This window comes from Temnothorax nylanderi, unplaced genomic scaffold (genome assembly GCF_030848795.1).
Source record: "Temnothorax nylanderi isolate EJ_2023f unplaced genomic scaffold, tnyl_v1.0 TNYL_tig0093_pilon, whole genome shotgun sequence".
NCBI lineage: Eukaryota > Metazoa > Arthropoda > Insecta > Hymenoptera > Formicidae > Temnothorax > Temnothorax nylanderi.
Genome location: NW_027249155.1, coordinates 1 through 288,358, shown reverse-complemented (window position 1 = coordinate 288,358; position 288,358 = coordinate 1). Strand labels below are relative to the sequence as shown.

General features: G+C 40.2%; 10 protein-coding genes, 5 long non-coding RNA genes and 5 pseudogenes across 20 annotated transcripts; 11 read left to right on the top strand and 9 right to left on the bottom strand.

Moving 5' to 3' along the window:
* The first annotated feature begins 120,961 nt into the window (after window positions 1-120,961).
* Window positions 120,962-193,653, top strand: Salm (spalt major). Of its 3 annotated transcripts, XM_071710904.1 has the most exons (8): window positions 120,962-122,533; window positions 177,553-180,915; window positions 184,363-184,496; window positions 185,398-185,685; window positions 186,211-186,553; window positions 187,205-187,353; window positions 187,574-187,747; window positions 188,431-193,653. In XM_071710904.1, the coding sequence occupies exons 1-8, from the start codon at window positions 122,428-122,430 to the stop codon at window positions 188,827-188,829; spliced, it is 4,956 nt and encodes a 1,651-aa protein (XP_071567005.1). In that variant the 5' UTR covers window positions 120,962-122,427; the 3' UTR covers window positions 188,830-193,653. The 3 variants fall into 3 exon arrangements, with proteins under 3 accessions (XP_071567005.1, XP_071567006.1, XP_071567007.1); XM_071710905.1 differs by lacking the exon at window positions 185,398-185,685; XM_071710906.1 differs by lacking the exon at window positions 187,205-187,353 and having other exon boundaries at window positions 188,431-188,567.
* Window positions 193,654-195,781: 2,128 nt separating this feature from the next.
* LOC139775166 (uncharacterized) lies at window positions 195,782-205,133 on the top strand. Its single transcript, XM_071710957.1, has 5 exons — window positions 195,782-196,381; window positions 197,203-198,752; window positions 199,566-199,794; window positions 200,601-200,904; window positions 201,022-205,133. The coding sequence occupies exons 2-5, from the start codon at window positions 198,657-198,659 to the stop codon at window positions 202,538-202,540; spliced, it is 2,148 nt and encodes a 715-aa protein (XP_071567058.1). The 5' UTR covers window positions 195,782-196,381; window positions 197,203-198,656; the 3' UTR covers window positions 202,541-205,133.
* On the bottom strand, window positions 200,906-201,232 carry LOC139775168 (uncharacterized). The gene is made up of 2 exons (XR_011718755.1): window positions 201,138-201,232; window positions 200,906-201,059 (listed from the first exon to the last, which is right to left on the bottom strand). It is a non-coding gene; the product is annotated as an uncharacterized lncRNA (long non-coding RNA).
* A 315-nt stretch (window positions 205,134-205,448) lies between the features above and the next one.
* On the bottom strand, window positions 205,449-208,213 carry Shv (DnaJ homolog shv). Its single transcript, XM_071710958.1, has 5 exons — window positions 208,080-208,213; window positions 207,341-207,728; window positions 207,000-207,268; window positions 206,257-206,543; window positions 205,449-206,169 (listed from the first exon to the last, which is right to left on the bottom strand). The coding sequence occupies exons 1-5, from the start codon at window positions 208,148-208,150 to the stop codon at window positions 206,105-206,107; spliced, it is 1,080 nt and encodes a 359-aa protein (XP_071567059.1). The 5' UTR covers window positions 208,151-208,213; the 3' UTR covers window positions 205,449-206,104.
* Window positions 208,214-208,412: 199 nt separating this feature from the next.
* Mrpl3 (mitochondrial ribosomal protein L3) lies at window positions 208,413-210,745 on the top strand. Its single transcript, XM_071710912.1, has 7 exons — window positions 208,413-208,621; window positions 209,051-209,147; window positions 209,257-209,496; window positions 209,601-209,735; window positions 209,813-209,973; window positions 210,100-210,289; window positions 210,463-210,745. Exons 1-7 carry the CDS (start codon window positions 208,560-208,562, stop codon window positions 210,700-210,702), a joined length of 1,125 nt encoding a protein of 374 aa, XP_071567013.1. The 5' UTR covers window positions 208,413-208,559; the 3' UTR covers window positions 210,703-210,745.
* A 150-nt stretch (window positions 210,746-210,895) lies between these two features.
* On the bottom strand, window positions 210,896-215,855 carry Kap-alpha3 (karyopherin alpha3). Its single transcript, XM_071710909.1, has 9 exons — window positions 215,275-215,855; window positions 214,094-214,196; window positions 213,788-213,992; window positions 213,307-213,467; window positions 212,942-213,168; window positions 212,293-212,658; window positions 211,980-212,214; window positions 211,756-211,847; window positions 210,896-211,682 (listed from the first exon to the last, which is right to left on the bottom strand). The coding sequence occupies exons 1-9, from the start codon at window positions 215,341-215,343 to the stop codon at window positions 211,596-211,598; spliced, it is 1,545 nt and encodes a 514-aa protein (XP_071567010.1). The 5' UTR covers window positions 215,344-215,855; the 3' UTR covers window positions 210,896-211,595.
* A 577-nt stretch (window positions 215,856-216,432) lies between these two features.
* LOC139775139 (uncharacterized) lies at window positions 216,433-228,593 on the bottom strand. Of its 2 annotated transcripts, XR_011718748.1 has the most exons (4): window positions 228,453-228,593; window positions 226,568-226,719; window positions 219,293-226,469; window positions 216,433-217,288 (listed from the first exon to the last, which is right to left on the bottom strand). It is a non-coding gene; the product is annotated as an uncharacterized lncRNA (long non-coding RNA). The 2 variants fall into 2 exon arrangements; XR_011718747.1 differs by lacking the exon at window positions 219,293-226,469.
* Window positions 221,538-230,067, top strand: LOC139775132 (high affinity nerve growth factor receptor). The gene is made up of 9 exons (XM_071710908.1): window positions 221,538-221,670; window positions 225,877-226,095; window positions 226,327-226,421; window positions 226,540-226,683; window positions 226,950-227,112; window positions 227,213-227,493; window positions 227,769-227,942; window positions 228,385-228,543; window positions 228,630-230,067. Exons 1-9 carry the CDS (start codon window positions 221,628-221,630, stop codon window positions 228,930-228,932), a joined length of 1,581 nt encoding a protein of 526 aa, XP_071567009.1. The 5' UTR covers window positions 221,538-221,627; the 3' UTR covers window positions 228,933-230,067.
* A 664-nt stretch (window positions 230,068-230,731) lies between these two features.
* On the top strand, window positions 230,732-232,976 carry LOC139775137 (uncharacterized). The gene is made up of 3 exons (XM_071710914.1): window positions 230,732-231,356; window positions 231,581-231,707; window positions 232,263-232,976. Exons 1-3 carry the CDS (start codon window positions 230,877-230,879, stop codon window positions 232,454-232,456), a joined length of 801 nt encoding a protein of 266 aa, XP_071567015.1. The 5' UTR covers window positions 230,732-230,876; the 3' UTR covers window positions 232,457-232,976.
* On the bottom strand, window positions 231,436-236,386 carry LOC139775134 (GPN-loop GTPase 1). Of its 2 annotated transcripts, none has more exons than XM_071710911.1 (5): window positions 236,242-236,386; window positions 234,248-234,502; window positions 233,736-234,103; window positions 233,422-233,651; window positions 231,436-233,131 (listed from the first exon to the last, which is right to left on the bottom strand). In XM_071710911.1, the coding sequence occupies exons 2-5, from the start codon at window positions 234,492-234,494 to the stop codon at window positions 232,789-232,791; spliced, it is 1,188 nt and encodes a 395-aa protein (XP_071567012.1). In that variant the 5' UTR covers window positions 234,495-234,502; window positions 236,242-236,386; the 3' UTR covers window positions 231,436-232,788. The 2 variants fall into 2 exon arrangements, with proteins under 2 accessions (XP_071567012.1, XP_071567011.1); XM_071710910.1 differs by lacking the exon at window positions 236,242-236,386 and adding an exon at window positions 234,923-235,295.
* Window positions 236,335-241,471, top strand: LOC139775136 (BBSome complex member BBS7-like; annotated as a pseudogene).
* On the bottom strand, window positions 241,271-259,311 carry LOC139775131 (uncharacterized; annotated as a pseudogene).
* LOC139775138 (uncharacterized) lies at window positions 245,274-246,917 on the top strand. Its single transcript, XR_011718746.1, has 2 exons — window positions 245,274-246,249; window positions 246,371-246,917. It is a non-coding gene; the product is annotated as an uncharacterized lncRNA (long non-coding RNA).
* A 335-nt stretch (window positions 259,312-259,646) lies between the features above and the next one.
* LOC139775157 (uncharacterized) lies at window positions 259,647-263,723 on the top strand. Its single transcript, XR_011718753.1, has 3 exons — window positions 259,647-259,787; window positions 260,414-260,477; window positions 262,441-263,723. It is a non-coding gene; the product is annotated as an uncharacterized lncRNA (long non-coding RNA).
* Window positions 263,724-265,436: 1,713 nt separating this feature from the next.
* LOC139775130 (pre-mRNA-splicing factor 38-like) lies at window positions 265,437-268,783 on the bottom strand (annotated as a pseudogene).
* Window positions 268,784-279,820: 11,037 nt separating this feature from the next.
* Window positions 279,821-281,135, top strand: LOC139775152 (uncharacterized). Its single transcript, XR_011718750.1, has 3 exons — window positions 279,821-280,356; window positions 280,456-280,580; window positions 280,842-281,135. It is a non-coding gene; the product is annotated as an uncharacterized lncRNA (long non-coding RNA).
* Window positions 281,136-281,346: 211 nt separating this feature from the next.
* Window positions 281,347-285,086, bottom strand: LOC139775162 (uncharacterized). Of its 2 annotated transcripts, none has more exons than XM_071710954.1 (4): window positions 284,713-285,086; window positions 284,517-284,643; window positions 282,456-282,607; window positions 281,347-282,355 (listed from the first exon to the last, which is right to left on the bottom strand). In XM_071710954.1, exons 2-4 carry the CDS (start codon window positions 284,590-284,592, stop codon window positions 281,579-281,581), a joined length of 1,005 nt encoding a protein of 334 aa, XP_071567055.1. In that variant the 5' UTR covers window positions 284,593-284,643; window positions 284,713-285,086; the 3' UTR covers window positions 281,347-281,578. The 2 variants fall into 2 exon arrangements, with proteins under 2 accessions (XP_071567055.1, XP_071567054.1); XM_071710953.1 differs by having other exon boundaries at window positions 284,517-284,600.
* On the top strand, window positions 282,984-285,262 carry LOC139775163 (RWD domain-containing protein 2A-like; annotated as a pseudogene).
* LOC139775164 (anaphase-promoting complex subunit 10-like) lies at window positions 285,231-286,301 on the bottom strand. The gene is made up of 3 exons (XM_071710955.1): window positions 286,049-286,301; window positions 285,688-285,940; window positions 285,231-285,600 (listed from the first exon to the last, which is right to left on the bottom strand). Exons 1-3 carry the CDS (start codon window positions 286,071-286,073, stop codon window positions 285,309-285,311), a joined length of 570 nt encoding a protein of 189 aa, XP_071567056.1. The 5' UTR covers window positions 286,074-286,301; the 3' UTR covers window positions 285,231-285,308.
* A 53-nt stretch (window positions 286,302-286,354) lies between these two features.
* Window positions 286,355-288,352, top strand: LOC139775165 (probable ATP-dependent RNA helicase DDX49; annotated as a pseudogene).
* Window positions 288,353-288,358: the final 6 nt, after the last annotated feature.

Genomic DNA, 288,358 nt, shown 5'->3' with positions numbered 1-288,358 from the left:
TTGTTCGGCGTCCTTGAAAAGGACCATTCCCACCTCCAGGTGTCGGTCACGGGTAATCCAACCTACTGGCTCGATGTAACGAGCGGATCGAAATCGCAAAAGAAACCCATATTCGTGTCAAAACAACTACTGGAGTACGGACCCGACTAGTTTCGCCTCATCTTCCAACAGCTTTGCTCAGTCTTCATCAACAGCTATCCGTGACGCAATGACGTACTTATAAGGGTGAAATGGCAAAAATAACAATTTTGACGAGCAATGTAGAATTACGTTGGTATTTATATATTTGTTTATTATCAAAATTGAGCAAGCGTGCAATAGACTGATTTTTAATATTGTTATGTGATACTTTTGAATTAAAAGAAAGAATCAGTTTATACCGTTAATTAAACGGTTGATATAATACATTGCATCGATATATTTTGCTTGAAAAATTATATCGTCGCTCGAATATATCGGTGCCTGTTGAATTTGAGAGCCACTGCAGTTACAAGTAGCTCATATAAGTGTTTCTACTAAATTAAATCCTATTCCGATGATGGAGAGAGTCTTGTGGGTATGTTAGTGTACAACGACGTTGAATGGACCGGCCAGCATCAGGGAGCCGGTGGAGGATGCGCCGAGGTGGTGAGATTCCGGGAGCAAGAAATACAAGAATAACTGCGGAGAATGCTAAACGTACCGTGACTTATTGGAGGAGTGGAAAATGAGATTTGGACATTGAGAGTGTGAACGATGATCTCATTTCTGAGAATACAATGCACGTCCATCTCGTCGGATCTTTGAAGGAAGGTGGTCGCTCATCGCTCTCGCGCCAACGTACGCGTTGTAAATCGTTATTTTCAGAAATTGTCAGACGTAACACGTACTCTCAGTAGACACCTAATTACTTACTTATTATTTTAAATGGCTCCTATTTGTCGATGAGAAGGGATACACAATTTAATTGAGGCTATTGCAAAAGATGGGATTCTTTTTTTATCAAGGAAATATAATTCTGATTGCGTTAAATTATAATACAAGATCTTAATATAACACGTAATTTTAAATTGACTTTCTGTTAGAAAGAGATTTTTATTAGAATACTTTTGAAAATGCAAAGCAAAGGTAGATCGAGGCAATGTAGATTCGAGTGAAGTAAAGAGCCTAAATAAACATGCTTGCCTTTATTACAACACCTCTCTTTGCTCCCTACTGTTCTTCTACGTTTCACACGGCATTTTGTCTTATTGAGATTTTGTCTTATCTATGTGCTAACACGTCGAGAACTATATCTCAAAGATATCGCCCAATTCGACTTTTTCTCGAGAAGATTGAAAAATTAGTATTATTTGCCAAAAAGTAAGGAATTATTTTTATGTGTACTAATATAAGAGAGACGCAAATAACAAAACGAAATTACTCGATATTTTTTAAAAGTAAATAGTAAATATGTGTGTAAAGCAGAACTATATGCCTGCGGAATTTAACAACAAATTTCAGGGCCTGTTTGATGAAACTAGATCGAAGACCGTAGAGAGCTGTCGATTTCTCATATAACCGCTGGGCGATTTTGAGAACAGACATGCGTGAACGATTATTTCGAGGGCTGATCATCCCGTTAAATCCTGATTCGCAGTTGCCCAGAAGCACCGGGAAGTAATCAGAGCGATAGGGCAGTTAAATAGCATCGTAACCGCGACCGAATTGTTAACACGTGGAACACGCAACGTACATGTTGCTACGGGGCACAAAATCCGTTTGGTCGAATCTCCAAATCTGTATTACGCGCGTTTTCGAGATCGGCTGCGTGTTAGCGGCACAAGAGTATAATGCAAATACCAGAAAATAACTGTTTTTACCTTAGAAAGTTAACGCGTGAATTAACGTTAATTAACGCAATTGATAGCATAATGAAATAATAAATATTGCGTGTGTGGTTTAAAATATCAAATATTACGATCAAGAAAAAGCATTAAAATATTAAAGTAACGTAATATCTAATGTACTTTTAATTATGTCATCCGTCACATTGTGTGATAGGATATATAATTATATTGTTGCGCCCGATAGATTGATGTTGAATCTGGCCGCCTTCGCACGAAAGTCGAGAAGCGGTCGCTATATCAAATGTTTTGGTATAGAAAACGTGATTTCAAAATGTTTTTCTGTCAAGCGCAAGGTAAACGAATAATAGGAAGTTGCGTAGTCGCTGTTCGCTTTGGATGACTTTGTCGATGCAAACATAATTAGTTTGATTATTGCTGTTTGAACGTCGTGAAATGCAGAAAGCTATATACGCTTCTTGTTTGTACTTGGCTAAATGTATTCCATTGCATCTGCAACTGCGTTCAACACAGAGAAATAGAGACGCGGTTAAAGGGGACGAGTGAGAGAGAGAGAGAGAGAACGCGCAATGTGCAAGCATGCGCTTGCAAGCTTTGTAAACGATAGCGAGATGCGCGGACGATCAATCGGTATCGGCGAATTGTAATAGCCGATTCTGATTAGATCTCCCATTGTTGACGTTATTCGATACTACAGACTTGCCCGGTTGCGTCTAATTATTCTCGTATTCGGCTGAATTCCGGTTAACCAATCATTTTTGGCGTGTAATTAAACTGTTCTCTGGTTTCGCAGTATTTTACAACAAATGCATTGTCTCTCTATTCACAAAGCACTAACTGATTTTTAATCTTCTTCATGCGAAATCGCACGTAAAGTATTTTACATATTTCCTTTTACAAAGCGAATAAGTATCCATGTAACAATTCTTATTATTAATGAATATTATTATCATCTGTTTAATTTCTCAAACTGTATTGTATTTCTCTTCTTCTTTTGCTTGTCGATATATACGACACGTATCTTATAGGTGCATAGTTTTTGCACAAGAAGTTTCCCTCCGGAAATCGCTAATCAATTACATTATTTCTGGAAAAGTGGGCAACGTCAATCAGCAAGTACGCTACAAGGGTAGCGTTCTTCTACTTCATTCGGATGTCTAATAGTGCTTTATTGTACCAAAACGCCAAGATGACTGACAGGAACGATTAGCGATACGTTAGGGATACAATGATCAATCTTCGAATATACGAATCTATCTAGGGGAAACCATATAGTTGTTGGCCACTTGAGCTTATGGGGTTTCAATCAGAATGCAATCACGTTACATTTATGTCAATTTTTTATCTCTAAAAGGCAATTCCAGTTGCTTCTCTAAAAAATAATGGATTTATTTGCCTAATATTTTTACACAAAAAGGGTTAATAACTTGACTGCCACTCTTATTTAACGAAGATATTAATTTTTTAATCATGCTAAATAGCTATTAACTAAATCGTTTATTATATGTTTTATTTAAATTTTATTTTTAGGATGACTGTGTCTGTCTCTAAACAAATTATTTTGGCAGACTAGTCATTCGTTTAAAATGTTTAAGCTTTGAATAATAACTACGGCTTCCTTATCAATTAGTATCAATTAGTACAAGAGAGTCATAATAAAGTAGAGAAGAAAAGTGAGAAGAAAAGGTAATTTCAGCACAGTCTGCTAACGTAATTTTTAAAGTATCCTAAATAACAATCGTATATGTAATATTTAAAAATTAATTTCTATTCTCTTACTTTTATTTAGAGAACTTTACCATCAAAGTTATGACATTTGTTATATATAATTATTACAAAGTAATAATTTTATCCAAATATGCATAAATATGACCAGGACCAGACCGTTAAAATGGAGCATAATCGTTCACGATCGTTTTAAGTACCGCGCGGGCCCTTTTCCCGGTATCATGTCTTTTTCAGCTTTTATAGAAACGTGAAGGCACGGCCGTGCACCAGCCGTAGCGAGAAAGGTGTAAAGCAAGCGAAGGTAGACAGATCTCGGCACTTATCGGTCTGCGAGATAGCCATTAACGAAACTAAAAGCCTCCCCATATATCTCACTCCGGCAACCCTCTCTCTCCTCTCACCACCAAACGTTCCAACCCTTCGCCTACGTCGTCTCTCTCCCCGCTACATCCTCATTTCCCTTGCCGCCTCTATCCTTGAGGTAGACACATCACCGTTCGTTGTTTGTCCGAGGCTTTTGTTTTACTTGCTGATATATATTAGCCCTCTTCCCGACCGCCGCCGCGGCGGAAAAAGAGGGTGAAGGAGGCAGAACCGTCTCCTCTTTTTCACATCTCCCTTTTCACTTCGAAACGGTACAAGTCACGCCGCGCCGAACTTTTCTCATCGCTCGTTGTGATTATGAATTACCCCCTTCTTTCTCGAAATATCTTTTTTTGTCTTACTTAGTTAGTATTGCCTTTAACGGTTAATAATTTGTTGGTTATTAATTTTAACAGAATAATGCTTGGCAGCAATTTTAACGTCAATTTCAAACAAATTGAAAAAAAAAACTTCACTACTGTTTATATATCGATTAATATATTCCGCGCACGTTCTCGGGAAGTCTTTGACGTACCCGGGCGTGTGGGAAAAGATACCACTGATTTCCATTCTTCGAAAAATAGCGTACGTACCGCCGAAGCGTTTAGGATGTTTCGATGAGCTTCACGAAAGGAAAACAAATATCGAAAACCAATAAACGATAAGCTGCTAATTGGAAGTCGAGACGGCGTCGGGCGTACCGATGTGGCCGCACCCGGCGACCCATCGATTCGACGCTCGCCATAAACCTCATGTAATAATTTAACAATCTGTGAAGAATTGACGCCCTTCCTTCGGTCAGTGATGTAAGCAGGTAGACGACCGGGTTATTCCTGTTCTTCGACACCTACCTTCGGCACACTGCGCGGCTGTTTATTCGACACTTCCATCCTATCCTATCTATATTGACTCTTAGCACGTATTTTTCACATTTTCTACTTCTTCTTGCTAGGTATATTTCAGGCGAAACACGAGAAGCTTTTCTAAAAGATATCGATTGCGATGATAATATCGACGTCTTTAATGCTTCTGATCAACGTCAAACCTTTTCTTTCTTTAGAGAAATTTTAATATTACATCCAATTTTGCAATTTTTAAGAAAAGAGTCAAAATAAGAAATAATAAACGTGAAAATTACGAACAAACATGATTAGCATTATTTTCTTTTATGTACATTGTAGAACCGTGTGGAATATTACATGTGTATTTATGATTTACATAACGGTTCAACTTGGGATCTCAATCTGCTAAAAGTTTAGATTTCTTTCCTCGACTATCTAGAAACTTGAAGTAAATTGATTTTGTGCGGAAGACTATAACAAAATTAAGTTTGTGCATGTACTATATGTATATATACAGGCAAAGAAGCAGGGTAGAATAATTTTCTTTTTTGAATTATTGCGAAGTATATTGCATATCAAAACCGTAAGATATTAATATGCAAAAACCAAGTTTTAAATGTCGAGAACAGTATTTTATATACTTGTTATCAATATAACCTGAATATTGTTGAATTGTGAATTTGGTTTTAGAAGTAACTTTTATCTAAAAAAGATATTTCTAAAAGATATTTATTCTCCCGCGATATACATTCTCGAAATTTTACATAAACCTCAATAAAATAAATCTTGTAAACACATTGATCCACGTGAAATTATAAATCTTACTTTTAATTAAAGCTGGAAGCAGAATTAATTTTTCCACTGAACGCGTCGTCTACTTAGTTACCGCAATTAGGGGCAATTAATCAAGGGACATATGGATATGAATAAGGAGAAACGTTCGTACAATTGAGGTGCTTGTCGCGATAATATGACGACGCGATATCGTAGACGGATGTTCTTGGGTCAACAGCGGTGGTAGACATTGCAAGAACGCAAACTCGTAACAGCGATACACGGCCGGACAGCGGGAGCGTGCGGCGTAACCCCGCTGATAACATCTCTAATCACACCGAGGCCGAACCAATCAGCACTAATCCTGGCCTCGGTACTCATCCAGGAAGGTTCTATAGCTCGGAGCTCCGGGATAACCACCCTCGCAACTCCCGCCCCCTTCAACCCCTAGGAATCTCGTGAGCCTTGCGTATACAACATCACGTACAATTCACCATCGAGCGCTGTAGAGCTCGGTGCCTGCAGCTGTAGCATCATACACTGCCACGCCACCGATACCACCGATCGAAATTACATGTGTTCATGTGTATTGCTGACACGATACGTGCGCTTCGCTTCCGTTTATGTTTGATGGAACGCGAATCGTTTCGATTAATCGAAGATTAATCTGTCGATTAAACTGTTAATTTTCGAGAACGTACAAAAGAGAATATTGTTGAGCGTACATATACCGAATGTATGAACGGATATTAGGCGTTACACAAAGACATCACATTACGGCCGACAATGGACGAAGTGGCACATATCCTGATAAGAATCACAGTCCGGTCCCTCGCTCATATCGTCATGCCAACACGCTTGACTGTGTTGATAGATCGAGTACCATTTCAATCATTCGCTTTGAGAACGACTCTCAAGTACCTCTTCACGGGCATAGATAAAATATCACGAAGGCACATGCTTTACAGGCTAGCTGTCGCATTGAACCAGCGCGGCGGCGTATAAAAGACGTAAAACTTAATGAAATGTTAGGATGGAACTCGATTATATCAACATTTTCTACTATGGAGCGCACAATCTCGAATCAGCATCTTTTAATTTCAAAGCACTTAACAGTAATAGCAAAATCTAGTCTGATGCAATTAGCGAAATTAATTTTCGCTCTTTCTCGAATTTAGAACTCTATTTTGCCACGGATAATCGGGACTCGCATTGATTCCTCGTATCAATTTAGCGTTTCTAGCATTTCGAGTAGCTGCCGAAGTGCCATCGCCGACTGTGTAAATTCCCTCGTCTGTGCAACTGTGCCGTATTTACGACGTTATGTCCGAATTGATTTGTCAGAGAGGGACGGGTGGGACTGAAGAGTGGCACCTAGGCAAGAGAGTGCGTCGAAGGGTCGTCTGTACGGTTAAATCTCCTATACGATAGGAGTTCCAAAGGGAGCTGGCGGTGGCGCACGGTCTGCGACTCCGAAGGACTTCAAAATCGAGCAGCTTCCCGCGGGAGTTTGGCCCTCTCAGACCCCTCCATGGTCCTCTCCTCTACACATCGCTTACCCCTGCTGCTGCGGACTTTAGGCGGACGAGCGTGTACGCGAACATGTGGACTCATCATCATCAGCGTGCTGCGATATATTCCGAATGTACTGACCGTCATACACGGACCCCACACAGCCGCATCCTTCCTTTTTGCTCTCATTAAGCTCTCGTTCCACGGTAGCTCAGCCGCCAATCATTTCGTTCGTACTCTGGCCCGGCTGCGTCCACTAACTGAGTGTAGCCTAATTACGAATGTCCGGAGGGTTCGATTCATCTTTGATGGAGTGAAGGCAGCCGCCCCTCCTTACCCTTTCCTTGCACCACTATTATGTTACGATAAATACTTACATAGAAACACATTTTCGAATTCGTTCTGAGTCATCATTCGATACCATTCGAAAGCATCGCATTATATTCCAAGAATAATATTCCAAAAGTAATCTGACCGTTCAAATTAACTTATCTGTATGCATAACTTAGCATTGCTATTATATTTCTAGGGGAAGGATATAATAAATACGTGTACTTTTTACAATCTTATTTATTTATTGATGAGAGAGAGATAGATACAGAAGTATATGCATCGAAATTAAAAATGATATAACTCTGCAATTATAACAAATATGTTATACAGTTAAATGGAAAGAATGTAAAGAATTTCTGCGCAAAAATACAACACACAACTCGATTCATCTAACGAGATATCTGGAAACTAATCACCTCTCGTCTAAGAAATCGAAACGAAGGCAAGGCATGCGCGTAGTTCCATTTTATTCCCTAAACATATCGTCGTAGTTTGGCAGCGAAAGGCCATCTGGCGATTCTCTAACACCCACGAGCGGCTCATCGAAACCCTCACGGGGTCTAATGATGTATAACGTGGCATTCGTTCACACTGACCATAGTTACATTTACTCGCTATATTCGTAAGCTGGGGTCAAGCGTACGGTATCGTTGACCCCGCGTATAGCAGAGCTCATTCGAACCCCGAAAATCGCCGACCCTCGCCCTTGATAATGCAATTATCGTTAGCGTTGGAGTTTAGAGCGTCACATATGTGCGCTTAATGATATTTCACCGTATTTGTCGTATTTTCTCGGTAGCAAAAGCGCTTCTTTTTCAGGAAAAGTTCGCGATATGATATATTTATAGGTATAAAGCAGAAACGCTATTAACGAAAGCAATTTTAACATTAGTATATAATAATTTATATATATTTAAATGATAAATTCAGAACGTAATTATATATTCGAAAAATATTTTGTTTGATTTATACAAAATTTAGATGCATTACATTTTTGCGGCACAATACGTCGAAGCTCTTGAATTTTATGCTTACGTGGTGAAACTGGAAACATAACATTTCATGGTAAATGAAACAAATAACATTTCGTTCTTTGAAGCTTAGAGGCTCCAAAAATAAAATAAATATCTCGATTCCGTATGTGAAAGCCTTCGAAATCGATTTCTATGATATTGACGCTTTCTAAAATAGCCGTTTCTAAACTGTATTAATCTATCGTTTCCGAATTTATATATTTCAACAGGAAGAGTAGGTATTGTAAGAGTATTTAAAGCAGACAAGTATTTATAAATATACCTCCCATTTATGTGGGATGATATTCGCATAGTAAAGTGACGTATCTGCTTCTGCCTAACGTTTGATTTTCTTTGCAAACCGCTTAGCCGCGATTTTCAAGCTTCAACGATTTAAGTCACGCGGAATTCATGTCATTAAAAACAACGATAGTACTCTCAGATTGGATTCATGAAAGTTGGCAATATGGAGTCGCGACAGAGATTCGTGGAATAAACCGGCGAGATGAGAGAGAAGCTTCAGTCTGTAACTCGACCACGTGTTTTTAATAATTGATAATCTACGTAGACGTTTGTGAGAACTTGATGTAGGTCCTGGAACTGGTGGCATAATCGTTCCATTCTTTTTCATGGCCGCGTTAAACATTACGTTGAATCGGTGCATAATCTGAGGTAATGTAATTATATAATAGGATTAATAACAATCTCAAACTAATGCGTCTCAACAAATACGTTAATTTTTATAATCTGCAATAAATTTCATTATCTGACAAACTATATATTCTCTAATCCTTTCTAAAAAAAGGCATGTTAAGTCGATAGTCGAATTTATTGTTGCCGCTTTTCCGCGATGCTGATTGGTTTTCTCGCTGCGCTTACTTCATTTGCAGCTGTCATCGTATATTTTGACAGTTGTGTGTATCAAGAAATTAATAGTGTAATAGTAATAGCATAATGTTAAAGCTAAATAGCGCGCGCGAAGCGCGCGTCTGTGGTGCTAGTAACTATAAAAACACATCAAAACATATCAAAAATATATATCAAAGTAGATAGGTTAAATAGATATTTGTATGAATTTTAGATGTAAATAAAAAGATAACGATACGCATTTATATTATATTTAAAACAAATATATTTTATTAATTTGTTATAAAAAATTTTATAGAAAAATTTTAAAAAATTAGAGTTATAAAATTAGCAATTAAAGTTTCTATCAAAGAATTATTGTGGAATATTTTAAAGATAAAAAAGTTTTGATTAACAATAAACTAATGTCGAAAAAGGATTATATAATTTCAAAAAAATGATCTGCGGATATAGTTAATGCGAAAAGTGAATAATCTTGTTTTTTGTAAATAGACATAAATCCTTTCGGATTAGCGTTACTCTTGAATTAGGCAGCAAGGGTGATCGGGTAAAAGTTGCTGGACAGTACAATTGCGGCGACGGTGAGCTTAAGCCCTTTCTAGGATTGCTCGGTTGTCGTTAGTAATCGTTTTAATAGATGAACCATCGAGAAAGTTAAAACTGACTCCGCGGAAAGTGGTCGCCGTTAATCTCTTTTTCGAGCTACTGTCATGGAATGAGATTTGGTGTCGATGAGCTAAGAGTGTGGGTGAGCAAAGTGAAACGCTAGGTAGGAACGCTAGCAGATCCATGCACGCGTACACGCGCATATCGAATCATGCGTGCGAGAACGTGCGTGGACGAACTAACATACGCACATCGATAGCGTGTAGTAGGATATCGGTGTGCGGTTTATGTGTGCCCATGCGAGTCGACGGTAGAGAAGTAGATTTAGGGTGGTAGACGGAACTTCTCCGCAGCCATTAGCCGCACACTCGAAAAGCCTCTATAACACGATTCATACATTTTCCTGGAGAATGAAAAACAGTATAGGTTTCGAAACACTAAATCCAATCCTGAAACAATGACGGCAGCGGCTGTCTGCTAAGTCACCAATCCTCTTACGTTTCTACTTACGGTAGATGTTTCTTTTTATATGTATTATTTTTATTACTATTTTTCTATTAATAATGTTATAATTTATCTCGTCAATTTCGATTAATTCGTCTCTTCTAATACATTGTTTTCTCTTCTAAGTCTTTAAAACTTTTACTCGCGTTGATTAAAAATACAATTAAATATCGTGTAGAAACTTCTAATACTATTATAGGTATCGAAAGCTGCACGTATTCAATATATTTTGTCGTAGGAAGTAATAATCAATATATCAAAGTTATAACTTTATCAAAAATACATATCACCCGTATTGCATCGATGCTCCGCTAGAGATTAAGGCAGCATATTAAAAAAGTTTTTCTCATACGGCAGACTGGCCGATGTCTCCGTGCAACACGCTTGAAACGATAATTCGCACGTTCGCCCGTATGTAAGCTGAGCGCAGTAGTACGGAGAACTAATTCCAAGAGTTTATCTGTCTGCCGCAGCTCCAAACATCCGAATCGCGAACGTGCAGCAGCCCTTTGTAGGGATAGATTGTAGTAGCAGCGGCACAAGCTGTAACTGCACAACGGCTGTAACTCAACGAGGCGCACACGAAGATTTCAGGCCACTTTGCGTTCTTTCGCACACAGCTTCCGTCTCTTTCTGACGGTGGAGACATAGGAGGAGACTTCGGTTAACGACCGTGCGGAGCAACGGAGAAAGCGCGGAGTGTGAGAAATCGATGAATGCGATCGAGAGGTAGCCGCGAGAGGTAAAACAAAATCGCAGACAATTCCTTGGCCGTCTGTGTTGGCGTTTCTCTCGCTCTCGCCATTCTTCCTTTCGTTCTTTCTTTCTTCCTTCCTCTCTTTCTTCCTCTCTCTTTCCTCTCACCAGCTCCATCGAGTAATGGAGGTGGATAAGCTGTAGGAGGAAACGACAGGGGTTCTCTCACCTTCACTCTTACTCTCTCTTTCACTCTCTTACTCCCGCTCTCACATATACATGCCTGTATATAGCTATAAGCACCTATACATAGAGATATTCCTATCCTTGCGCATCGCGGATCCCTCCATCTCCGCGCCTTCCCACTCGTACTCCCTCGCAAATCCCCCCCCCCCTAGCGTCCCTTTACGGATCCTGCCTTCGTTGGCTCCTAATTAAACATCCAGCTCGCTCGAATCCCAAGTCGACTGGGCCGTCGATGTTCCGATATTAGTGCCCCGCTCTGCCGTCGTTTGCCCTCTCCTCCCATCGTCATGCATCTACCCGCGTTTACTTTTATCTTGCACCTTTCTCCACGTCCCTCGTTTCGTTTCTGGACCCTCCCCCCCCTCCTCTCCACAAAATCCCTATCGTGCACAGCGTAAGCTACGCTGTACGCCTTATAAACAGATTTCGATAAAGAAAAAGGAACAAATCGAGAATCGATAGCCGCTACCGACTCATACAGTTCGAGAGGATTCTAAAGTTCACCCGGGTTCATCGCGAAGCGAAATTATAAAAAGGATAACAGCCTTTTATATCGTTACTGAAGGAAACCTTAATTTTCACATTCCTAAATTTTACGATTGATCCCAAATTAAATAACTATCGGGAAACTTAATTTATTTACAACAGTAGGAACAAAATCGTGTGATAGTTTGTGCATTATTTATTCTCACGTAATTACGTTTTTCTTTTTTACACGGCAAAAAAATACAATAATACAAACGAAATTAAATTAACTGAACTATTTTCGATGTTAGACATCAAATGAAAATTATCAGGGAATATTATCGTCGTGTTTCCTAAAATTGTATTCATTTGCCGGCGTCAGCGGGTTATAACCCCGGCGTCGACAAAACGAAACTTTCAATCTTCTTCGTGAAGTCAAATACGTCCGCAGTTACCACGGTACATACGTAAGATTCTTTGCTAACCCCCTTTGTTGCTGACTGCGCGCCACGCGAACGAAACATTCGATGCATTATCAACGGTGCGAGGAAAGGATATATACGCACGACAATGCAACGACGCGTACTTCGTCTGTGGCATTCGGTATACGTATACACGATAATGTAAGGTATACCTCTCTGGAATACCTTGCTCGAAACTGTCCAGAGTCCGAATCCACCGCTATCCGGGGTTACCAGCAACAACCGATGGCAGCAACGGCAGCAGCCGCAGCCGCAGCAGCAGCAGCAGCAGCAGCAGCAGCACGCCAAGCATCTCAAACACGATCTTGTATTCCAAGCTGGTCGCACTGCTGGCAGCGCCTACGAGCGAGAGAATAGTCATTAACTAAATAACAGCCTGATCTCTAGCATCCACGTTCTCTCTCTGTCTCCCCTGTCCCCCACCTCTCACAGCCTTATTCTCATGCCCGTTCCATGCCATCCCTCTGATCTCGCGGAGGAGAAAGGAACGGAGGCCGAAAGGAAAGGAAAGGAAAGGAGAAACGCGATCCACCTAGTCAGCCAACCAGACAGGAAACCACCCACCACCGCGAACACCACCACCACCATCACCATCACCGCCACCACCTCCGTCGCCGCCGCCACCGACGGTCGTCCGTTCGCGAACCATCGGCTGGATGTTATCACCCGCCAAACGTTTTACAGCCAATACGGCGCTTTTGCAGTTCTCAAATGACTTTTTTATTGAGCTCAAATCGATATACCCGGCATTCTTCGCTCCGCCGCACCATCGACCATGGCAGTTGTAACGACAATTTCGCAATCACGATCATCACACGTGTGTTAGTCGTAGCTAATGTTTCTTCATCGTGTTCAAAGCTCTCGTGTTATCTTAATACGATCCCACGGGTAGCCAAATACGAATTGGACGATTGTATAATACCAAATTATCGTCGCACTTAACTTGACGTGATGTTATTTTAAAGTATCGATATAAAACTTTAAAACTAATCCCGTAGAATGAATTCAAAAGGAAACATTTTCAAAGTCTATGCGTATATTTATTAATTATATAATTACATATACAGTATACAAAAATATTATTAGTCTATATAATTATATCATTTTCTTGCATGTAAGTTATATAATGGCTATATATAACCCGTATCTGCATTTGAAACAAAATTTGCAACTCTGACATATGTTTAACATAAGTTTAATATACATAAACTTATTTTAATTAGCCATTCTTCTGTTTTGTTGAAAATTTGTAGATATACTTCTTACTCATAAAACTGGACCGGGTGTCCACCGTAAAGTCACATAGGAAAATGGCAATGCATGACAAAGTCGCGTTTAGTGCAACATCACATATGGCGATAACTGGCTGAGTACTGGCTCAGCATTATACCTTTACGTGTCGTATGTCTACGAGCGCTAAGCTCTCCGGAGTAACGTGAGAAGTAACGTTGGACGTTGTCGGATGAGGTGGAGAAGCAAAGAAAAAGTGCTAGAAGATATGGCCGGAGAAGAAAATACTAGCAGGCCGGCACGGTACAATGGCGGAGTTGCGCACGTTGACAATAAACACGTGCCAGTCATGTTTTTCTTCCATTTGCCTCCTCATAAATCCGACATAAAAGCCGGTAGATAAACAGTCAAAGTCTAGGCGCGCGCGGTGATCCCTCAGCCCTGATGCTGCAAAGTACGAATTTCAGGGCCGAAAGTGCCACTTTCGATGTATAATAAGAAATCCTTTCGTAATAATTCAAATAGCTTTTGTTTATTTCCTGACTGCTTTCCATTGTTCTTACATTGTGTTATTATGCATTTTAATTGAAAATTATATTTATTGACGCTCACATAAGCTCAACACAAGGTTGACGAAAAAAAAAAGGAAAGTTAAATCTGTGTCGACTTATTCCAAATTGAGATCGTGTTTTCATCTGGACGTTTGTTACAAAAATTCTATAATATAATTACGTTTTACAATTGCGTACGTATCAAAGAGTACGTTTCTGAAATGCAGAGCGATGAAACAAATAGCTTGCTGTTGAAAATGGGAGGTAAATTGAACAATTTCACGGCAGATAATCCAGGATGGATTCGCCCGATTCGAATACACGTAGCCCCGAGTGCACAAACGCGTACACAGACGCGAGTGCCGGGACGAGTCATTTGAGTGATGTAGGCAGATCGAATGTTCTTCAACTAGTCAGACTTCGAAAGAGTAGGAGAAGGAGGGTAAGAGAGCGAGAGAGAGAGAGAGAGAGAGAGAGAGAGAGAGAGAGAGAGAGAGAGAGAGAGAGAGAGAGAGAGAGAGAGAGAGAGAGAGAGAGAGAGAGAGAGAGAGAGAGAGAGAGAGAGAGAGAGAGAGAGAGAGAGAGAGAGAGAGAGAGAGAAAATGCGAGCGAGAAAACAGGCCGCGTATAGGGTGGTCGACAAGAGCTAGGGGGATCGCGGGGGGTATTTCCCGCAGTACGGATTCACAGAGCGTTATGATTTGTGCTCGCTTAGACTTCCGTCAATAATTTTACGGCAAATTTAACTCTAAACTTTCCGCCAGCGTGTTTTGCCCCTCCTACCTGCGTTGCTTCTTCACCACCCCCCGATAATTCTCCGTGGACGATTCTCAACACTCGCGCTACGCAAAAACTTTCGGTTCATCTGCTCCCCCTCATCGCGCTCCCCCGGCATGTTTATTCGTTCGGATAACTGAAATGTGATTGCTTCTAAGAATCTTGACGATTGTTAAACTTTATGTCCGATTAATTACTGTTCGGTGATTTTTAATTAGTCGGCGATCGATAAGCAAACGATATTTTGTGCATAAAGAATGGAGTTACATTCACAATAGACTGCGCGAATATATGTTTTGGAAGCGACATTGCGAGAAATGTTTTTCAATGCTATAAACATTTCAAAAGTTGACGTAGCGATGTACATTGCGAATACAGAGTTTGCGGATACAATAATTTATAAAGATCGCGCTGCACGTTGTATTAAATAATTTCGCGGAGCTATCGGATTATCGAGGAGCATTATTGATGCTTCTGCCAACACACTTATCAATAGCATTAATTTATCTCGGCGTTTATTGGAGTGTCGTATGTAAAATCAAATATTAACGAACGGATAGTTGAAAATAACGTAGGAAGAGTAACTCTCGCGAACTGGAAAATCACTTCTTTCTGTCATTTTGTTAATAGTTAACGACAATGTCGATCTCAAAACTGATTGATTCAAAAGCTCGCCAGAAATTCTCAAATGTGTTTACAGTCGCACAGAAATAACTCACGTAAGTGTGTAATAATGAAACATCATCAAAAAATGTTTCTGTACTAATTAAATGAGAGTTGATCTTTCGTTGTGTCATATCGGGATACATATTTCATACAAATAATTCACAAATCAAGATGAATTATAAATAAAGAAACTGAAACGTCGAAATTCAATGTGAGAATTAGAAACATTAAAACATAGTCTGGTAAAAAAAATAAAGTAAGGGAAGAGAAGAGGAGAGGGCGACGACTAAGAGAAAAACAGAACGGGTAATACAGCGAAGAAGAAATGGATCGACGACAGGAGAGCAAGCATTCATCGCGCGCTAACTGCGCTCACGCCGATCGTGCCTCGTCGCTATAGATAGACGCGTGCAACGTCTCGCATCACGTACGAGAGCGCGATGAAGAACGGTAACGCGACAATTCAGTTACCATCGTTTTCGGCGTCGCCGATAGTGATAGTGCCATCGAGCCGATCCCGAATCTCGAATTTGCCACTTACGGTTTCTCCAATCGTAAGAAAAGGAAAATAGAAGCGATAAAAAAAAAAGACAGGAGGGAGAAGAAAAGCGGCAAGTACGAGCGAAATCGGGAACGAGTTGCCAGTGAGCACGAGAGTGCGACACGACGAAGGGACGGCAGGGCGGGGAGGGAGCAGTGACACTTAACTCTGTCTGAATCCAGCCGCGTGCATTGTTCGCCGCTAATTTTAGTGCTCGCTGTCGCTTTGTCCAATGCTTCTATAGGCGGATCGAGGAGATTCGAATGCGCTCTCTCTCTCTCTCTCTCTCTCTCTCTCTCTCTCTCTCTCTCTCTCTCTCTCTCTCTCTCTCTCTCTCTATATATATATATATATATATATATATATATATATATATATATATATATATATTTCCCTCTCCGTCTTCTTTACCTTCGCACCTCTCTTTCCGTTTTTGTCGAGACGCGATGAGAAAAAAATCTTTCGGCAAGATCGAAAGGATCTCGTAGTGGAAGTTTTGTCGAAAGACGCCGTGATTTATACGCGTGGCAAATCGCTTCTAGTTATGCCGCCGCATAACGGAAATGTCTTTCTTCTGTAATGCATTCTGCGTACGTATAAAATATTATTTTCCGTGCGATATGTTATTGATGCTAAATGTGCGACGTCCACGATACATGGCTTAATATGATTTCTTATTTGCTTTAGTCACTGAAGACACGGGGTTTTCACCGTCCATTTATCGCTAAATGTGCTTGTCGCCTCTTGTTGACATTGGACGCGATCTTCATGTCAAGTAAATGAAGTTCAGGCACCCGCATTTAATTTTCTGCGTGACATAAGAGATAGGTCTGAGTGTTTGACAGACAGAAAATATTAATTTTAGTTAATTATAGTAGAATGCACAAGTTAACTAGATTATATCAACACAGACATGAGATTACGCAAGAAAATATGAAATCTGATGAATCATTTGATTTATGTTGAATTACGTTGCATTCGAGATGCATTTGAGACTTGTCGAATGGTACCCAACGTACCTTATATATCTCAGACATTAAGTACGAAGAGAATCCGCTAGAATTACATCAAACGGTCAAGGAAGATAGAGAAGAATCACCCTTATACCCATCGATCTTTCCCCTCTGGCCTCTTTACACTTCTGTTGCACATTGTTTTTCATCGACTCGATAGGCAATCACATAAATAAGTCAGCGGCGAATGGGGCACCGGTGAGGCGACCGGGCAATTTCGTATTCACGGTCTGCAGGGAAAACGGAGAACGGAGAAACACATAGAGGCCGATTGCGCGGTGGCCCTATCAAACCATATTCAAACCCTCCCGGACAACGGAAATCTCCGCTGTCCGAGAATTCAAACGATAAAAAAAGTTTTCTCCCTTTCCCCCTCTCCCCCTGTTTGCCTCGATTGAGGGAGAGAGAGAGTGTTTGGGTGGATAAATAAGCAGCAACGTGAATTATCGGCCTTCGTTACATATTCCTTTTTATGTGTCCTTTGCCATAAACGGGGAAAAGGTGACGGTGGACGGTAGCAGCCTGGGGGTTACCTAGGCGAGGAGCGGAGGGAGTCGGCCGCGACGTTTTTGCATGGGCCAGGGGGCTCCCCCGAGGGTCATCACTCGCACTTCAGGGACAGTCAGTGTCCAGTTGTCCCGGCAGCCCCCGTGTCCACCCCATCGCCTCCGCCATTCGATCCGTTGGAGTCAGCCTGACAACTGATATTGCGTGATCTATGGCCTCGAGCATTGCACGCTTGGGACAAAACTGACCTGTTCTCGCGCTTTCTCCCTCCAGTACGTCAGTTTATCCGAGCTATCCTCCTTCTCTCTCTCTCTCTCTGTCTCTCTTTTCCGAACTGCCCTTTCTCCTTCTTTCCTCGAGCGCGCGAGCGAGTTCTCTCCTCGTCGTTCTTATCCTCTATCCTTTTTTCATCCAAGTTTCTACCCTTCGCGAAGAAGGGTCGCGGAGCGACCACGTATATGCACGAGGCCGGGGATGTGAGCGTGGGAGCGCGCTCGTGTATTTGAGGTGTGCAGCGACGAAAAAAGCAAGTAACAAAGTAATAGATGTCCTCGGACCCTTTGCGAGACCACAGTGTCCACTTCGTCAATAAAAAATCACGGTATAATAGAAAAAGAACTCGCGCAAACACCCTCGTCGTTGTAGGCCCCATGAGATACGTCGGCGACTCCCCTGGAATCTGCGTGCGCCCGTGAAATATTTATAAGAGTATTCTGATGCAGCAAGAAAGCCGCGTATGTAGTTTTAGCAGCCTTGATTGAAGAATTGAATTTCTTCGGTACCGTCTTTCATGTTAATCTTATGCAGCAATTCGGTCCTTAATCCAGTAAAACATTCTTTAATAATCTCTCAACGATCGTCACAAATATATTTTTTTCTACATTTTTTCCACATGTAGATATTAAATGATAATTTATAATTTAAAAAGATTATAATTATATAAAGATCTTTAATCAAAAAGTTTTACCTTTTTTTTATTAAAGACTTAAAAACTATTTTATTCATTAAAAAATATAATAAGCATTTATAAAATTAAAATTTTGTTGGATAAAACGGTATACTTGTTAAACTTTCATAAATTACTTTGTTATACATCTTATCTTTTGTTATTTTTTTAAATTATATATTTTTATCGTTCTCTTTATTACGCAAAGATTATGTTTTGAAATCTAGAAATACTAATGCAATTTCTAGAAAAATATGAAGAAATGAAAATAAGGAAAAGAGAGAAACTCTTTTTCGTTTAAGAGTAGAAATGTGATAGTCGAGTTTGGCTTATAGTCGAAGAGTCCGAGAAAGTATGTGAGCGGTCAGTATGCCGTAGGGAGCCACAGACTACGATATATCTTATAATATTACGTACGAGAGGTCAGCAATGAAAACTAAGTGCATATGAGATTCCATATTATACGGGGTTATATAAGATTGTGAAAGACGGCGGGAAAAAGTTTCGTGCGTTCCGAAATCGAAAACGTAAAGTAGTTATATCATGGTCAAAATTTTAATTTGCCCCAGTTTTATTTTTATTGAAAATAAGATAATTTTAGAACTTGAAAGGTATAGAAAGACGACAATATTTAATGGAATGTATATTTGGTCTTTTATATGAGCTAGTCTATAAATTAATTAATGGGTGTCATTAGGCAAGTTGTAGGACCTGTTTCTCCGGACAGACGAAACGTTGAATTTTTCATGCACGATAAAATCTCGGAGATGCACTCTCATAAATGTTCTCACATATTTATGGTATTGGTAAGAGGGTGTGTAGCGCATATGCGTTTGCGCGGCAACAAAATGTCATCACCTTATGGCAAGCGCTATGTTACGGTAAATACATACATACACAAAATGCGCTTTTACCTTTATGGAAATTTCGTGTCGATCCACGGAAGTCGTAAAGTGTATATGTAATACTAGACAAATTGAAGTATGTATATGGACGAAACAAAAGATACGTAATGCGTATTAACATAACAGGATTTAATTTTAATTTTGATTTTGACTGAAATTTATCTCATTTGCAGATGATTCTATAGAGTTACTTGTAAATTGTTTCTTTAGATTTTTTACATAATTTTTACTTAAATATCTAAAATATAAATATACATAATTAAATGTAAATAATATCGATATCATTTATATTTATTATTTGGTAAATACGTATTTAGTTTTTAATAAATTAAAAATAAATTAATAATTTCCATTTATATTTAAAAAATTTTAAAGATAATTTTTCATCTTGTAGATTATTTGATTTCCAATTTTAGCTCTTCCATTATCCTATGATGATAATCTATATACAATATATTTCATAGAACTCGTTACTTTCATACAACAGATTCATGTTCGATTAATCCGGAAGTAATATTGTTCCGTGGAATAGTAAAAAGATTTCCGGCTGCGAGGTATGGGATCGGGGCGATAGCAGAGATGAGCGGGGGGTGGCGGGGGTTAATTGAAGTATTTCTTATCTAAAAACTGGTGATCCCATACAGCCGCGAGCTGGAAGACCTTTGATCCGTTAAGGTCTGCCCGGGCGTGATTGCAGGGCTCTTGTCTTCTCTTATAATTGATATTGGCTCAGCGGTGGTGGTGTAGTGGCGGTTGGCCCGTCCAAGAGCCACCCTGGACTATAGGATTCAGAAGTAAGGGAACGAGGGTGGGGGGGGGGAGGGAGGGGAAGGTGATTTCGATGGTCATGGAAAGGCGTACTTGGCGGAAGGGACGACGGGACCAGCCACCAGCAGCTCTAATCCCCGATGGCCCCGTCTTCGAGAATAGTTGGTAATCCTATGGGATAGTTGGAGATCACCGAGTTACACTGGACACACTTGAGCATCGGGGGAGTCTGCTAGACCCTTTATTGGCAGACGCCGCTAAGGTGGATATCTAAAGAGAATTCGAACTTGAGGAACTCGAGTTACACATCGGAGGAGTCGAACGCGAATTTCGAGTAAAGATGGATAAGAGAGGAGTGCAAGGCGAGGAGGATACCAGTTCGAAGGTGGAAACCGCTTAATGTTCCAAGTTCAAGCTGAATCTGACCCAAGACTTACAATCGTACGCTTAATGTGGGGAGCCTAAGGAATTAAAGGGAATGATAGTATTGCGAGAGCCTGTATGGCTTAATACAGATTACTGTGATATACGCGGCCACGTTGATTATTATTGAGTTATTCAAATTATTATTATTATTATATTGATAGATATATAAAGAATTATAGCACATTTTTTCCTTCACTACAAATCTCTCGGAATTTTAATAGTTTTATTTATGGGCAAATAAAAATAATAGGACTTTAAAATACAATATTAGACTTCAAGAATGTAAATAGATAGGTAATACCATTATTACTTAAATTTTAAGTAAACTTTATTTTTACTTTAAAAGTTTTGTTAGAGTAAATTTAATTAAAATTTATTAAAAAATAGTAATCTAACTTTATTTTTTAGATCTAATATAAAAGTCTTATTATTTTTATTATTATTATTATCGAAGTATTTTATTTGAAAATGAAGAAGTTAGAATAGTTAATTATATGTTTTTTTTCAACTAATTGATTTATAAGTTTTTAACATATAAATGAACAAAAATAATAAGATATAAATAATACTTATAAACTTATATCAAGTTATATGTTTAAGTAATATTTATATATACAATAGATTATATTGTAAATATATTAAGCGCCTTTATCGGGATTTACTAGCTTTCTTAGGATTTAGCTTTGTTAGGATTTACTAGCTTTGTTTCCTTGGTTGTACGCCAAACCACATTTCAGGTGCGGGCTATTTAAAAGTCACAGTAAATAACTTGGCATTCTATGTACAATGGAACGCTTAAGTATTGGAGCAATAGAACAGAGAACTTTTCATGGTACTGCATGCCAGGAAGCGGAATACTAAGTGCGCCATGCGTGTCAGATATTGAACACAGGCAAACAAGCATTCCCTTTTTTCATTTAACATCAACATATCCGGTGAACAGCTTGAAAACAGTTAGTCGATTAGTCTAAAGATAGTTCGGTTGTCTAGAAGAGGGGAAAAAAAGTAAGAGAAAAGTGCAAGTAATTTATTCATACTCCCGAATGTATGTTTCTCTTGAAAGCACGTACAAAGCGCAAGAATAAACCTTAATGGATATAAATACAGATTACAAGCTATAATAATATCATCAATGTTGGTATTAGCGTGTGTTTGGTATGTGGCTTTAATTTAGCGAGGAAAGAGCGAGAAAGAGAAAGGGGGGAAAAAGGGTAGAGGAAGGAAAGAGGTAGAGGAAGAGACGCAGAACGGTCGCGAGGGAGTCGCTGTATCGAAGGTAGAAACTTGGTTAATGCGTCGTATATTACGGTAATGGTGACTCTAAGTAGGGATTACATATGCAACGCACTCGTCGCGTACCTTCACGTCACTGTAAACGGCATATTTTAGGCCGCAGACTCGGGCTAAGCTCATCGTTTCTACGTGCCTCGCTCCCAGATAGTATAACAAATAGAGCACTGTCACCGATAATTGAGGAATTTGGAATTCAATATTCACCGATCGGCTGTGCCGTGGCGGTGACGCGTGTCCTGGGTAGTCAATTCACAGGCTGCCATTTGCATTGTGATTCGTTAAGCCTTCACTATCGGCTATTGAGTGACCATCGACGCCGTGAGAGTATGACGAGTACCCGGTCTCGTATTGCAACCTCTCGTTTATTCTCACTGCAGACGAATCAATGTGACCAAAGGCGTCAACTACGGGCTCGTTCGAAAGCCCTGATAACCAATGAAATTTCTCTGCGGTGGGCTCAGCTCCTGCTGGAATTTCAAATACTATTGATCTATTAATAACATTTCTGCACTCCTGGAAAACGTTTTATCGCCGCCGCACGTTATCTTAACATCCTCCCGCAACGGTTATGAAACATTATTTATGTTCCTCATTAATTTAGAATTATCTTTTACTAAAAATTGATATACATAATTAATAAAATTAAATATATTAGTGTTCTATTTCTTTGAAATTTTTTTTATACAAATATGAGACACAGGTATAACATGCTGATTCTGCCATTGACAAATCTTTAGATTAATTTTTAATGATTTTTGCCAGACCATTTTTGTGAAAGGACATTTTTTCCTCTACTGAAATATTGATCTAATCCCGTAATGATTATTCCCGGACGCGCAGAAACGGCGTCATTTCCGGCTCCACGGTTCGTAAAGTTATGCCCAAAGGGGGAAGGGCTTTTCAATCGACGTCCATAGCGCGCCAATCGACATGAATTTTGAAGCGTATCTGATAGCAGCACGGTGCTATGTAAATATTTAATGAAACATCCTGGCCGCAATATGGGTCCCCGCACTCCACCAGAGGCACCGCGTATCCCCGTCGAATCCGGCGGCAGTAGCTATACCGAATGGACCGCCATTACGTTGATACATAAGCTCGCATCTCTCTCTTCATATATTGATAGCGCGCGTGCATTATTGATGAGTCCGTTATATTTATGGCCCGTTTTAAAACTCGCCAATCATTTCTCGTGGCGGACGCTTCACGGGGCGATCGATCGAGCATTGAACTGGCGCGTATAAAACTTTGAACGTCGGCGCTAGATTTTAATACAAGAACGCTTCAACCGATCGTGTAAATTGTAGGCATTACTGATTCAAGGTAATACTGCATATGATATTTCGTAAGGCTAATTTACGATTTGCATAAAAATTCTGATATTTAATGAAAATTGTATTGAGAACACCATTGTTTGTTATAAACATGGAACATGTTTTTCGAAAGCAATTATGAAAAATGATGCCAAAGAGATCGTTTCGAGAATACTATATGAGAGCAACAAATACGTTGGCAGTTACGAACTCGCACGCATAATCCCCTCCGGCATGTCCGGACAAAGCTGATTTTTATGTTCGAATATCGAATCCTCTAGACGTATGGGATACGTGAAGGTTGAAGGGACACGGTATAAAAAGGGTGCGGAGGCAGGAACGATGTAAACGATATACCATTGCCTGTGGAAATATTCTCAAGAGACTGAAAAATCGCACCGCGATTTATCTGCGTTATATCGTAATTGCTTAATAACGATAACGTCGTACAAACTTTTGTCGCGCATAACAAATTCATGTGCGAGTTAAATGTCAACTTTATTCAATCTATAAATTATTTGACCAGTTATTATTTTATCCTTCGTGGATAAACCGAATAGGAACACAAAATTTATGTCATTCACGCGCGCATTCGGGAAATATATATTATATAATAATAATAGAGAGCGGATATATTTTTTTAATAATGTATGAAAATATATCTTGTAGTAGTTTCTTTCTATGGTTTGATACGCACTCGTCAATTCTGAGAGGGAAACCTTGTATTCAGTACTACCACAGGCCAGTGACATCATATTACGATCTGTCTGCTTCGCGTATCCCCCATACAGTGTTATACCATAACTGTCTGATATGCGGCTTTCTCTTCTTCCTTACACGCTACCCCCCCATAAAGTTATGGACGAGTATCGACGTTGTCGTCATCGATCGATCAAAATTCAAACGTTAACAGGTGTCATGAAGCCCGCTTCCTGACAAGAACAAGTTTTTCTACTTTACCATTTTTCGCTTCCTTTGCAATCGAGCATCTTATCGATCATCCGTAATAAAAAAGAAGAAGTCGCGAAAACTGTTGCACGCTATTGGAATTTGTACATCCTTCATACAGATTTCTTGGAATTTTTATGGCCATGTGTTGAACAACTCATGTAAATATTGAAGTACTTGAGCTTTGAATTCTTTACACGACATTGCTAGTAGTTTCGATCCATTAGTTTTATTTGTTTTATACACGTTTAACAATACATTTATTCAATCTAGATATTTATTTTTAAAGAAATATTTAAAAATATTTAAATGTAATTCAATATTGTAGTCTTTATACTCTCATATCATTTGTTATACACATTTTCTATAAAAGACGTTTTATATGCTGAAATACTATAATTCTTACAATAGACACGCCATTCAATGCCAACGCTGCAACAGGACAAAACACCCTCGTGGCATGGTATTATTTTCCCTCAAATCTTGGCTGACAGCGACAAAGGAGACTTTCGCGTTCTTATCCAACGCTATCCAAGAGCGTAGTATGTCACCCTTGCTGGCATACCGATCCTTTCAAATATACGGAAAACAAGCCGCGACGAAACGAAATATATCTCTGTGGCTTACCCTCCCATAACCGCGTCAAATTTTGAAATCAGTAATTTATCATGAATTAGACTTCTAATTTTTGTAATTTGTAGGAAAATTAAATACCAATATTTTAATGAAATTAATGTAACATAATATTTGTTATAAGTTTATATTTTTCTTATTAAGCTGTATATCACATTATATTGGACTGATGTCTCATACGTTTATGAAATTACATCGTAAGTTTATATCAAATCTCTTCGTGTTGCGCGTATACTTGGAAACAAGCATGATGGCATGTGAGCATATGTAACAATTGCATCGTGCATTGACTGGATTAGAATCTAAATTCGCCGTAATTCCTTGATTCTTCGATTGGCGAAGAATCGCAATGACTTTAGGCGTACTTTTCACCTCCAACCACAAACGGTATACTCATACATTATGCATCTTACGATTCGGATTCGTGGTTTAAAGTGTAATTAAAGACAGCAGATTCTTTCAGGAATAACGACTAAAACTAATTGCAGCATATAGCAATCGTGCTGTTTTTCTTGCGAAACATGTCCCTTTGCGAACTCTCACGTTTAAGAGATTGTATTTCTGACCGGAATCGTCGATTTCTTTTATCGCAATATTTTTTGTTCATTCTTGCTCAATAACCTCGTTACGGTAATATTAATTTGCAAATTTTGTAATTTAAGAAAGTTATTTATTTCACGTACAAACTTTCCGTGTTGCGGCGCAAGTATGGCTGACTTTAATGACCGCGCTTAGGGGATGAGATGTACGGACGGGTCATTTCGCGAGGACATTTATAAATGACAAACCAACGGGAGCAACACTATAACCGGTCGACTATACCCTGACTTGGCCGCCGCACTGTTCCGGCTAAAGAGGATGTAGGGGGGCCTCAAAAGGGGGTGCTACAAGAACGGGAGGGTTGGCGTGGGTTGGATCTCGATCGGAGAGGGAAACTCTGAGGATAGTGGTTTTAGACGCACACACACATACATATACGCAAACATACACGCATCCGCATATACTCATACATAGTTGCAATACATGGAGGGTCATGCACATTCGGAGGTTGCTTGGTAATGGCTTCGGTTTATTAATGACCGGTCAGCTGAGTTAGCAGCCAACGTGTATTCCACGCGAGGCGCTACTCTAAATACACACACACACACACACACACACATATACCATACATAGATATAATTCCACGTACACATACTATCAGCCGCGCACAAAAGGTATATCCGGAACAACATCTACTTCTTGATATGCTCTACTCGCGAACGAAAAACTGCTTAAATCTCGAGTGTGAAAATACCCGGCTGTCTTTCTCTCTAACGACCTTCTTGAGTAAGACGTCAAGTATATCATTAATTACGTACGAGTTATGTTAAGAACAATTATGCTAAGGAAGTGTTTTACTGTTATACACATGATTTTCTCTCATACATCTTTCTCGTCTCTTATACTAAATTTTATATAAACGAGTTGGTCTACTTACGTTATCGAATTTTATACTTACTCTATACTTATTCCGCTAAAGTTATATAATTACGTTACTGTAAAATTCAACTCAGCAACACACATATTTTGGAAGATATGCACTGTATTCTACAAACGTTTCGCGAAACAGGTATCACCGTTATTTGACCATGAATAATAATATGCGCAAAGTACGATTCCAAAAACGAATAGTTGTAAAAAGAAACAGTTGTTGCATAAATAATCAATTTTTGCCGCATAAAGTATATATATCTGAATTTTTCTTACATAAAAAGGATTTGTTGATCATTACAATATATATTAATAAATAAATAAACAACATTAGAGATAATAGAGAATCTAGTTTAATCTATTTTTCTATTTTATTGTCACGTCCACGTATGTAGACAGCTGCAGTATTTTAGCATGTCCGTCTATTCAACTGCAACGTGTCACTTAAACGCACGAGAGGTAGTTAACGAGATTACCGGAATCAGGATGCGCGTAATGTTGGTGAAAGGTTTTACAAAGAAAATTGTCTGGGTGGATAAGCGACGAGATATGGCAACTTGATCAGCTTATGTATCGCGCATATTCATGGGACACGTCTTTCTAATGAAGCTGAAAACACTCTCTTGAAAGAGGGGAGATTTCTATCGAACGATAGGATTGATGTCGCCGTAAGAATTTAAGATGAATAACCTTGCATTGTGGCGGCACAATGACACTACCGATCGTTTGCGAACGGAGCCTTACCGTTATGCTGCTCCTGCGCGTCCTGCATAGCAATACCATCTTCGCATATACGAGCGCGCTCTCATCAACGATTTGTGCGAGCCGTCTTGGTCGCGTATGCTATTCCGAAATTTAAATCACTAACTGCTTTACATAATGCCATTGTGTACTGTTCGCACGCAAGCCCCATGGATTTTTTCCCTCATTTTCGCAGAAGTATTTGGAGACCGACAGATTTCCGTTATTTTAACGCGATTGACGGCGATTAATGTTTCGCCACTGCAACTTATTTATGTGATTTCAATAATTCTGCTGGCTTTACTCCTAAATATGCAGAAGTAATTAAAATAAAAATATCAATTTGTATGTGTGCACGTGCACAAAACGCAACGAAGAACATTTCAAAGTGAGTTGTCGATGGTAATTACTTATAACAGACAATTGCTTTTTATGTATCATACATGTTATCATATAATAATATTTATATTATATAATTATTACATAATTAATCTGAAACATCAAATTGTTTTACAATTATTTACGAAACGTCGGAGATAGATGTTGAGTCGACATAATACCGGCAAAGAGAATAATAAGCTCATCCTACCTCATTTTCGGTCTCATGACTCGGGGCGTTGGGATTAATTTTCGAGTTATTAAGCGTGACCGCGCAAAGTGGCATGTGTAAATGTGGACGACGCACGTTCGTCTGTTAGGATTCGCGTTTTAATTCGAACACGGTCGGACGGAGGGTATGGGCTGGAATGAAAAGCGGAAGGAGCGTCAGACTGGGTATGCCGGAGACGCGCTGCCGTTCTATTCGTCTGTCTGTTGAATCACGTAGATATCTCTCTTTCTCGGTATCCATCGTAAATATAGAAGTGGCGCCAGATACAGTAAATTTCGCAGCGCCGCGTCAGCATTGTTGAGGCTTAAAATGGAACGCGGGTGCGCGTCGAAAAAGATACGTCTGCGACCTGACAAAGCGACAGGGACGGTCTAAATGCTTGTTAACACGCGACGTTTATCTACTAGGCGCTCGCGAGCCTCACAAACGTTTTGATAAAATGAAATTCGAAAATCACGTAACGTCGCTGTTTGTTCTGTACGTTTTGCGATAAACGTACAGAATGAGATCAGCGCAAACGCGAAAAGTCCACTGAATTAAATTACATGTTTATTATAGCGCTTATTATATAGCAGTGTAATATTTTATTAATATGAGTATTTTTATTTTTTTTTAAATTATATAGAGCGAAATTAATTTCATTTTAATAAAAACATATTCCTTAAAGGATTAATTATTTGTGAAATATCTGTAAAATGCAGAGAGAATGCATCCGGTATGAATTAACATAAACGTATGCGTTTTTGTGCGATTAATTCCAGAACTGGTTGGATTCAACGTGGAGAACGTCAGACGAGACATAAATAAAGCGAAATTTAAGGGCTACAGAGGCAGGCAGGGAAGACAGGTACAATGCGGGAACGGGGCTGGATGGAGTGTATAATTACCGTTGTGCAAGTTAGCGTAGTTCTGTTCAGTTTGGTTCCAGTCTGCGAGCTTGAATTATAAGTTGCGAAGGAAGACACGAATTAGGCTCGAGACCTGTGCGTCGTCGTAGACACCCGGCGCGTCGCGTCGCGTCGCGTCGCGTCGCATCGTGTCGGGCGAATATAAACGTTCCTGGATAATCTCCGGATTAATTTCACCTGTCGTGTTAGAGTTCATGACCCTGACCATGAGTTATTATCTAATTATCACATCCAGATAAATTTTTCCGCCCGCCACATCACTCTACTGTTATTTATTGTTATCATCGATATGTAAATACAAACAAGAGTTTCTGGGCAATATATGTGTACAGACAATGCGCAGGATATTCTTTCGCCAACTTGAAAAATTAATCTTTCCTTAACAAAAATGTCTACTAATAGACACGAATAATTTTCGAGTAATAAATAATTGCTAAAAGATTTTCCGCAAAATAAACTTCAGAAAATTAAATTAACAACAGAAACAACAGAATTTAACTCTATAAAGTTAAATTCAGGTGGATTTCAATAGAATTTTAATTTGATATTTAATTACAAAGATATATGATGCTAAAAATTGAAAAGTTGCAATAAATGATGACTTCTGATATTTTTGTTAAGGAAAAATTCGCTCTACATTGTCTAAAGAAACTAAATAATATCTGATTTTTTTAAAGATATTTTATAAATTTAGACGTTATTCTTCTATAATCAAAAAGAAAAGACAGTTTTATATCTGTAACTTATTTATTTGCACGAAAACCGAGCTTCTTTTTTCTGCATTTTTCACAATATTTTTCATATTAATTAAAAGTATAGACTTTCTGTCGATATCAATCAGTGCGATCCTGTCAGGTATACCTGAGAGGTTTGCGGAAAATTTTGGGACTGTGCTAAAGGGATCCGAGCCCCAAGTGACTAATTAATCGGTGATAGCCTTTCACCGCGGCGTTATTAATGTCCCTGAAACTAATACACGCGCGTGGTAGACCATTAAAACGCCACAGGTGAATTTACAAGTCGCGACGCACGATGTTTACGACGTTGTGCCCATGACGATACGCTAGGCTGGTGGTTCGAGACGTCCGGCCAGTCGGTCTGGGGCGTTGGCAACGATCCTGGTTACTTGTCGCACGTTCGTATGGTTGACACATTCGACCTGGGCCTGGAAGACAAGGCCGCGCAGCTCCAGCTTCCCTTTCCACACACTTTTCCCCGCTGGGTGAGAATTCACTTGCGTTGACCCGTTTTTCCTTTAATCGACATGGACGTTGATATCATAATATGCGCGTCGACTATTATACATATAATATTATGTGTGAATTAAATTAAGAATGCGTATGATTAAATGTCTCGTCATATTGATTGAAAAAGTTTATTAAACAATTACACATATGTATAAACTATTTATTTCAAAGATGGCGCAACTCTAGTAAAACATAAATTACTTACAATGAAATACGTGAATGGAGTGCTATATCGATTTTATCAAGATTTAGAAAACGAAGATTATATATACAACCCTCGAAATAAACGCTTATAAATCAACATGTACGACAAAAATTAGATTTAAAGGTTGTACGAATTAAACATTTTGTTTAATGAATCGCGCGAGGTGGCTTCGGCCTATTGCATTGTTCAACTGGGAATCTTATCTCATTACGTTAAAGGAAGTCTGATCCGGTCGTGGGTCGTGCACAGCCACGGAGAATTGCCTGGTTGGTAACAGAGAGCGACATGTTAAACACATCGCAGCCAACTGGACATAAGCCATGTAAGTATGCACGCTACGTGGTTAAGAGCTGGAATACTCGCACGCTCTGAGGAAATGACAGAAGTCTCAAGAGAAATAGAAAAAGAAAGAAAAAGAAAGAAAAAGAAAGAAAATAAAGATCGAAATATTGGATAAAATAAAGGAATGATAGAAATTTCTGTAAGCCAACAGAACGTTATACTGGAGAGAAAAAAATCAATGAAGACAAAGATGAAATCATAACTTTTGTAATTGTGACTGGCAACGAAATGATATAGTGTAATGTTAATCCATATTAATTCATCTGATTCTCCATGTTACTTAATTTGAAAGTGTTACTACAAAAATAAAATATTCATTGACAATATAAATATGAATGCAGTGCGATGGTGAGAACTCTATCAACATAATATAATTCACGTGTTTCGTGATCCCATAAAAATTAAAGTCTTCAAAACGCAACTCTCTCTCTCTCTCTCTCTCTCTCTCTCTCTCTCAGAACATGGAGATAGGGCAGTGGATCGAACCACATGGATTATTCTCGTTCGACTGTCCACGTGAAAAAGTACGAATGACAAGTCCGTAAGAAGCGAATGCACGGAAGACGGCACTCTCGACACACACCTCGTACGATAGCCATAGAGCCATGCAGCCACGGCGGGTCTTTCTGCCGGTCGGTGATGTATGATAGGTCTGCCGAGAATTTATGCCTGCGTCGTGCGCGCAAGAACGATCCATTTATTCGATATCAGAATATGGAAATATTACTCCGCTGATGTCTCGGGTTACTTCGTGAGACCTCTACTCACCTTGAATCCGTAATACTCCCATGGGTAAAGCCCGCATATCCACTCGTCGTTTCGTCCCCCCTCTCGCATCCTTCATCATCCTCCGTCGCGCTCCCCCAATCTCCCTCTCCGTCGTCCGCGGGCACGGATATGCGTGTACCTCGTAATATTCGCTCTATCAACCGCGAACAAGTTTACGTTTGCAAACGGGAAGTGTCACTTTATAGTCCGCCGTAGAAACAACCTCTCAAAGTTTTCCCCAAAAGACATCAATAAGAAAGCCGGTAGCTCAGCCGGCTCGGGCCTCGGGCCTCGGCTAAACTCGCCCACCTTATGCCTGCCGGATTTAGGAGGGGTAGCCAAATACGATACGCGAAACTGATTTTCGGTAAGACGAGAGGGGTGCTCAATCGACGGTGGTCGGTTTCGGCAAGCGGAAACCGAGAAATATCGAAAGTGTATACTTCGCAGAATGTGGAATGAGCCCGAAACCGGGCTCCGACATTACAAACGATTTGACCTAATCGAGCCGAGTGGAAACGTACATGGAAGTTTGCGCTCGCCATATTTCCCTGTCGCCTCGCGGATATTCTGCCCTACGTGCGCTATGCACGTCACCACAGCGAGAGCGTCGATCGCTCTCGACTTCAATTTAACGAGCAGTCGCAGTCGATTCGATTTAAGCTGAGCGTGGCGGTTTCTGTTTCGAAACTCTTCAAAAACGGAAATCGATATAAATTCTTCGTTTCGATTTTTTCTCACGAACGTATTCTGGGATTATGATGCAGCATTGTAATGTACTTGTTTTGCAATTTACTTATGCAGAGAAGAGTAATCTTTTTCTCTCCTTCCATTTATATGCTTTTAGAAACATTAAATTATTTCTAAATAATTATTTTGCACAAACTTTTCCAAATATTTTATAATTTTGTGTCACGTTTTTCTCTAACTTGAATTACTCGTCAATGTTATCTATGCCTCGTTTCACGCGTCTCGTATTATTACACGACGCATCCGTCAAGTTTCTCGAGAAATATGACGAATCGTGGTAAGATTTGTGCGCGCTTATATGGCAAATAGAAAATCGGATATGGTACGTGAGCGCCTCTGGCGAAACATCCCATCGTGGATGTAGCTTCCAAACTCGCACGTTCTATCTAGCACGGATCATGGCGCGGAGAAAGAACGCGATGCACACTCGACGTGTCGGTGTGTATCTCACGTGTGCCACGCACGTATGGAATCGGTGTTGGTGATAGTAGGTTGGGAGAATATGGCACGTGAAATATCGGATTCTGGGTTTATGCGCGCCAGTTCTCGAGGCGAGCGGAGAATATCAATTTTGACGTTTCTCCCCGTTCATGCGCGAGAAAGGGCGGGGGAGAGGGGGAGAAGGGGAGCATTTCGTGCGACGACGATGGAATTCCTATAAAAGTCGATATGTTCCTATTTAAGTCGATACGAGGCTGAATGCACGATAAAATCACACGGAATACCGATCGATATCGCGCCAATATCAAGTCGGTATTTGGGCCGCTTGATTTACGCCATCGCTCGTCTCGCGACTCCTTGGATCATGATCCGCACTTGAACGAAACTGATACGTTGACTTGAATCTCGGGCAATCTTTGACGAACATATATACATTGGCGAATTTGAAAAATTTTATATTATATGTATTTATTGTATGAAACCATAATCTATAAGAAAGAAGGAAAATATTATCGAGAGATGTAGTCAATAACTGATTTGTAATGTTTTAAAGTGTCATTCGCTAAAAGCAGAAGTTATGATCTATAATAAAATCTATGAAATTATCTAATTTGATAGTTCAATTTTTATGCTAGATATGTGTATGTAGTTCGAGATATAGATAAGTTTAGACGGACAAATCGCCACAAAATATATTATTGAGATCCGAAATCCCCATAAAAATATAGAAGTCGGACGGAGGCGAAATCCCCCTTTGACGTCCAAGCCATAAATGAAATAAAATGATATTTCTTCGATAAGAAGCGTGCACGGGGAGAAGAAAGCCGCTTTATTCGGGGGCGAGCAAGCACGGCGGACGGTGGTCAGGCGTTCGGACGGGTTCTGGAGCGTAGAATCTAAGCGAATCTCCCCAAGTACTCCATCAAGTCTAGGGTGATATTGGCGTAGAGCCTACCATATGTCACTTCTCTGCGTCTCTAGCTAATATCTTACCAAAGATGAATTCGTGAGAGATGCAAGAGGCAAAATATTATTTCACAGTTACACTAAGTAATCGTGTGTTTCATTTCGCACGACATCCGTTATTATCCGAAAAGATTACTTGTTTTATATATATATTTGAAAGGAAGACTGATAACTCTTAAAGTAGCTAAGTAATAACTTTGAGTAATTGACAAATTAATTAGTTTAAAAAATGTATTCTTATTATGAGACACAGACTTAACATTGCCTGCTCTTGTTTTATCATATTCCACGTTTATTTTTAAACAATCTGCAATTGCAGCTTAAATTTTTTTTCTTTATTTCATTATCATATATATATATATATATACTATTATTTCTAATTGTAAGTGAGACATATCCATTTTAATTTCCACATCTGCTGTTCCTTATAATGATACAAGTTATAGATAACCTCCATATACACGCATTATATTCAATTAATTAGACGCCGAAAGAAACGAGTGTGAATTAATCTTTCGTTGACATCTCCGTGATGTGCACTTCAAAATAAGAATTATACTGGTATTAGTAGAACCGTCTCTTCAATGTAAGAGTGGCTATGACTCATTTCTGAATACCCCTTTTAGTTGATCACCGTGTTGATTCTTAATGCAAATTGTCTCCACTAAAAATAATTATCATGCTACTATAAGCACCGCCGTATTTAGAACAACAGATGTTTTCCTATTGATCTTAATGGACATACTATTTATACTGTTTGTATAATTAAGGTAACTTTGATCACTTTATATTATGAGATTACTTGATAAGCGTCAAACATATACAAAAATTTTAGGTAATAAAATGCAAATTTAATTATGTTTAAAATGTAGTATCTTTTTACGAAAATGTATAAAGTACATAATTATAAAGAAAATTCAATGTTATATCGCTGCTATCATGTTTGGAAAAAAGACTCGGTAATATTTTTTTCATATTAGTGAAGATCGATGATACCGCGACTGTTTATCTAGCGATAAAAATCTTTATCGCACTGGTCAATCCTTCAATTTTGGAAACTCGCTATAAGGTCGTATATTCTCGCGGCGCGGACGGTCCATTGGATTATTATTATCGTCATCTCCGTAAACTTCTCGCGAGAGTGCCGGATATCATATTATCCACGCGGCGTGACCTATCCCCATCCATTATTCTTTATCTCGCAGAGATATAAAAGAAATGCATTACTTATATCAAGATTGCTGGCCATTCCTCCTGCACGATTCTTTTTACTGTTCTCCTTTTCGCGTGACCAATATCGGATGATACGTACGAAGCACTTTATCAATTTCGGTCATCCATTCAGCATACGCGTTTCATGCTTCCGTATACAGAGAAACTACCTTATATATGGTTTTAATATCGCAGTAATATTGCGTATCATGCATCGTAGTACGTCGACGCGTAAACCAAAGAACAAGCGATTGTCTTCATTTAAAGGTCTGATACTGAAAATGACATCTTTCGACACTGTTAAGACATTAAAAATTAACTTTTTAGCGTCCTCTTATTAAAAATTCAATACTTTCGAACAATATAAATCAAGACAGAAAGTATATGTATTTGTTTCGCCAATAATTTAATAAACGAGAAAGACGAACCTGGCTGAGGTAATATTTTTCGTAATAAGTTTAATAATTTAATTGAATAAAAATGAGATGCTTATATGTAAGTATCAAAGATTAAATCAATTTAGAAACGACCAAAACCCATGGTCGAAAAAGTCTTGACGATTAATCTGACCAAAACCAATGGTCGAATTGTCACGACATTAGCCAAACGTTGTCGAATATAAAAATAGAGTCTTTCTCATAAATCAAGACATTTACGAATTGGCAATTTTAATGCTGTTATGAATTGTATTGCAAACGGAAAAATGTTATACGAAATTGGTGTTTATTACAAATATATTACTGACATAGATGCAGCATTAGTACAATGATGTGTACACAAGTAGAATATTTCGTTGGTGATTGTTCAATTTCACTTCCATAACTCGTTGTTTATCAGAGAATGACAATTGAGTTGTCGATGTTCTTCAAAGGAAACGGAACCGTTTCCGGTAGTCCGTCTTATTGTCGTTAATGAAGAACATGTGGATCTAATGCATAAACCGTGTCGCAGTCATTGTACCTTTACCACTTGGCTTTTTTAATGCGATGTTTCCTACGTCCCGTCTATACTCTTTTATAGGACCGTACATCCGCGACACACCGGATATTCCGAACAAATCGAGTACTATGAAGATTTCATTTCAATAACGTCACGATTGAATTCTACGCTATTCACATACATTACAGTTTTTTTCTCATCAGAAATTGCTCCTCCGCGTTCGCTCTTTAATATTTCCTAATGCTGGTAGATACGATGTGTCAAAATTAATAAGAAAACACAATTTTATCTTAACTATAAAGATATTTTGGTAAATTTAACCGATCTTCTTTTTCTTCTCCTGAAAATTCAATTGATTCTTTTGTGTGGATTGTTTGTAAGGATTTCTTGGTCCTAAGTAATATATTTTCGTTTCCGACACGTATACGCATTAGTACCGGTATGCAAACAACCTAAGGGTCACTTCCTGTTTAGCGCGTACAACTTCACCTGTCCCGCCGTAAAGTTCTCTCGCTGCGAAATTCTTAAACAACTCTAAATTATCAGCATAAGCGTCGAGGATGCGCGCAGGAAGAGGTAAACAAAGAACGAGAATAGGTTGAATAAGTGGCAATCGGTGTACTAGGTATTCCGCATGATTATTAATTAGCCGGACATTTTTAACGTATTTCGAAAGTCAACAGCGTGAAATGCGACACGTCCGGAAATGGGAGTAGGCCACTCTTCGCGTGCATCCGCATATGCGTAAAGCGAGCCTCTGAAATGCCGCGTACAATTTAACGCTCGCCTATCACGCGCCCCGTGTGGCTTACGCCACGGGAAAGAGATTTTCCCGTAATCGTAAACACCGATATAAAGTTAATCTGCGGCATCATAATTGGAGGGTGGTATTATGCAACAAGCAGCTGACACATCAGATAAATGCGCGCGAATTAAAACCGACCAATTATGCGCTTTAAAACGAGGCTCGGTTACTTTTACCCGGCAATTATTTAAAAAGAGATAGAGCATTACATTGCGAATTCTGCATTTCCCCTTAAGCAACGTCGACAAATTTATTCCGAGCAAACCGTACGTCTGACGAATACCCATAGGCCTTTGTTCCAATGCAGCTTTGCTGATCTTGCGTCATGATGATTGTGTTAGATTAATCTCTACATTTGAATATTTTATTGTAGAATATTTTTATCTTATTATTTCATCCTAGATAGCATTACGATATAAAGCGCAAATTAAACGCGACGTCTTTTGTAGCCTGTTTTTAAATCATGATAATTTCTTGAACGAAAAATACACACCAGGTACGATTTGCTGCTCTGCATGGTCACGCAGACAGAGACACGTGCCCGCGGTAGGACATTGTCCGAATGTAGAGTCAAACCATTTGTATGGCCCACCCGAATGACACCGGTATTAATAATATTCAAGGTGAAATTAGCGGCTCGCCTATAAACTCGAGGCAAAGGGCACGTACCCCGTACCCCCGAAAAGAAAGAACCACGCCGGGCACGAGCGGCGCAGGTGATGACCGCGGTGGAGTCAGGGAGAGACCGCTTGCCCGCGGGGGTGTTAAATGAGATCCGCAGGAGAATAAGAGGTCAGTCAGGTGCAGGAATATGAATTAGAGAGAGGATCGTGGGCATCGTGGCTCGATTTGTGCGAGCACGTGCAGTCTCGAATTTTATCGCGGCTCAAGCGTTGCTCGCTGCCCTCGGTGCCCCAGAGGCGGCCCAGCTGCTTATTTCGACTTTGGGCAACGTTTTCTTTTTTTACGTCTTTTCACGGCCCTTACTTAAATCCGTTGAATTTCTTATCGCGCGAGAACACTAATAACAAATAACTAAACGTGTGCCATATTAACATATACATTTATGTGCATTACATTATTGTAATATCTTGTTTCACATTGTTATTTTGTATTGAGATAAATTTTATGTATTATTGTGTTCTTCTTAACGAATAACACTCTACGGTAAATAATAATAATTCTACATTAGTTATTGTAAAGAAATACTAAACTTGCACAGTACCTATATATCTCAATTGTAATGTATTTCTATTTGACTCGTTGGAGATTTTGAGAGGAAACAGTTTTACATGTCGCAGTCAAATGATTAATCGCTCGACGAATGTAAATCGATTTGAAAATTGAGTTTCATGTCAGGTGCATGTATACCGACTAGATACGCAAAGGCGCAGCAGGCAGGTTCATAAACGTCGGCCCCACCTTATCCGCTGACCTGTCGCCTGTCCAAAGACTAAGCGGAAGCGAGCGATTTGACCGCTTTTACAGAATGTTTGCTTCGGCCTCGCTGCGCCATATAATACGTTCATGTGAGCGCAACGGGGAAGAACATTATTTTCACAATTACAAGATCTTATAACGTTGTGTCAACGTTATGTCAACGTTTAGCCATAATCATTATTTATATCACAGCGTGATCTCAAAGTATTGTGAGGCATATAAAAAGAAGTAGAGGATAATTTTAGCTGTAATAAAATATTTTATTTATATGTAACTATATATTTCCTGTTGTATCCAAATACATTTAGTAGCGAGAGCAGAAAAACTGTTTTTCGTCTTTGGCTATCTTATAAACACAATTTTTAAAATCCAGTATTTTCTTCTCATTTAGAAAATATTTGTAAAACTAATAATATAATACTTATATGATATGATATTCATGGATTCATCTGAAGATATATGAATGTATTGTTTCTATGCTTTTCAACCGACGGAGGTGCGCATCAGTAAGCGGCGGGTATAATAAAATCGCGACACGTATCGTGCGTGCCTGCAAAAACATATTTTTCATCGCGTTCCAGGAAGTTCGCTTATTAAGGACTTGGTTCTCTCAGAGAAGCGCAATCGCCAGACGCCTCTCGAGCGTAACCGTCAAGTAAAACGTGCGACGAATGGCCGACCCGATAAATGAGGCAATAAATTCTCTCGGATATAACCGAAAGTTACTGAGACTCTTATCTTCTTATCTGTATATTTCAACGCAATTGATTGCGTTGAAATATACAGATTGCGGGAATTTTTTTTTACGGAAAAATGGAATATGGAATATGGAATATGCTTGACTTATTCGCGCGAAGCGCGAATTGGATGAAATTTAATTAATAAAATTAACGCGTGTTATTCCGCCACCGTGTACAAAACCCGTGGTCAGATATCTGTATTAAAATGCGCACTGCAAATGAAGATAATTAAATTGCGTTGTAAATCACTTGGTCTTTCGACGTTCTTTATCTCGCGCGAGTTTCTATCTTCTTTCGGCGCATGAACCAGAAGTAATGCTCGCTTACGCGTATTAGCATAACACTCTTAAATAATATATCACCGAGGTGCTAGCATCGGGTAAAGGCGAGATAAGTAACTTCCTGCGCGCATATACACGCGTCCTTAACCGCAACGTAACTGCGGCGTTAATAGCGTACGTGCACTAACGTAACTGCGCCGCCGATCGCATCAGGAATAAGACTGGACATGAGACGGTGCTCGTTCTGCCTCGAATGCTCCATCTCTGTTCGAAGAGCCTAGTGTCGAACCATCTTAAATTAATATTTTTCAGCACAAATTATATAGAAATACGCCTTCTACGGTCGGGCTGGATCTTTGTGCCTAACAATATTTTTGCGTATACATCTCTTCTAGCTCAGCAATATTTTTCAAATTTAGAAATTATGTATTATTCGTGCAAGACTGTGCGTGGTAGAAAGCTAATAAGCTTGATGGGTTACGGCAAATTTAATATCACACATATAAACTCCTTTCTTTATAATCGCGAAACAGAGTGGAGGTCGAGAAGTTTAAAACGTCTCTGTTTTGTCTCGCCAAATTTATTTTCGGGCCGGCGATAATATTTTTATATTCTATACTATATTCACGTGTAAAACGCAGTCGTATTGTCTCGAGCTGACTGTCTGGTAACCAGAGCTGACCAATCAACTTGAGGATGCCGTAGATGACGCACCATAAACACGAGATCCATGTTCCGAGTGTCTCGGTATTATGATAGCTGCGGTGGACCCCTTTCCTGTCACGTCCTACCTCGGCGTTCCCATCAGAATATCAGTTTTATGAGGACGGGAAGAAGAATATCGTGTGTCCAAACCGATATGCGCTGTAGATCCGCATCAGCACCGTATGAATTATGAGCCAAATTGCCCGGATTTCAGTGATTCTAATTCGGTATTTCAGATTTCGTAATATGTTACTTAACGCTTGTCGAGCATGTCGGAGTTTGGAAACTTTCGATTTTCCATTAAAATCCAAACGTTGTGTGCGCCGTGCATTGTGCGTATCGTTCGTCACATCTTATCTTTCTACTTTCCTTAAAATCGACAAATTTGCATGTGATGTTTATCTCGTTTAATTCGATTTGTATAGCGTGATGATTATCGCTATCGGTCCGGCTCATGATAAAGCAATGTCTGAAACGCTCATCCATTCGCATTACCATTCGCAGGCGAGTTATTCGCTTCCGCGTGGCTTTCACCTTTTGCAACAGGCGAAATGTGCGTGTGTGTGTGTGTATGTGTGTGTATATAAGCAGGTTGCCGTAATGGCACCTGGAACAACAATGCCTCGATTTGGCGCCATAGAGTTGTTCTGGCCGCGGGGATCTGCATGCGTTAGGTACAGTGAGAACTACCTAACTCAAGAGGTGGATGAGAGAGGATCGGTTTCGATGCTATCGGGCTGCCGCCACCCGTGGCTTCTTTTCCGTTCTAGCCACGATCAGGCTTAAATCGACTCCTTTCCCCTTACTTCTGACGCAACATGTTCCACTGCCGCCGGCTAAATTCGCGCAGCTCGATGTTAATTGGTAAATAATTAAAAAGAAAGATAAATATCTAAAAAGATGCGACATTTATGAAAAGAACGCGTAAGTTATTTACGGTTATTATATTAATTAAAATAATGTTTTACTAACAAAGTTAATTAAACGTTTTTAAAATATTTTCTGATTTATTTATATTCTCGAAGCTTAATTTGTGAACACCTATAAGACAATAGTCTTTTGCAGTTTTCACGCTTCATGTTATGTATAGCGAAAACTATTTTAGACTTTCCCACGACTTGTTCTAATGAATATAACTTCAACGACTATACTAAATATCGTAATTGCTTAAACCGATAAATTATTTACTGGCTCCTATCTACGATCGCTACCATTAAAGTATCATTATTTACCATTAATAACGCTTACTGCCCGACAATGCGCTACTTAATAAAGTAGTTACGCTTCGTTGCACTCTCATCCAATTATCCACAGCTATCACGGATAAGTTACTTGTATACGTTTCGCTATTAAACCGCAGAACGAGGATTGACACATGCCGTACATGTGCAACGAGAATCAGCGATTCTCCTGCAAGATTTTCCAAGAGATGCTCCGTATAATACTGACATTTATAACAGTGCGTATCTACCCTTAGCGGTGTAACTACCGTAAGCTCTTATCGTACTACGAATGTATAATAAGCGGCAAGACGGCGTCAAGCCACACAAGGTGTGCGTTTACGTGTTTGATCTATGATCTTCCGGCGATCTTATCGGGCAGTGGAGGTAAAGGATAGAGAACAACGAAAATATAAGACCAACACCTCCGAACTCCTTCATTTAATAATTGGACTTTTATTCTTAAACGTTGTTAGATAAAATATATCAAAAGTAACAAGTAATGCATATAGATTTTTATTATCTGTAGGCACTTTTTTTAACGTATCCTTCCTCCCCCATACCAGAGTTTATCGTTACACACATACGAATGACAGAAATATATAATAAAAATATTACATATAACACCTTAGAGAAAGATTCTTTGACAAATTTTAATGGTAGTTTTTTTTATCTACGTCAAATAAATGCGTTTTATAATACGAGAAACATATTGTTTCTTATTCATTCTAATCGCAACAATGATATAATCGGTATTATTCAAACCCGCGCGCTCGTTGTTTGTTTTCTTTCAAACGCGTAACACGTAAAGATTATTTCGATGCAGATTTAAAGCTAATTATAAATTGAGCTCCGACTTTTCTGGCTTCCTCCATATGTTATTTTTCGAGCATTATAATTTACCATTTTGCGTAAGCTACTTCATGATGGATAACCGGATATATGTATATGCTTAACTCTATATTTAACTAATCAAGGACGAAATGAAGTCCAACTCGACTAGGTTTATTGCTCCTAGCAAATTTATTAAGTTAATAACGACTGTTTACTTAAGGTGCGCCACCGTATGGCCGCGATTAATCAGATTTTACATCGTTTATAGAATGTCATAACACGGCACTCTTGACAGATTAATGATCGCATTATCCTTCCCATTCATTTCACGCAGACCACACACTCCTACTGTTACTACTACTATAATGGAGACATGAATCTGTTGAATATCATCGCCTATTAAATTCGCTACGGGTTCTGAATTTTAATTTCCACATGAAGATTTGGTTTAAATTATTCATGATACTACTTTGTGCTGAGATAAACAACAAAAAAATAACAAGTTTATTAAAAATAGGAATCCTTAAAATATTGCGACTTGACAATCTTCCTCACATTTCCTGTATTAAAATTGATATTTCTTACTCTGAAATTTTGTTAATTGTAATAATTAAATTTATAATAATTAAATTAACAATTGCAATATACATTTTGTATAGATACGTAATAAATCTAAACGTGTAAAGATTATAATAATTCACTGCTTTTGAATTGTCCGTTATAACAGTCTCGATCTGATTGATATAACTACGAGTTATGAATCACCAGATTGCCGACTATTGGTCAAAACCGATCGAACGTTCCCATTTTCGTTTCATTTTAATATTCTAATTGCGGGCCTGTCTGTCCGATTGATCTGCAATTCGTATAATGTTCTCGTCATTATACCTCGACAACTTTAATTCCACGCTGTCGCACGACACGTCGAGAGACCAGATTGCTTCTCTATTAATCACTGGCAATTATAGTGAGAGTTGTTGCTCTTATTACGGAGTTCCTTTCATGTTCGAATGCTCTAACAAACTCCATTTTTTGACGAATATGTCCAACAAATAATTAGTTCCAAATTATTCATCCCGTATATAATCACGATATTTAAAAATTATCAACACATAACACAATAATATATGCATACATAAACACAAATTTTATGGTAACCATATTTTTTGTAATTAATAAATAAATAACGATAGTTTCTTGTATAATATTTGATTATTACAATTGCGCATTACAATTAAATCTTATAATCTTGAAAGTCGATGTTTCTAAAATAAAATTTCGTATTAAAAAATTTTACATTTTTACTTTTTATTTTTGTATTAGAAGTTATTTTCTTTTCGATTATATATTACAGGTTGCGTAGACAATCTGTATATAATCAATATTTTAATTTTTGCAAAACTATCAAGTTTGCGATTCTGTGATTTCAAAACAATGTTGAAAGACTTAAAATTACTGTAGCACGAAGTAACGTAGCAGTTGCAAACCTTAATATACCACTAGTCCTAGAACACAAAATGTCTCGACGTTACATGCGTTTTGTGACAGGATACACGTTTTTCCTAAAATACTTGGCACGCGCTCACGTATTTCTGTTCGGGTGTATATACGTCTCAGCTCGGAAGAAACCATACATGAGGACTGGTCAACCGTGGGGTTAAAACTGGTACGAGGGTGGCTAGCCGTCCGAATGAAAAGGGCGACGATGTCTCGCAGTCCTCGTAGAGGAGCCGGGAGGAGATGGAAGAAAGTCGCGAAAGGTGGACGCGACGGAGGCAGTGGAGAGGAAGAGGAGGGCATCTGCCTCCTTACAATTAAACGAAGCCTCAGAAGCCCTCGAAAGCGAGCGGCCGTCGAGCAGTCAACAGCTGCGCATCTGAATACTAATTTGAAATGTTTACACACCCGCGTGCACTTACCGTGCACGCTCTTCCATCCAGACACCCACGCTCTTCGGCTCTAGTGACTCTCCAGGGTCGGTAACGGCAAAAAATCGCTGCAGAGACTTTTGACGCCTTTAGTCGCTTTAGCTCTTCGAACGGGTAAAAGGATACTTTAGTGGACGCAACGCGCCACCGAACGAGACACAAGAAATCGAGAAACTTACGAAATATTATATATATACACACATACATATTAACTTGCTTGTGAACGATTATTTGTTGAAATAATCGCGCTAAAATTAATCATAAAATGAATCTCCTTACATGCTTATAAATGGAAGAAAACGAAATATGAATGAAAGAGCACTTTCACTGCATATAAAATGAAGAAGAGGAGGACAGTTGGCTATACCGGGTTAATTCCGGGATCATCGAATCAGTGATAATTTACATTTATAAATAGCGGACGTCGCTAATGAAACTTAAGCATCACAGCTCAGGAATGCTCGGAATTTAAACGGACATTCTTTGATAGACATATGCCGACAGATCGTCCTTTAAATCGTAGTGTTCTCAGTATATTTCCTCAACTCTGAAATATATATTAATTATTTATTTATTGATTTAAGTATATTATAATTATATGCTGATTATAATTCTTTATATGCGCATATCATATACTCGTCATATTTTTTACGAAAATATCCTTCACGTTAACGTAATTAGTAATAATTAATAAACATCCTTATATAATTAAAATTGTTACTGACAGAACCGTACAGAAATATCAACTTAAAACATGATTTTTTTTTACTTCTTTCTTGATAGCATTGACTGAAATCTTAAAGTAGATCGCACGATATATCACATCCACAGTTTGATTATTAAGAAATATAATAGAATGTTATTGATTATACAAGCGGTAGGAACAATAAGCTTTAGTAAATGAAGATGAAACAAACCGTGCTCACTATTTTAAGCTCGATCCGCATTTTTAAATTTTTAATTCGCGCGGAGCATTATTCGCAATCTCCTGAATCCCCCTCCTCATCTGCTCACTTATTTCCATACTGATCTGCCGACAGTCGCGGGCCTCCAATAAAACGAACGGTCAAATATTTATGAAGATGTAACCATTATTTTGATAAGAGGCTTCGAAGTTATACCGGTACCCTTTTCGAAACCCGTTTTAGAGTAGCAAGGGTGCTCGAGAGAGTGCGAATATAAACGCGTCCACGCTTGTCCCCCGGGGCCCGCGCTAAGATCCGACTCCTGTTTCAATATTGGGGTAAGTATAGAGGGGCCGAGAGTGAGCGGATGGATGAAATATGTTTGGGGGCGTCTCGCTTACAGCCGCGATAAGGTATTCCAAATAAACTTATCGCACAATGCTCATTTTTCACGAACGCTTTGTCCACACGTTTCTGCGCTGATTATTAACTCCTTTGCCCGTGTATTTATAAGACTATAATATTCTTACATGTGTATTATGTTTTGCGTTGTATATTATTACTAGCAATATTAAATACTTTTATCAGAAATATAAAAGTAATCTAATTTGTATCGCTAAATATTTCTAAAAAGTGAAATATAAGTGATATTGTGATATGAGTATAATTACAAATATACAAATTAATAAGTGCTGCATAAATATCTACTATTTATTTTAAAAATTTGTTTTATAAAATACTTTTTAAAATAAAATAAAGGAAATAATGTAATATGCCGCAATCATATCGATATATGAATTTATATTATAAATTCAGAATATTTAAAAATAACATTAAAAAAATATATTTATATGCCTTTAATTATTGTAGCAGCAATTAATAGTTCACAAATAATCTCACTAATATATACCCATCAATTACCAAATCTCCCTATACGATTACAGTTCTGCACCAATGAAGTTAAGCATACACGATTTCTCGCAATGAATTAAACGTTTAGTTCAGTAGATTCTTCATGGAACATTCATAAACCGAGATTAAGCGGCTAGGAGAGAAAAGGGGTGTCAGAGACCGACTTGGAAAAATTACGTGCATTTTCATAAATTTTCAACAGCTTAATACTTTATGCATGCAGGATCGCGGATTTGTCTCGGTAAGCTGAGAATGTCCACGTGCGGAAGCCCGTTATATGTATAGAGCAGTTCTCTCTCTGCATAGGATCGTACGGGGGGGGGGAAGGGGGGCACCCTTTTCGAGCCGCCCCTTCAGCTAAAGCTGCCCCCGCCTTATAGCCATCGTACCCGTCAGTGAAATAGAAATGGCACGCGTGGGGTAGCGGGCACGTGTACGCGAAGGGTGAGCCACCCTTGCATTCAAGCTCGTGTGCAAGGTGCCTTTACGGTTATTGTGCAGCGACATTCGCCACGGCATTTTATTAAAACCCATCGAAAGTTCGGACGCGACTTCGCTGGTATTCCGGCATTCTACGCGCGATATGATGTTAAATTTGTCGCGCTCGATACGTGAGCGGGGTGTCAATTAAGAGGAGTTCACGGTAAGACTCGACGTAGCTACGATAATTTGCATATAAATAATTGGGTATTTGGTAATTGGGAAAATAATGAGTATTCTTGGGCGTTTATCTGAATTTAGAATGATAAGAATATTAATGCCTGCTCCAGTGCTAGTTACTAAATAATAAATTATGCCACGTAATATGACAATCTCCTACGATATGTGAAATCACTTAAACTAAAATAAAGTTATTCGGCCTTCTGTGCGTATCGGGGAATATATCCACTGCATAAACCATAATATACTCACCGCGTCGCGTTCGACCAATCCACTTAACTCAACTTTTCTTTCATGTTATCCATATGAGCCCTCAATGGCCCAGTGAAGCGCGGCATCTTTTTATCGTGGGCGTTATCGATGATTGAAACGATATGGTCTATCGATGCTTTTTGCGAGCCTCGCTTTGACGTGCCTCTACATGGTACGTACTTTATGAATTCCACCCAGATATCGATGCGAGCAGCGCGAGCGTGCAAGGGCGTTATTCGCATCGAAAAATCTGACGTTTGAATTCTCAACGAGCGCTGTATTTCATCGTACCGTAAACCGAAGTGCCGAATTCAGGTCTGAAAGTATATCCGAAAATCAAACACCCGATAGCTGTTCGTAGTGAAACGTTCAAATTTACATCCGTTTGTGGATACACTTCTGTTAGTTGGTCGAGGGAATATATATTCACAAAAAAAGAATTTATTGCATGTACATCTGTATTTACAAGGAAAATAATTATTTCAATAATAAATAATAATTTCTTTGCAACGGTTCTAGAGATTGGTATTATTAAATTGATTATCAATTTAAGACCGACAGTAACGGCGCGTTTGCTAAGCGAAGAAATTCATAATGCGAATAATAAATATTATTAGGCACAAAAGATCCAGCCCAACCGTATATTAGCCCAGTTTCTATCTATTTGACTGTTATCATAAACGGTCATGATTCACTTAATATATTAAATATATGAAAATAATTACGATTTATAAAATCTGAAAGGTAAATCGTCAAATTAATATTGCACTATTTTATTCTCCAAACTAATTCTTTTATATTTAATAATTGCTATTAATAATATCTTTCAGTGATTATTTCTCTGTGTAAGACTTAAAAACATTTCAAGGTTCTAAATAAAAATGATAGAAATAACTAAAGTAAGTTGTATAATTTTATATCTTATTTTATATCTTGACAATTTTATATACTCTGTATTAACTTATATATGTATTATGCAATATCCCGCAATTGGTCGATTCCTCCAATCCGAACTGCTCATGTAAACAGTTAATCTATATCCCGAGCAAGAGAGAGCAGCGATGTAATGTTATGCGGCTCACAAGTCTCATTATACTTGTAAACCGTTCGAGCTTCGACATGACTTAACACGCGCGCGTGTGTGTGTGTGTGTGTGTGCGGTGCGTCTAGGCGCGTAGGTGCACACGAAAACGAGCGAAGGTTCGTTCGACAGCGACCGAGGCGACACAGACGAAGAATGTCGGCTTATCAGTATAGGTGCTAATTGCGGAAAACACACGTATCTCTCTCTCCGAGGGATTGTCGTGCTATTTTCGCCGTTCCTCGTCGCGCGAGTGCCCGGAGTACCAATCGGCGGCGAGCGCGCGCTCGAGTTTTGCGCGTGGGCACGCGTGTTGCCCCACAGCATCTACGCGTGTCTTAGTCCACATATGCATTTGAATTTTTACGGTACGTTTACATTTCCACACCGTTTCCTCTTTCCGCCCATCTCCGCCCCTCCCTTCACCCCACGTTGTTCCACCGCGCACCGAGAACAATGCCCGAGATCCGACGCCGATAAATTGATTTTTACGCGACATATGTAACTTTCTTGCCGCCCGTCTTTCTCCGTGATCCTTTATCGCCCACTTCACATATGCGCGCGGCCACCTCTTTCTCGCCGTGGCGCTGAGGCGCGAAACCACGGATGAAGTTATGTTATACATTTACATCGGAATTAGCAAAGCTAATTCGGCCGTTCTTTAAGCGTACGAACAATGCAGCGAGCGTGTGATATAGAGTGATATGTGGCTCGAGGAAAACTATCGGTATAAAAAAGATTTACATATGACACGTAACAATCGAGAGGCTTATTTTAAAGAGCCTCATAATACTGCAGGTACATCAAGGAAAAGATAATTTTCAAATCTATATTTTCTCGTATGTTTTCAAAAAAGATGACGCGACACGACGTTTATGCGGTAAGAGTGGTAGTAAATTTATGTAAATATAAAAAATATAAAATGTTAATTATATGCTATAAAATACCTAGTCGATAGTTTCATATGGTGACGTAATCGAGTTATTGATAACTCGAAATACAATACGGAAACATTTACAATTTTGTCGAGGTCACAAATAGATTATTAAAAATCACCTTTTTTTTATGCTAACCGAAATCAACCACATCGCTGATGCTCATGATCAGATCATTTATATTTATAAGACTTATATCGTGCAGGATATCAGGGTCTAACACCAGCTTACTCTTTGACCTACGTGAATATATAATGCATCCGTTCAAAACTTATACGCTCTATTTTTATCATAGATAATATCGCTGTTTATATCGTAAAACGAGCGACGATTCGAATGTATAATGTCGCATGACAAGAACAGAATGCAAAATATAAACGGCATACATCTCATGCTTATTAATGCACGTTATTATGCACGAAAGAGGTCCTCTTTCCTATAATGACGAATTAAAAATCTTTTAAAATATTTCGCGCGATAATTAATGCCATTAAATTTCATGGCATTGTGATATTTGCAGTTCTATTTGGATTTTTATCAGATTAGCGAGCATTTAATAATCCTCGATTAATGAAATGGACATAAAATCTGATTCCACCTCACTCTGTTATGTGAGCAAGCTTTACATACCTATCCCTAAAAAAGAAAAAGGATGGAAGCTGTTGACGTAGGTAGCTGGTCGGCTTTCAATCTCTTTTTTTTTTTACATCAGAGACCGCCTTGTCGACATTCACATATTGCGATATTATGGATTCAACGCAATGCATATGGTTGTCACTCGCCCGCATCTTCTCATGGGGATGTATAATATCTACTCTTGAATACATACATATACGAATAGGCGGATACACATGCATTTGAATGCGTTAATATACAAGCACGTCAACGTACACGTGCGCATGTTTATGGGTACGTGAGCACTTATATAGGGGTCAGTATATATATTTTTACGTTTCCATCGGCATGTGTGGAAGACACATTCAGCATTTTAATCCGCTATGTTTTATTGATTGCGCAATGCTATAGAAATTGGTGGTAGTGATATAGAAATTGGTTATTGATTTATATACAATAACTTTTACAATGCATATTATATTAATACATATATTTGTAATTAGTCTAATACGATTTATACGAGATCAAATTGTCGAAGAATATGAGTGCACAAGTATTAATTGTAAAGTATTAATTCGTGTCAAGTATTAATTTGACATACCATGCATAATTTTATCAATATTGTAACCATCTAGTTTTAAAATGATCATTCCCTAATGCGTGACTAAATCTCGCCAGACTGAGTTTCTTTCGCGCGGTGTCGAGTAGTTAGTACTCCTTCGAAGTTGTTAACTATCCGCGTACTTGTCAGTCTCGCAGCTATAGGAAGAATGCGCGAAATGCGTGAAAGAATGTCAACTAACTTCTAATGCTTCTCTAATACCTCGCAATGTCGGTGTCGTCGTCGTCGCCTTCGGTAAACCAGATGTGAATTGTAAGTCAACGTCGCCCATCGCGTAACAGCTGTTGGCGTACCGCCGTTTCTACAGGACACTCGATATATTTCATGGACGACACGAATTAGGAAGCGGCGCACTAACGTGACCATCAATTACTATTAGCATTACGTATTTTTGGAAAGTCACATATGGTCGACAGAGGGTGACATCACCTTTTTTTTCTCCTAACTTGCCCGCCGTTGTATTCTAATACAACTTTTACGTCAAGCAGATATACGCATAACGCCAGCTATCGTTGCGTTATTAGTCACGATACCCGTATCGTATTACGATAATACTTTTCGATATGCATATGCATCAGACGCCAGTAGCACGCTAGAGTCGGTATATACCTGTTCTGTAATTACATACAGATGTTACAATATGCTTTATGCGCAATTTACGTATATTTATTTGAAACAAATGGTGAATTAAGTACTTTATTATCAATTCTGTTATTATTAACGGCGCAGCACGCACACCTGTGCTTACATTACTATGATACAAGGGTATTAGCGTGCTGATAATTCTTAAATATTTTTATAATATTAAAAAAAAATGAATCTTTGTCTCTTCGCCTCGCCCTTTCTTCTTGAACATTCACATTTAAAAATTTATAAAGTTATTATCTATGTAATTTAATTACTTCAATTACCATCTCGTAATTTTGTTTCGGAATATATTCTAATGAAATTCCAACGAAATTTGGTTCGTATACGTTAAGCATTTTATTCATATCGGAGCGATTTCTATTTCTTCAAATGCGGGACAGCAGGCGATAATAGAACGGTGATACTGAGGGCCAGAGGCGGAGAGGAGAAGATTCAAATGTCGCTCTGGCCAAATTCACGACAATTGTCGTCCCTCGTTCACGTGCCTCCGCGATAAATCTCTTCGGAAGTTGGCGCTTCCGTGCCGAAGGCGGAAACGTCGTGTCGACGTGCTGTCAAAATACGAAGGCAACGTGCCCCGCCACGTGCAACCCCCCGACCTTCGCGCCCTATCCTCGCATTCATAACTGCACTCCACGGACAGACCCCGTTGCGCCTTTGTATACACGCGCGTCGCACACGCGTGCCCCACAGTCATATCTACGAATATTACATGGAGAACAATAACACAAGAATCGCACTCTAGTAAAGATACATACATCGTTTCTGTTACGTCGTTTTTGTTACGCGGTTTCCAACTTACGGGGAACGTTTGCCGCCAGCAATTAAATTAATTGTATGGCGACGATACGTTATTGTTGTGAATTTATCTTTTCTTAACGCGAGTACCGATAAATAATTTTTAAATTTCTTCGAAAATCTATGATATTTAGGAACTCGACTTTCTCAATTTTCTCTCCAGTGGCGGTGCATGTTGCAACTCAATAAGTTCCATTCTCATCTTCGATCCGTTTAGCAAGGGTTTCTCTCGCAGACGCGTTAGTGACACCCGTGTCTAACGCTATTCCCGGTATTTCTTCTTTTAATGCGGCGTAAATCGCAGCTCGTTTTGACATAGGAACCCTTTCCTTCATTATTTCTTCGGTTCACATACGGTCAGGTGAACCTGTCGGTTCGATCTGAAAAATGTTTAATACCGCACTTTAATGGAGGTAAAAAACGGTCGCGCAGCGGGAAAAAAGGGAAAAATACACTCGGGCGCGTGTACGTTCACCCGCGCCGCGCCGCGCCGGGGCGGCGTAAATTCAATCCCGGAAAATTTCACGCTGCTAACTACGACAAAATGATCCAACAGTGACATCTGTGTCAATAAGGCGAATCCTCCCGGGGATTGCGCAAGGCCGGAGAATTCGAGGGTCCGCGAACGCGATTATCCTCATTCAATCATCGATTTTATTTGGTTAATAAAACGATTATCCCGCTTCCCGTACTCTACGAGTCTATCTCTCGCTCGAAACCGTTGGGCACGGCGTACCCTCCGGGAGCGTTCGACCAAAAATGTAATTTACATCCCTTTATGTCGCGAGATTGAAATATTTGCGAATTAATCCGCGCGACAGGATTATCGCCGGCCATTATACGCGACCCTGCTCTTTGTCTCTCCAGTTGACGCTCACCATATCTTTATCTCCATCCCTCTCTCCCTCTCCCTCTCTCTCTCTCTCTCTCCCGCCTTCTATTGCGCTCCTCGTCGTCCTTTTTTTCCTCTTTCTCTTCTTCCGCGAATCCTCCCGAGTCGCCGTCCGTCTTTCTCCTTCCTCTCAACCTGCCGCCCGAGGCAGAGGCTTCTCATCCTAATGATTCCCCTTTATTCAATTCAAAAATATCAGTGCTACCCCATTTTACGGAAGATTGGATTCAATTATGACTGTCAAGCGCGGGTAGACCCTTTTACTGTCGCCCCAGCTCCTTCTTGGCCCCTCACACCGGTGACACAACGTGCCAACATGTGGAATAGTTCACCTAAATGATAATTATCCTGGAATTTCGCAGTATACGTATTTAGGAGTTCAATTACCGCGCATAAATCCGAGACGTGCAAAAATATCGGGTTGACGAAGATATTTCTCTCTATTTTTCCTCTCGCCATAATCAGTTTTTAGTTCAGCTCGCACATTAATTTAATCTAGCGATTAGAATTAAATTCACGACGCGGCGAGATAGTTAAATGATCGCGGACCGGAACCGTCCTAGGTGGGGCGAGAGGAAGAGAGGGAAAGAGAGTGACGGTCCGAAAGAGGGATGACGATGACGATATAACTCCGACCAAGGGTTGCTCAAGAAGAGCCGGGACATAATGTCGAGCCTCGGGCTGTTAAACCGGCATACAATAATCTGCGCAGCGCCAATCCCGACGGCAGCATTCAATTAATTCTCCAGCAAAATTTGTCGCTCGTATTAAATCTAGCTGGATTAAAGGCAATCTCGCCTCCACCTTCTCTTCTCCGTCCCTCGCCCCCGCCCTCGGTCTGTCTCCTTCGGATCCGGAATCTCTCCATCTCTCACCAGTCGATTCCGTCTTATAGAGCTTCTCCTTCGCTCATACTTCTACCCATCATCCAGCCCCGGTCCTATCCTGCAGAGTTTACGATATCTTTAAGGTCTTGCGTAGCCAGGCCAGATTGTAGTTTCAATTAAGAAACCGGCGTCATTGGCTTTGTCTTCCTCGGAGTATTGGTGAGCGCGTTAATAATGAGTAATGAAAATTGCTGCGGATATTGCGCATTCGATGTCAAAATCGAACGAACAGTTTGTTTCATGCCACCAAATATCAGAGTATAAATTGTAGAAAATTGTCCTGGCCTTCTCAGTTAAAAGGAAATTATTTATATTGATTGTTTTCACACTAATGCTTATTTGCATTTCATGTTCATCAATTAAAATTCAAGCTTCAAACGGTAAACAACAAGGTTTCATCTTATAGCAAAAATCCGAAGGATTGAAGAATGGTTTGATTTGGAAAACATAAACTCTGGTAAACACGAAATTCGTGCACACTGAAATTTCGTGAAGAGGCAAACTGACATGTTCACTTATGGCGCAGGGTGCGTTTAGTCAGCGATACGGGTGAGTGTAAATAAGGTAACCCGTGGTCGAGGGTTCATTACTCCGCGCCGAACACGTCAGGGTCGCGACCCTGGGTTACTGGGGATCGACTGGTGGCACAAAGTATAGACAAGGCGTAAGGGTGAGAGAGGTTTCGGTGAATAGTAAAAGATAGTTCATAACACGCGCGGGGAGGCACTATGTAGTCAATAACAAATAGAAATTATCAATAATTATTAATGACTATCAATAATAATTTTGTGAGAAAGATACATTACGCTAATAATAGTAATAATTTTTCAATCATTTTTATATGCGCGTTCTTAATTTAATGGAAATCTGAATGATTTATTAGAATATTTGTAATATAAAGTGTAACGTATTGGAACTCGTATTATAACGCAAATTTATTAGTTTTAATAAAATCAAACGAGTCATGCGAATATTCTTAGAGATGGACGGACGAAGAATTCAGGGGGAACGCACAGTCCATTAGCGAGATTGCTTGTACCATATCCTCGTAGATGGTGCACGAATAATATCTTATGCCGGAGATTCCTGAAGAATGGATTTCATTTGGGGAAGAAATTAAATTTTAATTTATACGATAGGAGAGAGAGGATACCTCCAGTTATTTACTCTTTGCCATCTGACATATATAAATGAAGTTATAAATAGAATACTCGATGTAATTAATTAGAGTGTTATTCGATATAATTAATTTTTAATAATATTAATCATTTTTTATACATATCAACAAAATATATAGGTAGTTTATATACAAGATTTTTTTACATATGCCCTAGCTGCATTAAAAATTTAATAATTCATAGATAAAAGAGACATGTAATCCAATTGCAAAGTAACAGTATTACTTACTTAGCAGTTTTATCACTATATTTTTTATTACTATTATTTAATCATATCTTTTCTTATCTAATGAAATAAGGTGGAAATGAAATACTCGATCAATCTCTTGTTAGGCTGAGAACTAAAGACCATTATTACGTAATGCAGCAATGTGTGGGGCTTCAATGATGGAAGACGATAATTAGACGGAGTAACAGGATGCTTTAATATTTGTCAAGAGAGTAATCTTATATCCCTAGAAACTAATAACAGGCTGCCCTACCAAGGTTCATAGTCATGGATCAATATCACATCGCAGTTTCGAAAATCACAATTTTCATCTTAATGTCTAACGAATTATATTATATTTAGGATAAACATTATTTAAAATAACACATTAATTTCAGCGGGAAAAGAATGGCTGTACGACTATAGGTAACGCGCAAATTTTTTAAACAAACAGATTTGCCCTCGCTTCCAAATTATCTAATGAGCCAAGGAAATTTCAGGAAGCAATTCATTCTTCTTTGTCATATATCTATGTATATGCACGTCCTCACACAGATGTGCGTAATATAAGGCACCCACTTCCGTACTTACCTCGGAGTGGTTTCAAGATTGCATCGGGGGTTCGCATCTTATTACTCCCGTCATTTCCAATGTACACACACAGGTTATTGCCGGGGTATCGGATGAATGGAATTGCGATATCCTTTGCGCGGATTGGAGAGAGAGCCTAGGCACGAATCTAATTGGCAGGAGGATTACCGATCGATGTCGGTATCTCTCCTGAAATTGTATTCGGATCACCTGCATGTTTCAATACTGCGTGCAGAGAAGATTGAAGGAGCTATTTGGAAGGGGAATTCTATGTGTATCGCAACATAGCGCTTTCGATATAGTCGTCTTCTCTTTCTCTCTCTCTCTCTCTCTCTCTCTCTCCCCTCTCTTTCCAATCAGTGACTAGGAATTATTACATCTATTTCTCACTAACAATAAGTTGTCTCTTGACAAAATATAATAATATCTATAATTTTTATAATTTAAATGTTCCGATATTGAATACGTTATTTCGAGCACAATACATAACGTGAAATTCTCCCCGCATCCCCGAAAAGTATCAGGAAGGTTTAGAGAACGATACAGTTGCTCGATTGTAACTATTGAATTATTTTTACGTAATTACTTTCAATATACTTCAATTCAATAAACTTTGTTAAGTTTTATTCCAGTAGTGTTCTTAATATCGGTGTGCAGTTACGTTTCAATTACGATGCCGTAATTTAAATTCGCTTCTCACCGTGGCAACGAGTTCGGTGTGAATTGCGTAAATATTAATTTCACGGGCGGGCATAAATAACTGTAAATCGTTCTTGCGCGCAGAAGTTATCGTAATAAACGTCGCGGGCCGAGAGCACAATGTGTAAAGTGTTGGGTGTAAAGTTAGCCTTGGCCGTGTCTATCCGTGGGGCCACGATGGCAAGTACGGGAAGGTTATAACGGCGCCATAACCGTATACATTCGACGACAATAATCGTTTTATGGTGGTCGGCAATATCGGCGGGTCGCACCGCCGCGGAAATTGATATCCTCCACCTACAACAGGCGCTAAAGTTATAGCGAGTGCGAACCGGTGCGACGCGACGTAGCGCGGCGCGGCGCGGCCGGAACCCCGTGTAACCGATTGAAAAAAAAGTTCAATTTGCTGCCTCACAACGCGACTGACCGTACGAGATTTTTCATCGGTTCCTTTGACACACACATTCAAATAATCATAATCCTACACTCGACGACTCGACAAAACGTGGTGATTTAATTAAATTTACGTTGTAGTATATCCACATTATAAATTAATTACATTATTGCACGTAAAATTTATATATACATATAATTTTATTTCTGTCTTTATTTTTATTTTTCAAAGATTAAACTATTACTTCTCTTTCTCTCCTTTTTATTTCTAATAATTCATCTTATCGAATTAAGAAAGAAAAAAAGAACAAAGCAAATATAGTACGTAAACAGTTCATTTATATTCATCAGATATGATAGTGCTCTATTTACGTTTTTACATCAAATAAGAAAGAGATAGAATTGCAAAAAAGTTTTAGAATCACACGCAGCGAGTAAATCGCGATGATGGAACGCAGGAACGCGAGAAAAGCTGATGGAAATCGCAGGAAGAGGGAAGAAAGCGCACGCAGCTAGGCCGCGTTTCTCTCGTCGCATCGGGGAATTGGCCATTCCTCTCCTATTAATTCTTAAACAATGCGTCATCGGCGCGGTCGACGTAGTCGCGATTGTCCGGCCTCGGCCTCGGCGCGGCGCGGCGCGGCGCGGCACGGCCGCGACCGCTCAGCACCAGTCCGAACCTTCGCCACCCCCCTCGGTCGGTCCGCCACCCTCGTCATTGCCCATTCAGTCCCAGCCGGGGAAGCAGCCGCAACCCGCACTGGAAGGTCGAAATTGGAAATAAAACGGCAGCAATAGGGCGGCGGCAACCGCGTGGACGAATGCCCAATTCTATCCGGCAGAGCCGCTCTCTCTTTCTCTCTCTGTACCTCGTCACACAGGAACGCATATAGACCCGATGGACGATGTGTACGATTTTCCATCACGACCTGTGCCCGGTGGCTGGCAGAAACTGAAGGCGAAGAGAGAAGGGGAGGACGCGCGCGCGAAGGGGATGAGAAGGGGAGGTGTGAGGGGGAGGAGAGAGGGCATGCGGAGCGCGGCTTCGGCTGGCAGGCGAGAAACGAACAAGTCACGAGGTCCACGCGTTCGAGTCTGACTGGGATTCGAACTGGTGGACTGGTTACGCATAGCCTATCCGAGGGGGGCAGCGGGGGACGCGAACGCGAGCGGTAGCGCGAGAGCGCGGCCGAGGGGGTATCCCCGGTTGTGTCGATGGATGCCGAAAAGAGAGTGCGAGAGCGAGGGAGGAGAGGGTGGTTTTTTTCCAATCAAGCAACCTGCTGAATTTGTTTTTTCCCCGAAACGTCGCTGCCGTTTCAAAGTTATTGATTGCCATCGGGAAGGTGGAACCGATGGGATGGGAGGGGAGCCGAATTGAGCGGGGGAGGAAGGCGGGGGGGAGACGGGAGAGGGTGGCTTGAAAGGGGACAGGCGGGTACGAAGTGCGGCGGTGTGAGGGGGGGGGGCGGGAGGCAGGACGTTTCGGTATATAGAGAAGATAGGTACGAGCAGCACTGTCGCTCGTTTCGTTCCGTTTCGTTTCGTTTCGCCTCGTCCCCGTTTCGGTACGTTACGTTACGTTTGCTCGGCCGTGCATCTCCTCGCGCAATATAGGGGCGGAATAATAATTACGAGAGGGAAAGAGAGAAAGAGAGGGAGATGGTGGCGGGCCAGTGTCAATGATTGCCGATGGTTTCGACCGGCGAAAGAATAAAACGTCGCCCAGTATAGATGAAAGGGTGTGCCAGAATTGCAACGGCAAATCAAACGTGACGATCAAAAGTTGATGATGTCGACCGAGCTGGGAATAATTATCCCGTCGGTGTATCGGAAAAATTGTACCCGCTAATACACGGACGATTAATCTTTTAGAAAGCTTTAAATCGCTACCACTTTCTCTTTTTATCTGTCCGTTTCTTTTGCATAGATTTTTCTTCAACTAAATTTAACAAACGTTATATATAGATATCATGACAGGACATTAGAATTTTGTTTAAATTTGATTCACCTGACATTAATTAAAAAGATTTCCATTAAAAATATTCTTCCTTTTTTGACGTCTTTATTTATGCAACGTCGATATTCAAAAATTGTCTTATTTCGAGTCACTTATCATGTAAACTGTTAACGATCGTTTTCTCGCGAAAGGTTCGTTTATAAGTAGATATGAACGTCGATCTCTCGTTCGATCTCGAAGGCGAGACAGTTTTTGCGAGCTCTGTGGAAGGAAACAATTGAAAATTACCGACAGTCTCTTTGCATCCATAACGAGAACAGCCTCCTCATAAGGAGGCCCACCATTAACGATCGACGCCGTATGAGATACACACGCTCCTACCTGAGAAGGTACCCGCTCTATAAATTTATCGCCGCTCCGCCGTTTTTGTCATCCTCATTTATCGAGACTTGACAAGATTCTTGACTTTTTAACGATAATCCGATTACGGTCGCGCGCAACGACAATTTTACAGCGAAACGCGATACCCGATTTGAAATCGCTCGGAAGACAAATGTACTCCTCCGTTAGCAGAGCAATTCCAAAATGTCGAGTTAATACCGTGAAAGCTTATGACCTTCCCGAAATTAACCAATTTGTGCAAACTGCTCGCCTCCCCATGATCAAACGCTGAATCCGAGATGAAGCGGACCATTCGGAATGCTTTGGATTAATTAACTAATATGTAACATAGCATATATGTATGTGTATGCGATACAAACCCTATTTGCATTATAACTAGAAGTAATTTTAAATTTTAAAATAAATTACGCGGTCGTGTCAATAAAAAAAAAAAAAAATGTTACATGTTATGATAGCCACATCGATAAATTCGTACACTAGCGATTTTTTTCTCGTTTTATGAGAACTTATAATAAGCAACGGATTTTGGAAAAATATATGATGAAATTTTTAAATTGCCGATGATTTATTAACGTCGAAACTTCCGACGTCTGGCGATTTCAAGGTCAAATTCACGTCATCAGAGACCAGCGGAGGCAAAGAGGATACGTGACATTATTCTTCTGGCGCATTACGTTGCGACGTAATATACAGTCAGTCGGCTTTCTTTAACGACAAAGGCCTCACCGGGAACTGACAAAGGCATATAGGGCGACCGGCATATTAGAACGGTATGCGGAGCTCTCAGTGGATCTGGTTCTTCTCGTATATAATAATGCAACAGAGCCGCAAAGGCGAACCTGACTCGGCCTCAACTGGGCCCCCTTCAGCCCTTGCGTCACCAGATGTCATCACGGGGACCTACGCTGATTTACATCGTACGGGTCCCGCGTAGGAATCCGCAAGCGGGAGCCCCACCGCTGCGACTTTATACATAAAATATACGGTCGTCATATCGTTATGCCTTCTCCTCAACGGCACAACTATGGCTATTTGTGGATCACGTGAAACTTGACAAAGGGAGCCGCAAAACTTTGCCTTTCCATTCAGTGCCGGCTTGGTCCACCCTCAGTCCACCCTCCACCCAACATAGCGAACGTGAAAACTGCGAGGTAGATTTTGCGACCGAAGTATCACGGATTTAACGGCATATTTTTTTATCTCGTAACTTTTACTGATGTGATAACGGAATATTTTTCCATCACATAATTATGATTGATAAATATAATTAAACGCTTTTTTTAGAAGTATTTATTAATTAAGTAATCATGGCTTTAATTATTTTACAATTAAGAAATATTAGGTTTATTCTATAAAAAAAAATTTATTTGTTTTAGACAATTATTTTAATTAACCAAACACTATTTAGGAACATTTATACGGTAACTTTAGCGATTTTCGATTGGAAGACTTGATTAGAAGACACTCTCGATTGACGTTCCACTCGATGGGAATTCCGTCGGTAATCGGTTTTTATTGGACCGAATTAATTTATTACGGTCTAATCGGCCAAGGTTACGGGTACAACGAACGCGGCGAGTTTCCAGCAATCGAGATAAACAATTGATTTATCGGTGAAAAAAGACAGGCGCTTGCACGCTATACGTAATACCACGGAACACAATTTTGTTTTCCGTCGGCGCAAATAAAACTGTCATGGCGCGAGTGCTATGGCGATAAAGACACCTTCGTAATACTGAAAACCACTAATATCCTTTGTCGCGCTCGGCAGCCGCGTTATTTCACAGAGCGTTTCGATTTAACGCACAAATGGCTCTCTGTACGGCCACAGTGTGCCTACAGAGCCAGTCGGATCCGGTATCCCCGTCCTTTGATATCCATCGATGAAACGATTTATCTCTGTCCGCGCGTACTTTCAATCCGAGCGGGACACCTCTCCATCGGGACATCCAGGATGCGGGGTACACCTAACCATGAAGGGGAACCACTACCATGAGGCACTCGACATTTCTGCATCTAACCGAGCGTCGCGACTCGTTTTACGAATTGCTCGTTTCCGTTGATCAGTGGGATCGTTTCTGCCGAAGTTGCAGCGCCGATTTTACCAATAATTCTGCGAACTTTCTGACATCAATTTTGCGCGCGCATTCGTTAGAGAAGATAAAGCTATATATGTTACAAATTTATTTCCCACAAATTTTATATGATTCTCTAATCCTTTATACTTGTTTAAATGTAACTCTCTCTGACAAACGGCATTTTTTTCGGGCCAAGTGCAGATGTTCGTAAGATATTATAATCATTGTTGTACAGTTATTTCAAGATAAGGTTTTACCAATAGCTTTTTATATTTCTTTTGAATATAATTTGCAGTCTTTTCATATCTTTGCTTGAAGACATTCTTTAAAAAAGGCGACCCAGATTCTTTGAATCAAAGCCTCGGAGATCCTTTCTTAAATCCGAGACTTCCGAGCCGAAAGGAAAGGTGTTGAAATTATAACTTATAGATTTTTATTTGTATATTTTGTATAAAATGCTGTTTGATTAATTCGTATCATCGATCGTTTGGCTGAAGTGTTAAATTGAAATCGAAATTACATAAAGATTTTTCAAATAAAGTCTTGACTGTATTATATTCAAAAAAGAAAAATATTATTTTTGAAAAACACTTTTCCTCGCGTATTGACCACCCTGTATTGACGCAGAAACGTTCGCCATTTAATTACGACACGGTGTTTCCTCCGATCGCCGGCGAGAGAGAACGTCAAAAGTTGCACATCAGAAGTCAACTTCTCGGTACGGTCCGCTTGTTATGGCGCTATATGCTCACGACAGAACCGGAGTGCCGCGGTTGGCACGAGAGAAACAACATGCCATATCGGAGACACCTGTTAGTGCTACAACGAGCCAACCTACTCAGCTATAAATGTATCACAACCTTATGAATTGAAAAGAGAGGGAGCCGAGAGGGGAGGGCAAGAGAGCCTGCACAGCGGGAATTAAAAGCGCGTTGTCATATTATAATCGTATTATGGCGAGCTCGAGCCAGCCGCCCCGGCGCGGTGACAAAAACGAGTGCCGCCATGCTGAGCTATCTTCCACGTTGCACCACAAAGATCGCTTGCTGATGTGTAGAGCGGAGCAATGCAAGTATACACGAAGTATGATCCGTGTGTACAAGAGAATGAAATTATTCGATTTTCGAAGATTTCATTGAATTCACCTAATATAAAAAATTGTGTGTATGTGTGTCTATGTATTTATCTTTTAAATATATTTGCTTATATTTTGTAAGTTATAAGTGTTATACATTCGTAATCAAACTGTTTTTTTTTTTCACGAAACTGATTGTAAGAATTGAAACCTATTAAATAGCTAGATTTAATAGATTCCAATAAAGAAAAATTTAAAGAATTTGAAAAAAATGAATAAAAAACTTTGTGAGATAAATGTTTAATGTTTAGGAAAAGGCTTCTTCTCTTCGTTCCTCTTTATTATACAAATAACTCTGAACTGATACCGAAATGCATAATTTGTAAAATGTTGCTTATATTTGGCTCTTTAAAGATATTATTTAACTTATATTGGCGTTATCAAATATTAGGTACATTCGCTCACTGAATAAATAACACACATAAAGATATGTTTCGATTTGAGCATAAATGATAAGTAATAAAGTGGGAGAAAAGTCTTTTAGCGAAATACTGATAACGGCGACGCTCAAGCAGTCACGAAGAAGAGGGAGAAAGAGAGAAAGACGCGTATCGATAGGACGAATGACGACAGTCCGAGAGCTCCTCGTAGATAATGAGGCTGACAAGGAAAGGTATAAGGCCGAATGAGATAGCAGGCGGAGAAGAGCGAAGGAGACACGATCGCGAGGACGGATTCCTAACTTGCGACAGAAGGAGGTACCAACGGCATCGCAGGCACCGGGGATAGACGTCGTCGCGAAGTGCAAAGTGTAACAAATCCAGCTTTCACCCAAGGCAGACAGGGAGACAATTTATGTGGCTCGTGGTTTCGTTTTGTTCTAAGGCCGATCTCGGGATGCTACTGCAACGAAGAGTCAGCCTGCTTGCCCGTGCCTATTCCTTGCCTGCTTATTTCTATGGAAGTGAAATCCCATACGGTGGTAACGCGGTAAATATTCATTCTTCAACTACATATGAACGTCGTACGTCATAAATAAAAGAAACCGAGATGATCCATGCCGATTCATTAATCTTTCATACGCTCATACGTGAAAGTAAAACAGAAAGAGAAGAGAACGTCTTTATTCTTTTTTTTTCCCCAAGAAAATTGCGTTAATATTAAAGAAGTAAAAAAAAGAGCAAACCATCGGTCATAATTTTTATTATTCTATATATAGTATATTTATGGCATATTCGTACACAAATGATTTTAAATAATCTCAAAATTAATTGTATTTAAAAAAATTGCAAGCAAAAACTGCTTATCAAAAGATCAGCAAGTATAATGTTCAGTGAAATTTTTAATAATTATTATATAGAAATTCTATCAAAGCAATAATATTGCTATGGACGGAGGCGGCCGTCAAAAAAGACGGATACCTGCGCGCCAGCGCAAACAGGTTTTCACAGCACGGTAATAGCGTCTTCGCCCCGTTAATTGGTATTTATTATAATTGGTGCTCATACTTGCTCGTAGCGTAAGATAAGACGGCACGGATAGGCAACGCCGAAGCCATCGAATTTGGAGACAGAGACACCGTTGATAATATTATAACGAGTTAGGGGGGTCTCCCATTAACATAGTAAATGCCTGGTCCTCGAAAGCGATGTCCAGTCGTGGGAACTCTTAAAGAAGTCCGAGAAAGAGATCTCAGGACGATTCTTCACGCCCAGGTAGATACCAACCCTTCGCGGAGGCTCGGCGAGGCGGTTGCCTTGGGATCTAAACTATGGCAGAGAAGGGCGTGATTTGACATTCTGGTCGAGGGTGCTATAACTCACTACGTTAGCCCACCTGGAAAACTGACTGAATGCTAGTGAGGCGTCCGTCCGTCGACAACATTCAAGTTAAAATCATTAACTTTTAAACTAATGGTCAATTTTTCTCGGTAAACCATTGTGTATTGCACACGATGAATTTCGTTTCATTATTCATTATTGTCGCGTTCCATGCCCTTCCCCCATATGGTTTTAACAACATATGGGGACAATCTGTGAAAAATGGACAACAGGATAATTGCTTCATAGTCACACATTGAATTACGAATCATAAAATTGGAAATAATAATTTTTCTATCATATGTCCTGAGAAAACTGTTATATATGCATAAGTACTTTTTAACATACTAATTTATATATTAATAATTATAATTTATGTTTTTTAATGAAACATAGATTAAGTAAAATGTAGCATATTGCAGGATTCAAAGTGAAATCACAAAAGGATTACGTAATGTGGATTAAAGAACGCTAAAAGTAAAAGACGGATAAAAAACCAAAAGGGAAGAAAGGAAGAAAAAGGGAGAGAGAGAGATAGTAAAAGAAACAGAAAAAGACAGCAAGAAAGGAAAAAGGAAGGAAAAGAGGAAAAGAAATAAAAACAAAAAATAAAGAAAATAAAATTAATGCTATACTCTAAACCAACTACTATCCTTCAAGTTTTATTTATGAAGTGGCTACCTTCGTTATTAGTACAGACGATATATAACTTATGGTTGCTAAAAGAAAAGAAACTGAGCTTTATCCAGCTGAGCCTTATTCAGCTAAGAAGAGAAAGTATCCATTTTTATTACCAATATACTTGCTTCTAAATACTGTAAAGTGTAAAACATTCTTTACATACAAAGTAAAAACTAACAATTAATCATAACTTTTACAATACTAGTGGCAAGTTACAATGACAGTGAACAAACAATAAATATGAATATCACAGTTGTCGACTTATAGTTCTGATCTGTGGAACCGTATATTTATATACATATAATATTTTTGACTTATTTTTTCAATATATAGATTTATCTTCTGAAAAATATATATTGCCTAATAGTTGTAAAACTTGATGTGTGTGCACATATTAATATATATAAATTACAATAAAGTAAAATAAAAAGATAATATTGATATAAAAGCATTTTTGTGCAATTTGAAATAGAACATTCGAATTTCATCGCTTTTCTCAACTGAAAGAATTAATATTTATGTTTTCAATTGTATGAAAAAAAATGAATACATTTCGATATGACAAGTCAGTCTCGAAAAAGGATTAATATTTATATCTTTCAATCGTACTACAACATTAAAATGAACATTTCAATATGAAGAAGTTTGTGAAGAACGACAGATAAATTGAAAAGTCCAGACGTTTACCGTAGTATTTGCAAGGAAATGCATGCCACTGTAGTAGCATACTTTATTCAAAAGTACTTTCAGAGAAGAGCGGAGCACGAACTCTCGCAGCCGCTCGCCCATTCCACGCCCGGGGATGCGCGCCGAGTCTTTTTCAATGAATACCGAAAACTTTGCCTGAATATTCACCGCCGCTGCCGTGTGATATTAGTTATACTTAATTCAGGCTACCGTGCCGATGTGAGAATCTCTGAGGCGGAGGAGTGTACCCCGCCGGGCCGGGAGGTAAATCAGCGAGAGATATATCTCTTCAAAAGAGGTTCTCTCTCGGATCCGGTGGCCGGCCTCAAACGGCGGCGCGCGATCCCTACCGCACCGTTCGCGCAGATCTTTTATTTGAGATCCATCGCGCGCGCAACTTATATTTTCATTAGGCTTTCAGGTTGGATGAGAGACTTGTAGAACAGTTTCAGCTGTGCCTCGAGGCTCTCTCTTTACCTACACGTGCTTTTCTCGGGCGTTGAACACCTACGCGCGGGTGCAGCTGCTCCGCGGGATCGCGTAACGCTCGCACGTTGCATGTGCGAACGAGCGATTGTGCACGTGCCTATACGAAATTCTTTTATTTTGATTTGCACCTTTCTAAAGTTCGCGCGTATACGTCGACTACGTAGCGCTTCTGCGCGCGCGATTAAGTGAAATACGTATACGCGAAAGTGAGAAAGAACCCGGCTCGATTTTCGCCGGATGGACTCGGTGGTTCATGACGCGTAAATCTAATTTGTAAGTGCACGCTTTGTGATCGCCAGGTATCTCCCTTTGAATCTGCCTCTTTCGATCTGCCGGGTAGATATAGAGCAGCGCGGTTTGACGTAATATAATGCCGCGGCCTGCTATGTAATCGCCGCTCTGCGAATGTGTTGTGAAGGTTGTGGGAGGTTTGAGAGAGAGCTTCGTGTAGATCGCTGAATCCAGGCTATAAACAGGTAAACATTCAAACTCGCGACGTAATTGTACGCACAAAATTGATAGTATTTAAAAGACTCTGATTATCTATTACAATTCGTTCTTAGCTTTTTTTTTTATTAGAATATATAAAATGCAATTCTCAAAATTTTAAGAAATAAATTATATTAAATGTAGGAAAAATTGATATTTCAATTAATATTACGCGGCATGAGAATTCAGAAGGGTAAAATAAAATCATTTCCGTAAATACGTTTTGCGAAACGTTTACAAGATAACGCGAACAGGTAATAAGTGTAACGATAACGTGATAGAATAATCTTAACCCGCGCTCTAATAATAGGATAGAAACCGGGTATGAGATCCGCGTCAAGATAAATGATAATGCATAGTTTATACGGAAATGCGAACGCATGCATACGTATAAAGACTGTATAGAGTATGCATCCATCCGTCTCCGCCGCTTGTGTGTTATAAACTAACACCGAAGTTAAATGAATTCGAAATGATCGATAAACTTTATCATTGATCAATTAAACTTTGTACCGTGTGAGTGACGGGCGTTGAGATAGACGCAAGAGGGTGGCAGGTGGATGTGGAAGGGGTGGTTTATTTAATGAACGCTAAATGCGGTGTCCCTGCCAGTGTCGACGTCGTCGTTCCATAAGATGGCGACGCGGAACGACGACGACGACGACAAGAAGGTGTAGCGCGTCGCATCATCGTTTTTCTCCTGTCTCGCATTTGTAAAGTTTAAACTACCGCGTGATTTGTATTCCGCGATTTGTATGCTCTTACACGTGCTCAAGTGTCTAACTAAATCCAAACGAATTTTAGCTTTAAAAAAATTGATTTTGTTTTATCGACAAATTTCTAGAATATAAGAAAATGCAAAAGATCCGAAACACCTTCGTTACACAATACAATATCCATGGCGAGTTCTGTAACGAGCGAATAATTAAACGTGCGATCGTATTCTCGATCATTTTCCAGGCAGCTAAACCAGCTATTCAATATACTCGCATGACAAGTCCCTCATTTACATCAACTACTGGCGGAACACAATCGAAACGTTTCACAAACCTATAATAACATTCGGTCGGAATGCGATCAACGAGCGAGAATTTTGCTTAATGGCTTTAATAGATCCGTAAGTTTTACAAGTGCACGCAATTTGAAACAGCCAACGATAATGCTACGGGTTTAAATTGTATTTACGCGTAAAATATACGACGCGCGTTTGCTAAACTACTTAATTATACATTTGAAATCTGATTGATAATGTTTAACATCACTTTTCTTTAAACGATTATTTTTTGCATATTGTATTAAGGATGAAGAACATTATCAATGCCGTTATAATTTTTGAAACACATTTGCCAAGTAAAAGCGTCAATACATCATTGTACGTTTTAATACACTGTACATGCATTAATCATTTACGCTCTACAATACATGGCCGCAATGCGGAAACGTACCATCAAGAGCACCAACTCGAGCTAGAAACGCTGCATATGCGATACACCATACACCTGCATAAATGTTCGCCAAACACGCGTGGATAGGTTAGGCAAATTCGCCACTTGTTTACTCGGGGCTGTCGTGGTAGGTCTTGGTATAGGCCTCGATAGAGATGTAAACTCGAATTAGGCCTGACTACCAACGTGCGAGCTTTTCCCTTGCGTGCGCTCAAGCGATATTCCATGCCCTATCCAAACTTGCGGCGAAACCGCGCTTAACACGCGCACGTTACCTCCTTCCGCTACTCCTCCGCCCTCTTACTTACATACGTACGAACGTAATAACAGCAACGATAATTTTACGTGTTCGTCAGAAGTAAAAGCCTGTCGGCATTAGTAGAAAAATCGAAAATATTTTAAGGGAGTAATGCATTGTTCTGGCTATGTCATATATCTTACATTATTTCTCTACGCATTTCTCAAATACTAGAATTCGTGCATTGTCCTATAGCGGGATACCAGTATTCTTCAAAAAATTTGTTGCTTTTTTGTGTTCTTAAAAAAATTCATCGCCAATATATTTTTTATAGTTCGTTGTTTCGTTTAAACACCTTGAACATTTTTTGACATGTAGAAGTAAATAATTCACAAAAATGGGTGATTTTCGTAGAAAATAATGGAACAGCAATGCGTGTACCTATTGACATATGACAAAACAATCTTAACGGTTTTTAAAAAGGTGTGTGTATCGTATCTATTGTGAAAATGTCATATCTATTAAACTGTAAGGCTGCACATTGCAAATTGCATTATTCAAAATTAGTATTACATTACGTACGTCAATTCAATTTTAGCCTGAAGTTGATCATTGTTAATTCTTTTTTATATAATACTTTCGTACAGCAATCTTTAGAACGTTAGAGCAGAATAGTCCATATTAATGCTATGAGAAATTATAAAGCATCCTGCATTCTCATTTTTTATTTTAATATTTACCATCAAAAAGGGATATATAAGAAATGCAGTAGGTAATTTATCTAATCAGTTAGAGAGAGAGAGATTTACGATTTACCAGATGACAGTTTTCTGTTACTATATCGGCAGGAAAATTCTAAGAAATATATTATGTACATTAGCTTGAGTATTTCTTGAAGCCGATAATCTGGTGGAGATGGCTCTTATAAGAAACAATTTTCAAGACTTTATTTTTTCTAGAATGTCTAAATAAAATTAATTTTTAAAAGAATTCTTCCGAGATAATTAAACTATGTTAATAATATGTTAATATATTAATAAGTTGCATTTTATGCACGAATATTCCAATTACTTATTATAATCTAAAACCTTGTGCTACTTGTAACCTAAGTATAAGCTAAAACATGCCTTCTCCAAATGCAAATAAATATAACCGGTTTGATAGAGAGATTTAATTATACATATATTTTTATTTACAGTGTCTTAAAATGTATATTTATGGACGTATTTTTTTCTTTACAACGTTTAGACTTCGAATATAATGACTCATTTTTATCATTTTTCATGTATTTATGCTTTCCCATACATTTAACAATACTTTTTTAAAAATTATATTATATCTAAAAACTCTTTAAGAGTTATTTATTAATAGTATAGACATATAGATAATTACATTACTGTTTTTTCTTGGAGAATTACAATTTCTGATATAACATATACATAATTCTATAGATTTCTAAAATTTCTCTCTCTCTCTCTCTCTCTCTCTCTCTCTCCCCCGTTCATTCACTCACTCATATACTTTTTCCAATTCTTTCTTTCTTTCTCTCTCTCTGTTCTCTCTCTCCACTTTTCTCCTTTTCCCTCTTCTCTTCGAGTATTATACCTCGAGTATATACACCTCTTGTCAGCTTTTTCTTGGATTCAGTTCGTAATAAAGTAATAGAATAGAATAATAATAGATAGCAAGCGAATTCATATCAGACTATAACATTACTCACAATTAGATAAATATTACAATTTCTGATATTAACATTATGAAATTAATCGAACATCCCCAATTTAGGAACTCTAAAAACATGTGACCCCAGGATTTGTATTCTCTTGAAATTGTATCAAACGTGTTTTACTATAAAAAAAATAAATTACACACATGAATAAGAAAATATAATATAATATCATGCAATTATCGATTGGCATATTCCAAGCATTCCGTCGATCTTATATGTTCTTCAGATTGTGATTTTTTGCAAATTCAGCAGTAGAATTTATAATCCAACATGCATATAGCGCTCATAAGGTCATATTTGTCGAATTTACATTGAAAAGTATTCACGTGAATATTTGACAATTTAATGTCGAGAACGTGTGATTTATTAACAATTTTTAATAACAATTTTAATTTGAACAGATTTATGAAAAACTTAATTAAATTGATAATTATTAAATTGATAATTATTTTGTTAAAATATTTAATATCTAATCTACTTTAATGTATTTAATCATTGAACAAATGGATTAAACAAATTAAAATTTAAAAAATACTTTCTTAAAAGGATTTTTTGAGGACAAAGTTGTAAAGTACAGAATCGAATCTAGAACTTCGAACAGAGATGTTTGCTCTTCGACAACCAGACGTAACATAACTGTTTAACGTTTTAGTTGACTTTCTCAAATCCAAGTCTGTACACCGTTATGATCAAACAAACAACATCTAAAAGGGGGGAATAGGGAGAGAAAAATGGGGAGAAACGTAATAACGTCCATAAAAACACATATTTATGATAAAATCTCTTAAAGTTTTCATCTCACGAATTTATCGCAACGACGATCATTTCTTCGCTCATATGCTTCACTTATGTATGCAAATATCGCGATCTGAATTTACCAGCAATTTATGCCACGGAAAATAAACGAGAGTATACGAGACGCGCGAGAAAGGAAAATGTGAAGTCAGAGAAAAGAGATTTCCCTAATTGTCACACGAGCGCCAACGCACCTTTGGCCGTTGCGCCGCTCCGTGTCCACCGCTCTCTGGTATCCCGAAAATAAATATGTCGGCTGGATCGTATCTCCGCGGCCGTACGATATTATTCCTGGCATTTGAACGCATCCGTGCAATTATATGCATCTTATTGGAGGCGTTGGGGAGCACTTCGATGCGCGTAATCGCTCGATCTGCTTCGCCACTCGGCCCGTCCGCGTACCACGACCGCTTCGCATTCGCTGCGGAAAGGGAGAGACAAAGAGAAAGAGAGAGAGAAAGAGAGAGAAGATAGGAGATCGCAGAGAAGAGAGCGCGACGAATAAATGAAACAGCACGACTGGAAAAATAGCGAACGAGTTGTAAATTCTGAAAAAACGAGGTAAAACCCCGGCAATCTAACGATCTGACGATGGACTGCGAATAACGGTAGATCATGTCGCTATAATAAAATCCCTTTCGTGTGCTATAATTGTTCATTAATTAAAGACACACCTCATTCGCCGAGATAAATGTTTAAGCGCTTCAATTAACGGAGCTGTAGATGAAACTTATTACTATCAACACCTCTTGCTTTATATATTTATAGTGTTTAAGTGAGATTTTGAGAACGATATTTATATTTTATAAAAGTTATTTGAAATTATCATTGCGCGCAATGATAATTGGTTTTGCTTGTGCATCGTTTGTTTCAACAAGCTTATCAGAGAGTGGTTTATATTTCAAAATTACACATCCGGGTGTTCTCTCGCTAGCGGAATTCTGCGGATCTCGAGGGGTGTTGGGTGGAGACGACCGTGGCACCTGTACAGGTGTGCGAGAGACCGCGTTTCCTCGGCCGTTCCGCGTGTGTGTGTGTGTAACAGTCGCGGATGCGCGTGTCTGCGTGCGAACGCGGGGCCTCGTATAATATCCGAGGCGTTAGGGCGTCCGGTGGTACCAGTGTCGGTATATGTCGCCCGGGCGTGGGCGTGCGTTTTATATTCATCGCGAGGGTATCATTTTCACGAGAAGTTTGAAAAAAACGCGCAAACGCGCGCGCGCGCGCGAGCGCGTGCACACAGACGAATAAATAATGTCGCGGCGTTAAACTCTTATCCGAGGTCGCCGGCCGGTGCGCATAAATAAGACTTGCGTGTAGGTACACTGTCTCTTCCCGTTCGCCTTGTCTCCTTCTCTCGTTTGCCGAATTGATTCTCTCTGTCGCTCCGTCGGACTTCTCGCCTTCTCTCTCTCTCTCTCTTTCTCTCTTGTCTCGCGTACCTATACCATAGTTCATGTAAAGATAATTATTTGGAAGGTGTAAAAAATCATTGCTTCATGGCTTCCAAGTAACAATATACATGAAGAATAAACAGAGTCGGATATTCATATTTCTAGATGTAAGAGAGAAGAAAGCGCTTCAAAAAATTCTAATGACTCAAAAAACTTGGTCATCAATGTATAATGATGATAAAACTCTTTCGCTCTCGTTCTTTATTAGATTGTAATTAAAATTGTTTTTTCTAGCATTTTCTCAGTAGAGAATATAATTAAAAAGAAACTCTTCGTTCTATACAAATTCCATAGAAATACGTGTGGATCCATCGTTCCTTTCTTTTGTTTCCTTCGTTTATCCTTGTTATATATTTGACGAAAACTGGAATCTCTGGTAACCGGCATCTATTTCTGGTCCGAACGTCGGAAAAAATAATCTGCCGGAGAAATTGTCCACCTTTCCGAATAAATATGCCAAGGTGGAAAGCCTCCTGGATCATCCGTTGAACGAATACCTAACTCCTTACAGCCAAAATGTGTTCCTGTTTTTAGAGTGCAAGCCGGGTTTTCACTAGGGGTACCCAGATTTATGACGGCCTGCTCTCTCAACCTCACCTTATTTTTAACCTTTCGCCCACTAACGAACCTTATCTCTCGGCTGCATTTCTCTGAGCAGTCGCGATAGACAAAAGAAAAACGTCTTGTTCGTAGACCCCATAACTTAAGGATCTGCCCGATCTCCGGCCGACCATTATGTCTGAAATTTTTACATCTTGTGTTATCTTTGCATGATACCGAAGAATATAAAGTAAAAAGAAGAAGAACATCGTTATGCATTTCGTGTTGAATGATTGACTTCGCCGAGAGATAAGAAAACCCGATTACAGCTGACTTTTACCTGAGAAAATATTATATATGATTAATTATTATGAGCCATAAGTTTGTTGTCGTAGAGAATAAAGTTAAAATATATAAAATACATATGACGAAATTTTTTAACATGCAATATATAATATAAAACAATATTAACTGAAACAATTATAAAGAAAGAAAAATCTTTACTTGATTATTTACTAAAGCGCAGTGGAATACACAGAAGTTAATGTATAAAATATAACATTACAAAAAATATCAGTATATATCTACAAATCTCGTAAATAATATATTTTCTATCGCATAGTATATTTTCGCAATTCTCGTGAGTGATGTACACCATCCATACCTTTTCTAGTTCTGTCTTTTTGATTTAAACTGAAACTAACTGACAAATTCTCTCCCACTGCAACTTTGCCGGGTCAATGCACTAATGCAGTTTAGAAGACAAAAGGAAACGGACAAAAGCACGCACTGTGGGAACTGCGAAAATTCGACAGTCAATAACGACAGGTACGATACATGCGGATAATTCGACAATAGTGCGAACAATTCTGTTGAGAAACTCATATTAAAATATTTTGTTATTATTCGTTGATGCTGGACTGCCGCGCCAGTTCTGAATAATGTGAATCAACGTTAAGATGTTCCAATAGAAGGGAAGCACCTCGGGATGTTGACATGTATAATGCAATTAGGAGACCGCGGTCTTGAACACAGCCCTAAAGCCAAGGGAAGACGTTGTTTGAGTTAGGATAAGGAGAAATCGATCGTACCCTCATTAGCCAATAATCGTAATTAGTAATCTACGCCATTATACGCTTCGGGCAGTCGGTTTCCCCTCGCCCGCATCGTGATCGTGCGATGGAAACTCTCTCTCTTTAAGACTTGGATAGAAATATTCTTCTGATATAATTTACAGTTATACCAACATAAGCAAAGGGCATAATAGAGTTTGTTCATTAGAGAATAACACAAACAGATATACATATACGGATAAAAATCATTCTTATTATTAATTATAACTATTTTGTGAACGATGAAGCTGAAAGTCAAACATAGATATATACCATTTTTAGTAATTATACATATATGAAAGAGTTCTCGTACATTAATTGAATAAAAATATTGATTCCTTTATTTTCAGCTAAAGAAAAATTAAAAAATCGAAGAAAAATGTTACATAATTGAACAGGAAAAAATTAACGTAACAATTATTTTATAAAAATGCCGTTTAAGAATTTTCCGAGCAGAAGAGAGATCGAGAAAAAGTTTTCTATTTTATACGCAAGATATTTAGAATCTTTCTGGAGAGTCCCCTAATTTAAACCTGGAATCTACTCAGAAGAGTAAGATATAATAACGTTGATGTTAACATTAAACCTAAAAATATATTAGGACTACAGTTATTCACTTTTAATACGTAATGTAATAAAACACTATGTCCTCAATTTTTTTATCTAGTTTTATCTAAGAATCCAGATTGTGATCGAATGACCGTTACGTATAAAAGATCGATTCATCGAAGCGGAACAATTTTAAGACAGTTATGCGTCCCCGAAACTAGTGTACCGTTACGAAAATTAATTATAAATTTACGGCAATATAATGAAAGTTTTTCTCGCTGGATATGCCACGTCATAATACCTACTTTATGCTTCACTGCCGACGCTACGAAAGATGTATTGATAAAACAAATCATAACATTATAAAACAAATATGTTATAAATTAAGCCTTCTCTTTCAACATTTTATATAGAATTATTTGAAATGTGTGTTTGGAAATGTCGACAAATATATACAAAGTAATCGGTATTGAAATTATTTTGTAGCTATTGATTAAATATCGGCATCAGTTTTACTGCGCAATGTATTCGGACAAAGATGTCGCCTTCCCACGTTCCCATCGTACCAATCTTCAACCCCAACTTGCAAGGAAAACCCGCCATTCTCCACTCATCCTCGGAAACAAATGTTTAAATTCAAGAGAAGTTAATTAAAACTAAGCGTAATTATAGCGGCGCCGCTATGTAAACTGACGAGGTGGACGGGGAAGAATGACGATGAGGAGGGACCGGGAGGAGACGATTGCCCTCCGCCGGGCGGAGATGAAAAGCTATTTTGCCGTGCTCTCTTGGATATCGTGTCCTTGTGAAAGACTCTATTGTAATAATGAGCGAGGAAGGAACGTGAAGAAAAAAAACTTCCCTGGAAAAAATTCATTCGTTCCTTAAAAATTGATTGTCATCGAGTCGCCATTAAACATTCCCCGTGTTCACGCAAAGGTCATGCAGGTCTGCCTTCGATGATAGTTTTATAATTTCCTGCTCTTCAAATCGTATACTTTCGTCGAGTCCGTCAAATATCGATTTTAATGCTTCTCCTATATAAAAAAAGGAAAATAATATAGCGATAAAGAAATCATTTAACGTTCAGACTTTAATCTCAAGTAAATGTTAGTCGCCAACTTTTATCTTAATACGCAATAATGCAATATAATAAGACAATTAAGATTATTAGTACAAGAATAAATTCAATACAAGGATATGGAACATTATTCCTTTTGCTAACGGAAAGATTATTCTTGGCATTCGTTCTTGCACCAAATCGGACATCCATATATTATAAGCATGCAAACAAAGGAATTGCCAGCATGATATATAAGTTCATAGTCACCGAAATAATCACGGTGAGTCAGGAACGTGGCGGTCCGAGAATACAATTCGTTTGGAAAAATCGTTCAACTAGTTATTATTGGTGCCCCCTTGTATTCCTTGGATTCAGCCGTTAATTCCCATCAAGTGACAACTTCTCTACCATTTAATCCGGGAGTTAACTCCGTCTAATTGCGAGCGTGTTATTAATATTCTTGGCACGTGCGTTCCGTGTGCGTCCGCAATGTCGTCTAATTATTCTCCGAAATTATCGTTCGCGCGCGCGAGCGCTCAGTGTCCAGAGTCATGACAAATTCGAGGCCGTCTCCATCCCGTAAGTCCGACGGTGTGCCATTATTTCGAAACCAACTAACTCGTCTGGCGTGGACTTAAATGGGCTCGGACAATCGGCGGACCATTAGGTTAGAGCTTGCGCCATTAAAATCAGACACCCTCGGACTGTAGCAGCCGTCCAGGCCGAGCCAGACGTAATGCTAAACTCGTTACCAAAATTTTGGGAGCTAACGCGTTCACCCACCCATGAGGAAGAAGTGCACTTACGGGCGAAGGGGACGTATGTTCGAACATCGAAGAAAATCTGACAACCGTTACAACTTTCCAGGATATCATTTTTTAACTACAATAATATTAAAGAAGTAATATATATATTAGAAAAAGTTGCCTTAGATAACTTTAAATCTAATAAACAATGATTTTTTTAATACAATATCGGTGCAATATGATTTCGAACTTTATATGACAAAATTTAGGATAAAATCTCAGATTTTTCAGTATATTCTGTTAAGCATGTGCATGCTTATTAGAATGTATCGTCTTTTCCTATGTAATAAGCTGCTCAAGCTATTAAATATTCTCGATTGAATCATCATCGCTTCGAGTAATATTTGCAGCGAACTGCTATCGAGCTATCTGAAAAACCAATGTTTCACGTAGACATTCGAGATGTGAGAGGAGCAACGCCGCAACTCGTAGCAACCGGAGACTCAGAGAAAGAGACGTGAAAATACCGACAACGCCAAAGTTGGAAAGGAATAGCATGAAGGAGGGAGAGTGTGTAGTCGGTATAGGAGCATTACAGACATTAGATTGGGACACGAGCGCAATAAACCTATCTGTATAATCTGCCCTGCAGGAATTAACAGCCCTCTGAAGGTAGCCACTAACGAAGTAATTCACTGGATGAACGTGGGGGTTGAAGGGGAGAAAGAGAGAAAGAGGAAGAAAGGGAGAGAAAGGCGCTCGAGAAAGAGAGAGACGGGCTGAGCTGGCGCGGGGGTGTAAGGACCGACCCTACATATATAGGATGCTCCAAAATTGAGATTTAGATCGAATCACGGTAAGGCAGCTACCTTTGCGTTGCTGGGAACTGACAATGAACGGTAAATAATTGCCGAGGAAGAGAAAGAAGATACTTACGACGAGCGGCACAAACGACTACGTGTACGCATTGTCGAGCCGTTCTATTGTGAATAATTGTTTATCGCCAGAAATATGATATGTCAAGTCGGATTCTTTGATCAAAGAATAATAAAATTGCCTCGGTGTAGTTCCATGTTCTTTTTTTTTATACGTAACGTTTTTCCTATATGATGTATGATGCATATATGAAAAAAGAGAAATAAGAATATATAAATAGACATAAGATATCTATAAATAATAGCGAAGACTAATTATAATTATGTATTACAACATATTTATTATTTCTTCTCAGAAAGATAAAAAAGATTGATATAACGACTTGTATACAAGTTCTAAAATTGCTATGTCTGGAAAAGGTATAATCTGCATATATATTAATGCATAGATATATGTATGTATGTATTAATATATGATTTGTTAGCCATGATTCCGACTTCATACAATCTTTAACATAACGGTATTTGAAACACAGTGTATTACGTTAGCTATGTTGTAACAGGAGAGCGAGAATGTAGAAATAATAGCGGTGGGACGGTGGAAACGTGGATAATTGCTGACTTAGGGCCTGCCATTTCCCTCATAGACTTACATCCAAATCGATGCCTTGCCTGGCCCCCGGCGAGCCACAATTTATTTATGTCGATAGTTTCTTGATTTGTCGACTCCTGCCGCTCATTTATATCCTCGTAGGGCACTCGCAGATATTTCTCTACGCGGAACATGCGCTACTAACACGAGCTATATAGAGGGACTCGAACTTTCTTAGAGAAGTTGGGACAGTGAAGACAATGCGTCTTTTCCCCCTCTATCTTTACCTTGGAAACATAATTTATACAAAGGACAAACGCTGAACATTATAGTTGCATAGCAGATTACGTGTTTCACAAAATGTTTGTTAAATTTTCAAATCGACAGACTTTTTCTATAAACTCCTAATTTCTAAATTATAATTAGGCATACGCTATTAGGGTTACAACGCACTTTTTAACTTGATAGTCTATAAATTTTTTATGACGCAATTATACTGTATCTGATATTGAGCAACTGATCAAACTCGATCTAAGTAGAAAGTCCAAGATACTAGTCTCTCTTTAAAAAGAATAAGATATTAGTTTTTTATTTCTCTCGTTAAAACGGAATATTTTTAGATTAAAGCTTGCTACAACGTGCTACGACGAATAAATATTTGTGGAAAGAGAAAGTTCCATAAAGTTGCCCCTAGATAAGTATTTAGGTTGTGGAGTAACGTGCTGGTTGTCTTCTCTCGAGTATCCATCATCTTATGTGATGGCATGAGTCGCGCGGGACTAGAAATAAATACAAGCGCGACGAGGGAAGCTGTAAGTCAAGCATGCTAAGAACTATCAGCTACATGATGAACTAGACGTATCAACACGAAAACCCTAATTGATTATCATGACAGAACAAATCCAAAGATCCTTCTAGTCTTGCAGCCATTAATAATCTTGCCGGAGATGATACAACTGTCAACCAAGTCACGCACGAAATGAAAATTTTCAAGATATATATTTGTAGTTATTATATTTACACACATTTGTTATTATTATTGACTGTTATGTAAGCTGTTTTCAAAATTTAGACTCGAAATTAATCTTTTCTTTTCAATTTAGGTTTGTGATATCATATATGTACATAAGTTATAATTTAAGATAAATGCTCGTTGAATAATTTTATTTGAAACGTATAATGTTATTAATTACTAATGAGAACATTAGTATATTATCAATCTATTTGCTTTTTGTTTTATATTACTATCGATTTATATGTTTAATGATTTTTATCTTTAACTTTAATATTTATTTTCAGCTTATCATGAAATATTGATAATAAGCAAGCATAGGATATCACGTGCAATAAAATAAAGGGAACATGATGCGATTTTGATCTTAGCGATAAAAGACACAGCTGTGCGCTTCCAATTTAAATTTCATTGAGTTTACGGCCCGTTTCGTTTAGTTTTATTTACTATAATTAATTTTTCAATCGGGGAACGAAGCGGCCTTTTACGATGCCGTGGATTAGCGCCTCATCCGCGTTACGTCATTGCGAGGAGCGTCGTGCAGCCAATAGAAAGAGACTCAATGTCTGGGGCTACGTTAAAGGTTCGCATGAGTTTACGACCGACGCGACTTTGCTCTTATTGCCGGACCCTTCTCTGTACGCTCCTCGTAACACTTCAACTTTACAAATCGCGATAAAGGCGGACGTTACGCCTCGGTAATGTAAAGATCGGGTTTACGGACTTTGGCGATGCTTTACGGCCTCGCGGAATTGCGTGAAAAACTGTATGTATAGCGATAACGATATATGAAAATATTACGCGTGATGGCAGTATCGTGATGGAAGTATCGTAAAGTTGGTGAAAGTAAGATTCGTCGATTTATTCGACACGAAGGTTTTCCGTTAAAGGCCGGAGACCCGGAGACGAACAAATATGAATGAAGTGATTAAAAAACATGATTTGCCCTTGCCCCAAGCGCTTTCGTATGCTAAGAAGCCATTTCTTATAATTCACACTTCACAAAACTCTTCGGGTTTTAACATTCGGGTTTTAACATTTTAACTTCGCCGATTCTCTTATTGATAAGTGATGCAAAGTAGTAAACGTCCAAAACGAATCTCGAATATTTTAATAACGTGTTGCATAATGTGTGTGTGTGTTATCATTATTACTCAATACCATTATAATTAACATATAATGTGTATTACAACATTTTTGCTACATATTTATAATATTAATATTAATACATTTAACTAGTTTATTTCTTTTTTTTTATTTATTCAATTAAATCAGTTAATAAATATGCATAAGGGATGTGGAGAGATTAATAATTCAATTTTTCAGGAATTTTTATTTTTTCCTCTCTCTCTCTCTCTCTCTCTCTCTCTCTTTTCTAGCATATCTTTATTTATCAAGGTGTGTTATATAATTGTTAATATAGCATATTAATGGTGATTAGGAATTTATATACTATGTTATTAAAGCATTCAGTGTAAAACGTAACGAACAAATCATTTATAATTTATATAATGATTACATTGAAAGCAAAACGGTCATTGTCATTGATATTTCATCTCAAAGGATATAGTACTTCAACTTAAGAAGCTTCAGGAAGATATTGTATGGACGCGCGATCAGTTATAATTTATAAGAAGACTATTCGCTGGCAATCGGTGTCGTCAAGGTGGTAGACCATAACATCCGGTTTTACGATCTAGAATTGGATGTAATTTACGACAGCCGCTTGCTCGTTTTTTTTTTACGCAACATACTCTCCGTCAGTACATTTCCTTCTAAAAGAGAGAGAGAAGAGAAACTATAATATTTCATCTCATCTTCAAAATATGAAGATTCTAAATTTAACCGATGTATTCGATGTTCGCAAGGTCGACGGTTGTTTTTTTAATTTATTTTTTTATGCCGACATACTTTCCCCAAAACCAAAAGAAATCGCCGAGAGAACTACCGCGACCAGATACGATCTAAACGAAATTCCACGTTCACACTTTCAAATCTCTCCTATCGAATCTAATAATCTTTAGTAATACTTCTCTTACGGGTTAACTTCTGTCGCTAACTTGCATAAAGTTTCGTCACAAATAAGAAATCACATTAACTTTTAAATTTAATGTTACCATGAATCAGTATAAAAAATCAATATCGAGTTGATTTACGCCTTTATGAACATATATATTTGTCGTCCGGTCGCAATAAAAACTCAACCAATCTTGATAACTCCTTTAAATTATTAGCTAGCAGAAAATTCAAAGTTACTACTTTCTACACACAAGATTTTAATAATTTGGTCAAATAGGTGATAAATATTTAAATTTTTTAATATTCTAATGCCTTAGTTATTTCACAATTTTGCAATCAAAGTATATATTATGTAATACATTATGTAACATATCAAGATCTACGTGTCTTCAAGAGAAAACATTCGAATAAGAGAATATTATTTCTTTATTTATCTCTATTCTATATAAAACAAAAGGTGCTTAGGTGCCTGCATTGTTCCAGTTTCCTCGTAATGAAATCCTCCCCAACATTTCAAAGTGCGATGTCAGAAATGGAGGTACTATCGATCACTCGTTGCAGCTGAGAGACTTCATTGCACGTGCGACAGTTTCTTAGCGACCGGCCGCGTTTAATTAGAGAGAATATACATTTATTTGCATAAAGTATACGCGCCGGACCGTTGTCCCTATGGAAGATATAACCAAAGTAGAGATATACAGTGGACAGCTATAATATAGGAACGGTTCGGCGGTACAGGGAGGGTAGATGGAAGGATGTACGGGGGTATACGGGGGGGGAGGGATATACATCGAACGCGAACGAGAGAGAGGAAGAGGAAGAAAGATGGAGACAGATTCATCTTGAAATTGTATCGGCATCTGTATGGCCATTAGCATACTGGAACTGACGTATCTCCAAATGTTCTCATTAGCCGAAATTCATGGGCGGCTTCATCGCCCGGAGGCCGTGAGAGGTCTTTCCACATACGTACCGACCTACAGGCTTGTTCAAGACTGACCCGAGCAGTTTTGTAAGGTTAACCTGGTAACTAACCTGACTTAACTCGGCGGGACGGGAATGTTAATAGCATCCGAGTTATTGACGAACCTACGCTGACCGAGCTATCGCGCTCGGTCGCAATTACGTAAAGCCCGGGTTACGGGGCTCGCGTAATATCGAAACATCTCGGACCGCGCCTGACACACGACGCAATAATTATCGTCGATTTATGAATGATTTCGTAAATTACGTTCGAAAATCTCAAATTAAATTTTTATGATTAATTAAACGCGACGAGGATCCTCGTTGGATGTTCCTAAAACTGTCGGATGTCGCTTGAAATTGAAAGCGTGCTACATGTCGGCGCGTCTCATTAAAATTAATCATTGAGTTAGGAATGCCGATTGTGTTATCGAAGGAGAAAATACCGCGCGTATTTTTAAAAACAGCCATAAATTATATTCCATTAAAATTCTATATATTCGTGTCTCTCGCAACGCCAGTATGTATGATGCAATAAACAATACGGCGATATGAAAATTATACCGCTTGAAACCCGTTGATTTATTTTTCAAAGATATCAGGTTTCCAGAAAGACCCTTACGCTCACGTATATATCTCTATATATCTCGTATGAATTGTTAGCGAGGTAAACATTATGAATTACGAGACAGAGAGGTAATATATTTTGTGTTGTTTCGTATCCACTTATTATTTATGTGACTGGCGTTATCTGTAGTGCAACTTAAATTACGCGCGACAAGAAGTCGTATATATAAATATGTAACGTAACGCGTATATCGCAATATGATTTCTATATAGGTCTTCACATAAATTATGTAGAAAAATAAAATTAAAAAAGACACATTAATATGTAACAAGTGCTTACAGCTAAAGAATCCGATAAAAAGTTACGTATCAAGCGCATCGGTAGATCATGAATCGCCAGAATATTGGCAGGCTCTATCAACAAGGACTTACAGTTACGCGATTACGACGACCGCAAGAGTTCGCAAAGCGAAAGAATGCCTTTATATGCAAATAAGTGAAGTGGAGAAGGCTACTGAAGGCTGGGCTCTCTCTCGCAGTGGACGGCAAGAGGCTTAGGATTCGATTCCTAGACATGAACACCGCCGGTTGTTACCCGCTGCTACTGGCAGTCCCGCTACCATTATTACGACAGCTACTGAGGATGATGACAGATGAATTATTAATGATCGGCAGAAAGGCCTGAAGAGATCCATCAATGACAGACGCCGGCAAACAGGCGCTAGCTATAGCTAAGCGATATCGATGACGGTGATGATGATGTGATGCAAAGTGTTATAAATCGCTGATGGTGTTATTGAGATATCTTAGATTTGAACCGTTTAACGAAGATTACAATTACAAGATACGAAACATATGTTGTATACAATTAATCTTTTTCAATTTTCGTGATATGTTTTTTATTTATTAATTCTTCTAAGGTTACGTTTATACTTTGAAATTGTTAAAAGCATAAAATGAAAAATTTTGAATTTATACATCATTGATCCAACAATATCATATTTTTTAATATAAATTTTATGTATGTTTAATTATGTCAGAAAGTGCATTTTTCTTTAAGAATTCGGAGGAAAATGCAGGACAGATTGTAACAGATTTATATCGAGATACTATTTTCTATTCTATTCCATTAAGAATTTTCACAACTCTGTAGAAAATGGCACTGCTTTTAGTCTTTGAATATATTTTTCAGACCTGTTTGATAACGGATATCAATAAGCAGCTTTTAATGCTAAAACTCATATAATAATAACGCTCCAGTTTTAAATTAACTTTAACGACCGTGCGTGACAAGAAAACGATTCCATTTGAGTGCGAGAGCAGGAAGAGCGGGCATGCGAAAGGAGTAGAGAAAAAAGCGTGGAAGCCTTCGGGGCCTTAGGCATAAATGCAGGGAACGAGCTCGCGCGTGATCTCACGCACGTATAAGAGCCGTAGAGACTCCGGAGTCACTCTGACTTAGGGCAGATCGGTGAGATGACTGCGAAACGACAACGGACCCCGAGCCAGCAGTATGCGAGCGCGAAACAGCATTCGTGCTCTCTGCACTATGAGGCGAGGTATGCATTAGGTGCGTTCGTCCGTCCATCTCGTACATTCGTTGCAGAACTTCGTAAACAGCTTTTCTTACTCCAACCAACGACTAATGGGCAAAAAAATTAATTAAATTGATTATTTTAAAAACAGCATTATTCCAAGATATTATTTTTGAGAAAACAGACAATATTATTTTGTACAGTAGAGTAAATTATATTAACGGAAATAATGACTGCATCCGTTTTATTCAATGTAGAATTTGTTTGACAACTTATTTTTAAAATAATCTGACAGAACTGTTGTATGTACGAACGTGAAAGATTTTCGAGAAAAAAAAAGAAACAGGTATTCACAGATACAAAATATATGTTACACACAAAAAATGATGTCGTGGTTGTTCTACTGTTAAATTTGTACTAGAAAAAGTCGCGCGCTCTCTCTCCGGTCGTCGCATGTCACGCATCATCAAGGATTCACTCCGCGCGATTTGATACGCATTAATGACGAGGCGCGGAGAAAGGAAGACCGGGCGGAGGAAAGGAAATCGAAGTTGAAGCAAGAGAGCGGCGATGGCGAGGTTGCTGAACGGTAGGGCAGTCTGTCGATAGTCTACGTTGCTCCCTAATATTCCGCGTCTTTTGTAGGGTCTCATTGTTGTCCCTATAGCAATCCAACCTGACCCTTTCCGCCTAATCCGCGCGGCCAATCCGAATGGCAATCGCCGCGGAGAGATTGACAGTTTAAAATATGTATAATGGATCGGCGTATGGAAACCACCCATGCCCCATACCGAGGAGGGTCCTGAACGGAAGGGAGACGAGGGGGCCCCCGCGATAACTACGATGCTTTTCCATCGGCGGCCTTCCTTCGTCGCCGATCGAGCCGGGAGAACGGATTAAATTGGACGCCGTGAATTAATCGGCTTCTGTTTGAGTGAAATTGGGCGAGTGTTGTTAGGAAACGTGAGCGCCCGTGCGCTTCATTGTCCGCGCGATTTCGACCCACGAATCTCTTCAAATCATATATGTATGTGTATGCGTGACTGCGCCGCGACCCCTGCGACCCGCATCTATGAATGTATTCATCGGTAATCGGCCGCGCATGATATTGAGATAAAGAGTAAATTAAAGTATATGCCCACGAGTTCCACGTAATTACAAAAAGATACACGAGTTTAAAAATACACTTTATTCCTAATATATGTATACATATTCTTATAATAAAGTAAATAATTTTGAACTCATAAATATATTTTTTCAATTTTCTTATAAGGATTAAAATTAAGATGCTCCCTAATTGTTGAACATATTTGAATAAATAAATATCGCTACAAAACGCATTTTATGCTATTATATAGTCTATTAAAAAAAAGACTTTATTACAAACATTAATTTTCATCTATTTGAAGTGTTTAACTTGTGGGAATTTTCGAAACAATACAATCGTGTTAATCTCGAAAGAATTGCTCATAGTCGAGTTAACAGCGCGCGGTTGATATGTACGCAACTGAAACGTTCACGTTGCCATAGTCGACGAACGATTATGCCCATAATCCCGCGCACACACCGTTCGCATTATATTCCCTTCACGTTCCCGTTGTCTCTCGCGGACGTGGTAACGGTCAAACGGTGAAGCGTCCATTGGGTTTTTTCGATTTCAGGAACGTGGGTGTCGTGCTACTATCTTACGGTCGCCGGAGATCGAAGATACATTCCTAATGTTTATGCAATGCCGTTGGCAGTAGCATAGCATACGCGTAGCAGGCGGATTTTTTCGTCAGGAATAGCTATGCGATATCCAATCGCATTCGCAGACATACGGGGAAGAGGGAGGCCACGGGCAATAACGCATAACTCTGACATATCAGATACGAATTCGCGAATGTCCACGACTACGAAAGAATTCCATAATATTGGCTATTTCAACGAGACGCGCGCTACAAAGCTGGTGTAGATAGCGAAAATAGCCCGTGACTTTACTACACCAGTAATATTCGTGTTTCCGGTTTATGATAAATATTCTTGTGTGACACAAAATGTTAAAAGCGAGTCAAACCTTTCCTTTTTCCCCAGAAATACATTATTGAAATGTTCGCAATAACGATAAGACTCTACGATACAAAAGAATAATGTTACACTTACAGAAATTGAAATATGGAGAAGGTTTTCGAATGTGTAGTTATAAGATTTTATTCTGCTTTAAAAATATATCCAATATTCAATATTTTTAAATATCCATGTATTAATTTCTTTGTATAACTGATAACTACGTACATACGTGAACTATCGTGTAAAAGTGTATTATAAGAACTTGCTCGATAATGTTGAATCTTATTTCACAAATACGTATGAGTAACACGCATACACACACATCTTTGCTCGCGGGAAGCGTATACATTATACGGCAGCGCGTCGTAACCGAAAATTGAATTCATACATACTCCAAGATAGGAAAAGTTAACGCCTAACGCGCTGAAAATGCCAAGTCAACGAAAATCCCGTGTAAATGTAAATGTAATGAATACGGCGTACCTTTTAAATTCGACCAGCGGACAGACGCGCGTGGGTGGCAGCCTTATGTAAACCGCTGACAACATATCTAGTTTGCAGAACATTTTATAACCCGAACGATCCCTTACATATCTACGTACACGCGCGCGTGGTGCCCGCCTGGCGTGTACGTGTCGCAGTCAAATTCGACCCGTGGTATCCCTCGTACAGGAGGGTGGAAATTTTATGATTGCTGCTCGTCCAATAACCTAGCGCTCTCTCTCCGATCTCTCGAAATCTCTCTCTCTCTTTCTCTCCATTTCTCGCTTACTCGACATTCCATTTTCCATCTGTCTCTCTTTCCCCCTCTCTCTCTCTCCCCCCCACTATCTCGCACCGCCCGGTGAAACTGCATACGATGTGCCGTTTTTACGTCTCCTCTGGGTTTTCTGTTCCCGTACGGTGTCATTACACACCTCATAAAGCAGAACACTATCGACCAGCAATATTTTCACCAGAAACTCGATATCATTGACCACGCAAATCAATACCGTCCGAATCCAGCATCTCGCGTCATCCCGGAGCCATCGGAGATCCAGCGGAATACTATTTCACGATATTCTACGCAACTTTTAAATTCTCCATACTAAAGAAGTCGATTGTTTATATGACAATTCAAGCAATCCTGTAAATGAAAAGAAAAAGTATTCTTATATGTAAACATTTTATAATATTGGGTATATCAGTGCACATTTGCATTTTGTACAAAAAGAGATAAGCGTGATTCATATACAAAACTTCACGTAAATATGATTTTAAAAGAAGTTTAAATTTAAAAAAGTTATAGTGCGATAAAGTTAAAGAAATGTATTTGAGAATTGTAATTATACAGCAAGATTGCAGATATCTTCATCACAGTCACGCGCAAAGGGCAGGTGATTATAAGGTCTTCATTGCTAATATTACGTCGGACGCGCACAACGCATTCTCCGCCAGTGGTTCTCTTGTATAAACTCTGTCATTTATAATAAACTCACCGCACATTAATTTGTAATTATTTAATCTGTAAATTAAAAAATGCTATATAAAAAATATAAAAACATTCATGCAAAAGTAATCACTAAAGTATCTTTATTCTGGACTGTGTTTTATAAGACGCTGTCTAAATATTTTATAATATAAACAAAAAATTCTTTAAGATTTATGATACGCATTTTCTACATTTCATTGCGCATCTCATTTTTCGAAGATCCACGCGTGTACATTTCACAAACCTGATATATATTGCAAAAATCTTTTGCTACACTTTTTATGTACTTTGTTTCCTATAACACATATATTTCTATAGATTTGACATTAACAAAGAAATGAAGCCAAAAGATTACAAAGTTTACATATTGTGGATATTATACTTAAAAAGATCCGCTTCGCCCGTACAGCAAGTTAAGATAGTCGAAATTGGCTTTAATGGATACAGTTTGTTGAAGCAATCACTTTGACCAAAGTCAAATTTAATCGAACGGAAGTCGAAGTTCATTTAAGGAGCTCGTATCCGCACGTGAGAACCAGTGGCGGAGAACCGTAACGACGTATGCACGTGTAGCGCAGATAGTTCTGCTCGTTAGAGGTCAGGTGGGGGTGAGTTAGCGGATTAATAACGCCTGGCACGAGCCTAATCAGCTGGTGTAGAGTTCACAGCACGGACGGTTGGTGCTAGGTACCTGGTACCTCTCTCACTCTCTCGCCTTACCCCGACTTGTTCCCTCTCGCTCTCTCTCTTTCTCTCTCTCCCTTCCTCCTTCATGCCCGTAGCAGTCCGGACCCCCGTAGACCCGCGTTCAGACCCCATAACAATATCATATTCGCCAGTTGCACACGGGGCGGCCAACCTCCCCTGAGTTATTAACCTCTAAGGTTACCACAGCCACCCTCGCAGTGCCGACATAAGCCTCACTTAATTACCAGAAAAGCTTAACCACCGGTTCTTAAGCTGCTTTCACACTGAGTGAGAGTGACGGGAGGGGGGGAGGGTATAACTGGACACGAAAATCGTTGAAAAACTTTTTCCCAAAATAGTATCGGTATACGCTTTTTCAAATATGTGAAACGAACATTTGTATTACAGTAATAACTGATTAAATACAATTATCAAGAATAATTATAACCGGGATATTTTTCGATAACTAAGTACGATAAGTAAACGACTTTATATAACTTTCTTTATTAACAATTGGTAGACACTTTGCATTATTTTCTATGCCAATAGCTTAGAAGTTAATTAATACCCATGGCACCGAAAGGTCACCGCAGGTTTACCTATACAGTAATGACGTTCGATAAAGCTTTGTGAGAAAGGGTCGAAAAGAAAAATGGTGATAGGACGTGTGTTTACACAAACACGAATTCTATGTACGGGTTTAGCGGGTATAGTGTTAGAGTATCCTGAGTACGGCGGGGAGGTACGCAACGTTGTTGAGTGCAATAAAGATACCCGTTTGGTCTGCAGCAGCGTGAAAGTCAGGGCCGACGAAAACTTTAAATTGGAAAAGTTTCGGCTCTCTCTCGGGCGTCTCCGTCCGATGTTTGACTCGAATAAAGGTGCAGAATGTTAAAAAATAACCGCGCCCACTCCTGACCGCCTGGCGAAATATCCGGGAAACGCGGATGAAGATTTACGAATTTTTATATTCCCATTAAACGACTTAGCGATCTTATCTCTACAGTTTTCTATAGTTATGCGAAAAATAAATCCCAAACTTTTAAAATGGGTTTTTCTCAAACTTGCGATTCCTTCGAATTTATGTGAATTCGCAATTTAATACAGTTCAGTCATTAACTATTAATATTTTAAATCTTAAATATCAAATTGCTGTTTCTAATAATCTTCATATTGCAATTATACAGTACTGTGATACTAATAATTAAATTATAGTGAAAGATACATGTTAAACAAATAAAATGTTGTAATAAACAATTAAAATTAAGCAAATTAAAATCGACCATTAACTTTCAAATAATACTAATACTAAGAATAAATCGTTATGATACATCACTATACACGATTTAATAAAAGATCAAAAATAGAATATATACTCTATTGTATTTTTATTATTATATTTTCAATATAAGCTGATAACAATTTATTGCATAAAAATATTAAAATCTTTCGAGGAAGTTTGTGGTTTACGTTTCTGAATAATATCTTGCAAGAAGATCTTGTGCTTTGAGGTTGTTCTTATATATAAAACCATGATAACCAACATCCATTTTATATTATCTTCTCTTTCTCTTAGAGATACACATCGATTTTCCTCAAATTAGCTATCGAATAATAAATAATTCTATACAAGGTTTGGTCCGATAAAAACATATTCCGACAAATAACACATATATATATATATTCGTTTGTGAATGAAATTATATAAAGTACTGCAGATTTCTCAGACCTTCTCTTATATTTACAACGTCAGTTCTATTGTATTACGACATAATATAATAATAAATAATTTGAGATCGTCAACGCAATCAATGAAGAGTACAATGGAAATGTACCGATGAAAGGCATGAGAAGCAAGCTTTGTCCACCGATACGAGAGCTGCAATAGTTTCGTAACAGTTTCAATACAACCGGCATGTGCAGTCTTGAACTATCGGTATATCGGGTAGGTGAAAGTAATAAACGTAAGTCATACGTTGAACGATCATAAATATTCGATATTAACGTTGAGACGTAGAAATTAGCATAACCGTTCGCATGCTACCAGTTAACGTTTGACCGGGAGCCGCGGTATCCGCTTGCCACAGCGAGGGAGATCGTTTATATCATTTTCTTGTATCGATCGTGCGCGGCCGTGTGAGTATGTATGACTTCATGATTCTATAGGGGTTCGCAAATCAATCGTTGTATCACCGATACAAGTCACGGACTTTAAAGTTGGATTCACACCGCTTGCATTTCTGCCTGTTATTCCTGGTTTGGTCAGCAACGAATGTTTCGCGCCGACAATTACGTGTTTATAAAATATCTGAAAATAAAACAAAATTGTGTGTGACTTTAATTATCTCAAACATTTATGTAAATGCTTTATTGCTGGTGTAACTAAATAAATAGCGTTAGCTAATATTGATTTGGTAATTCTCTCTCTCTCTCTCTCTCTCTCTCTCTCTCTCTCTCTCTCTCTCTCTCTCTCTCTCTCTCTCTCTCTCTCTCTCTCTCTCTCTCTCTCAAATGCTGATGAAACGATTACCATCTTTAAGACGAGTTAAATATAAATATTCCTGACACGTTGCTTTATTTGCAGTTATATCACTCTATTTCCACCGTTTTTAATCTTAATCAATTTACACAAGGATTGATATAAAGACACACGATAAATATTAATTGCCAGAAAGAAAATCCGTTTTCGAGGTCACTCGCACGCGAGTCTAATACCGGGAATACTGTGAGCTTAAAAGATCTCGTCTTTATTGGGAGTTTGCATCGGCGTCGCTAAATACGGCTTAATGAGACCGGCTTGATCTACGATTAAAGAAAACCTAAGCGCGCTCTCATGTAACGTTACCTTCTCAACGGAACATTATGAAATCAACGATATGATGATAAATGTGTTTTGCGTCAGTAGGATCGAAGTTTATGAAGGTGATAAACGTCCCCGATGCTGATGGTACATGAATTGCAAATAGACAGAGGCCGCTAACAAACACCGTTGTATAAATCACTCCCGCGGGATCGGCTGCATCGCTGCATGCAACTCAATATATTAAAAATCGCAGATTTTCCATAAACTGCGAAGATCGGTGAAGGAAATTGGCATAAAATATCTGCGACGATTATTTTAATCGCTACGCATCGATAATACTGAATAACGGATAATGTTAATGAAGATTTATTTGTTTATAGATATATGTTTATGATTAATCAATAAGGATTAATACAAATCATTATGAATCAATATATGAATTAATTATAGTTATATCTACATTTATTTATCACAGATGAATTTAATTCGTTCCATTATTGTCGCAATAAGATTTCTTACCTCTTGGGTAATAATTAATTTCGTATTACGTGAATGTCCACGAGAGGATACTTGCAATCTCGAATGATCAGTAGGAGCATCTATATTCATCGCAATCGTGAACATCGAAATCCATAAATCGCGGCAGCGTCGTATTTTCACATAAATTATGGAAATACCATGGACGACGTTGTAAATCAAAGTATGCGGTCGCATTAAAAATTACAATGCACGAGAACGTGCATGTATACGTGTAAATCAAAGTAGCATTGCGGCTCCTTTGGACGCTATTTATGTAATTGATCTTTTACCGAGATTGAGAATGGATAGTGTTTTCTAAGGTCATCCCTGAAAGAGCTTTCATTTCCGCAGTGGAAGATTTAGGTCAGAGATACATTTATTCGCTAAAAATCGTGAGATCATCCTTGTACACTGCAATGTACAGTTTATACGTAACATTTAAATTACGATTATTTTGTCATTGTATTTCCCAAAGAAAATGAAATGAATTTTTTAAATCAACGTATTATTTTATTTGCGACGTGCAAGATCTTTGTAATACATTCGTGTGCGTGTACGCGCGAATTAACTGCCGCTATTGAAGTGGTCAAAATGCATTCGAGATCAGATCTGATGCAATATATCGTGCAGTCTGGATGAGGGTATTGTAAGAGGGAAGTTAGTCCTTAATTTATTCGTCTACTCTCGTCGTTCAATGAACCGATGCAACGGCAATGCAATTATTATTAGCTTATTATTATATAATTGAACAGACTGCAGTTAATGAGGCCTCTTGAGACAGCTCACCGTGGAGGCAGTTGCATTCAAGAATCATCCATTTATTTGTCGAAGGTATATAATTGGCTGGAATTAGCCGAGATTGGAAGTTCAGGATGCGATCTATGATACATTTGCAATATACTAATGGAGTTATGCCCCCTTGCTATAATATTTCTAAATAAACGAAATTGTAATAAATACAGAAATAGAGAAACTTGATACAATACAAATATAATGCAGAAAGAAAAACGCACAAATATTACAACTACTGATTACATTTGATTCTATGTTGCTGTCAAATAAATTTATATTTATTCGCACATACTTGGAAATCGACGTGCTTTTGTCAATGAAACTGCAATTTATTTTAAGGAAAAAGAAATGCAACAGCGTCTTTGCTCAAGTGTACATTGCGCACATTGTGAAGAATGCACATTAGTTACTAACAAAAGAGCCGCCTGCAGAAGGGTTTTTTTTGCCGGTATAATAAAAACGGCCAGAGAGATTCCGTTTCTAAGGCCCAATTACTCGTGTCATTACACTTCTGGATTCCAGAGACAAGCGCGAGAGGTAAGAGTCGGTACGACCAATGTTTTTCACGAGGCGAGACCTCTGCTTATGTAGAAGCGGTTTCAAATCTGGTTAGGCTTCGTTTGCGATTTTGTAATCCATAAACGTTTCTCATATGGCGCGTGCTCCAGTTCCATTTATGGCGAAAAACTGCAACTGTCCTTGCAGGTGATATGTACGCGAGCGCGTTGCGACAGATAGGCGCGAGCACGAACGTTTCTCTCATATCTATTATAAAGGACATGTCAAGCGCGACCACTTGGAAATTGCAAAAAATTTTCATCTTTTATCGGTAAGCATTTATTACACATTTCCCGTTGCTGTAAAGGATCTTTCTTAGAGAAGACAACGAAAGATTTTAAACGTGATTAACGCGTTATTAAAATTATTATACGAAAGAAAGGTATAACGATGCATGTGCGCGCATTAACGTCATTTAATTTATACATCATTGTACCATATTATAATTAATAAACAATTTTCACGTTTTTGTATTAAACGTTATTGAAATACTTTAAAGTAATTTCACAATTTTAAAAAAGAGTTACAAATTAAAATAGTAAATACAGGATAGATGTGAGAGACTTGGAATATACTTGCGGTCTTCACGTACAGTCCACGAATAATCGTGTATAATCGTGACTCAATAGTAGACATAAAACATAAAGCGTGAAAATTCCGGTACGCTTAAGGCGAGGGAAGCCAAGCTCGGAAGGCGAAAGTATTTAGTTTGCGGGTAGAAAGGGTTAATGAGCATGAAGGTAGCGAAGATACACGTACGGTCGTTGGCAGATCCTTCCTCTCGTGTTCCCCTCGTGGGAGAGTGAGAGTCACGTGGAACGAAAAGGGGAAGAGGCTAGGTATATTGCTGAATTGAGGAAGGCGGTGTTACAAAGCGCCCCGTAAATCCGCGCCAGGTTCGACATCCGACATTCTCTCCATTTTATTTCTCCTTTCCATCCCTTTTCTCTCGCTCTTTCGCTCTTTCACTCTTTTCTTCCACCTTTCTTCCACCTCTCCTCCTCCCCTCTCTCTCTCTCTCTCTCTCTCTCTTTCTTTCTCCCCCTCCTCTAGATACAACAATCCACGGTATACGTTACAGCATTAAAAATAATAGGAGGCACACACGCGGGAACTTCAGCTCCCGAGTTTGGGGAGGAAGATTTGGTCCCGGCCAGCGGACCGTTCGAGAAGGTTGGGAGTCGCGAAATTCCACGGAATCCTTCATGTTACGATGTCCTACGGTGAGCTATTATTTTAGAATCAAACAATATCCGCTTGTATCGGGCGGCTTCGAATAAAGAAGAAAGGGAATTCAGTCGCGGCATCCGCGTGCTGGTCAGTTCAAAGCAATCTGTTAAGACGCACTCGATGATCATTTATAAAATCAGAGTAAGATTTATATGTGTACGTGGATAGAGTAGCACATATATATTCCCGTTACCTTTTTTTATTACCTAATACAATTATAATGATGCGTTTAATATTTATTATTTTCGACAAATTAATTATAAGAACAGGAAGTTTGTTAAGACATGAACGATATTGCACGATAATAATCAATTAAAAGTGTTATCAGTTTCACAAAATATTAATCGCGAATAAATTCTTTGAAACTCCTATCCGTTTCTGTCGGAACAATTTCTCCTTTTGTCATCGTTAAGGCCGTGGATATAAAGCCCGAGTGCTGCCGTTATGTACAAATTCGTCAAGACGATGTCGCGAACAATGGGCCGTTTAGGGCCGCGAGATATATACATACATCATAGTATAATACCGTTCCTTCGGCTGACCGAGGAGAAGAAAAAGGGGGACACGTATATCGAGGAGAGGAGAATTATAACTGCTCGAATACACTGAAATTTATGATCGTCACTGATACTAACGGTGCGTACAGTAAACGTCGTGGCTGCGCGACATGCTGGCATGCGGTACATCATCTTCCCGTTGCTCGCGCACTGTGCACTGGAAGAGCGCGGATTAACCTTCGCGCAACTAATCCATTTATTTATACGCGCATTGTAAGCTTCGTTCTTGCGTATTCCCTGGCCTCGTTGTAACGGCTAACTCTTTCAACGACTTGAACAGCACGATTCATCATGTTACAAAAAGTATCATAATATTTCAATGTGCACATTTTTTTATCGCTCTATGCTATAAAGATTTAAAGATATACAAAAGAAAATGTATTTAATACATTAAGTCGATATTTTTTGCTCATTCTTAACTTGGATAGTTATTGGCCCAAAAAATAGAAATAGAATTTTAGCTTTTAATAAATAACGCTGCCAGAAAAAAATGTCTTAACCAATAACTAAATCACGAAATAGTAAATTAATAGTTTATTTCCAGTCAAAATTCGAGATATTCTAGCTATTACGTCTGACTGAAAATCAATCAGGAACTAAAAATATAACTTTTTGCGTTTATCATGAATAATTTACTAATTCTTTTACTTTCATCGATTATTTTAAATAGCTTGACCATCGATTAGTCTCTTCATAGCTTATCATCACGAATTCTTGTTGTGTATGAAGATTATAATGCAGAAAAGATAAGACCATCGCGGTGGCTGGTAACCAATAGCTAATATGTCATCTCTCTAGTTGGTTTCCGCTGCTCGACGTCGCGTCGGAAAGAACAACCCTCGGCCGCTTTAGCGGCATTGCGCGGACAGTGATAGCGGGAGCGAAGACAGAAAGCGCGGCAGCAGAGGAGGAGGGAGGAGGAGGAGGAGGAGACGAGGTTGAAAGAAAGGTGTGAGAGCGACGGGGACGAAGGAGGCAAAGAGAAGCGCGATAGAGCGAGAACGGATAAACTGGGCTGTCGTTGGATCGGCCGGGCGGCGAATCGGGGATACAAATGGGCAAAACACCGCTCTGTACGGATGCCGCGGAGCCGGTTGCAGGTGGCGCGGCCGCCGATAAATATGTCAGCCGGCAACACCACGGCGTGGCACACCGCGCCGCGTCGCGCCACGCCGAGCCGAGCCGCGCCGCGCCGCGCCGTGCCGTGCCGAGGTCCGCTGGTCCGTAGGCCGGTACCGCGGCATGGCCACGCCGAAGAGCCACGGCATACCACGTCGTGTGTACCGCACACCGCACCTCCCAATTCCTCTTCGCCACTTCGTACCCGCTTCCCCTCTTTTTCCCCCGCTCGTTCTTTCACTCTTCTAGCCCTCTTCTACTCATTTCTTCCTTTCCCTTCTCTCAACCTTTCTCGCTCTCGTCCCTTTCTTCCTTCCTTCCCTTCTGTCTTTTTCCTCCCGGTCTCTTCCTTTCTTTCTTCCTTCCTCCCTCCGTCCGCCTCTGTCCTTCTCGTATCGACGAATCTCTTTTCTTCGCTGGGCGCGCTGCCTCTACCTTTTTCATTCTCCAACGGCTTCAGTCCCGCGCTTTTATACATTTGAATATTATGGAAATGTCGACGCTCTCGTGGACGCGGAATCGTATTGCCGCTGCCTCTGCCATCCGACCGGTAGCCCCGCGAGAAGCCGCGGGGAGGAAGGAGCGACGAAGAAGAACCGTCCGCGCGCCGAACGGAGTTCGGGCTGGAAATGGAAGGAGGTGAGTCTACGTTCCTTCCTCACTCCCCCGAACCATCCTCGCCGACGAATATATATTGTAGGAGGCATGCGGCTACTATCTGCCGCCGCATCTATCATATCCCCTAATGAGGACGCGCACCGGCATCCGAGAGCGTATCCAGAAGCGCGTTATTATATGCCACTCAGTCGGAGTCCGTGCCATTTTCGGCCGTCGGGATCGCCGCCGTGTCGACGTGCTGCTTTCTAGGGATCGCTACCTGGACTATTCGTGCAACAGGTGAAACACATCCCGGTCTTCTTAGCAGGCGGCAGACGGCACCAGAAAGACGTCGCGACGAAACCTAGATGAATGGGGAAGATTCGCGCTCGGACATTTTTCTAGGAATCTAAATATTTTCCCGTTGACTCATTCCCGAAATATAAATTCTTCGCGAAAAGAATTTTAGCTGTATCATAAAATATTTCTTTCAACTTTTGTTCATCTTTGACAGTTCTCCTATATATATTTTTAAAGATAAATATTACGTCTTTCTTTTTAATCATAAAATCCAAAACTAATTCAATACATTTATGTTATTTTCTAGAAATTGCAATATAAACAATTTACGAAATGAAAATTAAATTTTTTTTTAAGTACACAGCTACATTTTTCAAGGCACATTCCGACAATTCTATTGTCACATTCCGAATTTCATAAAATTTGTGCAAGACAGTAATGTTTGAACGAAATAATTCGCGCCGATCTATCCATCGCCCGACCGATTCATCGCCTTTGGGCGCGAGCGCGAAATAACAGACCGCTCGAAAAACCGCGACGAATCGAATAATACGAGAGAGATGTCAAAATACGAGCGAGGTGAGATGCAGCCGGAACGGCGTTGAATTCACGTACGCGGCCTCAGGGCGCTATACCTCGAGGTACGAAAGCGCCAGGAGGATGGTTACATGATCGGTCCGGTCCGTTAGTATAGCCTTTGGTTCCCGGTCGGTCGTTGTTTTCACTCTGTTATGCAGCAACTGAAGCACCGTTGCACCAGCTATGTACGTCGGTTTATACACTAGACACATCCCCGGCCGACCTCCGCGTTATATGCCCACACGCCCAATCGGGGATAGGTCCACGGGGCCGTTGGCGTGGACCGTGCCCGATCAGGTTGGACCTGGCCAGGACCGACGCGCGATTCGACGTGGAGATGATTGTAGTTGCAAATGGGCAGTTTGCATCAAGAAGCGGTCTTCCCCCTAGTCGACAGAACATGCACGGCCAATGCAAACAAAGTTGACCCGAACGTCCCGCTACCGACGACCCGTACCCACCCATCCTCCTGCCCCTGGGTCTATAGAACTCGACTCACCAGCCACGGCAAGTACACACGGGCTAAAGTATACAAATACCCATCTTTGACGTACCGGAATCAGCGCGCCCCTCGCCCGTACGGCGTTGCCCGTAGTAATTGTCGCTTGGCTATGGCCGGCCCGCTCTGGCGGGGCGGGGGGGGTTTAACAAAAATTCGATTAAACGCGCGCTCGAATTAGTTGCGCGGCTGGCACTCTGGTTCTATTCACTTCAATTGAAAGTTTCCTTTAGCATTTTTATATCTCAGAATAATTTGCACTGAAAATACATTACTTTTTTTTTTCTTTAAAGTGAAATAACGAAAATAAAGAAAAACATGTTATTTGGATCCTGTAATAAAGTTGTGAATATTTAATTAGTTATATCGGTTCTATTAAATCCACAGAGATCGAATATATTAGTAGATTATTAATTGTAGAAACGATATTTATCTGACAATGAGAGATAGGCGATAGCGCGAAGGTGTTAGAGATAGAGAATAAGAGAACTCGACGCTTCTCCCTGCTTCCGACGAGACCGAAGTTCGGCTCGATATTTACTCGGTAGATCGCCAGTAACTACCTCGGTTGCCCAACCTGGTTGGAACCATAGCGGTCGCTGCCGAATTGAAGTACGACGTATAAATAAAACGAGCCTCAGCACGATACCAATGCACTCGCCTTCGACAGACGAAATTCCCCCTGCCCCCCCCCCTCTCTCTCTCTCTCTCTCGTCTGCGAGTGCACGCTCCATACCGTGGAAAGGAGGGAACAAGGCCGGGGCGATACAGAGCTTTGGTCAGTTAAACATGCGCATATTGCATGAAACTGGTAGTAGGCGACTCCCAGAGATCGACCTCTGTATTAACACCTCTGCCGCGGCGTGGCGAAGCTGTGCCCGCTCTCCTTGTTCCGCGCCGCCGTTCCTCCCCTTTACTTTCCCTCTCGCGGTGCCTCTGTCCTATCGAATAGTTAAACCATTATTTTCAGTCCGGACAGCCGGACAAAAGGAATCGAGCTGTTTGCGGTTGCTCGAGTGTGTCGTACCCCGTCGACTCTCATGACTATGTTATCCAACTCGGACGCGGCTACAATTACGGTTATTCCGACGCTTTCAAAAGCCCAAAGCCCGAAACACAAAAGACGTGTATCGGAAAATGATTCTTCCACCTTCGCTTATCTATCTATGGGAGTTACATTATCAGAAGATTAGCGATGGACTTCCCAGTCAGAAATGATTAATCAAATTGAAGTCGATTTGATGTCGATGAATGGTCGATGTCGAATGCTGGTTGATATTTCTGTCATCTTCGATCTCGTCATAGTTATTTTTATGTTAATTGAGCAATTATAAATATTTTCTATAAGTAATTTTAAAAGGCTCGAATGATTAAAAATCAATAATTAGTGAAAAAGGCACGGAGCCGTAACAAGGTATTGTTGGTTTAATCTTTAATTATATCGAAGTTAGACAACTTTACATACTAGTTAAAGATTAAAACAACAACACCTTGTTACGGCTCTGTGTCCTTTTCACTTAATTATAAGATTTTTATTGTCTTTCGGCCAGTTCGAATTGATGCAAAATTGAAAAACACGGTATATACATGTATACTGTATATTCGATATACATATATTTGGAGGGAGAGGACAAAAGACAATAGAAATCTAATAGAAATATTCACAATTGCTCAATTAGAATAAAAACAATTATAATGAAGTCAAAGGTGACAAAAATCAATTAGTATTCGACAGCGACTATTCATCAACGCATCGGTATCAAATCGACTTCGATTCGATTAATCATTTCGGGCTGGGTACCAAAACCGAATATATTGTTTCTTAATTTTGTTTCTGTTTGATGCTAGTTATAAATACATAGTCTGCAGATTATTAAACACGGAGAAACACTTAGCGGATATTTTATATTATTTATATAAAATTATTTAGCCGATCAGTGGAGAGTTCTGCAAGTGTATAGCAAGCAAATTTGTATCCCGTAATTTCTTTCCCGTTGAATACACGCGCGCGAACAGTATAGATTCGTATACATTTAAGCGTGGATACTCAGCGAGTGTACTCGACGCGTACTCCGGGCCCAATGTATGTATATACTCATGCATGCCTACAAACACAGCGTTAGCTCATACCAATTGCGAGGACATGCCGCATCATTACGTCCCGCTAATTAATTGTGATTTATCGACTTTAAAATGCCCGATCAGGAGTACGTCTAGATAATACAATGCTGGAGTCTACAACGACGCTAATAATACGTTTTACACGTATTTCACGTATCTTGTATAAAACATCTAAAAATTCCACAAAGCTTGCTTGTGGAATTTTAGTTTATTTTATTATTGCAAAAATAATCGACAGTGATTGATAAACGATATGCAACATTTATTCACATATTACATTGTTTTGCAATAATAAAATAAAATAAAATTCCACAAGCAAGCTTTGTGGAATTTTATTTTATTTTATTATTGCAAAAATAATAGAGACAGTGATTGATAAACGATGTGCAACATTTATTCACATATTACATTGTTTATTCGTCCATTCTTATAAAAAAATAAATATTTAGTTACTGCTTTTTTTTTGTTCTGTATGATGTTTAATATTATATGTTCACGTTGTTATAAATTTATTTAAAGATACTGAAGACTCTTTTCAGAGTTCAGAGAAACGAACGTATCGCAGGTAGTGCTCCAACTACTTAAAATAATTTGTAGAAGAGTGCAGTGCCCCAATAACGGAGCACAATTCAACGAAGATGATCCCGCGTCGAAGGTAGCCCGGAGCGACCGGATTTAGTTGCGTTTCTTTCAAGTGCAAGCTTTGACGAACGCGACAAATATTATGAGCGCTTCGCCGATCCGTGAATAAACGGTTTAAAGAACTCCGGGTTTTGGTAGCCCGGGCGGTTCCTTGTGCCCCGCAATCCACCTCGCGGTCCGCGCGCCAGATCCCGCGTGCTAAAAGCTTTGTGACGAGAGAGCTGCCGCGAGAGCGGGCAACTTGTTGCACGACAAAAATTCATGCCTGACGAAATTCGACGAATGACGAGGCACGAAGATGTCCGCATAATTGTCGTGGCCGTTGTCGCAACGGATCATCCGCAGCTGCCACGGGATAATAAGGACGCCTCTGTGATATTCCGCAAAATAATCCCTCGGCGAGACTCAGGGTGGGCCCCTCGAGACGTTTCGCCTCGATATGTTTCACGCTTCGAGGTTCACCTTCCAGAAATGAATCCAAAGAATCGGAATATGTCTCGCTCGTCCTACCGCACTAAGTGCACAATTTTCTACGTGCTATTTAATATCGTCTTTTGTAAATAAATACCGGATATACACGAGCTTAACCCCCTCCCCCCGCATTTTTTTGTTCGCTTAAATCCAACGATGGAACGCTTTATCTTGCTGAAGACTACTTGCTACTGGTTTGCAAACGGTGCCGTCGAATTCTGTTCGGGTTCTTCGCCGTCCGCTTCGCTGCACGCGCGTGCAAAGTACAAATATACTTTATCTAAGAAAAGAAATTTACTGTCCTGCACTGTATTTTTACCGTATTTCCTCCGTATCTGTATTTAATACGATTTGCATTATTTCGTTATTTTTGTTCTGGTAAAAGATTTAGGATATAAATCCAAAAAGTTATATTCTTGTGTGTTTATCATGATAAATAATCTTCTCTTTTACACTTAATACATTTCTGTAATTCGGTGCTAAAACTTCCGGACAGTAGTGTAGATATCCGTCAGTCTTTTTCTTATCCCGGTACAATTATCAGAGCTACGGTCAATTCCCATTCTCTGGTAAATCGATATCCCTGAGACGGCGCGCCTTATTTCTCGGCGAAATGATTGTTACTGGTATTAATGGCCTGATTCGAGATTTAATGCGCACACGCCCACGACGCTATATATTATTCGAGATAGTAATTTTTATTAAAGACAGAGATTAACGATATTAACAAATATTAATATCATTACGTTGATCATTGCTATACGTATGAATACTTATTATTAAAATCATGAGTCAAAGTTTTACGGTTGTCGTTGAAATGATGTTTTTATATTGAATTCTGTCACGTCACTTGTGTAAATTAGAAATCCTTCATTGAACAATTCACATCGCGTGAGAATTTAAAAACACCTTTCTTGGCAAGGCTCTGTGCTGAGAAGATACAATAAAACTCCGAAGAGTGCGACATCTAAACCCGCGAAATATGCGTCTCTCGCTATATGTATAATCCAGAGTACGCGTCGCGCGTGTATATATGTCGATCGTGCCGAGCATATGTGTGTCTGAGCGGAACCAACATAGTAGCGGCCATCGAGTGGACTTGGCCGTTCGCCAAGATTCCCTAAACGGCGTTTGGATTTCTTCTGAAAAATCGTCACGAAGACTGAACTCGCGAACAGCCGTTGAATGGAGAGCTCCCGCGAAAGAACGGAACGGTGATGAAGCGAGAGAAAGAGAGAAAGAGAGAAAGAGAAGAGAGAGAGAGAGAGAGAGAGAGAGAGAGAGAGAGAGAGAGAGAGAGAGAGAGAGAGAGAGAGAGAGAAAGCGAAAGGGCAGAAAAGGGGAGAATGAGACGAGAGACGGTACAGCTCGAGCATAAGCGACGCTTCGCTTTTTGCGCTACCTCACCTTGTTCATCGGCATATATAACGTTATGGCAAGAGGATGAGAGACGGAAAAAGGATGAAAGACACACCGGGAAAGAAATACGAGAGAGAGAGAGAGACAGAGCATCGTGCAAAAGGGGGCGAGAACGCCGCAGGTTGCCGTGAACTAAGCCGATCCAGACCCCATAGAGGAGAGCATTCTGCCAGTTTCTTTCCCTCTGTTTCCATCGAAAAGATTTTTCTACACTCTGTCTAGGGAAGAAACGGATATTCCCGATCGGCGACACGTGCGCGCGGTCAACGTTCGTGGCAAAATACGTTGCACCCGCGACAAGGGAGTTCCTTTCAAGATCACGACCGCGACCGGCTCGATCTTGATTAGGAAACAAGTCATAAAGATTCTTATATTCCTCTCAATTTTATTATTTTATGCGATGTTCCCGAAATAAGGATATACATAATTTTAATTGTGATTTTATCAGTGAGAAATATCGTGGAAGATTAGAAACGTAATTTCGCAGACCCGACTGGAAATTTTATCACGTTCGCAGAGAATTAATTTCGCGAGATCACCAACGCGCGTCCGACAAGATCGATCGACTGGCGACGGCGAAGCCAAATTTGCGCGCGTTTCGTACAATAGGCGATTGTGCAGGGCGAGCAGCGAGGAAGCGACCCGTTCAGACGAGCCTGCCAGTGTTCTCTCCGGCAATTCCAAATATTATGACGTGCAAAACGCACCAGACACAGGCGGCAGGCAGATACCACCGCGGCACATAATATGCCTCCGGTGTATCTTGTCTTATAACCGCGCCGGTCACTGCTTCCACGCCACGACGAAAACGAGCATCTTCCGGGCACGTATACTTGTCGATCGTTTGTCTGTTTGAACAACGCCTGTATATACACACGCGCACCGGGTCCTTTTTACGTGCTATCTTTCAGGGAAGCGAGACGAGTTACGACAGAACGTCGGCGACGTTAATTCCCCGCCATATGTGAACGAAGCACAGATAATCCGTAATTCCGCGGTCCTTTTCGATAGGATCGCTTAATATCGAGTGTCCAAGCGTTGTAGCAAATTAATTTGCCACTCGACGTTCTTAATTAATTTGTTAGAATATGATCAACGATAGGCATTAGAGATTAGGCGCGATAGAGACGTATTCCGAAGTTACTATAAAGAGCGAGCTAAAAAATTAGAGAGAATGTGTTGATGGGGCAGACTTGGCGCGGTTGTATTTCATGCTCAACAACGTACAAATGCCTGAGATATCAAATTGCATTTTCCAGATATGTGCGAACAGATCGCTCCCGTGTTTAAACAGCTACGCGCGAGAATCACTGGATGCACTCGCGCAAATGCTTTCTGTTTATTATCTTTCGCTGGAAGGAATCTCCCAGTGATGACGGAGAATGGTTTACTGTCGAACTTAATGAATAATCTGCGGTTTCACGATCTTGCCTCGTGGTAGTAACCATCTTTTAGTCTCTGAATGTTATCTTGGAAAGTTCATAATGTGACTTTATATTATCGTAACGGGTCAAACAGTAAAATATCCTTATCTATTTATAACCTATCTTAACGCACATATTTTCCATAGGAGGATATATATATGTATACGTATACATAAATAAAATATATAAATATATTTTTCGTTCAAGTGATCAAATATCGACACGTTAAGATTTTCGAGTCGGATAATAATATATCTATTTATATGTAATGCGTGTGAAGTAGAAAATTAAGATGCACATAAAAGTCTGTGCTAACTAGCGCCACTCGAAACTTTTTGAATTTTCATACTTACAAACTGGTCCACCATTGTCACGGCTATAAAAGCCCATGAGCAATGTAGCAGGACCGGGGTCCATGACACCCTTTATGCTCTCGAACCTTTATCTTTATCGTTATGCGTCGTTGTTTCAAGCTCTTTATGCCTGACACGGGGTTCCCATTAACGTTTGATTTACAACTTTCTACAAATCTATAAAGGTGCCTTCACCTCCGCCGAGGTATAGATTTCCTTCGAGCGGACACGACGCACGAGAGACACGTATATCGGTTCGTGGAGCGACGCCACACGCACACGCACGCACGCGTGTACGCGCCACGTACGCGCGTCGGTATTTTCGCATGCGTTTGTACATGCCCGATTGTGCAAGTTTGGATATGCGTTTGCTACGCACACGCGAGTCCAAGGCGTGCGGGATCTCGCATCCCCGTGCTCTCAACGCCACCACCCCGCCGCCTTATAAGAGAAAGAGAGAGAGAGAGAGAGAGAGAGAGACTCCGCCGTGCCTCGATGGGACAATATTTGGCTCGGCGACGCGCGGCCAGATCGGCAGGCACGATAAAATTATACACTAGGCCCATAAACGACCCCGAAACTCGGCCGTTAAAATTAAAATCTGCCGCAAGACGTTGTTCGCCGATGAATTACGATCGAGGCATGCCGGTGCACCTTACGCGACCATCCTCCTCCTGCGATCCAGAGGACCACCTCTGGTTTTCTTACTTCGTCACTTTATACACCGCTCCGTGCTGGCTATATATGCGGTTTAATATTAGCCGTTTCATGTGCTGCTTACGCCGGTAATTTCCCGGTCGTTCGCGGTTACAATGTAAAGACACGGCGAGAGAATCGACCGGGTGTGTCCCGCATGTTTGCGCTACCGTCGAAATCAGATCATCGTACGTATTCGTACTTATATCTTCTTAAAATATACTTAAGTTAAACGGAATGAGCTTATTTCAAAAGTTTTTCACGGATCGCATGCATATAATTTGCGTACTTTATTTATACCGTAAATGAACCTTTATAACCATATATTTTATAGCTTATTCTCCGAGGTAACTCGCTAATTATTTTCCGTTATGATATTCCCTCTTATTTCAAATTAAGCTCAAATATGTAATAAATATTCACGAGAAGTAGCGAGCGTTGGAAATGTAGCGATAGATGTCATGGGTTTTTTTCAATTTGCACACGAATTCCATTTTGCAACTTTATAATCATTTGATTGCTTACAGCACCTTATTATAGCGAGACAAATGTGCAGATTATATAACGTACGATGAATTGTTTGATTCAAATTGCAGTAATTATTTACGTATTCAGTTAATACGTTCATATTTAAGTGTTCGTAACAATTTTAATAAATAACCGCACAATTATAAATGTATGAAGCTTGGCGCATTTTGTAAATGACCGTATGGTATCATCATAAATGTAACTGTATAGTATCACCAAATATTTGTGTGGCCCTACAAGAAACAATCCACTGCATTCTCTTAGATAAGCGCGCGAAACGATTAGTTTTATACTTTTCCGTAGCTATATACACCTTTTAACCGATAGCTAGCCCATGCTTCCATCAGAAATCGGGGATATCTGTGCGCGTACACGTTGCATCGCTTATTTATTCCAGCAATAAATAATTCACTCTTTCTGAGAGATCCAATCTTGCACTACAAAGTAGTGGCGAGTGTAACAGCCCACTTTATCATGAAATACCGCTGAGGAAACGCCGCATACTATAAATGATAAACTTGACTCTATCTTATTTTTAACTCGCTATATTCTTTATCGGCCATAAAGCCGTAGAAAATGTCGGGCAGAGAGAGAGAGAATGACGTTACGAATAAAGGCTTCATGTCTCAAGCCCATAAAATCAGCGCGGATGTATTGTAGCCTCGCTTGCATATAATATGGCAGAATGTAATAAACTCCCTGTGGCGTGTCCGCAAGACGATTGGGTATTACTTTTCGTTTTATTATCACTTTATTATTACCGCGCGTTGCCTTTATGGGCATATTAAGACGGCGGCGAGGATGTGCGGCCGCGGTGTGCCCCGTGTGCGTGTGCACGCATAGAATGATTCACCTCCCTCGGAGAAAGTTTGCCTCCTCGCCATTTTACCACTCTATCAATTATGAGTCGAGAGGACGGGACCCGGGCGCTCTTTTTCGAAGAAACGGGAGTATAACGGTAGCGTTTCGTACATTATAAAGTCCATTGACGCGGCACGACAAGTATCGGGACTCTAATAAAGATTCGTTACGCCTGGCGAAAATTTTACGATCGGATATTAAACTAATCTAGCTTGAAATAGCTAGTTGCGCTAAACTTAATAACGTTTGATATCTTTAGAACTGGGTATACACGCTAGCTTAATGATGTTTATAGCATACAAGCTGTTTAATGCCGACATTACTTCTTAGTTATGAACATCCGTATAGCTATAAAACCATACAAGCGCGAATAGAATTATTACCCATGGATAAAAATACTATTAAAAGTTTACAAATATCGTTAGGAATAGTGTCGTATTCTTGTTCTTCTTGTGTGTGTGCTATTTTATTATTTAAACATCAATGATCTATCAATACTTGTACGATTCATATATTTAGCCATGACTGCATTAATAGGTATTTTAAATGTAAATATAAGCGATGATAAATAATTAACGACGTTAAATACTATTAAAAATGTTAAAGAAAGTCATTAAACATTTCTATAGAAGTAAAAAATACACAAGTAATAATATTGTAACAAAGATAAACAAAGCACAAAATAACAACGACAATGTAGGACTAACAGAAGAAGAACGAAGGACTGGCAGACTGGCGAAGGGCAGGCGAAAGAAAAGAAGAGGAAGAACATGAGAGTAAAGGGTTAAAGGTGAAACCCAGCCTCTCGCCCTTGCTGGGCGGAGAGATCCAATCGGAATCCTTGCTATACTCGGACTCCTTCATCCACCAACTCGGCTCGCATCATGCCCTCATTATACTCCTATCGTGAAGTGCGATTAGAGGTGCAAATTTGTTGGAATCGTTGCTGCGCTCCGAGAGTTCAGCAATGTGAATCTCGTTCTTTCTCATTTCGTAGCATGGCTTTCCAATTATGTAAATCCTTTAACAAAATATCTCGAACGCCAAAAATTTAATCAAATGTATGTCGCAACAAGCCAAGATGCAGCTCAATGATTTCAATAAAATTAATACAATAGTCCCAATATTATATACAAAAAAATATATTTATTTTGAATGAGCAATTCGTCTGAGACGTCATGAAATTTGTCACAATCATTTATTGTTACATTTAATATGTGAAGATATGGAGAAAAAGCGTACGCTGAGATGAAAATGCAAGGGCCCAAAAATATCTCAGCGACATTCTTCCAGAAAAACTTCCAGAAACTACCTACAAGTGGTTGCTTATCGTCGTCGAACTTTCGGGGTTTCAGGAAAAATAACCGATCGGATAAAGATCTTTATGTGAAATGGAGAGCTGAAATATTATACCCGTTAGAATCCAAATTGGGTTCTTTTAAAGCGCCCTGCAAGCCGCAGGTATTTATAATTTCAGCCTGGTTTTGATGTACTGAATTTACATAGCGACTCCGTGTTCCCGTCGCGGACGAGCCGCACTTATAAATACGCTATTTTATTCCACGGAACAGAGATACGATTTTACGGACACGACGAATTTTTAAAACGATTCTAAAACGCGATAATTCGGCCATACTTAACACATCTTATTATACGCCATACCGAATCTAATGTGCAACCCTAATGTTTTGTGTCACAATATATATTCAATCAGAGATTTTTACATCACACGTATCTTTCAATAAAGATAAGAATCATAACAATATATATAATCACAGACATAAAATAATCTTACCAACGAGGACCCATATCTTGCTATGCACCGACAAGCTCTGCTTTTCTGTGCTCTACTGCGAGTCTATGTCTGAAATAAAAGACATTCCGTATAATCGATATATAAAATAAAAATAAATAAATAAAGATATGGCCCGTATTTCAAATTACAACCAAACAATTGTTTTCAAGAATTAATGCATAATTAATGCATAAAGTCAACATGCTATTAAAACAAGAAAATAATGATTTTTAGCAAGTCTAATAGGACGCCAATAAACATTGTGTCCATTATGGCCAGAGATTTTTTTCTCTGAAACCCATATTTCACTTTCCAGAATTATTTTTTGCGACGCAACATTCGAAAGTATTGTTCCGGGTCTTATCGATCGGTCGACAATAACGATCGATAGTCATCGTTGAAATACGGTCGAAACTTCCTAGGCCGGAGCAACCGCGGTCAAACCCACAGGACCACCAGCATCGACGACGTCCACGAGCCAGTTGCATACGTTTAAAGGGACGGGAGGACGGCTGTTGTTGTTTTTAATTATGTTTATAATCAACGCGTGGCATGTCTATGGTAATCGGTACCCGCCTATTCGGTCGGCCAGGCGAGATTTACAGCCCAGTTAGTCTCGCTTGCAATGACTCTCAAATCACACCCAACGGATCGACATTAAGCGGGGACGACACCGTTCGAGGATCTAACGCTTACAAAATTATTAATAAATATATCCATCTCGATTACGTGCGTACAAGGTAGAATTTCGAAAGATATATTATTATAAGAAATTATTTATAACAGCAGCTTAGAACATAACATGTGGTTTCATATCTATTATAGCAAAAAGTGTAATTTTTAATAAATGATATATTACATATGTGTATATTTGAAATAAAAAACATTCCATATAATCAATATACAAAATAAAAATAAATACATAAAGATAGCCCGTGCTTCAAATTACAACCAAGTAATTTTTTTTTCTAGAAGAATTAATCCACAATATATAGATATAACATTCCGATAGTAATTACAACAAAAAGATAGTTTAATTTATCTTTAGTTGTAAAAGATGTAACTTTTCGTATTACGTTCGAATATGATAGACACATTATCGAATGAAATAATAGTTTGGATAAAAAAGTGCTAATTTATTAAATAATATTTTATCGTAAAACCCTAGCCTTCGTCTCGATATATTGATAGATATATGAAGGCTCTTCAATATACCGAGTTTATCCCATGAGCTGTCGACGTGAATACGAGCAAGAATAAAGAATAGACGTAAATTGGAGGATGTCAGTTACACGCAACGAGGGAGTCTTCGAAAAAGAAATGCATCGTGCCCCGAGGTGACCCGGCACCTAAAGTGAGATTTGCTAAAGAGTCTTGGTCATGCGAGGCTACATGCATACTTGTATACATCGAGCAGCACACAACCGCGCCTGCTAATGACGCGGAGAGATACCGCCGATATCTCTAATTAATTCCTCCTATCTTCTCGATATACAAATGCCCGGTTGGCCCACTGTAATACCGAGACTGTCGTATAGCGAGCGGCGCGGTTCTTTCGGCGCCATTGAAAAAGATTTACTGAGCGTTCCGCACGACAGCGGAGAGTAGTTAGTAAAACCGTAAGAAAAGGAAGTACACTATTGTCCGTAAAAGATCAATTACATTGCTAAAACGATAGCATGCCGAGGACACGGCAGGGTAGTACAAATAAAACTGATCGCGGCGTCGAATTGTCCGCCACTAAGGAGACACAGCAGGGCGCTCGATTTACGTAGCGCATTTTTTATTTTTTATTTTTTTAATCAGTTTCGTAAGAGGCAAAAAATCTGCAAAAATAAACAGAGGAATCTACTTTGATGGCAAAACACAACATAATTGGCATATCTCGCGGATACTGATGAACGCAAGCTGTATAATTGTCAGTCATGACTCATGACGTTCGATATTACAAGTCGCGGGCAAATCCTCTTTCCAAAAGAGTGACGTTCATGAAAAATTATCGGAAAGCCCGCAAGCCGCATATTTACATTGGACGTTAAAGCAAGAATACGACGTTATATAATATAATATAAAACGCGAGTGTTATAGCCCATTCGCGCATAACATCGAGCGAGCGTAAGCTGGTTTGATTGGCCTGAGGCATACCGAATGATATCCGCGTGCTCCAACCGAGGGCTCGTCCGGACGCGCAAGCGACAACGTGTGCGGACATTAAAGCATAAAGTATCGCGGGACGGCCGTGTAAACGAGACATCGCTTTGATGCCCGTGACGAGGGGGCGGGGGACGGGGACGGGGACGGGGGGACAGAGAAACAGAGAGACGGGAGAGAAGGGACGCGCGAGAGAGCGAGAGATGGATGGACGAAGGGTGGAGGAAGGACGTACGACAACCTACGAGCTATACGAGGCCAGCGATCCTCAACCGGTGGCTACCGCCGCCGCCGTCGCCGCCGCCGTCGCCGCCGCGAGCCGAGGTAGGATCGGTCACGCTTTTGTCGGCACCGGCGGACAATTTAATCACGACGTTATTGGAGGGTGGGCGTGAACCGTTTGTTTGGCCGTCTATTAGGCAATAATAACCGGGGTGCGCCCGCTCGGAGGAGAGCCCACGAGATAATTTATTCCCAACGGAGGCGCCCTGCGGCCTTGCCACGCCCAGATACGCCACCAGCGCGCTCGCCACCGCTCTTCGACGGTGTACTCGGGGCTCGGGGCTCGTGCCCGCCGCCACCACCGCCGCCGCCGTCGTCACCACCGCCACCGCCGCCACCGCCGCCACCGCCGTCGCGCAGCTTCTTTATAATGTAACATCTGCAAACAAGCACGTCATAAACACACCCCTAACGGCAAATACGACCGTTTATTTTCGCGTCTCGCTTGACACAGGCCCGTTTATTGGTACTCGGCCTGCGGCCCGTGTTTATTGGTACTCGGTATGACCGGCTCCGATAACCAGCCGCGAGCGCGGACAGCGTTCGTTAGATAATTTTTGTGGTAGCAGGTCGACATCGCGACGAGCATGATGGGGGGCAGTTGCGCCGCGCGTCGTACACGAATAGAATCCGCCGCTGATAAGATGAAATAAAATATCTTTGTTTAAGATTTTAAAGCGCAAAGTGCTCTTAATAACTAAATTTTGTTAGGTAATATTCTTGAATTGAATTGAGATATAAAAATATAAAATAGAATTCATTCAATTGATATTTTAAATACACATTCGAAATGCAAGTAGCTTGTTGTTTCGCGTCTGTCAGTATATGCTGCCAAGAGGATATCACGCGCGGGACGATGGACATGACAGCCCGCGACGAGAGAGCAGAACCGTGCGTGCGCGCGAGCGCGGAGTCTGGCTCGTATATCCGGCGCGCGGAGGGAAATCTCCCGAGGGTAGGTTTAAAACAAGGAGAGAGACTCGAAGAAGACGGGTGCCTCGTGAGGACTGACTCGGGTGCTTTGATTCGCCTCTCCTGCCTCGGCAATGCATCCAAGGCCGCCTCGAATCTGGACGCATAAACATGCCAAGGATCGTGGGACGTCACTCCCCACATAATAACAATAAGAATCCGTCGGCTCGCCTCCGTCCCGTCGCGCGTCACATCATGTCCTCTCGCTCCCTCGGGAGAGACAGCGCCACGAGATCCCACGTGATTACAGCCGCGGGAGCGTCTTCACAAATCACTCGGCCGATGCGGACTCCTCGAGGAGAGGAGAGTTGCGCGCTCCTTCCGCTCTCCTCCCCCTCGTCGACGTCCATCGACCTTCCCCTCTTCCCCTTCCTCCTTTCCCCCCGTTCTCTCCTCCTCGCTGTCTGCCCCATCCCTCGCCGATATTCCCCCGCGTTCCCCCCCTCGGCCCCCCACTCCCCCGCACGTTGGCCGCGTACCCCAACGTGCCCCCTTCCCAGGGGCGCACATACTCATCGCCCAGGTATACCGTTCGCGGTAGGCTTTCGATAGCCTTCCCGCATGTGTTCAACTTGCTAATAAGTTACATCCGGCAGTCTCCTTTCGCGTTCAACGAAACGCGCGGCGCACCGGGACATGTCGAAAAGCGTGAGACCCGGGCCCCGTTTGCTAGTATACTCGCGGATAGGCACGACCGATGTTTCGAGCATCTTTCGAGTCTCGAGTCAAATATTTATCACCTGTTAGGCAAGCCGTTACATGCTTCCGTCAATTTTTTAATATAGAATTCGTCCTAAGATAGATTTCGATGGGTTGCTCATATGTAATTGTTAGAAAAATTGAAAATGTGTGAATCTGGCAAATATAAGAGCTCGAATGTCCGGCTTTTGATGGTTGGCAGAATACCCGATGTAAAATTAAGTGACTTGTTGCAAAACGTTGACGTTTAAAACACAAATTTATAACAATGTACAATAGGTATATCATAATGTATGATACATGACAGAAATCTAACAAAGAAAATTATTGGAGTCGTATGGTTGCCGGACGTTACGTTAAATCGCGCAGTTGCTTCAATTATATCGCTGATAGGTATCGATTTTTCAATGCAGGTCATAATCGTTGAAATCCGTTAAATCCGCCCCTGCCCCCTCTCGCAGCTCCTTCGCTTTAGCCGTCTCTTCGATCTTTAGCTCCATTAGACTCTTACACTCTCGTTCAGCGGCGAGGTAGCCCAACGCTCAGCTATCCATGACATAAATCTATATTATACGCTATAGTCCCAACATTCACCGCACGCGTAGCACACAACTCGATAAGCACACTGAGTAAATGGATACTACTGACACATGTGCGAATAGTGTGCTAGTCATAAGATGGCAATAAAGGTGTAGAAAAATTAATTTAAAGAACGATAGAAGTTAATCTAATTGTAAATTAGAAACAGCAGCGGGGACTTATAAATTATATCTGTCAAATTGTATAATTTGACATATCAGTATCAATTTCTTCATTACAATGCTTGGACTTCCTATATATGTATAATTAGAGAGTTTATTTGTACATTAAACTGCAAGACCAAGAATGTATCGGTGCGTAATAACGAGTCCTTCACTCGCTCGACGCTCGCCTTGTCCTCCTCGAGGATCTTGGCCGGGGAGACTTTCTTCCGTGCGCGGAGCACCACCAAGATCGCTCCCGCATAACACAGCGCGGCAGCGTTCGCCGGCGAGCAGCCAATTAAATAAATATTCGTTGACATCACGGTCGCGTCACTTCTACAAACTGCCCCCCTTGACATTCGGCCGAACGGAGGTAGTCACCCCCTACCTTCGCAGGAGCGATTCCCCTCTCACCATCTCCTCCTGCCTCCTCGTGACTGGAGAACGCAAGATATACGATTTGGAATTTGCCACTGTTCGCCGCAAGTGAACCGCGCGAGTAAACTGCGCACACATTGCCCTTTCAATGCTGGAACGCAGCGAAATATGTATCATGCAATTACGTTGTCCTATTACATTCAGGTTACATCTAACTTGGACACGATCAATTATCATCAAGGAAAATTGGATACAAACGTAAGGTTACATTTTATATAAACGTTGTTATAATAATGACGTAATAAGATTCTTAGATTTGCAAAAACAGAAATAGTATTGGAAATTCTTCTTAAGAGATAATAATTGAGTTGAACAATACCGTAAAAAAGTATATAACAATTAAAAAAACAATCATAAAATTACACATAAATGCAATGCATCATAATTACTAGAAATTAACACAATGTTCTGTTCACGTATGTACTTCATTCAAAGGCACTCAGAGCTATATCACAAGGGCGTTGAAACGGAAGGAAAGCAGAAAGGCAGGAGGAGATTTAGAGGTAAAATAAAGCGAGAGAAAGGAAGAAAGGAAAAAGCACGATAAACGTGGGCGTGCATTCGCGTGTATGCGTCCTCTCGTCCATAGGCCCCTCTATGACGCGTTATCCCGAGGTGTCGAGGTATTTCCCCTCCGCCGCGCCGTTTCGGCCGCGACGGGGACCGAAAAGGGATCCAGCGAGAACAACCGAGATATATCGTCCCGCTGGCTGTTAATAAGACGAGACAATGCTCGGGGACCGTCTGCGACCGTGTGTTGCCGCCGGAAAGCTCTGGCGCGCGAGCGCGGACATAACGTTGTGTGCGCGGCCGGGATCTCACGGCCGTGTGTGCTCGGGAGAAGGCACGGGCGTTCATATGTTTATTAGCCGGACCCGGCATAAATAACGCAGCTATAAGGTATAAGAACGAGAAGAAAGGGTGGTAGGAGTACGGCGGGGTACGGGGAGGGCCCGGACTGGGCCGATCGAGGGGCTGGTGGGACAGCGCTCCGATGGTGAACGGAAGGGGGAGAGGAGAGGAGAGGAGAGGAGAGGAGAGGAGAGGAGAGGCTGGCAGCGCGCGAGGACAGAGCGGACGAGCCTCGGTCCCGAAGATTGCCCGAGTAAATTGTCACACGCTCTCCTCTGTTCTGAGGAAACGGAGAATTGGGGTGGTGGTGCTGCGGTGCTTTCAGGAGGAGAGGGGAGCGGGGGCAGCGGGGGCAGAGGGTGGGAGAGAGGGGCTGAAGACGACGATCGGTCCATAAGAAAGAGGTGACGGAGGAGGCTGGAGGATCGCGGGTGGAAAGAGATCCTATCCTAAAGTAGACTATGCAGAGAGACCGGAGCGGAAACAAGAGTGTGCGTGAACGAGAGAAAGAGAGAGAGAGCGGCGGCAGAGCGGATAGCACGATCGGTTCTTTTTTCACCCGCGAAGTCGAGACGGAGGAGATCGAGAACGGGGGAGACGGTGACGGGGGCGGGGGTGGCGGCGCGGGGTAGCGCCTGTGGGGAGTAAGGTGGACGGAGGGAAAGATGGACCGAGAGCTGGACCTACCTAATTTACCTCCCAGATAATGCGGCATAATTAAAGCAAAATGTAACGTCGCTGGCAATTAAAACAAATTTATGCGGCCGAGATCCGCGATCGGCCGACCCGGGTCCCTTTCTGCCAACCTTGAACGCGTTCTTACCTTCTCTCTTCCACATTACGACGAGATGCATTATTATTGTTATTACGGCTGCTGAATGTATCTTCGGCTCGATAATATCGAAGGCGAAATCTGAAGAGGACTTGAGTCCTGGTACTTGGATTATTTTAAAAAACTGGAATATCGGATATATCAGTAAGATCAGTACGTATGATTATATGTATCGTGTTTAAATTATTACATATGTATTTTTGTAAAGTATGTGAATGTATTATAAACACGTTATAGATGGCAATGATAACCACAAGTAAGAATATAAAAATGTATTGTAAAAAGCTTCGCAGTTAAAAATGGTTTATCTATTATTTATCGTAGTATTATTTATCTATTATCGTACTGCGCGATTTTAAAACCTACATGCCGTTTTAATGTCTATAAATCAAGTGTTAATATGAAGGTAAAACAATAAAGATCGCAGCAAAAAAGAGGATAAAGAATCAGTTGAGCGAATTATATCTGATACTTGCTCGACTGAATAATACAGCTCGGGACATGAATCTTCATTAACGACGCAGATGTTCTTTAGCTTTACTACGTAAGATCTTCTAAGAGATACTTTCTTTCTTATGTAGAGCGTAATGGAATTACAATAAGACAACTGATCACACTGATGATAATACTTTAAGCAATGTACAATAATCAATCAATAACAATATATGATAATAATAATACATAAAAAGATCTGCAACTTGCACAATGTGTCATATAAAAAAATTAACTTATTTACGAAATACGAAAAATTTATATAGTGTATTAACATATTAACATCTTAAATTGCAAGTACTATACAACCGAATTAAATGATATAGCAGTAAATTACATCAACATAAAGCACTATGTCACAATATAATATACTTCTTTACAAATATGTTTAAATATTTTTATCTTAAAGAAGTGAAGCATTATTATGAAGGCATAATTATTCCGCGAATAAAAAAAAGTACGTCGATTGACAAGGCACTAACAAGAAGTGTTTATCACACGAAGGGAAACGGAGATCCCTCGTAATGCTCTTTGGGGAATCGAAAGTCTGCTGCGTAACTATCGAACGAAAAAGCTCACAAAGGAGGCGAACGAGCAAATCGAAGACGGGGTGAGAAACTGTTCGGAATTGTTCGTTATGCTTTTATGACGCCCAGGTTTTTCTCCTCCTCTCTCTTATTCGCGGACCCCACGGCTACGCGCTTATAATCATCTTGTCAATTTAATGTTTTGCTGCATATGACGATCTCGGTCGACCTGGCTGCACCAGTCTCTCCATATACGTTAAGCGGTAACCTCCTTATATACGAATATAGGTGTAAAGCTATATACGTTATGCCAATCGAGGAGAATACACTAGGGAGCCGAACGATCCACTTCTCGTAGCGAAATCGTATTTTCACGAGATCGCAATAATAATAAATACGGTTCGCCGCAACGAATTGCAATTCAACGTTGACTGTGGCACATTTTGTGGATAATTTTCGTCCTATCGTTATTTTGTTTCCTGATAAAACACTCCTGGCGTTGCTCGAATCTTTGAAAATTGACATAATAAATAGCGAAAAAATTCTGATAACATTACATTTTTTTATAAATTACAAACGGAACTGACTCGAATTCGATTAAAAAGTTCTAAAACGAGCGCTCACGAGTAATAATATTAGTATAAAAAAAGAAATAGATTTAAAAGTTTGAAAGTGTGCATTTTTTTAAAAAAAGACAACTGTAACTTCAATACATTCATTTTTTGAATCGCCTGTAACGAAGCTCGATTCTGTTCCTTGTACCTCCTAAAAATTCCGAATCGCACGCCCCGGGTTCATTATCAACCACTCTCATCTCGCTCGTCCACGTAATTTAAATGAATACGACTTTTCCGCCGAGAGAAGCGTGCAAGGTATCCCTTTTTGTCTCCTCATCGATCGGTTCGCGATACCGGATGGTCGATCGGCAGAGAAGGAGCCGCTCAACATATAAATCCGATCCTTAATATTATTTCCAACATCAGGCTTTAACAATATCTATTATTCCCACCGTTGCCTTATTAGCCGGAACGGTGGAAGAGAAAAAGGCGATCGGTACTTTGTACACGAAATTCATGCGCAACGTGCCCTCGACGTTATAAACGCGAATGGAAGAAAAAGAAGGAAAGAAGCAGTTCCGTCCCGACGATGCCGCCGCGCGCTGACTGGATATATATCCGTAGATAAATTGACGTCAAATCGGATTTTATTGCGAGGGGGAGGACGCAAGGGGGAGGAACGCGGGGAGAACCGGGAATATCCTGGACACGAAGAGGCGAAGAAAGGTGATAGAAAACAGGTCCGGTCTCGCCTCGAGCGAGGCACAACTATTTCGTGTTTTTCTTCGGAGATCCGACGTGCCGCTATCGCTCCGCCATCTGCCTGACAAACCCGCGCCATCCTCATGAATACGTCATATCTATTCTTTTGCCACCGGAGCCATAAACCTGGACCATCCCGCGACTCTCCCGTTCCTCCATCTTCCGTTTATTTTCTACCGATGCGAACTCCGCATTGGGACCCTGGAGTATTTCGAGTATGCCAGTTGTGCCCTGAGACTCAACGTATGGAAGTTCAACAAGACTTGAGGACTTGACGACGTCAATCTGTTTTAATTTGTTTTGGAAAAACTTTTAATTCTTCCGCTCTCCAATCGACTCTGATGAAAGTATTTATCACGTAGATAAGACGTTTGCGTGATAAAAATTCTATTGGGATTCCATAATATAGCTTCACTAAGATGCATAATATACATACACATAATTCTAAATTATAAAGGAGAAGAAATATTGTTATATTAAAAAAATTGTGACCAAAATTCATTTTTTTTTAAACGACGTTTAACTTACTTGTCATTTATAAGTTTAACTATTCTTATGTTATGAAAAAAGTAAATACATTTATTCCATAAGTAAAATAACAAAAAGTTTAGGAATCAACGAATTACTTATTTCGGGCAAATAAAAATCCAGGTATACAAAAATTGAGCAAACAATACATATCTAATGGTTAGGCGAAAATATTAATGCAGTATAACGCTAATAAGAGGAGCGTGATACACTGCGCGGATTAAAACGGTTCGGCGATTTCGCTGCCGCGAGAATCGGCGGAATCGCTTCATTTCCATCGAAATTAAGAGACGGAAACCTCGCGCTGTGCGCTCCTTTGGAAGCGGTCCACCAGCGGGTGAGGGGCACGTCGGAGAATGAACAAATCTAAATGAACGTGCCGGATGATAAAAGGACGTCCGCGAGTATACGCGCGTTTTTATCCGGCTGCGCCTCTGCAACCTAATTGAATGCAGCGCAATCTAAACGGCGTCAATTTGCTGATTCCCCTTCCGCTCTGAATGGCTTTAATGCCCCCGCGTACAGAGAGACAGAGAGACACAGAGAGAGAGAGAGAGAGAGAGAGAGAGAGAGAGAGAGAGAGAGAGGGGGGGGGGGAGTGAGATCGCCACCTGCTGCGGCGGATTTTCTGCGGTCTTTTAATGCCGCGATCATCGGGATTCGGCTCGGTCGAGTGTACTGGGTGCAAATCTATCGTGCAGGACTAAGGCAGGTGTCGGGAAGCGTACTTACAGGTACAGAATTGTTCGCGGGATACAAAACCACCGTCTACACGTGTTCATTATTATAGCATTATGATAATAAAATGCGTTTTTTATTTTTTTATTTTTTTTAACATATTCGTTCGGGCGTTTATTTCGCGAAAGCTAAAAATAGTTTAGATTATCTATTACAGATATAGAATAAAAAATAATACGAAAAATGTATAAATATTTCTTAACTTTTGTTTAAAGAAATAATTTAAAAAAAAAACGGCTATTAATAGTATATATATATTCTTTTATGCACTCGGCAGAAATCATATTTCTAGAACATATTGAAAATTGTATTATGGATATTACTTATATGCGTGTGGCTAAAGGAATGATTTATATACGCCCCTAAAACTACTCGGAAGTTTACATAGCTATGACAAAGAGAATATTCAGTATTGCTTAGCATACTTAACAATCGTTTATTACAATCTATTGTACGGTGCATTGTCGAGCAATCAACGTTGAGCAGGTATAGGATGCTAGGATGCAGTGTACGTGAGAGAACGCACAGGTATGAGTGTCCCGTGTTTGTGAAAGACGCGTGAGGCAGGTATCTACTAATCCTAGGAGGAAAAATGCTCACTGCAGGTGTCAGACCCGGCGCCGGCGCTTGTTCACGACGGACAACCGACCACCCTTTTCTCGGGCCTCAACCGCACATTATAGTCCCTAAGATCTTTACGCAAAAATTATGAGTCAGAGAGGACAATAAACCTACTCGAAACGGAAAAGAGAACGCACATTTTTATTTTAATGGCCCTCCAAGAGGAATTGCGGTTTTACGGTTACAGTTTTTGAAGCGATGGCACTCTGGATATGGTGATAAATAATAATGTGCAATAAGATATAGGATCAACGAAAATTAATAGATTCACAAACAAGACATCCTTAACATTTATATCATTCACGTGTAACATTATTTAATTTATGAGAATTTTTATATTTCTTTTTAATTGTTATTTGCATAAATATCATAACTCTTTCATTTAAGCCTATTTTTAATGTGCAAGTAACTATTTTTTGAGAATATTATTTCTTGATATTCTTCAGTGTACAGATGTAGGTATATACTGCGAATATTAGGAAATTAACATAACGCTTGTAATGAAGTTTGTAATTATAAAAGCATGAAGAAGGTAGATTCAAGCAAATACAATTGAATCACAAATGAAACTCCGACTCATAAAATTAAACTCCAGCACTTGACGCTTGAATGAGAGATATCCATTCCGGAAAAAAAATTATAAAAGAAATTGGCTCTGACATACTTTTTATCATTAAAAAAAAACGTAAATGATATAGAATAGGGAGAATATATGAAATACATTCACCTTCCTAGAAACTATAGTGACTGACGTTGACTGTACTTTAACCTTCACTAATTAATGCTATTATCATTTGCTTCATGATTCTCTAGACTGCCGTTTTCGTTTTCTTTTTATCGCACAAATATGGGGTTCTCTGCTCAATTAATATATTAAATTCATCACAAAAACGCTTTCAAGGTCCATATTTAGCTACGCGTCGGTTTGATTCAGATTCGACGATGAGCGATGCACAATGCGCGATGTAAAAAATAGAGTTCCGTTCTAACTGGGGAAAATCAGCGATAATTAAAACGCTCCATCCGGAAGAATCCCACGCCGCTGCTAGCTTATAGCTGTATTCGAGCACAATGGAGGAACTCATGGCAGGGCCCATAGTCGACGCCTTATTCATACGAGAGGTAGTACGAACCGTTGCGGCATACCCCATCTCTCTGCTCGGTCTTGGTCTTCTCGCCTTACCCCAATTTAACTCCCCACGCCCCCTCCGCTTTTCTACTTGCCGCTTTACCGCAGCCTTTACCGTAGGAAGGTCCTTTCCTTCCGTCTCCCGTCTCTCTGAATCGTCCACGAACCCACCTGTTCTCTCGCGTTTCTACGCTGCGTGATATGACAGGATGTGACTGAGCGTATCGAGAATTTCGAGTAAAACGACGTGAATCGCGTGCAGTTACGCTCAACGACATTTTCCGAAGTGGCATCTCTCTCTCTCTCTCTCTCGTGCATTTACAGTGACAATTATTGTCGATGGTTTTCAAACCGTCAATAATAAATATGTCAGCTAATTAGTTCATGTTGAACCTAATTGGTTGGTGTGCTCGTAATAAGATATGATATCAAGGTGCTGACACCAGAAAGTTACGTTTTAGACTAGCAAGCTTTTTGTATTCCTAATGATAAAAAAAATGTTAAATAATTGGACAGCATCCTCCTCCCTCTCTCACTCTTTTTGCACGGACGTATCTGTTAAACGTGCTAACGAGCGTAACCAATCGGGACATTTTGCCTCGTTTAGATTGGATATAGCCAACTATTTTGAACCTATAATCAGCGTCTTCGCTTAATACGTGCAATTAGTAATTACATCAGCTGAATACGAATACCCGCTTGAGCGGGCTATATAGAAAGTCTCGATTGACAAGTAATTCGCGGGCAGACACGGCAGAAATGTCAACGCACTTGTTACGATCTTTCCTGCGCGCTTCGCTCGTCGTCCTGGCATATACAATCACCAGAACGACCGGATCGAGCGCAACGGTGGAATGAGAAAATAATTGGGCAGCATAAAACACACGATATCGTCGGCGCATCGGTGCGGTGCGGGGGGTGGCGAGGGGTGGCGAGGGTCGGGGTGGTGCGGTACGGTGCGGCTCGTCGGCGGCGGCGGCGGCGGCGGCGGTGGTGGCGGAAACGCTCCAAGAGCGCCGTGGAAGCGCGCTAGAATATTCACGCTGAAACGCGGCATATAAAATCATAGAGACACGAGTGGCTCGCTATAATAATGCATAAGGAGGCGGGCACTCCTCCGGGACAGGCCACGCCTCGCGGTCCCGCGCCACCCGGTGGGGGGGGATATCGAGCATCCGCCGGAAGGGGAATAAGACAGAGAGAAAGACGGATCGCGCAGGTGGAGGAGGACGAGAGAAACGGAGCGATATACCGGAGCGAGGGGAAGCGAGCGACGAGCGACGAGCGACGCGACGCGACGCAACGCGACGCGCGCGCGGAGAGAGAGAGCACCCGCGAGAGAGGATTCCTGTCTCTCCCTTTTCGGGGCTCATTCGATCACGCTTCGCCGCGCGCGCGAGCCGCCCTTTAGCCCTTACGATCCCGGAATTGCCGTCGCGATCGCGGAATCGAGAAACAATATCGGAAAATCAAAACGCGCACCTTACCTTTTCTCTCTCGCTCTACTTATCTAGGTATAAGCCCTCCGAAATCGAGCCCTCGTGTGCCACGGACGCCCGGGAGACCGATACGTCGCATCGGCGCGAAAAACCGTCGATCCGGCGGTCCATCTTTCAAGGGAATACACGCGGGAACGATCGCGCGGAAGGTGCATGCGTGCGGCGTTATCCGGTATATGCGATAATACGCGTGGAGGTCGACTCGCTCTCGTGCACCAAGGGTGGATCTCCCTGTACTCGCGAACGCGGCGCACGGAGAAGGGTAGGGGGGGAGCGGGGGAGGAGGGGAGGACGCATCGCGAAGGAGGTTGCGCGCCCGCCGTCGCCGGCGCGGGAGTGGGGGGGAGCCGCGCGCGCGGGCGGGGTAGGGAGAGCATGGACGGCCAGCCGCGGCGGGGAGGGTGGCGGCGGTTGGCGGGCACCGCGGTGGGGGGCGAAAGCGCGCGCAGGGCATATCTCCTCTCTGCCCCTACCAGCGCGGCCGCGTCTCTCCGACTCCGACGGCGGCGGAGAGGGGTGCCCGGTTGTCAGGCCCAGAGCTGGTCCGTCCGTCGTCCGGCCGACTCGAAGCATCGGAGCAGCGGATTTCGCGCGAGATATAGACTCATAAACACGCACGCGTACACGCGTACGCGGCTCGCACCCGCACACACATACATACGCACATACACACACGCCTACACACCTACACCCACACGCCACACACTGTGTACGTATCGCACCCGCGAGCGCGCGCGCGCTCGCTCACGTCCGTCATCAGCCGGAGCCGGAGCCGGAGCCGGAGCCGGTCATCGCACACGTGTGTATCGCGAACAGTGTGGTGTGGGACACACATCGTGCGCACACGTCCACCGCGGTATTACCCGCGCGCGCGAGGCGGCTCTCTCACGTTCTTCCCGGTTGCGCGTTTACGGTCGCGACACGGGCGTCTCTACCTGCCGCGCGTCGGGAATCGGGAATGCCGCCGCCGGTCTCGCGTCGCCATACGGTCGCGATACGCCGGACGAGCCGACCCCGTTTCGAGCGGTAATCGAAACAGCGTGAGTACCGGGTGTGTGTTGTGAGCGATCGTGGTCCGCGTACGCAACAGCTGCGAAAGAGAGAGAGAGAGATACGCGCCCAGCCAAACGGACAGCCGAGAGACAACAACAATCGGGACAACGACTCGGAGAAGCGGAGAAGACTTTCGGAAGCGGAGCGCGAGAGAGGGAGGATAGGCGCGGGCCACGTGCGAGATCATCCAGTGATAGAAGAAGCGTCAGCGTCTCAGTGCGTCAAGTCCCGTCTTCGGCGATCTCGCGGAGGAAAAAAAAAACATTTCGTCCCCGTCGCGCATCTCGCGGGGGATGGGTTAGGGGATCGGTGGCGTTAGCCTCTCATGGATTACTGGCCGATGAGTTGACACGCTCACCGGCCGGCGGGCAGGAGAGTGCAACTCTCTCTCTCCCCTTTGGCGCGACGACCCGCGTATATGAAACGCTTCGCGAAGTGCGTCGCTACGGTTCGCGGGGAGAGATGCGTCTCCCGTAGGTAGTTAGTGCCGATGGTGAGGTACGCGGGTAACGAACGTTGCGTCTTCTCAGCCTCGGTTGTCGCTGCGCGGGATTAGGGAGACAGAGACAGAGAAAGAAAAGTGTGTGAGTGAGAGAGAGAGAGAGAGAGAGAGAGAGAGAGAGAGAGAGAGAGAGAGAGAAAAGAGACAGAGGGAGACATGCGGTTCGCACCCTCGACGCTGCAGCGACGTCGTCAACCGCCGTTGTCCCGTCGACGACGTCTAGACTGACCACGCATTCGTCTGCTTTTCGTCGGGATCCCGAGGCGGAGGAGGCGGAGGAGGAAGAGGAGGAGGTGGAGGAGGAGGAGGATCCACGAGAACGAGTGCACCGGCGGCGACGGCGGCGGCGGTCGTTCGTACCGACCCGATCCAAACCGTCGGCGGACGACGACTGCCTCTTGGACGCACGGAGTGCGAAGAGCGACGAGGAGTGCGGCGGAACTGATTCAACCGAGTCGGAGGGATGTCACGGAGAAAGCAGGCCCGACCGAGTCGTGCTCATCTTGAGGAGGATCTTGTCCAGAGGCCTCTGTTGACCAATCCCATTGGAACTGTCGCGGGCAATATCCGTAAGTGACTCTTTTCCCGAAGGATTAGTCCGGATAAGAGAGATTATCCTCGTTCGGGATACGTTACAGTAGTTGCCTCTCCCTACCCCCCCCCCATGCTCAGGTTAGGTCGAATTGCTTTTGAATACATTCGCGGACGATAGGAAGAAAGCGGATGAAACCGTAGACGCGACTGTTGGGAGAAATATAGGGAAACGAGCTCTCTACGATATAAAAAGATTTATCTTGAAAGAAACGTTTAGTATGTTGATACAGAATCTGCCGTACTTCGTTTCCGCGATCGAAATATTAAGTTAAAGCTGAATTATCAAAATTATCAGAATTATTATAAATATATCATTCTAATGCTTGAAAATGGGCGAGACAATCGTGCGCCACTGTGCCCATAAAACGTTTCAGAACGCCAATGTATGATAAGAGTGATAAAATACTTATAAAATACAAAATAAAACTTCTAAGAAAATATCTCCTATAAAATATAAGCGATTAAAACAATGCCCGGAAAAGTGCACGATGTATATAACGCGAATTTCTTACAATCATAAAAATTGCGTCTAGTCACACATTAGTTGCTTTCCATTTACACTCAAGTGATCTGAGTCACTCAGTTATGGGATGGGAGTATTTTATACTCAGGTAAGATATGTCATTTTGTATTTACCTGCTTATTTCGATGACAAAGCTATCGCATAATAATACAGATCCATAGCCTCACTTTTAATGTGAGTTTATTAGATTCATTGAAGCACATGGTCTCGATTGTGGATAAAAACTCAGTTGAATCTCACTTGCCAGCATGCAAAAGGAACGTGCATTTAACTGAGTTATGACGTCACAAGTGAGAATTATCTGAGTTTTGATGTAAATGGAAAGCAACTATTAATAACGTAACGTTAATAACATCCTTCTCGCAAAGTTACAGTCCTTCCCCCTCTAAACCACGTATACCCAAGCTCAAAACAAACTGTTGAGCCAAAGAGTTATACGACTTACCCGGTACTTCGGAGCACAATAACGCGATAAGAAAGCGCGCCCCGGAGATGCGGTAACGGTTTACGATATACGGGCAGGCCCGAGGATGCTGGAAACTAGTCCGATACACGTGAGAAAAACGGAGCGGCGATTACCCGCGGCCGCGTTTGACCATTTATCGCGTTTATCGACGCCATTGGCGGCATTTCGCGGTGGGAATCGCACAATTACACGCGGCACGAGGACGATACGGAGATACGGAGGCTTATAGAGACACGCGGCGAGGGTTAAATTTCATAAATTAACGCCGTCGAGAGAGAGAGACGCGGCGAAGCCCCAGCGAGATATGAGATGCGAAAATCTATCCCGAGATTAATCCCAACGTTCCCCGTAATACAGTTGGCACGCTAAATGCACTGGAACCCGATTCACAAGCACTTTCCGTCGGACTGAAACGCGTCTGCCTCCTCGGGGATCCACCTCGATAAAACGGACCTGCCTCGGCGTAACATCAAAGCGAGCCTAAGAAACGGCCGATAAAACACTTCCATCTTGCTGCCCGATGCCCTCCCCTCCGACCATAAGCTCCTCTCGCCGCATTTTCGAGTACGCTTAAATCGCACGAGAATTACACTTTGCGCGAAGATCGCATCACGGGTTGTAATACATGACGCTTCGTATTTCGGTGATCTTTACACGGCATTAATCTCGCTAATAAACTTGCGGTGTCTGCGAAACGTAATGTTAAAATTTCGAGCTTTATATCATAATCTGAATAATAAAATTGTGCCGTAACGTACACGCGTTCCGCAACATTAAACTACGATTTTTAAGGCCAGTGTAAATTTAATTAAAAAAATAAATAAATAAATATAAATAAAAATTGATAAATGTCAAGAACAAAATTTAATTTTTACGTGACGTATAAAATTGCTTGCGCAAATCTCATATATCTCCAAACGTCTATATAGATTGACTGTCAAACATGGAAAATTTAAGGCGCGGTGCTTTTTATCTGGAGACTATAAAGTTTATCGGAGATATTTACATTTTTTCCCATTAAACATAACCAGAACTTCTTCGATCGTGGGGAAGAGAGAGGGAAGGGGGAATAAGAACACGTTACTATAAACCGCTCGGTTTTACTGAATCCACGTACCTGACATCCGTGTATCCATTTGGTACATGTACCATTCGCAGACATCACGTCTAAACAGGAAACGTTTAATGCTGGACACGGCTTAACCTGGCCGATAAAAACGGATATTTCGTAGAGGAGCCCGGGAAAATATTTTTCAGAAGTCAGAACGATATCTCTCGTAGGAATACGTGGAAAATGTATCGGCGGTCGCGTGACGAATGAAATTTCAATAACGCCTCCCCATATCGGGTGGCGCCGTACGGATGGTCTTAATTTGCCCAACTTTTTCAATTGTAAGTTTCCGCACAGTTCCGCACCCTGCTGTTGTACTCTCTGAATAGTTGGAACATCTCGAAAACAACATAAAGCGCGTCTCATTCCTGGCGCGTGTACGTGACAGGTCGGTTTCTTGCTGAGTCAGAAGCAAAATCGAAAATGTCGGTGGATACCGCGGTAACGATAAGTCTAGCCGTGTTACCAAAGTTTATCTAAATAATGCGCTAATTACAATTCGTCATATTCTCCGAGTTTCTCTGACAGATTCGTCTTTCGATGTAACGGGAAGATTTGATAAGAGCTTATCGAAATAGCTTATCAAATGTCATAATTTCTTTTTATCGCGCAACACACGTCGGTACGTTTATTTAGTTACCTATCTACATTTTTCTCGATTGCAATAATAAATTGAATTATCAGCATATGATATTGCGGACATTAATTGAAAATAATATTGATAAGTGAAGAAATATTCATCAACTTTACCGATTGCCCAAGTTTTTCTACATCACGCAACACGAAAATGAAACATTAATTATGACAAGCAGATGGAATGATGTTTGGTGCATCCTGTTTCATAAAATAATTACATTATGTTCTCTCCTGATAAAAATTTGACAAAAAAACTTTCTGGAGAGGAGGCTTAAAATTAGAGGATACATATTTCTTTACTTTATACGAAAGTATTTTTTAAATTCTGTATTACTATGTCAAATAGAACGTCTTATTATGTCTGTTTTTGCCAGTATTCACAAGTGTTTTTTTATCTTATACATTATAGATACAGTCATAAGTAAAACAATGACATTAATTATATTTAATATATTTATCGTATTTTACAATAATAAATCATATATATATCATCAATAATAACTAAAATTATCGGTCAATGCTTGACCGTTTGGCGACTGACAGTAATGATATTTTGGCGACTTATACTAATGATATTTAATATCATTACGTATCATAATCGAGCATAGATCATTTCCTGATCAAGACTCGGAAATTACCGTTTCTTACGGTCGGCCTTCGCGTTCAAAGAGACATAACGAACATTCATGAATCATAAGCATGAAACGCAGTATTCACAAATCAATTTACATTTCTTTCGCTGTTATCTTAATGTTATACATACTACGAAAATATGAGCGACCATCCGATGTATCAACGGGTCGTTGTATTAAACAGATAAAGCGATTAATATATCGAGACAAAGTTACAGTAGGTGTAATAAGTATTTATCATAGCGATCAATTTCAATAAGAACTGTATCGTCTGTTTATTTAATATTTCATAAAACAAATAATTCTACGTGTTTCTAGAGATATCTCTAGAATAAATATTAAACAAGACTATGTGCCTTTTTATGAAAATATGTATTGAGAATTCAGAAATTGATAGAAACAGACGTGTGATAAAAATGCATCTCTCTCTCTCTCAGTTTTTATTTTATAAGATATAAATACAACATGAAGACATGATAATGTAAATAAATTATATCAGTTTATTTGAAAATATTACCAAGAGAAATAGTGCTCGAAACTAAATCATTATTAATCATTGTCACGAAACGGTGCAAAGACAACGAAAGAAAGAAAAATTTTATTTTAAATTTAGGCTATTGCAAAGCACTCAATGAAATTTCTCGCATTGTTGACGGACCACAATCTATGATTTATACATTTGTTATTTGTAAATTATTCCCATTTATGTAGGTATACCGCTATACGTAATAAAATCGTAATTCCTCTCTCGTAAATATCTGACATTAAAATGTGCAATTAAAATAATAATAGTAGAAGCTTCTCTAACCCGCCATACACATTTTCCGGTAAAAGAGGGAGGGGAAATTATTAGAAATGATATTTTATCGCAAAGTAATATCGAAGAAAGCGGAGATATCTGGCCGTAAGTTACGATCGTTTGGGAATTGGACGAAGCTTAAGGATATTGGAGTAGCGCCAAAGCTCGCGCTCGGACAGATAGGATTATATATCGTTCACAGGTGTATAAAAATTACGCGGATTACGCGGCGTGTTCGCATGTACGACGTGTCATTTCTCAGGCCGGAGGGAATGTTCTAATACAGCGATCTGTCTTTTCGGGAATCGTCAAGGGTAGTGCGTTTTGAAAGCCGTTTTCCCTTTAAGCTGTCAGTGGGATATGCTGACGTGAAAAAGATCGTTGACAGACGAATAGAGAAGTTTCGTCGTGTGTGTCCGTCATGAGGACGGGCGGAGGAGCGGGCGGGAAGCTGTCTGCCGGCGTCGGACGGCGGCTAATGTGTGACAAGTAACTAAGAACCGTCTAAACCGTCTGACTTGCACTGACTGCATATTAATAGATCCTAATACGCGCGCTCGCGCATTGCTCTTAAGCCCGGCATCATTATGTCAGCCGTTTGTCCCCCGAAATTATTAAGACCCATCCGCACGGTGCTTGCATTCCGCGAACGTTCAGGACAATGCGATTCCGACGACGCGCGATTTCGATACGCGCGAATTAATTCTCCAAAATATCAATAAGGTACTAATGGAACGGGTTCATCTGCCGCGCGAATTTATCATCTCCGCGGGACAGCCGCTACTTACAGCTTGTCACGAATGTAAATGAAAATATGTCCGCGTTGAAATACGCGTTTCATATTCGTCATCCGCGTATAGATTTGACAAATTGCACCGAGAGCGGCGGCTAAGGGCGTCTCTGCCGTCGCGCGTCGGTTAATTATCTCAAATGTTGCGGGGAAACGCTTTATCGGTCGCCGTACTCGTCTTCGCCCCATCGCGCTTTCTTAGCTGTCTAAGAGTGTGGACAATACGTAAACACCGAACGGTGTTTTGACATAGAAGAATTGGTTCATTGAAATAGCATTTATGACTATTTATTGCTGCGCTGCTTAACATGTATATCTTTGACGTATATAGAGATAACATCGTGCCTTTCAATGAGGACATATCTGTATGCATTATCACGATAGCGCAAATACAAATAGATATAGATAAAATGTTTAAAATTGCACGCTTCGTCGAAAACATTTTTTGCATTTCCGTTGATATGGAAACATTGGGAACACCAACTGCGTGCGGTTATTATTAGCGTTGGCTACTACTTATCACTATTCTTGCAAATTGAGCTTTGTGAAACATTAGACTTTCGACACAGAGACACCGAAATGAGAGAAGAAAGCCGAAATGAGAGAAGCGCTAAGATAGCACGATTGAGACCAGTAGAAAAAAAAAAATGAGCGTGAACGATATAAAAATGCCAAAGTTACAGAAAAAAATATGAAGAAAGAATGTTTGGAGCGTTATCGCTTGACCGTTTGTCGCATATGAATATTTAGGAACGAATATCTACAATGTTACACAATGTATCAGTACAAGGAGACAACGGTTATCATGCCTTAACAGTTTTGCTTATTATTAATCGCTCGCTGTTTTTATTAGCTTGTCCTCAAACTGATAACTCACATGAATGAATTATAACTTGTTTACCGAAGTTTACTAATAAATGTTACTTACGTATGCAGCCGAAATCATAGAATTGAGAATGTGTTGTTAAGCCATGCACGCGCATGCCAAATAATCGCTCATAAATATTTGTCCGCTTTCGTGAAAGTGCGTTACACGCTGCATTTCCGGCAGCTAAATAAATAATTATCTATTGTTTGAGCGTTGTTTGCACAACAAGGTAAAAACCAAGAATTCGAGAATGATTTCCAGACAGTGGCATAGAAAAGCGGACGTAATGAGTTACCGTGTCTCTCCTCTGTTGCCACTGTGAATATTTTCGGTCGGCATCCCGTGCATGCACAGAATTGCGTGAGCGTCTGACATATCTATTTAAACCGCGTGTTTTAAAAACAATGTTAATAACGGAAGACGTATTGATAGCGTATGATAGAAACGCATGGATCTTCGTTGCGCCTATCAAATTCCGATACTAATTATGATTTCGGCCGCTATATTTAGAATTATTTAAAAATATCCCTGAAAGCCGATAGATCACGGTAAATGCCTCAATTATATACTGGAAAAATGAGACGCAGCACGGGCATTGGGTTAAAAAAAAACAGGTAGAATTACGTTGCACTCAGGAATACAAAAGTATAAAAATACTTAAACGTGTGTGTGTGCGATTTAAAATAAAAATCTTTTTCGCGTATATATTATTGTGACTTTATATTAGTAAATATATTGTACATCCTTGTGCAAACGTCGAGGTCGATATTTTTTCAGAAAATAACAAAACAATTGGAGCAGAAAGAAGATGTATGACGAAACGTGAATAGAGACACATATCTCATTCTATAAACAAAATTATCTTTGCTGTCATTGAGTTGAATCACTGTCATTCTCTTATTCGTCGGCTACTCTATTTGCGTACTCGTAGTATGATTAAGTACTTTTGGCACAACTCTCTAAGTATGTAACTCACATTATGCCCAAGCAAAAGATGCACGGTATGAAAATTAAGATCTCAGAAATGCTGTATGACTTCCACTCTTAAGTAAAATAAAACACACATATATGAAATAGAATAATAAAATCCAGAAAAAGAAGCCAGTTAGCTATTTTCTTCTATTTTTTTTAAATATAATAACTTAATCAAATACTTTCGATTTTAAGTAATCAACTGACGCATACGTATCGATAAATTCGAAAGTAAGACGGAAAATGAGACGGTATCGTAAAAGGGTTTAAGAATTCTGCCGCGGAGAATGGCGAGAAAGAGAGCGCGAGAGGGAAGAATCCGGGGAAAAAAGTATAGTTGCTGACTTACCGGTTTCTTGCCCTTTGTCGTGCGTGAATATTTTTGGTCGACATCGCGTGGATGCGGGGAAACGCGTGGGTGTCTGCGACTGTCCCGTCTGCCAACCCCAATCTATTAGACATCTTAGTGTACGTGCGCGTGTTTCTCACGCACACGTGATCCCACATGCACGCGTGCGTGCATTCGGCCCGGGCTCCCCTCTCTTTTTGCTCTCTTCGCCTTCTTCTGCCGCCGACGATCAGTAGAAAAAAGGAGGAGCGTCCGCGAGAGACAATGCCGATGCACGTTCTCTCCGTAGAATCTCGAGAAGCGAATGACCGGGGTGTACTTGAAAAATTGATCGCGAGTTGGCCCGACACTGGACGTTCGAAATGTCGTCTTCTCATTCGGAGACGAAGCGAGGAAGACGGGCGGGAGTAAAAAGAAGGAGAGAGGATCAAAATCTCACCGCGACGGCTATTGAGATTTGAGAGGCTCGTCATTCACAATCTGCCGATTTTATGGGAACTATCATTAAGCTATTATTATAAAAATATATTAGTCCTAATATTGTATCTTGATATTGCTCAAATATCTTAAATATTAATCGACACGTCATAAGACGTTATAGGCAATAAAATAAATAATAAAAAAATAAATATAACAATCCAATACGGAGCAACATATTTATACACACATATAATAAAGCTGTCAACAAAATATCTTTTTTCACTCAGGGTTGAACTGTAATATAAGTAGATCGAAATTTTTATGTTGATATATCGGCACAGTGTTTTATGCCAATTGTCGTAGAGTCGATTTCGCGGCTGACAAAGTATAGCGAGGCTGGTTGCTGGCACGGCCGCGGCGGTGGAACGTACTTTGCCCCGGAGTGGCCGGAGTGGAAGGTGAAACGCGCGCGGCGGCGAAGCCGCGATTCGAATTCCGCGCGGCAGTAAGGCGGCACCTTGCATGTTACCGACGAGCCCTCGCCCCTCGCGCGTTGAACAATTACCGCGCAATATTATTTATATTGATGCCCCGCATCGCGCGCGCGTTTCGTCATTCCGTTTCTTCCTTCGGCAGCGTTATGTCACGGGCCTGTATGGCCGTTCTCTTCCCCTGGCGATCGACCCGGTGCGACTCCACGATCCGATCCGGTCCGGTGTCCGCGCGCCCTTGCCGCGCGGATCGGGTCTGTACAGCGGCGCGGTGGGCGCTTCTTTTGCGCGTCCTTCGCGCAAAACCCCGGGTGAGCATTCCTTCGCGGAAGAGGCGAAGGTCGCCAATTATCGAGTGGCGAGCCGCGAAGGCGGCTTAATGCGATCCCCTATGACGGGTCATATTCGGGCCCCCTTTTTGCTCCTTGCCGGTGAACGATGCCGGGCGACGATTCCACGTTGGCGTCAAAGAGCACCGACCGCTGGCTGCGTAAATCCCACTACCGACGCGTTCGTCTCGACGTCTCTCATCTCTCTCCTCCGTTTTCCACCCGGCTCTCTTCGCCCTGAACTTATCTCTCTCTCTCTCTCTCTTTCCTTCCTCCTGCTTCTCCTTCTACCGGATCCTCCTCTGCTCCTTTCTTCTTCTCACCGGGATATCATCGTTCTTCTCTCACGGTTCGTACCGTACCGGACCTCGTGAGATCCGAAGAGAGATCGGATCCAGGTGACCGGCGCGCGTCGTAACCGTAATTCCTCAAAAAAGATTCCGATGCTCGCCTTCTTTCCTCAACGCGGTTATCCTTCGTTCCCTTCCTTTTCCTGTCTCTTTCCGTCTTTCTCCGTCTTTCCTTTTTTTTGCGTTCTCGTCGCATTGATACGAACTGTCAGCTTGCGTCCAAGGGTTTCAGATGGACGGGTAGATTTTTCACGAACAAATTGATCGGGATGAGACCGGAACAGTATCTGGTCAGTCACCATTAAACGAGCGTCTACGATGAGGTTGCGGCGGGCTCTCGAGAAATCCTCACTTTCTTGGACTTTCTCGCGCGCGTAACGATCGAGATCGAATTAGCGATCTCGTAACTGCGACACCGGGCGGAAATCTCGCATAGCGTTACTTGCGTATAGCGGTGTATAAAGGTGACAAATATTTACCGTGCACCTTAGACTCGTGCAAATTTATTGCGTACAACACGTATGTATTAAGACAAATCAACCTACCGTTACGTGTGTTGGTTTGCATTATTATTAATACATTAATGTAGGCGGGTATTCGTATTTTTATGATAAATACTTAAACTTAATACGTTAACGCGACTCTTATATGATATTTGTCTTATATATAGTCACAACGTAGTAGCTAAATTTATGGATGACTCAAAGCAGCTCGGATGATTCTGGAATGTCCACCATAAACTACGAAATATAATTATTTCAGTATTTTCGAACTGTTATACCGTGTGACTGACCCTGAATCGATAGAACGATTTATACTACATTGATCGCATTGATCCGAGCCGAAAGGTTTCAAGGACAACGAACGGCGGCTGGTTATTAAGAATTACGGCTGGGTGATGTGAATTATTCATAAAATGCGACAAGTCTGACGAGGACGGACGAAATTTTAAAACGACGCAGGTGACATGTCGCCTTGAACTTATGGGCAGGACGAATAATTTCGGCGTGCCGTTATATAATAATTCGCGCAATTCGAATTAACGTTAAAAATCCGTTTATTGCCGCGCAAGACAATAGTATTCGCGTTCAAAGTATATCGCTTCCCGACATGGTAGTAAGAAACGGTGTGTAATTTATGATAACGAGGCGTGAATTATTGATACTCAAAACTGATTATCCTTGTAGAAAAGCATATGATCGAGGGCGTTTTGCTGACTTTATAAAAGTTTAATGCGTGACGGATAATCTGCGGTTTCTTATTAAATTATGAAGCGTAATGTGAAAAAAGTAGAGGCATCGAGAACTCGCGCGAAGGAAAAAGAAATTTAACGTCGAAGAGATCCGAAGAGAGAAGTCCGAAGACAAAGAAAAGTATGGAGGTGATCGATTGTTGAAAAATTAATTCGATCCCTTCTGATTATTCACCGGGAGTGGTGCAGGTTATTCTGCAAGTTAATAGTATCTAAAGTCTAGCTAATTAGTTTCCTGCTATTTTACATTTTTCATACGTACTTACATTTTGAAAAAAAGGTATCCTCGTTATATAACAAACTGATTTTACCAAACGCGATTATATACAATTTTCTTTTTTTTTTTGCAAGGTTTCAAGGTATTTTATTCCTTCTAGTAACGAGTTATTCAAAGGCATTAATTCACGAGTGAAAGATGGAGAAATATTGTCCGATGCGTGAGCGGAAACGTTCATTCTCGATTGCATGCGGGTCTGTCCTCCGAGCGAGCAAAAAGAAACTCTCGTCTACCTCCAGAAGGTGGAATATCGAGATGTGGCGACGCGCGACGGGCACGTAATGCGGCCAAGAATTCGGCCAATATTTTAAACGAGCACTCATATATATCGGCATTCGCGGTTAATCGAATTTTTGCATCCCGACGCTCGACGTCGTCGACGCATTCGCGTGCGCTTTGCGCGCGATTTTCATCGCCTTGTCCGTCGTCAACGGATTGGCGATCAGGATTAACTTGTGTACTCTCACAATCAACAATTATTACTATATACCATCGATATAATTTCGCTTTTGCCTGACACATCTCACTTAATTAATTAAGAATATATATCTGGAACGAAAGAGTTTGCTTATTTATTGTAGCTTATTTATAATGTGAGAATCGTTTACTGAGCTGGACATTTTCTGATTTTCCCAGAGTGATTCTGCCGACTGTGTCTTTCTCTTTCGACATATTCTCGTTTTTCAAGGAAGCATTAATTACTTAAAACAGTTAACTTCCAGGAAATAACGTATAGTTTAATGCATAATGTAGTGGATAAGACGACGTTATTGAAAAGATTGTGCACTCGGGTGAAGACGGCAATGATCTATTAATCATTCGAATTATAAAATAAATGATATAATCTTATTTTTTTTTATACCTGGATATTATTATCATACATAATAAGGTGGTATCTCTTTCGTCTGTTAATGTAGAAATATCATGCAATTATAGTATAATATTATTTGCATACTTTTGATGTGTACTATCACAATAATGATGAAAAAATGGTAAATATCGCAGACGTGAATAAACACGCATAACATTGCCATAAATTATGGAGCCCGCTGCTGGTTCGCGCGTAGCCTTAACATTACCTAACCTACCTCAAGACATAGTATCTTCGGATCTAGTCGCATCACATTACGGAGAAAATTACGTCATGCAAAATATTCCTGTATTTAATTGCTGCGTATCGCGTAACATCGAATCGTCCCGATGCGAGATGCTGCCGTAATAAAATATACTTTACAAACAGGACAGGAATTACTGAGCACGGCTGTCGCTAATTCCAAAACTCTGCGCTCGTACGTAACGAGAAACAGCATTCTCGGATCGAAGCTTGAATAGCCCCGTGGAACAACTATTCCCGTAAATACCGTAAGTTAAATCAACGACTATAATTTAGTCGTGCTTTTTACAGTAGGAGAATTGTTGGGGAATACTACAAATAATCTTCCCAACAATTTAATTTCACCGCGTCTCTCATTTTCGGGGCAGAGGGGGGGGGATACATTCTCTCATATATTTCTCTGAAACATTTGACGTCTCGTAATAATTTATGTTATAAATAAATTATTTATAGTAATTATATTATAAATGAATCTGTTGAACTCCTATTCAGTTAGTCTTTACAAATTATTTTTCCTTTTTCATACAAATTGGAGCCAATCAAGCTCATTGTAATACATTACATTACATGATTTTTTTACTAACAGAACATACAAAGCGTACAATAGACGCAATATTCAAAAATATATATATTACATGAAATTATTTAGATTTATAGATGTATTTTTAAACAAAAATCCGGACATTAATTTTTATACAGCTTAAATGCTCATACAAAATGCATATATCTCGATTAAATCTGCTTATGGCATTATGTAGTATCACGCAGTAAGTTGATACGCCTGGGATTATGGAAGCTACGAACTGCTATTCTAATCTACCATTCTTTTTCGTTAAACGCAATTCCCCGCCCATCCAATGAGATTCCTCATCATAACTCTCATTCAAAAATTGTATTCAGTAATTATGTGCGAAATCTGATATCTGTGTTTATAATCGCGCGCAATATTCTACAAATAAATAAATTGTACGGTTTTAAAGAAAAATATATTCTCTCTTATAATCACATCTTCTTAATTATTTGTGTTTTACGTTGAAACGCAGAACATTTTCTTTTCTCTATTCTTACTTTCATAAATATACATAAGATATATATGCATATTTAAATCTAATTATAAACTTGATCCTTGAAGATATTTATATTTGGCACGGATCTTTTTGATCAGTCATGATTTTTAAGTCGTTTCTTTATCGATTTAATACATTACACAATAATATTTCGAATGCTAAGCTATAAAATTCAACCAGATATATAGAGAAACCAACTTTGTACATCGTTTATTGGCATAGATGAGGGGCAAGGCGCCCAATTGAATCGCTGCCAAATTAAATCCTGATTGTACAGAGAATAGAACTTCAAATTTTTGCTTAATAACGAAGAGTTTATTATTAGATATATCATCTCCGTAAATTTTATAGACATTTATGTAAACTCTATTTTCTCAAGTTATATATCAACTTTTATTATATTTTCTAGAAATCTTATCACACATATACTATAGTTACAAAATCAATTAAGAAGATTAACAAATGAAGAATCGTATGTCACAAAAACCATTTACTATGTACTAGTTAATTTTTTATAATTTTATTATCATGGTAACATATGCATACAACAGATAGAAAGTAACTGATTCTTACAGTTAAAATTAGGCAAAAATTAACACGTAGCACGTATAATCGTTGAACGAATAAATGATCAAGGTCACGGCTGACAGGATTTGATCGAAGTTACATGAAAGGCGCGAAACGGCGTGAAAAGCAGGGATGATGATTATGACGTCCGCCAGTTGGATTAATTCGGATGCGGAGAAGGTTGAGTGGATATCTTCGGGGGGGGGGGGGATGGGAAACAGAGGGTAGATGTAGGAGAGACACGCACCCGGGGTGTCGATTGCGGAGCGGGTGACTGAAATTGGCCGCGTCTGACTACTACCATTCGTAAAATGTGCGTCGAAGCGACGACACATCAAAAGCCGCCGTTTAAGAGGGTCATATTATTTGGCCGCGCGCGAGCGGGAGCGAAAGGGTTATCAGCCGTCATCACCGTCGTGAGCGCGGGCGACGCTACCGAAAATGCGAGGATACCCTATTTACTTAACAACCAACACCGTACCGAAACCCAAGCGGCCCCGCGGGCTTATTGCCAACCGACGCCTCCACTCGTCACTTCTTCCATGTACACACTATGTGCCCATTATGTACAACCGCTATATGTATCTCCTTGGGTTCTCGTGAGAACTTAATCGCCAGCGGTGGCACGCGCCGCAACGTCGCGGCGTCGACATCACCGAAACCCTTCTCCTCCCCCCCCCCCTCGCTATTTCAGATAATAAAGCATTGTTGAATTTTCGCAAAATTGCGAAACTGTCATTATTGTTCTAGATATACTAACACTTGTGTAGGATCCAATAAAAAAAATGTATTCGATGATAAATGTTATTTTTTATCGTTGTGCAAAAAAGAGTGGAACAGATTTGTAATGAAATAATTGATTGGGAAACAATGATTGGGGAAATTGCTTAAAGTATTACGTTAGTTTTATTATTGTAATAAAATTATGTAACGTCGGGGATTCTCTTTTTTTGGATGCTGTATTTTGTACAGAAATCTCTACTCCCCTAATTCCAGGAGAACAATAAAAATGTTTCATTTTCCGCTCGAGGCCCATAATCACCCGTCACTACCGGAAGGCGCGGTACAACCGAACTGTGGGAATGATTCCATCGATCGTAACGTAACGCTGCCCAGCCCGTAATACGCGCATTAAAAAAGAGACACGCGAAATGAGAAGTAGGAAGCGAAGGGAGATAGAGTGATAATAGAGAGAGAGAGAGAGAGAGAGAGGAGAGCAGAACGGGAACGTATATTGACACAATGCTCGTATTCCAATATGTCCAAATGTTTCCGCTCGGTCGCATCGCGAACGCTATGCGGGGAGGCCGGGAAGCGGATATCGCGAAATAATGACAATCGGCGTCGCACACACAATGGCGTAGAGAGACGCGGCCGTGTTATAGCCGCCGCCGCCGCAACAGCGACAACGCCTGGAGGCTGATGAGCGGCTAATGGGGGACTTCCCCTCACCGATGCGCCACCGATGCGATGTGCATCGGTGTTTTGTCATCAGCATTTGCCGTTACGTTATGATCGGCTCTGCCGGATCAGGTCGCGCAAGAGTATGCGTGTATGTGCGTGTGCGGGAACGCGCGTACACGAGCGCGTAGCGAGATGGCACGGGGGGTTGGAAGGTGAGAGGAGGAGAGAGAGAGAGAGAGACCGGGACACTCTTCTTGTACGGAGATCGGGGCGGGTGTCCCGTTTTCCGGGTGACTTGGCTAAACGGGATCGCATTAGCACATAGTTGCCCCCTTCGACGCGATGGGAGATTAGCATCTCGAATTTTTCTCCCCCTCCCCTGCCCTCCGCTCCGCTCCGCCCCTCTACACGCGTCCTTCTCAGTCGCGTCTCGCTCGTGCTTCGCTTGCAAACGCTCGCGAAAAAAACGGCCTGTTTCTTTTTTTCTTGGCCACACGGCAGCAAACGGAGCGCGGGCTCGTCTCGTAACAATACTCGCTCGAATGCCGGGGAGTCTGCAATGAGGAAAAACGAGGTGGCTCTTTCCCTCTTGACAGCTCGTGAATTCGCGATTGTGACTGCCAGCATTCGCGATTCGTTTTGAATTTTATTTTAATATCGCGTGATTTCGAGGAGACGTTGCAATTTTAAAACGTACTATATGTTTCAATCAGATATAGAAATCGACGCGTTAAATCTTAATGACATTTCAAAAATTAGATTTAGACCTTACTATTTAAATAAACAAGTTTCATTTTTGGTTGTTGAATGTACAAATCGATGTTTCTCGTGTATGTATATTTTTATAATCGTATTTAAAAACACATCAAGTTTAAAATATGATAATTTATACATATATAATCTTATAATTCTAATTGTAATTTATATAATAACGTCAAAGTACCCGAAAAGCCATAATAATAATATTCAAATCATAAGAGTACATTATTGTTAAATTCGTAGTGTCAAATTATATACTCAATTTAAGTCATTTTGAACCGTTCCTGTAGGTAGCCACTCTGCTCCTACTCAATATATCGTTAATTTAACTAATACAATGTTAATTTAACTAAACCAAAGATGTTAAAATAATAAATCGACACACGTGATAGTTAAAAGTAACAAAATGTTATTTAATCAAGGTATTGGTTTAAATTTCATCTCTTAATATTTAATTAAGTGTTATACTGTGATATGCTTTTTGATTAATACGTTTAAAATATATTTTATTAACAAGTAATGCGATAGCAGCTTTATAATAGTTTTTCGAATAAAAATGGATTAATTGAGCTTTAGTGCTGCAGTTAAAATTGAGCTTGACAAATTTTGTGATAGGAGCTACAACAAATGACGGTTATCGAAGCATCACCAGAGAGTATCGTTCTACGCGATTTTCGAATATTCAGTATATTCCGTATAAGTACCGTGTGTCGCTGAATTATACATTAGAGACTTACATAAACCATGTACAGGGCCTTTCCCGGTCCACATTGTACAAATATTCGGAAATTCGTCAGATGTTTCACGCTGGGCTTTTCATGCTACGCAAAAACGGAACGGAGCGCGACCGCGCTTTGTGCCGCGCCACGTTTCCCTCTGAATTTTCGGACACCGGCGGCGGCACACGTTTTCGTCGACGTTTTAACGTTGGCTTTTACCGAACAACTCTCGTTTCTATCGTTGATCTTCTTTAACGAATCAAAAGTTTTTGTCAGAGCATTAAGTCGGCGGGGCCAATTATCGGAGCCGTCGAGTACCGCTGCGCTGCCCTACTAATTGAAGACCGTCGAAACTATTTCGTGGGAATCTATAAAAACGCCGACTTCATCTCGAAAATTAAGTTTCTAATGTAACCCGTTATATACTCGTGCACAGAGCGTTGCTCTTTAAATGCTTTTTACTAAGTAATGGGAAATGTTCCAGGGGGCTTGGCCCATTCAATTCTGACTTCGCGAGTCAGCAATTCTGTCCGAAAAGTTCGTCGAAAGCTGCGGAAACGACCGAGACAGAGATAATATATCTCGATTCTGAGACTATAATACTTAAAAAAATAACAGTCGCTTGTTGGAAAATTACATTTGCAAAGTAGAAGGCACGAAAAAAAATTAATGTACATTAGTCAATTTCCATATTAAATATACATTTAATTTAAATATATATTAAATATACAATTACTCAATTATAAAATGAATGCTGTATAATAACTATCGTTAGAGCATCTTGAAAAATGACGAGTCGAAGTATTGTAAGGCATTATCGATATACGCAGCATAGCGATGACAATGGGAGGCGCGCCATGGGAGACCATAGAAATGGAGCCCCGAAACCCAACACTTTTAAGAAACATCGCCGGTGTCGTTGACGGGCGAGAGAGGAGCGTGCGCGCGGATAGGTACCGCTGGCGAATAGAACCGGCACGGGCTTGGAAGAAATCACTCGTGATAGGGCTTCCGCGGCATTAGCGCATCAAAGGATTGGATTTTCGGATACCTATACGTACAAGGACGGTCGACCGGCCGCGGCCGGGCCCTCCTACCTCCCTCCTCCGTGCGACGAAGGAGCAGCCAGGCAGCAACCCCTACGAGGCAGGGATCTCGTCCCTCGATGCGCGCACCGCTGATGTGCTCGTTAGCATATCATACGTGTAGCATACTACTCCGTGGTGGGGCGAAAGGTAGAGGGTTAAATCCTCGACCAATAACAATCCATCCAAGCCTGTCGCCTGGGTCGCGCCCTCGCTCGTGAACCCTCTCTCGCACCAACACGAAGACCTGGCATTATAATTCGGAATCTACCTCTGACCCTCCCTCTCCTCCCCTTTCTATCTCTGTCTCTCTGTGTCTCTCTCTCTCTCTCTCTCTTTCTCTCTTCCCGATGCCAACCACTTAGACTTAGACCGTTTATTTGTCTATCCAGCGATCAGACAGCTCAAAGCAACCACAGTCCTTCCCGACGCCATATTTTTTCGATCCTTTCGCCACATTGGCCGGTTGCTTCTCCGATTACGGAAATCCAGCCGTCGATCCTTGACGTGGAATCGCGGGCGCGTGTGAGCGCATCTCGCCCGACTCGCAATAATTACACCAAGATTTTCCCTCGTGTATTCTGATGTCGAGTATATGATTCGCTAAATGTCTTACGTTTCTACGTCTTTAGTCTCCGTGTCTGCCGCGGCAGATATCGATTTTGTTCAGGCGTGAGTCGAGATAATTCGTCCCGTAGGCGACGCCGAGCACACGACAGCTGTAATGAGAATTTACGCCAGTCTTTACGTCTCGACGGTAATGTTACGACTAGATAGATGTAAAATCAAGGAATATCGTTTTACTCTCTTTTAGAAAAACGGAAGATATAAATAATAATTTACTTGGAAAAAAAATCACGTCTCTGTACCACGAAATTGTAGCTGAAACTGTACAAACAATAATCCGTCATATGCAATTTGTCACGAGCAATTTGTCATATGCAATTTGGAATGGAGACTCGCATAGTTGACATCGCTGTAGACTTTAACGAAACGCGGTACCTCTAAATTAGGGACGAGGGGCTGGCACGTAGCCAAGGTCGGGCAAAATACAGATATTTCCAGCGCGTATATTATTATTAATCGTGTCTATAAATCGCGCTAAGCAATTAGCATTCGTTCCGCCGACTCCGCGGTAGGATCATCATAACCGTCCGAACCCGTCATCACCATCGGCGCGACACCGGTGGCACGGCGACCGCATCGATCGCGCGCGCGAGCGCGCGCGCTCATCCGACGTGTAAAATTTTTATCGGTGTCCGTGAAACCATCCTCAAATTTAACGCCCCGACGGCTCTTGGCGATTTGGCGGCTTCACGAGCGTAACTTTATACCGGTAACTTATCCGACGCCGCTTGTGCAGATACCGTGGGTGTATTTCGAACCAAGATCGGCTTCTCTCCTTTTGCTCTTTTTTCAGCACGCGCCTAAGTGGGACCAAACTGGCTAGCTGTCATACTCGACTAACGCGCGCATATTACTACGTTAGCGAAACTTATGGGTCCCTCGACGTGCGCCCGCTGCCCGGGATTAACCCTCCACTCTCTATCGTACCTTTTATTTCAATGCGATCCATTGTGGATAAGAGCCGTTACACATATCTGTTTATACAAGACAAGAAGTACAAGTTTTTTTTTCCCGAAGGAATATTACCCTCGTTTCTTTATCGCGAGAAGTTTGCAAAATTGTTCAACTTTATTAGCGAAGCATGTGCACAGAAAAAAAAGAAGTGTCAAATCGAGACTTATATACTCAAATTAACGCGTTCAACAATCTTCTTATAAGAATTTCAACTTTTTTTCTTGGTTGAACTATATATTCAATAAAAAAATACAAAATAATTATGCATTGCAACACAAATGACATTAATTTTATATAAAAATGACTTCGTTCAAGCAAGTTTTCTTCGTCTAACGCAATATAATCTTATTTCAAGATTTCCACGTTGAAACTAAAAATATTTTTGAATTAAGAATTTTTTTTCTTTGTAGTTTTGCTATATTTATTATTGATTGTTGACCTGACTTGTTTTCCACTCAAGTTTTATAGACTGTCGTCTAGAACGCGGAATTTATTTTTTTAAAAACAACGTCCTGACGCACATTAGAATGATAATTAAACTTTTAACTAATCTTGTTGCATTCAAACGCATATTCAAACGGCTTTCCGTAATTATTCGTCTATTTCCGTATTGTCTTCGAAGAATCAAACCCGTATATGACTTATCGGTCGCGCCATAAATAATCCACGCACAATAAGATACGAGTGACATTTTTCCCAACATAGTAGCCAACCACCTCGACCCACTTACCCGGCCATCGCGCCGGTATTTCAGCGGACGCGTAAGCAGAAGGCCGAAAAGCTGCCGTAATGAAGCGAACTTGAGAGAAATCCGATCGATAATCCGCTGCACGATACCGATACAGATCGATACGCCGCGATACAGATCGATGAGGAGAAACTGAATCGGCAAAAGCCGCTACGCATGCCGAATCTTTCGGATCGCAACGACCAGAGCAAGAAGAACGTTAACCATCGCGATCAGATAATGCCGCGTCTCCGGCAGTCGGGACTGACAACCGGATGACTCAAGATTGACAGTATGTTCGCGGTGCGGCGGTTCGGCACGGTATCTTCGCGTTCGAGGACAACGGGAGCGGGAGCGGGAACGGCAGGATGGCCTCTCGTGTTTACACGGCGATTTTCGGTAGAGTGCATCGAGTGCCCCCGTGTACATACACGCGCGTCCCCGGATTCGATATTGGATTATGCTAGCGGAGAAGAGGAGAGAGAAAGAATATAACGTGTATATACCCCATATTATCCCATAGACCAGGTCCATTATTAGGCCCGGTCTCCTTTTTGTCATTTTAAAATGTAATACGTTTTTGCCCCGGGGCTAGGACGCCCGCCACGACCGCCGTTTTCCATTCGAGGCTTCTGTGGCGGAAAATTTGTCCCAATGTCACCGCGTTGTTCCATGCCGTGCCGTGCCCTCTGCCGTGGAAGGGGGAGGGGATTCTACGGTGAACGAGGGTAAAAGATGACACAGAGATCGGCAGGACCAGGTCGGCGAGAGATTTTTTGGACTCGTTCCGCAGCGTCGCAGGTTTGCGTCATCTGTTTCTCCTTCTCTCTTTTCCTCTCTCTCTCTCTCTCACTCTCTTCTCTCGTACTCCGGTACAGGATTACCTCGGCAAACAACGGACAGGACAATGAAGTCCCGCGTTTTGAATGGATCTGATGTATAGAGGCGGCACGGGTGGGATGGGTTTGGTTAAGGTACCCGAACGAGAAAATTGTCATCCGCAGGATTTGTCGTTCCTCTCTGTCATACCGCGGGTATCGAATTTTATACATCCTGTCGCGCGGTTCTCATTGGCGAGCGGAAACCGGCTCCGGGGCCCCGCGGCTCTCCGGTCTCCGGCATATCGCCGTCCGGCATATCGATAAAACGCTGATGCGGATGCTTGCGTCCTGCGTGCGAAATTACATATCGCCATATTCACGGGGACGCGAAGAAGGTTGAAGAACTAACGAGAGTGATGCTTGTCACCAAGTATATAACTCGGTGATTATCGCATGAGATTAGATTATCAGGGATATCTCTGATGCACGATGAATAAAAAATTTTTGCTAACCTTCGTATCTATAATACATACGAGCCAAACAAATGAGCCATGGTCAATGTGATATTTTATTACGTTTAGTAACTTAATTTAATAATTTGTCCATTACATATTCGTGTAAAAAAAAATATAAATGAAAGAGTTATTGATTTATATAGATAAAGTAAATAGAAATGGAAATGTTGATCGATGCACATGCAATCGCAAAACTCACTCTCTTAATTCTTTTAAATTCTATAAGTATTGTATATATTTTGCCAAATATTCGTTAAAATGATAAATATCCGGGAAATAATAGAAATTAGTATAGCTCGAGGTGGCAGAAAATCTAAATTTAACCGTTGCCGTTGCTTGCTGATTAGTATTCTCAACTTTCCAAAGCTGTAAGATTTTCTTTACTCGGATGCAAAATTATTCCTTACTGAAGCAATATAAAACCCTTTCTTTCCCCATCCCTATGAAGTCACAGCATTTCATCACGAGCCGTTCTTCTTTCCGCTCTCTTCACCAAATGCGAAAATGGGAAATGTCTAACTTCTAGTAGAACGTTCTACGCTTTCGCGTAGAATCGAATTAAATATGCGAAGCAATCGTAACGTTACGTATGTAGATCAGGCTACATGCTATTTGCGATATACAGCAATATCACAATATTTACCTCTTACGCTCATTTCAACAATTTACCTGTTTCGCATAATAATACCTTGAATTTCAACATATCCTATTGGTAATGGCTTCCGCGCAACTGCTTATGCAAATTAATTCAGCATATTGCGATTTGTGTGCGAGCGGGAACATTTATAGCGTGAAATTTTTACGTACTCGCCATCCTTAACCAAAACGCAAAACGAAAGTTCGCTGCGATTCAAATCGTTGCTACGAGTCACGGCATAGATTTCACCCTCCAAACTCTCTACTCAACTTCATTTATCGAGCACGAACAGGAAGTTTTGAAAAATATAAAGCAAATAAATATATAAATAGGTACCCGGAGAGAATTTTCTCTTAAAATTTATCCTGAAATCATGGTAGTTGTGGGACAACATGTACCACCAAGAATTTTATGCGAGCTATTCTGATTAATATCTATACCATAATAAAAAATATTAATATCTATTACATTAAAATATAAAATATGTTTGATTAATTTTACTAAAATATATCTAGAAAATTTCAGTAATTTTTCAAAATTTACCAATCTGCTTGGTAATTTTTATCACATTGTTTGTAAAATGTCTCTTGTATATTTTAAAAATTCCTTGGTTACCAAATTGTCCCAAGTTTGTAGTGAATTTAAGGGTAAAGTATAACAAAAAATTATCTCCGTGTATATAAACTTTTTTTATCGAATAAAATTAAAACGCGAAGTATAAAACTCGTGGAATATATTGACTTATAACTCAATGACCTGTAACCCAAGTAACTCACTTGAAGTCATCTTGAGCCGTAGACATTGGCAAAGCATAAACGCGGACGAATTATAAATTGATAACAATGATATTAATGAAGTCACTTATTAAAGGCAATTTAAACACATGCAATTCAATGAGCATATGTCTGACGCACATAATGCCATAAGACAGTAACGTACGTATAGAAAAGCTGGTTCAGTTTTTCTTATACACTCATCCTTTGAATTACGTACTTTTTATTCGCGGTTTTTTTACATGGCAAATAATCCCTCCGTTTTACGCGGTACTTTTTATACACGGTCTCAGTTCTATGCGATCTCATTTTACGCGGTTAGAAAATATATCTTTCTATGGTATTTATTGAAATTATTATATATCAGTGAGCCAACAGTTCGTACTTGATTGTACTTATTACATTAAGCTTATCCACACAACAACAAATTTACTTTTCTGCACTTTGTGCAAATAAAGCAAAATAAATGTGAAATAAATATTTTTACACGGGCTTTTCTCTTACATATTTTTTTTATACTGGCAGTCTCCATTTACGTGATTCTCAACCGTGTAAAAAAAACCACGACGAATACTCCGCGTAAATCGAGAAACGAGCGTATATTTGAAATTTGCTTGTATAACTCGCGTATCTTCACAGTTCAACATTTGGCGCTCGCCAATATCGGCGGTTATGCCGATCGTGCGTTTCCGCCTTTTAAGTAGCATTCACCGTCACATCGCATCGCTTAATTCAGTCGGAGCGTTTATAAATTGCGTAATGGAAAAAAATTGGTGCTTCGCCACTGCAGAGCGGCTCGCCGCTCGCCACCGCGTTCGTTAGTGCGGGCAGGTATCACTCCTTTTGAATTTATAATCTTTCACGAGGCGTATGCGAAACTGCGCAACGATTATTTATCTTCGCGTACGTCACTTCGTTTAATTGAGTTGGCGTGCATTGGATCAGCGGGAAACCGTCTCCACGCCGCGCCGCGCCGCTCGCTATAATTTACGTGTCTCATGTCGATTGACACATGCCAAGCTCCATAATCCATAATTGATCGCTAACGATTGATCGATGTCCGTTTGATATTTACCGGATTTCGATGGAGAAAATACTTACGGTCGGTTGCAACATTATGCGATTTGCCGCTGTGATTACGATAAATGCAACATTATGATATCTGTACCGTATAAGTATAAGGCAATACATTTAACTTGCTTTTCCGTGCTTGCCGATTATTAAATATATATATATAATCAATATATCTAAGACATTTTTATATGGAATATCTATATATGTTATCAAACATATTGAGATTAGTTTCTATATTCGAGCTCGAATCTTATCTGCGGCGAAACTACCAAACTACCGAGGTATCGGAGGTCCCTTTGAGACATCCAATCCTCGCATATCTCACTTTAGCGAGGTTGAATGGATTGGATGACGACGGGTATCGAAAAGTTCGTGCAGCGCAGAAATAGACCGGATTTAATAATATCGGGAAATATATAAATACGTATAAAGATCATTCGATTGTACCAATCAAAATTGTACGTAATTGTATATAAAAATATCTTAGATATATATTTAATAATCTGCACGGAAAAGCAAGTTGAATTTATTTTGCAAAAGCAATTGCTCTATCATTTTCAATGAAACTCATATTCTTTCACCGTGAAATATTTCCTTTTGTATACGACGCGACGGCGAAAAGAATCATCTCCGCGTTACGTGCGTGTAACGTAGAAATGTCATTCCGCCATGCGATGGGATTCGTCCTACTGTTATTGGTGTCAAGGGAATTAGATTTACACGCGCGTAAAGATCGGGCCAACATACTTTCCGCGCGCGCACGTGTTTATTATACGCGGGTACGAGACAGATGCGGTCGCTTGCGTGCCACTACTGCGATACGGCTGAAAGTACGTGTCCGTGATAAAAAAAAAAACAACGGTGAGATTTTGAATATTTTTTAAATTTTGCGGTGCACTTCGATCTCGCGCGCAGATTAATCGCGTGTAACGAGCGTGCATACGTCGCGACGATTGATATCGTTCTGCATTTTACAAATTGTTCCTGGTTATCGTGAATTGAGTAACTTCGGACTCTTCAAGATATATATCTACACACGTGTACACACGCTGCAGTAGTGTTATACCTGAATTTGATAATAAAGCCTGCGTGATACAGCGGCGACTCAACTCAATGTAGATGTATGCGCCTGATACACGTGCTGCGCTTTTATCCGTTTATGGGCCATTTCTTATTTTATTAGATAGCCATAAAATGGAAAAAAAAATCTTCCGATACTTTGGCGCGATATCGTTCCATCGTGGAAGGATGCATCCGCTGCAAAACTTTAACGATCGCACGCGGGGATATCGGTCAGTGTCAGCAAAATTTGTTTTACATCTGTAAGATTTGCACTATTTGTACCGCTATCTTAGGAAATACAAATCCTTTTAGGAAATACAAATCGAACGCTCGTTATCTGATAGCAATTCCGCGTTATCGGGTCACATGAAAAATCGATTGCACTCGTTTACCGATCAAATTACGAACTGCTTGCATGCTGAATCCGAGAGTCGTTCAATTATTACCCACCAATCATTAAATTCATTCAAGTACGCTCCTGTTATATTTATCTTTATTCTGTAGACGTGAAGTATCTCGCTCCGCTCGCCGCTCACTTTTTTCGGCCGACAACTGTATTTTTAGTCGAAAATACCTGAGTAACCTTTGACACGGTTAAAGATCAGACGTATAATAGTGTAAACGACAAACAGATTCTTTAGCGAGCGCGCCGATGAAAATACGCGGCGTGTACCCATGTGATCCGCTTGCATGCGCGCGTGCGTACGCGCGTCGTCTAGCGCGTGGTGGAGCGGCGCGGCGCGGCGGCTCGCGCGCGAGTTTCCGGAGCGAAAGAGATACATCAGGGCTCGCGAGAGAGGAGGCACGAGGGGCTCGCGGTCCGGGGAGCGAAGGCGAAAGCGAAACGGAGCTTTTTGTTACGTGTGGCAATTAGCCACGGCTCGTCGTCCCGTGCTTTGGGCTTAGCTGCAACTGTCACGTCCGGGTGATCGACGGTCCTCCCGGTAGCGTCGCTTATGCTTGGCGAATGTATCATCAACGAAGGAAAGGAAAAAGGAGTACAACGTCCGTTGTATGTACTCGAACGAAGCTCGATCTTATCGATACGAACGCATTAACGCGCGTCTTGACTGCCATGTCCTCCTATATTTCGAGTACGGTAATATTTGAAAATAAATGGAAAATGAATCTGCAGGCATTGAACGAGAATGAAGGTAATCGGGTTAATGACACTCTCCCAAACGATATCTTTGCACGCAACGAAAGAAATACTCGCGCCTCACTTTTATTATCTGTCTCAAGGTGCACGATTAAGTATTTTTACAAGCAATTTTTACTCGATCGGGATCGATAATGAACGTGTAATATATGGATTATTATCTTTTTTCCTTTATGACAAGTAATTTAAACGATCTTTGTTGCTCGTTATCGCAAATGCGGAAGTTAAATTAATATCGTGTACGTTATCAGAATGTGCATACGAATTACTTGATTATTAGCACCGATTGCGAACTGTTTCTCTTTTCCATGGTCGCATCAGTTGTAGAATATTCAATGCTTTTTAAGCAAATATTTGTCGTACCTGCTCTACTTGTGAAAACGGAACAGTGCATATTTTCAAACTGCATCGCATACATTGCAAATATGATAAATTACGTATTCATACTGATAAGGACTTAACAATTCTACGATAATAAATGCGAAAATATTTAATCTTATCTTTGACTCTATCGTTTTAGTACTTATGCAGTGCACATCGAATACTATTATTTTACTTTCCTTTTTATCAATAAAAAATTTATATATTTATATATAATTTATATATTACTTATCGCGCGCGTTTATATATTACTTATCTTTCTCTCTCTCTTTTTCTCAATCAATCTATCTCCACATATTTTAATATAGCTTTTAATAGTATAAGAGTCTGCATTTGTTCCAAGAAAGATTTAAATTTTTCATGAGTTGTTTTTCGCGGCTGTTAAATAATTCAGAAATCTTAAAGAATTCTTAATTTTAAAACGAAGAATATAATCTGCTGCGCTTTCAACAAGGAATATTCCAATCAAATGTACATCTTATTATAATTCACCTTCACTGACTGTCGTCTCGTCAACGGTGTTGCGTATCGTCGAGAGAATTGAACGAGGACATTTAGTAACTCTATGCAATCGATTACCTCAAGGATCGCGTTTATTCGTCACTACGTCGATTTCGCCTTTAGTATCTGGCATTCTTTCGATACGACAACCAACTGACGGCAACGACGACGGCGGCGATGGCAGCGCGTTATGGAGGCCTGGCGCTTCCACTCATTCCCCATGGGAAGTATAGAGTGCTATGAGAGAGGTTCCTAGCCGAATGAACCTCGTCTGCACTAGAGCACGCGCCAGCGAAAGTAAGAAAAATAGACGAGCCAAAGAAAGAGCGAGAGAGAGAGAGAGAAAGAGAGAGAGAGAGAGAGAGAGAGAGAGAGAGAGAGAGAGAGAGAGAGAGAGAAGAGAGAAAGAGAAAGAAGGAGATGACGGGTGGAGACGAGGAGCGAGAGTATCTTTTATTTACATCCAAAATGTTGATGGACTCTTAAGATGTTTGCTCCCCCACGTGTTTCAGGCGTTCTCGAATATACCGAAAACTATCGCGTTACGTTTTCATCGATTTTCGTCCGGCTTGTTATAGCCGTGCAATTGATATCTCTCTAACGTACAATTCTCGATATCTGTTATTATTGCTCATTTTTAATATACGTCAAACCGAGGCTTTTCTTTTAAGATAAGTTCCACCTTTTACGTTCATTAATTTGCGCAACGCCATATTTTATATTTCTTATCGTTTCTTCTAATAGAAAGGTTAAAACGCGACCTTCAACGAATATAAAAGACGACAGGATGAAAAGGTTACGGTCGAGAAAGTTACACGCCGAAAACAAAAAATCCACGAGCTTCTTAGCGATCGGTGTCGCAGAACGAGATAATTCTCAGCTGTTCTACCCGTTGGAGGATGCGGCGCCGAAGGTCAGGCGCCAATTAGCGTAAAGTCCGCGGTCGTCGCCGTCGTTTGAAAGAACGCCCGGAAAGACGGTCCCGTACGATTTATTAAAAGTACGAGATGTAAGCACGAGGCTTGGATGACGAAGTGGTCACGAAGGTGACACCGAAAGAAAAAAAGACAAAGGAGAGACTCGTGCGAACGGGGGGGTAGAATACTGACTTCGTCTACGTGAACGAAACATATAGATGTACACGGTGTCGTGGGTTGCCTCGCATTAGTCGATCTCTTAACAAGTTTATAGACAAATTTAAATTCTTTATATTTTGTAAATATTAAATATAACATTCGCCCAACGAGTTTAAACTGCGTACTAAATTTTTGTAAAGTCGATATAAATTTATTTTAACAAGCGGACACTTCAATCCGATTGTACTGTTAAAGTTGAACTTTTGTCAGAGAGGTTTCTGATCTTTAAACTAAATAAACACCTCTCTAAATTTACCACTCTAAGGCGACGTCAGATTTTCGCTAGAAGAGAAAACCTCAACGTATTACAACGACAAGTTTGCCATCGCGTGAGAAGGCAGTGACTTAGGTGTTCACCCTGTATATACCGCGCGCGAGTTTCACGCGCAACTCTCGGGGCCTCATCTCGTGCTATTTTCGTTTCGGCGGTTTTCGAGACGCGAAATGAAAATAAAAGAGACGAGTACGTCCCCGTGATCTACGCGCTCGTGGAGCACCGCAGCTCTCAGATTTATCGGCTACCCCTCTGCGCACCCCTCCGCCCAGCGCGGCGCGTCACACAACGACGCACCACACCACGCTATCGCTACCGGAATGGACTACGCTTTCGTGTCTGCGGAGCCTCTATGCTGATCACTATTGTATGCTCGACTATTCGTCTGAAATGCACTTTTATAAATAGAATCCACCGCGGATATCTTTCTGGCCCGTCAGAGGGAAGGGGGGGGGAGCACTATTTCGCCCTGAAAACGTCTCGACCTTCCACGTGAAAAGCGCAGTGACGCGTGCTATGCGAATTCACATTCCACCATTCGCTGATATTCCTAATACTGAAAAAGAAAAAAGATAATTATCAGAAGCAAAACAAGAGTGACCTGTTATCGTTCCAAAATTAAATGTAGCGAAATTCTTGTGAAAATGTCACGACGCGATTCAACTTATCTTTCGCTAATGGATTAACGATTTATGAAAAATCGTTATATATTTATTGAGAACTGCTAGATATCTTATTTGATATAGCTTTCTTTTAAATAAATAATCTCGGAGATCGAATATAATATCCATTCGTAATTGACTGTGCAGTGCAGTGCAGTGTGTCAGTGTAAAAATTTATTTAGATTTATTTTACGATACTGACGCGCGCTACGGTGGTGGTGTCTCCTGTAAAATAAATCTATACCGAAAGCGCCGCGTGTCTTCTCTCCGCGACTGCCGGTGACATCGATCGTGTCACTATCGCACACACGACTATATCTCCGAATTGCACTTTTATAAATGGAATTCGTTACGATTTCCTTCCTGTTTCTCAACTCTTTCACCTTATTTTTCTCATAGCTCGTTTTAGAGCGCATCTGGTGCACGTTCCGAGCAATAAGCCCCACGTTTATATCGGCATCGCACGATCCCGATAGTATCGCGTACATTCGTTAGCATAACATATAGAAACGTAATAAAGAACTATTTACTATTATTTCAACACGGCCACTGTATTTCGATTATATATGTGCGCACGGAGGAAGATGATATTACTTTCGACGCCGGTCGTGTAATATCTTTTAGCCCCGGAGGTGAAAAACATAGTGAAGGAGGAAGATTGAAAGGGAAGGGAGTCGAGTGTTTGCGGAGTAACGCGAAGCCTCAACGACGCCTATCTGTTTGCCGCGGCACCCCTGATTTTTCAAACCCTTATTGATATAATGTAATATTAATGCTTGCAACGCCAGTCCCGGCACGCTTACGGCTGGTAAATATTGAAAGATATCGCGCAACCCGAGAATACCGGGTGACTTTCGTGCGAGTGCCGCGCAATCTCGATGTACTTGACACACGCAAAACGCGCGCTAGGATACCGATTCGCGAGACGAACATTATGCGTAAATTTTCTCATTTTCTGCCACTATTAACGATTCTTTTTTGTCTGATCCGCGTAAAACATGCCTGCCGAATACAATTTCGCGCGCGAAATTCTGTCGAAGATAATTTATTCCATTGCGCAAAAATGCAGTCGTTTAAACGACGTTTCGGCATGTCGCGATCGTAAACACGCTCCAGTGTTAGATTTCACAGAGCCGGAAGGGCGAGAGCAGAAGCGCGATTCACCCCTTCGCCTTCGGTCTGGTAAGATTGTTTAGTTCCTTATGCAAAAGCAGATCGTGTTCACTCCCTCCGAGTTAATGGCCTGGAAAATTATTATGATGAAATCTGCCCCCCCAACCTTCTCGCGTAACCGAACCTAACTTAACTTCCGACCCTACTTCGGGCATCGCGGGGGTTGCTTTAGAGTCTAGACTTGATTTCGTTCTTACGCAGATTCTTCCAATAATTTATAAATGCGTGCAATTACGCAAATGTCTTTTATCGACCGAAAGCATTTAATGGGAATACTTGCTATCATTATAATTATTTCAGTTTTACAAGTTTAATGATTAAATTTGTTTTTAATATCTCATATGCTTACGTAAACGAAAACCACGCTGACCGTAAATTAAAATAAGTTCTCTCTTAAATACGATCGGATGAAATTCTATGATTTACCTTACGTAATGTATTATGCATCTCATGTCCTTGCAATACTTTGAAAACTCATGACAAAGAAAGAGGTATCGATCGACTTTTTCAATTTTTATCGAAAACTCCGATCGAAGGTCTCCTTCCGCAAAACTCACGTGAACTCTTGGTCGTCGTTGTCGATATACGCCAAGTTATACGTACATTTATATATATAGATATAGGGTGAGCCGGGTTGCGCGATGAATTACGACCGCTGGGCCGACCAACCTAGCTACAGCACTAAAATCCGGACTGATATATTATTACGTATTATTGCTCCTGTTCGGTTATTTATACCCATATAACATAATGCCTCGCGAGATTCCGAGAAGTCGGCGATACGTTACCGCGCAGCTCCCCCGGGATCGAGACCTTATTTTCCGTATCGGTCATAACTTAGGACGGACTCTATGTCAAATATTATCTATCGCCCTCAACTCTTTCACGGCCCGTCGAAGATCTCTCGTGCGTCATAACGGAAATAGCTTTTCCATATGCTCTATACAGAGGGTGCCGCAACTTGCGATTTCATCATTTTAATTTACGAATTCTCTCTAAACCTTCGGAGAATTAACAGTTCCCAAATTATTAGCTATAGAAAAAGAAATTAATAATTGTACCTATGTTTTATCTACAAACCGTGATGCATGCGTTTTTAATTTCAGTGTTATTTGTAATCACCAACAATTTAAAAAAAATTTTTATTTCTTATAATATAATAGACAAGTATTATGTATCTTTCGACATTTGTCTTTCTCTGGAACATGATATTTTAATAATAAAGTAAATAGCGGATGCCACATCTCTCGAGCAAGGGAACGAGAGAACAATACGTCACAAAGTACATCCGACTTTCTTGCAGCGAGAATAGACACGCTCGCAATTTGGCGGAGACCGCCGTGGAACGCACACGTCGATCCTACATCCCGCGGTTTTTATGAGGAGAGGATCTCCGGCGTTACGAGTCAAGATCTTCAAATATTTACTCGTAATGCGGACGTCCTTCCGTCGTCGAGTAGCGCGCCGATAAACGAGGAGGCCTGCTGCCTCCAGACGGTCCTGCACGACTTCTGGGTTTGTTTTGTGACTTCGTTTTAACCGCACGTGCTACGCACGAGAGAGAATTTCGTCATCTGGTGTCGGGGTGCTAAAGTTCGCCGCGACGAGGGAATTAACCGGGCCGACCAAATTTCTGCATATCGTCGCGTATTAAGTGGGTTATTTTATCAATTGTATTATTTTATCAATATTATTAACGAGTGAATTAAATAAAAACGAAACAAATGGAAGCGTCATGTTCATGTATATATCTTTCTTATCTTTGAAATATTTGTGAGAGATCTTCGTTTTTTATTTTATAGCATATACTTTTACCGCGAAAACGATGAGATTTATATAATTACTAATTTATCTGCATAGGCAAGCGTCAAAGAAATATTAAATCGTAGTAGTATTTGATTTGGTTATATACAACAATAATATAAGTTCGTAAAGAAACTTTCTGAATATACATTTATTAATTTTTCGATAGTGTCTATCGATTACTCGCATCATGAGCAATGTAAACGTATTTCGACATACACCGGCTACATAACCGAGATATTCATCAATCGCATGGTAAACTTCTACGCAACAAAGTTACGCTGCAATCATAAAATTATACTGACAAACATGTCAGTCATGAAAGTAGTAAGATAAGTAAATATAGAAGACAAGCCAAGAGGTCATTATATCGGTTATCTATCTCGGTTATTATCGGATTTATCGCGGTTATGATATTTCATAAAGTAAGCCAGAATTATAAACACTCTTTATATCTTTAAAAAAGTTTTTAACAGAAATCGAATTCACTTCTTTAGTCAGAAGTACTGACAATACTGGCAATGAGTAAAGAAATTACGATCGTCCGACATTGTTATTAGATGCAATTAGAATTTTATTGAGAGATAATTTAATTATTTCTATATCACGATTTTATATATGCATCGTACAATTTTAAAATGGCAAAAGTAAACTCTTTTTTTATATTTTAAACTAATTTATTTTATCATTTGCAGTAGATTACCTTACCTGGAATTACTTAAATGCAAATGTCGAATAAACTTAAATGTATAAATATAAATATTTTAAATTTTAAATATAATTTCAGCTCGGTTTATACTGTACTTCAGAAAAAGTTCACTGTCCCCGTAAGAGATTTCGTCATCTGGCATCAGGATGTTAACGTAGATTCTTCGTATTCAGCTTGATCTTCAAACAAGACAATTAAAACAAGCCGCGATGAAAGCTCTTTCCAAGTAAAATCGAGAATGTGCCAATTAGCAATTTACTTTCCATTAAAATACTCATATAATATAATCACATTTTTAAAATGGAATAAAAAACCCAAGATTTGTTCCGAAAATACCACCGTACGTATAAAGATATCGTGAAAGCGTCACATGAGTTTGTCCATATCATCTATCTTTTGTCTCAAATGCTCTCGCCCGCAATTTTATATTTTCCGTTTGCATTTCCTCTTACATCGGAGAATATTCATCCGGGCGAAACGTGGAATACGCGATCGTAAAATATCTCGGCGTACGTCGTAACAATAACGAACGCAACGAGGCGTCAATCACAAATCGCGCGTTAAACCTATTTTTCGATATCCGCGGCGCGCAGTAAAACTCACGGTCGGATAAACTTATTTCTCTACAAAAACAAACGAAAAAAAAGTCAACATCCTCCCATAGGACGAGCAAAGAGCGATTCTTCACGCTTCGATAAATTGTACGTCGCGCCGCGTGAGAGATCGAGAGAGAAAATACCGTCACATTTGGTCGAGGCATTTACGCAAGCGTCGAAAAAAGAATCCGGCGGCGATTGGTCGCTACTCGCGATATTTATTGTTGCCTTTCGTCAAAAGTATCAGCGTGTAATTTTGCGACTTTGTCGAACACCGGGAGAAAGAGTCGTCGAGCCTTCGCGATCGTAAACTCCGCGGCGATTGTCACAACAACGAGACAGCCGCGCGGGGTTTGGCGGTGCCAATCGCAAATTGTGCGATAATAAGCCGCGCGGTGGTAAAAAGTTTTTCGGTCGCGACGGTTTTTGTCCTTTCTTTCCGTTCGCCGAATTCGCGCGCATCCCGTCCGTATAAATGCGGCCGGGGGACTTTCGAAATGTCGCGACGCGAAATGTAACCGCAGCGAGACTTGGCTCTTTCCGCTTGCTTGATGCATTTTCTTCGGGCGCGACACACCCGACACACCCTCCTATAATCTACGGGTGAATATTTACATCGGTATATTTAGTCTGACGCCCACGTTCATAACGGTTTATGTCCGCTATCGTTCTGCGCTTTTGTCACCGCGGGCTGGTGTGGTGCGAACGAGCGCGCGAGAAACGAGGGGGGGACAGGAGGGTTTAAAAAAATGCGAGCATATGTGTAATCAGGGGGAAAGAGAGAAGGAGAGCGCGGCAGGTTCACGCCTCGGCGCTTCGCCGATAAGATGAATTTCTATTTCTACGAATGGGGTTTCGATACGAAGGGGGAGCTGGTTAAGCGCGTTATTTTGTTACACTCTGCGCGACATAAAACATGTATCATCGAGGAAGAGCTTTGCAGGAAGACAATGGAGGACGTATACGCTAAAAAGGTGCAAATGTAAATCATGAGATAAAGATAAATAGCAATGGAAGCTATAAAATAGTAATGGTTAAATTTAGCATTAAATTTAGCCACACAATAATTATTTAAATTAAAAGTCCCTCTAATGAAGATGGCACGCTGTCTTCGAAACAAAAGCGTAATTTTTGAACGCGAAAGTTGATAATCGCCCTTGTATAAAACTATAAAGTTGTTAGCTCGGATGCTATTCTGCGATTGCAATTATTAGTGTTGTTTTACCATTTCATTTCACGGGAAACTTACGAATATCCGCTTAGAAAGTTCTCGGATAGCACCATGTAATAAAACTGAAAGTATCATTAGGAACGACAATAAAATTATTCGTACTTCGAATACGGATCCGCGAGAGCTAACTCTAAAAGTTTCGTTACGTGTGATTTATAAATAATAAAACGAAATTCTTAAGTACAACGAATAAAATCGTCGCGACAACGCGTTTAACTCCTGAAAAGCGTCATTCCTTTGCTCTTTTCTTTCCAATATTGCAGTCATTAAGTTTCATCAGTACGGCATTATTAGGGATACATAGTATATGTTTTTATAGTATACAGTAAATTTATTCATTCTGTTATATAGTAAGTAAATAATAAAAAAAGTGTAAGTAAATAAAACGTATTTCAGTCTTATCACTCTATAACGGCTATAAAATAATATTTAATAATTATTATGAGTATAATTTAGAGTACTTTTTATCAGTTTATAACAATCTGATTGTTTGGGGTTTATTTTCGACCTGAAGTACGATTGCCGATCTATCGATAGACAGTGATATAAATATATACGAATATAACGGCTATCTAGGTATATAAATATTCTATATTCTCCATCAGTATATTTAGACTTCGGATACATGCCGGATGAATTTGCATCTCTCTCGCAACTCCCGAGGAATTTACAATGGCGCATCAATAAGATTAGTGACTTCCGTGAGAACATTTTTATCGGGCACCGACAATACAATTACATCGTGCTGGCAGCACTATATTCGCAATTTTTCCGGCAGCGAGTCCAAATAGATCTTTACACCATCTTTCCATTGAATGGAAATCGTGTTGCTCTCGAGAGCGATGTACACACACGCGCGACTAGATAGGCTGAATTAAATACACGGCGTGTCAGGGATTTATCTGAAAAATCGTCAGAGGAGCACCCGACGAGTACATTACGCATACAACAAGATTAAGTCACTCGTCGAATCTTTTCGTTTTTTTTTTTCTTTTGCATACATCACTTTTTAGTGACCGACGCGCACGTCGGGTGCTACGAAATGCGTCACCGCGTTTATGATAATACGCGCGAAACTAACTAGTCGCCGTGCAATTTAGATAAATAACCGGGATACGCTAGTCTTTACAGACTGCGAAATTTCCGGGCCTTAATGGCTCATTCATACTTGTCGCCATATAACTTCGGCGTCACGAATAAATCAAAGACCGGCTTTCACGCGCGCGGCTCACAAAGGGCGGGCTTCTGGGCGATATTGTAACACTTCGTAATCGCGGACTGCTTAGTACCTGAGACACACAAATCAAACGTATCTTTATATAAACTGCGAAACGCGATCTCACACAAATAACGCACGAGCATGACATCCTCGATGTTAGAATATAGTATTGTCGTGGATAGATATTTTATTTATAACATCGTGAATAGATATTCGTGTTTAATGACGAATTATTTATGCGTAATATTTGCGCATAATTCGCGTGTTTGCATAATATTTACGCATAGTCTGCGTACTTGCGTTTATCTCTTTTCGTTTGATCATAATTTTAATGTACGAACATAACTTGATATGATATGATATGATTCGACATGGCTTCTGATGTTTGTTTGACAGTCCGTGTAGATATATGTTTTAAAATTCGTGCAGTACATCGTGTATCGTTAATATAGTATACTTTAGATTACAACTTTGTAATCTAATTTGCTTATACTTATGTATCCGCTCACAATCAGTATATTTTATGACTTTTGATACTTATTTTTACGAGCAATAACACTGTACTATTACATCTACTATGCAGTAGATTTCATATTTATATATTTTACGTTGTAATTAAGAAGTTTTAAAAGTGAAAAAAAGAGATCAAAAATAATCTCTTCATTCTCTCTCTCTCTCTCTCTCTATGCTACATACTGCTACTGTCGCTTCTTGTGTTTTTCAACGTTAACTGTGCACAGAATCAAGTTTTGTTTGTTTTTCTAGAAAAAGAACATAATTAGCTCAAATAATACCAAATAAATGGCAGGAGTGACAGAGATTTCACATTCACAGTTGAGAGTTAAAGATAATATGGGAGATTCTGAAAGACTCTTTATACTTCTATCTGGATGCAGTCGCGACTAACCAGGGTGCCTCAGTATTTAGAGGTTTTGTCAAACCGGAAAGAGATTTCACAGATTTGGAGAGGCTTCATAACGAAGGACGAGTGAGTTTCCGCGTTTGCTATTGATAGAACCCCATAGACAAGAGGCGTGTCTCTGGGAAAGCCGCTTTTTCCTGAAATATGTAAAAGTTCCACGCACCACCGACGTCCTAAAAATACGAAACGATCGGGTCGAAACTGTACATATCGCGTACGTGTGTGGCAAGAGTCCCTCTCTCTTTCTCACTCTTTCCACCGACGCATATGCTCACATTAATATCCGTGTCGGTGAGCGCGTCTGGAGGGCAGCATGGAATGGAACTGAAAACGGAAGCCCTATTTATTTATGGGTGTTACGCCCCTGAAACTGAAGTAGGGTGTCGGGCACGCGCCACCTATCTTCCTCTCGCTTTCTTCCTTCCACCCTCGGCCCCGTATACCCTCGTCGTCCCTCTTCCTCTTTCTCGTTCTGCCTATTCTACTTTTACACGACTTTATGGCAATACTGTTATACCGTTTGCGGGCATCGTATTTAAGCAAGGAGAAGCGTCTACGGATTGCACGCCACACTCCCGATCTACCTTTGCCCACGTAATCCACCTTTCATGCGGGTTCTTTTCAGGATACACTAATCCGACCTGCATTTCAATCGTGAGCATGCCTCACGTGAGAATTCTCAATTGTACCAAACGCACCATTCTATCCAATAAAACGATACATCTAATAGAATATGATTTATACATTTTACTGTTATGCAAAAATATATAAGTTTATACATTTTGCGATTATAGATTAAACATTTTCATTCCTTTCGCGATTATCTGATCATTTTTATTCGATGACTTAAAATTAATTTAAAAATTCCATACAAATTTTCCCTTTTTAAGTCGGGATTACGCGTTAAACGTTAAACACGTCAGATCGCAACGCGAACATCAGCAGTTAACGCGATCGAAGGGACTTCTCAGCCTATTTGTCTTCTCGCCATAACACATTACCCCTTTCTTTGACGACCCACCCTTCTTCGTAGGTAATTAATTCTTCGAACGCACGGGCTTCCATGCACCTGTTCGAAAGACTGTTAGACACGAATCTGCAGGTAAACTGCTCGATGCGATTGAGGTGTACACGTTGAACTTGCGGTTGACGCAAACATGCTTGCCCAGGTATTTGTACAAAGTGGTTCTTTTAACGAAGAGATATCGCGTCGAGTTAAGAGTCAATTAACTTTGCGCATTGATGTTTTTCACATTCGACGGCTAATTACCTAACTCGAGTACGCGATTTATATCTCCATAACTCGATTTAATCGCAAAGCTACGGTCACTCGCGCGAGTAACGTGACTCCCCTTAATTTAAACAACGTTAATCCAGTTTCAATACGGAAGACGTCTGATTCAATTCCGAATCAATTCTATTAGCGATCCGTTGCGCATCCGTCCTGCCGTTGGGCTGCCGCACTTCGATCCGATCAAATATCGGAAGAGGCGACTTTTTCAACGGCGCCGATCCCCCAAATACCGAGAGCCAGATGATCGCGTTCAATCAGCGATGATTGCCAATGATTGCCCGAGGCGTGTTATGGCGCCTAATAGATGGCTCAAAGTCGGTAGCTCCTTGTCCCGAAGATTCCCGAACGATACGCCGCGTCCTAGGAGTGATTGATCTCAGCAGCGGAGAGCGTAGAGGGAAGAGCAGATAAGCAGCTGCTTTCCCTTGGCACGTGGGCGACATAATCTACCGGTGCTCCCTCGGTCTCTCTTCCCCAAAATTCACGCACACGCGTCGCACCCACCCAACCCCTGTCACAGCCGGAGACTCTCCGCTGTGACTTCCTTACGCGCGCATCGCACACACCCACCACGGCCAAAATCCCTCCAGACGTGCAAACGTTTTGTTTTCCATCCTCGCTGAGGGCGGCGGCACGGTCCCGTCGTCGACGGCACGAGACTCCGACGCTCCTTGTGTTCCAACCGCGCGAAACGCCGCACCCGCATCCGATCGCTATTTATACTGCCCCAAGTATGCTCCCATGTATTTCCGATCTGTCACTTCTACCATTCTCCTCCTTCGAATATTAAAAATCTTGACGTCGATCGAAGCGCGATACGTAATTGATCGAGTGACAGCAGTGACAGCACAATTCGTTATATTGTTTTGACAATGATTGCTTGTAGAATATTTCTAAGGAATTTACATATTTTTGAATTATGTCTATTATATATACACATTAAATATTAAAGAATGAAATTTAAAGTAATATCTCAAGTTAAATAAATTTTTTTTATTTTTAACTATCACGTGTTGAAATTTATTATTTTAACTTTATTGATTTAGTTAAATTAACGACGTATTTTGAGTAGGAGCAGTGGTGACTTACAGGAACGGTTAAAAATTACTCAAATTGAGTACAATTTAACATTACGAATTTAACAGCGTGTAGGTGATTTATAATAAACATAATCCTTAATATGCAGTACATTTTTCTACATTTACATCAATATATTCCGATATATTTAAGTTTGACGGATTAGTTTGTTATTTTGTAAATGAAATTGATGCGCATTACGATATTATTTAATTAATAACGGATAGATATCGAAACTGAGTTCATCGCGTCTGCCTGCCACTGTGACGAAGACATTGAGAAAGATGTAGCCTTTATGGGTTCGAAGTAGGAACGTCCTGATGGACGCGTCATAAAAACCAGATAAGGCAATGAAATTAAATTTCGCTTATACACGAAATACGAGACCCCTCGACCGCCGCTACGGAATGGCCGGGCGAATGTCGCGAGAACGACGCGTTGAACGGGCAGATAACCAATGCTCTAGTATTGTGTCGACCACAGAAGCGTGGGCGGCGGTCTGCTGGTCAGTTGGCCAAGAAGAGAGAAAGAGAGGAAGTTAGGAAGGTGAGAGAGAAACGGACGGAGGGTTCTCATTGAGCGAGAGCGAGTAAGAGAAGGCGACGCGCAGCTGCGGGGGTGTCTGCACTTTTCAGGCAGCTGCATATGCGCGCGAGAGGCTCGCTGACCATCGAGGAAGAGAGAAACACTAAGACACCAAGCGTAGCAACGACAGAGACGGAGAGAGAATCGGACTGACGAGAGGGCGAGCGAGAGAGAGAGAAGCGATCGGCCGATTGACCATCGGTTCTTCTGGCGCATTGTCCAGCATCGTCGGGTGCGCCTGTGTCCCATTAGAAGGACACACGGCCACCAATTCCCATTGATAAAGTCCTTCGGGCTTTTCATCATTACTCCCCATTATTCCACGCGTTCGTCCGGATACCCCTGCGACGATCGTCCCTCCACGTCCTCCGGTACCTGCGGCGGCACGAGATCCACGCGCGGAATATTTTATAACCTTCAGGAAAATGGGATAAAATGCCCCCCCCCCCCGACGCTCGTGCTCTTTCCGCTCCACCCCCTCTTTTTCCCCAGCAATAATCAACGCCCACGCTTTCGTATCTCTATTATATGTACACCGGGTGGAGTATTGTGCATGGCTATCCAAATGTGCGCGTGTGATCTCCTTTGGGGAATGCCTCTATATATATATGTACATATATATGGTCATCAGAGAGATTTATCCCCGGTCCCGGCCAAGTTTTAAGCGCTCGTTTGGTGACGCACAATGAGCGACGATTAACGCTTCGGCCAGCTATGTGTCAGTTAAGTTGGTTTTTCATCCGCTCTGCGCGCACTGCTCTTCCGTGGAACGTTTAATTCTTTCGTTTTGTCGATTATCGATCTCTTATGAAAACTAAATTATTTCCGACGCGCGTGTTCAGCGCATATGGTCGATTTATTGATACATTTAGCATTACATCGTAAAATATTGCAACTGTATAATTAGTAAAAATGAAATATTGACGTACACCAACTATTGTATAAATAATTTTTGTTTGACATGAGAGTGTTGTGCGCTCTTTTTATATAGAAAATCATATAACGATATTTAGTAATGTTAATAACGTTTTAGGATTTTTTTATATAAAGCATTTTATTGGATTATGAAATTTCGACAAGATTTAAGAGAAATAAGTGTCTGGTGAAGTCATTTTATAATAAGAAGATCTTTACTCTTGTTTGCTCATTATATATTTTTATTTTTATAAGGGAAATAAGAATGTTATAGTAATCTAATAATGTAATGATCAAAAATATAGAAGCACGCCTGAGAAGTGTAAGTTTCACTCGTGAAATAGAAATGAATATTAGATAGCTCGCGCGCACTCTGAAAGTCCAATAAACGTGTTGTCATCGTAGAGATTTATTTCCAGCTCTAGCTAACTTTAAATAGTTCATTTGGCCGCGCGCACAATGTGAAACATTTAACGCCAGCCAGCTGTACGTTCTTATTATGAAGTTATGTATTTATGTACGACTTGCGGAAAACTCACAATAATAGTCCTAAAGTGCGTTCGCTTTAACTGAAAGTGTTACAGTTTCTTTCGAAATTGATCAAAATAATCTAGAGTGAATCTGAATTATTTGAAATTGTTGTATTCTTATTTCGTTCTCTTTTATTCCATTACTATACCACGATTATTGTGACATTTAAAATGTATTTATCTCCCGTACCCCTTCCCCTGCCTCTCGAGTTACAAATTTTTAAGATAGTAGTACAGCGTCGAGCTTATTTCAAACATGTGTTATCACGTGAAATTGTGTTAGTTAAGTGCACCGAGCTATGTCGCGAATTTAACTCATTCTAAAAGATCTAATCGTGTTTTTCGCAACTACCTGATAAAACCCTTGAAGGAGAAATATTGCACTTGTTTTGAAAGGAATGCATGAATAGCTTATACATAGTAATTAGACAGATTTATTTCTTTCTTCCCGTTAGGAGTTTCAGGTGCTTTATATTGATAACGTCCATGAGAGCGACGATTCATGTAACTCACCTAAATAATTATCGTCCGTAGGTACTACCAGACATATCTTTTCAGTCAGATAATATTTACTTTATTTATACTAGTGTAGAATGTATACGAGTATATCGTAACGTACGTATAATATGAATATGCAAAAATATATCTGAAATGTCGCCGAACTTTGAAAGCGTGTTCTAATTAAAGAATGAAGAAGGAGGTCAAAGATAAGTTCATGAATTCGAGATATGAAAATTACGAAAAATTATTTATCTTTTTTTTTCATTCAAATAGAGACTTATTGAAACCTACGCCGTTTTTACGAAGAAAAGATTTTCTTCTAGGCAATCATAAAATCTATCAATGAGAATAAGAGAGCAGCTCGCGTTTGGAATCTATACTCGCGCAGTAAAGTAAAATGTTTTGACGATGATTTATATTTCCGTAGGAGATAAGCGAATCTTTTAATGTTTTAGGAAGCGAACTGTTTAGTTCTCTAAGGACGGGAGGCAAACAACCCCTATGAAAATAATAAAGATAAATCGTTGACCGTTATCTTAGCTTACGGAAACAATCTAATTATTCTCCTCCCACTAATCATCATAAACGATATATAAAGTCGTTAGACAAGCATGACTGTATATATGTATGTGTGTGTGTATACAGTATATATTTATATACAATGTCTGTATATACACACCCACACACGATATACGTTGCACGCCGTGTAGAATAGTTTTTCAAAATGAGTCGCGTCGATAATAATACTCGTAATCTCGGCGATCAGACGCGTTCGTCACATTTGCCGGATTGATTTTACGTCCGACGATGAAAATGCGACCAGCAATAATTTATGAGTTTCTCTCGGGTTATATACCCGGACTCACACATGCGCGAGTAATAAAATTATCAAACCGGCCTTTTTGGCATCGCGGGCGCAGACCGCGTCTCTTAATTACCATACATCGCGGTAAAATCGTGTATCGCGACTGACGCTTATTTCGAGGAACTGGAAGAACGAGCGGAGGAATGAAGGAAGGGCTCGAAGAGAAAGAGAGAAAGAGAAAGAGAATCGTTCGCATGCATATACCGTCTCGCAATCTTATCTATACAACTCGTAAATACCGGGCAATACTTGCAAAGGTCGATTTTCTCAATGCTCTTACTTAGGTAGTCTATTATATAGTCATGAGGCTGGTGGTGCATTAGTGACGCCAGATTGACCCGTCCGGTCAAACGCCGTTTAAATTGCGTCCAAAACAATGTTTCACGTACGTTGCCGCACAACGGCCGGTACTCATCGCAGCCCTTCACTCTTGAGATCTCGCCAGGCTGGACGAAGATTAGATTAACTAAATGGTTCAATCATACATGTATACCTGTAACACCCGGCGTGACCAATCGCCACGTCGCGTCGCCCAATACACTTAACCGTCCGGGATTCACCCTCGCCGTTAGGTTGCGGTTCGGACGCGCTGCGTTTCGTATTTCCAATAAGCGAAAATTAAAAAAAAACTCATAAAACACTTGTACAAAACGGAAGATATTGTTTTGAAGACTGTTAACCGATCCTCACGACGCCGTCGACGTCATCAATTTATTTGACGAATTCGAGAAATACCTAAATAGCGTGAACTGCGGATGTGTATTGACAGGAGAAAATATATACACGCTTTATGCTTATCGTAAATCCAGACGAGTATATTTAACCAGATTTTCGCGTGATATATTTAGCGTGATGAGATTCGAATCGATAATTACGCGTATGCTTTTCAGAGTTCAATGAAGATAAATTGTATCGATAGGATTTCAATAGAGATATGGAAAGGAATAGAAATGCAGACGTATCTGTGCGTATTGAGTAATATATACAAAATATGATTACGCATCTTGAATGAAATTGACTGCAATGTACATATCTATCCAGATTTTGTAAAAGAATTAAATAAATCATAACATATTTGTAAAACTTTCTAGACATATTTTGTTGCGTAAAACAATTTATATTTTTTTAGATGAAAAAATGTAAAATATAAAATGGTCGTTATCGAATATTATTATAACGATCGATTTATTAATCTCTATGATTCTTTTAAATAAAAGAATAAAACCAAACACAATACGAATAAGGTTCTTCTGTAACACATTTACAATTTCATCACGCTATTTCGAGTTGCAAATCGACTATGTTTGGAGCAGATGTTATAGAATGAATTAAATTCGCGACCTAGCTCGGTGCATTTAACCAACACATTTATACAATTTCATCATGCTATCCCGAGTTGTAACTTAAATCAACCATGTTCGAAACTAATGAGGTATGAAGCTCTATACGTCTGATGATAAATTCGACCGCGACGTCTGGATATCGCGAATATCCAGTGCTACGCGCGCGTCGAACGTTCAATTATAACGAAATCCTCATGCCAGTCGCGATTTCCACGGATAAGCACGGCGCGCGGCGGTCCTTAGGTTTACAGCCTCACCGGAAGAAGATGAGGAACGGACGGCGAGCGCGTTACGAGATCCGCCCCGGAGCATTTAAATAATAATTCGTCGTAAAGAGTGGGCCCCGACACGGCTATAATGCTCGCACGCACGCCTGCACGCAAGCGCATCAACCGGTGCAGTTAACACGCACGCCTTCGGCCTTTTTTCTCTCCCTCTTCCCTTCGTTCTCTTTCTCTCGCTCCCTCGGTCCTTCCTCCCGCCTCTCCCTCCTCGTTTTTCCCTCATCTTCTTCCCCCCCCCCCCACCATCTCGAATATCCTCGCGCTTCCTTATACCTCCTTTGCCCTTCTCCCCCCCCCCCCCTCGTTATTGCCGCGATGATTATTACGATTATTACGGCGCGGTTCGCGGTTGTCGTCATAAAAGCCGTGTCATAAAAAGGAATCGTGGGGCCCCGCCAGGGGCCTCTCTTAATAAGCGGCGCTGCCGCGATGTTCTGCTTCACGACACCGTAGAACATGCGCGAGTCTCAATGACTTGGGACTTTTTTTTTATTAAGAATATACTTACGAACAATTTAGCGCATGACTTATCCTATTGCATCTATAACACATTTTTGGTATCTTAATTTAATAGAGTCAATAATCGTAGCCTTACTATTCGTTTATATCAAATAACTTACAAATAATTAAGTAATATATGTGCATAATATGCAAATGATATTAATACACTAAGACCCGTATTTATAGTCGGATCTTATTTCAAGATTGTCTTAAGATGCTAATACGGCTCTGTGATTGGTTCATAACATCTTAAGATCGTACTTAAGACGGTCTTAAATATAAGATCCGACTATGAATATCGGCCTGAGAGAAATGATTCAAGACACGTCGGGCAATAATGGGAACGCCATCTTGATTTTACGCTATTATCCAATTTGCTCGTGAGATCGATGATAGCTTTGTTAGTAATTCAATTTGACGCAGAACGTGACTCGAACGTGAACGATTCACATTCCACGTAGGCGTAGAATAAATTCTGACGAGACTACTTATGAGCTTTATAAAGGACTGTTAAATCCAGGATGATTAAACAGTCCGATTTGGTAAAAATACAGGAACGAAGTAGCGCGGGAGGGCGTGTTAAGCCTCCAGAGTGTTAAGAAGCCGTTCAACGTCCGCCGGGATCGGGATTACGAATAACGATAAATTTCCAACGGGCGTCGATGCTTGGGGCCCCGGTAACATTAAAACCCTCTTACACGCAGCGTTGTATCCCGGTGAATTGGTGTGTGCAGGGGTGTATCGCGCCGCGGCCAACTTCGCCGCGAGAAACAATCATGATCCCGCCTGGAGCGAAGATAAGGCCCTCCGCGTATGACATGCCCACGGCTTTCCCCCTTCCGTCGCCGGTCACTCGGGCGATCTACCCTGCGAGCGAGAACGGGGTGCAAAAATACTTCCCGATTGGAATCCATGCACGGTGCTTGTACCGAGGATCAGCCCGCGCGAGCATCGATCGCCCTTCTTTATTCATTCGCAAAAGAATAAATAAGCGCGGCGGCGAGACGGTGTACGGTGCCCGGTCAGACGATAAGATAGGGCCCTGTAAATCTGCAGGTTACTTAACAGGTCGCCGAACGATCTCCGAAGTATCTTCCCTCATCCCCGCCCTCCTCGCTTCTCCTCGCGCCGCGCCCCGCGCCCCGCCAAGTCGCTCGTTCTCCGGCTCGGGTTCTCCAGCTCATCCCCGCGCGTCGCTCGTTCCTTTGCACCGGCAGTTCTTTATTACTTCATGCTCGCCGAACAATCTTTCTTTTCGTTCTTTTTTTTTGCTTTCCGAGGGACGGCCGGTTCGGTCCCAACGAACTCCGACTCTCCTTCCTGCCTAAAGATAACAAAGCTCGGACACGGTTAACGCGTTACCGATCACCCAACAAATACGCGCTAACTTTGCAATAATTCCCGACACGCTGTAGATCGAGACTAACTGTAGCGTCGATCTTGCGATCGATACGGATTCAAATGTAGCCCAAGACTTACGGAACGTATAAAGTTGAACGCAATAAATACCATTTACAATTGCAATATTGCAATTTATAATTTAATTTATTAGGTTGTTAAAGTGACGAGTTAATCAATATTGGTAATATCCGTTATAATAATTATATTGATAGGTAATATGAAGAAAACGTTTTCCTCTTTTATAATAAACAAGTTATCCCAGATTTAACTTCACAGTTTTATTTTTAAACGAAATGTGTACTTGTGTGTAATGAAAAAAAAACAACTATCAATTTTACACCGTTTTGTCACGGTGTATCTTATTGTCACGTGGTATCATGTACAAATGTACAACAAAGGACGATGATTCATCGATCATCACGTCGATTAACCCCCTCAGAAAAAGACAATTTGGACCGACAATCGATGCTTAGAGCGCTCGATGCGCTCCCAGTTGCAAATATGGCAATCGCAATGGAAGGAGACTTCCATCTTGCGCTTTAGTGTCTACCCGGAGATAGATTAACCGTGTGTAACCGCGGCTATGCCTGCCTACCACCCTTTCCCTGCGCCCTCCCTCCCACCCTCGCGCGCGCGTGCACTGTCTCTCTGTACAAAAGTATAATATATACCGTCGTCCGTCCTTTCCTTTCCTCGCCCGCGCGCGACGGAGAGAACCTTCCGCTGCAACTCGCCCCCACTTAGTTCCGGCTCCCAACGACTCGGCAAGCTTCTTCGGCGGCGGCGGCGGCGGCGGTGGTGGGAGTGGGAGTAAAGCGGCGACGGCGACGGTGGTGATGCCCGATGGTGGTGCGGTGGTGCCCCGACGCGCGGCGGTGGTAGTAGTGGTGGTTCATTACACGGCTCCGTAGCACGAACACCTTGCCGCACAATGCCCCCGTACACCTGTGAGAAAGTGTGCGGCGTTGCATACACGCGTCCGATATGCCGCGTGCTATATGCAACGAGCAAGAAAGCGTATTAGGTACGTAGGCACGTCGCGCGCGCGATCGGGGTTGAAGGAGGGCGGTCCGAGGAGACAGGTGCGAGCCAATCGCGAGGCGCCATGTGCAATTTCCCTTGGCTCGCCTTCTCTCGCTCTCTTCTTCTCCCTCCCTCCCTCCCTTTCTTCCGCTCTTCCTCCTCTCTCTCTCTCTCTTTCTCTCTCCTCCTCTCTCTCTCTCTCTCTCTTTCTCTCTCCTCCTCGGTCCCTTTTCAATTTCCTCCCTCTCGCTCTCTCGCTACCTTCGTATCCTCTCTAGTCTCCCATCTCTTTCTCTCCCCCTTTCCCCCCTTTCTTGCTCGTTCTCTCTCTATTTCTCATCGGTCCTCCGCGTCTCTCACCCTTTCCCTCGTCGTCTCTCTTCCTCTCCGTCCGCCGATCCGCTTCGTCTTCGCTCTCCACTGTTAACTTATTTAAACGAGACTCGACCCCGTCAATGCGAATACGGGATCCTTCCCGTATTCGACGCCGATGCGCCGCGAGTCGCCGTAGTGATTCGACACACGCGCGGCGACTCTCGAAATCGAGAGAGAGAAGAGCAACGACCCCCGCGCCGATTCCTCCAGTCGTTGACACTCATCGACCGACCTCGTTCGCATCCGACAGCCCCGACCTTGCACTCCATAGAGGAAGATACGCGGCTAAGAATTCCTTTAATCTGTACACGACACATGATCCGTACCTTTCATCGTGAGCGCGAATCCAGATTCGGAATGAATAACGCTCGCCCCCGACGAGCGAGAGAGTAGAACCGGTTGGCAGCGTGAAAGCAGCATGGCCATCCACTCATTATGTATATTGTAGAAATATAGGTATGCGCGTAATAATCGATGACCAAGCGGACAAATAAAATAATAAAATAATAAAAATATCAATAAAATATCAACATTCAAATATAAGTAGCATAATTGAGTGTCTATTACATTACATTGTTTTTCTCGTGTAGATATGATGCAAATTTGGTATGCGTTTTCACAGATTTCTTTAAGGAGTTTCCTGAAAAAAAAATAACTCTTTATAAATCGGGCGGCAAATTATTTTATGCCTGCTTAAAAAAACAATTTCTGAATTTTTTTTATTATATCGTTCTAGTATTAAAAGCAGTATGTGATTTCGTTAAATTTAAAAGCACTTTTTTATATTAACATATAACGCGTAAACAAAATATCTAGATATCGTCGAGCAAATAATATTGTCATAAAAATTATCGTCAAATGGCATTGTAAGCTTTCACTTTCGATAAATTTAATTTTAATAGGCCTGACGAATATTGTTTTTCTCGTGTATAGATATGTTAAAGTTTAGTATGCGTTTTCACAGATTTCTAAGAAATTTCCCGGAGAAAAATGGCTCTTTACAGAACGGACAACAAATTATTTCATGTCTGCTTTCAAAAATATGGATTTCAAGACAATGCCACAAATTTATAATATTTTGTTGCCTCCAGAAGATACTTCGGATAGTCTGTCACATTACGGTTCCGCTATTACTTTTATTCTCACCTTCTCATGCTCGAGCCGCCTATGTATTACATGCTTACAATTTTCGTTTTGTTAGTATAAAATAAATCGTCTCGGCAACATAGCTTTATTCTTTAGTTATGTTTTTAAAATTTATTTGATTTATCGCAAGAGACCAGCTTTTTGTTCATTTTAGAGGAAAATACGACACGTGACAAATACATGCCATTTGTCGCCATGGGGGGGAAGGGGCAGTGGAGGTCCGTTACGGACATTATATAGATATTTTGCAATAGAAAACGGTGAAACCATCAAAGATATCATTGAAGGTGCTATGAAAAGTTTTAACTGAGAGAAGCTTTTTTGCAATATAATATACATATATACTATACCTGAATATAACTCTTAATGCGTGCATACGCGTGAGTCTACGGCGTCCGAGCCAAAATGATATCTGCTCGTAACTGTAAAACTTGCAAGTCTGCCAGAAAATATTAAATAAACAATGTCTCAAAATGACTATAAAATCGTCAACTACAATGTGGACAGATGTTTCATGAATATTTTCAGATTTTTTAAAAATATTTTAAGGTAGAGAAAAATAGCGTTGAACGTGACAGACCCACGTATGCACTTAGAAGATACCGAAAAAAGGAATGTGCACATTAAGGCATATAAGTATAGTATATACCTATATTTTCAGATTTATTCCCTACATATCCCTGTGCGTGATAACTGTCTTATGTCCATTTCTACCAATGTAGATTAACTTTAATCTCGGCTTAATTTACTTATTATCTTTTTTCTAACTCTTAGAACTGGAAAAAGATGAAAAGGTAAGTTAAATCAAGTTTAAAGTTAACCTGAATTGATAGAAATGGACATTAGAAAAGAAATATGTTTCTTCGAGTATTTAAAGTATTATGCATTTATGCTCATCATCATGTTATATGCCCTCGAATATTATATATTATGTTACGATATTTCTTTCGAGAAAAGATATCTCTCTTTCATTCGTACCATGCAGGTTGCATATTCTTCTTTTGACCGGAAACCCAGGATTTCTTTCAGACCTGAGGTCAAAACCTAAGAGCTACAGAACCTGTAGCTGTTGTAATACGACCCATATATGTATAAACCTAAAATATAGTAGTCGAATTTTTTTATCTAATTAAAGTGTAGAAATTGAATAGGTTTTTAATCTAATTAGTATAGTCGCAGGGTTGATTAGACTATGAAACTATATTAATTAGTATAATCGAATTAAGTGTATTTCGTGAATATCGAGGGTATAATCCAATAATGTTTCATTCACTCGCCTGTTTAGGAACTCAAACGACCACGCCCAGGGATATATCTTTTGTCCCGATAAAATATATGACGACTAGAACTGGGATGGGTTACGTATGTTTCTCATACAATTTGACCACTAACTTCAGAAAAGACCTTTCCCGGTACAATAAAATCTGGTATATTTCCGCCTAACTTTCGCTTTATTCGTCGTCTTTACGTATCGTTTACGTATTGTTCCTTCTCTTTTTTTATTTCTAACATTTATAGTCGATAAATCGGGAAATTCGGCAGTCCAATAACGATATGGCTAACGATCACTGTCGCTCTAATAATGAGATGTAGAAAAGGATAACGTGTTCCAAGAACTATCCCTTTTTTTTTGTTTTTGTCATTAGAGATATTTTGTCATTAGAGACAGTCATCAAAGAAAGATTTCAGTAGACGCGTGACTGCAATTGCGACACGGAGACTCGCGATCACGTGGCCCTGTAGCTGCTCTACGCGACGAAGGTCACGCGGAATCGATCATCGCGCAATTCCGTCGCGCTTGCCGCGTTATCCCTCAGAAATCCCGGAAACGTAACGGCCGAATTTACTCGCGGGCCGCAATTTATCGTTGGGATCGCGCGCGAAATGGCTGGAATCTATTGCGCGCGGCGCGAGTAAAATCGAGCGCAAATCGGCGCGGCGCGGCGCGGCGCGGCGCCGCGATTCCGGGCCACCCGCTGGCGAACATCTGGGGCTGGGGGATAGGAGGGTTAAACGCGGGCGGCGTAGGCGGTGGCGCGACGAGGCGAGCTCGTCGACGGCAGGGTATCCGCGCGCCCGGCGCACTGGATAATAATTAATAACTCGACGGTGAGTGGCTCGTGCAAGCGCCGCCCCCTTTCCCCCTGATTTATGAACCGCGCCGCCTTCCATGTCATAACCGAGGCACCGAGCGACCGGTGGTGGTGGAAGTTCACGCCGTGGTATATCCGGAGTGGTGGGACACACGCTACACACAGAGGAAATCGCCGCTCTGCCACCACCGTCGTCGTCGGTGATGGTGGGGCCTCTGTAGATGGTGGCGTTGCTCGCATACTCATGAGACTGGTTCTTCACCAGGTAGTTGCTTCTCGTCCTTACGCTCGACGGTACGATGCACGAAATCTAATAATTGTTCAGGATATTTTTAATACATTACTATATTCGACTGACGATGAGTAATCTTATTGTTAGATAGCATTTGGTCCATATATACATGTATGTATATATACATATAAAAAATATATATTTATATATCTTTTTCTTTTTTTATCTTGAGATAGTTACATTCCGCCGATTTCCGACTCAAGCGTATCGTTATCAATATTTTTAATAGTATATATCTCAGTGCTATGTGGAATGACTGTGTGGAATGGCAAAGACGAAGACGAAAGACCCAGTGGAAGCTTTTGAATGTGTCAAATGGCGTATAACGGATCCGTTGAAGCTGTGCACTCGCAGGTTGAGGAAGAAGAGCTTCCTCAAGTTACGTCGACGAATACCCAGTAGGCCTACATATATACTTACTTAACGTTGGAATCTTAAACTATTTATTTGCTCTTTATGCGACGAGAAAATGTGCAAAATACAGTGATCACTCACTGATCAAATGTATTGAATAACAATTATCTACAACTAACTGATTCGAAGAAGGCAATCTTTAACGACCTTCCAGTATCAACATAATATATAAATAAGTAAATATCTATGATCTGGCTACAGATATCTTTGTTCGTGAATTTTCAAAAGAAATTCGTAACAATGATACGATTTGATCAGTTTCGTGAGTCATTTTAAATATTTTTATCTTGAATAGATAAATAATCCAATAATAAATAATTTCGTTGTCTCGCGAAATCTTATATGTTTTGGAATTTCAAAATCAATCGTTTTTAAATGGGATAGTATAATTTTATCATCATCAAAGCATCGATAAATATAGAGAAATTTAATGAATTTGTGTGAAAATTATAATTTTGAATAGAAAATGCTCTATAATATTTATTCGAGACACAATTACGCCTCTTCTTAAACATTTTCTTCGTATTATCAAGAGCAACAGAGATATTTTTAATTCTGATATTGTTCCTAGGAAGCAATCCATGATACGTCTCATTGGGGATATATCAAGGATAGCTTGAACTACCTGTAGTATCTTCTCATCATAGTAACATCATCTCATTAAAATTAACTTCGTACAGAAGTTTAACCTTGGAAAGAAATATTGAATTGGCCAATTTTTTGGCTAAAAATCTTAACCAAGTTTTCTTATCCTTTTTTTTTAATTTAGAAAACAGTTCTATATGTAAAACTTTAGATAATATATTGTAACCATTTTATTCAATTTTTTATCATTTGTCAGGCAGCTTTACTTTTCTATTCCGAAGAAGTTTTCATTTTCTTCGGTGAGATGAGAAAAATGGGAAATTTCACGAAACTTCAATCTCTTCCAGATTTTCTTTTATTAAGAAAGAATTTTGTAGCATATTTTCGAAGAGAATCTTATTTGTTTGCTACAAAGGATTTCAAGATGAAAACGGCAGGGTGGACAAGGCAAGAGAGAGAGACATTTATGTCAAGTTATCACAATTTTCTACGAATAGTTGAAGAAATATGAAGTCGGCATTGTTCCAACACTATGTTCCTCTTACAATTAGTCTTAAACAATGAACCGGACGTGCATAATTAAATTGAACGATGTTCTGCCTCAAGAGCGGCCGTAAATGTCTAAATATTATAATTATAATTATAATTATACAAGTCTATAATATTATAACTTTATATAATATCATAACTATATATAAGTTTCTCAGAAAATCCATTATTACTTTACATGTATTGTAAAAATAAATTTAATGTCAATATGATTATACAATTGGCGAGATAAGAGCTTTAAGGAAAGTGTTATAAGAATTCTTATAGAATTTCTAAATGATTGTAGAAGACATACAAAATGAATAATAGAAAATTTAGTTTTTGAATTAATAGAGATAAGAATTATTTGAAAATAAATTATTAGGAAAAAGAAAAAGTTCAATAACGGTTTGACAGCACTCAGAAAATAAAATTCCATTGTATAGTGTGCCACTTCCTGAGGAAGAACATGTTGTACCTTCGATTTTACGCAAAATCGGTAGCTTATTGTTAAGATGCGAGCAGCAAAACAGGGAGACAGTGAGCATCAACATAAAAATCGGGTCATAAGTTACATCGAAATCTTACCATTATTCTACTCAGTTCTTGACACTTTTTGTCAATTGTTTCAATTGATTTACGAATATTTATAAGCATTTGATTATTCATAATATGTCTTTCCAACTCCATTAGTTGCACGTCGTGAATTTCTTGGAATAAAGATCAATCTTTGAATATCTTAATGACAGTCCGTTTTGGACTGTCCGTCTGGATCTTTTGTTTGGATCTGCGTGCATTTTGTTCAGCATTGTTATCGATTTTTCATCCATTTTTCATCTTCGCCATCATCATTTGTTAGAAAAATGGATCGTTTTTGTTACGTTTAAGCAAGAGATCAAAATTGATTAATGGACTAAGTTTTTTTCGATCAGTTCTTAAGATACTCAAGTATCACAGTTAAGTTTGCGAAAATAATTTTCAACGGATTTCGATATAATATATATTCATCAATGTTTTGATTCAATCAACTTTGGTCAGTTGTCCCGTGAGAACTTTTGACAAACAAATTTTCTGCACAAAACTGTAATGAACGAATAACAACCAATATATGTGTATCAGGCTGGTGATAGTCGAAAATTATTCTATTTGTATTTATTGTGTACATGTATAGAATAATTTTCGACCATCACCATCTTGATATTAATTTGTTCTAAACACTGTTATACAATGATTTACGAAACTGATCGAATGTACTATAATATTTATCTATGAATAACTAATACAAAGGAGGCAAACGATGAAAACGGCCTTTCAATATCAATATAACATATAAACAAACAAATATCTATGATCTTGCTTTAGATATCTTTGGTTACGAATTTTCAAAAGAAATTTACAATGATTTAATCTTAATCAGTTTCATGAAATCATGAGTCATTATATATTTATCAGAAAATGCGCTAGTTATCTACTCGGTCTTACAATATAACTCTCCATTAAAACTGAAACGCTATCTTACATGCTTAAATTAAATAATTCTCTAATTACGTAAGATGTATATTTATGTACATATGTATGTCTTCCAATTAAAAGAATAACTTTTTTGCGAGAGGCGTATATAAACATACATCCGATCGTTAATGAGAAAGTATATGTGTGATTATATTCTCGGCACATGGTGAACAATTTTTGATTGTAATACATCGTACAATAACGCTGCAACATCGATTACAAATGATCCAAAGACCAAGATTATAGAACCTCTTATTTGTCCAGAGATGCTAGATGACTTGGTGGCAGAATGATTAAGTGAGAAATTTAGGTTTGATTTCCAGTTTTATTATTAAAAAATATATAAAACTCATAAAAATGATTACTAGGCCCCGTTCAATGACCGAATATCTATATTTATTTATGCTAGAAAAATATAATTTTCTTATAATAGAAATAAGAGAAAAAATAAAAACTAATACAACTTGATAAATAAAGTGTAGTACTGCATACTATTTTCTTCGAAGATCCTAAATAATAAAAGGAAGAATAGTTGGTCCAATATTTAAAATCAAACGTCTCTTTGAAATGTGAGATAGACTTATAATTATTTTATGTACTATCTTTAAGATAGTACATAATCCGATCCGCATCGCTGCTGTAGAACACATCTCTATCTTCTTCGACTCCGAAAGAGCGTTTAACAATATCAGTCATCATGTTTTAATAAACAAGCTGAGGTATATTTGAATTTTTCTTGTTCTGCATTTCGCTGGATATATGTCTATTTAAATTAGAGAAAATAAACTTCGAGTTTCAGTCATTAAAGAGACAGAAATCGCTATTTTGACTTGTGTACTTCTAAGTTCTGTCTGTTCTGGTATATTGCTAAGTATTGGAGTCTTTGTTATTCGTTCTTTATCTAACGGTCTTTAACAAAGTGTTAAAGCATTGCAAGTAAAATTTTTTAACTGATGACTTACATGCATATTGAATCAAGAAATCTACGTGACACGAAGTCGAAGACTGTCAATTAATTAACTGAGCAACTAATAAGCTTACTTTATCCAAAAAAGCGTAGTTATAATTTTAGACATCAATAATATCTTACTTGACGAGTTTTTCTTATTGTAGTGGTTATATTATCATACCACGTATTGACCTTGTGAAACATCTTATCTTATGCATCTTGCCTTGAGAGAAAAAAACACATGCGTGTGCATATATAAAAATATTATAATACATTTTATTAATTTTTTTATATTATTATTCTAGCTTCTAAAAAGGATGTAAAAATGTATTATAATATATTAGAGTATATACTTAGATCTTCTCTTAATAAATAAAGATTTATTCGCTCGTTTCCTTTATTTCTCTCTCTAATAAATATATAACTATTTTTTATATATAAAGAACATATTTCGATATAAAGAACCGGAAACCCTTTCATATCGCGATCATTAAGAATTCCGCTTTCGTCGTACATCCTGAGTGTAATATGTATATGGGATGTCAACTTATCTTTCATGTTAGCCTTGGCGCTCATGTTAATCGCCGAGTGAAACTTTAAAAGCACAGGTGCTGATGTATCTGCCCTCATTTTAATGTTGGTCGTATAGCTATCAGCTTACGCATATTCGCATGTAATATGAAAAAATCAACCTTGCCGTGAGGTACATGTGGAATCTATTAAGCATGCGTCGTTTAGCAAATATATACGTATAATCATCCGAATAATATCTATGAATTAATATATCAGTTATAGATAGAAAAAGTGACTTGTTATTTATCAATTTTTATCATTTTATTTTGCAGGAGAAGAAAATGACTTTACATCAGACGGCGAAGAGAGCGGTGGTGGAGGAGGAGGTGGCGAGGAAGCCGTGGATCTCACAGCGACGAGATCTCATCAGGGCGATGATGATCCTATGGAAGAGGATGAGGAAGAAGGTATCGATGAGCAAGACGAGCAGGATGAGGACGAGGAGGGCTCGCGCAAACAGATACATCATCGCCAAGATGCGGAGAACAATAATAACTTTGTGGAGAGCGGTCTACCTACCGCCATATTCCCGCCCGCTGGAACTAGTCACGTCACCCTCGAAGCCCTTCAGAATACAAAAGTGGCGGTCGCCCAGTTCGCCGCCACTGCCCTCACTGGGGCAGACAGTGAAGCGGCGCTGCAAGACTTGGCATTTCTGGAAAACACGCTGTGCACCCTTCAGAATCAACAGGTATTACAATTACAGCTGATTCGACAACTTCAGCAACAATTATTGATCACTCACGGGCAACCGGTAATGCAATCGTCGGCGACGGAGCCAACTGATAGCAAAGAGGCTTCGTCGTCCCCTATTATTCATCCGAAACCATTGTCGAGTCTCGCGTCACCTCCTTCTTCTCGTCCGCCGAGTCATCATCAGCAAACATCACCGGCGCCGCTGACGCCGAATCTGCTTCAGGAACGACCCACCTCGACGAGCAGCGCATCTCCTTTGAATCTACCCCTATCGTCGTCCGGCGCGACGTCGACCGTCATCACGACCACCAGCAGCCAAATGCCGATGCCACATCAAATGCCGCCGCTCTGCTCGATAAGCGCTTCCCTTGCTTCATCGATCATAACGAATACCGATCCGCCGCCGCTTCACGAGCCAAACACTCTGGACATTCTTCAAAAGCGTACTCAGGAGGTATTGGATAACGCGAGTCAAGGGCTAGCCAACAATTTGGCCGACGAGCTCGCGTTTAGAGGCAAGGGCTCGCGACTCTCTCCTTACGATTCAAAATCGAGCGGTGGTCGCGGCGAGCCCTTCTTCAAGCATCGATGTCGCTTCTGCGGCAAAGTCTTCGGTAGCGACTCGGCGCTACAAATCCACATACGATCCCACACAGGTGAGCGACCCTTTAAGTGCAACGTATGTGGCAGTCGGTTCACGACCAAGGGCAACCTGAAGGTCCACTTCCAAAGGCACACGGCCAAATTTCCACACGTTAAGATGAACCCGAATCCCGTTCCAGAACATTTAGATAAATACCACCCACCCCTCTTGCAGCAAATCGCTTCCGGGCAGAGACCGATGCCGTCCCCACCGCCGCCGCCACCACCATCCTCTCATCACCCCTCGTTTCATCCGGCAACAACGCACGGTTTCCTCCCACCACAACCGCCCATGCCTTTGAGTCTCACCTTATCCAATATGACGCCTCTTTACCGGTCCCCAGTTATTAATCACCGGGACGATCAAGATGTGCCGGAGAATCTTAGTAAAGTACCCATAACCACCGCTCCACAGACATCTCCCACTTCTCCCGCTGCCATGTTGAATTCTCGTCATTCCTTTCACGACAATCTCCATCAACAACATCAAAAGCAGCAGCTTGAGCAGAGAGAGGAGATAAAGCTCGAGCAGAGATCGCCCGGGCAGGAGCAGTATCAACAGCGACCGATGAGCCGGGAAGGCGCCGAGCGAATAACACCCAAGAGAGAACCTGAGGAAGCGGAAGAAGCCGCGGAGGAGGAGAGCGAAGATTTTGAGGAAACCACGAGACGATACCTCAATTCACCCCAATCCGCGAATCCACCGTCCCAGCCGCAAACGTACGAGGATTGTAGTATGGACAGCAAGATCAGCGGACGTTTAGAGGGCGACGGAGAGATGGAAGTGGACGAGGAGACAGAAGAGCAACCTGAGAACCTTTCGGGCAGAGGTACGATCAATCGTTTGCCTCAACAGATCATGGCGTACCCGGGAGCATCGCCGGCTAGCAGTAGCGCGAGTAGCGGTAGTCTGCAGACATCCTTCGCCGGAATCCTGTTTCCAGGTCCGCCGGCTCATCATCAAATTCCCGGTCTTCCTGTTTCGACCCAGGCAGGACCAACTATGACGTCCGTAAGCGAAATGATCGATCCGTCCAAGGATCCAGCGATTTATTCGACTTTACTACCGCGGCCTGGCAGTAATGACAATTCCTGGGAGAGCTTGATCGAAATAACGAAAACTTCGGAGACGTCCAAGCTGCAGCAACTAGTCGACAATATCGAGCACAAGCTGAGCGATCCTAATCAGTGCATCGTTTGCCACAGAGTGCTCTCGTGCAAGAGCGCGTTGCTGATGCATTATCGCACTCATACCGGTGAGCGTCCCTTCAAGTGTAAAATTTGCGGTCGCGCTTTCACGACGAAGGGCAATCTGAAGACCCACATGGGAGTGCACAGAGCTAAACCACCGCTCAGAGTGTTGCACCAGTGTCCAGTGTGTCACAAGAAATTCACGAACGCTCTCGTATTGCAGCAGCACATACGCCTTCATACCGGGGAACCTACCGATCTCAGCCCGGAACAGATCCAAGCTGCAGAAGTGAACGAGTTCCCACCCGGTTACCATCCGCTGGCGTCTTTCCTCCCGCAAGGATTTCCGCCGCTACATCCGACCGGCGCGAGCTTCTCCTTGGGATTCCCACCATCCAGGCAAACGGCCATCGAGCAACATTCGCACGAAAGCGACATTGACGCGAAAGAGGAGTCTCAGCACCAACGACAGAGATTTATGGAGGAGCACAGCGAAGAGATGGAAGATCAGGAAGACGAGGAGCAAGATCACAGAGAGGACGACGAGAGGTGCGAATTGAATCGCGACAGGCGTAGCGTCGAAGTCGAAGAGGAGCAGGACCACGAGAGTCAAGATACGACCGAGCACAAGGACGTGACGCTTCCTATATTTTCGACCTCGTTGGCGGCGCTCGAGAATCAAGTGAGGACCATCACGACGACGGCCACGACTGCGAATGTGGCCAGGTCGCCGTCCTTTCACCGATACAACGGTAGCGAGAAGAGCACCAGCCCGCCGACCTCCGGTGCCCCGCTCGACCTAACACCCCGCGCTTCGTCCACACCAGCGTCGGTGGCCTCAGCATCGCCGACGCCGCCACCCCAGACCGCGCCGCATCATCCACCGAATCCCTTCGGCATGTTCGCGGGTCTACTTCAAGCGGTCTCGTCCTCTCCTACCACCAGCACGATAGGCACGTCGAACATAAACAGCGTCACCTCGATGAATGCCGTCAACCCGGGAAGCGGGCCCGGCAGCGGACCACTAGCCTCGCTGACCACTTCGGCGGTACTAGCCGCATCGTCGACTTACAATCCGCTCGGCCTAGCTGTCGGAGGCCCAGCAGGTAGGAACTGCTAGCATCAGGGCGGGCTGCGGTTCCTGCTACACCTTGTCCCTCGTCCGAACTATGATCACGATTCTTTACTGCGAATCGCTAAGTCCAGTATCGCCGAGTATACCTATCTCCGTGACGTATCCGTCTTGTCCAGTCTCATGTCAATGTCCTGTTTGTGGTGTAGCTGGACCTAGCACTCCCATTCTCCCGTTATATAACTTTCTTCTTCTTGTTATCTTCGTTTTAATAATCATCTTTATTTCTTTCTCTTTATCTCTTTTTTTATGTTTACTATGTATCTATAATATTACTATATATCTATGTTATTATTATTCTCCTTATCGTTTTATTTTTCTATATTTCTCTTAATGTTATGCGATAATTTCTGTTTCTCATTGTATTCACGCTAACTCTTGCGATGCCGCGTCACGTTTATACAATGTGTAGAATGTCTTTGTGATTTTCGTCGTATTTAGAGCGGTACAATTTCGGTTTACTTATTTTGGTTTATTCATTTATTTTTTTATTTTTTTTTTATTTAGAAAACTAAAAGTGAAGACTCGGCCTCAGTATTAGAAAACGGCTGGAAGTTAATCATTCCACATTAATACAATAACGATTGATGTCCGCTCACATTGGAAAAGATACAAAAAAAGCAAGGCAAGTAGGCAAGTAGGTTTTGTCTGAGATATTTAAAAAATGGCAAAAGATAGCGAGCAATAATAGGGAATATTCTTCAATTTTATTAACTATTTCTATTAACTTGAAAGAGATAGCAACATATTTATAACTCAAATTAATAACGATGATATACATCATAAATATCAGTCGTTTTGTAATGCGTTAAAGTAATTTCTTACCGGTAATTATACCAGTATTTTTACTTTATTATTAAACTTAATGTCGCGTCTTTATTTAGGATGTGTTTAACACTTTTAATACTCACATGCATGTTAGGAAATAAATGTGATAAATATGTATACGATATTTACAGAATATTATAATGCATACAAGTTTTATACGATGAAGCTTAGAGCAAGTTAGAATGTGGATCTAACAATAATATAATTGAATACTGAGGGTGACTGAATATATAGTTCAGTTTGTTACATAAAAGTGTATTAGAAATAGATTAGTTTTTTATTTTATTTTTAATGAATGCTCTATAAAAAAAGAGAGGGGGCAGTTTAGTTCGATATGTTTCATTTAGTTCGTAGTCAATTGACAGCTGAAGAGGACCTAAGTTTCTACTTTTGTGGGAACTAATTCTCGGAAGATTATATCTGAGAAAACATTAACGCGAATAAGAAACCAATATAACTATATCTACAAAATGATTTTAGAAACACTAAAATGTACAAAGTAAAAAGTACAAAGCGATTATTGTGTCGCACTGATATTTGCACTTATCTGTTTATATTGGTGTATTATATTGGTATAATGATTAAATTATTTTATAAAAAAGAAAATTAACGTTTCACCTGGTTTTAAAATAAATGTGATAAAAATTTATCCTTCCCATATCCTTCCCCACGATTACGACTTAAATATATATTATCAAGATCATAATATTGAGTACCGTAATACAAATTTTAACTGATGCTTATTATTAATCATTTACTATTCATTTCAAAGCTATATTAACAAAAGGAAATAATAAGGCTTGCAATAAAGAATGATATAAAATGTAATATAGTAATTGTCCGTTGTAACATGCATTTTTTAGTAACAGAGTTCGTCACTGTTTTCATTAAATGCAAAGTGCAAATGCAAATGCAAAGTGAATACATAAATAAGTTAGTTTCAGATAAAGATTAGGTTCGATTAAGGCACTAGTCTTGTTTTTTTTTTAGCTGAATTTTTTGCACGATTAATCTTCTCATTTCTTCTCCAACACAAAAAGAAAAAGAGAAAAAATGAACCGTGCAAGTTAAGCTAAAAAGAACAAGCCTACTAATTATTGCGCGATATAAAGTACGTTTCTTTTAGATTTTAAAGTAGAATTTTATATAAAATATTTAAAGATTTCAAAAATTGAAAAGTGAATGTGTAGGCGGAGAACAGGCAAAGCCAGCATTGCCAAACTAAATCGTAAATTAATGAAATTGAAATTTTTTTCAGAATGGAATGTAGGGAAAAGGCCCCTTCTCCCTTTTTACATACTTACACTTTTACTTATCAATTTTTAATCTCTAACCTTACAATCCTTATTTAAAATCTATTTATATTCGATACCGCATCTTCTTATTTGATATTTATTTTTATTCAATACTTGTTAACCAACTTTATTTATGTATTAACAATTTTTTAATAAATAAACGACGACTTCAATCTTCATCTTTATTACAGTACTCAGGATAATGGCCTTGACAATACACGTTATTGGAAAAGAATACTGGGAAATAAACTTTTATCATAATTTCTTTTTGTATTTATTCTCTTGCACCACAATTCACTCTCATCTTTTCTATTATTCTGTTTCATTTTATTTAGATACATTTTTTTCGTAGTTATTAGTAAATACCTGCTGGGATTGTGAAAGCCAATTTTATCAGTTTTTTTTAAAGGCATAATTTTAATTGTTAACATACGTAAATACGTGGCAGTCGAATACGTTAAAGAAAAGCGCGATCAGCATAGCTTTTAAATTACTTGTTATTAATTTTTTGTTATAAAATTATGATGATAAAGATACATTTATAGTGCTCGATTACAACTAAGCCGCGATTACATTAACTATTATCAATAGCCACTTGATATCTTCGACATATAATTTTTATATATATCAAAGCATAATTTTGAAATATAGATCGCTAAATTATTAATACGACACAATGGCTTGGCAATGATCGTATTCGTATCATAAAGTTTCATCTTTGTGAGAGCTCAAACATTTTTAATGGAATTAGTGTCAGGCAACAGAAAAGATCAATTAAGACAGACTAGTCCATCTTTGATGCTTCATAGCAATCTCTTACTGACAATTCTCATCTTTTAATACTGTATTCGAAAAATCGTGACATCTAATAAACATTTTAAGACAAAGTTTGAATAGCTGTCATACTTTTATCACATACTAATTGTTCCATTTATGTGAAGAAAAAATTGCCACTATATTTGTCAAGAGCCTTTGATAATTAACGCGTTAAAAATATCGTTCTTCTTAAAAAGATACAAAGCCAACTGAGTCTTCTTCTATAACGCGTCCTAAATTAGAATTTCTTTATTTCATGCAGAACGTCTTCGCTAATGAGATTCACATAAAAGTTATGCTGATCACGTTCTTCTTTGACAGACTGTATATCACGTTTTAGGAATTGCGAAAAAAAATACATAATATACGGGTCATTGATAGAGCAAAACGGGAACGCGATGTATTAAAAATTTCGAAATGTCGAAATATATACGCATACGAAGGTTCGAATCGAAAATGTAAAGAGATACAATTTGTTACAGTGCGTGGCAACACCACATGTAAATTCTGCTACAAGACGTTCGCGTGCCAATCTGCATTGGAGATTCATTACCGGAGCCATACGAAGGAGCGACCTTTCAAATGCACCATATGCGATCGAGGTTTTTCTACGAAGGTAATTAAATATATTTTACCTCGAAAGCGAATATTGCGAATTGCTAATATTTCTCTCTTTCTCTCTCTCTTTCTTACTCCCATTCTTGTTTGTATATGTCGTCTTTTTTGTGACTCATATTTCGATGTCGTAATACCTTGTTGATTGTGACACGTTTGATTATCTCGATATTATATCTTGATATCTGCATTTAGGAATATCCTCTGCTATAGGAATATTATTTTATTTGAATAATTTCCACACAAAAACAGACAGATTTATGTTGGAATTGATATAACTTAAGCTCCAAACTTCTCGAAACTGTTAGGAGGCATCATAAAACAATGTTGTTTAGAAATATCTGCACATATCTTCAATCATGATTGTATAATACCTTGCTAAAAATTCGAATTAAATATTGTTACTTTCAGAAAAATTATCATCCTACTTTACTTCCAAAGAATATATCCTGAATGGAATGCTCAGATACCCTACGATAAATACAAGTACAAGAGAGAAAAATATGCACAAATATGTTAATCTTTCGTATGTTCAGTTGACGTAAATAAAAAGCACTCTGCATACACATTTATTTAAATCTGAAGCATTAGTTTAAGTTCAAGTTGTTGACCACCACATAAAATTTCCAGAGATAATATTGTTGCAAAATTTGTTCTGGAATATGTACGTTGAATGATAAAACTATTAAAAATAATATATTATACATACATATATATCAGCATTATCGCTAGCACTAACGCACTATGAAAATATATGCCAGTCTTTAAGGATAAGTCGACAATAAAACGTTAAAAATCGCTAATTAAATATTAGAAATACCTCATTCGTCACGCAAAGCTTCTCCTGATATATCTATTCACACCACTTCTATACTCTTCTCGTTGTTCTGCTGTACTTTCAGAACGATGATTCCGGTCAGCAAGTATGTTCCTGCGCGGACCAACCCTTCGCCGCGAAGGGTCCGATCCTCCCACAACCCAATCCCCAATATCGGTCGTACCCGGCGAGACCGGCCGCCGGAAATAGTGAGAAACCGAAACGCAGGCGGCGGCGGCCTGAGGAACGGAAGAACCGGGGGCGGACAGGAACAGGAGGGGGGCGAAGGCTGACGTCTGTTTATCCTGCCGTCCGCCTGCCCCCGCTGATGCCACCCGCCCTCGGACTTCTACCCTCGGACCACGTCTTCCTGGTAAGAGCCTCCTCTACCAGCAAGCGTACACGCGTTCGTTCTCATCTCGTGCAGTCGATAATGTCACGGCCAAGTCGCAATTATCTTTTTCCGCGTAATAATATTATTTCTTCCTTCTTGCGATTGAACTGAACGACTTAAATGCAATAATTCAAGACGTAATTATCGTGAGATTAAGCAAAATGTATACATCCGCGCAAAACACATGCGATAACTTTATCGGAATAATGCAACAACGTAAATATTGAATTACTTCGATTAAAAGAAAGTACCTTATAACGTGTTAAAATCCTTATGTAAAGTAACTTTAATATAAATATATAATTGCGAGATGACTTTCCCATTTAAAATAAAAGTATAAAGTCCCTCATGTATCTGTACTGTGGCGTTCAACGGCAATATTCGCAGATCGCTAATATATTGTACACAGATGCCACACATGAGCAACAATGTTACGACTGTTCTTTTCTAGGAATCGCAGTCAACTGCTTAATTAAATACAATAGAACGTGTTTTGATGCGCAGGGTAATATGAAGCAGCATATGTTGACTCACAAGATTCGCGATATGCCGCCACATCTGTTCAGCGATCCCAAGCATCAACAGCAGCAGCAGCAGCAGCAACAGCAGCAGCAACAGCAGCAGCAACCGCCGCAGCAACCGCCACAGCCGCAGCAGCAACCGCAGCCGCAACAGCAACAGGATCAGGAGACTTCCAGAAGTCCGATGTGCGTCGACGATTCGAGCCTACCGCCCCCACCTCCGCCACCTCCACCACCCCCGCCGATGCCACCAACGTCCATTGAGTCCACGATACCGGTAAAGAGATCGCCGGAGGGAGAGCTGCCGGCACCAAAGAGACCAGCCAGTAAGTATAATTTCGCTCGCGTTCGTTCGCTATCATAAGGAAAAGAAAGAAAAAAAAAAGAACTCAATCTGCTTCTTCATCGAGCGCCACCCGTATTATCCGAATTCAGCTTCGCTCGGCAGATCCGATATCTCATTGCTAACGCGTTGTCAATCACGATTGGCAGCCCCTCTCGCTAACGAACACCGTAGTTTTGGAGTACCCAAAACGCTGCTGCTTCGCAACACGCTTGCTAGCCTCTTCCCTTTTTGCCTCCTGTCCATCATTATTTCCACACGCTTCGGAATTTCTGTGTACACGCTGGATTGCTGGTGGCGGGTTACGCTCACTCTGTTCGTCCCGTCATTCATACAGGGCAAGTTGGATTTCTTGTGGCTATGGTAGCATCGTACTTTCCATTTCCGGTGTTATGACATGTATAATTATTATCTTATTAGCGTATAAAAAAAATAATAAAGCTTTGAAAAGACCGCTGAGTCTATTCATGCCGCACTTTTCTAATTTTTCATGATCCTCAGATTTTCAAATCAATTTTTAAAAGCCTCGGACTGAGACTTTTACGAAATAACGATCCTTTAATCATCTACCATATCGCATATCACTATCACGAAGTCAGGGGCAGTTTAGCGAAACCGTTATGTGTATTTGCAGGCGTGCAGAGCAAGCATTTGTGCCAGATTTGCAATAAGAATTTCTCCTCGTCCTCGGCGCTCCAGATTCATATGAGAACTCACACCGGCGACAAACCGTTCCGATGCACCGTCTGCCAGAAGGCGTTCACCACCAAAGGCAATCTCAAGGTATAACACCATTAATTTTTTAGCTGCCGTCAAAAGTCTGAGTCCCTTCTACAAGTCTCCCGAAAATCTCTTACTAACGCCAGCCTAGCCGCTACCGCTTCTACTAACGCCAAAAACGCGTAAACGTCGCTCGAGCTCGATGAAAGATCAGCGCCTACCCGATCGAGATCTGACGCGCGACACCGCCTCTGATCGTCTCTCTCTTGCTTTTCTACCGCAGGTGCATATGGGTACTCATATGTTCACCAACGGAACGTCACGTCGAGGTCGACGGATGTCGTTGGATATACCTCCCCTGCCAATCACGCCCAAGGACTCGGAGTTTCTGCAACGGCGACCGGACCTCTTTTACCCGTATCTTCCCGCGCCGTTCCTTAACGGCGTTCAGCAGAAGGTAATGCTTATACCGCTCGAAGCGAGAAGCTATTCCGCCGGCATAATTCAAAGACGATTATCGCGATAAGTTTCATAGACATCGAGAACGTATAAATCTTGCTATCCCTGATGGAAATATTTTACTAAAAATGTAATGAAAAATTTTACTGAAATGTATTTGAAATGTTCTTTCAATTGACCCCATTTCATTATTATTCGATTAATATTTTAATAAAAATTCAATCTTCAGTTAAATTTAGTACATTTCATGATATCTAATATTTCAAAAAATTTGTAATTACTTTTCAACAGTATAATTTAACTTTCCTTACATTTTACAGTATTGCCTACATTACATATCATAAAGACAATTATGATTTATTTTGAAATATATTCAGTAATTTTGCAATAACTTTCATTTCATTTTCATCGATTTTATAATACTTTCAGCAAAATATTTCCTTCAGGGATAAGTTTGTGTTACAATCAACTCCGTGTAAATTCGCGGAAATTTTTATTTTATCGCAATTTCGACCTTTATGTAACGATTGCTGTTCAACTTAAGACGTTTAACGGTACTTTACGTAACGATTGAACTCTAGAGGCGTCACGGGGAGCCGCATTAACGATCACCGTTTATTTTCATTTTTGTAGGTAATTGCCCTCGAATAAACCTAACCAGACGGCGTGCATTACTTACAGCTGAACGAGATTTCGGTGATTCAAAGTAGCAACGGGTTACCGCCTCATTCCTTGAACGCGGGCAAGTACGCGGCGAGCCTGTTCGGCTCGGTGTACGGTGCCGGCGGGGGTGGTTTCTCCCTGGACAAACAACCGATGGGACCGACCAGCAACGGGCCTCTGGATGGCAAGTCCGCGATACCTTCGGGATCCATGCTCTTCCAAACACCGTCGCCCTCGCACTCGCCCGGCGCGTCGTCCAACGGCGGCAATCAGACGTCCGCCAGCGTGTCCTGGACCGGCGATACCCTTCAACATCATTTTGACCGAGAAACACCGAGTAGAACCGAGAATGACGCCACCCCGCCCACAGCACGGCTACCACCGCCACCGGCGAGGGGAGAGGGATTAGCCGCGTGAAACTTAACGGATACATATCTTTCCATCTAACTGCACGAAAGGCGCGCGATCGTCCGTTCATAGCGGCCGAATCTCCGCCGCGTAAGAGGCTGATAATATAATCGATACAATTCTCTCAGACTGAATTAGTTTAGAAGAAGAAGAGAAGAGTCGCGACGAGCGAATGTTGACAGCGGGGGTAGTCTCGACCCCGCCATCCCTCCGTCCCAATCGGCGAAGGTTTACCATCGACTCATCTGGTCTTGCTAGATCATCAGGAGTGGAAGTTTTCAAACGCAATGATGCACCGCCTAGAAATGATTCCGCAAATCCCGGTCGGAACAGTTACAATATACAATGACTATTTTTTTCCGTGCTGTATCCGTGCTGCATTTCAAAGGAAGACAATCTTCGGAACTGAAAAATCGCCTAATTTCTCACGTCGGGAGAGCACGATCGGAACGATCACCGGGGACAATCGCGCGACCGAGCGTAGCTCGTTGGTGATACAGTTGCTTTTGGCATTTCTCTACGTACGAGTGACAACATATCCCTACGCCTCCCCTATCTCTCTCTCTCCTTCTCTTTCTCTCCCTCTATCTCTTCCTCTTCCTTCCTTGTCCCTTCCCACGCCCGGTAGTGGTTTTCAATGTCTGCAAGCGAAGACACCATGTTCCTATTATCGCGCTAGTCTTAATATGCGTAAAAGGGGTCGGTAGATTCCATCGATCCGTCGACGGCTTCCGAGTAGGCTAGGAGACACCGAGAGTTTCGACCTCGATACGGATACTCTCGATACGCGATGAGGCTCGACCGCGTCACCGCTGCCGCCGCTCGCGTTCATCGTTTATTCAAGCCGAAGCTCTCGCCGCGATGCGGGCGGCTGGGTGACGAGACGTTCCGCTTAAATATTGATCCCGCGCGCGTGCTCGATCGAGCCTCGTAAAACGTGCATAATAACGTATCTACGTTAACGATTCGCGAATCTCTCGCACGGGAGTCCCCGCGCTGAGACGCGACGCCTAGACTGAGCTCAGCTCGCGAGGGTAGGCGAGCGCAGGCATGTTGGAGCCGCAAGACACGTGGCGTCGCGTCCTTGCGGGCGTCCCCGACACAGTTCGACCGTCCATTCGCGACAGCGGTGGTCACCTCTCCGGGTTATCTAAGGCTACGTTATAAATACTTATATACATAACAATATATAAATATACATTAATATATATGCATATATATATACAAATACATGGAGTAGTATATATATGTGTATATATTATAAATATAAATATATAAATACATGATTATATATATGCGTATATATATACATATGTATACATACATACACTGTATTGATGCAATAGGGCGTCAATTGTGCGAGTTGTATATACGCGCGATTGTATATGTGTTGCTTCCGTTTGTTTACGATGTGTATGCGTGCGACGTGTATGTGCGATAGAAAAAAAAACGAAATTAGAACGAAACAAATGCGAGGATGATGGAGTGTAAGTGTAATTTAGGAAGCGGGCCCGGCAGCGCCCCTCGCTGTGATATGAGAGGAGCAGCCTGCAATCACTAAACCAATGTACTTATATCTTGTATTATAGTATTATAATAATGATAATAAATTTATTATCGTTTACACGCATGAATGAAACGTATGCAGGAGGTACAGCATGCGATGTATTGCGAATGTCTGCGAATGCCTCGGAATCAGTGAAATAATTAAAAAGAAATAGCAGTACTATTGCTAATTAAACGTCCATCCTCCATACATCATCGGCGATGTTTGTGTTGTCGTTGTAAATATTCATTATTTAACGAAATTAAAATATTAATTTTAACTTTATAAAATAAATATTAATATAACATTTAAATATTAATTATAATATTTATAATAAATATTATAAATGTTATAATATTTATTATTATAATTATAACAATAAAGTTACAAAAACAATTGTAATAAATATTATAATAATAAATTAGGATACTAAAAATTATTATAATATTTATTGCAATTTTTATTGGAATTGTTTGTATCCGCAGATGCACCGCCCATATTAATTTATATGGATTATATACAATGTTATTCATTTTTGTGAAACAAAAAGGAAATATCATTTGGATTGGAGGAATGATATGTCAGACGTTATTTAAAATTTTCGAAAACTTCTGACAAAGTCGTTTTTTATTTTATTTTTCAATTTTACGAATGATTCGAAACAAATATTTGTTAATTTATACAAATATGAGAGAGACTATGACTATACCATTGGCTATGTTTTAATATATTTTTTTAAACGCGATTGTAATTATTAGAAAGTTAATTATATTCTAATAATAATTTATAGAAGAATTTTAAATATTAATCTTTTATCTGTGATTTTTTAGTAAATAACTTTAGTAAAAAAAACATGTCTATGTAAGTAAAATATACATTACTACGACATTCGACACATTTTAACGGCATAACATTTACAAAGCATCTTTTACATTATTGATTGCGCGTAATTCAGCTCTTTTATCAAACGTCAATTGAAAATAGCCAATAATGACTTGGTACAATAGTATATAATCATTATTATCTATATCGTTATTTAATCAATTACTGAACGATCGAAGCATCGCCAATGAAACGTATACCACACATTTAAACGTGCACTAATTTATAATTTATTTATTATTCGCTTTTTTCGCGAAGTTCCGATTCTGGTACCTATCGTCTATGTACATCTACCGTATCCACATAAAAAATGTAATTCTTTACATAAATAATACCAAATATTTAATAAAATCGCATATGTAACAAACCAGATATTTTTTTTTTCTTAGAAAAAACATGACAATGTACGTTATATTGTCAACAACGGATCCAACATTGCGAAAAAATATTATTTGACTCGGTAACACAAAAATCTACCGTAATTTTAAACTTACCCTCCGCATTTGCAGAAGCAATATATTGAAACTCTCGCATGTAAATTTCACTTGATATAAAATTTGTAAACGAAATATTTTAAAGACTTGCGGTGGTTAACGATAAAGAATTATATTATGTGAATTAAATTGAAAATGAATGACTGAATTTTTATACGTGCGGAGGAAACTATTTATGTAGGGTGAACTCTGTTCGTCGAAAGGATTATTTATTGCCGCAACGCTAATTATTTTACTTCCGATTAACTTTCTTCGTAAATGTAGCCACGGTACACTTAAACATTTTATAATCATCTCTGAAATTCGTGAAAGGTCTGCGTGCATGTTAAATATGATATCGTAATCAGTATGACTGACACGAGATGAAATTTTACGTGTAATCGATCCTACATGTATGTACATATTCACAAGTTAATACTCGTGTAATACGGCTTCTATGTATCTTCTCCTTTTTAAGACGAAAAAGCCAACCTTACACGTAACACAGCGAATGTTACAGCGGTACATGCTACACGACGACACAACTAAAAATAAAGTGCGCGTGCAACTAGAAAAAGAAAACATATACGCACCTCCAGTGAACACACTTCGTCGATAGAACAATTCATCCGATTTCTAGTTAGAGAGAAAGATTAACAAGAGTTAGGGAAGATCCCGGAAGAACTCTCTTTCTCGTCGCGTAACGTTACCAAAAAAAGACAGGAAAAAGCACAAAAAAAAAAGAAGAAAACAAAATATGTCACTCGAAGCGAAATTGTCGCTTCTTCTAGGTACGTCGCGTCCGCGAAAAAATCAAAATCGCTGATAGCCGCTTGCTAACTTTACCAGTGCACAGTGTGTTCGTTCGTCTGCGGGAGGATGTGCCGAGAAACTTGCGAGTTCCGTTAGCCGTCGAGGTAGACTTGACTCGACCAAAGAAGAAAGAGCGATTGAACTTGATGCATCGAAGCATATCGACGTTTTGTACTTATCAAATCAGATTATATTTTTACGTTTTCGAAAAGGAAGGAGGCGTGCTGGAAAGAATGGGAAAAATATATATATCACCGGATAATATATTCGTCTTCGATGTGTAAGAGTAATCTTAATAGCGGCGGTGTAAATTTATTCGTATCGAGGAGAGAAGTGCAAGTTCGATGTGTGAACCGTTCAAACGTTTTACCGATTAATAATCCCGATCTTTAACCAACTGATTACCAATTGATAGTTGTTTTACGATATTATAGATCATTTTCTATGGACTTGTATATTTCGCAAAAATACACAAATACACAAATCTCCCGTAATAATTTCATAATAGCAATCCAGAAGCGAGACGATCTTTCGAGAATTAGAAAATCTTCCGCCACTTATATTCGACGTGATAATTAACATGACATATAAAAAAAATTACAGATTTTTCTGTAGAAGAAAATGTAATATTTCTTTCTCCGTTTCGAGAAAGTATATCGAAGGATGACGACCCTTTTACGAGCGAAGCGCGAAGAAAACTGTATTGTAAATAGCGAATGAGTGGCGAATAAATGGTCGGATAAGTATAGCAAAGCGATTAGCGAACAGTCGATGTACATCGTAAGTGTATTACCAAAATTTTCGTAATTTAACGATTGATACGCATTTAAGGGGCGCGCACACATGTACGCCGTATAAATATACTTTACATACGTGCGAATGAAACGTTGTATGACGCAAACGAAAAAAAATATCCCGACGGCCATTGACCTGGCGTAATGTCCTGTGAAATTGTCCAAGAAAAGTATTGCTTGTACGATCTTAAGTTACTGTAAATATTGTATAATCCATGTATAAACACGACTGTATTAGATAAAAGACCTATCATTGTAGTTAAATACGTTACGAATCATTATAACTATATCACTTCAACAATAAACCATTATTATGACGATGAAACAGTGAGACTTAAATCAACGGGGTTATTTATAAGCATAATGCTTCTTCTTTTATATAGAATTGATGGAATATTCAATTAAAAGTTACAATCTCGTAATGTTTTTTTAATACGGAATCTCTTACCTCTTTTAATTTAATATATTATAATTGTACGGCTAATTATTAACTGCAGTTACATAAATTTAATTGCTAATTCGTACTAATATTTTGATCTGAAGAATAATCAATACAAAAGAAGAGTTTACATTTTTTCTTTTTATCTTCAATTTTCTTAATTATTTCTTCGTTTTTTGTTGCCAATTCTTCTTTAAACATTTACTACTCACTATCTTTTTAACCTTGTGCCCTGACACATTCGAAAGTGGTAGCTTCAAGGTGAAGAAATATGACGCCAAGTGTGTACCTGATAGGTTTAATCTACACGAGGTAATATCCCCGTCGGTACGAAATCTACAAAAGCTATTACTTTTCATTTGTCAACATCATGGTTCACAAATTTATCAACTACTGATAAAGGTACAGATATAATTAATATAGCAATATATTATGATTTATTAATCACGTAAATATATTGAAGAATACTACATGTAATTTATAAAATTCAAAAAGAGTCATAACATAACTAATATACATCAAAACATATACATTGAAACACAAGAGCCAATAACCAGTGTCAATGTATATTCCATTGACATTTGTCACATTCGATAATGACTTCATTATATTGTACTTTACTGTATGATAACATGCGATTATACTTTTCAGCGTCACAGTTTGAAAATATAATTTTCTTTTTAGGATTAATAAAAAAGTTATATACCTATACTATAAGCTATACTGACAAGAAAATTGGATTTGTATAATCGCGCTTATATATAATATATAACAGTATATTGTTCATTAATATTAATTCTTTGATAGATAGATAAGCTCTCCAATATACAGTTGTTTCGCACATCAACTTTATATCTTAACACAGATCTGAGGCATTAGAATTCTTGCTCTACTTGCAATTAACATCAATGTTATCAAATCGCTCATTGATTGGTCCGTTTATAATTGCAGACTTATCAGTCGTAGTTAATGAAACGATAACTTTTATGGATGCGATACTCGTAGTGGCGTTATATATACAAGGTCGAGATATACATATATGTGTACAATCCCAATGCGATCAGTTACATGCAGAACTAATTTTTTATTTTGTTTCTAGCAATTATAGAATGCAATAGAGAAATTTATATTTAAAAATATACAAGATCTTATATAATAAAGATGAAAGTCTTATATGATATAAGAATATAAGAAAAATATAAGTATATAAAGACAGAAATATAATTCATCTGTTCTATAATCCATACAAAAATAATTAATCTATAAAATTAATTATGTATTATGAATTAATTAATTTTAAGATTCAACAATCATTTCGGAAATCAAACGTGGAGTATATTTTGCAAAAAAAAACGAATTTGATTGTAATTAACGGAAATTGCATCGACCAACAATCATTAACAAACGACGATAAATCGGTATCAACAGAAATGAGATGCAGATAGTGAGACGTGATTGAATTTTCTCGGTACACACGTTCAGAATTCAGTAGTCGAATACCTCGAATCGTCCGTAACTTCGAACTCGAACTTTACATCATTCAGAAGCTTTCAGACCTGTTCTAAGTTTCTTAATCTTATATTATTAAAAAAAAAAATGTTAGCAACTCGTATTTATCTCCTCTTTTTTAATAATTTCGTAAATATGATTTGAGAGTGATGAAAGTGTTTAAGTGCCGTTTTATTACCGAACTTTATGTAAAATCAACACGCGCACGGAAGCTTACGTTGCAAAAAATTACAGATTAACATGTAACTCAAAAAAAAGTGATACATCGCGTAGAAACATGCGAAAATGATATATTACATAATCTAAAACTCTGCAATATTCGAAATATACAGTTTATACGCCCCACGCGTTACACCACCTCCGCGATCAAGAATATAATTTCGTCCCGTTTTGGTGTGATTCTGGCAAATTGTGCATTGTAAGCCGTCTCTCGTCGCCGCACGCCGAAGAAACGCGCGTGCTCCGCTATCGACCAGGAACCCTGGTCCTCCTCCACGTCTCGTCACTTCTCGCCCAGTCTCGGCCGGTCGCGGCGTCCGCACGCACTCTCGGTTAAATCACAGCTCGCCGGGGCGCGGCAACGCCTGCCGAAGCATCCCCGAGGATCGGCCGTCCAACGTGTGCGTTTTTCACCCCGCGCGTCCGCCGATGACAGACCGGAAATCGGCGCGAAGATGAGGAGGGAGAAGCCGTCGGATCGGTAGCCCAAACGTCGATCTGTACATTCTCCCCCTCCTCCCCAGAAGAAGACGAGGATTCTGCTGATGTTTTTATCTTTATTTGCGTATCTCCGAGAGTGCGGATTCTGTACAATAAGTGTGGCCGAGGAAGATATTGTCGACGATATTACTTGGAGAAACAAGATATTAGGAGAGTGTAACGACGGTGCCTCGTCGCTGCAATTTGAAATTGCACTATAAGAAGTTTTTAGAGATTTTATCCGGGTGTTGTTATACTGAGAAAAAAAAAGTATTCCTGAATATGCATCACGTTCGATCACTCCGCGTGCTGTATCCGCGAAATCATAGTGGATATCTAAAAACAGCTGTTTGAGAGTTTCATCTCTTCAAGTTCACATGCGCAAGGACGCAAGATTCGACCGAATGTACGTATATCTTACTTCAGGTCCCGCCTGTTGACAATCTCCGATGTTACTTATATATGATACTCTAAGATTAACAAACGCAATTGTTCTAAAATTCTCGTTGTCTACAAGTTTATTTAATTTTCAAATCGGAATAAAAAAAAAATAAAAAAAGATATTTACATAATAGGTAACTAAGTGATTTATTTATATATAAATAACTAGGTGAAACATCTAAAAACATCTTTACGAAGATATTCTTCTATATTTGTACTAAAATCTAAGATTGGATTAATTATTATAACTAAAGGAAATAAGGAATCAAGTATTTATCTTACAATTTTTAATTTAGATAAAACATTTAAAAACAGTAAACGAAATTTTATTTCTTATTATTTACAAATAATCTTATCAATACAGGAGTTATTTTAATGTAACTGTTTTTACTAATTAAATAAGTCACTTTTATAGAAGACTTTTTTGCTTTAACTTTTTGTTTTTAATAAATAGATAAATATTACATAATTAATTTAAAATTAAAATCAAATAAAAACTGAATTAGAAATTTAAAAATAAGAAATTAATTAATTAGATTAAAATCTTCTGTTCAAGTATATTTGAAATCAAATTAAAAATATTAGATTTTATTATATTTATTCATATTTTGTGATTTTTATTAAAAAGAAAGATCGATTCTGAATTAATTCAAAAATTCGTAAATTTTTAATTAATTATTTTATAAAGTATTTATATCCAGAAATATTAATAACTTTATCATTTATCGCCGAAGAAGAAACATTTCTCTGAGTATCAACGTAACTAAACTGTCGATAATTTTTCAGGAATACAATCGATGGATGCACCTTCTCTGGAGATGTATACGTCAAGCATAACACACAACCAAATAGATCTAGGAAGAAAAAAATGAGCAAAACGCTTAGTGAGACGGAGAAGAGACAGAAGAGATAGTGCTGAGGCTCCACTCTCTCTCTCTTTAAATTATATGGTATAGATGCGCCGCAATTGTTATTGTTGGGAAGAATTACGGTGGCACAAGTAGTTACGGATTCCAGCCGCGCCCGATGGAACTCGAACAGGCCTGATTATTTGCGATCAGACCTTTTTTTATTATATACATATCGGCGAAAAAGATACGATGCATCGACATCTCTAGAAAAGATGGTTCACAGGCTAGCGATCAACAGGTAGATACGAGGACCTAAAACCGAAGAAGTTCGATCGAACAGCATGTCGAGCGAACGCAAATTAATTCGGACAATAAACACGAGCCGACCGCGGCGGCATCTCGGAAGTGCCAGCTTCGCTGCCGCCTGTGCAAAAGTTATCGCTTAACGTATACGTGCCGAATCGAGAAATAGAAACAAATCGTGACGATTAAACCGAAACGCCCCTTAAATGCAGTGTAGCGATATATTGTTATATATACCGGCAGAATGGCGCTCCGCAGTTAACGTTCCAGAAGTCTTCCAGGTCCGCGCGTGCAATCGGGCCGCTAGATTAAACGCGAAGAGCATCAGCGAGGGGCTTAGATCGCATAGTTTCAACAATCGCGCTCATAATTTCATAATCTGCCATAATCTCTCGTAATCGTCCCTGCGATATATTCATGGACCACACGAACATATCGTCACTTCGTAGAAGAAACGTGAGTCTAATGACCGTTGAGAGAAGAGGAGAAACAACGAAAAAAGAGAGAGACACCTTTCGCCAATCCTCAGCTCATTTTAGATAGACAATCATTGAGAGAAAAGCATTCGCTTTTTCGATGCGAAAATAGACATGTTTGCGCATTTTGAGTTCTGGTGTGCGTGCTACACTACGGGCTAACTCCTTATATAAAACATTGCGCTATAACGTTCGATGTATTTGTCGCGCTTTTTAATGCGAATTACAGTGTTCATGAGCTTTCGCAATGAGTAATCGTGTCTACGTGGAACGATATGAGAACGATATACATAAGGAAATAAAAAGAGACTCTTGATCTTTGCAAAGAGTGATGGAAAATAGAAGGACCAAGACTGCTCAATTTAATTATATCTCCTAGGCTGCCGTTCTTCGTGAGGAAAAAATTTCGACGCAGTAACGGCAAAGACATAGGCATAACGATATAATTAATAATATAATTTCTTTTGTATTGGAACAAACGAGAGAAATACGGAGCCCAAATTTAAATCCGCGAGTTCCAATTTAGGCCAGTTAGCGAGACAGATGTCTAGACCGAAAGTGCTATCGGTGTCCTGTTATCGCTGCCGTAGAAACAAACGCACTGGACATAATGTATATACTGATTGTGCAATTCTACCTTACACATACGAAAGTGCTTGATGCATGCAACCGCTCTGTTATGCGTGAACACCATTCTCTCGAGGAGGTAAAACAAACCTTTTGTTTCTTTCTTCTCTCCTCCTCCCCCCAAAAAAGCACATTAATTCTTCTAATATAAGTGCATGCTATGCGCAATTATTTTCTTTCATTGTGAACAGTTATTGGATCTTAGCAGTACTCTTCTTTATGTATGTCGATCTAATAAAATAATATATTATTCAAGACACTTCTTTTTAACACTGCAGGGCAACCATCAGAATATTCATTAATTTTTGTATAAAACAAAGAAATACACTAAAGACAAATTTTTAATAAATATTCGCTCTTTGCGCGTTTTAATCAAGTATAATTATATGCAGTGAATGTTGAGGTTCATAGACGTTGATTTCACTTGTTTGTTATAATAAGTACAATTCAAAGTTATAGTTTATTTGTTGTCTCAAAATTCAATTATTAACTACAAATGAGAAGCATTTATTAACGATATTTTTATTACTTGCAAATTTTTAATTGTAGTGCATGTCTATAGAAAATTATAAGTTATAATGTCTAATTTTGTGATACTTATTAGTCTTTTAATTAGTCGGGCTATTTTCAATACAACTTACGAGAGAGAGAGAGAGAGAGAGAGAGAGAGAGAGAGCTCTTCTTGATTTTGAATGTAAATTTCAATCACTCGAAAAAATATTGAAGTAAATCGTATGACAAAATCGATCTTCTTATAGAAAGCTTAGAAGCCGATTTAATTTTATCTTATCATTTATAACTTATTGTTAATACATTGATGCACATTACCATGCACATATCAGGTAGCTTTAAATGAGCTTCAACGTACTTAAAAAACGCTTTTCTTTGACAGGCACTGTTTCGCGGCGGCAAAAAAGCTGTTGACGATGAGTGTGAATCTACCACGGCATTAATCAAAACTAAAATACAAAAGGGAGGTTTGCGACTACGAAGATGGCTAATCGCGCTATTAGTTTTTCTACTAACGTCGCTTCTCATTATCAACAGCTACAATACCGGTCAATTTCGGATCATCCGATTCGGAGCAATGGCTAAACCGACTGCTCAAGATGTAATATCGCGTGAGTATTAGATCATTATCAATCACTTGTTTGATTTTTTCGTGCAAGGATAATTCAAATACAAACGAGTGTGTGTCGTGGCAAGAAATAATAATATCAACGTACAAGTATATACAAGCAACAACCACTAAGAAGTTTTTGCAACTGTTAAATAAAATAATATTTTACAATTGCAAAACCAACTGAGGTTTAAAATGCTATCAAAGCTGTACATATGTAAGTGGCATAAAATTTTCTGCGACGGTCGTAAAGACATAAAATATAGCACACAAAAAGCACATATATCAGATCATTTGCGCATAGATAGTTATGATATTATTATTGTAAATTGTTATGAAACTAGTAAACACTTTTTGTAGCGCTGACAATAATGCGTGCTTATAATTAATGCAAATAATGTTTGAACAAAAACAAGATATTCAAAAGTATATTCTTTGATCAATTTAAAGAAAAATGGATTTTTTCTTAGCAGAAATCTTGGATATATCAATGTTTTTAAAATGCAAATGATTGAAAAGAAACATAAAAACTAAAGATACTTTAAAGATACAAGTGAATAATAAAACCTCATATTTAATTCAAATTGCTCAAATTCTTTTATTTAATTTCAAATCACTGTTATTTTAACAAAATCTTAATTTAAATTTAGTTACTAAGTAATAAATCATTAAAAAATCAATCATCTAAAAATGATTTAAATTTTATATTGCTTTCTTGATAAACTGAGCAGCGAAAATCTTGTTTAGATTTAAATCATTTTCGTATATTTCCACGTCAATTTTAATTACTAATTCGTAATTTTACAGAGGAATATGTCTCGACAGCGTCGTCAAACGTATACATGCCAGCAGGCAATGGTGGCTTTCTAGTTCGCAACAAAGGATGTCGATTACCAGCGATGGATCCCTTCGATCCTGCTGTTCGACGTTTCATAACAAAAGATGTGTTCGAATGCGAATATGGAAGTTTTCCACCATTGATTGAATCGAACAATACCGCGCTATTCATTAACCCAGTTGCGTGGAACGAATTCCACAACAGTCCGGGCGGACCGTTAAGTTGCTGCTGGCGACCATTTTGGCGAACGAAAGATAATGACAACGCTATTACGTTAGTATTGTCAACAATTAAAAATTAAAATATAATCATATGTAATATATGCATAAATTATATGTATAAGTGGTGTGTTCCACAAATACCTTTTAATTAGATAATGAACGTTTGCAGGTTTGACACGAACTGCTATCCTTTCCAAGATTCCTGCACTGTAAATACCGAATTCGTAAAGGTTGAATGTTACCAAAACAACGAAGTGGTATACAAGGATTACTACGCTTTCCTACCGCGTAAGCCTGAGGTAGAGGAAAGATGCAGGCAGGCGCTGAGGGTGGGCACGATCGCCGACGATCGTCTCAGCGTTCTCGTCGTCGGGCTCGACTCGGTCTCCAGAATGAACTTCCACAGGATGATGCCGAAGACCGTGAGGTCGCTTCAATCCCTCGGTGCCGCGGAGATGTTGGGCTACACCAAGGTCGCCGATAACACATACCCGAACCTCGTCCCGGTGCTGAGCGGCCTGAATCAGGACGAGTTCCGGGACACGTGCTGGCAGACGCCCAACAAAACTTTCGACGAATGCCCGCTCCTGTGGAAGGAATTCAGCGCCGCTGGTTATCGCACGGTGTTCGGCGAGGACGCCTACAGCATGACCACGTTCAATTACCTGAAACCGGGATTCCGCGAGTCACCGACGGATTATTACTTGAGACCGTACTGCATCGCAGCCGAGAGCGACATCGGCAACACCCACAAGCTGAACGCCAATCTCTGCATCGGCACCAGGAAGACCTTCGACTGCATGCTGGATTACACTCGCAAAACGGCGATCGAGTTCTCCTCGGAGCTCTACTTCGCCTTCATCTGGCAGGCGAGTCTCACCCACGATTACTTCACGTATCCTCAGCTGGGCGACGACTCCTACCACGAGTTCATCGAGTACGCGTCGCGCGAAGGTCTGCTGAATCGCACGGCGTTGATCGTGATGAGCGACCACGGTATGCGATGGGGTGACTTCCGGCAAACGTATCAGGGAAAGATCGAGGACAGTCTGCCCTTCGTCTTCATCGTGCTGCCGAGATGGTGGCGCGAGAAGTTCCCTCTGGCCTGGGGCAATCTTCGAAGGAACAGCCACAGCCTCACGACGCCCTTCGACCTTCACGAGACGATGGTGGATCTGCTGAACCCGCACCGTCTGCGCGAGTCGTATCTCAAGAGGCGCATCAAGGTCCAGGCCGCGTCTCCTCTCGTCCCGCGTGGCATCAGTTGGTTCCTGCCGGTCCCGGACATTCGCACCTGCGACATGGCGCACATCGCGGATCACTGGTGCATGTGTCACACCAGCAACACGGTCTCGTGGAACGACACCGGCCTGCAGGACAGCGTGTCGTTCCTCGTCAAAGAGCTGAACGACATGTTGAATAGGTATCCCATGTGCGCGACTTTGAACTTGAAGATGATCAAGGACGCGAAGGTCTGGCTGGACAAGACGGACGGCGCGATGCTGACGGATTACACGGTGGTCATACAGACCACGCCGGGTGACGCGATCTTCGAGGGTACGGTACGCTACAAAGCGGACGACAATAGCCGCAAGCTGGCCGGGTCGGTCAGCAGGCTGAACGCCTACGGCACCCAGAGTGCCTGCGTTGACGAGTTCAACATGCGTCTGTATTGTTACTGTCTTTAGGCCAGAGATGTGCGAATCAAGGATTTTTTTCACGTCGAATCGAATCGTTGAAATATAATTTTTAATTAACAATATAAAATATAAGTATTATTGAATTTTAACACGTAGATAATAAGAGAATATTTTGATGTGGAAAAAGAATTTTAATTATATAATATAAATTCTTTTTAAAGAGAGTATATTTAAATATTTAATGTAAAACTAAAATAAAATATACTTTATTTAATGTCAGTAACTGAAACAATTAGGCGAAAAATCATAGATAAATTATTAAAATATTCTAATGTAATATCCAATAACATTATCCAATTACATGCATAGAAATTAAAATAAAATAATATAGTTTATTTTATTATCAATACTCATAGCTTACTATTTTTTTTACGAATATTCAAACTTTTGATTACAATTTGATAGGGTCATGTCACAGGGCATGTCAAAAATTAGAAATGAACTTTTTAACTGCTATTTACAATTAGCTGCTCAGTGAGCGGTTATAATATTGAATGCATTCACTGAATGCCTATTAACATGATCGTACTTTTGTCTATTAACGGGAAATATGATTTTTATAATGATTCGTATTTAATTCATCTAGATTCGAAATTTTCGAATAATTCGGATTCGAATCATAGATATCTCCGATTCGATTCGATTTGATTCATATTCGAATAGTTCGCACATCTCTACTTTAGACACGACATATCCGATGGACTGCTCGAGTGATTAACTTTTTGTATCTGATAATTTAAGTCGAAGCCTGGAGCAACTTATCCAGACAACGTGCATGTTTAAAAGACGTCCTCGAGATGCTCCGAGACTCTTTCAGACAGGCGTTTTGTCCGGGACGAGATTCCCCGGAGCTGGGATTCGGTTCGATTAGATTCGATTAGTCGGGTTCGGAAGAACCGTCACAATGTTGAACTGTTTTGACAAATGATCTATATTTCGATTTCGTAGAATGTTGCCACTTCCATCTTATTTCCGAATGGAAACGGGCAATGTTTTTATATACAAACGGTCAAATAAAACGGCTTGATGGGTGGCATCGAGCATGATCGCGCAAGTCTATATTCTCGAGAATATCGTGTTTATGGAGCCTTTATCGTATATGAACATAATTGCATAACTTAATATTTATTTATACATATATTCTTCCATATATAGCTCTTTGAATAATTTAACCAGGCAATAATAGAGATATTTACGAGCATTAAGGGGCAGTCTATCTTGCGCGCTTGAGATTTTTGAGATTATTTTTTTTTTTTAAGAAACAACTATAAATCGCGCTATCGCGCGCGATTCTGAACTTTTACATTTATTGGTGTTTTAGAAATATGTCTGAATTTTTATAGGTCATAAAAATAATTTTTGTTGTTGTTATACAATGTTGTCACATTACAAAAAAAATATCCTGTCTTCCTGGCGAAAGCGATAACAGTTATTAACGTAAATCATTTGGAATAAAAAATTCAAACATTTTAGTTTTTTTTATTAGTTTGTCTATGGAATAAACTAGAATCGTTGAAATCATATTTTGAAAATAGCGGCAATTGAAATTAAGTTAAAGAAAAAATTTAAAAATACAATACATCCACAAAAGTTGCGACTTCAATAACGTGTTTGATACCAAAAATAGACATTTTAGATCGATTTATGTACAATGTTAATATTGTATTGCGAATATTAGAATAATACGACGATAGTGCGAAATATCTCTCATGCAGAAAAAAAAGGAAGAAAAGGAAAAAAAGAAATGTTTATTTGAGGTCTCAAATGTTTGGCAAAATAAATAATTAATTTCTTAAATAAAGAAATTGTAAAATTTAATATATATACGATATCTATAAACGCTTCTTTTTTTTTAATAGATACATATTTGGCAATTTTCAATAAAAATTTCGCATTTTCTTCAACAGAAACTAGATAAACGAACGATTCTATAAGTGACAAAGACATTATCATTACACTTCATTACATTTCATTCCATTATCGAAGAAAACAATTTGTAACAATGTGCCTAATTTTTTTTTCTTTGCAAAAAGTTTATATTTTTATCACTTTGCTTTATATAAATAGAACTCGCAGAGTACTTCGTGATAGTAAAACTTATGAGAAACAAAATTGTAAAATTCTATCCGCGCGCTGTAATTTCACTAACTTTTCGAAGATTGACTTGACTGAAAACTTTATATATATTTTGAGAACTTTAAACTTTAAAATTACATAGAAAAAAACGACTTTTTTATTTTCCAAGGTAGACTACCTCCGTGATATAGAGCTGTCTAAGGGCTCGCTTTGCGTCTCTTTCTTATTGCGCGTGTTTCTCTCTTCTTCGTTCACTTGCTTGTTTGCTCGCGTGACATCACGTCGAGCAAAACTGCTTTGCACTCGATAAGAAAATATATTTCATCCACTATTATTTGTATAAAAATCACTTATACTTATCATGCGGACTGTCTCGTCAGTTCTTAAGGCTAAACCAATAAACTTTTAATATCTGTAAACTTGATATGTAATGACATATTACGGCGATCAATTGAGTGACCAATCCGCCGACTCTCTATACAAATAAAAAAGATATTTTACTATTTTTCATGGGTGTATTTCATCAAACCATTCTTTCACAATCGCGACTGAATAAATAATAAAATTAATTATTAAGTTATCATGTACTCGTTTCATCATTGCAATTATATCTAACGTGTTTCTGCAAACTTTATACCGGAAAATGGGCAAAATAGCCTATTTTCTCTGACAATATGTTTCATAAAACATTAGAACATATTCTATAGCTTATGTATTTATTTCTGATTATTCTTTCGAATTTTTGACAGGGAAAGAATAACATGCTTTTTTTGTAATGATAGATTATAGTTACGCTATAATAAATTACACATATAAGATATTGCCACTTAAAATACATAGATATATTTGAATTAAAAAATTGGCTACAAATGTATGTTTATTAATCTTATTATGGTACTATATTCATTATATATTTATTGATGTTCAAAACTTCTTTGCAACCGCAAAGAAATCTCAAGATGTGCCAATGTGAGATACTTGCCAACTTTACATTATTAATAATAATGTAAACGTGGCCGATCATTAATAATTTGTTAATTTATACGTGGTCTTTTTTTATCTCGTGATATTAAATGCAAAATCTATCCACACACATCAATCTCTCCCATATTATGCATGTGATTGAGCCAAACGCAATATAACTTAAGTTATTAAATAAATTGCTTAATTACTGTTGATGTTCAAAAAGTAATTGGCAACGAGAACCAGATATTAATTTAAATAATTGGCAACTAGGTTTAACCAGTCTTTTGCATCTAAATAAAACATATTTGATGAATTGATGAGTTTGTATAGAAAATTACATGTGTACTTAATTTATGTATCCAGTATGATCAACTGGATACCAACCCCCCTTCGTATTCTTTAGTAAGGATGGAAGAATATCGCTCTTAATACAAACATACAATGTCATGACATACATTTCAACCAAAACACACTTTGCACTCACTTTGTACATATACTGCATTTAAATATTTAATTGCCATTTATACCATTGTATATTCGATTCACAGAACTTTGCTGCAGTAATTTTTTTATATCTAAAATAAATAAGATCATTTTTTTTTAATAATATGCAATAATATGGTATAAAATTTTGCACATTGATATAGAATATTTTGGCTTACCTTCTTTTTGTTCGTCTGTAAAGTCGTTATCGGGGAATGCAATATCAAAAGTAACGTATAAAGCGCCATGGAGATTGTTATTATCGTAATTAGGCATTCCCTCGCCCTTTTTCCGAATACGTGCACCATGTTTAGTAATTTTGTCCCTCTGGATATTCACAATGTGACCATCTAAATGTTTTATATCTACTGAGAAACCTAATAGGGCATCTTGCAAAGATATCGTAACATTTGTATATAAATCGTCGCCTTTTCTTTCGAAAATAGGATGAGGTATAGTTTGTATCCTACAACAAACAATAATATTGTAAATATATAACCGCATTAAGCTTATATAGGATGGGCTGAAACCGAGAAAGGAAGATAATTTTACATCTCAAAATAAATCAAAATACTACAATAAATTCTTTTTTTCGAGTTTAAAAAAAATGATTTCGAAAATCAATTAAATACGTGTATACTCGATCAAAGTTCAGCTATGTTCAGTATAAATTGATGGTTAAAATTACTAGTACACACGATAATAGAGTTAATCTTGGTAATAAATAAACAATGACATTGTCATATACAGGAGAAAACATAATAATAGTCTCTAGTAAAATTTATCAATCCGAATTTCTTGGACATAAAGTTCTATATGATAAAAATTTATTTCATTCCAATTTATTTTGAAGCTTCAAATTATCTTCGCCTTAAATAATTCTATATCTTTTTTGTATAAATATAGAAAAATAACTACTCACTTTATTATCAAATCTCCTGGTTCTCCATCAATGTGTGGTTCGCCTTCTGCAGTAAATTTAGTTTCTTGATTATCTACCATTCCTGGCTCGACTTCTACCTCCAATATACGTTCCTCACTGACCAACTTCACATTTGGACACTCCGAACATACGGATTGTTGCATCATTTGGAATCTACCATTTCCTAAATTGCGAGTAACTAACTCCTGCCTACAATTACACTTCCTTGTCCCTTTCGCCGTCTTTACAACTGGCTTATTTCTCGTAATCTATATAGTAGCAAAATTAAGTTTAAAGGAAGAAGTTACATTATGTTATTTTGCTGCAAGAGAAAATTTTACCTCGATAAAATTTCCGCTATATAATTCTTCTAAAGTAACATATAGGTCCATCACAACGTTTGAACCTCTAGGAGTTTGCTGTTGTTGATGAGATTCTCCACCGAAATGGAAATTAATGTCGCCAAAAAAACTAGCGAAAGGATCCATATTATTGTTCATCATGCCGTCTTTCTTCAAGCATTCCTCCCCACACTTGTCGTACATTTCTCTCTTCTCAGGGTCTGACAGAACTTCGTACGCTGCACCCAGGTCTTGAAACTTTTGAGAGGAATCTGGGTCATCTTTATTCTTATCGGGATGCAGTTCCTTTGCTAATCGTCTGTAAGCCTTCTTAATTGCGTGTGTACTAGCACTACGTGATAAACCTAATATGCTATAAAAATCTCTTCTGCAAAAAGAAAGAAGATAATAATTAGAACAAACTTCATTACTTTCGCATAATAGACATTAATCATTATTTAATTAAGAAATCCTGTCAAGCTAAAGACACATATACTAAACAAACTGTAACAATTTCCAAAGTTGATAAAATTAAAAGGATGAGAGAATTTCTCGTATATTTGCATCTTTATGTTCAATTTCGGGAATTGTTGTACAAATCTCTGTGACTTAATATACAAATTTAACTGACAAGTGGACGGATGAGGGGACAGGTTAATGAGACTCGCCGTCTAGTAAACCATTCGGAAAAGGCTGTCGTGCATAATGCGCCACGAAAGGAAATACTGTCCTCACTTACCCAGCTATCGATAATACAATGCATATTGTTAAATTTACTAATAACACCCAATTTAATTTTAACCCTGCCATCCTAGCAGACGTTACACGATCATCTGAGTACGCCTGCAAAGCTTAAATCGTGGTAGCCGCTCATTGGTCCAGCGAGAGAGACCAATCTGACTACAAGTTACAAGTGTATTTTACGGCGCTATCACAACGAACGGCATTCGACAGCGACGTGGCTTTAAAGGTCTGTTCAGACATGCGTAATCGCGCAATGTGGGTGCACCAGGTCGTTAACCAATCGCGTGTCTAATGTAAAGACCGCCACATTGCTGCGTTCCTGCGTTCTTTGTACTAAACGCGCGATTGGTCGACACATTTCGATCTGTAACCTATAATTCGATGTGTAAACCGTGTCTTCGGTTTGCCTTTTTAGGTTAAGTTATTTTATATCTGTAAATTTTGGAAAAACAGTTGTAAGATTGATGCGCTAACAATGACATCGCTTCTAAAGACGATTAACGGACTTCAACTTTTTCACAAATGCCTAAAACAAAGGTATGCCGTCGATTTCTTGTCGTTTCGTAGCGTCTTTCTAGGACACAGAATTGCTCCGCCTCACACGTGCGGAACTATTATTTAGACATCTATCTGATGTTTTATTGAAATTTGTATGAACTCTTTTAAAGCACTCTGTACGACACAAATTCTTATTATTAAATAAATAAACAAAAATACCATTTTAAAGATGCAATCTTTCATTAATTGCCTTGATTTATTTCAAGCTTGCAAATATTATAACGCAAAATTGATTAAGACGAGTAAATTGAGTATACTAGATATATAAAGAAAAGAGTTTACTCAAGAGTATACTCACTAAATTGTGTACTAATATACTTATACGTACTTCTATAGAACATACTAATATAACAAATAAATGTAGACTTATACATAAATCTTCATAACAATTCGTATTTTTACTTGCAGTATCGACATGATATCTGTCCCAAAACGGGACACAAAAAAATATATACCTAAACCTAGATACCGTCATCCAGAGTGGCTTCCAAAACAAGAACGTGTTGTACGTAATCAGTATACAAATAATTTATTCTTATTTTAACGTTATACTTAAGTACAGAGAATATGCATATATATGGTACAAAATTTATATATAAAAATACTTTTTGTAGTTGTACAATGAGCGGGTAACAGAAGATAATAAGCAGTTTCTTGACGAAGTGGTTCAAGATAAATATGGCTCGTCCACTATCGGATTTGGAATGAAACTTTCTCCTTTGAAAATAGATCCGATCGAGCCTACCGTAGAGTGGAAGAAAGGTATGCAACGTACTGGTTTAATTGCCAAGAAAATAGGGGTCTATCCGTTATGGTTGAAAAATGGAAAGAAGGTGACGTCGACGTTGCTTCAGGTAAATGGAACAGCTTTGATTTTTAATACACAAACAACACCACTATTATTTTGATTTGAATATTACCATTTATTCTGCAACTATAATTCTATGCTTTAATCCAGGTTGTCGATAACGAAGTGGTAAAATACATACCACCGGAAAAATATTTTCCAATAAAAAGCCGTGTACCTACAAGACAAGTCAAAAAGAAACGCGGATGTCTCGTAGTAGGGGCAGAAAATATAGATCCGCAAATGGTACGTAATTGAAAAGTTACATCTAATAAATTTTCTTATTCTGGTATGTAAAACTGACAGTATCTTTTTGCATGTAGATTACTAAAGAATATTACGGTATTTTTAACGATGCTGGAGTTATGCCAAAACGTGTTCTAAGGAGATTTATAATATCACCGGAAGCAGCATTACAACCAGGAACTCCTTTATTCGCAACACATTTTAAACCAGGGGAAGTCGTCGATATCCGTGCGAAAACGTAAATAATTTTGTATCTTGTTATATTGTACTACATGTGTTGCTTTACAAAAAAAAAAAAACAGAATCATATAAATTTAATATTAATCATTACTTGCGAAAAATTGAAACATGTGAATTCCATTAGGATTGATCGTGGATTCCAAGGTGTCATGAAACGATGGGGCTTTCATGGGATGCCTGCCAGTCACGGCGTGACCAAAACTCACAGACGACCCGGAAACATCGGGTCAGGTGGAGGGAAAGCCCGAGTCATGCCTGGCACTAAAATGCCTGGACACATGGGTAACAGGTGGCGTATGATTAGAGGTGTTCGAGTAAGTAAATTTATACCTCTAATAAAAGAGATATATATATATATATTTAAAAAACAAGAAAAATCTTACATCTATCCTGAAATTTAATATTTATAAATTTTACCATTCGTTTTTTTATAAGTTCATTTACTAAATCTTTTTTTTTAATAATGTGATTGATGGTTTGTTTCTAGATTTTACGAATAAACACGAAGTATAACGTGATTTGGGTTCAGGGACATAATATACCTGGCGAAATCAATACTTATTGTTACATGTTTGATACAGTACTTCCTCTGAGGAAACCTAAAACGGCGCCAAATTTCCCTACGTATCTACCAAGTATCACCGAAGAATCGCTTCCAGAGGAGCTGTATGCAGATGACATACACTCGTTTGTAGATCCCACGATAGAATTTAAAGAAGAATCTTAATTATATATCTGTATAGTGTTAAATAAAAAAATGTATAATTGCAGATCAGGATTATTTACAGAGTTTACATGCTTTTTTCAGATGATAGTTTATAAATAGAAGTTACATAGTAACTAAGAATTTTTTAGCCCAGGCACATTTAACTTCTAATTCCATTCTAATATAAATCGAAATAAAATTATCGAATGATAGGTGAAGTTGTGCCGAATTTTCGTTGAAATTTTATTGGTTGTCTGCTCCTTACAGAAATATCCACACTTATCAATTATGCTAGCAAAGAGTAGTCAATTGATTCATTTATTTAGTAGTCAATATCGTTATAAATTTAACATGCCTAAAATATACACGAATTATTTTATAAAAGTAATATCGCTAACCAAGACTCGTCCTGAGTTAGAGTGGAGAGCAGCATGATCAAGCACGATAGAAAGATCCTTTTTTTTCCATTAACTTAACACCTTACTGTGAAGTTATTCGACTTCTAGAATAATTTACTCACATGCGTTATGTAACTAGTTGCGCTTAGCTAAAGACTGCTAATACGCGTCTATCGTATATTATAAAAGAAAAAAGGTAACATACATGATAAGAAAAGGGAAAGAAAAAATCAAAGTCCACAGATGCTTAATTTGGTGGTTACCAACTCCTTCATTCCATAACCAGCTTTCGTCTTTTGCTTCATTCTGTCTTTCCGAATACGGAAAAGTCGATAAATCACACTGTATGTTTGTAAGAACAAACGCAATAATTCTTGATTCAGTAGCAGTAAATTCATATTGCTATGCTTTCATTGGAGTAGGAAGGAGATGTAGAAATAGGAAAGAGAAAGCAAAATGACTCCGCGTCGGAGTTTGTCGGGGGACGGCACGATCGGATAAGAAGTGGAGACCCTCTCAGAATTTAAAACCTTCACTCGGGATACTCGTCGTCTGATCAAACTCGAAAGCTCCGTCGTGCGATGCCAATGGTGCGTCATCCGCCTGAAAATCAATTATATAATTATATGTAAGAATAAAATTCATATTAATGTTATTTAAAGGTATAATGCTTCACCTCTTCTGAAAAGTATTGCTCGATGATGTCATATGCTAGTTTGTATATATCTACATTTTCATGGTTTTGCAATGCCTCAATTTTATCCAAACCTTTAAATAAAAAAAAATATATATATATAAACACGTATGTACATTTATTTTATTGTTTTTACACTCTTCTTACATATATAAGAAAATGTAAGAAAATAAATTCATTATATAAAATAAATAAAGCATATTTACCGGCACATTCCTCAATCATGTTTGCTAAGTGTTCAACTTGTGAGCCAGCAAGTTTAAGCATATTATGGATACCGTCCAATACCACCTGTACAACTTGAGTATCTTTACAAGACAAAAGATCACAAAATGGGCCGATAACTCCCTCTTGTATAAGCCGTGACACCTGATCTCTATTACCGCTTATCGTAAGGTTACTAATGGCCCATGCTGCTTCCTTTTGTGTTTGGAATTCGCCCTATAAAAACAAAGTGTAAGTAATAAATATCGCATATGTAACAATATACATTTTATTTACATAAAACTGCATGCTTACTTTTGCTAGATTACGAATAATGAGTGGTAAAAGTCCTGCATCTATAACTGCTTGAACTTGAGCTTGGTTACCGGCAGTAATATTTGAAAGAAACCAGACCGCTTCTTTACAAATTTTCTCTTTTGGATGAGTCAATAAATTGGGGAAATGCGAAAGAGCGTCACAATTTAAAACAGTTTGTGTTTGCTCATCCGTACCAGTGACGATATTGCCAACTGCTCTGAGGGCAGCAGTTTGCACCTTAACTTCCTTGTGCGAAAGAAGAGGTATTAGACGGGGTACAACACCGCTGTCTATAACCATTTGAATTTGCTGGTTACCACCGTCAGTTAAATAACTCAAGGCCCATACAGTGTCAACAAGAATCTATTAAAAAAATTTTTAGAATTATTATAATTTTTATAATCAACTAAAAATAATTATATATTAAAATAAAATTTAGTTCTATTATATTTAAAAGTAAATGCAATGGAAAAAGTTCTATGAAATTAATAACTTTTGCAGATTCTTTGAATTTAAAGATAAAAAAACATTAACTAAATTACTTCGCTACAATTAAATCAAATGCAATAGATAACATTATATTAGCTCTTTTAGAATCTCTCTTCCAATATTAAATATTTTTATTTTTCTACATTTAAATACTTACATTAACATCATTATGATGAATAAGCATATTTAGAGCAGGTAAAATCTCCTTTATCGTTTGAACTGGCGGTGGTGGATCTTTATTCCTACATAAGTTAACGATAACCCATGTTACATTACGTAGAAATGTAATAGGTATATCTGGTTTAATAAATGTTAGCAGTGGCTTTACAACACCAAGATTAATAACGTAGTCTCTAGGTACTGGACCATCCCCAATAATGTTACCTATAATAAACAAAAATGTATGCACATTTTTATATAATCTTTTAAAATATAAAAAATGTATTTGATAATATGTTCCAAAAATATCTTATGCATATCCTATAATTTAAGCAATACGTTTTTTATAATTAGATGTTTTACCTAAGGCCCATACTGCTTGTTCACATACATTCTGCTGACTCGAGAGTAACAAATGCAAGAACAGTGGCACAGCACCAGCGGCAACTACAGCTTGCGTTTGCGCCGATGTTCCACTTGCAATATTTGTTAAAGCCCAGGCTGCTTCAAATTGCAATGACGGACTAAAACATTACATTAGTAAAATAGTCATATAAACGTCCCACAGTCACATAGATAAATAGAGCTTGATATGTAATTTATAAAAAAATATTTCCAAAATTATGACAAATTCCAAACTATAACAAATAATGAAGATATAAAATCAAATTAAGGAAAATGCCGTTAAACAGTCAAGACTAGATTTTGGTTCCCTAATAATATTATTTGCGTGAATTTTACGTGCAATTCTTCGTCTTGGTATAAATTTAATAAAGATATGATAAAAATATTCAAAAACAAACTTGCATATGTATAATACACTTTCAGAAAAAAATTTTCTTACTTGTTATGTTGTTCAAGACAGCGAACCAAGATTGGTAAAATACCGCTCTCTATCAATGGATCAATGGGTGGATTACGATCGGATGATAATAATTTCCTTGCTGATTGTACAGCTTGCAATTGTATTGTTGGATCTGCGCTACCTGCCTTTGCTACCAACTCTCCCAAATTGATTTTTGCAAGCTGTTTATCAATGTCATCCTCATCTATTTAGAAAAACGATATACATTAATACTGCAATGTTCCAACATTTATGTTCACATTAAAGTTGCATAAAAATGAAAATTTTCAATTTTAGATGTGTTACCTGATGGATCTGTGATAGGTACATTTCTCCTTTTTTGTAAAGTTTCTTCTCGCTTATTTTTACGTAATTCTACCGTCACTTCGTTACGTCTTCTTCTCATTTCCTATAAACATTAATTTTAAGATATACAATCGTAACGTATCAACTTTCGGGAAGTAACTAAAATTTAATTCACACTCTCTTTTAATATTATTTCCAAGATATTGGAGCATCACACGACAATGGAGTTATATGCCATTATACTCCTACAGAGTTATATCCCTCATAATAACCAATCTTTCTTTATCAATTTATTTAAAAATTTTTTACAACTTAGAAGTACATAAGGATGTTCTCAACCTTTTTTTTTTCAAATTAAACATTTTATTCTTAAATCGTAATCATATCATCCACAATAATATATATTTAAGTATAAAACTGTTATAAAATTTCATTAATTAAGGCAAATAAAAAAGCCAAGTTTACTTTAATTAGAATCGATATGATAAATAATTCATTAATTGTGTGCTTTGCGTACTTGGAACATATGATAAAAATATTTGCAGTCAAAATGTTCTTACACGTGATTCAATATAAATATATACAGAAACTTATATAGCTGCATATTGACCTTTAGATAAGCAAATGCTGAGAATATAAAGGTACATAACCCGGTAAAATCTTAATAAAAATGATATTGCAAAATTAGTACAATACATATAATCGATACATATAACGATTACACATAATCGTACAGTAATTTCAACATAATTATGAAACGGCCAGCAACCCAATAAATTATAAAAGAAGCAACAAGTAGAACAAGAGAGGAGACAAGAGGCGATAGATTAAGGGGGGAAAAAAAAAGTAAAAGGGAAGGAAAAGGAAGGAAAGTGAAGGGATAAAACAGCAATGGGAGAAGTATGGAGAACGCAAAGAAAGAACGGACGTGAGAGGGATAATAGGAGATAAGAGGAGGGGAGAAATACGGAAGGAAAAGGGACAGGGAGAAATCGGGAGGAAAGCGGAGCACAGAGCTCGCACACGTATGTACAAACTCCACGCACGAGTTCGAGGGGGGAAAAAATGGCATCGAGCAGGGCGGCGAACGTGGGAGCGCGTCTCGGCTCTCCCACGGATAATTTCGATCGCGCGAGAAACTCCATTATCACCCGGTCGGGTGGCGACGACGATACACTCACCTCCTGGTCCTTGCCTTTGTTCTTAAACACCATCATTCGGTTCTTATTTAGCATTGCCTCGGCCGCCATTTTTTCGATAACCAATTCTCGTGCTCGCGTAGGGATCAATGTGCGCCGGCACGCGGCTCCCGTCTCGTTCACGTTATCCACGTAAATGTACGTTCGCGTAGTCGCGCGAACTCCCGAAACCGTTCCTCGGTGGTGTGTGCCTCGTCTCTCGCTACGATACCTGCGATCCCGCGACCTATTCCAGCCTACATCGACAGCTGCATTCCGCGCCGAACGGGTTCTCACTCAGTGCGGTGTATGTACGTAGATAGATACATACGTCAATGTGCAGTATCATGCATAAAACGTTCGATCGCGTAACAATTGCCGTCGTTGCGTTTACGCAGCGCACCGTCCTGGATCTCCCGTGACTCGGCGCGCTACCTTCTCGGCTATTCCCTTTTTTTTTCCCACGATCGGGATCGAACTGCAACAGAGGCAACAGAGCGAGCAGGCCGAGGCCGAGCAAGGAACGGAACAGACCACGGACGGCACGGACGTTTTTCCCAGCGCGTTCCTAAAAGAGCGCGAAGAGACGTCGGCGATCGTCACGAAAACGAGGACGGCGCGTTCCGAAACCCTACGTCTATCGCGCTCCACTGCCCGAGCCGAGACCCGTTTACATGAATGTCGCGGGGACTGCAACCTAGAAAAATTGACCAATTGCATGGCTGCACAGAGCGCATTGTCGCTGTTCTTTTGCATTACTGCATAGACTCATAACTAAAAGTAAAATGAACAAAAAATGGATTTTTATTATATACTTTAATTCAATAAATCTATATTATTTAAAAAAATATATAATGTATATATAATATATAAATAATTTGTATAAGATTATAATCATTCAGTGGACATATATTTATTATAGGAGCTTTCCCCAGCAAGCGACAAAAGTGTCGTTTTGTTTTTGTTACTCATTGCCAAAAAAGAGAGATAGATCGACGTTTGTGTCGACTTGTGTCGCTTGCTGGAAAGCTCCCTATGTGTATAATATATATATAAATAAGTACTTATTTATTTACGCAAAAAGATTTTTATTAAAAATTTAATTTGTATAAATTAAATACTATTCTCAAAAAAACATAAGAATTTTAAAACCAAAAAATGTAATATTTTTGTCGCGTTCGGTTTAATCAAAATTTTTTATAAAAGCGAAAAATTACAATATTCATTATAATATATCTATATGTATTGTGTATTTATCGAAAGATTTTTATCATTATGGCTATCGGCTCTTACATATAAAGCGCTATTTTTGGTCTCATGCAGAAATCTATAGCGTGACTTCTTAATTATTCGATAAATATACGAACGAACATACTTATATTATATGATTGCGGAATAACGCTGTATTGAGAAGAAAACTATGAAACAGACTGAAATTAGACAAAAATCATACGAGAAGATGAACAAAGTGCGAACGAATTATTTTATATAACAATTCTAATCTAAAATGCTAATTATTAATTTTGTGTAATAAAAAAAATTTTGTTTCTGCTTTATATAGCAAATAATAAAACATTTTTAGTCATTAAGTCAACTCTTTATCCAAATTTTCCCAAGCACATTATCACGAATGTACGATATCGCATATCGGATGTACCCTTCGGGGAACCTCTCGCGTTTTTATCTTTCATAGACTCCCCGTAAAAAAGGCACTTTCCGCCGCTTTCCGATTCCGCGTAGCATATTGTTCCGAGATATGTATAAGTTGTCCCAGTTGTTCCTCGTCATTTAAGAATCACCCATCTCGCGTGGAAACACAAACATCTCCGCTCTTCGTGCCCGCGCCGCTTTATTTTTTTAGACCAACCTCTTACGGCCGCCATCTGCACGCATGCCGACTTTATGTCGCTCGGCTGCCAAACGCGAGTGACAATCCGCAACGTTCGCGACGGGTGTAAACCACCCTGCGGAACAACCCTTACCCTCCTTCCGATATGATTTCAGACGACACCCTCTCCTATAAAAAAATTAAAATTTTCATGTACCATGTAACTCTGAAACTGTTATAGATTTTATCTCGTATAAAATTCTGAAGAAATATATTCTAAAGAAGCTTAATTTAATTGCCGCAGATACATCTCGGATACTTCAGATTATCTGAAATAATAAGATATGAGATATTTTTGGATAATTGCGTTAATCACATAAGGAAAAGTATATACTATATGTATAATTAAATTATAATAGAATTCATCTTTCGGAAAATTTGTGAAGTATTATATTTATCGCATAGATAAAATCCCATTTCGGTAAAAAATTTTTTTATATAAAAATATATAAAATATGAAATTATATATAAAATATAGAAATTATATTTAAAATATATATTTTCTCTCTCTTATATAATTTCTGTCCATATATGTAGAAAAAATAATTAAAAAATAATTGAAAATAATTGAAAAAATAACTGCATTATTTTTTTACAAAAAGTAAAATTGTGATTAGATTATACAATATTCTATATTGTATAAACATATATAATTATTTTATATACGATTATTACATTTATATATGATTATATACGGACAATTTTTCTAGTTTCCTCAACTTTTAATTTTTATAAAAAATAAATAAAATAATCTTTTTAATTATTTCTTTCTATTATTCCCCCCCCCCCTGTACATAACTACATACAAACAGAGAATATACAAGAGAAAGAAAACATCTATATATTTTATCTATATATAATTCTATCTATTTAAATCATGTTTTTATATAAACGATTTTTTACCGAAATTTTTCTTGTCACGTAATAAGTAATATCTCATCGGTTACGGGATCATTATTGATGAGAATGCAGAGGTGTACCATTCCTCTGTTTAAAAACCATTTGTCTCCCGTAGAAAAGCCGTACAATCACCGAAATAACTGTATTAATGCAGCAGGACAAAAATATAGGGCGTTAGCTTTTGTCAAACAGGTCTGACGTATGGCGCGTGAAAATGCTTCGAGGAAGAAGAAGAAGAAGAAGAAGCGGCGCTATTCTTGCGTCCAGGTGTGAGCTTGTAACGCCAATGTAAATATACAACACTTACGCCATTCCGACGGAGGCTCTTCGGAAACTCTTAACGTATCTCCCTCCCTCTCCCCCTTCCCCTGTCTCGCATTTCCCGCCTTACTTTTGTGTTTCGACTCGTTTCTCGCCTACTTGGTATACGTGTTTTGATCTTCGGGAACTATAAACCGCCCGCTTTATTAACGATCCCCTGGACGATCGCGGATCCCGGACGTTGAACGGGACGCTCTCGACGTGATCGGGAGGGACATCAATCGTATACGCTAATACGCGAATGGCAATCCTTCAAAATTATTTCGGGCCGGATCTCGCTATGCCTGCACTGACAGAAACGGCCTTTCATCAGCCGTCGCCGTTCACGAAGGGAAAGAAATAAACTCCCGCTTGTGCGCTTCGCAAGAAAAAAAAATGGACAAATTAGAAAATAAAATATGAAATTTGATAGTTTTAGATTTCTCCTCTTTGTATTCGAAATATATTAACACAACCACAAAGTATCGCGGTTTTAAAATACAGAGAAATTCGCTTTAGTTTATCTGAAATATTAAATGGTCTGTTGTGCGGGTGCGGGTTTCTTCTCAATTGTTAGCTCCAAGTATTTTAAAAAATAAATTGTATTTTTAAAAAAGGTAAAAAAAGTCGCCAAATGCACACGCTAGTATGAAAAACTGTTATATATTGAAAATCCGTTGTACAAAATTGTTTTAATATATCAAATCAAACATAATTGTGCATTGCAACACAAATGGTGTTGATATCCGTAAGAATGTTTAGGTGAATAATAAAGTGTCGTTTAACATTTCATAATTTTAAAAATGTTAAAAATATTTTTCAAAAAAGTGTTAAAATTAGAAACGTGCGCCGAATAAAAAGAAAAAATGTGATATATATATATATATATATATATATATAATAAACGTTTTAAAAAATTATTTTTAAACTCACCAAGATAATAGAAGACATTTAAATGTATATAGTATTTATTTCTTCCCAATTGTTAGCTCGAGGTATCGAGCAACGTACGTTATGTTGATAACTGATTTCTGACAAGTTTCGGTACTCGAGCACGCATGTGTACTGCAGATCTACGCGTTCATCGGGACACGGGCACACATTGAGAATACACATGACTTTCTGTACGGATTCATGTTCTCGAGTCGACTTGTTTATCATGATCGGAAGCTGAAAAGTCGGGTTGTTCGCCAAGAGGGAGTGGGAGGTGGCAGTTCGTTAGGCAATAATGTATCAAGCTGATCGCGATAGCGAATATTAAATTTATTTATCTTCTCAAGTTAAATAGTATGGTTATATAGTGCGCCGACTGGCAACAAAAAAAAATGTAAAAAAATCGATTTTCCACGTCCTTTTAATTAAACTGTCCGATTGCAAAGAGTCACCGTCATCGAGAATTTAATTCGTCATTTAAAACGGAACGGAAACGTAATAGTCAAAACAAAAATAAATAAAACTTCAAGATCGTTACTTAATGATTGACTTGCCGACGTAAGCAAATTAGATTGTTCGCGGTCAAGTTATAAATCAAAAGATTACTTCAGATTCTGACAGTTCTGATTACAAAACGATGATTCGATTCTTATTTCATTCAGCTGCCACGAATGCACTACATTTCGAATTTAGAAAAAAAAAAGTAATTAGATGGAATATCTGTGTGACGTGTGTTTCCTTCGATTGAGAATGAGAATAAATAAACGATAAGCAGTCGCGATAGCGTCAGCGTGTTACGGACAACACGTATTGATATGACGCGCGTATTTGCATCTGCACAGACGAATTAATTACCCATCTCCAGATAAAATAACCCAATATCTTCCCAGGAAAATCGCTGTCTTAAAACAACTAACAGCTAATTTCGACGAATCGCCAAGATTGCTTCGAAGCAACGGCCATTTTTTCGGCTATTGTCTCTCGCACGTTGAGCACTGTTAGATATTAAAATATGAAATTTAAATTAATACCTTGATTTAAATAACATTTTGTTACTTTTAACCATCATGTGTGTCGAAATTCATTATTTTAACACAAAACAATATTATTTTTACTTCACTAGTTTAGTTAAATTAACGAATATTGAGTAGGAGCAGTGGCAACCTTTTAGAAATGGTTAAAAATGACTCAAATTGAATATAATTTGACACTACGAATTTAACTACGAACAACCTCTATATCTTCACGGCATAAACTTCTGTCATTTTTCGTAACATACGGCAATGATATTCAAGCGAACGCGTAGGTGGATGGTTTGGAAGGTGTCAGGTGCGAGCCGCGTGAGAGGGAGGAGGAGGAGGAGGAGGGCAAAGACGCACCCTTCTTTAAGAAATTCGGAGGCTTAAGATGAACCACCGTCTCTCTCTCCGATAGCGTAGGTCGGACCGACAAGGCGATGATGAACCGAGTTAAAATCTCGCGTAAATCCCGATCGCGCGTGCATGTGTGCGTGCGCTTTACGCGCTCACACGCGAGCTCCGTGCGATCGTGCTGGTGCTCCGTGCGCGCGTAGCGCAAAGCGAGGGAGTCTCGAAGGCGGTTCTTCAGTTTCGGTTAAGCGTTCATCGAAGAGAGAATACCATCTCACTCCGTCGCCCGGCCTCCACCTACGCCGTTTAATCCGTTCGAGCCAGGCCGGGTGTCACGCCGAGGTTTCGGCTTCCGGCTTAAGGCTTCGGCACCCACCCACGCCCCGTCCGCCGTTCCTACGGAAAGAGTGCTCGAAAGGACTTCCGTTCTCCAAACAATATGACCCGCCGTCACTTCGCGACCGATCTCGGCCAGGATCACGGGAAAAAGCCGACGACGGAAGTCCGCGGAGGAATTTGAGACGGATACGCGAATTCAGATCGGGAATGTAGAGAAAAAACGAAAATGCGAAGATTATTCGATATCTTTATTATGTGTCACGTGATGGTGCGTATGATGTAAGACGAAGTAGAAAGATAGAGAGGAAAGAGATGCGAGAGACGCTGTGATTTATCATATCGTCGCGACTATCGTCCACGGCAATTTCTCGGATTTTTCTTTTTTTTTTTTTATAAGACCTTGGTCCATGGATATCGAGGTTCGATGTGACGTTTATAGGGGCGGCAATACCTCTCTCGCCAAAGTAATGCCGATGCAATTAGCACGTCGATGGTAATTGCCGCTTCGTAGCAAAGGAGAGAGAGTGCAAAGTGCGGCAAACGAGTGCGAGGAATTATTTTCTCCGACCGGCGAGGGTGGTTTCGTCGTTTACTTGCACAGACGCACACGATATATCGGAAGAAGAATGCCGAGGAAAAGAGGCCTCTCCTTTTCAAAAATGCGAACAGGTAAGATGCGCGCAAATTTCGCACATGATGATCTGTCATGTTTACCGCATTAAAATTTAGACACGTTCTCCTTGCCAATCCGATATAATGTCTTTTTCGGCAAAAATATTAAGACATTAAAAATGTAATTCATTAATATTAGAAACAGAAATTATAATGGGTCATATATCTGATGCGGAAAAAATTATGCAGTTCTTTTTTTAAAGGAAAATATATTTCTTACAAACAATTTTTATTGTTGTATATTTTCTGTGTGCAATTAAATGCTTATAAAGATTTGAAAGTTTGTTTTGACATACGCGTTTGCTTACGTTGGAGAAATCCTGAAGGCTTCTTTTGAGGGAATCTGAATACACACGGTAGCTTGTTCCGCGTCTCGTTGAGTTAATAGATTCGTGGAACAAGAGTCATCTAATATGTATCAAATTCAATTAGGCCTGTTGCGTAAAGTACCAAGAATCTACTATAATCAGTGAAAACGATACACGTAATTACTTCACAAATTGTATTCGACGTTGCAGTTATTACTTATAAGAAACCGTTAAACCGATAAGGATTACATTAATGTTTCGTGAAATAATGCTACTTCAGATAAATTTCGGTTGGTATATTTATATATATGTTTCTATTTCTATTTTATCGCAAATTTTGCTTGCATAGTGCATTACTAATGTTTAAATGTTTTAGCTTAGATAAGAAATAGAGTGACTACGATATTCTAGGAATAAATTATTTAATGACGAATCGGTATAATCATATCTGTATGTAATGACCTAGAAATATTTATTTCTGCTCAATATTCTATAAGAATTTAGAAAATTTGGAGAATTTATAAAATTAAATAATAAAAAATATTAATGTTCAAAAATTGTACGATTAGTAATTAACAATATGGGGCAATTATATTTATTTGCGATAAAGCATCTTACGTTACTTATTAACATATAATCCTATCTACGTCACAATGCTAATTTAAATGTATTGTGTTTGTACACATATACGTACTTTGTATGTATTACGCTATATTATATTTTTTTGTGTGAATATATACTTATTTTTATACGAAAAAAACATATAAAGAAACTAGGGAAACATTTATCTACTATTTATCTACCATTTGTTTTTTTATCTTGCTTGACTAAATTTATCTCTTTCCTTCAACAAATGTTCCTCTGGGAAGAAATTAGAAACCAACCCTGTTTTTGCCCTCTGCTGTTATCTTTAATATCGGGCGCACTTTCGACCTTTCGATAAGTCCGATTCGAGATAAAAACCACACTTGTCGCGTTCACAATGTTAAAGATAATATCGCACTAATCGACAAATTTTTAGAATTACATTACATATGTAGCGCCGCAAGAAAAAGATAAACATTTTCTATTTTTATGAACTTGGTATTAAATCATCGCAAACACACACATACATACACATACACAGTAAAGATCAGTAGTGTGTAATAACGAATGTAAATAGAGCAAAACTTGAATCTTTATTTAATTCAAAGTTCGCGTTTCAACGGAATTTTGCCTTAATTATAAAACAGACTCAATTACCAAGACAATAAGATAATGAATAAATGTAGAAAATGAGAAGCTTTTGCGATTTCTCCCCGATATTTTTCCATAGGAAGTTGAAAGTTAAATAAGGAATCTGTCGTTTCATATACTGATTGCAGATTCCATTCTGTATATATTTATGTGTATCTATATATTGTTTGACGAGCGCCCCATGATATATTCACCGATCTCTTTCGGTCCCTTCACGAATCGCACGTTTAGGCAGGATGAGGCGTCCGCACATATAATGCCTCTATTGTAGTCTGTACGCCTAAAGCTTGGATTTGTGCAAATAAACGCGTGCCTCACCGCACGTGCATTGAAATTTCCAAATTTACCATTAACCATAACATGTAAAAGACAATATATAGATTTCAATTAGGATCGAATGTCATTACAATCTGTTACTGTTTCTATTGAGACAACAGCACCCGTCAGCTTGGCTACTATAGCTGTTGCTACAGCGAAGTATCTTAACATAGTCGAGAATTCGAATTAAGAATCTACACGTCTGAATTTTAATGATAGTACTCCTTGCAATTTCAGAGCGGTTATTTCTCAAGCCAAATTTCGGGCATCGACAACTCTATAAACAGTATAAACCAATTATAAAATAAAACACCTCTTTTTGCACATTGAGCTTCTAGAGTACAACCGAAAACAACTCATTGCAATTCGTACGAAAAAATTTACATAAATCTCCTTTTCTTACAAATTTTAATTCAAGGCTCATTTATCGAGACACTTTATAATAAATTGCAGAAAAGCAACTGTAATACTGGCTTTCCTTAAAAGTTTTCTTCAAGAATGAAGACCAAATATTTGTCGGAGAGCGTCATTAAGATTAGTAATTGGTAAACAAATTAATCCAGTCAAATTCTTACAAAACTGACGGAGTTATGCGGATAATTTGGCGTTATATCATAATTACTGGACGCAAGGCGTAAACTAAAATAATTCTCTGCGCGAGCTTTACCACGCGATACTCGTGCTATCGAGGGTCAGCCGACGGAGCCAATAGTGGTTTTCTATGCCGCGTATACGATGGCAAAGAGCAGAGGTCAGTAATAATGTAGCGTACATGCGAAAATCACGATGTCTGCGGCGGCATAATTGATTGTGCTGGATGGTATCGAAGCGAGTATTAATCCTCGATAAATTGCAAAACTCGTCCGCGGGATCCTGCGGGAGGCAACGCGGCGGGCCCTTCTCTCGAGAGATGGTCAAACGAGATGGTCGTTCGTCTCGAACGCGGTCGCATCGCGCTTTCGCGATGAAGGAGAGATCCGTCTTCTCCCTCCTTGCATCTTCGTCCCAAGGCTGACGCGACGAATCGTTAACTCGTTTACGTTATACTTCGAATAACGAACCGTGCCGCGGCGGCGGCGTCGTCGAGAGCACGGCGAGATCGATCTCGCGCCGAGAAACGGTCGATCTCGTAAATGCGGGAAATCTCGTAATGGAGATACTTCGGCGCGGGCACGGAATACGGGGCGATAATAGGTACACATAGCGAGACTCGTTGTCGGGGAGCGCTGACCGCAGAGATAACGCTTTGACCCGTTACAAGCTCCAAGAGCTACCAAATGAATGCCTTCACTGTCTCTATCTTCCTGTGCCCAATCCAAATATGCGGCCCTTTTTCTTCCCTGGCCGCCCTTTACAGGCCGTTTGCGACGGTCCCGCGGATCTGCGACGGCGATCTCTTTTGCTTCCCGGCACGACCGCCACCGCGGCGACGGCAACGGTCCATCCACCACGTTCCCCGTAGGAACGTTTGTAAATTACATTTTAAAATATAATAATATATCTTCCATCTTCTTACACGTTTTATCTCAATGCGAGCCATTCGAAGCTGGAGGTTTCGACGCAAATATCGAATTTTTATCTAAAAACGGATTTTCTGTTGAAATATTCATTTATAGTCATTTCGTTAAATAAAGAGACTGTAGAGATACTCCATTCTGTTAATAACTGGCTTAATACACAATTTTTTGCTTCAAGAGCAACGTGAAGATATTATCTTCCCAACGTAGTTAAATTATTTTCCAATTTTAATTACACGGAAAAAAGTGATGTATTAACAGCATTAGATCTAATTGGCAATAATCTTGTTAATTCAACAACAGTGAAACAAATACTTATTTTATTAAAACAAGAGCACATGACGTATTGAATTAACAAGATTATTTCCAATTAAATTAATGCTATTAATACAATATCATTTTTTCCGTGCACATTTTACACGAACAAAGCGAAAGTAATAAAACCTGTTACGTTAAACTTTATTACTAATAAATAAATGCGAACCAAGCTTCTTTTTAGAAAAGAGTCATTACTGTTAAACTCGTAGTGTCAAATTATATTCAATTCGAGTTATTTTTAATCATTCCTATAGGTCGCCACTGCTTCTATTCAATATGTCGTTAATTTAACTAAACCATTGAAGCTAAAATATTACTGTTTTGTGTTAAAATAATAAATGTTGACACACACGGTAGTTAAAAATAACAAAATGTCGTTTAACTCATTTAAATTTCATCCTTTAATATATTATAATATAGCTTCAGGCTTCTGAAAATACAGATCCGCCACTGTGGCACTGAGGGAGAGCATAAGATCTAAAGAACAAATGGTCTTCTTATTGCAGATTTATCAGTGACGGCTTCCAATCAACGTCAGCCAGATGTAATAGTGCAATTGCCCCCGGACTACGGGGGCTCCGAGATCAAAGCGTGCAAGGATCATCCGCAAATTTGCGGAAAAGAAGCGGCCTGTTATCCCTTCGCGGATAACACGTCGAAATGCGTGTGTCCTCACGACTTGTCGCTGCCAACATCGGATTTACGGTGTCCGAATCGTCTAATCGGTAAAGCTACTCGACTACTCTTTTATAAGAAGCTTTACTACACGAGATGAGCAATTTTAGATAAATATAAAAATAGCTCGCCACAATGGTTAGCGATGGAAAAGTCGAGAGTGACTTAGAGATGATGATTAATTAATGGAAACCTAATCGGTTGCAAAAATTATTGCGATAAAGATCAAATCAGCATTTACAATTAATATGACGTAATGTAATAGGATAATAATTTTTTAGTTTCTCTAACGCCTCGTCCTATACACAACATAATAATACCTCCAAGCGGGAACAACAGCACAAATAGCACGAACGCGCTTCCGGAAGCTGAGCAGGTATATTTACTGCTTGCCAGAATTGAAGTTTTACATAAATTTTGATACCTAGAATAAGTACCATTCTTTACACGAGCTACTTACAAACGTAATGAATTATTTAAAATCGACGCGACAGGTATTAGAGGGATTGAAATACAAGGTACCTGAAATCATAGGCGTAGCTGTTGCTTTCGTCGCGGTAATTGTACTCTTACTGAGCGTCGTGTACGGCGTGAGAAGACGGAGTTACAGCATCAAGTCGCAAAGAAGTCCTCTAGATGTAAGTTGCCGTATCCTTCATCGAAACGTGTTCATCCTGAAATGCATAAACAGTGCTATACACATTTGCATTGTATTTTTCATGTGTTCTTCTGGGAAAATTTTGCCTCTTTCTAAACAATTTATGCTATACTTTTAAACTCTATATATTTTAAAAGTAAATTTATCTCGAACTTATTTTTCTATTATCTTAGGGGGAGGATTCTTTCAATAATTGCATATTTTTATTTATTTGGAATAATTATCTTGTTCGTCACATTTTATCAGGGAACGCCAATAAACCTGAAGAAGGGACTATTATTAGCGCATAAGTACACGTCTAATCCTCAATATTTCACCTGCACGTCTCCGGGAGTTCCGATAATACAACGTGAAAGTCTTATATTCCTGCACGACATCGGCGAAGGATGTTTCGGAAAGGTTTACAAAGGTAAAATTATAATTTTGTATAGATAACAATAAAATTAATTAAGGGAGAATTTATCGATTCGTTTTATATTACAACGTTAGATCTTTCAAAAATTTTACAGGCGAGTGGTACAACGGAGATATGAAGGAAATTGTCGCTATAAAAGTTCTGAAGGACACCGCCACGCCCGAAACCGAGCAGGACTTTATGCGCGAAGTGGACATCATGTCCACGTTCAGCCACGCGAACATTCTATCCCTGAAGGGCATGGTACTACGAGACGCGACGAACAATCCGTGGATGGTGTTCGAGTATATGCCGTACGGTGACCTCGCCGAGGTCCTACGGGCGAACTCCTTGCAGTTCAGATCGTCGAAATCTGGACTGCAACCATTAACGAAGGTATCGTGTATCACAGCCGATAATTAGTTGGGACAATTTTGCGATAACGTTTCAGAATATATGCGGTGAAGTTTCGCGTTCAATCGCGAGTTGTCATATAAATTCTCGTGAATTGTGATTCATTGTGCGCGCGCGAGTTTGCGTGACATTAAGTTAGCGTTTCTCCTATCCGAAACGCGGCATCGCGTCTTTATTATCACTCATGTAACGTTATTCTAGCGAAATTTTTTTTATCGGTAGAAACAACTCGAGAATGACGTGTCATTTGTTTATAGGACTCATTATACTGGATCTCGATTCAAATTGCGGCCGGCATGACGTATCTGTCGGCGCAAAGATTCGTGCATCGTGATCTAGCGTGTCGAAACTGTCTGGTGGGCTCAGGCTTAGCAGTGAAAATCGCTGATTTCGGCATGTCGCGAGATATTTACACTTGCGACTATTACAAGGTGAATATTTCTTTAAATAAATTAGTATCCATAGTACGCGAAGACATGTGAGACATTTTGAGAAGAGATTTCGTATATATATACAATTCACTCTTCTCAGTTTCTTTGACATGGATGTATTAATAGTGATGGGATTAAACGTCTTACAAATAGATTCGAATCTATTGGCGTATAGTTTCAAACTCTCTATGATTAATTTGAAAAATAAAAGCAATATTTCAAGTACATTCGAACCTGGACGAAATGGATTCAAATCTTCTATCAGTATCTCGAAAAACAAGAGTATTTTATTTCTAACAGTAAGTCGACTCAAACCTGGATCAAATGTGTTCAAATCTTTTCTGAGTACTCTACTAGAAATTTAATGTGTATATACTTGTACACACAAATATCTCTTCATTACACTTTTACATAATAATTATAATTAACGTGACTTCTTCAGATTGGAGGATCGCGTCTGTTGCCAGTACGATGGATGTCACCGGAAAGCGTAGTGTACGGAAGATTTACCTTAGAGACCGATGTATGGAGTTTCGGCGTTGTCCTTTGGGAAGTTTACTCATTCGGAAAGCAGCCGTATTACGGATTCAGTAACGAGGAGGTCAGACGTGCAAGCATACGCCAATATTTCTCTCCTTATCAGTTCGCCCGGAGACTTCGAACGTGTTTCTTCGACGATTGTTCCAGGTCGTGAAACTCATACTTCAAGGAACGATGCTTGTCCCGCCGGACGAGTGCCCGCCCATCGTTTGCCAAATAATGCACGATTGTTGGAAACTCGAGCCGCGGGAACGAATCAAGTTTCCCGACATTCTGGAGAGGCTGGAAAAGGCGCAGAACGAGTTGACCCGGCAAGGGACGCTGCCCAGACCGCCGCAAGGCCCGGTGCTGCTGCGCACCCCGGACGTTTTGGATCCGGACGGCTATTTGCTTCCGGCACCTGCGATCCCTCGCGAGTATCTGCAGGCTCTTCCAGTTCTGTCTGACTGATACATTCGTAACAGTGAAAGAACTTTTGAATTTCAACCACGAAAAGTTGCTCCGAGCGCGATATGCGTGAGGGATAAAACGAAGAAGCTTATCGAACTCCTGTGAAGTGACAATTAAAATCAGTAATATTCTGGTTGTGAAGTGCACAGCTTACTCTACACCGTCTATACCACAAAGCTGAGTTAAAAGTATAAAGCGCATACTTAGTCCTCGTCATTATTATTTGGCGGAATAATAAAAGCATAGCATCACTATGTCCAGCGTCTATATATAAATAGACCAAATTTTTAGATGCTTCAACAAGTTTGAAATCGATTTTTACAGTTTCTCAAATCTCAAATATATATTTATAATTAAATATAATTAAAATTTTTTAATTTTTACTTGATTTTTCTGGCATTTTTGCTAAGATTAATTTCTAATTAATCGAAAAATTTTTACAGTAGCTCGACTCATTTGAGACCTATGCGGACAAAATTTTTACAATAAAAACTGTAGGTCATAATCCATCCAACATCTACGATGTTACATTACAATTCAATCAAAATATTAAACTAATGTGTAAAATTGATTTTACATTCTTTTTTTATCGGCTAAGTAACTGGTTAACAAAGTGAAAGCCCTAATCCATGGTACAAATAAATAATTACAGCACAGATTCTCGCCGCGTAATAATCATCATTAAATCATCAAAAAATATAAATTATGTGTTATATATAAGGAATGTATACGAAAGCTTGAAATATCAATGCTTTCAAATGCACGTCCACAAGATAGTATTAATGTCATTTTTACGATAGAACTATTTTATTAATGTTTCTAAAGCGTATCAATATTAAAGATAATAAATAAGTAGAATAAAGTGATAATAAAAAGTAACCGTTAAGATCAAACCAATGAAATCATATATTGCGCTTATTGAGCACAATAATATATGTAAAATTTTTTATTACTCGGGATTTTATATATCGATATATCTCCTTTTGCGAAATCTATAAAGTAGTTATTAAGAAATGTAAATAGAAAGTATTCTCGATAGTTTTACGTAAAAGTTTATATAGTGTATGATAATTATAAATAGTAATAGTATTGTAAAAATGATTTTTATTAAAAAAGAAGCTTATTATCGCGACAATTAATGAATTTAATTTTTTTTCTTTCCTTTCTTCGCTCGACTCACAATTCGTAAAAGGATTTACACTTCGTGCACAACGCATTAAATACTTTTTTCAATATACATATTCAAATTCGCTTCATTATATAGTAGTCAGTGACGTGAAGATAGTCACGCGATTTATATCCCATCTCTCATAATTCAATAAAAGTAGAACAGTCTACTCACTACTGTTAACAAGAGCCAACTTCAGTGAACGTGGAAAAAATCACAATAAGCCCGGATAAAGAAACGTAAAAAACTATCGTAGGAAACGGTTCGAGACCAGGAAAAAAAATCGCAGATTTAAACGTAAAAAGATGAATCGGTTCTCGGCCGGCGAGATCCTTCGATACGCACCCGTTTTTCGTGGGACTGGTACTACGTTTACGCGAGCGTTACTTCTGTAGTAATTTACGATAATTCACTCGTTTACGCGAAGGAATTATCGTAAGTTACTACAGAAGTAACGTTCGCGTAAACGTAGTATGGGAGCCTTCTTCTTCTTATTAAGATGGCCGTCGAGCAGGATGCTCAAATATAGGCCAGAGCGAAGTAGTATGGGACATGGGAGCCGCTTGGATTGTTGTTGCCGTGATACGACGGTTATTTGTTTCGAAGGTGGCTCCGGGGGGGGGGGGGGGGGGAGGAATGAGTCTCAAGAGTCGACAAAACCCGGACGGGACGCGGAACGTTCGAAACGCGCCGTTGACGATTCGCGCGCGCGGCGGCGACGGCGGCCGTTCAATCTTCGATCCCAGGGCCCGATTTTTCCCGATTTTTCCCCAGCGATGACCGCCGCGAGGATGTACGAGGACTGCGTGCTGCAGTCGATGCGATTCCCGCAGAAGCTCTGGCGGATAGTGAACGAATGCGAGACCGGGGCGATCCGGTGGGGCGCGAACGGCAACACCATACTGCTCGATTACAAGGGATTCCAAGCGGAGTACCTGGACGCGCGCCGGCCGATCTTCAAGACGAGCAACATCACGAGCTTCATCAGGCAGCTGAACCTCTACGGCTTTCGCAAGGTCACCTGCCACGGCCGCGACCCGGTATTCACCTCCTGCAACCCGCACGTGCACGAGTTCCTGCACGACAACTTCCGCGCCGACCGGATGGATCTGCTGGCCGAGGTGTGCCGGAAGGCCGGCGGCAAGGGCCGGTGCACGCAGCACGAAAAAGAGGCGAAAGGTGCGGAGGAGAATCCGCAACTGGAGGAGAAATCGCGTTCGGAAGAGAATCGCGTGTCTCGCTTAAAACTCTGCCAGGTACATTCGTTGAATATGAGTTATACGCAGAATACCCTTTTTTCGTTGTATAGTGTAAGAAAAAAAATTTATACAAAAATTGGATTGTTATTAATATTTATTAACTTATTGCTTAACATATAACAATTGATATTAATTAATTGCTTAATTTTTTCAAAATATTTTACGACTTCTTGGCAATAATATGGCAATAATACTTATATTTATGTTATAATTCCCAATAGTTGGCTTTGACTAAAACTTTGGAACAAATTATCCAAGAATATCGACGGGAACACGAGGAGGAAAAAAAAATGATCACAACAAAGAATAATACTCTAAAACGGATAAGAAACTCTCAAGAAGATACAGGTATAATAAATATTGAAATTGACCTTGATTATCTATACTAGAATATATTAAATTGTTCAAAAAATTTGCGTTAATTTTTCTTCATCAATATATGAGCCCTTAGAGAATAATAAATAATTTTCTCATCAGGCTTATACTGATAAAATTTCTAAAATCTTTTATCGCTAATAGTAACGCTTAAATTATTGCGACAAATTAGCAAAAGTATATCTATGTTTGATGAAATTAAGAAGAGAGAAATCTTAATAGATACGTAGAGATCAATTTAAATCAATCATCTATTGCATTTCGTTCCATCAGAATCTGGATATAATTTGAGTTTTTAACACATATTACTTTGTATGTCAAAAGTTTGCTGTGTATATACAATATACTTTGATATATTTAACAAATATTATTAATTATTAGTGTCAAACTTTCTTTTTTTGAGGTAAACTTCGTCAAAAATGATTTTGATAATGTCAACGATGTTTATACGTGTCAAATATTATATATGATGTTAAATATCTTGTACGTGTTAAATGTCTTAAATATTAATAATTGTGTATGTTTCAGTTCCTGTTTTGTACGAGATTGAATTCAGCAATGTTTCGAATCGGAAACTTACCATAGAACGGAATGTAAAATATTCGGCGTTTGTTCCTATAAAGACAGATACATCGTCCGAACGCAAAATGATCTCTTTACCTTGGCGCAGTGCTACGATGGATAAACGCAGCTCGCACTTGAACGTTCAAAACACTCATTGAAATCAGCCTGGAACTGATCTCGATTTTCTTTCAAACAGTATTTATATTACAATGTAAAATTACAATAATGTTATATCTGTTAAATTATAAATTACGTTTAATTATTTAATATAACGATGATTAGTCTACTGACAAATAAAATCCACATTGTAATCGTAGGATCTCTCCAGTGTACATATAGTAAAAAATATCGGTGTTAAAAATTAAAGTTTAAATAAAAGATGTTTATTTTATAATGGAAATGAGGTGAGCAATTTTTTAACCAAAAATTTTAAAACACAATTTTTATTAAATTAGTTTTCAAGGAATTTGTAAAAATATTAAAATGATTATCAATTTTTACTTGTATTAGGTTCGGACTCCTGATTATTCCTTCGTTTAGCTTGATCCATTTGATGTCTCTTTAAGAAATTTATAAATGACTCTTCCTCTTTCTTTTTTTCAACTTCATTTTCCTCGAAATTGTTTTCCGTTCCGTCTTCGTCTTCGCTTGATTCATTACATGCGTGTTTCAGATAGATTTCCGAAGTGTCACGACCATCGTTAACCGTTGTCACAAAAGCTACAGCTTCTCCCATTGTTTTTTTACTAGCCTTTTCTAATTGTTCCTTCTCTGTCTTGTTTCGTTGAGCTTCCCTCTCTATCTTAAGTTTTTCCCAATCTTTTTTGTAACTCCTATAAAAATAAAACACTTGTATCATAAATTATAATAAATATACGGGGTGACATGTGACTCTGTGTAAGAGCGGTTGATTCGTAATTGACTAGTTTTTTAGGTTCAATTTCGGCCACCCCACGTACGTTTTGGTTTTGTAAGAGGATGATTGGAAAATTAAAGGTTGTATGAAGGAGGTGACAGTAATAACTCATTTCAAGAACCCATAATTCAATAAGATATATTGTATGTGATGTACTGTCATTGATATAGCAATTTGTAGATTTTCAAAATATATGGCAATGCTTACGTTTCATATTCCTTTACGGCAGCTTCAGCCAGTTTCAGAAATTCATCAATTCCAGCACCCGTTACTGCGGAAACGCCACAGCATTGCAAATGACTATAAAACTCGTCTAGTGCAAGTGACATGCTGCGTGTAAGATTATTGATATAACCGCTTTCCTTGTCGAGTGCTTCTTGGAAAGCTTCGAAATCGTGCATCCATTCGACTGCATAACTATGCTCAACAATATCGATCTGAAATACATTAGTAATGCGTCAAGTGATTGTATCTAAATTGTAAAAAACATACATGATATAGTTATAAAGAGAATTAATTACCTTATTCATGACCACGATAAAAGGCAATTTAGTTTTATAAAGTATAGAGCAAGCGTATAACATGTTGGACATAAATGTAACAGGATTAACGCTTCTCACAGTGTCTACCACATATACAACGATGGTTGGAAACTGAGATGCTAATGCTTCTGTTATAATCGAGCCGCTAGCCGACCATGTAAAAACCTCAATTTGTCCTGGTGTGTCAAAAATTACATAATTGTGCTGCTCTTTACTGGCTTTGTTAACAAGTTCGATAACCTGATGAAACTTTGTGGTAAAAAGATTCAAACTCGTAACTATACCACCATTTGGGCCCAAGTTATATTGTTTCATCACTTCTTTATAATTTACAGTGTCCCTTATATCTGAAAGGAAATATAGCTCTGTTTAAAGCAAATAATAACAATAATAATGTTTATCATAATGCATACTTATATTTTACACCGCATAGTAAGTTACTGTGATTTATCATTACTTATCACTATTTATATTAATTAAGTTTATTTTACCTATATTAGCAGGATACGGAACTTCTTTACAAGCAGGATCTAAATTAACGATGTATGGCTTTCCTATATTATACAACCTAGAAACAAGTCTAGAGACAAATGAGGTTTTTCCAGCACCAGCCATTCCAAGTACGATGATACATGGTATCTTTCTTTCCTCTCCAGATTGGTCTTCCATTCTAGATGTGGTATCTGAAGCACCACTTGCTGCTTCCGCAGCATCAGAATTACTCTTGAACTCTGCCATTTATAAATCTGTAAATTTTAAATTTCACATTACCACCTTTGTTACAAACAAAAAAAATTTATTGAGAACAATAAAAAAGTATCTCTTTTCTACTTGGGGTGCGTTCGCGAAGCTTGCTATTAGCATTATTCCATCATTCTTTCCCTTCATCGCTCATTAGATATAAAACAAGGATAAAATGACACAATAGCGTGCTACGCAAACGTACCATTGTCAGCAAGTGTAACAGTTGAATATGGAGATATGAGATTGATTATGATAAAAGATTGTAATTATCTGAAGAAATAATTACACAATGAGCAACATAAAATTACAGTATCAGAATATAAACGTTCATTATAACCATACTTTTTTTTTCTTTTTTATACTTTATATTTTTGCAGAATTGACCAGAGGCACAGAAACTTTTTTATTTCCCTGGAACTTACAATTTATTTAGTTGTTGAAATAAATAACACTCATTCTTCTATGTACGCTGCGTTTTTATCCGACGCGATACGGAAACCCGAGTTGCTCTTGAAGCTTGTTATCCTCCTGATTAGAGTCGTTTTCGTGAAGTGATTAGTTTTATTTATACACGTGGTGTAAAACGTGCTGACGACCACTATTGATTATTGTGGAATTCAAGTTCAAGGGTTGTTTGGACGGTTTTGAGCTTACAAATGCCTACAAGAGGTTTATTCAGGTTTATTCTTTGTGGCTGAATTTTCTGCACTCATTTCGCTTTTTCTCTCCAACGTGAGATTTGTGGCTACTCTGCAGCTCCGGCGCAGACGCAACAAATCAGAACGCTAATGCCCGTATCAGACTACGGATTGGGATTGAGATTGGATTGAAATTTAATCAATCAGAACAAAGTTCACTAAACTTGAGATAGTTTTCTTTATTCCGATTGGTCAAATTTCAATCCAATCTCAATCCCAATCCGAAGTCTGATACGGGCATAACGTGTACTGTGCAACCAATCAGAGTCCTGGATTACATCGAGCATTTGGTACGCGTATCAAATAGTAAATTACTAGTAAATTAGTTCAGTTATTGGTCGCGTTCAGCAGAACAAACCGCTTCGTAGCAATCGAACGTAATTGGTTCTTACTTTTAGAACCAACAAATCAAAATAAAATGTTGATAAAAAGCAAGCAAAACAGTTGTTTTGCTGAACGCGACCAATGGCTGATCAGCTCAAATACACTATTTGATACGCGTATCAAGTGCTCGATGTAAACTAGGCCAGAGTCGTTCCGCGTCAGAAAACTAGAGGGCCTCTAGAGGCCCTCTACAGAAAACAGCACAAAAAGAATCGATTTTGGCTTTATAAACATCGATTCTCTCAAAACTCGTCGAGAAAATCGATTTTCATGACAATCGATTCAGAATCGCACATCACTAGGCCCAAGGTACCCAGAGTACGCAGGTTTTGCCGCCGCAGGGACCGGTAGCGAATCCGCACACCCCGCAAATGATGCCTACTCCGTATCCTGCGCCCGCGGGACACTGCGAGGACGAACTGCAGCAGCAGCCGCAGCAGCAGCAGCACCAACAACAGCCATTACCGCAGCCGCAACAGTCACCGGCGCCTCCGGTGATGTCGTCTCAACAACCGACCACGACAGCCGCGGCAACAGCTGCGGTCGCGGCGGTGGTTGCAAGCGCGAATGCGACCGCGACTTCCGCTCCGCCAAACATGCCGCCGGTGTCCGCCATTCAGCATAATCCCCACCAGCAAGCAATGCTGCCGAATGCTCACCCGATGCCGCCACATCAGAGCGCCCAAGGTACCCAGAGTACGCAGGTTTTGCCGCCGCAGGGACCGGTAGCGAATCCGCACACCTCGCAAATGATGCCTACTCCGTATCCTGCGCCCGCGGGACACTGCGAGGACGAACTGCAGCAGCAGCAACAGAGAGGTATCTCTCTCTCTCTCTCTCTCTCTCTCTCTCTCTCTCTCTCTCTCTCTCTCTCTCTCTCTCTCTCTCTCTCTCTCTCTCTCTCTCTCTCTCTCTCTCTCTCTCTCTCGCGTGCGCGCGCGCGCACACACACACACACACACACACACACACACATGCGCGCGCGCGTTTTTATTCTATTCTTAGTATTCTATTTATGCATTATTTATTTGTAATTTTCATTTTCAGCTTGTATCCAAAGGAGAGGTGCGGGACGGTTGCGTGCCAGCCGGTACTACTTTAGAGGGATAAAATGGAAATATCGCTAGGAACGATTCTGGATGTGATGAGACAGGCAGGAAATAAACTGTTTGATTTCTTGAACACTCTGAATACTCTTTTATTATATATATGTATGTATCACACTCTGTAACGTAAATCGTAATGGACGTCTGAACACGACAGTGATCGAGGGTTCCTTGTTTTACTTTTTCGTTTATCATCGTCCTTATATCGATGGACGTTTTAAATTTTTCCGCGACTCGGTGATTTCGGGGAACTGGCTCCGCGCGTCGGAGATATCGATACTTCTCGAACTTCGGATTCAAAATCAATTTAAAGTTCGATTTGATTTCGAATCTGGCGGTCGCATGCGCGGGGTAAATAATTTGAAATTCAATTTGCATATTAATGAGATAAGAATTCAGCGCGTGAAAGATATCGCGCCCTTATCGATGGACATTTTTATCGCAATTTTAGGGAAACCGGTTTGTTGTGCCACGCGTTGTCATGGTTAAATCGATCGTGGTATTGTATCACTTTACCGCCGCAGTATACTCTCTCGTTGCTACTCTTTGCGCCGAGACTCGCGGGATTCACGAAATTGACGTTACTAATGTAAAAACAAAAAAGATACACGATGGTAATTTGAGCTGAGTTGAGACTTCGTCAAGACAATTCCAAGATCAGCTGATCGATCAGGCCGCGATGACGTTGGCGCGATCGAGGGTAGATTACACGACGGTGGGAGTCACCTCACGTGGCACAACCATCATATTTCCGCCTAACGAGGCAACGAGGCAACCGCAAAAATTCGCCGTTGCAGATCACGACGGCGTGCTGCATATTTATGGTATAAATATATATCCTCGCATTTCGTTGCAATCCAAAGATATCCTAACGAATGAATAGTAATTAATTAATAAACAAATGATTTAATATATTAATTCATAATGGATTAATTACTCTGATGACGATATTAATCGCGATAAGTATGAAAAAAGACTTTAATACGGTAAATTGTCTTTAAAAAATGTTTCGATATTAATGTCGCCATTGAGACAAATATTATAAGACGAGATATGAAGAAATATACAAAATTATTCCTTTCTTGGCAGGCATGAAAAGGGGGGATCTGCAATTGTCGTTTAAATCCTTGCCCGGCCCAAAAATCCAGAGAACGGTCCTTGGTGGCTCGATAGGTATGGTGAAGGATAAGATTTTCATTGCGTATGGTAGCTCTGTGAAGGGATTCACGAGAAAGGGCAAGCTGTTCTTAGAGTTCGATACCAGCCTTATAGATCCGATTTCCGCGATGTAAGTTCGCTCACACTTAGCTCACACCACGAATGACACCTTCGACGTGCTTCGTAATCCCCGTTACCGTGTTTATCATTACGAAGTGTCCCCCACGTAGGTACGTCCCTCGGTCCTGATCTCGCGGCGTGCGCGCGTGATCTTTATCACCGGGCGATACCGAGACTGCAAGGACGCCGATTCGTATTTGGCTGGAGAAACCTTGCACGACGTCGTGCTCTTGCTCGGAGATGGCAACGTGATGTACGCTGTTCTAGCCTGTGCGGATTGTGCGGTAAGACATCGCGATAGATTTTATATAGAGCATGGATTCGAGGATCCGCCGAGGGCGATCTGCTGGACACCGGCGACTGTATAACCGGTAAAGCCTGTATAACTGGTTCCTTTGACGCGGATCTGTCTCGAATCGGTACAGTCGAATTCTGCGCAATGGTTTTCGGCGGTTCGTTCGGTAGAGCGATATTTAACACATCTTCCCGCCTCTCAATCTTGATCTTCGTGGGACTGATCACCTTCTTCTCCAGTGTCTCCCGCGCCTTCGCCGCCAGGCCACTCTGCAGTCGTTTCAATGTGTTTAGTTCAATAATCCTCCTTTCTTCGTCTTCCTCCTGCTGCTGCTGCTTGCTGGGCTCGTCGTCGGCCAGATCGGCTTCATCCTCGCTCGACGATCTCAGACTCACCAGTCAAGAAATGCTGTAGTCTCAGCTGAAGAAGCTGTATCTTTGAGAAAACAACGGTCGATTACTTGATTCCGTTTCTATTCTTAAAAATTACGTATCTTTAATATTTTCATGATTTTACCTGGAATATCTTTTCATTCTTGCAAAGTTTCTGCAATTTAAGTCTTTTATTTCACTTCTGAACAGAAATTCACGGAGATTCGAGGATGGAGTTGTTATTTTTCAGAAATGCGTCTTTTTTGTAGTTGATTCATTCAATGCAGCTCTGCTTTCCAGGTGCGCGTTTTGCACGGCACAAGTAGTCCAACAGTCCTAAGATTGCCGAGCGCTCCTACGGTGCTTTCCATATACAGGTATTATTAATCTTTTACCCATTGCATTTCGAGTGAATTATTTTGTGTTATTCATCCCATAATTCAGAGAGGGAGAGATATACTCGAGGGACCGCGTTTTGGTCGGTACCGCGGACGGTAGAGTCGGACTACTGATCCTCCAGGGCAACAAGACCCTCCGAGTCACCTGGCTGCTGACTTCGACGGGCTCGGAAATCACTTCGTTGGATACTCATCAGTTACAAGACGGTATAGATATCCTCATTGGTCGACAAGACGGAGTCGTCGAGGTGTACACGATTCCCGACGAGGACGTATCGTCCACTCTGCGTTATCACTACGTGAGTAACGATAGCCGCATTCATAGTTTTCACCGAATTAAATCATGCTAGTTTAGATATGTATCATTACAGAACGCCGGTGAAAGCATTAGTACAGTCGTGGGCGGAATAATCGGCGTCGCCAATTACCCTGAGGTTCTCGTCACGACTTACTCGGGCCGAGTATTCGGATTGACCACCAGTCCTCCTGGTCTGCTAGAAGCGGGACAGAGCGACGTCGGATTGGCCAGGCTGAAGTTGGAGATACAACAACTGCAGGAGAAGCTCAATGAGGAGAAGGAGTCGTCCAATTTCATGCCGGACCCTCTGGCACCTTTGATATTAGCAGTGAATCATAAGTAACTGTAGCAAAATTATTTCTACAAATATAAAACTGATTAATCGGGATTGAAGTTGCAACTGAAACCAATTCACAGAATGGTGCTGCACAAAGAAGACGCTTCGTATTGCCTGTCCGTAGAACTAGACGCGTCAATCGACAATATTCTAATACAATCCGATACGCCCGTCGACCTGTTGGAGACGGAGAGCAATAGCGCAGTGGTCAGCTTGTCCGCTTGCGTTCCTAGAGAGGGCAATTTTGTTCTTGCCACTTATCGATGCCAAGTATACAATATTCTCGCGATTCTCTGAAACGATACATAATCTTTTTGAATTTTAATAATATCTCTAAGAGTATGAGCTTTTTACGAAATATAATTTACAAATAGATCAATACGAATCGTCTGGAAATGCGACTGAGATCCATCGAGGGTCAGGCGGGTATCTTGCAGATCTACGTAACGTCTCAGGTATTTTACACGTCGCTTTTCGCATCCTATGTAGGTGTATTCACGTTGTTAACGTCTATAATAATTCTCAGATACAGCCGAAGCGTTGCCGTAAAATCTCAGTTCCTATTTACGCCTTATCTCTGCACGTCAGGCAACACGATGATGATGACACCGCGTCCAGTGGTCCGTTTAATGAATTGAAACTAAACGGCAATTTCACTATTGCCGAGGTACGTTTCTTTGTCCTGTTAATCTTGTTATGAGAGAAACGGTTTTCCATGTTCTTTCCATGGATCTTCTCTCTAGATGCACGCGTGGCTCTCTTTAGCGTTACCCGATGTGCCCGAGAGACCTCATATCCACGAGGGTGAAGCTGTTTTAGTGTATATCTCGTCCTTCATCGGAACGGTCCTCAAATGCAAATACAAGTAAGTTTATAACGTAAAATCAGACCTGCATTCGTCATTAATCTTTTGCTAAACTGCAGGAAAGGGAGCGCGCTTTTTCTCGGCGAGAATATATCCACCATCATAATTCTCAGAGATATCTTGACGAAGGAAGCGACGAAACGAAAGATAAAGCTAGACGTGTTCTGCGGTAATTTATCGATGATTATTGCATTTCTCTTCGAAGACGCAAAACGATCGCAAACGTAAATCTTTCCGCAGAAGTAGCAGAGGGAAGTGTATCTAGAGTCTTGGAGTTAATTCTCCCGCGACTGAACGCGGCCTACGATTTAATTCAGAAGATAAAAATTCTGGACGCTCTCGGAGAATGGGAACTCCAATCCAATCCGAGGGAGAACTTATGTTCCGAGTACCAAGAGCTGTTGGAGAAGGAGACGGAGATTAGATCGCTTATGGCGAAGGACACTGAAATCCTGAACAGACTGCACGCTATCATTACCGACTTATACGTAGATTGGGAACGAGCAAAGCGATCTCGAAGGTAAAGATGGGACTTTTTATCGTGGCCTAATTCTAACAATACGTTTCGTGTAATAGGATTAGTAGCATTGAGGCTACGGCGAAGTTAAAAGATGCCCTCGAATCCAGGGATTTGGCTACCATCTTGCAAATTTTCATCGGTAAAGCCGACGTAAGCGTGCCGACTCTGATACCCGCTGCTATTTAGATTCGGAGATTGCGAATGAAGTGGACCAATGTAGTTCTATAAACACGTTGAAGTAAAAAATTTATTTCTTAAACGTCGATTCACAATATATATAAACCGCTAAATTGTACAATTACACTATTGTACAATCCTAGTTTTAAAAATGTACAATATTACGATTAATGTTAATTACAGTATAATGCGCATTCGTGTGTGTATGTATATATATATATAAATGATATTGTTTCTTCATGAATCTTGGAACTATTGCAATACAATTTAGTTCTCTACTCAACCTCATACAAATTACTTACTCGCTCTTAAAAACTAGAAAGTATGTTACGCATTATCTATGTCGCAGAGATTTCGTGTTATTATTTTTTTTTGCAAAGTTCCAGGGAATCCATAAAAAACTGGGATATTGTGGAATGAATAAAAATTATTGATATAAATATAAATAAAATTTATAAATATAAATTTATATCATATAATTATATTATATAATTATATTTATATTTATGATGAGATAATTCATAAAATATTTATAAATATTTATAGATATAAATTAGTAAAAATTTTAACTCACGATTTCACTGACAGAATCTAGGATTTTGCAATCACTAGTAAGATTGTGAAATTTTTATTCCATAATATCCGTTTTTTATGGATTGTCTTGGAATTTTATAAAAAAACCTAATTAAAAAAAATCCTTGCAACATCTAGGCAGTGTTAATGCAGTTTACTTGCCAAATCTTAAATTGGCATTTGTCTCCGGTTGTTTGCTTTCGAATAAGAACAATGCCTTCTAGATCTTACAATACTTATAAAATTATATATGCACGTAATTTATTATTTCAAAATAAGTTATAATCGAATATGCCTGATCTGCTATTATAGAATTAATTTCATGAAACGTAATCTTTGTATTACAGACCGATTTTGAGTGCCGATATTCCATAAATGATCAATCTTGTCGTGCAGTAGAATATGTTTTCTTCTCTTAAAACTTCCAAGATTACATAAAAAAATATGGCCTGCAAAAACACAATAGATTAGTCGAAAGAGATCTTTTACTATCGATCGAGTCTTCATCGAGATATAATTGATTCTACTCACATATTATCAGTCGTTCGCACAACCGCTTCCAGAGGATCTCTGTCTTCAGTTACAGTATCCGCTGTGGATGTCACGGTGTATTCCAAGTTTTGTCCTGTATGCGGCAAAATGCTTTCCGGATTGTCATCCGGCTGGACGATTTCTACAACACCCGTCGCTTCGACCTCCAGTTTCAGATCTCTCACGAGATCCTGAATCGTTTTTGCCTGGGCTCCTTTATCGCCCACCATCTCCTCCGTGTTCTTCCCCGTCAGGATTCTGTTCAGCGACTGCTTGTCATTCGTTTTCGTTCGGGAGTGCGTCTGCATATGTCTCTTCATGTCACTTCGTACTCGGAACGGCTTGCCGCACACCGCGCACGGATGCGGCTTCTCGCCGGTGTGTATGCGTCGATGGTTCTGCAAGTAGCTGCTCGCACGGAACGTTTTGTTGCAGTAGTCGCAGCGGTAATTCTTCTCACTGGTGTGGATACGCCTGTGCACGATCAATGAATATTTCCGTGCGAACTGCTTGGAGCAAAATTCACACTGATGATGCTTCTGCTCCGAATGGATACTCGTCGAATGATACTTTAAGTCGCCCCATTGTCGAAAGTGTCGCCCGCATTCCTCGCATTTGTACGGTTTGTCACCGCTATGAAGTCTTTTGTGTACCTGTCAATCGCAACCGAATAGTTAGATTTTTATATATTGTTGGTAAAATTAAATATATCCCTTGCGCGAACAATGCAATCGATGCTTACCTTCAGCGCGCTAGCGGCAAAGAAACGTTTACTACAGATATCGCACTGATGCGGCCGTTCCCCGCTGTGAGATCGCATGTGATAAACTAAGCTATTTTTATGGTGGAATGAACGATTGCACTGAGTACACGTTAATTCGTCACCTACAAGAGAATATCGTTTTTAAAATCCCTCTATCTTCAGCGCGTCAAAGAGTTTCCGGAGGAAAAAAAAGGGATTATACAAACTTGACTTTCGCGTTTTCGGTGATTTCTTTTTTTTGGCCGTTTGTGGAATGTCAGTCTTTGCCTTCTCGTCGGAACTTTTATTCTCGCTAACGGCCGGTGGTCTTATTTGTTGGTCCCTCTGTTGTACCTCTTCCGTGACACCGGTGATGGTCCATATAGTCGATTCGTTGTTCGCACTGGGTAACGGAGAGTCCGTATCGTCGTCGATATGCGCGCCAGTTTCTTCCACTGCAAGCGAAAAAAAAACCAATTACAATTGCATCGCAAAATTAAAAACAAAAATGTTAATGTCAAAGATGTTCTCTTACCTACGCCTCGAATACCCTCCATAAGATCTTCGGGTTCACTGAATTCCTCGATCACAGTATTGTCTAGAGTGTGTACTGTTTCCGGCACTGATATCGAGATATTAGTATTAGTCGCTTGAGCTATTCGCGTCTCCTGTTTTACCGGTTCGTAATGCACCTATAAAAATTATTCAATTATTTTTCATTTCGTAAAGATACATACGTATTAAAAGGGTCTAACTATTCACTTTCGATAATGTATACCTTTAAATGCTCAAAGAACTTCAACTGACTGCTAAACTTAGAACTACACAATTCGCACTTGAAGATGTTAGCCTGAACTTCGCTACTTAGTCAACTCAATCGTCGCATTATCTTGACTCGATTTGCTACTGTCCTTCCGCGGCGCGTTTTTCTTCGTCTGCTGTTGCTTCAGTTTACGAGGTATCCTCTTCTTGTGCGGCAGAGTTCTCTTGGGTCCGGACGCCGACGCGGCGTCCTCACTGCTTTCCGTGGAAACCTCAACGTCGTATTCACTTTTAACGTTGATAAACTCCTGCTTTACGTTCTGCGTGATCCTCTTGAAGGGCTGCAGAGGCGGGTACACGGACGGAGCGGCGTTCGGTTCCGGCACTGCTTGAATGGCGTACGAATTCACTGGCGTCAGGGTCTCGAGGTGCGAAACGTCCGGTAGAGTCGGGTCCTCCTGCTGCGACTGGATGTGGAGCTGCTGCTGCTGCTGCTGCTTCTGCTGCTGATGCAGCTGTACCGCGACCAGGGCCGTGGCGAGTCTACGGTCCTCCTGCATCACACAATTCACATTCTACGTGCAAGGTAAAAATATACAGTCATACGGGCATTAAGTAGCATATTACAACCTCTGTCAATTCGTGCGGCAGCAAGTCGTCCGCCTCGTAATACTGCGTGCCGGTGCCGTAGTCGGTGCCAACGCCGGCGTTGATCATGTCCATGACCATGCCCTCCGAGATTAATTCGCCGTTCAGAGTCAGCAGCGGCACCCCCTGTCCGCTCAAGGCCCTCGGCCCTCTGGATGGTGATGTACTGAGCACCCTCCATTCCCTCCAGGAGCACGGCTTGCGCCTCCTCCGTTGTAACTTCCATAACTGAGTATTCTGGATGCAAAGACTAGTAACTGTCCTTCTCACAAGCTTTCACCTATCTATAGATGTCAAACCTGGTGGATCATAAAGAAGAGTATAGGTAAAAAATCAATTTCCTTCGATTCGACTCTATGCGATTAAAAATAGTTCAAATAAGCTAAAATAGAATAATCAATTCCAATGTACACAAAACGTTAAAATTACTCGCAGATCTTTCTATTGTCGTGTAACAATTTTAAAATCGTTCTCATGTTATAGTAATAATAATTTTTGTTCAAATCAACGAGCAAGTCTATATTTTACGAATTTACTGAAATATTATTGTCTACTACCACAGTGGAATCCACACATTTTCAATGTAATTTTCAAAATAACACATTTTCAATACTATCATTATTTTTATATTCTGTATATACACAGTGACAGTAACTTTTACTCAAGTCAACGAGAAAGTCTGTATTTTGCTTTTCGCGCGCAATATAATATTCCTCAACCTTTCACTGCCAAGAGGCTTTTGTTAGCACTAAAATCCATCGCGACTAAGATTAAACGATACCCCTCCTCATCAGATAGCGGGGTCTAACGAGATAATACAATCTTTTTAGCGCTTCTATTCCAAGCGAAGTAAAATAAAAGAAAGAGAAAAGTGATTCAGTCCCGAAAATAGTATCGGCACCGGTGACCGGGCGCGCCGGCGGAGTTTGAATTTGGCGGGGGGTGCGTACTCTTGAGCGACTTGACAGCGGGACCAAGGTCACTGCACCCGGACCACCGCATCGGAAAATCACGGCCGCGCCTCGATACGCGCCGCGCGCACCAGAACACGCTCGTCCTCACCTCCCCCCTGGGTGCCCATTTTCACGTTTCATACAAAGAAAGAATTAATTTACATTCCCTCATATATTTTAAATCTGGAGTCAGTCAATATGGTGTCTATATGGTCAGAAGATATTACAGCTGCAAAAGAATTAGCAACGTTATTACGCGTACGTATTATGTGATATAATTTAAATGCTGTAATACAATGGCCAAATTGCCAAAATCTTTATTGAAACAATTTCTGTTCTGAGAGCAGAGAGATATTACATTCATAAATACGCACTTCGAATTTTGCTCCGATATCACGTTTTCTTGGAAAAAGCTCGTTTCTCCTTTCAATTGGTTTCAAGAGCTTATCCGGGCCGATTTAAAAGATGAAGATAAAATAAATAAATATGTAGGTTCAGTTAACGATCTTTTTTATAACGGCGGATGGCAAAAACCTGTGAAGAATGGATATTGGATACATAATAGAAATACATATGCACACGCAACACGGTACGAATACATGCGTCTTTCTTGCCCTTCTTCTTAACTCTGCAATAATTTTTAAGAAATTTAGTAAAACTCACCTATTAAATTAATATTTAAAAACATTGTAGGGAAGATGTGATATTATGCATGGAATCAAGCGCGGAAGCATCCAAAGATTGGAGTCTCTTGCCTATGGTTTCTAGAAAAGAAATATTAAAGAATCTTGCATCTACATTAGAATGCAATGGGTATTAATTTACTAGAAAATTTTCATGTATTTTTAAAGTTTATTGTTTATACATTTGTGTGATTGTTAACACTTAGTAACACTCTTAACAAATATATTTCCCTTTTTGCTTTCTTTTTCAGCGAATTTAATTTTGCAGAAACAGTATTAAACACTATAAAATTAGGAAACGTCGTTCGCTCTAAATTAAAATGGCTGGATGAAAGATTAGAGATAATCAAGTTTCATGGATCAAAAAACATTGTTTCTATTTATCATGCAGATGAAGAAACATTGTTTAATTATCTGACATTATCTTTTATGATTGGCAATTGTGTCATTGTGCTACATAATAAAAATTCGTGTACTTTAGCACCATATTTTAACATGTTTTCAACAGCTGGGATACCTGTAGGCGTTGTAAATTTGTTGTCAAGTAGAGATATGTGTCAATATTTTAGCTCTCGACATTATGATCTACACGACGCACTCAATGATTGTACTTCTATAAATCATATTATACTCCCTCTTAAATAATTTTAGTAACAGTATTACATATGCTCCATAATATTTGTGTATAAAAGTAAATAAACATATTCATGTATTTATTTAGATATTATAACTTTAAAAAATAACAGTTCTCTTGTCATTTATTAATTATAATGTTTTAAAATAAAATTGTTTATATAATAGTGTCTCTTCATATATCCTTTAACTTAATATTATCAAAGATTATATCAAAAATAACATTTAAAATAACATTTTAAAGACGCCAGTTTACATCCAATGAAGAAATTGTTCGCAGTATGTCAAGTTGGCAAAAATTCAATCAGAAATTGCTAACTATGTTCTCATTAACTTGTGTTTTAGTGGCGGAGTTTTCTGATATTTTATCTGACAGCAATCTGGTAGTAAATTGTCGAACGCAGAGTTTGTTCTTATCTGTTTCTGCCACAAAATTGCATCAAACTGTATAGTATGTCGAACTCTACTTAATTTCTAACATTAATTGCCCTATTTTGTCAACAAACTTTATTATACATATCGTATCCCGAAAAGAATATATATTGTCACACAGACTTACAAAATTTCAATTTTGAGTTAAACCTATAAAATATATGCTTTAAATGTTATCTACGTGCTAACAATGTCACAAGTCTACGTGCGAAATCCGCCGCACGGGGCAGAAGTGTCATTATTCTTTTAAACTGAAGAATAGTGTCATAAGTGAGTTGACAAATGAGTCACAGCCAACCTTTTCAAGAAACAATGTACGTTTTATTACAACAAAATATCGTAATTGCAATTGCGTCAACTATCTCACAATTCGAAAAAAAAATGGAATTAAATATTTTTATCCTCTTTCCTGAAAATTAAAGATTTAAGAAGAGATTAAAGAAGAGATTAAAATTAATTTACTTTGGTAGAAATGGACATAAATGCATGATTACCAAAAATAAGGGAAAAAGAAAATAGAAAAGATTTAAATACATCACTATTTCATTTAAAAAGAAATAATAATTTTGCCTAATTGTAAGATATATTAATAGCTATTATGCTAAATTTTTCTCACATTAATTCGTATAAAATATTATTATCTATTTCTCTTAATAAATTACGGTATAACAATTAAAATGTTTGTTGAGCAGTGCAAAAAAGCAATAATTTGGCTGGCGAAAAAAGTTGTCAGAGAACAATCGAAAAATTTTTTGAGATTGGCAAGGTTGTCATATCAGATCTGGTTCTTTGTGACCGCGCTACAAATTGTATTTTCTGCATTTAAAATAAGATAGATATATGCATGATTAGACGTCAGAAAGAAAAAGAGGAGGAATATGAAAAGTACTAGTAAGTTTAGATGAAAGAATTGTAAAGAACAAATTAGATTGGTTCGTTTTTATTCGACTGACTTTTTATCCGAGTTATATAAATTCCGAGATACCTTATAGCCTTATACGTAAACTGGAACAAAAGAACAAAGAACATCTTCAAAATATGTAAACACCCGTTATATACTGTTTAGTTCGCGTGACATTTACCTTTTTGATCTTCATAATGTTATTAGCAACAGAGAGATTAGCAACGAAATATTATCTATAGAGCGTCTTTTGCGATATTTCCAAATCGAAGTTCGCAAGTACAGTTTCGTTTTCATCTGTTCTTATTTTCGACGTGCGACGATAGCGATCGTATACGCGTATTACTTCTTTAATATTGCTGGGAATTGATTAATAATCAGAATCAAAATGTGTGAGCGAATTAAAATTATAGAGCGATGTTATAAAGTCTTAGAATATGATATCAATAAACAGGTGAGTATGAATATGATTAACATATATAAATATGTTGAGGAATTGTGAAATATAACATTTGAGACACAGGGAACTTAATCTATATTGCTGGTAAAATGTATTGTATTATTTTTTACATATGTTGTTAGGAAGCACTAAATAAGATATCTGCTTTACACTACGAGTTGAAATTTAAGGATCCTGATAATTTGTCAGATAGGTATAAATGACTACTTAATCCTTTCCCTTATATACTGTAAGTCCGGCGTCAATCAAAATGGTATCTATATGGTCAGAAGATATTACAGCTGCAAAAGTATTAGCAAGGACATTACGCGTACGTATTACAATTTAAATGATATAATACAATTGCCAAATTGTCTAAAGCTTTGTTGAAACAATTTATGTTTTGTGAGCAGACAGATATTACATTTATAAATGCGCACTTCGAGTTTTGTCCCGATATCACGTTTTCTTGGAAATGGTTGTCTTCTATGTTCGATTTGTATAAATATTTTGTCTGGGATGATCTTAAATATGGGGATAAGATTGATCCAAACAAACATATAGGATCAGTTTACAATCTTTTTTATAACGGCGGATGGCAAAAGCCTGTAAAGAATGGATATTGGGTACATAATGGCAATACATATGCAAATGCAACAAAGTACGTGTACATACATCTTTCCTGCCCTTCTTCTTAACTCTGCAATTATTTTTAAGAATCTTAATAAAATTCACATATTATTAAATTAATATTAAAATTTGTTATAGGGAAGATATGTTGAGTTGCGTAAAATCAGCCGAAGAAGCATCCAAAAGTTGGAGTATCTTGCCTATTGTTTCTAGAAGGAAAATATTAGAGAATCTTGCAGCTACATTAGAATGCAATGGATATTAATTTACTAAAAAATTATCATATATATTTAATGTCTTTTACTTTGTACATTTGCGTATTTGTGAACACTTAATAACATTTCTAATAAATGTATTTCCTTTTTTGCTTTCTTTTTCAGTAAATTTTTGTATAAAAATCTAGTATTTGACTTTATAAAAACATCATACAACATTATAAATACATTGAAATGTCATGATGAAAGATTAGAGATAATCAGCTTTCTTGGATCAAAAGGCGTTATTTCTATTTGCAGTCAAGATGAAATCGCATTATTTATGTATCTGACATTATCTTTAATAATTGGCAATTGTGTCATTGTGTTATAAAATAAAAATTCGTGTTCTTTAGCATCATATTTTAACATGTTTTCAACAGCTGGGCTACCTCCAGGCGTTTTAAATTTGTTGTCAAATAGAGATATGTGTAACATTTTTACTAAAACGTATGAATTTTATGATGTAGTTAAATATTGTACTTCTATAAATCATATTATATTCCCCCTTAAATAATTTTCGTAGCGTACTACATGCTCCATAATATCAATTTATATGTGTATATAAATAAATAATTTAGTCACATTCATGTACGTATTTATATGTTATAACTTTAAAATAACAGTTTTCTTGTCACTTATTAATGTTTGGAAATAAAATTATTTTTATAATAATATCTCATCACATATCTTTTAACTCAATATTATTAAAAATTATATCAAAATTTATACCAAAAATAACATTTTAAAAAGCCAGTATTATATGTTTAATGAAACAATTATTCGCGGTATGTAAAATTGTTCAATCAAAATTTGCTAATTATGTTCGCAATTTTAAACTCGTGTTTTGCCGGTGAAACTTTCTAATATCACACACTTAACACAGTTAACACATTTTACTCTATATCACTGATGGATCCTTGGGGGGGGGGGGGGGTAAAACCCCTCCTTCCAAATAAAAGAAATCAGTTTTGTTGAATCTGTTTAAAAAAATCTTAGAAAAAATACATTAAACGTTAAAGCAGGATCAAAAGTTTCACCAAGTTCTCGTTGATCCTGAAGTAAAAGCTAAGCGTGATGCTAAGAAAAATATCAAATCAAATAATTTTGCCCCCTCCTACCGACGTCAGAATCCGCTGGTGTTCTATATATATTATCTAACCAGCATTTTACATGCCATATCCTGTATCGAATCTCTGTAGTTCTTCTATCAACAAAATTTATAGCAGATGCTTTGCATAATCTGCTCTCGATAGACATGGCTCTACCTGACGTATTCATATTTATTAATATTGTACCTATTATTTATGTTCTAATTTTATTTAATACGTTTCATACGAATCATACATTTAAGGATATCGAACTGTCAGACATAATTGAGAGTTATGACACAAATATTCAGATTTGATATACGCTTTGTCAAGGATATAAATGTCCACGGACATTAATGGCGTTCGACATATTATACAAGGTTTTTTAAAAATAATAACAGTATAGCTTATTAGTCAATCGCTCATTCTTTTTATTTGGAAACGCTCATATACATTTATAAAATAAAATCCCTTACACTTTCAACTATTTTTAAAATTTATGTTAAGAATTGGATGCTTTAAGCACATATTTTTTATACAGCGTGTAACACAATACATAATACTCGACAAAAAATATACCGCCGTATCTTTAAGTATGGTGTGAGCAGTACAGCAAGTACCGTAAAATTAAATGGCGATAAAAATGATAAGGTATGGAAAAATATTGAGTATGTCATATAAAACATATCTGTAGTTATAACTTCCTAAAATGTATGCTCGTTTATTCGAAGAGTTATTTTATCTTTATTTAAAAGAAATTTTTGAAATCTTGATCTTGTCAAGAAGTAAAGCAGATATACTTTTCATATTTTATCTTAAGATGGAAATGCAATATGACAATTCACTTATGTCCGTTTCTGTCAAATTTTAATCTTAATTTAACTTACATTTTATCTTATCCTAAGAGTTAGAAAAGGATAAATATTAAGTTAAACCGAGATTAAAATTAATCTACTCCGATAAAAATAGACATAAATAATTACCGACAACAAAAAATGATTTAAGAGATTTAAATACCTCACTATTTCATTTTGAAAGAAAAAGAAATTTTGCTTAACATATATTAATAGCAACTGTGCTAAATTCTTCTCACATCAATTTGCACGAAATATAAGTATTTATTGTGTATTTCTCTTAATAAATTACGAAATAACAATTAAAATAGATACCTATTGGATTTTGTGAAGAAGCAATATTTTACTGTCGAAAAAAGTTGTCAAACGACAAATCGAGAAATTTTTTAAGAAGTGCAAGTTATATATGAGATCTGGTTCTTTGTGGCTGCGCTATATATTGTACCTTTGTATTTAAAATAAAATGGATATATGATTAGACGTCAGAAAAAAAAGGAACAGATGAAAAGTACAAGTAGTTTAGATTAAAGAATTATAAAGAACAAATCAGATTGCTTTGTCTTTGTTCAATTGAATTTTGATCCGAGTTACATTCCGGGATACCTTACAGCGTTAAAAATTGGGACAAAATAACATCTTTATAATATGTAAACACCCGTTACATACTGTTCAGATCGCGTGACATTTACGTATTTGATCTTCATAATGTTATTAGCAGCAGAATACGAAAATATTATTTATATGTATGGAGCGTCTTGCGCGATCACCTGCAGTTTGTTGCTCCAAATCAAAGTGTCATCTCTTCGCAAATACAATCTCTTCTTCATCTGTTCTTATTGTTACTGTGCGCAAGATAGCGATCGCATGTACGTTTTTCTTTTGTAATATTGCTGGAAATTAATTAATAATCTGAATCAGAATGCATAAGCGAATTAAAACCATAAAGCGACATTATGAAGCCTTAGAGTATGAGATCAACAAGCAGGTGAATATGATTGTGACTAATTAATATATATATATAAATATGTTGAGGAATTGTGACATATAATAAGACAGAGAACTTAAAATCTATATTACTAATAAATAGTTTTGTATTATTTTTTACGCGTGTTGTTAGGCAGCACTAAATAAGATATCTGCTTTACACTACGAATTGAAATGTGAGGAAAATAATAATTTTTTAGATAGGTAAATATGACTACTTAACCCTAAATTGAGAGTGATGTTAAAAAATATAACAGTTGTCTCTATATATGTTGTTTTATTTTCTTTTTACATTTATAGATTCTCGCGGACAGCGTCTATAATAGAAGAGAATTTATCTGTTTTCAAATCTGCTTGTGATCATGTGGATATAATTACTACAATTCTTGACTTTTTGTACACTGTTAGTGTGAAATTGATGTTTGACAGTGAGTTCGATACATTAATAATATTCTTGTAATGTATCTGTAGCGATATATATATCGATAATATCCTTTGTTCTCGCTTCTTCATTTTTAATATTATATTTATATTAAAAAATAATAGCAATAATATACATAAAATAATATACGTACTAGATTGTATAATAGAAATTCTTCTTTTTACTATCTCTTTTTAGATGAATGCACTTATGATAAAATTAATATAATATATATTATGTATATTGTATGTGAGGAACGAGAAATTCCATCATTTTTAAAAGCGGCCCTTATGTAATTATTCAATAAAAATACATTATATCAAACTATGTTATATAATTAAATTGTTTACTAAATATTAATTAACATTTCTTATTACGTTATAAAGGATATTATTATCCATTTTGTAAACGTTCTTATATTTTTTAGGAATAATTCGAAGTTGGAATTCGTAGATGGTTATTATAGACCATTAATTTCAAGTAAGCACATTCAAAACATATTCTAAAAGTTTTACATTTTATAGCAATATTTTTAAAATTTACACAGATTACGTCTATGAGATGATTGTATGCCAAGATTCTGACTTGTATGCAGTTATTAGCCACTTAAGGGTTACACCTTTTTTCCTGTTAAAGATATATACAATTTTTGTCCAAGAATCAATAAAACAGAAATTTTTATCGCTCCTAGAAAAGTATTTTCCAGATTTTTATACATACATGGATTTGCCTATTTCCATATTTCGTACAGAGAAGGAATTATATATGCTTCCGTCATACTTTGTCAATCTGAAGTCAATCAATATGGTGTCTATATGGTCGGAAGATATTACAGCTGCAAAAGTATTAGCAACGACATTACGCGTACGTAGTACAATTTAAATGATGTAATACAAATGCCAAATTGTCTACAGCTTTATTGAAATAATAATTCTGTTTTGAGATCAGAGAGATATTACGTTCATAAATGCACACTTCGAGTTTTGCTCCAATATCAAGCTTTCTTGGAAATGGTCGTTTTCTACTTTTAATTTGATTCCACATCTTCTCTGGAACGATTTAAAAGATGGAGATAAGATTAATCCAAACGAATATACAGGATCAGTTTATGAGCTTTTTTATAACGGCGTATGGCAGAGGCCTGTGAAGAATGAATACTGGATTCATAATAGCAATACATATGCACACGCAACAAAGTACGAATATATGCATCTTTTCTGCCTCTCTTCTTAGCTCTGCAACAATTTTTACGAAATTTAATAAAACTCACATATTAAATTAATATCTAAATTTATTATAGGGAAGATATGTTTAGATGCATAAAATTAGCCGAGGAAGCATTCAAAAATTGGAGTATTTGGCCTATTGTTTCTAGAAGGAAAATATTAGAGAATCTTGCATCTACACTAGAATGCAATGGGTATTAATTTACTAGAAAATTTTCACATATTTTTAAAGTCCTTTGTTTGTACAATTGTATGTTTGTGAACACTTAGTAACATTTTAACAAATGTATTTCTTTTATTGCTTTTTTTCAGCAAGTTTCTATTAGCAAGTACAGTAATAAATACTATAAAATTTTCAAACATTTATTGCAATAACCTAAAATGTCAGGATGAAAGATTGGAGATAATCAGCTTTCCTGGACCAAAAGGCATTGTTTCTATTTATTATAACGATGAAGTTGCATTGTTTAGTTATCTGACATTATCTTTAATAATTGGCAATTGTGTCATTGTGTTACATAATAAAAATTCGTGTACTTTAGCACCGTATTTGAACATGTTTTCAACTGTTGAGATACCGCCAGGCGTTGTAAATTTGTTGTCAAATAGAGATATATGTGACTTTCCTAGCTGTCTAAATCATGGACTATCCCACGCAGTAAATTATTGTTCTTCTAAAAATCATATTATACTCCCTCTTAAATAATTAATTTCAATAACGTATTACATGCTGTATAATATATGTTTATACATGTACAAACAAATATAAATAGACACATTCATGTATTTATTTGGATGTTATAACTTGAAAATAACACTTTTCTTGTAATTTATTAACTAATGGTTTATATAACAGTATCTCGTCACATATCCTTTAACTCATTATTATTAAAGATTATACTAAAGATCATACTAAAAATAACGTAGTTTAAATACGCTAGTATTATATCTAAGGAGAAAATTGTTCGCAGTATATTAAATCGGCAAAAGTTCAATTAGAAATTACTTATGTTCACATTAAACTCATGTTTTTACTGGCTGAGTCTTCTGATATCTTATATATTATCTACTAGTATTCTGCCAAAATAGCCATATATGCCAAATCCTGTATCAAATCTGTAGGTTTACTTTCGACAAAATTTATAACAGATGACGCTTTACATAATCTGCTCTCGAAAGACGCGTACTTGGCTCTGCCCATGATATTCATATTAATATTGTACCTAATTAGAGTAATCTCACGAAAGGCGATAGAGTGTCTTGAAAAAATATATATCAGTGCATTCTAATTAATATTTTATCGGAAAAAAATTTCGGTATAATTACTCTTCAATTTTTTAATATTAAGCCTCGGTAATCAAATCATTTTTTTTTGCTACAAAAAATAATTCAATCATCAATTATCTAAGCTATGGAAGTATAATTTGTTGAATTATTAATACATCTACGAATGTTTAAGCTAGTCAAAGGACAACATTACAATTATATATATATTTTCAAAGCACCGTATATTTTATGCTCAAGGGCTTGAATGCAGTATTGAATAACGTCTATATAATTAGTTTTAACGCGGTGCAATACTCGTGAAATGAGTATACGTAGGATATACGATCAACTTCCGGATTTTACGTAAATTGTAAAAAATATGATAAGATTATCTCGTTCTTACTATTTGCCCGAGCGGCATATTGAATATTCGCAGCGACCACATTGCGTCAGATCTTCCACACGTAATAAGAAAAAAAAAATAAACGAAAATCTCCTCCTTTCCCTGTAGGTATGTTAAACTATATCGAACAAAAATCTGCACTGTGCACTCTCTTGAATTGAAAATTTGTCGTAATATGTAGCGGTAATAGTGAAATTCCGGAATCAGATTTCGCATTACTGCACGTTTAGGATCACAATAGTCCCGATAAATAGATGTCTGTGTCGCGTACGCGGTTACGTATGTGCTCGAGTGCGAGAAAACTCGTGGATGAGTGTGCGTGTAATTGTGGATTAACGATGACAGCAGCTTTTAGACGTGCCACGGTATTATAGATTTACCCCTTTGTCCTTTTTATGCAAAACGAAAAATGGCAAACGTTAGAGATCGGCGAAGACTGTAACTCGAGATTGAAATCTTAATCCGCATTAGCGAATTAAAAATACCTAGCGCATTGCAATCAGATTACAAGTAAATAGAGATTCAATCTAGGAGTTCGAATTTATATATTACACGCGATATACTATATCTGAACGTGATCAGAAAGCTTTCTGCACGGGAAGAACGGATCGCGTATATAATTCTACTTAACGACAATAAATTCACTATACAATTTATTGACAATAAACAATTCAAATGGGAATTAGCGCTGGCCGTCGCTAAGATGATTAAATCTTATATGCATATTATATCCTCACGGATAATAAAATTACGAAGGCGTATTTTCAATGAAGAGAAAAAGAGAGAAAAAAAGAGGAAAGAGAACGGAGTAGCAAAAAGAAATAAATATATATATATACACACACACACACACCGATCTTGTCTATAACGAGCCACGTTTAGCTTCGCTTGCTAGATTTAATATTTTTGTAATGACGCCTAGGGGTATATATATATTAGCTGTGTGTATTTGTACCTTCATAGAGTTAATATTTAGACTATTACTACTCTATCGTTGCGTCTCTGCAATGCGACGTAACGGAAAAATCAACTTGAACGACGCGACGGAGCGCGTAATATCGTATATAAGGAAGAATTACTTCTCTGCGCGAGGGTGAGACAAGACTGCTCGTCGGTTTCTCGCCGAACACGAACTCGAATTCTACCATCGAATATATAGGATATCGATTCTCCTACGCTTTCTCTTCGACGTAACGAGAACACCAAGTAATAGGAAACTCTTTAATTTGTTTCAGAGACCGGCCATTACGTTCGTTTAATTAAAATAATAGTGGCACAAACGCGATCTTGCCGACGCGACGACGGTGGTTTATTGCTTTAAAGGGGGAGAATACGTACCCCCTCGACCGGCAATACCGTGTATTTATGTTACGTATAAGTATGTACTTAAGTGATTTTGTTAGCGTTTGCGTTTACACCTCTCTAGATATAACGAATGATGTATTGGATATACAATCTCGCTAATACTTACTTCCGGTGGAACCAACACTTGCGTGTTTGTATAGAGACCCATATACACATGTATAAAGGCCAAAAGAAGAGACAAATTATGAGAAAAAAGATAAGTATATCTATTAATTGAATTAATTTGTTGCCTAAACCTTTCATAAACCTTATATTCTTTAAACAATGTTAGAAAAATACAAGTGTACAAAATCTATAAAAAATTAAATTTCCAAATTATTCACATTTGGAAAACTTTTTCCGAAAAAAATTTAAGACAGCTTATGGCATGTTATAAAGTATTCTTTAAAATTCCGTTAAATTGCACAGATTTTCAGTATTTTTATAGATGCAAGAAGAAAATGGATAATGAACTTTTTAATTACATTATATTTTCGGAATAATACCGTTTGATAATTTTACAACTCGAATAATTTCGTTTTTTTACTTATTCTTTTGAGTCTTATTTTTCTGTTATTTTGTAACGACTAGAGATCTTCAGCAATTTGGAAACTGGCAATGATATCGATTTTTCGAGGTGTCGAGTAATTTCTACGGCCGATTTCTAAAACTTTGAAAGCAGGCATTGAGAGTATCGGTTTAATCGCTTTCGCTACGAGCTGGACGTAAAGTTCTACAAATAGCTCAGCTGCGGAACGAACTTCATTGATACGTGATAGGAATTTGCTCATCTGCTGCTTCACACCATAATGCATCGTATCTCTATGTTACAAATTAATAACGAATTAAACTACAGCAATTTAATGCATCATTTATATACACGTATGCTTCTTAAACCATATGGTAATTGAAGCGAACTGTCCATTTGACTATTGGAATTAACAATCCGTAGTAATAATAATTATTTTTTTATTCAAACTAATCATTGAAATGATCAACCGCGAAAATAACTATCTAAAAAAACTTCGAATACAAAAAATATTAGAAAAAAGCTTCGATATTGTAATATCAAAATATATCTTAAATAATTAAAAAAAATATTTTACAAATAAAAATATTTTCCACCGTTGAACTTGTGTACGTTAATTACTAAATTTACGAAAAAAAATGTCTTTTTCGATACAATTAACCCTTACGTTCATTTTCGCAATCTTATTGATGCAATTTAATGTAATATGCAGTAAACCAAAAATGAGTAATATATATGATGTACTTAATATATAGACACTCTCTCAACGCAGAGAGCCACTGCAGTTCGACACTGCACTATTTCGTTTTAAAAAAACATTTGTCGGAAGAACCATTATAACGGCGCGTATTCAAAGGTTTAATAAATTGCAAATAATAACAAGGCGTTTTTTGTCGCGAAATGGATTTCCAAATGGCCAAGCAGCGGCCATCTGTGCCAACGGCCGCGACCCGCGTACTAGCTAACGCTGCAGCACAGCTCGAAAGCGAAACTTGCGAAACTCAATTCGAATTCGCGGACGCTAAATCGCAGAAGGAAAAACGTACTTACCAAGCTGCGGCACCGACATGTATGTCTCGCAGTCCACCAGGAACTGTCCCACCTGCACGGCGCCGAGGGCGACGACCCGCTTCGTCAGGAACTCGATGGTCTGCGGCCCGGTGCGGTTCTCGATCATCGGGTACTGCTGCAGCCTGCACCGATAGCACTATGCAAATCACTCTTTCGCTCACGTAGGATCGGACGGGCGTCGTCGATCACCGCGGATAAACCCGGCGCGGCGCGTCGCGCTGACGGCGCCGGGCACACGTGCGACATAACCTCTGCGCGTCTCCCGGCGAGACGCGACACGCATCTCTTTCTCGTACGCGGCCGATCGCGCGATAAGGAATCATGCGTATTTTTAGAGACACACGAATATTGCTACTTACACAGTGACACCCATCCTGCGAGCCGCGTCGTTGTCAGACACCGGTCGAAGAAAATGTCACGACTTTCGCGAGACGAAACCCGGACTCCGGAGTAGCCGGCGAACACTTGTCGGCTTGTCGCGTCTCGCCAAGTTGCAAACACTCGCGAACCTGGGGATAAGGAAGAAATCTTTACAAATGATACAATTTAACGTTGATTTTCCATAAAGTAGAGATTGTGAGGAAAAGAGAAGAGCACACGTACGAATAAATTTGTACCATTTACGACGAATTACGACGAATGATCCACGAGAGAGGAATACACGACCGACAACGTCTCGCGCCGATATGAATGCGTAATCGCGTATTGCTTGCGTCGCGCCGTCGCCCCGTCGCCACGCCGGGCCGTCGTGCCGCCGTAAAGTCAGGAGCCGCGATTGGCTGCTCGCGAGTCGAGCCCCCGCGTCCCAGCCAATCACGTACGAACGCTCTGAGCCGCCGGCGAGCGGCCGCGGCATACCAGACGGTTACCGTTGAATTAATTCAATTGAAGCTTTGAAACGACGTTACACCTGTAAAGTCGGTGTGTGGCCTCGCGGTTTGTTGTTTTCGTCGGTGCTCGGCGAGATGTTCTATCAACGCCTGCGAAAGTTACTCATTATCTCCGATCAACCAAACGGGTGTCTGACTAGCCGTTCATTTGACTCGCGTAGTAGTCGCCCACCCCACCAGCCCCACCTCGTACATTTCGTCGCCAGTGTCGCCACTCACTCGCCGCCATCGTAACATTCGTAACGCGGCAGACACGAGACGGACCGGCTCCCGAACGAGTGTCGTCGTGACTTATAATTGGTGAGTAATATGTATTAGCATTGCATTTATTGTGCGCGTGTGTGTTTGCCGCGGTATTTATCGCGTAATTCGGCGCGATGATTCTTGAAAATACGTATTTCACGGTAATTATTCGGTCGAAGATGTATCGCGCGGGCATTCGCGAAAGTGACGAGCGTCGATTTTCGAGTGTCGCGGATATCGCGGATATCTAGTGGCGTCGCGACTTAATTAATTGATGAGTAATATGTATTAGCTTCGCATTTATTGTGCGCGTGTGTGTTTACCGCGGTATTTATCGCGTAATTCGGTGCGATGATTCTAATTATTCACGGTCGAAGATGTATCGCGCGGGCATTCGCGAAAGTGACGAGCGTCGATTTTCGATCGTGTCGCGAATATCGCGGATATCTACCGAGAAGTGATACGTCTATTAATCGGAATGCGAAATAATAATCGCAGTAAAAGGCGAGCATACCGGTACTCGCTACTCGGAAGTTCGGAAAATATATAATCGCGAAGTTAAGCGCGGGACGCGCAGTGACGTCGCGTCGCTCTTGTCGTCTTATCGCGTGAAGTTGAACGCGCGGGAGACGATTCGAAGCCCCCTTCGCCATCTTGATTATACATTCTCCTGTCGTTTCCAGAACGCGGCGGACAGGGACACGGGACGGATCGGATCCGGAACGAGTGGCGTAGCGACTTTAATTGGTGAGTATAACACATGTACTATCTTTGCATCTAATATTTATAGCAGTATCTATCGCGAAGTGTATATTGATAATGCAAATCCGTGTGTTCGCGTAAATATACACAACTGTAGTGTCTCGCGCCAAGTACGCGCGGAGCGAGACGTGTCTCTTGATCCGTTCGAATGCGTATTTCGAAAGCCTTGTTCGGCCGTCCACCCCACGATCAATCCCACGAATTAATCTAGCGATGCCGCGTCGCTCTCGCGCTAAGTTAATCGCGCGAGAAATTTTTTACCGTCATCTCAGATATATTTCGTTGCATTTTTATTTGTGAAATATATCGCTGTTAATTATCGAATATGCCATAATTTCTTCTCTTATTTCTCCGTTGTCGCAATATGAGTAAGTACGCGTCGCGTATGATTAATTATTAATTTCGAGAGTATCGTGTAAAGTTTGGCAAAGCCGCGTGATTATTGTATTCTAGTGATTACTTGTAATCGTGATGTTTAATTGTAATCAATATTTTAGAGCACTGTCTAATATATATATACATCTTAAAAAAATATTTATAAATATATATGTATATTGCTTGATTACACCAATTTATAAAATATTTAATTTCGGACGAATATATATATATATATATATATATATATATATATATATATATATATATATATATATATGGGGAAGAGATTAAAAGAAACACATGCCTAAAATAAAAATAAGTAACTTTTGCACGCAAGTACCATTTTATTTGTAATTTCAATAAATTTTTAATAAAAGAATAACATCTTAATGAAAATGGTTTTTTTAGATATTAACTTGTATAAAATTTGATAAGAGAGAGAGAGAAAGAAATCTAATCCTGATATAATTTAAACTATTATATAAATTTTAATTATTTAGAAATATTTGATGTATTAACAAGTTATATTTTATATATGGGGCATTCTTTGCTAAATCGGTCAGTCGCCGACCCTGACCCCTTTTGATTTTGCTCTTGATCTTTTTATTACAATCATGTAACTGAATTAAGTATTCCTGATTTTTTTCAAATTTTTATCTCAAGGTATATTCGAGATATAGATATTTAAAGTTTTGAAATTCATCCTCTGCGGAACATATTCAAATAACTTTACTTATAATTATCAGATCGTTAAAAAGTCATGAAATTAATCGAAAAGAAATTACATTTCCTTCCGATTAATTTCATAACCGATATTTTAACGATCCAATAAATAGAAGTAAAGTTACAGTTACAGCTATTTGAATATGTTCCGGAGAGGATGGATTTCAAAACTTTGAATATCTATATCTCGAATACGCCTTGAGATAAAAATTTGAAAAAAATCAGGGATACTTATTTCAGTTACACGATTGTAATAAAAAATTAAGAAGAGGTCAGGGTCGGCGACCTATATATATTTATCATGTTAATATTAATCATGTTATGAATAATTTATTAAATATATTTAAAAAATCTTAAAACATAATCTAAAATATTTTATTAATTAGACAATGTATTAAACATGCAGTACACTATATACAGTACACTATATACACTATATACAGTATATTACATGTTTAATACATTGTCTAATAAATAAACATTATAGATTATATTTCAAGATTTTTTTAAATATTTAATAAATTATTTATAACATGATTAATATCAACAAATTTATATGAAATATTACTTATTAATATATCAAATATTTCTAAATAATTAAAATTTATAATAGTTTAAATTATATCAGGATTAGATTTTTTTCTTATCAAATTTTATGCAAGTCATATTTAAAAAAGCATTTATTAAGATATTAGTTCTTTTATTAAAAAATTTATTAAAATTACAATTAAAATGGTATACTTATTTAAATAATTAATGTATTGAAATAAAGTCTAATTGAATGATGAATAAGAAGTTTGATGCGTAAGAATTAGTCAATATCAAATCATTTATTTATATGTTTCAGAAGATAACGACGCGGAAAGTGTTGCATTGAGGGAGCTGACAACGCGAAAGGACAGTCTGAGAGGAGGAGGAGGCTTGGGAGAGGCATCGGGCGCCAGCGGAACAACTTTGCGGTAAATTATGTTTTATTTTGTATAAAAATAATTTTTTTCTGTTTATTCTCGAATTGTTTTATTTCCCCGTGATTTAGAAATAATAATTAGAAGAAAAGAAGTAATTTAATATATTGTAGAAATTTATCCTTGTAAAGATTCTTTTCGTAAAATGTTTAATTATTTAAATTAATATCTAATTGAATAATAAAAAGTTTGATGCACATAGGAATTATGTTTTAAAACATTAGGTTTTTTGAACATCATCTTAATGTGAATTTTATGTTTGTATATTACAGATTCAACGTAGCTACGTGGCAGATATAATTCCGCTGTTGCGCATCGGGGTTGGTGAGTGATGAATTAACTAATTAACATATTTATTGAGGTAACGGATGTGTGGTAACCTATAAAATATCCTTTCTAAAAAAAGGCATGTTAAGTCGATAGTCGAATTTATTGTTGCCGCTTTTCCGCGATGCTGATTGGTTTTCTCGCTGCGCTTACTTCATTTGCAGCTGTCATCGTATATTTTGACAGTTGTGTGTATCAAGAAATTAATAGTGTAATAGTAATAGCATAATGTTAAAGCTAAATAGCGCGCGCGAAGCGCGCGTCTGTGGTGCTAGTGTACCACAAAAAATGTATACCACATAAATGTACCTTAAATGTATACCACGTATCTAGATAAATTTATGCAATTTAATAATAAAATATAAGTTTATAGCATTCCATACATCTGTTGCCTTAAAATGAATCAGTTAAAACAGATTAGGATAAGTTTAATCTTGGATGTCTTTTTATTATTATATTTATATATTGATTAATTTAGGGTGTGTATACGAGAATGTATAGATACTCGTATGCACACACTGTGTATATAAAAACAGAATTTTTCGGAAAATTGAGAATACCATGAGAACAAATATTATTTATTGATAATTATATTAATTGATGATGTTATTTGGTTAATATTTAGAATCAAATAACATAATTTTTAATTACATGTATATGTACATAACATAATTTTTTACAAATATAAAAAATAAAGAAAACAAAGTAGAAGACAAATAAAAGTTTAACAATTAAAATCTTTTTAATTTGATGCTCTTATTTAAGTTTACTCATGATATTCATATGTCGGGATCAACAAATAGAAAGAATAAAATATTTATATTGTTTCATATATGCAATAAGAAAAATGAAAAAATAAAATAAAATAGAAAATAATTAAAGTAAACAATATTGTAGGTGATCATAATATTGAAAAATATTTATTACAAATATTGTATTAGAAAAGTGTAATATTGTATTATTCCTTTTCTCATCTACCTCTTTTCTATTATATTCTATTAAATATTTATCCAAGATTAAACTTTATATAAGTTAGTGCAAGGAAGCAATACATATATGTATACATATATATATACATATACATATATCACGTAACTTTTATATAATTTATTGATCTCGCTTTTTTCATATAAAAGACATGCTTTCAGTTATTCATTATATTATTACTTTTTGATGCATTGACTTTAGCCTAATCTGTTGTAGCTTATTCATATGTAGTGATTGATAACTGGATTTTATACCAGTTAAAGTAGTAAAGTGACGTGAGATCCGATATCTATTTTATTATGAAATAAAAGATTTTTTAAATAATTATCTTATGTATAATAGAATCAATCAGTTTCATCTCGCTTAAAAATGATTTTGAAACAATATATTATATAAAAAGTAATCTTAATAATTTGCAAAGTACAAAGTGATTATTATTATCAATTCTAATCGTGTGTGTGTGGGATTTTTATTATCCTTTTCGGATCTTACGTCATTCATCTGAATTTCTCATCGTTGCATGTTTCTTGATGAGATTCAGCAATATTAAATCGTTCGAATCGATGAAAATACGTATATTATGGGCTTTAGATTTTATCAAATGGCGGATCTGTTTATTTTCAAATTAGTTTTATTGTTTATATTATAAAGTTAATATTATAAATTTCATAATCGCGATCGAATCTCTTTAAATCAAAACGCTGTCGACATATAGATTTTTTTTCAAATTCAGATTTGTTTCCAATCGGATATGTATTTTAATTACTGGATATATTTTAATACGAATAAATAACGCGTGTAAACAATAAATGCGCAATTAATTTGTATATACAATTGAGTTATTATTATTATTGTTAATTGGTTAATTCCATATTTAATTGAGTTAATTAATGTGATGGCCCCTTCGCGACGCGTTCGTGTTTCGCGCATCGTACATACAAAAGCGTAAAATCTTACGCTTATTGCCGGCAACAGGAGTATTTCTCCTTCTTGTCGATTTCTGGCTGTATAAAGCCAGGATATGGCCAGGTTCTACAAAAGGTGAGTCTATTCTGGCCAGAAAAAAGAAGACGAAGAGGATTTTACAAGGTAGGTTGGTGTGCACATCACCAATCAAAGTATAAAAAATACTTATATAAAGGTAAACCTATAAGGTTTTCTTACGTGCGATTGCATATAATCAGAGACGGAAAGATGCCGTCTCGAATTAAAAATCCCTAGCCCACGTAATTTAAACTTACACTAAAACTCCTAAACGGTCCTGATTTAATATTAAATTCGCGCACGATTTCGGGTAACTAATATACTAGATAAGGTATACTAGATAAAGATACGGGTAGGTAGGAATACGGATAAAAATTAGATAAAAATCGGGTAGGTAGGTAAAAATTAAATAAAAATCGGGTAGGTATATAGGGGTGTGGTTTTCAACAATAGAAGGAAACTTAGTTAATTATAATTTTGAGAAATCTAGGTAGGGAATGAATAAGTAAGCATACAAGTAGGTAGGGATACGGGTAGGTAGGAATCGGGGGGAAGGGGGTGATTTAACAATGAAAAGAAATTTATAATTTTCTTTATAATTTAAAAAAATTCAAATTTATTTGTATAAAGATATACAGATAATAATAAAAGGTTAAAAATACACTGCTCAAAAAAATTAGGGGATCACTTTTTGTCAGTAAATTTTTGCCGATTTTTAAACTGTAATTACTCAGCGAATAATTAACGTAAAAACAAGTTAAAAAAAAGGTTTTACAGGAAAAACTCTCTATTATAAGGTGCTTTTGTTCACTCAGGTTCATACTCAAAGGCGTGGTCAGTTTTAAATAAGGACATATTTGAGATATTCAAACTCTTGAAACTTACAGTCTTCCACCGCCTAACAAAATAATTGGCGAACATAATCAATAATTCCATCTCAAAGTACGGACTTTGCCCTTTTAAATGAAAAAAAAACTGTCCTACGCCGATTATTTAGCGAGATATCGCAATTTAAAATAACCCCTGTTTTTTTACGATTTTAGTCGTGCTAACACGATACCGCCGGCATTTGCGTAACCTGATGTGCACCACGGGCATGTTGCTCAGTAAAATTTTGCACATCATGTATGTATGTGTATATGGAGTGTACATGTGTACGTGTGTACATGTAGCGGTTTTTTTTAGTAAGAAGTGTTGCCATTTTTTTGCCATAGGCACACGCATCGCGCAATCTTGATTTCATATTGACGCATTTTTTTACATCAGATTAAAGAGGCACTGCGTTAAATTTTGAATAAAATTTTTCAATCTGATGTAAAAAAAATGCATCAATATGAGATCAAGATTGCGCGAGGTAATACGACAAAGAGTGACAACACTTCTTACTAAAAAAGAACCTCTACATGTACACATGTACACTCCATATACACATACATACATGATGTGCAAAATCCGACCGAGCAACCTCCCCGTGGTGCACATCAGGTTACGCAAATGCTGGCGATATCGTGCTGAAATCTTAAAAAAACAGGGATTACTTTAAATTGCGATATCTCGCTAAATAATCGGCGTAGGACAAAGTTTTTTTTTTTATTTGAAAGGGCAAAGTTCGTACTTTGAGATGGTATTAATGATTATGTTCGCCAATTTTTTGTTAGGCGGTGGAAGACTACAGATTTCAAAATTTTGGATATCTCAAATACGTTCTTATTCAAAGCTGACCACGCCTTTGAGTATAACCTGAGTGAAAATTGAACAAAAGCATCTTATAGTAGAGAGTTTGCTCTGTAAAACCTTTTTTTAAACTTTTTTAATTATTCACTGAGTAATTACAGTTTAAAAATAGGCAATTTTACTGACAAAAAGTGAAAAGACCCTAATTTTCTTTCGCAGTGTTTTATGTACAAAACGATATATTCTGTCTGCGAAAGTTGTATAAAATTAATTGCATAAAATTGTATAAGTATAATCTACTTGAATTGTCTATATCTAATTTATGTAAACTGGATTACACGAAATCGAAGCGCGTATAACACGAAATATCTTAAATTAAAACGCGAATTGAATACTTTCTCTTCTTATTTTATATCCTTTCCTTTGTAAGCTTCGTAATTTTATGTTGATAATTAATAATAAATATCGCATAATTAGATGTCACTGTCACTTATCAATACATATAATAAGTTAAGTTATATTTCTATCAATTGGACAATATGTTAGTATAATATACACGCATTTCGAACGTTTTCGTGTAATCAGGAATTAATGAGATATCTTGAATGTACGCAATTTAATTAATGTGAAAAATAATGTGAAAATGTACATAGATTTAAATATGTTACAACGGATTTGATTCCGGGTGCATGTTGTAATTTTAATACTGAATTCTTGTAAATGTTATATACACCGGCGTTAAAAAATACACGAACATTGATAAGAGCATAAAAAGAATTGACGCAAGATAACCAATTGATTTATTTCTTGCCTCGGTAAGTTTATATAAATTCGTCAAGACCATTTTCCATATTACCATACTTTAATGTCTAGCTCTGTCGCGTTCTCTTCTACGATCTCGATCCCTTTCTCTCTCTCGTTCTCTCTCCCTCTCTCTATCGTCTCTTCTATGGCGATCTCTGTCCCTGTCCTTATCTTTGTGCGACGACGAGTGAGATTTCGGCGATTTGCTGCGTTTACGTTCTCTCCTGTCTCTATCTCTCTCCCTACTTCTCGATCTTGGCTTTTCCTTCTCGGATTTCTTCTCGGATCGGGAATGCCTCTTGTCCCTATCTCTGTGACGGTCTCTGTCTCGTTCGTGATCATCCGGCCTCTTGCGTGGCAGTTCTTTAATTGGTGCAATCTCTTCTTCCTCTGACGATTCGATGCCATCATCCATATCGTCTTCCAATGCCGATATCTTCGCTTCTGCGTAACATAAGTAAACATATAACAGAAGGTTGGCTAAATAAAAGTAATATACTCAAGAAAATATATTCAAATAACGTACCTAGTTCATTATTTTCTTCTAAAACGTGTCTTTTTTTAATTCTCGGTAAAATAACGTCGCAAGACCTCTCTTCTCTGAAAAGGGTGTCGATAATTCGTCCATGTATATGAGCTCGAATACGCCTTGCTTGTTCTGCATTCTGAGCTTTCTGCTATCGTTGAATAATGGTTCAAGGTATTTGTAACAGTCCTGGGAAGAACCAGTCAGTCTCATATACAATGCACCCAAAGCCCGAACGTACTTATACTCCTCGTTCTTTATAAATTCGACTATGATGTCTTTCTCAGGCTGTATTTGAAGCATTTTCAATATAAGACAGAGAAATGGCGTAGGCTTCACATTGCCGCCGTATACCCCTCCTATAAATATGAAAGAATAAATATAAGTGAGACTAGAGAAAAACTTCTCACTCATATATATGGGTACAAAATCGTAGTACGAGCAAGAACAAGGTGATCCCTCGTGTCAAAATAAGTCGAAATTGTAAAATAACGTTTTATTCTAGGCCTTAGAAAATCTATCAAGTACACTTGACATAATCAGTGACGATGTCAAGTGTACTTGATAGATTTTCAAAACCGAAGCCTATCTAAAAAACAAAGCCTCGTACAAAAAAAATTATTCTAGAAATTACCTTGTTCTCGCTTGTACTAAGATTTTACATTCATCCTGTATTTGTAGAGGTAATATTTTGCTTTTACTAACCTTAACTCCATTGCTTTGTCGACCAACAGTTCGGCGGTCAAAGCGAAACATTCTTCCTTCCAGTATTTAGAATCGTATATCCGGGATATGATGATCTTCTCGACCAAATATTGCGGATTTGTCCCGCGAATAGACCTAACATCTTTCACCGTGCGGTTTGCCATTTTTCGAATTCTATTCCGCTATTGTTCTGCTACCATCTACCATCTGCTACGAATTGCCAGCAGCCAGATTGTCACGAATCTTCAATCGGAAGTCACCAGAGGACGCCGATTCGCCGAAAATATACTTTGCGCGATCGATAAAACTTTGTTTCAAACTCATTTGTTGATAATACGCGCACATTTCGCAGTAATTATTTAAGAAATCTATTTTTATTAATATCTAACGTAATCAGAATTAAGATTTTATATATAGGTATTCTACATATAATTTTATACATAAAATTTTAGGAGAAAGATATTGATTTTTTATTAAAAAAAAAATATAATATTGATGTCTTTGAGAACATTCTCAAACTATTAGAAAAGACTGTTAACAAGATTATTATAATATACAAATTAAAAAATAATATATATAATTATTTTATTCTTTATTGATTTTATCGATATTATATTAGGCTTTTATTAATATAAAAAGAAATTATATATATGTATAATACCTTATGTATGTATACATATATAATTATACATATATAATTTTATACTATTTTAATTTTATATCTTACATTATTAATATTATTATACCATATTCACACTGACAACGCACAATTCATGTAAGTTACTTAGATACTCTAATTTTATATTTCCTTTATTTTATTTAAGTTATCACAATACAAAAGAGAAATTCTTTTTCTGCCTATAGTCTTCAGTTTCTGACTTGCGAGCACAGTGTCATGAATTGCCTGTTGAATGTATTTGTAAGAGCTTTATTCACCTGAAGAGGGTCCGAATTTGAACCGAAACGTCGTTTTATCTATTAATAAATTTGCCAGTTATGGTCATAGGAAGTTTGTTGATATTATTTTATATTCACTGGCGAAGAAAATTTCCTATCATTGTTATATACATATACATGTTTTTTAGGATATTGAACTAAATAAGAAAGAAAACCTGAGAACTTGAGTCGCCAGTGAATAATTAAAAATTAGTAAAGGTATTATGATCGATCCAACTGGCCAAATTTTATTGATCACAAAAACGCTAAGTTCGACCGCAGATTCCGGTCCTTTTCAAGCATATATACACTATTCACAAATATTAATTTGTCTGACATAATGCCCAAACTACGCCGAATCTAAAAACTAAACGACAAAAATTGAGCACTCCACAATAAATATAAATAAAAATCCATAAAAAATTATATAAACCAGAAACTTACATATTTGTGCGTCAAAATCAAAACGGTAAAATACTTGTTAAACGGCATTATTTGTTAATTGTTTGTATCAGAGGAACATGTCAAAGCCGTGCGGTGCATGGTAAAATTTAAACTGACAAACTTGACAATATATAAAAACAGACCAGTGCCGTCAATAATAAGCTAGGGCGTAGAGAGGGAAGTGGCGAAGAAAGAAAAGAAAATTATGTTTCTTTTATAATATGTTCGTAGAGAGCGTTAAGATTCTCAATGTCTTTTTGTAAATTAATGGTGTCGTCAAATTTTTGATAAAAAACATCTCCGCTAATTCCCTCTTTCTGATCTGTCTCTCTTTATGTATTATTTCTGATAAAGTTAAGCGTGTAAAAAATCTTCCCTCCAGGGGGTGGGGGGAGTCCACCCGGACCCTTTAGGGGCACGGGGGAGCCCTCCACTACGGGTTTTGCGCACCCGGAGTACCCGAGCACACCAGTACCGTAATCTACGGCAGCCCTATGGGTCTGTCGTGGACCGGGGAGTCCTTTTAAGGATTCGCGAGGTAAGCGGCCTCTATAAAAAGTCCGCTCGGCTGGTCGGAGCCGTGAGGGAGGAGCATAGGCTCTCCTAACCGACCTAAGGGAAGGAAAACCCTGACAGAAAACCGGGGGTCCGGCTGCCCTGCTTAGGAGTCCGTCGTTGGCTTCGGCCACCTAGACTCCAACATCACGCTTATACGGTCCGTCGCGTGTCCCTCCGCCGCGCCGCGGGACATTTCCACGCCTCGCTCGCTCGTACGGTCCGTCGCGTGTCCCTCCGCCGCGCCGCGGGACATTTCCACGCCTCGCTCGCTCGTACGGTCCGTCGCGTGTCCCTCCGCCGCGCCGCGGGACATTTCCACGCCTCGCTCGCTCGTACGGTCCGTCGCGTGTCCCTCCGCCGCGCCGCGGGACATTTCCACGCCTCGCTCGCTCGTACGGTCCGTCGCGTGTCCCTCCGCCGCGCCGCGGGACATTTCCACGCCTCGCTCGCTCGTACGGTCCGTCGCGTGTCCCTCCGCCGCGCCGCGGGACATTTCCACGCCTCGCTCGCTCGTACGGTCCGTCGCGTGTCCCTCCGCCGCGCCGCGGGACATTTCCACGCCTCGCTCGCTCGTACGGTCCGTCGCGTGTCCCTCCGCCGCGCCGCGGGACATTTCCACGCCTCGCTCGCTCGTACGGTCCGTCGCGTGTCCCTCCGCCGCGCCGCGGGACATTTCCACGCCTCGCTCGCTCGTACGGTCCGTCGCGTGTCCCTCCGCCGCGCCGCGGGACATTTCCACGCCTCGCTCGCTCGTACGGTCCGTCGCGTGTCCCTCCGCCGCGCCGCGGGACATTTCCACGCCTCGCTCGCTCGTACGGTCCGTCGCGTGTCCCTCCGCCGCGCCGCGGGACATTTCCACGCCTCGCTCGCTCGTACGGTCCGTCGCGTGTCCCTCCGCCGCGCCGCGGGACATTTCCACGCCTCGCTCGCTCGTACGGTCCGTCGCGTGTCCCTCCGCCGCGCCGCGGGACATTTCCACGCCTCGCTCGCTCGTACGGTCCGTCGCGTGTCCCTCCGCCGCGCCGCGGGACATTTCCACGCCTCGCTCGCTCGCACGGTCCGTCGCGTGTCCCTCCGCCGCGCCGCGGGACATTTCCACGCCTCGCTCGCTCGCACGGTCCGTCGCGTGTCCCTCCGCCGCGCCGCGGGACATTTCCACGCCTCGCTCGCTCGCACGGTCCGTCGCGTGTCCCTCCGCCGCGCCGCGGGACATTTCCACGCCTCGCTCGCTCGCACGGTCCGTCGCGTGTCCCTCCGCCGCGCCGCGGGACATTTCCACGCCTCGCTCGCTCGCACGGTCCGTCGCGTGTCCCTCCGCCGCGCCGCGGGACATTTCCACGCCTCGCTCGCTCGCACGGTCCGTCGCGTGTCCCTCCGCCGCGCCGCGGGACATTTCCACGCCTCGCTCGCTCGCACGGTCCGTCGCGTGTCCCTCCGCCGCGCCGCGGGACATTTCCACGCCTCGCTCGCTCGCACGGTCCGTCGCGTGTCCCTCCGCCGCGCCGCGGGACATTTCCACGCCTCGCTCGCTCGCACGGTCCGTCGCGTGTCCCTCCGCCGCGCCGCGGGACATTTCCACGCCTCGCTCGCTCGCACGGTCCGTCGCGTGTCCCTCCGCCGCGCCGCGGGACATTTCCACGCCTCGCTCGCTCGCACGGTCCGTCGCGTGTCCCTCCGCCGCGCCGCGGGACATTTCCACGCCTCGCTCGCTCGCACGGTCCGTCGCGTGTCCCTCCGCCGCGCCGCGGGACATTTCCACGCCTCGCTCGCTCGCACGGTCCGTCGCGTGTCCCTCCGCCGCGCCGCGGGACATTTCCACGCCTCGCTCGCTCGCACGGTCCGTCGCGTGTCCCTCCGCCGCGCCGCGGGACATTTCCACGCCTCGCTCGCTCGCACGGTCCGTCGCGTGTCCCTCCGCCGCGCCGCGGGACATTTCCACGCCTCGCTCGCTCGCACGGTCCGTCGCGTGTCCCTCCGCCGCGCCGCGGGACATTTCCACGCCTCGCTCGCTCGCACGGTCCGTCGCGTGTCCCTCCGCCGCGCCGCGGGACATTTCCACGCCTCGCTCGCTCGCACGGTCCGTCGCGTGTCCCTCCGCCGCGCCGCGGGACATTTCCACGCCTCGCTCGCTCGCACGGTCCGTCGCGTGTCCCTCCGCCGCGCCGCGGGACATTTCCACGCCTCGCTCGCTCGCACGGTCCGTCGCGTGTCCCTCCGCCGCGCCGCGGGACATTTCCACGCCTCGCTCGCTCGCACGGTCCGTCGCGTGTCCCTCCGCCGCGCCGCGGGACATTTCCACGCCTCGCTCGCTCGCACGGTCCGTCGCGTGTCCCTCCGCCGCGCCGCGGGACATTTCCACGCCTCGCTCGCTCGCACGGTCCGTCGCGTGTCCCTCCGCCGCGCCGCGGGACATTTCCACGCCTCGCTCGCTCGCACGGTCCGTCGCGTGTCCCTCCGCCGCGCCGCGGGACATTTCCACGCCTCGCTCGCTCGCACGGTCCGTCGCGTGTCCCTCCGCCGCGCCGCGGGACATTTCCACGCCTCGCTCGCTCGCACGGTCCGTCGCGTGTCCCTCCGCCGCGCCGCGGGACATTTCCACGCCTCGCTCGCTCGCACGGTCCGTCGCGTGTCCCTCCGCCGCGCCGCGGGACATTTCCACGCCTCGCTCGCTCGCACGGTCCGTCGCGTGTCCCTCCGCCGCGCCGCGGGACATTTCCACGCCTCGCTCGCTCGCACGGTCCGTCGCGTGTCCCTCCGCCGCGCCGCGGGACATTTCCACGCCTCGCTCGCTCGCACGGTCCGTCGCGTGTCCCTCCGCCGCGCCGCGGGACATTTCCACGCCTCGCTCGCTCGCACGGTCCGTCGCGTGTCCCTCCGCCGCGCCGCGGGACATTTCCACGCCTCGCTCGCTCGCACGGTCCGTCGCGTGTCCCTCCGCCGCGCCGCGGGACATTTCCACGCCTCGCTCGCTCGCACGGTCCGTCGCGTGTCCCTCCGCCGCGCCGCGGGACATTTCCACGCCTCGCTCGCTCGCACGGTCCGTCGCGTGTCCCTCCGCCGCGCCGCGGGACATTTCCACGCCTCGCTCGCTCGCACGGTCCGTCGCGTGTCCCTCCGCCGCGCCGCGGGACATTTCCACGCCTCGCTCGCTCGCACGGTCCGTCGCGTGTCCCTCCGCCGCGCCGCGGGACATTTCCACGCCTCGCTCGCTCGCACGGTCCGTCGCGTGTCCCTCCGCCGCGCCGCGGGACATTTCCACGCCTCGCTCGCTCGCACGGTCCGTCGCGTGTCCCTCCGCCGCGCCGCGGGACATTTCCACGCCTCGCTCGCTCGCACGGTCCGTCGCGTGTCCCTCCGCCGCGCCGCGGGACATTTCCACGCCTCGCTCGCTCGCACGGTCCGTCGCGTGTCCCTCCGCCGCGCCGCGGGACATTTCCACGCCTCGCTCGCTCGCACGGTCCGTCGCGTGTCCCTCCGCCGCGCCGCGGGACATTTCCACGCCTCGCTCGCTCGCACGGTCCGTCGCGTGTCCCTCCGCCGCGCCGCGGGACATTTCCACGCCTCGCTCGCTCGCACGGTCCGTCGCGTGTCCCTCCGCCGCGCCGCGGGACATTTCCACGCCTCGCTCGCTCGCACGGTCCGTCGCGTGTCCCTCCGCCGCGCCGCGGGACATTTCCACGCCTCGCTCGCTCGCACGGTCCGTCGCGTGTCCCTCCGCCGCGCCGCGGGACATTTCCACGCCTCGCTCGCTCGCACGGTCCGTCGCGTGTCCCTCCGCCGCGCCGCGGGACATTTCCACGCCTCGCTCGCTCGCACGGTCCGTCGCGTGTCCCTCCGCCGCGCCGCGGGACATTTCCACGCCTCGCTCGCTCGCACGGTCCGTCGCGTGTCCCTCCGCCGCGCCGCGGGACATTTCCACGCCTCGCTCGCTCGCACGGTCCGTCGCGTGTCCCTCCGCCGCGCCGCGGGACATTTCCACGCCTCGCTCGCTCGCACGGTCCGTCGCGTGTCCCTCCGCCGCGCCGCGGGACATTTCCACGCCTCGCTCGCTCGCACGGTCCGTCGCGTGTCCCTCCGCCGCGCCGCGGGACATTTCCACGCCTCGCTCGCTCGCACGGTCCGTCGCGTGTCCCTCCGCCGCGCCGCGGGACATTTCCACGCCTCGCTCGCTCGCACGGTCCGTCGCGTGTCCCTCCGCCGCGCCGCGGGACATTTCCACGCCTCGCTCGCTCGCACGGTCCGTCGCGTGTCCCTCCGCCGCGCCGCGGGACATTTCCACGCCTCGCTCGCTCGCACGGTCCGTCGCGTGTCCCTCCGCCGCGCCGCGGGACATTTCCACGCCTCGCTCGCTCGCACGGTCCGTCGCGTGTCCCTCCGCCGCGCCGCGGGACATTTCCACGCCTCGCTCGCTCGCACGGTCCGTCGCGTGTCCCTCCGCCGCGCCGCGGGACATTTCCACGCCTCGCTCGCTCGCACGGTCCGTCGCGTGTCCCTCCGCCGCGCCGCGGGACATTTCCACGCCTCGCTCGCTCGCACGGTCCGTCGCGTGTCCCTCCGCCGCGCCGCGGGACATTTCCACGCCTCGCTCGCTCGCACGGTCCGTCGCGTGTCCCTCCGCCGCGCCGCGGGACATTTCCACGCCTCGCTCGCTCGCACGGTCCGTCGCGTGTCCCTCCGCCGCGCCGCGGGACATTTCCACGCCTCGCTCGCTCGCACGGTCCGTCGCGTGTCCCTCCGCCGCGCCGCGGGACATTTCCACGCCTCGCTCGCTCGCACGGTCCGTCGCGTGTCCCTCCGCCGCGCCGCGGGACATTTCCACGCCTCGCTCGCTCGCACGGTCCGTCGCGTGTCCCTCCGCCGCGCCGCGGGACATTTCCACGCCTCGCTCGCTCGCACGGTCCGTCGCGTGTCCCTCCGCCGCGCCGCGGGACATTTCCACGCCTCGCTCGCTCGCACGGTCCGTCGCGTGTCCCTCCGCCGCGCCGCGGGACATTTCCACGCCTCGCTCGCTCGCACGGTCCGTCGCGTGTCCCTCCGCCGCGCCGCGGGACATTTCCACGCCTCGCTCGCTCGCACGGTCCGTCGCGTGTCCCTCCGCCGCGCCGCGGGACATTTCCACGCCTCGCTCGCTCGCACGGTCCGTCGCGTGTCCCTCCGCCGCGCCGCGGGACATTTCCACGCCTCGCTCGCTCGCACGGTCCGTCGCGTGTCCCTCCGCCGCGCCGCGGGACATTTCCACGCCTCGCTCGCTCGCACGGTCCGTCGCGTGTCCCTCCGCCGCGCCGCGGGACATTTCCACGCCTCGCTCGCTCGCACGGTCCGTCGCGTGTCCCTCCGCCGCGCCGCGGGACATTTCCACGCCTCGCTCGCTCGCACGGTCCGTCGCGTGTCCCTCCGCCGCGCCGCGGGACATTTCCACGCCTCGCTCGCTCGCACGGTCCGTCGCGTGTCCCTCCGCCGCGCCGCGGGACATTTCCACGCCTCGCTCGCTCGCACGGTCCGTCGCGTGTCCCTCCGCCGCGCCGCGGGACATTTCCACGCCTCGCTCGCTCGCACGGTCCGTCGCGTGTCCCTCCGCCGCGCCGCGGGACATTTCCACGCCTCGCTCGCTCGCACGGTCCGTCGCGTGTCCCTCCGCCGCGCCGCGGGACATTTCCACGCCTCGCTCGCTCGCACGGTCCGTCGCGTGTCCCTCCGCCGCGCCGCGGGACATTTCCACGCCTCGCTCGCTCGCACGGTCCGTCGCGTGTCCCTCCGCCGCGCCGCGGGACATTTCCACGCCTCGCTCGCTCGCACGGTCCGTCGCGTGTCCCTCCGCCGCGCCGCGGGACATTTCCACGCCTCGCTCGCTCGCACGGTCCGTCGCGTGTCCCTCCGCCGCGCCGCGGGACATTTCCACGCCTCGCTCGCTCGCACGGTCCGTCGCGTGTCCCTCCGCCGCGCCGCGGGACATTTCCACGCCTCGCTCGCTCGCACGGTCCGTCGCGTGTCCCTCCGCCGCGCCGCGGGACATTTCCACGCCTCGCTCGCTCGCACGGTCCGTCGCGTGTCCCTCCGCCGCGCCGCGGGACATTTCCACGCCTCGCTCGCTCGCACGGTCCGTCGCGTGTCCCTCCGCCGCGCCGCGGGACATTTCCACGCCTCGCTCGCTCGCACGGTCCGTCGCGTGTCCCTCCGCCGCGCCGCGGGACATTTCCACGCCTCGCTCGCTCGCACGGTCCGTCGCGTGTCCCTCCGCCGCGCCGCGGGACATTTCCACGCCTCGCTCGCTCGCACGGTCCGTCGCGTGTCCCTCCGCCGCGCCGCGGGACATTTCCACGCCTCGCTCGCTCGCACGGTCCGTCGCGTGTCCCTCCGCCGCGCCGCGGGACATTTCCACGCCTCGCTCGCTCGCACGGTCCGTCGCGTGTCCCTCCGCCGCGCCGCGGGACATTTCCACGCCTCGCTCGCTCGCACGGTCCGTCGCGTGTCCCTCCGCCGCGCCGCGGGACATTTCCACGCCTCGCTCGCTCGCACGGTCCGTCGCGTGTCCCTCCGCCGCGCCGCGGGACATTTCCACGCCTCGCTCGCTCGCACGGTCCGTCGCGTGTCCCTCCGCCGCGCCGCGGGACATTTCCACGCCTCGCTCGCTCGCACGGTCCGTCGCGTGTCCCTCCGCCGCGCCGCGGGACATTTCCACGCCTCGCTCGCTCGCACGGTCCGTCGCGTGTCCCTCCGCCGCGCCGCGGGACATTTCCACGCCTCGCTCGCTCGCACGGTCCGTCGCGTGTCCCTCCGCCGCGCCGCGGGACATTTCCACGCCTCGCTCGCTCGCACGGTCCGTCGCGTGTCCCTCCGCCGCGCCGCGGGACATTTCCACGCCTCGCTCGCTCGCACGGTCCGTCGCGTGTCCCTCCGCCGCGCCGCGGGACATTTCCACGCCTCGCTCGCTCGCACGGTCCGTCGCGTGTCCCTCCGCCGCGCCGCGGGACATTTCCACGCCTCGCTCGCTCGCACGGTCCGTCGCGTGTCCCTCCGCCGCGCCGCGGGACATTTCCACGCCTCGCTCGCTCGCACGGTCCGTCGCGTGTCCCTCCGCCGCGCCGCGGGACATTTCCACGCCTCGCTCGCTCGCACGGTCCTTCGCGTGTCCCTCCGCCGCGCCGCGGGACATTTCCACGCCTCGCTCGCTCGCACGGTCCGTCGCGTGTCCCTCCGCCGCGCCGCGGGACATTTCCACGCCTCGCTCGCTCGCACGGTCCTTCGCGTGTCCCTCCGCCGCGCCGCGGGACATTTCCACGCCTCGCTCGCTCGCACGGTCCTTCGCGTGTCCCTCCGCCGCGCCGCGGGACATTTCCACGCCTCGCTCGCTCGCACGGTCCTTCGCGTGTCCCTCCGCCGCGCCGCGGGACATTTCCACGCCTCGCTCGCTCGCACGGTCCTTCGCGTGTCCCTCCGCCGCGCCGCGGGACATTTCCACGCCTCGCTCGCTCGCACGGTCCTTCGCGTGTCCCTCCGCCGCGCCGCGGGACATTTCCACGCCTCGCTCGCTCGCACGGTCCTTCGCGTGTCCCTCCGCCGCGCCGCGGGACATTTCCACGCCTCGCTCGCTCGCACGGTCCTTCGCGTGTCCCTCCGCCGCGCCGCGGGACATTTCCACGCCTCGCTCGCTCGCACGGTCCTTCGCGTGTCCCTCCGCCGCGCCGCGGGACATTTCCACGCCTCGCTCGCTCGCACGGTCCTTCGCGTGTCCCTCCGCCGCGCCGCGGGACATTTCCACGCCTCGCTCGCTCGCACGGTCCTTCGCGTGTCCCTCCGCCGCGCCGCGGGACATTTCCACGCCTCGCTCGCTCGCACGGTCCTTCGCGTGTCCCTCCGCCGCGCCGCGGGACATTTCCACGCCTCGCTCGCTCGCACGGTCCTTCGCGTGTCCCTCCGCCGCGCCGCGGGACATTTCCACGCCTCGCTCGCTCGCACGGTCCTTCGCGTGTCCCTCCGCCGCGCCGCGGGACATTTCCACGCCTCGCTCGCTCGCACGGTCCTTCGCGTGTCCCTCCGCCGCGCCGCGGGACATTTCCACGCCTCGCTCGCTCGCACGGTCCTTCGCGTGTCCCTCCGCCGCGCCGCGGGACATTTCCACGCCTCGCTCGCTCGCACGGTCCTTCGCGTGTCCCTCCGCCGCGCCGCGGGACATTTCCACGCCTCGCTCGCTCGCACGGTCCTTCGCGTGTCCCTCCGCCGCGCCGCGGGACATTTCCACGCCTCGCTCGCTCGCACGGTCCTTCGCGTGTCCCTCCGCCGCGCCGCGGGACATTTCCACGCCTCGCTCGCTCGCACGGTCCTTCGCGTGTCCCTCCGCCGCGCCGCGGGACATTTCCACGCCTCGCTCGCTCGCACGGTCCTTCGCGTGTCCCTCCGCCGCGCCGCGGGACATTTCCACGCCTCGCTCGCTCGCACGGTCCTTCGCGTGTCCCTCCGCCGCGCCGCGGGACATTTCCACGCCTCGCTCGCTCGCACGGTCCTTCGCGTGTCCCTCCGCCGCGCCGCGGGACATTTCCACGCCTCGCTCGCTCGCACGGTCCTTCGCGTGTCCCTCCGCCGCGCCGCGGGACATTTCCACGCCTCGCTCGCTCGCACGGTCCTTCGCGTGTCCCTCCGCCGCGCCGCGGGACATTTCCACGCCTCGCTCGCTCGCACGGTCCTTCGCGTGTCCCTCCGCCGCGCCGCGGGACATTTCCACGCCTCGCTCGCTCGCACGGTCCTTCGCGTGTCCCTCCGCCGCGCCGCGGGACATTTCCACGCCTCGCTCGCTCGCACGGTCCTTCGCGTGTCCCTCCGCCGCGCCGCGGGACATTTCCACGCCTCGCTCGCTCGCACGGTCCTTCGCGTGTCCCTCCGCCGCGCCGCGGGACATTTCCACGCCTCGCTCGCTCGCACGGTCCTTCGCGTGTCCCTCCGCCGCGCCGCGGGACATTTCCACGCCTCGCTCGCTCGCACGGTCCTTCGCGTGTCCCTCCGCCGCGCCGCGGGACATTTCCACGCCTCGCTCGCTCGCACGGTCCTTCGCGTGTCCCTCCGCCGCGCCGCGGGACATTTCCACGCCTCGCTCGCTCGCACGGTCCTTCGCGTGTCCCTCCGCCGCGCCGCGGGACATTTCCACGCCTCGCTCGCTCGCACGGTCCGTCGCGTGTCCCTCCGCCGCGCCGCGGGACATTTGCACGCCTCGCTCGCTCATACGGTCCGTCGCGTGTCCCTCCGCCGCGCCGCGGGACATTTGCACGCCTCGCTCGCTCATACGGTCCGTCGCGTGTCCCTCCGCCGCGCCGCGGGACATTTCACGCCTCGCTCGCTCATACGGTCCGTCGCGTGTCCCTCCGCCGCGCCGCGGGACATTTACACGCCTCGCTCGCTCATACGGTCCGTCGCGTGTCCCTCCGCCGCGCCGCGGGACATTTACACGCCTCGCTCGCTCATACGGTCCGTCGCGTGTCCCTCCGCCGCGCCGCGGGACATTTACACGCCTCGCTCGCTCATACGGTCCGTCGCGTGTCCCTCCTCCGCGCCGCGAGACATCACGCTCATAAAGTTAAGCGTATAAAAAATCTTGTCTGCAAAAGACATCATCAAGGGAATAATTTGTAATTCTTTTCAGCAATTACATTTCCATTAAGCGAGAAAAGTCAAGAAACATTTCGACTATATTGCAACAACGTCGTAAAATTAATGCAATATAGCTGAAATGGCTTCTTGATTTATCTTGCTTAATGGCAATGAAATCACACTGCATTGCCACGAGTCTCAATGTGGCTCGAGACTCCTAGCTGACCCGGAGATGGAAGTGGATTTTGTGGCCTGAAGCGCTTAAAAGAAAGTGGTGAGTGTAATTCATTTTCACGTACTATGTCACTTATGTCATAAAATTTTCTATCTCTTCTGTCTTTACTTAATCGAATCGTTCATTTGAATGTTTCAGAAAATAACGACGCAGAAGGTGACATCGGAGCAGCGAGGGAATCCTGCGTAGCTGACATTCCGAGCAGCCTGAGAGGAGGAGGAGGCCTAGGATAGGCATCGGGCATCGGCGTACCAACACTTCTGGTAAATGTTACTTTTTATTTTTTCTAAAGATATTATAGAATCTCTCTTTTCGTTTGTGCTTATTCAGTTGCTACATTAAACCGTGTTTCGGAATTCAAATTAGTAAAAAGAAATATTTTGAAAAATTTGATTCAAGTTGATTCTAATGTAGAGACCTTTTTCGAAGAAGTAATTTAAAATATAATATTAATCTGAATAACGAATAAGATGTTCGATGCGCGTGACAATTATTTAATCGATTCGATTATTTTTATGTTACAGAAAATATCCACGCGGGAAGGAGCAACGTTGCTTCGCATCGAGGGAACACGAGGGACATCCCGAGCAGCCTTAGAGGAGGAGGAGGCCAGGGAGAGGCATCAGGCGCCGGCGGAACAACATGCGGTAAATATAATTGGTTTATACATATTGTGTTTCGCGGAAAGTTTAACCAATCGGTTTTTCAATATCGATTAGTAAATTTAGCCAGAGAGTAGAAATTAAAAGAGTTTAATTTTTAAAATTCTATTTAAAATTCTTGTGTTCAGTAAATAGAGTATACTTTTAAGAAATTAAATGTGATTTTTTTATTAAATTTGTTTAACGAATTAAAATATAGTATTCCGTGTTTTACGTTCGGTAATTATTTTTCGAAATACAGACCGTCTCAAAAAATATTGTCTATAAATGACATCACGCTTATAAAGTTAAGCGTGTAAAAAATCTTGTCTATAAATGATCACGCTTATAAAGTTAAGGGTGTAAAAAATTTTGTCTGCAAAAGACATTATACTTGAAAAATTTTTTATTTAAACTAACAAAGAGTGAGAGACAATATCTTACGTTCTGCACACGAAGCTGACCAATGTGTGCGTTCGAAATCACGGGACTTTTAAATCTGGAAGTTTTACGAAGGTTCTCTGAGACGCCTTGCGCTTTGTCTCGGTACACCAAGCAGCTATTTCCTCCTGCATTTCCTCCCATGTTTTCTTCACGGTCCAAGTGGGTCTCAAAAACTTTCATTCTCCGACCTGATTATACACCACTAGCACGTCTTCGTCTTCGTACAAGCGAATAGAATGAATTTGTCGAATGTTCGATAATTTCGTGCTCAATTCCTGAAATCTCCAGCCGTTGTACTGATAAATTCCCACGGTACCCTGCTCTAATGCGAGAAGGATGACAGTGTTTTCCATCGTCAGGGAATGAATATACCTCGTCGGAGCGATTTTTTGAAATGGTACAAAGCGGCCGTACATCTCCTTATACAAGATTGTGGACTCGTTACCGGCCAAAATCAGAAAACGCTCTTCGAAATGACCCTCTTTGAAATGAAACGAACTGACGTCGTTAGCATAACGTAATTTCTGCATTTCTACGAATCTATTAGAACGCACGGAAAACCGGAGTATCTTCGTGAGCGATCCTACGACGACGACGTGCATGAAACTCTTGTTCTGGAAGGGCAAGAGCTTTCTCGCTCCATAGAGCAACGTGTCGATCTTGTCGAAATTCTCGCCAAGCCAGACATATATGAATATTCTCGTTTCCGTCGCGATTCCCAAGTACAGCTGATTCATTCCGAGCCACATAGACATATGCACCACTTCGGGAATTTCGAACTCCTGCTTGAACCGCAATTCGTACCTTCCGCTTTCGTTTTTGCTGAGGCGCAGAATGATGATTCCGTCGGTATCTTTCTGCACAGCTATAAGCGTACCAGCGCTGTAATTATTTACGATTATCCGTTTTCCATTGAATTGCGGATACGTTCCGACGTGTTGAGCTTTATCATCCTGTGAAAGACATTGTTGTAATTTAAAAAAAAGCTAGTGTTTATTCCTGTTATTCCGGCATAAAATAAGATGTGCTTGAATATAACTATAATCGACATACAACAAATTGATAAAGTAACATGTTTGAAGAATCGACGGCAGCTGCAAACCAGAGCAATCGATGTCCATCTTGTATGGAAAAGAAGGCCGTATCTTGAAAGTCCGACAATTCGAGTGGTAAGGTCTCTTCGAAACCTTGCAACACATTCACACCTGTAAATAAAATTAGTTTGAAATTGCAATCAAATGAGAATTCGTAAAATTCATTTCTCATCTCAATTATATCTACAGAATTCGACGATGATATCTAATGATTTTTTTCAGGCTTATAAAACAATGACAAGAACTAAAGTAACAAATAAAAAAACAGATGATTTTTTAATATCGCTAATATTTATCCGTAATCTATTAAATTCTAGAAATAATACTCTGTAAATGAGCATTATTACATTTGAAAACTTGCAATCTCAAAACTTTCCCTTATTTTATTCAGTTTTGATTTAATTCTTGAATACTTTGAGACTTTATTATTTCAAACACCTTTTCCTTAAAAATATCCTTATTCACGGTAATAAATTCAACAATTGGATAAAGTAAGAACAATTTTTATAAACAAAGTCTCAGAACGAAGTAATTAATGAACGAAAAAGTATAACGAGGCATGAATATAAGATAAAAAGAGTACGCGCGGCAACGTGCTCCGATTTCGAAACGCAACCGCGCGGTAGGACTTCCTATTGACATCATTCAACATCAGCTGATCTCTCGATAACCTTAACGTCGGGCCGATATACACCAGTGTTTCGTGTTATCGTCTCGGCTCGACCGAACCGATCATCGTCGAAAACCGAGCGCGGCGCGCAGCAAATCGTGGACTGATCCATCGTCCTGTCGTATGTATCGTCGTTCGAAGCATGTCCACTCCGGAAGAGATGACGGAGACCCTGACGGCGCAGGTGAGCGAGCTGCAGGCACTGCAGTCCGTCTATCCGACCGAGCTGACTGTGGCGGACTATGGGGTTTTGGCTGACATCAACGAGTACATCGAGCGCCCCGACCGGGACCCACCGCGATGGCTGGAGTACGCTATCGCGGTCCCGTTGAACGGTGTAATATAACATTTACTTATGACATAACGTTGCCAAGGTGTGTCCGCCTTAACTGTTTTTACTTCAATGTTTCTCCAAATTTTTCTTCTACATATGCCAGCCACATATGTTGCATCATCAACATGTTGCTTGTGCCACTAGGGGAGTATCGAGCTACTGGTGAACTTGCCGACTAACTACCCAAAGGAGCAGCCCGAAGTGTATGCGAGAGGCTCTTGCTTGGACCGAACGCAGCCAGGCACTGCTGAACAAGGAACTCTCTGTCCTCGTCAAGGCCCAAGAGGCGGGCGAGCCTTGCATCTATACCCTGATATCGTGGCTGCAGGACAGCGCCGATACTTATCTCGAAGCTTCCGTGCGTAATCAAACGGTTAAGCACAGCGACGCGAGTAAAAGCGGCATGGAAGATCGGCAGCGGGTCCCGGTGGCCTTCTCCAGATATTGGATCTACAGTCATCACATATACGGCAAGTCCAAGAGACAGGACGTGACTAGCTTGGCGAAAGAGAACTCCATCACGGGATTCTGCTTGGCCGGCAAACCGGGGATAATTTGTATGGAGGGAAGTCTGGAAGATTGCGACTACTGCTGGCAGAGAGTAACGTCAACAATGATCTCTTCCGTATCTTAATATTTAATATAATAAGAATATCTCACACCTACAATTCTTTTGCAGATCAGGTCTATGAACTGGCACAGGATATTAATAAAATTATTGGAGAAAGAGGAGGACTGCAACAATGTGGACAGAATGCGCAAATTTACAGACTTCCAAGAAATCTCCTTTCCCACTACTGAGCGTCACAACGACATGAGTCAACTTCTCAAATACCTAACTGATCGCGACTGCCAGCACGCGTTCAAGGAGCTTTTTGGAATAGAAGGAAAATTCAGCAAATTTTCGGATTGATACAATTATATAAAAGTAGCAGCGTTAAATATATATCTTGTCTAATTTCCATCAGTCTCACGGGATTTTTGTACAAATGATACGTGTGAAATGTTTTGCTCACCTCTACTGCGCTCATTCTGAAGGCCCCTCTTTTGGCGCTTGGTTTTCTGAAGGATCGCTTCGGTCGTATCATTCATATATTTCGCTGTTAATATTGTTCAAAGTGTCATTATTTAATACATCGTACGCTAAAAATGTTTCAGAAATAAGGACGGTAATTTTTATAATATTCAAGTACCAGATAATTAATATTTTACCATTACTGAGATTTTTGAAGTATGCCGTCGTTCGATCGAGTATCGCGTACAAATCTTCCGTTGAATAAGGGGAATGTTCGCACTGTGTCACGCATATTAACGTGAAAATCAAGAGGAGCTCTCGTAACATATTCACACGAAGTAGTCTCTCAAAGCTACCGATCACGACTGATTCACAACGCGAGCTCGCCCGATCTTCCGTGCCGCTTTTGCTCGCGTCGCTGTGCTTAGCCGTTTGATTACACACGGAAGCTTCGAGATAGTGTATTGTGTTTACAGTTTTTCTGTAGGTACATAGTTCCTACCTTTCCGCATTCCAGTCTGTAACAGGTATACATAAACGCCAATATAAATCTCACTGTGTATGTACATATGCAGGAAGCCTCAGAATTTCTCATTTACATTTACACTTCAATAAATAGAATAATCAATTTATTCCTAACAAGTAAATAATAAAATAAATTAAGCAAAATAAGTGATTGAGAATGAAAGTGTTTGTAAATATGTCGAATTGAATGTTGATGATAATAAAATTTTATTTTATTTTATATATATACGTATACTTATGTATGTTCAGAAAGTTCAATTTACAAATCTTATCTAATAGTGGCGTAGCGTAAAAATTCATTGGTAAGAAATTGCCCTGGGATGTAAGGCGCCGGAGGGCCAAGAATATCTTGCGCGGGGCTGTGGATCTTGATCTGCCTCATATGGGTGTCCCTGCCATTTTGATGATTACTGATGACCGCTATTTGAATCATGAATGTCCTAATAGGCCGATCGTTGATGTTCTTAATGGGGATCACTATCCATCCGCTTGGCTCATTCAGGTCCATCACCTCTACCTCCTGCAGATCGTTAAAGTTGGTTCCAGCTCTGATGCTTATCCTGCGAATTAGCCAGAACGCATGTGTCAATAACGGCCAGTGGTACGGGCTCGCCGGTATCACCAAATAACGGAAGATATCTCCACACCTGTTTGGAGTGTAGCTCTCGTCCAGCTTGTAATCCGTATAGATGCATATGTCGCGAATGGTCGTCTTCCTCTTGAACTGTATGTTCACCAAGTGTGGCAGCTGTCCGTCCGATTGCCAGTACGTCTCCGTGATATCGTCGCGAAGCTGGTCCACGCCGAAACCCGGTTTACAGCTGGACAAACTCCAGATCGCGTAGTTCCCAACCTCTCGTACTCGGCCGGTCAGCTGCTCCTGCACGGGATCTATCTCTCCTGCGGCAAATGCCTTTTATACAGGAGACGTCTCAATTGTGGATTTATCATTGATTGAATCGTCGTCGTGACGAAAAGTATCGAAGGAACCGCGATGTATGTACTCACCGCTGTTATTAGCCTTGTTGCTCATTGTTAGGCTTAGGTTAGGCTCCTTCGGACCGTTGTTCTAGCGTATCCTCGCGTTATTTTAACGCCTTTCCGACACTCGCTGGAATATTATGCAAGATAATAGCAGGCCACACGACTCCCGGATACATTACAACGCTATTTCGAATTAGGGTGGTATTGTCCTGTTCACGGTTGTATATATCGTCGTATATGCCGCGCGACGACGAGATAACCTGTACGCCGCCAGCCATTCCCACCACCGATGCTGCCGTGCTGCCAGTGCCCGGTCTTCCGAACGGCAACTCTGGGCATGAGTTCTGATGAGTTCGGATCGACGAGTAACCGGAGTAACAACATTCGAGTAACAACATGAGTGAAGAAGTTAAAGATTTCTCGCACTTGAAATTGAATTCTTGGCTCCTCGCTCAATGCGAGTCCATGGGTGAGTAATTTTCTACAAAAATAATTTACGAAGAAACATGATTTTCCAGAAAATGTTCAATGGTTATAAAGAGTTACAAGGAATGATCATATCGAATAATATTCAGGACGTTAAACTTTGCGAAATTGACGAAACTATACAGCTATTTGTTTGTTTCCCTCTCTAATAGGTTTAAAAAAGCCAACGCCGATTCAGCAGAATTGCATTCCTCAAATACTGACGGGCAAAGATTGCATAGGCTGCACCAAGACCGGTAGTGGCAAAACTCTAGCATTTGCCCTGCCTGTTTTGCAAAAATTATGCGAGGATCCATATGGTATATTTGCTCTTGTGTGTTAACGCCAACGAGGGAACTAGCTTTTCAGGTGATAAATTTTACTTTCTTATTGTCGTTACTTGCAATATAAATTGTTTTATATTTGTGAGATTTGTCAGATCATCTCATAAGTAACGTAGTAATTTTATATACTTAAAAATAATAGAGAATAATTTTGATTGTGTACTGCATTGTACATGTATGGTATCGTAAGCAAAGGATAGAAAATTTACTAGAAAGATGGAAAGGAAGAGAGAAAGAAATAACAAATATCTAATTTATCAGAACTTTTAGTAGTTCTATTATGTTTATTTAAATTAATTGTATTACTCTTGGAACGATCTGATATTTGTACAAAACAGCCATGCTTGCGGTTAATTATAATAAATCTTATTATATTTAATGGAATTATTTTAGATTGCTGATCAGTTTGCTGCTATTGGCAAGGCTATCAACCTGAAAAAATGTGATTGTTGGTGGCATGGATATGGTGGCACAAGGATTGGAATTGTCGAAACAGCCACATATAGTTGTAGCTACACCGGGACGACTAGCAGATCATTTGGACAGTTGCGATACGTTCTCCCTGCAGAAGATCAAATTTTTAGTGTTGGACGAGGCTGATAGACTGCTCAGTGGCCATTTTGATGAACAGCTTAAGAAAATTTTTGCTGCATTACCCAAGCAGAAACAAGTATTGTTCTTTAGCGCTACAATGACAGACGCTCTTGACAAAGTGCAGCAAATAGCTTCTGGTAAGGTATATCTCGATAAAACAACTGTACGTTATGTTACATTACGGCTAGCAGGAATGAAAATGACAACTTTTCTAGGTTTTTACGTGGCAAGAGGAAGATGACGCTGGTATTGCCACAGTAAAGGAATTGGATCAACGTTACGTGTTGTGTCCTAAGGATGTGCTTGATTCGTATCTGATAGAAGTAATTAGAACATTTCGCGCCACCGATAAAAATGGTTCCATCATGATATTCACGGATACTTGCAAGTAAAGAATACAATTGCTCTTGTCACGTAACATAAAAGATCTTTCAAAGATTACGTATCTAGATCTAATTTATATATTATTATTTTGTGTTGTATTTAGACACTGTCAATTATTATCAATGACGTTGAATGATGTTGGATTTACGAACGTGGCTCTTCACGCGATGATTAAGCAAAAGGAACGTTTAGCAGCGCTAAACGAGTTCAAGTCAAACCACGTACAGATATTAATTGCTACCAATGTCGCGGCGAGAGGCCTCGATATTCCCACGGTGGAATTAGTCATTAATCATACAATACCGAATGTACCGAAGGAATACATTCATAGAGTCGGTAGAACAGCTCGCGCAGGTAAAAACGGTATGGCGATAAGCTTGATAACTCCACACGATATCAAATTATTGCACGCGATCGAAGATGCCATAGGTACTAAATTAACGGAATACAAAGTAGACGGTGAGTACATGTCCTATTTTGCGTTTCTTTTTTTTTTTTTTTTTTTTTAATAAAGATGGCTCAAAATCACATCTGATCCCTTAATTGA

Excerpts from the sequence above, each read along its gene's own strand:
- Salm (XM_071710904.1), top strand. The coding sequence starts at position 122,428 with ATGTCACGGAGAAAGCAGGCCCGACCGAGTCGTGCTCATCTTGAGGAG. Across the intron at positions 185,686-186,210 it reads CCTCGGACCACGTCTTCCTG|GGTAATATGAAGCAGCATAT; the intron begins GTAAGAGCCTCC and ends TTTGATGCGCAG. Across the intron at positions 187,748-188,430 it reads TTAACGGCGTTCAGCAGAAG|CTGAACGAGATTTCGGTGAT; the intron begins GTAATGCTTATA and ends CATTACTTACAG.
- LOC139775166 (XM_071710957.1), top strand. The coding sequence starts at position 198,657 with ATGTATATACTGATTGTGCAATTCTACCTTACACATACGAAAGTGCTT. Across the intron at positions 199,795-200,600 it reads TGCTCAAGATGTAATATCGC|AGGAATATGTCTCGACAGCG; the intron begins GTGAGTATTAGA and ends GTAATTTTACAG. Across the intron at positions 200,905-201,021 it reads GATAATGACAACGCTATTAC|GTTTGACACGAACTGCTATC; the intron begins GTTAGTATTGTC and ends GAACGTTTGCAG.
- Shv (XM_071710958.1), bottom strand. The coding sequence starts at position 208,150 with ATGGCAGGGTTAAAATTAAATTGGGTGTTATTAGTAAATTTAACAATA. Across the intron at positions 207,269-207,340 it reads ATAGCGGAAATTTTATCGAG|ATTACGAGAAATAAGCCAGT; the intron begins GTAAAATTTTCT and ends GCTACTATATAG. Across the intron at positions 206,544-206,999 it reads CCAGGAGATTTGATAATAAA|GATACAAACTATACCTCATC; the intron begins GTGAGTAGTTAT and ends TGTTTGTTGTAG.
- Mrpl3 (XM_071710912.1), top strand. The coding sequence starts at position 208,560 with ATGACATCGCTTCTAAAGACGATTAACGGACTTCAACTTTTTCACAAA. Across the intron at positions 208,622-209,050 it reads CACAAATGCCTAAAACAAAG|TATCGACATGATATCTGTCC; the intron begins GTATGCCGTCGA and ends TTTTACTTGCAG. Across the intron at positions 209,497-209,600 it reads TGACGTCGACGTTGCTTCAG|GTTGTCGATAACGAAGTGGT; the intron begins GTAAATGGAACA and ends GCTTTAATCCAG.
- Kap-alpha3 (XM_071710909.1), bottom strand. The coding sequence starts at position 215,343 with ATGGCGGCCGAGGCAATGCTAAATAAGAACCGAATGATGGTGTTTAAG. Across the intron at positions 213,169-213,306 it reads ACAAGCAGTATGGGCCTTAG|GTAACATTATTGGGGATGGT; the intron begins GTAAAACATCTA and ends TGTTTATTATAG. Across the intron at positions 211,848-211,979 it reads CATGATTGAGGAATGTGCCG|GTTTGGATAAAATTGAGGCA; the intron begins GTAAATATGCTT and ends TTTTATTTAAAG.
- LOC139775132 (XM_071710908.1), top strand. The coding sequence starts at position 221,628 with ATGCCGAGGAAAAGAGGCCTCTCCTTTTCAAAAATGCGAACAG. Across the intron at positions 226,096-226,326 it reads GTGTCCGAATCGTCTAATCG|TTTCTCTAACGCCTCGTCCT; the intron begins GTAAAGCTACTC and ends ATAATTTTTTAG. Across the intron at positions 228,544-228,629 it reads ACGGATTCAGTAACGAGGAG|GTCGTGAAACTCATACTTCA; the intron begins GTCAGACGTGCA and ends CGATTGTTCCAG.
- LOC139775137 (XM_071710914.1), top strand. The coding sequence starts at position 230,877 with ATGACCGCCGCGAGGATGTACGAGGACTGCGTGCTGCAGTCGATGCGA. Across the intron at positions 231,357-231,580 it reads CTCGCTTAAAACTCTGCCAG|TTGGCTTTGACTAAAACTTT; the intron begins GTACATTCGTTG and ends AATTCCCAATAG. Across the intron at positions 231,708-232,262 it reads AAACTCTCAAGAAGATACAG|TTCCTGTTTTGTACGAGATT; the intron begins GTATAATAAATA and ends TGTATGTTTCAG.
- LOC139775134 (XM_071710911.1), bottom strand. The coding sequence starts at position 234,494 with ATGGCAGAGTTCAAGAGTAATTCTGATGCTGCGGAAGCAGCAAGTGGT. Across the intron at positions 234,104-234,247 it reads TCCGTATCCTGCTAATATAG|ATATAAGGGACACTGTAAAT; the intron begins GTAAAATAAACT and ends ATTTCCTTTCAG. Across the intron at positions 233,132-233,421 it reads GCCGTAAAGGAATATGAAAC|GAGTTACAAAAAAGATTGGG; the intron begins GTAAGCATTGCC and ends TTATTTTTATAG.
- LOC139775162 (XM_071710953.1), bottom strand. The coding sequence starts at position 284,842 with ATGTTACGAGAGCTCCTCTTGATTTTCACGTTAATATGCGTGACACAG. Across the intron at positions 284,601-284,712 it reads CTTCAAAAATCTCAGTAATG|CGAAATATATGAATGATACG; the intron begins GTAAAATATTAA and ends CAATATTAACAG. Across the intron at positions 282,356-282,455 it reads TGTTACTTTATCAATTTGTT|GATGATAAAGCTCAACACGT; the intron begins GTATGTCGATTA and ends TGTCTTTCACAG.
- LOC139775164 (XM_071710955.1), bottom strand. The coding sequence starts at position 286,073 with ATGAGCAACAAGGCTAATAACAGCG. Across the intron at positions 285,941-286,048 it reads CAACAAGGCTAATAACAGCG|GAGAGATAGATCCCGTGCAG; the intron begins GTGAGTACATAC and ends CATTTGCCGCAG. Across the intron at positions 285,601-285,687 it reads GAGAGCTACACTCCAAACAG|GATAAGCATCAGAGCTGGAA; the intron begins GTGTGGAGATAT and ends GCTAATTCGCAG.